The 286,062-nt window shown below is 31.6% G+C and overlaps 36 protein-coding genes, 2 long non-coding RNA genes and 2 pseudogenes across 52 annotated transcripts; 27 read left to right on the top strand and 13 right to left on the bottom strand.

Moving 5' to 3' along the window:
• Positions 1-4,121: 4,121 nt before the first annotated feature.
• LOC114395941 lies at positions 4,122-9,320 on the top strand. 2 transcript variants are annotated; one of them, XR_003663159.1, is made up of 3 exons: positions 4,122-4,311; positions 5,592-5,698; positions 8,926-9,320. It is a non-coding gene; the product is annotated as an uncharacterized LOC114395941 (long non-coding RNA). The 2 variants fall into 2 exon arrangements; XR_003663160.1 differs by lacking the exon at positions 5,592-5,698 and having other exon boundaries at positions 4,143-4,311.
• On the bottom strand, positions 6,188-8,536 carry LOC114395939 (probable endo-1,3(4)-beta-glucanase ARB_01444). Its single transcript, XM_028357809.1, has one exon. It carries the CDS (start codon positions 8,428-8,430, stop codon positions 6,463-6,465), a length of 1,968 nt encoding a protein of 655 aa, XP_028213610.1. The 5' UTR covers positions 8,431-8,536; the 3' UTR covers positions 6,188-6,462.
• Positions 9,321-22,843: 13,523 nt separating the features above from the next.
• On the top strand, positions 22,844-26,990 carry LOC114395821 (LRR receptor-like serine/threonine-protein kinase RPK2). Its single transcript, XM_028357678.1, has one exon. The coding sequence runs from the start codon at positions 23,086-23,088 to the stop codon at positions 26,494-26,496; it is 3,411 nt and encodes a 1,136-aa protein (XP_028213479.1). The 5' UTR covers positions 22,844-23,085; the 3' UTR covers positions 26,497-26,990.
• Positions 26,991-29,142: 2,152 nt separating this feature from the next.
• On the top strand, positions 29,143-29,571 carry LOC114397425 (endo-1,3(4)-beta-glucanase 1-like). Its single transcript, XM_028359461.1, has one exon. It carries the CDS (start codon positions 29,143-29,145, stop codon positions 29,569-29,571), a length of 429 nt encoding a protein of 142 aa, XP_028215262.1.
• A 2,583-nt stretch (positions 29,572-32,154) lies between these two features.
• Positions 32,155-34,332, top strand: LOC114396640 (probable endo-1,3(4)-beta-glucanase ARB_01444). The gene has a single exon (XM_028358728.1). The coding sequence runs from the start codon at positions 32,194-32,196 to the stop codon at positions 34,153-34,155; it is 1,962 nt and encodes a 653-aa protein (XP_028214529.1). The 5' UTR covers positions 32,155-32,193; the 3' UTR covers positions 34,156-34,332.
• Positions 34,333-48,021: 13,689 nt separating this feature from the next.
• On the top strand, positions 48,022-55,103 carry LOC114394435 (serine carboxypeptidase-like 25). Of its 2 annotated transcripts, XM_028356007.1 has the most exons (8): positions 48,028-48,552; positions 50,208-50,411; positions 51,070-51,245; positions 52,122-52,409; positions 53,013-53,143; positions 53,247-53,342; positions 53,758-53,863; positions 54,727-55,103. In XM_028356007.1, exons 1-8 carry the CDS (start codon positions 48,294-48,296, stop codon positions 54,868-54,870), a joined length of 1,404 nt encoding a protein of 467 aa, XP_028211808.1. In that variant the 5' UTR covers positions 48,028-48,293; the 3' UTR covers positions 54,871-55,103. The 2 variants fall into 2 exon arrangements, with proteins under 2 accessions (XP_028211809.1, XP_028211808.1); XM_028356008.1 differs by lacking the exon at positions 50,208-50,411 and having other exon boundaries at positions 48,022-48,552.
• Positions 55,104-61,406: 6,303 nt separating this feature from the next.
• On the top strand, positions 61,407-64,268 carry LOC114396415 (exocyst complex component EXO70E2-like). The gene is made up of 2 exons (XM_028358385.1): positions 61,407-61,634; positions 61,804-64,268. The coding sequence occupies exon 2, from the start codon at positions 61,983-61,985 to the stop codon at positions 64,023-64,025; it is 2,043 nt and encodes a 680-aa protein (XP_028214186.1). The 5' UTR covers positions 61,407-61,634; positions 61,804-61,982; the 3' UTR covers positions 64,026-64,268.
• A 4,554-nt stretch (positions 64,269-68,822) lies between these two features.
• On the top strand, positions 68,823-71,892 carry LOC114396070 (glycine-rich RNA-binding protein 4, mitochondrial-like). Its single transcript, XM_028357963.1, has 5 exons — positions 68,823-68,961; positions 69,712-69,856; positions 69,927-69,995; positions 70,453-70,559; positions 71,254-71,892. Exons 2-5 carry the CDS (start codon positions 69,721-69,723, stop codon positions 71,677-71,679), a joined length of 738 nt encoding a protein of 245 aa, XP_028213764.1. The 5' UTR covers positions 68,823-68,961; positions 69,712-69,720; the 3' UTR covers positions 71,680-71,892.
• Positions 71,893-73,905: 2,013 nt separating this feature from the next.
• Positions 73,906-83,551, bottom strand: LOC114396069 (protein RIK-like). Of its 3 annotated transcripts, XM_028357962.1 has the most exons (13): positions 83,188-83,545; positions 82,651-82,873; positions 80,786-80,887; positions 80,668-80,702; positions 80,503-80,578; positions 79,984-80,115; positions 79,820-79,897; positions 78,609-78,702; positions 78,385-78,502; positions 77,183-77,228; positions 76,562-77,092; positions 74,549-74,780; positions 74,065-74,405 (listed from the first exon to the last, which is right to left on the bottom strand). In XM_028357962.1, exons 1-13 carry the CDS (start codon positions 83,265-83,267, stop codon positions 74,284-74,286), a joined length of 1,869 nt encoding a protein of 622 aa, XP_028213763.1. In that variant the 5' UTR covers positions 83,268-83,545; the 3' UTR covers positions 74,065-74,283. The 3 variants fall into 3 exon arrangements, 2 of the variants coding, with proteins under 2 accessions (XP_028213762.1, XP_028213763.1); XR_003663207.1 differs by having other exon boundaries at positions 73,906-74,405; positions 74,549-75,873; positions 76,562-77,228; positions 83,188-83,551; XM_028357961.1 differs by having other exon boundaries at positions 73,906-74,405; positions 76,562-77,228; positions 83,188-83,543.
• A 2,019-nt stretch (positions 83,552-85,570) lies between these two features.
• On the top strand, positions 85,571-89,337 carry LOC114394505. Its single transcript, XM_028356097.1, has 5 exons — positions 85,571-85,794; positions 86,410-86,669; positions 87,672-87,882; positions 87,965-88,409; positions 89,026-89,337. Coding segments are annotated over exons 3-5 (543 nt in total). The 5' UTR covers positions 85,571-85,794; positions 86,410-86,669; positions 87,672-87,785; the 3' UTR covers positions 89,027-89,337.
• Positions 85,656-87,758, top strand: LOC114397424 (double-stranded RNA-binding protein 4-like). Its single transcript, XM_028359459.1, has 3 exons — positions 85,656-85,794; positions 86,410-86,669; positions 87,672-87,758. The coding sequence occupies exons 1-3, from the start codon at positions 85,656-85,658 to the stop codon at positions 87,756-87,758; spliced, it is 486 nt and encodes a 161-aa protein (XP_028215260.1).
• A 3,681-nt stretch (positions 89,338-93,018) lies between the features above and the next one.
• Positions 93,019-93,737, top strand: LOC114397615 (histone H3.2). The gene has a single exon (XM_028359736.1). The coding sequence runs from the start codon at positions 93,119-93,121 to the stop codon at positions 93,527-93,529; it is 411 nt and encodes a 136-aa protein (XP_028215537.1). The 5' UTR covers positions 93,019-93,118; the 3' UTR covers positions 93,530-93,737.
• A 9,235-nt stretch (positions 93,738-102,972) lies between these two features.
• LOC114396184 (UDP-glycosyltransferase 83A1-like) lies at positions 102,973-106,913 on the top strand. The gene is made up of 3 exons (XM_028358087.1): positions 102,973-103,556; positions 105,016-105,585; positions 106,611-106,913. The coding sequence occupies exons 1-3, from the start codon at positions 103,070-103,072 to the stop codon at positions 106,889-106,891; spliced, it is 1,338 nt and encodes a 445-aa protein (XP_028213888.1). The 5' UTR covers positions 102,973-103,069; the 3' UTR covers positions 106,892-106,913.
• A 5,485-nt stretch (positions 106,914-112,398) lies between these two features.
• Positions 112,399-114,383, top strand: LOC114395892 (UDP-glycosyltransferase 83A1-like). Its single transcript, XM_028357760.1, has 2 exons — positions 112,399-113,194; positions 113,338-114,383. Exons 1-2 carry the CDS (start codon positions 112,699-112,701, stop codon positions 114,186-114,188), a joined length of 1,347 nt encoding a protein of 448 aa, XP_028213561.1. The 5' UTR covers positions 112,399-112,698; the 3' UTR covers positions 114,189-114,383.
• Positions 114,384-116,664: 2,281 nt separating this feature from the next.
• LOC114397578 (UDP-glycosyltransferase 83A1-like) lies at positions 116,665-119,346 on the top strand. The gene is made up of 2 exons (XM_028359679.1): positions 116,665-117,242; positions 118,140-119,346. The coding sequence occupies exons 1-2, from the start codon at positions 116,756-116,758 to the stop codon at positions 118,985-118,987; spliced, it is 1,335 nt and encodes a 444-aa protein (XP_028215480.1). The 5' UTR covers positions 116,665-116,755; the 3' UTR covers positions 118,988-119,346.
• Positions 119,347-120,684: 1,338 nt separating this feature from the next.
• LOC114395591 (UDP-glycosyltransferase 83A1-like) lies at positions 120,685-123,470 on the top strand. The gene is made up of 2 exons (XM_028357417.1): positions 120,685-121,385; positions 122,364-123,470. The coding sequence occupies exons 1-2, from the start codon at positions 120,893-120,895 to the stop codon at positions 123,215-123,217; spliced, it is 1,347 nt and encodes a 448-aa protein (XP_028213218.1). The 5' UTR covers positions 120,685-120,892; the 3' UTR covers positions 123,218-123,470.
• A 6,981-nt stretch (positions 123,471-130,451) lies between these two features.
• LOC114394445 (UDP-glycosyltransferase 83A1-like) lies at positions 130,452-133,253 on the top strand. Its single transcript, XM_028356021.1, has 2 exons — positions 130,452-131,066; positions 132,141-133,253. Exons 1-2 carry the CDS (start codon positions 130,565-130,567, stop codon positions 132,977-132,979), a joined length of 1,341 nt encoding a protein of 446 aa, XP_028211822.1. The 5' UTR covers positions 130,452-130,564; the 3' UTR covers positions 132,980-133,253.
• Positions 133,254-134,470: 1,217 nt separating this feature from the next.
• Positions 134,471-135,292, bottom strand: LOC114395718 (annotated as a pseudogene).
• Positions 135,293-137,341: 2,049 nt separating this feature from the next.
• Positions 137,342-139,860, top strand: LOC114397688 (F-box protein At5g39250-like). 2 transcript variants are annotated; one of them, XM_028359863.1, is made up of 2 exons: positions 137,342-137,493; positions 138,881-139,860. In XM_028359863.1, exon 2 carries the CDS (start codon positions 138,883-138,885, stop codon positions 139,636-139,638), a length of 756 nt encoding a protein of 251 aa, XP_028215664.1. In that variant the 5' UTR covers positions 137,342-137,493; positions 138,881-138,882; the 3' UTR covers positions 139,639-139,860. The 2 variants fall into 2 exon arrangements, with proteins under 2 accessions (XP_028215664.1, XP_028215663.1); XM_028359862.1 differs by having other exon boundaries at positions 138,834-139,860.
• Positions 139,861-140,305: 445 nt separating this feature from the next.
• Positions 140,306-142,105, bottom strand: LOC114394777 (expansin-A23-like). The gene is made up of 2 exons (XM_028356450.1): positions 141,939-142,105; positions 140,306-141,092 (listed from the first exon to the last, which is right to left on the bottom strand). Exons 1-2 carry the CDS (start codon positions 142,081-142,083, stop codon positions 140,470-140,472), a joined length of 768 nt encoding a protein of 255 aa, XP_028212251.1. The 5' UTR covers positions 142,084-142,105; the 3' UTR covers positions 140,306-140,469.
• A 2,717-nt stretch (positions 142,106-144,822) lies between these two features.
• LOC114397683 (biotin carboxyl carrier protein of acetyl-CoA carboxylase 2, chloroplastic-like) lies at positions 144,823-148,759 on the bottom strand. Its single transcript, XM_028359856.1, has 7 exons — positions 148,288-148,759; positions 146,880-146,933; positions 146,592-146,752; positions 146,155-146,476; positions 145,648-145,719; positions 145,281-145,346; positions 144,823-145,202 (listed from the first exon to the last, which is right to left on the bottom strand). The coding sequence occupies exons 1-7, from the start codon at positions 148,441-148,443 to the stop codon at positions 145,179-145,181; spliced, it is 855 nt and encodes a 284-aa protein (XP_028215657.1). The 5' UTR covers positions 148,444-148,759; the 3' UTR covers positions 144,823-145,178.
• A 2,507-nt stretch (positions 148,760-151,266) lies between these two features.
• On the bottom strand, positions 151,267-155,212 carry LOC114395465 (protein WVD2-like 4). The gene is made up of 8 exons (XM_028357254.1): positions 154,265-155,212; positions 153,683-153,728; positions 153,475-153,567; positions 153,240-153,359; positions 152,587-152,685; positions 151,919-151,978; positions 151,729-151,823; positions 151,267-151,630 (listed from the first exon to the last, which is right to left on the bottom strand). Exons 1-8 carry the CDS (start codon positions 155,074-155,076, stop codon positions 151,513-151,515), a joined length of 1,443 nt encoding a protein of 480 aa, XP_028213055.1. The 5' UTR covers positions 155,077-155,212; the 3' UTR covers positions 151,267-151,512.
• Positions 155,213-161,496: 6,284 nt separating this feature from the next.
• LOC114395932 (UDP-glucose 6-dehydrogenase 1-like) lies at positions 161,497-164,272 on the top strand. The gene is made up of 2 exons (XM_028357800.1): positions 161,497-161,591; positions 162,564-164,272. The coding sequence occupies exon 2, from the start codon at positions 162,582-162,584 to the stop codon at positions 164,022-164,024; it is 1,443 nt and encodes a 480-aa protein (XP_028213601.1). The 5' UTR covers positions 161,497-161,591; positions 162,564-162,581; the 3' UTR covers positions 164,025-164,272.
• A 1,286-nt stretch (positions 164,273-165,558) lies between these two features.
• Positions 165,559-168,606, top strand: LOC114397609 (zinc finger RNA-binding protein). Its single transcript, XM_028359727.1, has 2 exons — positions 165,559-166,085; positions 167,842-168,606. Exons 1-2 carry the CDS (start codon positions 165,750-165,752, stop codon positions 168,394-168,396), a joined length of 891 nt encoding a protein of 296 aa, XP_028215528.1. The 5' UTR covers positions 165,559-165,749; the 3' UTR covers positions 168,397-168,606.
• Positions 168,607-170,596: 1,990 nt separating this feature from the next.
• On the top strand, positions 170,597-172,361 carry LOC114397486 (BAG family molecular chaperone regulator 8, chloroplastic-like). Its single transcript, XM_028359532.1, has 2 exons — positions 170,597-171,285; positions 171,368-172,361. The coding sequence occupies exons 1-2, from the start codon at positions 170,692-170,694 to the stop codon at positions 172,133-172,135; spliced, it is 1,362 nt and encodes a 453-aa protein (XP_028215333.1). The 5' UTR covers positions 170,597-170,691; the 3' UTR covers positions 172,136-172,361.
• Positions 172,362-174,955: 2,594 nt separating this feature from the next.
• LOC114395491 (LYR motif-containing protein 4B-like) lies at positions 174,956-175,742 on the bottom strand. Its single transcript, XM_028357284.1, has 2 exons — positions 175,350-175,742; positions 174,956-175,259 (listed from the first exon to the last, which is right to left on the bottom strand). The coding sequence occupies exon 1, from the start codon at positions 175,649-175,651 to the stop codon at positions 175,355-175,357; it is 297 nt and encodes a 98-aa protein (XP_028213085.1). The 5' UTR covers positions 175,652-175,742; the 3' UTR covers positions 174,956-175,259; positions 175,350-175,354.
• A 4,354-nt stretch (positions 175,743-180,096) lies between these two features.
• LOC114396664 (probable galacturonosyltransferase 14) lies at positions 180,097-186,035 on the top strand. The gene is made up of 6 exons (XM_028358754.1): positions 180,097-180,671; positions 181,630-181,685; positions 181,777-181,932; positions 182,786-183,376; positions 184,410-184,712; positions 185,031-186,035. The coding sequence occupies exons 1-6, from the start codon at positions 180,443-180,445 to the stop codon at positions 185,313-185,315; spliced, it is 1,620 nt and encodes a 539-aa protein (XP_028214555.1). The 5' UTR covers positions 180,097-180,442; the 3' UTR covers positions 185,316-186,035.
• Positions 186,036-190,603: 4,568 nt separating this feature from the next.
• LOC114396422 (membrane-anchored ubiquitin-fold protein 2-like) lies at positions 190,604-194,217 on the top strand. Of its 3 annotated transcripts, none has more exons than XM_028358395.1 (4): positions 190,604-190,808; positions 191,456-191,751; positions 192,431-192,595; positions 193,618-194,217. In XM_028358395.1, exons 2-4 carry the CDS (start codon positions 191,619-191,621, stop codon positions 193,671-193,673), a joined length of 354 nt encoding a protein of 117 aa, XP_028214196.1. In that variant the 5' UTR covers positions 190,604-190,808; positions 191,456-191,618; the 3' UTR covers positions 193,674-194,217. The 3 variants fall into 3 exon arrangements, with proteins under 3 accessions (XP_028214196.1, XP_028214198.1, XP_028214197.1); XM_028358397.1 differs by having other exon boundaries at positions 190,615-190,755; XM_028358396.1 differs by lacking the exon at positions 190,604-190,808 and having other exon boundaries at positions 190,830-191,751.
• A 1,219-nt stretch (positions 194,218-195,436) lies between these two features.
• Positions 195,437-196,023, top strand: LOC114397423 (annotated as a pseudogene).
• A 2,303-nt stretch (positions 196,024-198,326) lies between these two features.
• On the top strand, positions 198,327-204,849 carry LOC114396630 (chaperone protein ClpB3, chloroplastic-like). The gene is made up of 10 exons (XM_028358714.1): positions 198,327-198,769; positions 199,436-199,654; positions 199,764-200,001; positions 200,302-200,497; positions 201,045-201,099; positions 201,334-201,484; positions 201,721-202,029; positions 202,552-202,817; positions 203,032-203,958; positions 204,228-204,849. The coding sequence occupies exons 1-10, from the start codon at positions 198,536-198,538 to the stop codon at positions 204,555-204,557; spliced, it is 2,925 nt and encodes a 974-aa protein (XP_028214515.1). The 5' UTR covers positions 198,327-198,535; the 3' UTR covers positions 204,558-204,849.
• A 295-nt stretch (positions 204,850-205,144) lies between these two features.
• On the bottom strand, positions 205,145-209,744 carry LOC114396573 (EID1-like F-box protein 2). 4 transcript variants are annotated; one of them, XM_028358630.1, is made up of 5 exons: positions 209,590-209,721; positions 209,446-209,485; positions 209,073-209,279; positions 206,416-207,183; positions 205,145-205,517 (listed from the first exon to the last, which is right to left on the bottom strand). In XM_028358630.1, the coding sequence occupies exons 3-4, from the start codon at positions 209,112-209,114 to the stop codon at positions 206,434-206,436; spliced, it is 792 nt and encodes a 263-aa protein (XP_028214431.1). In that variant the 5' UTR covers positions 209,115-209,279; positions 209,446-209,485; positions 209,590-209,721; the 3' UTR covers positions 205,145-205,517; positions 206,416-206,433. The 4 variants fall into 4 exon arrangements, with proteins under 4 accessions (XP_028214431.1, XP_028214433.1, XP_028214434.1 ...); XM_028358632.1 differs by lacking the exon at positions 209,073-209,279 and adding an exon at positions 207,763-207,962; XM_028358633.1 differs by lacking the exon at positions 209,073-209,279 and having other exon boundaries at positions 209,590-209,744.
• A 1,721-nt stretch (positions 209,745-211,465) lies between these two features.
• Positions 211,466-215,103, bottom strand: LOC114395625. 2 transcript variants are annotated; one of them, XM_028357453.1, is made up of 2 exons: positions 214,675-215,103; positions 211,466-213,578 (listed from the first exon to the last, which is right to left on the bottom strand). In XM_028357453.1, the coding sequence occupies exon 2, from the start codon at positions 213,532-213,534 to the stop codon at positions 211,762-211,764; it is 1,773 nt and encodes a 590-aa protein (XP_028213254.1). In that variant the 5' UTR covers positions 213,535-213,578; positions 214,675-215,103; the 3' UTR covers positions 211,466-211,761. The 2 variants fall into 2 exon arrangements, with proteins under 2 accessions (XP_028213254.1, XP_028213255.1); XM_028357454.1 differs by having other exon boundaries at positions 214,921-215,103.
• Positions 215,104-220,451: 5,348 nt separating this feature from the next.
• On the bottom strand, positions 220,452-223,521 carry LOC114396713. 4 transcript variants are annotated; one of them, XM_028358835.1, is made up of 2 exons: positions 223,194-223,521; positions 220,452-222,047 (listed from the first exon to the last, which is right to left on the bottom strand). In XM_028358835.1, exon 2 carries the CDS (start codon positions 221,909-221,911, stop codon positions 221,111-221,113), a length of 801 nt encoding a protein of 266 aa, XP_028214636.1. In that variant the 5' UTR covers positions 221,912-222,047; positions 223,194-223,521; the 3' UTR covers positions 220,452-221,110. The 4 variants fall into 4 exon arrangements, with proteins under 4 accessions (XP_028214636.1, XP_028214637.1, XP_028214640.1 ...); XM_028358836.1 differs by having other exon boundaries at positions 223,334-223,521; XM_028358839.1 differs by having other exon boundaries at positions 223,363-223,520.
• A 3,762-nt stretch (positions 223,522-227,283) lies between these two features.
• Positions 227,284-228,468, top strand: LOC114394999. The gene is made up of 2 exons (XR_003662912.1): positions 227,284-228,074; positions 228,231-228,468. It is a non-coding gene; the product is annotated as an uncharacterized LOC114394999 (long non-coding RNA).
• Positions 228,469-246,307: 17,839 nt separating this feature from the next.
• On the top strand, positions 246,308-252,155 carry LOC114395843 (cyclic nucleotide-gated ion channel 2-like). Its single transcript, XM_028357710.1, has 8 exons — positions 246,308-246,683; positions 247,040-247,700; positions 249,221-249,436; positions 249,542-249,855; positions 250,120-250,231; positions 250,355-250,591; positions 251,188-251,274; positions 251,369-252,155. Exons 1-8 carry the CDS (start codon positions 246,655-246,657, stop codon positions 251,855-251,857), a joined length of 2,145 nt encoding a protein of 714 aa, XP_028213511.1. The 5' UTR covers positions 246,308-246,654; the 3' UTR covers positions 251,858-252,155.
• A 1,222-nt stretch (positions 252,156-253,377) lies between these two features.
• Positions 253,378-255,231, bottom strand: LOC114397422 (tRNA (guanosine(18)-2'-O)-methyltransferase-like; the record flags this gene model as incomplete). The annotated part of the gene is made up of 4 exons (XM_028359458.1): positions 253,378-253,851; positions 254,326-254,464; positions 254,679-254,740; positions 255,079-255,231. Coding segments are annotated over 4 exons (483 nt in total), but the record flags the coding sequence as incomplete, so codon positions are not given.
• Positions 255,232-260,001: 4,770 nt separating this feature from the next.
• Positions 260,002-261,878, top strand: LOC114395364 (isoliquiritigenin 2'-O-methyltransferase-like). Its single transcript, XM_028357127.1, has 5 exons — positions 260,002-260,535; positions 260,792-261,105; positions 261,245-261,309; positions 261,424-261,724; positions 261,827-261,878. Exons 1-4 carry the CDS (start codon positions 260,075-260,077, stop codon positions 261,718-261,720), a joined length of 1,137 nt encoding a protein of 378 aa, XP_028212928.1. The 5' UTR covers positions 260,002-260,074; the 3' UTR covers positions 261,721-261,724; positions 261,827-261,878.
• Positions 261,879-263,392: 1,514 nt separating this feature from the next.
• On the bottom strand, positions 263,393-265,142 carry LOC114395365 (UPF0301 protein BF2109-like). The gene is made up of 2 exons (XM_028357128.1): positions 264,897-265,142; positions 263,393-264,457 (listed from the first exon to the last, which is right to left on the bottom strand). The coding sequence occupies exons 1-2, from the start codon at positions 265,042-265,044 to the stop codon at positions 263,682-263,684; spliced, it is 924 nt and encodes a 307-aa protein (XP_028212929.1). The 5' UTR covers positions 265,045-265,142; the 3' UTR covers positions 263,393-263,681.
• Positions 265,143-265,177: 35 nt separating this feature from the next.
• On the bottom strand, positions 265,178-269,700 carry LOC114395363 (pentatricopeptide repeat-containing protein At3g29230-like). The gene is made up of 3 exons (XM_028357125.1): positions 267,119-269,700; positions 266,800-266,934; positions 265,178-266,346 (listed from the first exon to the last, which is right to left on the bottom strand). The coding sequence occupies exon 1, from the start codon at positions 269,632-269,634 to the stop codon at positions 267,820-267,822; it is 1,815 nt and encodes a 604-aa protein (XP_028212926.1). The 5' UTR covers positions 269,635-269,700; the 3' UTR covers positions 265,178-266,346; positions 266,800-266,934; positions 267,119-267,819.
• An 8,058-nt stretch (positions 269,701-277,758) lies between these two features.
• On the top strand, positions 277,759-284,213 carry LOC114396366 (probable WRKY transcription factor 3). Its single transcript, XM_028358297.1, has 4 exons — positions 277,759-278,267; positions 279,207-279,931; positions 280,017-280,175; positions 283,658-284,213. Exons 1-4 carry the CDS (start codon positions 277,872-277,874, stop codon positions 283,938-283,940), a joined length of 1,563 nt encoding a protein of 520 aa, XP_028214098.1. The 5' UTR covers positions 277,759-277,871; the 3' UTR covers positions 283,941-284,213.
• The last annotated feature ends 1,849 nt before the right edge of the window (positions 284,214-286,062 follow it).

Raw genomic sequence — 286,062 nt, 5'->3', positions numbered from 1 at the left:
GTGCACTTCAGATTGATCTATTTATACTTGCCCAGTTGATTCATGAAAGATGACTCATTATCCATCCACCAGCATATGTTAACCCAAAGTGCAGAGTAGAATAAATGCAACAACCCAAGGCGTAATTAATTTTTCATGATTTTCATATATCAGGCAGCAGTCATATAAAGATCAAGTTTGCTGATAAGTGCTAACCATGAAAATTTCTTGTGTCATGGTCATATATCAAGCTGGACTGAGGAAGATAATATAAGAATAGGAATATTACGGATATTATGAAATTATACATGACAAAAGGCTTATCAAAATCAATACGAGGAACACAAATGACATACAAGATAAATTCAGTCACAACTTTATTTTGCATGTTTAACAGTAATATATAAAAATGGTGAAAAATAAAGGAGGGAATAACATCACAAATTTAGTATATGTTTGGATAAGTTTTTTGAAAAACACTCTAAAAGAAAAAAAAAATAGATAAGTTTCTTCATAAATAAAAATGAATTTTTGATTAGTTAATTTATAAAAAAAATCATTAATTTTTTAAAAAGATGAAAAATATCTATAAATTAACTAATAATTAACTAACCGAAAATTCATTTTAACTTATGAAAAAGTCATTTTATTTTGTTTTTCTTATTTTTTTTTAAATACTTCTAGAAAAACTTAACCAAACAAATCCTAGCTAAATCCTTCTAGTGTGTCATTGTTGTTGATCCTCACTGCCTTAATTTCTCAAAGTTGACAAAGAGTGACAGTAGACTCTCTCTATACATGCCACTCGGTTGTATACCATATTTACAATGTGAACAGTGATGGTTAAGTACCTCCCTTTTGTCATTAAGTCTCACCAGTATTTTCACCTGCCAAAATTTCACCATTTTTTGTGAAGCATATTGGGAGCAAGCCACAAACGTCCTCCCATTACGCTCAAATGATGTGGACGTGGATAGTCCAATGCATGTGACAGTGGAATCTCTAATAAACTTCTTTGGGTCACATTAAATGCAATAATAATTCCTCAATATTCTCGTTTGAGAGAAGCCAACCAATGAAGAACACCCATTCAGTAATGACCCATGTTGAAACCAATCATCCCACCTCTTTTTTAGATGGGGGAGATCATACTGAACATTCTTCATTTGTTCTTAATATAGCTCCATGAATTGGACCTCCAGGAGAAACAATAGCTTTAATGATACTGCCACTACCATGTAGTCATTCATTGATGAGTCATACCCAATGCCATATAAATCTGGATCATAATCATTATCGACAACACAACGATAATATGTTTTTGGAGTGTGATGTATGCGGATTCTTTAAGAGTACAAATCCTCTGCATGAACCTACAACCACAACACCTACCCAGAATTCATACTTGAAAGTGGGTGATGCATTTGGAATGTTAAACTTTACGTCCGTTGAATCATCATCTATGTCCACAGAATTAGCTTCGAAATAGGAATTAGAGATATCCTTGAGAAGAAGTTTGTGGGTGGGTGTAATGGCTAGGTCAAAATTGGAGATTTAGCAAATTGAGGATCGGGTATCAGGGAAAGCCAAGACTTACACACGTATTTTAGACGCAATAGGCATCTTACTGGGCAACCTTAACAAAATTTCTTCAATCTACACTTCAGGAGAGTGATGTTGATTTTCATCTTTTTTGCTAATGGGTGGTGAAGGTGAACAATAGAACCAATATACTGACTTGTACTGTGGGAATTCTTCATGCGTTATATTTGAAAAGACAATTTTATTACTCAGTAATCTTACATTGATTGAACCAAATCATCTTTCATGAAAAATAAATTTAGTTTAGAAAAAACAAAAAAAAATATTGACTTATACTGCAATTCTGCAAACAAAAATATAAATAAGGATACCTATTTAAGGGATAAAATATTTAAAACAAAAGATTTTTCCTCTTTCAAATCTATTATCTTCTTTAATTCTTAATCTATAATTTTGGTTCCTAATTTTAGTTACACAGATTTTAATGTTCCAATTTTGAAAAAAATCTACAACTCATTTTTTTATCACATTATTTATTTTTATCTTATATTCTCTATCTTTTCTTTCCATACCTCTCGTAGTGATAAAATTTGTATTAAAAAAAACAATAGTTGTAGGAAAAGAATTATCCAAATTTGAGTGAATTACTAATTTATTTTATCTTATATTCTCTATCTTTAATTTGATGGAAAACAAAAATAGTCATAGGGGTAGAATTATCCAAACTTTTCATTTAATTTTTCATGAATCCAAATTTTTATCCAATATATTGTATGACGTATGATTAGAAGAAATATCAAAACTTCTGTTAACTAAGAATGACCGCAATTTCTTTACTTTATTATTGTTTTTAATGAAATAATAAAAAAATTAATATCTTTGCTATTTTTGATTAGTAGAATTCAAAAGAAGAAGATTTCAAGCGATTAGGAGAAAAATATCTTTAAAAATATTTATTTAGCAGTTATCTTTTTGTCTTAAATGATAGGAATTGATATTTTTTTATCTATGGCTTGCAGATATAAAAATGAAAGATTGAAATAAAATAAAAAAGATTCAGAAGATATCAATAAGAAAGATTTTTTGGATAAACACAAATACATTCCAGCAGTTATAAAAAGGGAATCAAGTTAAGAAGGAAAAGAACAGAGTCTCAGAACCTACACATTGGGTCTATCCCTTAGGGGAAACCTTCTTTTCTTAGCCAGTTAGCCACATCTATCACCTCCTTTCATTTCATTAACCCCTGAATTGTATTGTAAAACCTCTCATGATCATGAGTGGCTAAACCCTCATTGTTGGGTACCTAGAGGCCAAAATGCTTGTAATGTAATCCTTTGTCTATTATCTATCTAATGCAATTTTATTTTTATTATTATTCTCTGTGCTTTTATGTTATTATGGTCTGATCAATCGGGTATCTTAATACATTCATTCTCTGTACTTTCTCATTCATTTTCTTCTTCGTCCATGTAGGTAGGAATACGAGTTGAAACGGGACGACCTTTTGTCATCATCTTTCTCCTTGGATTAGGACCTCACTGATCTCGTTCATATTCTCGTCACATTGATTCCAGGTGGCACAGCAAAAAATAATTGCTAATTAAATATCTTTAAAGATATTTTTAATATATTTTTATTATAAAAAATAGTTCATTAGCTGTTATCAGCATCTTTTGAATATTTTAATCTTTTCTTTTCTGCAAGTCATAAATAATAAAAATATCAATTCTTATTACTTAAACAAAAAATAACTGCTAAATAAATATTTTTAAAGATATTTTCAATATAGTAATTATTACTCTTTGAAATTTTATGTCTATTATGTAAGATAAATGTATAAATTATTTTTTTTACTGTGTTTTCTAGTTTATTTTAATACTACTAACTAATTTTTTTATTTTTTTAATTAACGAACATAACAAAAAAAAAATATCAACAGCAAATAAATTTAAGTACAAAAGTACATACAAAGTAACTAAAAAATTATACTCTAATTTTATCCAATTTTTTTATTTTTCCTTATCTGTATATTTTTTCTTTAAAAAAAATAAAAAACAAAATTATGAAATTTAATTTAATAAATAAGTAATTTTAAAACCAATTAAAAAATTATATAACATAATATTTATATTTTATAATATTTTAAATTAAAAAAACAAATAAAAGAGAAAATATCAGGTAGTGTATATTGGAAATTAAATTGCAAAGTAGTGTAGATGAGAAAAAAGTAGAAGAGAAGATGTATTTACCAAAAAAATCTGGTTTTGGCCTACTAGGGCTCAACATATCATAGAATTTATCTTCCTCTTATCTTTTACTTTCTTATCTTGTTTTTCTTTATCTTTATCATCTCTTAATTTTATCTTTTCTATCTTCTATTTTTATCTTTAAATTTTTTATCTTTTCTTTTAAATCTTTATCTTATCTCTTATTTTTTCTTTTTATCTATTATTTTATTTATTTTTATTGCTTATTTTATTAAGTACACCCAAACTTTATATGGATTCTATATTCGAATTTCTGTTTTGACTGGTGATGAAATTGGTATACTTAAAAATGGGTTAAGATCTTTTCATTTATTTTTTCGTGAATCCAATTTTTAATATATTTTTTTTTACCTCTTCCTTAACGTTCACGTTATCCTAAACTCGTCCGAACCACATAAACTGCCCAAACCCAGGAACGAGATAAACAAAACAAAGCTGACACCCCATTAACCCAAAAGAACCAACACGACCACAATCTGCTCCCTAAAATCCTAGAAAGCTTCAAATCAAAATTATCAAGGTGCATTCCGTTTTCTTTCTTTTTCCAATTGATATACTTTTCGTAATTGTTTTTTTTTTCCAATAATTAAAGTTTATGTGAGTTGTGTTCTAGGGGTTCATTAGGATCCGGACGGCCTCAAGCCTCAAATAACTCTTACAAATATATTTACAGATTACCTACCAATAAAATTCTCACATCACAGCAGAAATTGAATCCATGTCCTTTTGGATTGAATCTATTCTTTACCACTGAATCAAACTATGGTGGTACTTTTTGTAATAGTTATGGAATGAGAGGAGGATTTATTTTATGTTAATTTAATTTTGAGTTATCGGTTCTGTTGATTAAAGTTCTGGTTTTGACATGGAAGTGCTAGGAAATGTGAAATGTCTGTGCTGATGGATTTTTCAGTTTCTTGAGTTCAGTAGCATGGGGTTTCTGGTTTTGACTGCTTTGAGATGCCATGTAGCATGATGAAGAGAAACTGTGTTTGTAAAATTTCTCAGTATAGTTTTCTATAGAACAAAGAGAAATATAGGAAAAGAAAAAACAGAAATGTGAGCTAAGAATAAGATAGGTGATGTGATTGAGAGAGACAAAACATAATAGCGTAGAAAGTAATATATTAAAATATTATGACTGAAGAAATGTATTATTGGGGAAAGAAAAGGTCAAACGTGGCGTGCTATGAGGTGACTTGGGAATTTGTTGTGGAGTGGTGTGGCCTGATGTTGATGCAATGAAGAGGAATGTGTGCAGTTGTATTTGTCTCTGTTGGGGCCTGCAAACAGTGTGTTTTGTATGCAACAGTTTTGAAGTGTGAACACAAACCAGAAAAAAGACTTTTTTTTTCTTCCTTCTAATTATGTTCCATATGCACGTTGTTTTCTGATAAACAAGTTAACAAAAAGGTAATGCTTTTTCGTACTATTCCTCAATCAAAAATAGATTTTACTTTGATTTCTATAACTTACATAATTATAGCTGAAGCTAATTATCAAGATAAAATTCTAATTTTGATTCTCCTAAGATAGTACCCTTAAGTTTTCTTTAGAAAGCTGTCAAATTTTTTTATAGAATAAGTTATTTAAACACAATCTCATTTGCTTTTGTTCCTTTACTGGTTCATCCTTCTTATCTCGTGTATCAGTGATCCAACTTTGATTTCTGTTGGACTGTGATACCAAAAATTTGTCATACAATCATTTCTTTGATATATATATTATTGGAAGAAGGCTTAAGTTGCTTATGAAATCTATACCTTGTTCATTGAATCTGAGTTATGCAATCTCATCTAGAAGCAGTAGCTGAGCAGGAGCAGTTCAATGTGTGTCAGGCTCTATACCACTGTTGGTGGCTGAGCCAAACTTTGAACAGATTGTGGATGTCTCTGGCTTTTACCGTGGTAATATACTCTTGCAATTTCTTATGAAATTGAATTGGGACCAATTGTACAAATTATAAATATTTTGTATCAATAGTTATTTTCACAAACTCAATACTGACTCTAGTGTTGTCCAGTGAACCACAAAGAATCTGCAAAGATTTTTCTATGAATTGTTTGAGTCTAGTGTTGCTTTTTCTGAATACATTATTATCAGAGTTTCAGATACTTTATAGAGAAACAAAACGTTCAATCAACATGGACTTGTTTGTGTCAGTAAGAGCTCATTTGTGTTAATGTGCCTTGTTTTCTTTGGGCATTTTTTATTCCAAAGAAAAGATCCATTGGACCTTAAGATCCTAATCATACCATGTAGTAAAACACAGGCCACCTGATCACAAAAAAATATGTCATGGCAAGTTTTTCCGTAGACCTTGGTTGTTTCAATAAGCTTGAACATCATTTGTTGATTTGATTCACTTGTCTCTTAACACCACTTGACACCAATCATAAACAAAGGGAGTTTTGTTTGCACCAGAAACACTATTAAAAAATACTGGGAACTGGACTGCTAATAATACAGTAGAAAAATCTGCTATACTGCAAATTTTGTTAAATTCTTGAAAAAAAAACAATACTCAAATTTACCCCCACCACATTAACAATAACTGATACAAGATGTAGAATTTCATAAATTACAGAAAATAAAAAATGTTGACAAGAATGAAATTTAAAATAATATTGCAATAAACAAAACTTGTCCAGAAGCTTGTGTGCAACACTCCTCATCTGCTGTGAATCCACCACAAGAGATTAGTGAACGAATTCCCATCATCAAAACCTGTCAACTTTCTAATATTCTGCAGTGCTGTTTCCCTATCATAAATTCCTTGCAAGGCATAGGTCATTCCCTTCCACCCTTGACTACTTAAAAAGGGCACTGTCCATTCCACTAGCTCCTTCACATAATCAGCATCAGAGAACAATGTCTCAGTAATAGGCAACAAGGGTAGCACTTGGATTCCAAGCCTACACTCTCTACACTCAGCACTGGCCCACCATAGCTTACTATCCCTCTTGTTAGCCCACAAAATCCCCACTATCCTGTTATCTTTTGCAAATTCTTCTTCATACAAGTTGTCTTCTGCTTTCACATGCCACCAAGTTTGTGCAGCAAGAATCTCCAACGCCACTAGCGTTGATCCAGTGGCAACAAGGCTTGAGTCACCATATGCTAGACCCATCAATGCTGCTGCATAGTATGCATTCACTGCTTCACTTGTACTTTCCTGATTCCTTCCATCTTCAAATTCAGTCAACCCTGCAGCCCAAGAGTGTAACTTATAAAGATCAAAACACCTTAGGCGTGTGTAATCCGAGTTATATCTTTGACCCAAGTTCATGAAATCTGTCACAAGTGAATAAACCTGTGGCTTGTACTTTTGTCCCCATTGAGGATCAATCTTTGCAAGAACTGCAATTCCATAAATGAAGTACCCCAAATGGAAATGGTGATCATTGTAAATTCCAAACCCAAAATCAGCAGTCGAATCTGTAGAGCCTTGTTTAGTAACAAGTCCACGCCATTTTCTTTCATAGAGAAAACCATTCCCTTTGAAAGTTCCATCCAACCAAGGCTCAATAGTCTCCTTCAGAAACTTCTTAACCTTTGGAATCACTTTAGGATACGACACTTCTTCCGCTATCAACACCAACCTCGCCGCCCTTCCAACCTGCTTCCCATAGAAATAAGATGAATTTGTTCCTATTGCTGAAGAATTCAGCGCTCGAACATCCTTAACAAGCGCCGAGACAATCTCGCCATAAGACTCTTTGTCCACACCTTTGTTAGAATACCATGTCACAGGAATAGCATTGGTTTCCAACACCCATGAGTCTCCAACAACACCAACAAGATCACCATCAATGCTTCTGTACTTAAAATCATTCAGCACAGTAACATCACGATCATATGATAGAAGCTTGACATGAAGAGGGTGAGCCAGCATTAGCAAGTCCCCAGAACGTTTCTTTTGCCATTTATACTCCAGACGGAATGGTTTCTTGAGTGCTGCATCACCAGACACAGGGTAAGAAGAACTGAACTTGTCAAGAGTTGCAACATACTTGGAACCAGAATCAGGCAACGCTGCTATACGAATGATGCCGGAAAATGGCTTGGATGTAACCTCAGAAGGAACATGGTTCAAGTAGATTGGGGAGGACGTGTATATGATCCATGTCTGAGTGTTGTTAAGCTTAAGGGTGTGCTTGGTGTTGGAATCATCGGAAGACAGAGAAACTATGGTGTGCACTGTTTTGATGGAAAGAGGTGTTGGCTTTGTGACAGAAGCAGTTATATAAGGGCTTCCTCTGACAAGAAAGAACCTAAGGTTGGAGCTTGGAATGTCCAAAGTGACACCAAGGTCACTGTAGGATGAGATTACACGGTTTTGTTGGTATGATGAGTATCTTTTAGTGGCAGAGATGGTGAGATCTGGCACAAACGCTTGGTACAACAGTGCTGTGGTGAAGAGGAGAAGAGGGTATGAAGCTGAGAGTGAAGAGTTTGAGGATTGGATGAGGTAAGGGTGAATGTACTCAGGTTGTGTCCCATTTGGAATAACAAAGTTTTGGAAGAAAGAGTTTGTGGGGAGAGGAGAAGAAAGAAGGTTAGGTGAGAAGTAGGTTGAAGGGTCTGGGATGACTGTGGATTGAGTTTGAGGGAATAGAAAAGAAGAAGGAGAAGACATTGTTTGTGTGGGGGAAGAGAAAAGGGTTGGGAGTTTTGTGGTTTGCTTATTGCAATGTTTGTGATCTCTTCTTATATGAGCTAAGCTGAGAGCTTTTCTAGACTTGCAAGTTGACTTTTGAATAATGCTTCTGTGTATTATTATATCTTGCCTCAGAATCCTTGTGTTTGGTTAAGATATGGTAAAAAAAAAACATTTAGAGTGAAGAGGAAAATACAAGATAGTGTTAAAGGAAAGGTATGCAATTAAGTGGAGTAGGTAAATGTTTGTAGTTAAAATAATTATGCTCACCACTTATTATTAGAGTGAAGAGGAAAATAGTACAAGATAGTGTTCATTGAAAGCTATGCAATTAGTGTTGAGTGGTAAATGTTTATATTTTCCACTTAACTTATAATTTACTGTAATATTGCTGTATAAGCTGGCATGCAGTTTACTTGGAGGATACCGATGATTGATTATTAGTGTTTTATTTCCAAATCTTTTTCATGCCAGGGAGGCACAGCATGTGACCATTTCCAAGGCAGGTAAAGATTCCAAGCGGAACGGAAACATTTTCGTTGCTTTGTTAAACCCCTCTGTCTCTTTGTGTTCAGTTTTCAATGTTTGAAGAGCTTTTATGGAACAATGTTAGTACTATATTCTTTTATAAATCTTCTCAATACCTTATACAAATTAAGTAAGAAAAGTTGTAGGAAGAAGTTGGAAGAGGATTTAAAATTTCTCATTCTTGCCTAACTCTGTTCTACCAAAATATAACACAGCGTAATGTTGGCGTATATGGTAATTTTGTTATTATAGTACATATTTGTTGAGAATATTGCCGTTGTAAACAAGTCTCTTTTTGGATTGTGGACTTTATACTATGCGGGCTTTTCCGTTCAGTTTTATTTTCTTTGTCTATTTGGATGTTGAAACTTGAAAGCTACGGTAGTGCTTGCCTTGCAAGTGGTGATCGTGTAACACAATGGTAATGCTGAAAACACAATAAAAATCACATTGATTGTGATTACCCCCATTAGCACTTCAGCTACAATACATAAATTCACATATGTATCGACTGTAATAATTGTGAAATTAAAAGCTGAAATCCTTGACCAAAGACCAAAAGGTGTGCGTTGAAACCCATAAGATGCATTGGGAAAATGGTGTACTATTCAATTTAACTACAAATTCTTTCATTTTTTTAATTTTTATTTATATTTTTTGTTTAATTCATGCATATATCTATAATTTGAACCCGTTAAAAAGTATTCCTTCCGTTCTCTTGTAAGTGTCATATTTTAACAAAATATTCAAGAGAACATTAATTTTTTGTCTATTTTATCTTTTTTTTAATTAATTGTTTTCACATATTATTTATAAATTAAATAATAAGTAATTTGAAATTTTAAAAGGTAAATTAATCACCTATTGGTCAAAACTTTAGTGGATAGTTACTTGACAAAAGTTTTTATCCTCTCATCTTCTAAAAAACATTAATATTTCCAACCAATTTTTTTATAATAATATATGTTGTGAACCAATTGTCAATTAATGATACCCACAAGTATTAAACAAGTAATGGAGAGAGAGCAATTGATTAGAAAAGCACTAGTACCACCTTCCAAAAACGTGCATTAGTGGGAGAAGTAAAGAGAAGGGCATGATAGAAAAAGTACTCACAATTACACTAAATCAAAACGGTGCAGGCAGAGTAATAAATTTCTTTGGTGATCGGATAAAAAACTTAAACGACACTTATAAAAAAACCGAGGGAGTGATCCTTAGAAAGGGGATGAATTGGTACATGTTCTTGCAAAATTTCCCCCAAAGGAAAGAAGCAATGTAAATCCATCTAAAACTATTTATTATACCTTTTTCATGCATAATCTTTATGCAATTTCAAAAATAAGACTTTTTTAGAGCTCTTTAGCTCCTACAAAATTTAATTAAAATAATTAATCTTATAAAATCTCCCATTTGCTTCTAATAAAAAAATGATGTATTGATGAATGCACTAATAATTAGAAAACTCGGAATCATCCCCAACAGATGAAACAAATTTATATTATAAATTAAGAAACTTATGAGCATTTTTGTAGTAATAAAACTATTAATTGATGAAAAGTATGATAATTATGAAATTAGGGACAATTTTGATGAATAAAAAGTTGAAATATATACTTTATATTATTTTTTAAAAATATAACTTAAGGCATTTACTTCCATGTAACTCGTTTTGTGATAAGAAAAATAGCTTGTTGGGAGAATCTCGATTCAAAATTAAGACAAGCAATAAGGTTGTGTTCAAATTGATGGGGAAAAAAAGAAGTAGAATGAAATAAATAAGAGTTTATTTTTTTATATATCATCACTGCAATAAATTTTTATGTTCTCAATTAATCTTGTTCATATATATAAATCTGTGCAATGAAATAAAGCTTGAATCCAATTTCTACCGCGATGAAATAAAGTACATGACAATGTGTGATGAAATGATATTTTAAAAACTCTTTATACATGATAAAAGTTGCAGTAAAAAAAATATACATGATAAAAGTTTGCATTAAATATTAGTGTAAAATATGTTTGGGTTGTTTTTAAAATTTTAAAATATTAATTTTATACTCATAAAAGTTTTTATATTTATTTGGTCCCGATGAAAAAAAACATATTTTTACTTATAGTGAATGATAACTCTATTAAATGGTAATTTAATGTTACACATGTAATTTGATTACAAATGAATGAACAATTTGTGATAGATAAATCCTCCAAAATGAATTTAACAAACATCTAAACATCCCAAAAAATTATAATTTAGTATCACTTTTTCACTAATTTTCTCATACTATGTAGTGATGAGAGTTGGGAAAAATGAAACAAGGAGATTTTAGTATAATAATTGTGCTTGAGTATATAAATAGAGAAAGTAATTAAATTTATTATAACGAGATTATAGAACTAACAAAAATATGTTTTACTGATACAAAAATTAAATTAATAAAAAAAATTTATGATGACAACATTAACATTTTTAAAATTTTAGATGTGATCCCTAAATATTAATATAAGTTATTGAGGTGGAATTCCAATTTTAATTGGAGAATAATTTTTAAAAAAAATAATCTAATTATTATATTTTACTTATTCAGACGTCAGCTAAATTTTATCATGTATATAAGATGCTCTCTTTTTCTAATCAATGTAAACTTTTATGTGATCGTAATAAATGTTTTCTCATTATTTTTAGTTATTCAAATTGCAATAGAAGATAAGAGAAGGTCAAGCAGCCCATTTTGAATAAATATAAATAACATAATAATAGCTTTATTAGTGCTAAAGCTATTATTATCATTTTATTAAAATTTTATTGGAGTATTTCAAAATATATATTTGCTGACTTATTCAAAGTTTTCTTTAAGAGACTTATTCAAAAGTTTAGTTCTATTGATTTATACAAATTTTAGATCATTTATATGGTATATGTCAAAATATGCTTTTAAAGCTTTAAGGTTTTATCAATAAAAAAACAATTTTATTTGAGACCAGTAAAACTATTACGAACAACAAAATTTTAAAGTCTTAAAAAATATGTTTTAAAAAGACTAAACAAGATAAAACATTATAATAAAACTAAATTAAATTCTCTTATTCTAGGATGCTATATTTTTTAATCAGTATCTTAAGATGTTATGTAGATAACGTACTTAAAATTGAATAAATATCGGTCTAGTACTTATAGAGGTATCAAGATCTTAATCATTTAGAAAATTTGATTTCTTTTTAGTACAGTTTGCAAAAATTAAGTTAAAGATCTCCATGTAAAATATTTCTGACTTCTGTATATACTCTTTAAGTCTTATAGAAAGTTAAAGACCTCCTTGTAAAGTATTTCTGACTTCCATTAGGCTTTTCATTTGTACTTATAAAACAAGAAATAAGGAGTGAAAATAATCTAAACTTCCCTCCCATTAAAATCAAATCATGATATTTTAAAAAAAATAGATGAGATTTTTTTTATAAAAATATTAAGATAAATGTATTAATTTTAATAATGAAAATATATAATTTATTTATGTCTTATTTTTATCTATCAATATTTGAAGAATAATTTATTTAATGGTTTAAAATTTAATAATTATACACATAAAATTATTTTACATTATTATCTAATCACAACTCATTATCTATAAACTTGTAAGATAGTTATTATAAAATTCAACAAATTTATTATATATAATATTTTATGATAAGATAATTATGTTAAAATTATTTTACATATTACGAGTGCATTATTCCTTTTTTTTTTCTTTATTTAAATTGGTCATGTGTGAAAACTAAATTAAAAATATCTATGCAGAAAAAGAGTATTTTGTGAGCGGAGATGCACCATCATCATCTAGATGACCGTTGAACTAATCAAATGGAATTAATTCAAATAATCTTCAACGTTTCGTAAATTATTAAATTATAAATAGCACCATAAAGTATTTAATTAAAGTAAAATGTATCAGACAAATATACTATGGAAATCAAATCTGCATCGTTTCCGTTGCGTGCTGGGCTACACGCTCCCGCATACGTGACGTAGCAGGTGACCGTTAAAGAACAAACTAAAATGTTTGCGACTTGTAAGGATTTGCTTTGACATATTCTAAAGCAAATTATATGAAAGAAAGAAAAACCACCGTTGAACTTGCTTTATTAATTATTATTTTAAGCAATATTTTTTGCTTTGAAGATAGGATGAAATCGACCCATTTAACCAAAGATTATTATTATTATTATTATTATCAGCAATTTTCTCTTAAAAAATCCAACAATTTAATACATATTAGTTTATCTCCTTTCAAAAAAAATTATTAGTTGATCTATGGATGATTCTTCAATCCAAATGAATTTAATAGCAATAAGGGGATTTATTAATTATTATGACCTGCTATATATTTAAAACAATAGTGAAAACTATACTTATAATATAAAAAAACAAATTATAATTTCATGCATATTTATTTTAATTTATATACACTAACTATTCTTAAATTTTGTGTAACAATCCCCCTAAATATATGTTTCAATTTCATACATGCGTCAAGGTTAGCAATCATTTTACCAGCCATTTAAGACCTAAAATAAAATAGTTTATACGTGCATACGTACATTATTATACAAGACGAGATTCATAGGAGGATCCGGCCATGTGTTTAGGGAGTTAAATAATTTTTTTATGGTGTACAGTGACATACTTATTTTGCTGTCAGTGACGTTCTATGGATGAATGTTGATATGTTTTGGTATCTCTTGCACTATATTATGTATTTAATTAAATTCCGTTTATGCTTTATTTTGATGTCGTTATATATGTCTTTTTGGATTAGTGTTGATGTAGGGATGCGCTCAGATCTATTCTTATTAATTAACTATTTTGGGATCTCTTGCACTATTAATACATTTTATTCGGTGAGTTAGATATGAGATGAGCCCAAACTTGTTCATGGTTGTTTTGGATATCTTGCTTGCACTATAATTTGTACTTTTTGGTCCGGTCTCAATTCATGAATAATGCTATCTTCATCTTTAAATAGGAAGGGAAAAAAGAGAGAAAGAAACTGGTGCTTATGACGAACGAGCCATATATTCTAATCGGGTAAAGTTAACCTCTGGTTGATAATTAGGGATCACAAAATGGATTCAGAGTCTATGACTATACAGAAAAGTATTTGTAAGTTGAAATGATAATTATCTATTTATTAAAAACGAAAATGAATATTTGCTCATATTTTTTATGAGAATAAATGCGAGTATGGATACTATACTTATCCTGTCTTGTCCCGCACATATGTGTCATATATTTTATATATTGATATAATAAAATATGTTACTTTTCTATAAAAAAAAAATATATTTTCTTAATTTTAAGACAAGCAATAACAATCCAACATAGAATAAAAAAAATTTAATCCAACATTGCTATGTTAAATTTGCTTCACATTTTATATACTAATATTGAAATGATATTTATTTTTATTTATAAATTTATGACTTTGTTGATAAGTTTGTGAATCAATATTTTGTGTTGTTTGGTGTTTCAAATTAGTAGTGTAGATTTATATTTATTTAACGAATTTTACAATGTTGGATAGTTATATTTAAGGACTTTTGTAATGTTGAATAGTTATATTTTTAATATTGTTTATTTTTTACTTAAGTTTGAAGGAATCATTGTCATGTTTGCTTGTTTTTATTATTATCTTTGCTTCTATGTATAAGAAATATAATACAACATTTTTTATCTTAATTATAAGAAATATAAGATTACTTTATTACTAAATTTTGTTTTTATCCATAATTAACTATGAGGTCTATTAATGATATGCACTCGTTTTGATAAAAGTGAATACACTTATATATTGAGCTATTAATAATATAATGTATAGTTAAAAACTATCTTTAAAAAATAACCACATCTTAAATCATTTAATGTTATGAATAGTACTAAAATAAAATTAAAATTTATGACAAATTAACTTATTTAATCATTTATATTGATTTTGATGAATTAGATAATTATTTCTTATATATAAAACCATAGGTACTATTATGTGTGAATATTTTTAATATTATGTTTGAGTTACTTAAAAGTAAATTTTTAATTTACTTATAGTAATTTTTTAATTAATATATTTTTTTTATTAATTTTGTACATTAAGTAAATTTTGAATTTCAATATGAGTGTGAATATATAGGTATTCAATAAATATAAAAATAAGAATTACAATTATTATCCAGATAAATATGAGAGTAGATATAAATATTATTTTAAAATACAAGTATGAGAAAGAATATTAGAGGATTTTACTGGAATTCTTTCCATTATTATCCTTATGGACAATTCATAACTTATAACAATGCAAAGGCTAACTGCATTATAATCTAGCTACCTACCCTTTTTATTAGGGCAGCCCTATTAATTTAATTGACGGTTAATTCATCAAATGTGTTGTTTATCTTTTTCCTCGACCAATACATAACGAGTTCTACAAATAGACTCTTGAGAACTGAAGGCAACCTTTTACTTTTTCCCTTGATCAATGACATTACCTGGTAACCTATTCACCATTTCTAATCATGGCCTACTTGATATGAGCTCGAAGGTTTGTCATTTAATGAAAACAAATGTTAATTAGTGTTATAAGAATATTAATTAAGGAACTTAAAATAAATATTTTTATTAGAAGATATAAAAATCATGTTGTTTATAAATTTTTTTACATTCTCTTAAGATTTACATAATACATATTTTTTATTAATAGAAAAATCTTTAATAGAAATCATGTTATAATATAACCCCTCCTAAGTGTGAATCAAGAAGATAGGCTAGCATGACTCAAACTAATGAGTGTCATATCTCTTGCTTCTGCATTTTTTTTTGTTAACAATAAAAATTATATTAATTGTGTAATATTCCGATCGAATTATACCAAAATGAAAAAGATCTATAAGTCATACAGGTATGAGACTGTATAACCGAGAATGACTTAAATGAATTAATTAATACTTTCAAGAACATTTCTCATTATACTTAGGTTGAGTCTATGTTGCTCTCTCAAGAGATAATTAAGGTTATGCCTACTTCTACTAGATACTAGAGGTCATATATATGTATCTTTTGAGATCAACTACTTGTTCATTATTGTTTCATGTAAGTATGATGATATGTTATTGCATTCAACATAAAAGATGATCCATGCTTATTGTAATTATGCTTATAAATCCTTAATTTATGTATATGCGTGTGTATGTATTTATTAGTTTAAAAAAATCAAAGAATCTGCAAAATTCTAAGTTGTAGTATATAATAGCAAAGCATTAAAAGTGGCAAAGTATACTATACTAGATAGAACACCAAATAAAGATTAGGTCAGGGTAATTGAGTATCCATTTGGATCCATGCAAGGCAATAATCACATTTATTTGTAATTGTGAGGTTAGGTCAATTAATTCTGCTTAGAGGACAGAATACCCAGATAATAACCAGGATACACAAGTCTAAGATTCAAGTTCTAATATGATTGATATAAAAAGCATATGCCCCTATGTAAAAATTACTATTCATTCAAATGTCCATTTATTATCTATATTTACTATTCTAAACTGAATTCTTACTTAAACATCAAAGTGTCTTTTACATGTATTTCTTTGGAGCACACCACTCGAACAAAAAACAAGAAAAACAACAAAAATACTTCAGCATAAGAAATAGTATTCGGTCATATTGTGAAGTAACACCAAGTGCTATATTTGAATCGGGAATTGTAGACCAGTAGTTGTTCTGTTCTTAGCAAAACATGTGTTGGTATTGGTATATATTCTCAGCTTGTACAAGACGCATGCCTGGTGTGAAGCGTTGGTCATATATGCAGGTTTCAAGGCTAGAGCATAACTTTATCAAAGCATGGACCTTATCCTAGTTTACAGTTCTGTGTATATATATGTTAAATTTATGTTTAGGGTCAAGTTCTGGCGTTGCACTTCCGGTGCCTCAATGAAATTCATTGCTGACTTAAAAAAAATGTTTAAGGTCAGGTTTAAGAATCAAACAAGTTTTATTGAGAGTAATTAGCTTTTAAAATAAAGCCAATAATTTAGAGAATCAACTTATGAGCCTCATCTTTGACCTTAGATTTGTGCTTGATATTTCTTCATTTTTAAGAAGCAACGACTTTTGTCTTATAGTTCTTATCTTTCGTATTTTGAGGAGACTAAGGGAGTTGGCTATTAAGCCTCTATTCCACCTTCAAATCTGCGAACCATGCATGTTTCTCCATGTTCGAGCCATTATATGTCGATGATTATACACTTGTCTTTCCGAAAACACAAAATTCCTTGAAACGTTACATTTTTTTCTCATCTTTCTCTTATCATAGGATTTCTATTGAAAATAATGTTCTCCGCGTTTATGGTTGGCTAATTTAAGAATAAAATATGGTAAATCAGAAGAAGAAAAATGAGATGTTTTCTACGAGAATCAACACTGCTTTCAATTTAAGATACCTAGTTCACGTATCTTATGTTATACTAAAATAATTTAACTGGTTCTCACAATGTCCAATCACATATTTAGGCAACTCATACATATATAAATTTGTTCCAATAAAAAAAATTTAAGCAACACAAATTTTATATTTTTTATTTCCACTTAATTTTGTTTCAAATAAAAACACAAATTCAATTATTAATACATAATAAAAATTTAAGAAAATTTGAAGCTCCGTATCTTAGATTAATTTTAAGAAACTCTTCAAGGCACGACATGCTCTAATAAGAAGGAAAAAAAAACCTTAAGTAATTGTATCTTATAATAAAAAAAAATGATAAGCAATTAACGTTAAAGATACTCTTGCTAATTTGTGTATAAAACTACAAATTAGATTCAATTTTATTAATGTCATTCTTAATGATTCTTATGTTGTCAAAGAAATTTAATTTTAACAAAGCAAAACAATCAAAAAAAGAAAACAAAATTGCTTTAGACTTTTGTTTTTTTCGTAGCTTTCTTTACCCTCTTCACTTTATATGTGAATCTTTTTTTTTTCTTTAACGAATTTGGAGGTAGTGGTCACTCTTTAGTTTCCTACGAGATCAATTTTTGAAAAGAAGAATTATGACAAAATACGTGTAAAAGGTAATAACTTTTTTTTAATGTGTATTTTAAAATGAAAGAATCTTGGCTAGAGTTATTAATAACAGGCTTAAATATATTTTTGGTCCCTGAAATATATATTTGACTTTTGCGTTTGATTTTAGATGAATTTTTCCTTCAAATTAGATTCCTAATATTTGAAAACTTTTGTCCAAGGTCTCCACCGTTAGTCAAAATCCGTTATCTGCTTATGTAGCCATTAACCAGACACATAGGTATGTGATGTGTAATTCCACGTGTAATCTTTGTTTGATTGGTATTACACGTAGAGATTTTTTTAAAGTAAAAACGATGTCATATTATTTTTGTGTTTTTTTTTTAAGTTTTTTATCTTTTAAAACGTCGGTCAAGATTTTTTCTTTTTCTAACTTTTTTCCTTCTTTTCATGTTTTGCCCTTTTCTTCTTTTTCCTATCTTCTCAATCATCCTTCATCTTCCTGATATCCCACCATTGTGCCACCGATGGTATTTCATTTTTTTCCACTGACTAGATTAAATGAAAACAAGCTAGATGAAAGAATAGAAAAGAAACAACCAAATCTTAACAACAAAACACCAAACAAAACAAAAACACCAATTTGAACATATCTCCACAAAAAAAATCCAAAACCCCACTAAAAATCGTCAAACCACAACAATAGTAACAACAAATATGAATATGAAAGCAAGAAAAGCAAAATCGATTTTGTTTAGTGGGATTCACTGGGTTTCACAGTTGGGTTCGTAGTTGGATTTCATGGGCGGTTTCACGATAGGGTTTGTTATGAGTTCATGGTGGGGCTCGTCGGGTTTCACAGCGGCAATGGCGACGGAAATCCCATTTGTTGGGTTTCATGACGGGGTTGTGGTTGAGATCACACTGGGGTTTGCACGTGACTTACTATGGGTTTCACGGTAGGTTTCGTGGTTGGGGTTGGTGGATTTCACATCGGGGTTTGCTGTAGTTAACAGTGTGGTTCAAGGAGCTACATGGTGGTGCCATTGATGGTGAAAACGGAGAGCCGATGGTGAAAATAGAGTTGCTAACGACAAGTGGGAGCTCCGAGATGGAGTTGATGCGATGGCTGTCGATGAGGATGAGGGAGGGGATGGAGGAGGCAATGATGGCGGAGACGATGGTGTAGGGCTTCTGGTTCACGTTGATTTTCCTGTGCTAGCGGCATCAAATCTTGCACGGTGATTAGAGGACGTGCTGCTACGAACATTGCAAATGAGAGTGAGGAAGAGCTTTCTACCTAGGGTTTTGGGCAATTCCAGTGAGTTAGTACACGTGGCACCACACGTGTAATCCCAGTTAGTCAAATATTACATGTGGCACCACACGACGAATGCCTACATGTCTAGTTAACGACCGCGTAAGCAGATAACAGATTCTAACTAACAGCATGAACCTTAGACAAAAGTTTTCACATATTAGGAACCCGATTCGAAGGAAAAATTTATCAGAAATCAAATGTAAAAGTCAGATATATATTAGGGACTAAAAATATATTTAAACCTTAATCATGTACGCAATTAAATCATAACACTTAGAATTGATGATGTTGTAACACTCATCAAAACCAAAATAATTAATCACAAGGATAAAATTTGGTCAATTTTAAAAATTGGGAGATTAAAAACCACATACACACTTAAAAGATAAAAAAAGTGATTAAAATGCATTGTTTTTTAGTTTTTATGTTTCCATTATATTTAATTTGATTATTTATCTTTTAAAAAATTTAATTTATTTTTTATGATTTTAAAGTGAGTCAAAATAATCTTATTGAAATAATAATCATTTTCAATTTTAGAATACAATTTTAAACTCATTTTTTTATTAATTCAATATGTAAAATTTATATTATAAAATTCATTTATATGAAAGTTATAAATTCAAATAATATTTAAATAAAAAATCATAAACATAATAAAATTGTATATAAATAAGTCTCGCCAAACAATTAAAAAAATGCAATATTAAATTTTTTAATATTGCAATTATTAGCTTAATTTAATTATTTTTTTTTGTGATTTTTCATTTCTACAATTATTCATAGGTAACGGATGATATAACACCTGCTATGAAACACATCACACAATAAAAGGATCATACGTTTATATGTAAGATATGACACACATTTATTAGAAATTATATTGTCTTATCTAATCAGACATTATATGTGTTACATAAATTACTTTTGTGATTCACATGTGACACATGTCATTTTTGCGTCACACTTATTACACAAGCTTAAATCACTCCAAATTAATAAATTAATTTTAATATTATAATAATAAACAATAAATTATTTACATTTCATACTAAAAATTTAATTAATATATATTGTTATACATAATGCACTATCTTTTTTTATACAAATATTGCTATACACTATCAAATAATTGAATTAAACAAAAATATCCTAAGTGATAAGTAGATGTGAATGTGACCCTATCAATTAATTTTAATTAAATTCTTTGTACTAATTTGATTTGATAATAATAAAGAAAAGACCACTAGTCATGGCCCCTTTAGCTTTTCTGGAGGGTAACAAAACTGCCAAAAAAAAAAGAGTGACCCCACATTACATTCTGGAAAGTTGGTCCACGTGGGATACTCTGGGGCCAGCCACGTGTACAACTTTAAGGTATATCCTTTCTAAACCTAACCACCGAGGAGCCATCCATTTGATGTGCCTTCTTCGTTTGTTGACCAACTGTGGACCCCACTCAGACAGGTAGGTCCCCATGAACCCACCACTACCCAACCTAATCCCCAAAACAAACAAAACCTTTTTTTTTTTTTTTCCTTTTCTTATTTAGTAATTAATAAATTTCATTAATGTAGTACTATATCTTTAAATTCGATGTTAAAAAAGACAATTTTCTTCATATTTTTAAACTTGTTTTTATTCAAAATGTTTCGATTCATTAATGAGTCTTTAAATACACATTGACGAAAATTTTCAGTTTATTATTTGACTTTATTAATTAATATTCTTACTGACTAAGAGACTAAAAAAAAAAAACACTAAATATAATATATAAAACCTAGTGTATTTAAAACTTAAAAATTATTTACTTTTTAAGTGTTTAAAAATATATAGTTAATAAATGTTCAAAATTTAGTCAATTAAATGTTTAATGAGTAACGTACTAACGTTTTAACAAGTCTTAAAAATACAAATTAATGAAAAATTTCAGTTCATTGTTTGACTTTATTAATTAATATTCTCTGCATCCTGATTAAGAAATTAATACACAAATAAATAAAATATTAAAAATTATTGTATTTAAAGTTAACAAGATATTTATTACTTTTTAAGTGTTTTTTAAAATATAAATTAATGAATTGTAATAAATATTGAAATTTTAGTCAATGGAATGTTTAATGAGTAACGTACTAACGTATTGAAATATGATTTTTTTATTAAGAGAAAAAAGGGTTACAATGTAAAAAAAAATTACATAATTTAATTATAATTTATTATATATGATAAATTTAAATAATAATTTATAATTAAATAATAATATAAAATTATTTTACACTATTAATATATAAACATTAAACTTTTTTTTAATACATATTCATGACTATATGATAAGTAAAATTAAATACATTTTATTAACGTTTTTACCTTTAGAAAATAAGCATGTAATGCTTTTACAATTTAATATACTAAATATTTTTATCAATAAAAATCTTATTTTTAAATTGTTAACATATGGTGTCAAAGTAAGTTAACTCAAGTTAATCAGCTCATTTCAGTTCAAAAAGATTAAGTCAATTTAACTTGACTCATTTTTTTTGTGAAAAAAATCTAATTTAAATGGCTTAAGTAAGTTCATTCACAAGTTACGATTTAGTTCGCTTAAGTTAAAGAAAATAAGAAATTAAAAGATAAAACATAAAAAATTGAAAAATATAATTATAAAAAAATCTAACAACATATTAATTCATAATTCAAACTAAAAAAAGAAGAAGAAAATAAAATAAAAGTAAAAATATATAAAAAAAATTAAAAAACAAAAGTAAAAATATATTGAATTTTTTTGAAAAATAAAATTTAATGATTTTCTTAAAGGTGTTGATTCAAGAAAAAAAAAATTCTACTAAAATTTTTTGAAAAACTGTATTACTAATTACATTAAATATTATTTTTTAATAAAAAATACATTTAATTTTTTAAGAAGAGATTGTAGCATATTCAAAATGAATATATATGAAAATATACAAATGTAATGGTTAAATGGTTAAAAAACAGTAGTATTATATTTATTAATGGTTTAGTAATGAACTTCGTTTTTAGGTTAGTTTACTAATGAACTTAACATAGGCATTAAGTATTAGTAACTAGGAAAATGCTAATTGCTTTGAGGTAATGCATAGTTTACTAAATAAAAATGTTTTTGTTAACAGATAGAAAATTATATTATTCATAATATTTTTACATTTTTTTATAATTTATATAATGAATATTTTCTTTTATTTTCTCTTGAGAATACTTATTAACAAAATTTTCTTGGTCAACAAAAACCTAATAACTTTACTCAACATTTATTACAGGATACATATTTTTAGAAGAACATTTATTACTGGATACATATTTTAGTAAAAACAAAAAAATATTTAATGAAAAACATTTATTACTCGCCTCCCATGGCATCTTCTTTCTATGAAGGAAAATATATTTAAAAAAACAATTTCTTAAGTTTCTTACAATAAAAAGCTCACAAAACCTTCCTTTCCCCACCAAAATAAAAAAAAAAAATGAAAAAGAGAAAGACAGAAAGAGAATGGAAGAAGAAAAACGCGTATTCTGAAAAAGAAGCCACCCCTCTCTCTTCGCCGCTGTTTTCTCTCTTCTGATAATTTCCCAATCTCAACCACCGAACAAAAAAAAAGTAGGGTTAGGGTTTTCCGAAAACCCTTTCGTTTCGCCCACTGCAACTGAAAGGGGTTTTCGAAGAAGCTCTCTGCGATGTTTTCTTCTTCTTCAGTGATCAAATGGAGGTTCCGTCACAAGTCCATGACGCTCGTGCGACTCTTCCCACTCGTGTGCCTCCTTTTGTTCTCGCTAAACGACGTCGTTTCATCCGATTCCGACAAATCAGTGCTCCTCGAGCTAAAACACTCGCTCTCCGACCCCTCCGGCCTGCTCACCACGTGGCAGGGCTCCGACCACTGCGCGTGGTCCGGCGTGCTCTGCGGCTCCGCCACGCGCCGCCGCGTCGTCGCGATCAACGTCACCGGCAACGGAGGTAACCGAAAAACCCTTTCTCCTTGCTCCGATTTTGCTCAATTTCCCCTCTACGGGTTCGGAATTAGGAGGAGCTGCGAGGGTTTTCGTGGAGCATTGTTCGGTAAGCTTTCTCCGAAGCTCAGTGAACTCACAGAACTTAGGGTTTTGTCCCTTCCCTTCAATGACCTCGAGGGAGAAATTCCCGAGGAAATTTGGGGCATGGAGAAGTTGGAGGTGCTTGATCTTGAAGGAAACTTGATAAGTGGGGTTCTCCCTCTTAGGTTTAATGGCTTGAAAAACTTGAAGGTTCTTAATCTAGGGTTTAATAGGATTGTTGGGGAGATTCCGAGTTCGCTGTCTAGTTTTAAGAGTTTGGAGGTTTTGAACTTGGCTGGGAATGGGATTAACGGTTCTGTTCCTAGCTTTGTTGGGAGGTTGAGAGGGGTGTATTTGTCTTATAACTTGCTTGGTGGGGCAATTCCGCAGGAGATTGGGGAACATTGTGGGCAACTGGATCATCTTGATTTGTCTGGTAATCTTTTGATGCAGGCAATTCCGGGGAGTTTGGGCAATTGTAGTGAGTTGAGGATGATTTTGTTGCATTCGAATTCATTGGAGGATGTTATTCCTGCTGAGCTTGGGAGGCTTAGGAAGCTTGAGGTGTTGGATGTGTCAAGGAATACGCTCGGTGGGCAGGTGCCGATGGAGCTTGGGAATTGTACTGAGTTGTCTGTGCTGGTTTTGTCTAATCTTTTTAGTTCGGTTCCAGATGTTAATGGTACCGTGAGGGACTTGGGGGTGGAGCAGATGGTTTCTATGAATATTGATGAGTTTAATTACTTTGAAGGTCCGGTTCCTGTTGAGATTATGAACCTTCCTAAGCTGAGAGTGCTGTGGGCGCCTAGGGCGAATCTGGCAGGCAGTTTTCCGAGCAGTTGGGGCAAGTGTGATAGCTTGGAGATGCTTAATTTGGCTCAAAATGATCTCACTGGGGATTTTCCTAATCAGCTTGGTGGCTGCAAGAATCTCCATTTTCTTGATTTGAGCGCAAACAACTTTACTGGTGTGCTTGCAGAAGAACTTCCTGTGCCTTGTATGACTGTATTTGATGTTAGTGGAAATGTCTTATCTGGCCCAATTCCTCAATTCTCTGTTGGCTTGTGTGCTTTGGTTCCTTCCTGGAGTGGAAATCTGTTTGAAACAGACGACAGAGCACTTCCATACAAATCCTTTTTTGTGTCTAAGATTCTTGGAGGAACCATTTTGTCCTCACTAGGAGAAGTTGGCCGTTCTGTTTTTCACAACTTTGGTCAAAACAACTTTGTTAGCATGGAGTCATTGCCAATAGCACGTGACAGGCTGGGGAAGGGGTTGGCTTATGCAATTCTTGTTGGAGAAAACAAGTTGGCGGGACCTTTTCCTACTAATTTATTCGAGAAATGTGACGGACTAAATGCATTGCTTTTAAATGTGAGTTATACTATGATATCCGGTCAGATTCCTTCTAAGTTTGGTGGAATGTGCAGATCATTGAAATTCTTGGATGCATCTGGTAATCAGATTACTGGGCCAATCCCTGTAGGTTTGGGGGATATGGTTTCTCTTGTTTCTCTGAACCTAAGTCAGAATCGTTTACAAGATCAGATTCCCGGTAACCTTGGCCAGTTGAAAGATCTGAAGTTTCTCTCTTTGGCTGAGAATAACTTAAGTGGTTCCATCCCTACCAGCCTGGGGCAGTTGTACTCTTTAGAAGTCCTGGACCTTTCTTCAAATTCTCTTACAGGTGAAATTCCAAAAGGTATTGAGAACTTGAGAAACCTAACTGATGTATTGCTTAACAACAACAAACTTTCTGGACAGATTCCTGCTGGTTTGGCAAATGTCAGTACACTGTCAGCATTTAATGTGTCATTCAATAACTTATCTGGATCCTTGCCTTCAAATGGTAACTCAATAAAATGCAGCAATGCTGTTGGGAATCCGTTTTTACATTCTTGCAATGAAGTTTCTCTTGCTGTGCCATCAGCTGACCAAGGGCAGGTTGATAATTCCAGTTCTTATACTGCTGCACCACCAGAAGTTACAGGCAAAAAGGGTGGGAATGGTTTCAATTCTATTGAAATAGCATCTATAACATCTGCATCGGCCATTGTTTCTGTTCTTCTAGCCCTAATTGTCCTTTTTATTTATACACGGAAGTGGAACCCTAGGTCCAGGGTTGTTGGGTCTACAAGAAAAGAAGTTACAGTGTTCACTGATATTGGTGTTCCATTGACATTTGAAAATGTTGTTCGGGCCACAGGAAATTTCAATGCTAGCAACTGCATTGGGAATGGAGGATTTGGGGCAACCTACAAGGCAGAGATAGTACCAGGAAACTTGGTGGCTATAAAACGTCTGGCAGTTGGACGATTCCAAGGTGCTCAACAATTCCATGCAGAGATTAAGACCCTTGGAAGGCTTCGTCATCCAAATCTTGTCACTCTGATTGGTTATCATGCCAGTGAGACTGAGATGTTTCTCATATACAACTATTTGCCAGGTGGCAATCTGGAAAAGTTTATCCAAGAGAGATCCACAAGGGTAGCGGATTGGAGGATTCTTCACAAGATTGCATTGGATATAGCCCGTGCACTTGCATACCTGCATGATCAGTGTGTACCCCGAGTTCTTCATCGAGATGTCAAGCCCAGTAATATCTTGCTGGATGATGATTACAATGCTTATCTATCTGACTTTGGATTGGCTAGACTTCTGGGAACCTCAGAAACCCATGCTACCACTGGTGTAGCAGGAACGTTTGGCTATGTTGCTCCTGAATATGCCATGACTTGTCGTGTTTCTGACAAGGCTGATGTGTATAGCTATGGTGTGGTGCTTCTGGAGTTACTCTCTGACAAGAAGGCATTGGATCCTTCATTTTCTTCATATGGGAATGGTTTCAACATAGTAGCATGGGCATGCATGCTGCTGCGACAAGGCCAGGCAAAAGAGTTCTTCGCCACCGGCTTATGGGATACAGGTCCCGAAGATGATTTGGTAGAGGTCCTACACTTGGCTGTTGTGTGTACGGTTGACTCTCTCTCGACCAGACCTTCAATGAAACATGTTGTACGGCGGCTTAAGCAACTTCAACCGCCATCATGCTAGTCATTCATCCTGGTGAGACTGTGCTAGTTTGACATAGCAGTAATCTTAGAAAATATTGTAATTTGTGATTTAGCATGGAGTCCTTTTTTGTGGACTGCTCTTAGGTTGAGTTGGAAATTGTACTTAATCCCCTCTCCCTTCCTTCCCTGTACATTGTAATATAGCAGTGCCCCCAATTTTCGATGCTCCTTTCCTGATTAGGTTAGGGGGCTTGGTGATGACTCTGCAGAAGAATGCAGATATTTGATGTCCAGCGCCATACCTCTCTATTCTAGTTTGATTTGTTCAATAAAATCATAGAATAGAATCAGTTTCCTGAAAGAAGTTTTTGCTGGGTTCTCCTGCGCAATGTCTTGTTTTATTTGGTTGACAAGGTTGTTTTTGGGGGGGAAACCCATGCCTGTCTAGTCCCGGCAGACAATGTGCTTTTAGGGTACAATGTTGTAACGAGGTTGAGTTTGTTATTATATCTTATAAACCATTTAAATCCCTCACCGTTAATCTTAATGGCTTCTTTAAATTTATTACGGATTAGGTAAGTTTTGTGTCCGGGATGCATTTGGGATGATGGGATTTTCCTAAAATATCAGATTTAAGACACGATGTGTAACTTAAGACTTAAGTAATATATAATTAAAGTCAAGACTCCTTTTTATGGTAAACTTTTCACTTAATATACTTTCCGAGATAAATTTCTACATGCAAATATAATGTGAGATCATGCTATTACTTAATTGTATATTATAAAATTAACCAAGAGGTATAGAATTGACCTCAACATTTAAAACTGTCATTACTCTCAATTTTTTTTTTTAAAAAGTGTCATTTAATTTCACTGTTTTACTGATGGAATATCATTACACGTTCATACATGTAAATTTTATTGTGTTTTTCTGGACAAACTTTACTAGTTTAGCTTTATAATTAAAAGTTAAACTCAGTCTGATTCATAATATCAATATCTTTGCTGTAATAAGCTAGTAATTCTCATAATATTTAGTGAGAATCTTGCTAAACTAAACCGGCTTCATATCGGATGCTGCATAATAAAAGGGTTATCCAGTCAAAAGAAATCAATTTTAACAAATAATCAAGATCATGATACCGCTTTAACCATTACATCATTATTTACTCAATTTAATGTAGATTTTCTTTCTAGTCTTTTACCATAAAGAGAGAATAATTTATTGGAATTCTCTTAACAAAATCACAGAACAATTATAGTAGGTTTTGGACGTACATCAATTTACTATTAAGAGTACGATTTGAAGGTATTTTATTGTCATAATATATAATCAGGTGCCAAAGTAGATTAGAGCCTGTTAGATTTACGTTAATAAAAAGGGAAAAGAAAATGCAACCTCCCTAAACTTTTTATCCCTTTATAAATTGAAGCTCTACACTTTAATTTTATCCTAATCGATTTTTAAATTTCATTTCATTTACAAATAGATATTATAAACTTTAATTTTGTTCAAATTAATTCATAAACTTTACTAATTTTTTAAAATAGACACTTAGAACTTTAATTTTATTCTAATTCTTTCTTAAAAGTTAAAACTTATCTTTTTTACAAATAGTTTTTTTTTTCTCTATCAAGTTAGTGTTAAGTCATTTATTTTAATTGTCAACCATTTATTAATATGTTTCTTCTTTTGTTAAATTTCATTTTTATATGTTAAAATCTAATCAAAACTGAAGAAGGTAGGTGTCATTGAAAAATTGACACTGTTCATTAGAAGTATTTGAAGAAGAATATCTTGTCATCATCAATGCTGCGACTATTGTTAACACCACCCCAACCATTCTCAACTAGAACCTACAACCAATATAAATAGCAGTGAAAAGCATTAGCAACAGAGAATATAAAAAAGGGAAAATAGGGAGATCAAAGACCGATGAGAGATTAAGAGAAGAAAGGGTTTTAAAAAGAAGAGAGGTGACTGAAGTTTTCATTTTCATTTTCGTTTTCGTATTTAAATTAAAAAATTATTTTTCTGATGACACTAATTATAAAATATATATTTCTTTAAAAATTATTATTTAGTATTGGCCATGATTGACGCTAACTTTTTTGTTTTCCCGCTCAAATTAAAAAACTAAGTTTCAACTGGTTGATGCTGATTATAAAAATATTTTTTAAAAAAACTATTTACTGTGGGCCATTGCCAACGCTAAATGTTTTGCTTTACTGCTAATTTTTGAACTAGCGTTGACAATGAAAAAAAAAAATTTACCGTGGACAATAACTAAGCTAATTCTTTTTTCCGCTGAAATTAAGAACTAAGATCGAGATAAAACTCAAATAAAGTTGCTCACACTTTACCTTCTTATACATTTTTATTTTAATTTATTTTCATCATTGCTGGATTGAAGAGGTCCTTTTCAAATGGTCTCGGTGTGAATACTTTATTGCTTGAATAACAGGCATTCAGAAATACTACAAGGGTTAGAAACACTCCCTTATAACTATCACATTAATTCTAATTAATTGGGTTGTCAATAATGTATTTTCTTTTTATCACATTCTCTCTTATATGTTATTTTATCAACCGCTGATTTTGGTTTTGGAATTTACAATGATCACCATTACCATTTGGGGAACTTCCTCTATGGAATTGCGGTTCTTGCAAAGATTGACCCTCCATGGGGACAAAAGTTTATTCACTTGCGACAGATTTCATGAACTTGGGCCAAAAGTATAACAGATTTTATCCACGTCTAAGGTGTTTTGGTCTTTACAAATTGCACTCTTGGGCTGCAGTGTTGACCAAGTTTGAGGATGGAAGGAATCAAGAAAGTACAAGTGAAGCTGTGAATGCATACTATTCAGCAGCATTGGTGGGTCTTGCATATGGTGACTCAAGTCTTGTTGACTCTGGGTCAACGCTAGTGGCATTGGAAATTCTAGCCGCACAAACTTGGTGGCATGTGAAATACAAGAGGGATAGTAAGCTATGGTGGGCCAGTGCTGAGTGTAGAGAGTGTAGGCTTGGAATTCAAGTGCTGATTATGCCAAGGAACTTGTGGAATGGACATGGCCTTCTGCACGTAGAGAAGGGTGGAAGGGAATGACCTATCCTTGCAAGGAATTTATTATAAGGAAACAGCATTGGAAAATATAATTTTGTTGATGGGAATTCTTTCACTAATCTCTTGTGGTGGATTCATAGTAGATGAGGACTGATGGATGCACATAGTTTTGTGCCAAGTCCAGGAAATATCATGTTTCAATGTTATAGTTAATTTGCAGTAATTTATGAAACTTTGTATCTTCTCATCAGGTTATTGTTATTATGGTGGTTTAAACTTTGACCACTGCATAAAGATCTTTAGAGTTTATGCAAATGTAACGCAATCACACATGTAAAATAAAGATTACTCCACTTCATAAAAAATAAACTCACAAGAATAATGTTTGATTTCTGCTATCCACGTAAGAATTTTATCGGTAAATAATTAAAATATCTTTATAAGCACTCTTTAATTTTTGAGATATACTGATAGATACTGATGTATTTCGAAATATAAATTATCTAAACTTTTTAAAATAAACAAAAAATTACATCCAACTAATGTATTACTATCAAATGCTATTAGTGTTCTCATGTATGTATGGGATAAGAAACTAGCATATAATACATATTGAGAAAAGGTGCTAAAATGGTCGATCAAACTCGTTAGTTTAATTAAATAAATGAGTCAAATTTTAATCATTCATTTTTTCACAAGTTAAACTTAATTTTCTAGTACTCAATTTGGTTCATTTAGAACCCTAACTAACATAATGTCTACAATCATACTTATGTGCATGTATTCTCAAAAAATTAGATCTAACTTAAATTCGATTATACATGTAGTATTTTTTCAAAACTTACATAATAACATGTGTGCCATATTGTGTCGTGTGTTATATTTTAATAGAGTAGAATTGGATAAGAATAATTTCTCGCGCAATCCATTAACAAAAGTACTTCAAACCTGTTATATTAAACATTAACAAGGTATTTAAAAAGAAAAAAAAATACATTAATACACAATGCAACGAAAAAGTTTTGTTCCACCGTTGGAATTTCACGTGCCTTGGAACTGGGCACATGGTCTTCCTCCTAAACTTAGGAAACTTATGCAATAAAATATAATCAATCATCGACACCCTCCAAGTTAATAAGCATGCAGCAAATAAATCCAAAAACAATAAATGAAAGATAATACTATATATTTTCATTTTTTATCGATCATTTAAAAAATATTTCTAATTATTCATTATTTGAAAGTTTCTTAAATAACATTAATTATATTTTTTCAATTATATCCTTGTTAAAAAAGAAATAAATAAATGATATTAAAGTAAACAGTAAATAGAGAGAGACAAATGACATATTAAAAATTGTAATAATTTTGATATAAACAAAACTATCAATTATTTTTTTAATCTATGTGTTGTAATCTTAAATGATAATATTAAAAAGGAAAATTTATTATATTAAAAATACATTAAGTACTTAATATTTTTTTTTCAGTAATGTAGTACATTTAATTAAGAAAATATATTTGATGCTCCGAATCTATTTAGTTGATGTATAACAGAGAAAACTTAGTTTTTAATATTATTCTTATATCTTTTAAAGGAAGGAAGAATTACCATATATAGAGATGTAAGACTAGTGTAAGGAAAAATATTAAAAGCAAAGTGTTCTTTTGTTATTATTTATCTAGGAAAAATAATTATTTAACATTATTTAGGTTGTATACACATATAAGAGAGAAATAGAAAGAAAAAATATGCAACTTGTGATTTAATGAAGAAGAAAAATGGAGACAAAAATGAGCTATATAAGGTTGTTGACCAACACACGTAATGCAATATACAATATGCAAGAAGCGTTATTCTAAGAAAAATGAAAGTGAAACACCCTTCAGATCCGTGCAAGATACAATATGCAACAAGCATTATTTTAAGAAAAATTAAATATTCCATTGTATTTTTATACCTTGGAAGAGAAATGAAATGAAATTATATACATTCTCATTATAAGAAGGGGTCATTCAACACTATTTAAATAGATAATATGTTTATATATAGATCCCTGCTGCGTTGTTTCATTCTATTTTAAGATTAAGAATAGACATAATCAAACATATTTCTTACATATCTCTTATTATATATTTAGAACATTTTGGAACAAGAGGATCATTTATAATGAAAAGGATGAGCTTCTAAGTTCATCCCAGAGTTTATTTCAAGAAAATAATGCAGAGCTTGAAGAAAAAAAGTCAATCTCTCTCGGTGTAACTAACAAGATTTCGATCTTCACGTATCTTTTCTATTTTTTTCTTCGATCTCTATCACATTCATTGATTTCTTTTTTTATCTTTGTCTCTATCTCATTGTTTCTTCTACTCATACGCTCTCCATAAGTGGAATGTAGATTAAACTTTTACGTACTAATTCGTAGATCGAGTAAGACATATGACCAAACCAATTTGTTTTTATTTTTAATGAAATTAATTTAACAGTAATAAAGCATATTTAGGGGCTGCAGTAGGGTATAGTTATAATTAATTAATGCATGGCATTTCTCTTGTTTCTAAAAGTCAACCTTTGGAACGTACCAAGCAATCTATTATCTTCACTTATATAAGAGGCTTAGGCCGGCACCACACAACACTGCAACGAGCAATCACAAAGCAACGATGTCTTCTAATTTTCTCTTCCCTCAAACTCAATCCACAGTCCTCCCAAACCCTTCAACCTACTTCTCCTCAAACCTTCTTTCTTCTCCACTCCCCACTAACTCTTTCTTTCAAAACTTTGTTATTCCAAACGGGTCCCAAGCTGAGTACATTCACCCTTACCTCGTCAAAACCTCAAACTCTTCACTCTCAGCCTCATACCCTCTTCTCCTCTTCACCACAGCACTTTTGTACCAATCTTTTGTGCCAGATATCACAATCTCTTCCACTCAAACACACTCAAATCAACAAAACCGTGAAATCTCATCATACAGTGACCTCAGTGTCACTTTGGACATTCCCTCCTCCAACCTAAGGTTCTTTCTCTCAAGAGGAAGCCCTTTTATAACCGCTTCTGTGACATCTCCAACATCTCTTTCGATCACAACAGTGCACACCATAGTCTCTTTGTCTTCCAATGACGACAACAACACCAAGTACACCCTTAAGCTTAACAACACTCAAATATGGCTCATATACACCTCCTCCCCAATCTATTTGAATCATGATGGCGCTTCCAATATTACATCCAAGCCATTTTCTGGCATAATTCGTGTAGCAGCGCTGCCTGATTCCAACTCCAAGAGTGTAGCAATTCTCGACAAGTTCAGCTCTTGTTACCCTTTGTCGGGAAATGCAACACTCGTGGAACCTTTCCGTGTGGTGTATCAATGGCAAAAGGAAAGTTCTGGGGACTTGCTCATGCTAGCTCACCCTCTTCATGTTAAGCTTTTATCAAATAGTCAAGTTACTGTGCTGAAAGATTTTAAGTATAGAAGCATTGATGGCGATCTTGTTGGTGTTGTTGGAGATTCATGGGTGTTGGAAACGGATCCTATTCCTGTGACATGGTATTCTAACAAAGGTGTGGATAAAGATTCGTATGATGAGGTTGTCTCGGCACTTGTTAAGGATGTGCAAGAGCTAAATTCTTCAGCAATAGGAACCAGTTCATCATATTTTTATGGGAAGCGTGTTGGAAGGGCTGCAAGGTTGGCGTTGATAGCGGAAGAAGTGTCTTTTTCCAACGTGGTTCCCACGATTAAGAAGTTTCTGAAGGAGTCTATTGAGCCTTGGTTGGATGGAACTTTTCAAGGGAATAGTTTTCTATATGAAAATAAATGGGGTGGACTTGTCACCAAACAAGGCTCTACAGATTCAACTGCTGACTTTGGGTTTGGAGTGTACAATGATCACCATTATCATTTAGGGTACTTTCTTTATGGAATTGCGGTTCTTGCAAAGATTGATCCTCAGTGGGGACAAAAATACAAGCCACAAGTTTATTCACTTGTCACAGATTTCATGAACTTGGGCCAGAGATATAACAGATTTTATCCACGTCTAAGGTGTTTTGATCTTTACAAATTGCACTCTTGGGCTGCAGGGTTGACCGAGTTTGAGGATGGAAGGAATCAAGAAAGTACAAGTGAGGCTGTGAATGCATACTATTCAGCAGCATTGGTGGGTCTTGCATATGGTGACTCAAGTCTTGTTGACACTGGGTCAACGCTAGTGGCATTGGAAATTCTAGCCGCACAAACTTGGTGGCATGTGAAAGTGGAAGACAACTTGTATGAAGAGGAATTTGCTAAAGATAACAAGATAGTGGGGGTTTTGTGGGCTAACAAGAGGGATAGTAAGCTATGGTGGGCCAGTGCTGAGTGTAGGGAGTGTAGGCTTGGCATCCAAGTGCTACCCTTATTGCCTATTACTGAGACATTGTTCTCTGATGCTGATTATGTGAAGGAGCTAGTGGAATGGACAGTGCCCTTTTTAAGTAGTCAAGGGTGGAAGGGGATGACCTATGCCCTGCAAGGAATTTATGATAAAGAAACAGCATTGGAAAATATAAGAAAGTTGAAAGGTTTTGATGATGGGAACTCTTTGAGTAATCTCTTGTGGTGGATTCACAGCAGATGAAGTTTCTGGACTAAATAAATTTAGCCAAGTCCAAGGAATGTATGATGTTTCAATTTGACTAATTATCAATGTTTTAACTTTGCAGTAATTTATGAAATTCTGTATCTCATATATCAGTTATGTGAAATTGTGTTTTGGGATTTTTCAAGAATTTAATAAAATTTGTAGTTTACCATATTTTTCTAGTGAACGAGAAGTTAGGATTCCTATACTAAGTATTAAGTGTTTCTAACACAACATAACTCACTTGTTTATGTTTGGTGTTGTGTTAGAGCCAAGTTTGGCAGTTTTCTGTTTGAGCTTTGGGAATCAAGTCAAGGGAATAATTTTCAAGTTCATTGAAACAAGAAAGGTAGAAAACTACCTAAGTAGATGCGGTTTCATTTTCCTAATGCTTAATGCTTTTAAAGAGGAATGTATTATTTTGGCAATACAGAGTTTTCTAGGTTCAAAATTTAGTAGGCAGAAATGAATGCTACACAAACCACACAACAACACTCTTTATGTAGATAACAGTGTTTGATAATATGTCAACGTTATAAAGGCTAAAAAAAAAGAAGCAAAAGATAACCAGAAAATCAAAATCCAAACTTACATACATGTAAGCTTCACCTTTAGCAAGTATATATAGAAGGGCCTTGGAAGCACGGAAGTGTTGTAGGACTCCTCCTTAATCATTCCATTTGGACCTACGGGGAAAAAAAGGGTGTTGCTAGATGCACCCACATTATTGCTAGTGCTCCCAGCACTTAAGATGAAATGATAAAAATATTCTTGATCCGTAAGTCTTTTAAATTGATCCATAAAAGGCTTACAAATTAACTTTATCTGTAAGCCTTTTATAGATAAACTTGATCCGTAAGTCTTTTACGAATCAACTTAATCCGTAAGCCTTTTACGGAACAACACGGATCAACTTCATCCGTAGAAACCTTATGGATCAACTTGATCCATACGATTTACGGATCACCCTCACGCACATCTATCACAAATGCGAATAAAATGCAGGGACATTTTTATATTTATAAAAAATGATAGGTGCACCTAACAACACCCAAAAAAAATGCATGAGCTATCCGTTTTGTTACCAAGGTCTGTTAAGAACCTTTAGGTTTAGGTCAGATGGACCTTTTTATTGGGGTGTTCCTTAAAAATAAAGGTGTCCAAGGCACATCAACCCAAATTTAGTTTGTGGACCGAAAAGACCCAAATTCGAAAAAGTTCAAACAGATTTAACATATTGACATCGACCAAAACCTAAACCATTTGGACTTAGTAAAAGGATATAAAACTCTTTTTTTAATCCTTATAATGAGGGTTTTTGACTTTTTGAAAAGGAATCTAAAGTATTTTCAGAAGCTTTCTTTACGAATGAATTTTATAGAAATCAAATACAGATTATTTTTTACAAATTCAACATATATTGTTAATCAAATTACACTCATTTAAAAAGATCTAAAATTCTATCAATAATGTATGCCACTTAAATTTGCTGTATTCTTAAAAAGCAACGTCAGATTCAGACAATTTATAGAAAGAAAAAAAAAACTGCACCTACTCAAGTAGTTCGTTGTACTCCTTGGGTCGGTACACTGAAAATAACTACTGAAACAAAATATTTAATTGGAAAATGCTAACAAGTTATTAAAGAGGAATATTCTAATTTAAAAGTATTATTAATATATATTTATCATAATTTTCAAGTAACTTTAATTTTTAATAAAAAAAATTATATTTATTAATTAATGCTCTTAACACACTCATAAACAAAAATTATATTATTTGTAATGTATATTGGTTAAGAAAAACATTATTTTCATAGTGCTATATTAAAATGATTTTTGTTGAGAAAAAAAAGGAGTTAAAATATAATTTATTAGAATATTTAAATAAAACAATAATAAACAAGGATATACATTAAAACAACAATACTTTCTTAATTTTCTAAAATAACAAATATTACAAGACAAACTAAAATATCTAAAGAGACATATAGTATATGAATAAAAAAAAAAAGGCATACAATATAATTAGAATCGCAATTAATCCCAATTCAATTTCAAAAGAAATTGAAAATGCAAATTACCAATGGAAAAATCAGAAAGGTGAAAATTGATTTGTGATTTATTCGAAATATGAAGTTCTTTTTATAATATATTTTTAATTTTTCTTTGATTTTCAGTTTTGCTATCTCACCTAAAGGCACATCGGTCATGAGCTTGACACAAATTCAAGTCAAGTTGAATCGCAAGTATACAATTGATGTGCCTGTAGATGAGATGACAAAACTGTGAATCAAAAGAAAATTAAAGGTATATTATAAAAAACTTCATAATTAAAATAATATAAAATGAAATGATTGTAAGACAGAATTTTTGTTTCAGTAAAGAACTCAAATTTCAATTTGGATCGTTGACACGAGAATAGAAAGATGAGCCAGAAAACAACACAAAGACAAATTAATAAATAAGTGTATGTCTAAACTTAAGGGATAAACTAATTCAAATGATTTATGAAACACACACTAAAAGAGAAAATTACTAAAATAAGTAAATTAATCTTAACAGACGTGATAAATGAAGAGTTTTATTAAAGTATTAAAGGTGGCTAATAATAATAATATGATTTTATAACTTAAACCATAGAAAAAGTCTATATATAAACTAGTGAAATGAAATCGTTAACTAAGTATTTTGATTTTAATTAAACAAACTAATAAATTAATTTAAAAAATTATAAATTAGCTTAAACTATAGTTGTCAAATACTCCAGCAGAGAAAAATTTCTCTGTCATCAAATAAGCTTCTCTAGAAGAAAAAAAAACTTTTGTTCACCAAACTACTATTGCACACAACACTAACTCTGCAGGCCTGAGAGGTCCCAGCAGAAGCAACACTGTTTGTCTTCCACTTCACTGCACTGCACTAAGCCCACACCACTCCACTCCTCAGCACATACTCCACACTTTCCACTGTTGTATTACAACACCTCATAGCACGCCACATTTGACATTTCATTTTTCTTCCCTGGCCACATGCATTAAACTTTCATCACATTAAGTGGCCATGACCAAATGTGAAATAAATAAAAGCCTTCTCAGGCATAAAATTGATTTCCACTACTCCAACTTTGTTCCTCACCAAAAGAATCAAATTATCAAAAGGGTGTTACTAACTAATATTTTTAGGATATTGATTAAAGAACTAAAAAATATTTAATATGAAAATCATAAGAAAATACAAAAATGGTTATACATAAACTTAGGGTGTGTTTGGTTTGCATTTTCATTTTCTGTTTTCATTTCCTGTTTCTATTTTTTAAAAATTATTTTCATTTTTAAAAAATTTGAATTCTGAAAACATGTTTGATTTGATTTCTTATTTTCGGTTTTCATGAAATAAAAATACTGAAAATTTATGATATATTGATTTATTGTCTTTTTTGTATTTTTAGATTTGTTTAAAACTACATTCATTGTCACTGCAATTTCATTTTAACCGAAATGAGGTTTCTGTACTCAACTGAAAACACTGAAAACGAAAATTTATTATTTTCATTTTCTAGTTGTTTCCTGTTTTCATTTTCACTGAAAATGTTTTCAGAAATCAAACCAAATACATTTTCATTACAATTTTCTGTTTTAAGTGAAAATGAAAACAGAAAACAACCAAACCAAACACCCCCTTAATTTTCTCTCTCCTAATAAAAAAAAATTACTGAAAAGTTTTTTAACCGGTGCTTTAAGGTCACTTATTGTGCATTTGCCAATTCTCAAAGCCTTCAGCTACCTTATGATTAACCAGACAAGCATGGATATCTGTCACCCCTACATGCATGTTCCAACACTTCCATGACCAAACAAGAACCTTATAATCAACAGAATCTTCAACTCAAATTTTTAAAAAATATATTAATAAAGGCAACGCACCTTGATAGTTTTGATTTGTGGTTTTCGTTGTTTCTTGGCTACAGATATTGAAGATATTAGGTTGTGATGGTGTTGTGGGGTGTGGGCTTTGTTTATCTTCTCGCTGGGTTTAGTTGAGACTTTGAGGACTTCTCCGCGGTTCCGAAGAATGTATATTAGGTGGTACAAAATTATTATACTTCACCAAAAACAAATCCCTCCCCCAATTTCCTAAGAAACAAAAATTCTTTATTCAAAATAAAAAAAAAAAATTAGTTGTTTATGTTTTATTTAATGAGATTAATTATTCTTAAAATATCTTTCATTTAAAAAATAAAATAAAATATTATAATTAACATTGAAGGATAATTTTTTTAAAAAAATATTTTTAATTAAAAATAATACAATTTAATAAAATTAACTTATTTTTTTTAATAAATATGAAATATTTTTTTTAATAAATATGAAATATTTTTTTCTTATAATCAAGAACAGAGAATATTACTAATTATTATGGTTTTCATTAAATACCTTCACGTAAGTAGTTGACTAGTATTAATTTTTGTCTTATACGTAAATTAATAAAATAAATAAATAAATACTATGTGTTAGTACATAAAAGTTAATCAAAACAATTACCAAATACATAGGAGTCTAGACTCTAGACCTGGGTGCCTAATAATTTCTCTTCTCGAAGAGAGAGTTTATTGTACTGTGCAAAAATGTCAAAAATATGAATGTAGTCTTCTGTGCTGCAATAGTTAATGCACCTACCAGGATAGACTCTCTTATATTTTGAACAATTAAGGCTGTGTTGGGTATAAATGAGAGAAAAAAGTCAATAAAAATAATAAAAAAATAAAAAATATATGAGAAATAAAATGATAAATAAATTTGTTTGTTTGAAAATATATATATATATATATAAATAAAAATAAGTATGAAATAATACAGCTAGATCCCACCATTTTTAAACTTATTTCACATATTTATCATTTTACCAAACCAACAAGAGTCATTTTTATTTTCATAATTAATATTATTTTCATCCTTATAATCAAACACAACCTAAATGTGTATCTAAATGTGTATCTGTATAAATTTTACAAAAAATAAAACAAAATTCTTTTACTCCTTATTTGGTACCATCACCGTAGCAATTGAAGGACAAAATTTAAAAACTAGAATGAGTCTCACTTTTACCACAGTGAACTTTAATTCAAATATTTATTTTTTCGTTATATTTTATTTCATTTTACTCTACTTTACCAAATTATTCATTAGTAAGATGTTTTTTTTTTTTTCAACTCATAATAACTTTTTGAACGAGAAGCATATGATGAAGATATTGATTTTTCATAGGATAGTCCAAACAATCATTTTCCAACTACTACCTTATTTAATTTGTTATTTTCCTACGATTAAGTCAAATTTTATGTATCTAATGTTTTCTTTGTGTAAATTCTTAAGTACTTATGCAATGAACTTAAACATTTTGCATCAAATTAATTAAAGCCTAACATTTTCTAAGAACTACTCGAACAGTCAAACCTTCTGCGCCGTGAGCTAGAACCAAGTAGCTATTTCCTTTTTCTACCGTTATGTGTTTGATCACGTGACTAAGAAAACTAATTATTCATCATTGTTTTTTGTCTATGACCAAATACCTATCCCATCGCGAATGGACGATGAAGAGAATGTAAAATTTTTGTCTCCTGTCTGTCGTGCTTTGGATTCATGTATGTTAAGTTTAATCTCAGCTGCAAAAAACTTTTTGTAACCATGCATGTGCCGTGCTACGTTCAGACAAAGGTTGAACAAACGCACTTATATATTTTATTTTGCTTTTTCCCTTTATTGAACAGTGATTTGAACATCTTTAAATTGTCAACAAAAAGAAATTCAAATTTGAAGAAGCATACAATCCCTCAGAAACTCATTATTACTTGCACCTACTATTAACTAACATAGTGTTGGGTTGTAATGAAAGAAAAAGAAAAGGATGAGGAAAAAAATGAATGAATGTAAAAGAAAAAGATATGAAAAATAGTGAAAAGTGAGATTGTTTGATAAAGATAAAAAGAGATGATGTGAGAAAAAAGAAAATGATGAAACAATAATAAAATAAAAATATATAAATAAAGCATTTGTGAAATTCTCATTATATCCATGTGTTATTTTTAAAAAACGATATTTCTTTTTTGAAACAAACTTATTCTGAAGTGTGTATATCTTTTTTGTCTTGTAGAATGATCAAATTCGGAAAGGCGTATATTTTGTTCTATCATATTCGAATTGGTCGGGGATTCATATTCGATTGCCTCTCTCTCACTCGTTACCATATTCGAATATGGTGCTCAAATTCGATTATGAGCTCTCTCTCTCTAAGATTGTTTCCCACAAGAGGACAATTTTGTAAAAATAGCAATTTTTGTACTCAATCTTCACAAATTCCCTTAGTTTTGCAAAGAAAGTTGATTCAGTGGATCCCTTATACTTCCTACAATATTTATTGTTAATTTCAACTCAAAGGAATGGTTGAAAAGTGAATTTTCTTTCCTTTTCTTTGATATTCATACTTACTTAGCTTTTCTTTCGTTAGAAACAGGACTTAATGGTTTTGTTTGTGTTTTATAAATATTTTTGTGATTTGAATTTTTTTAAGTTTTCTAATTAAGAAGATTTTTTTTAGATTAATATAAAATGAAAATTTTTTATTAGTTAAAAAAATTAAAAATACTATAATTTAAGCATATTTTTAATTAAATATGTTTCTTAATTAAAAGAAGGCACGTCCAAACAACTTTTAATTCTTTTGGGTTAGAAAAGGGAACAACGCCTACTAATTATCGATCCATCATTCATTGTGTTAGGTCATAATAAATAATGGGCAAATTTACATATTAGTCTTAATTTTGCAGGATCATGTATTTTAGCTTTTGAAATTTTATTTTTTAAAATGAGTTGACTTGGCAAAAGTTATTTATTATTTATATTTTGTTTTTACTACTATTGTTTTACGCCAAATTAAAATAAAGTGAACATTACTTTTAAAAATTAAAATATTTAACAAGTATTTATAATCTCAGTTGAAGCTACTACTAGTACATTGCTCTCACGAGACCCACTTCCAAAGACACGTGTGTAGTATAATTACTGCATTTGTGATGATATCTGACAATCTGATAGTACTACTACTTTCAGAACTTGCTCACTCAGAACCATAACACATCAAAACTTTTTGAGTGGATACTCGGTAAAGTAACATGGAAACGTATGAAGCAAGAGATACATACATGACGCAAATATATATATATATATATATATATATATATATATATACACACATTTGTTAACATACTTTTACCTAGGTTTAGTTGAAGTATATTAATAACTTACATCAAAAATTTATAGACATAAAAACCTAGTTCTTTTGTTTTTTTTTTAAAATTAAACCTTAGTTTAAAAAACAATAAAAAGGAAGTCATTTTTATGTCTATAAACAGCACGGATCCAATGAAAAATTATGGCACCGTGCAAATTTAAGTTACGTTATCTAAATTTATGTAAAAATGAAATTCAGAAAGCAAATGAATGTCTTGTAAGTATTAACTTAATATGTCATCATTATTAAAAAATAAAAATCTTAATACATACACTATCATTTTTGCTTTTATATCGGAGAACTTGTGGTTAAATTAGTTGTGATAAGATGTATGATATGTAGCTTACTATATGACTGTGATTGACTTGGGTTCCTTATGTTAACACTTGGCATGGTAGTATAATTAAATTTCATATCGAAGATGTGAACTTATAGTTAGGATAAGATGTATGATGTTAAATTAATAAATAAGTTATCACACTATATACCGGTACTTGATAATTTAAATGGTGGAAGGGGTCTTTCAAGTTCCGTGCGGGTTTGAGGGAGGGAGAAGATGAGCATTGACCATAAGAATGAGATGTGACAGTGACAAATAGCCTAGTGATCAGTCTTCAATCAATGCCTTTGAATTTAGGTACGAGCCAGGTTAATTATGGGGCCTAACTATGTCCCTATACAAAGCTCAAATTCCAATTACTCCATCCACTTGCTTTTCATCCCCTGTCCTTTCAAAAATTGTCTAATTGCATGTTCTTTTTATTAGAGATATTGAATATATATAATAAAAAATAAACATTAATAGGTATTTTAAGTATATTAGTTAAAGAATTTAAAATAAAAATATTTTTAATAAAAGACAAAAAATTGAATTATTCATAATTTTTTATGCTTCTCTTATAATTTATATAATAAATATTTTTTAAAATTTTTAACTAATATTTTAAGAATACTGCTTAACAAGACTCAATAAAAAAATATGAATTTAATAATCATATCAATATAAATTGAATTATAATTTATTATTAATATAAATTTTAACATAATTATTATAAAATTTAATAAAATTATCATATAATATAATTGTTTGTAATTGAATTATAATATAAAATTAATTTACATTATAATACATGACCTTTTTTCTCTAAAATTTTTATAATACTGATTCATATATATATATATATATATATATATATATATTAGTTTTTATTAGTCTACATTTTTATATTATTAATTAATTAAAATATGCATGTGCCGGAAAAGAAAAAAAAATCATACACAAACCATTAATCAAAATTGTATGAAAAGCATGCATATGTACAATTACATAGATAAAAATAGTCATACACTCGCACCACATGTAGCATGCAACAACCAATAAAAAGATGCAATCATCCAATATAACACATTTAGTGAATGGAAAATGTTAGTGTTATTTGACACTAGAGAGGAAAAAAAGAAAAAAATAAGGATAATCATATAGGATTAGATAATGAAATATTTCAATACTATTACTCTTATTCTTCTATTTATATGCTACCAATAAAAAGTAAATTAAAAGTGATTAAGTGTTCCCATGAATATTAACTTTTGATGCAATTAATGAGTAGTAGGTATCAATAACAAGCTGAAACAATGTTTTAATAATTATTTGGTTTTATAAACTAAATTTAATTGGTATTTTTTACACCATTAACCAAATGTCACATTTTAGTAAAAAAATAATCTTATTTTAACAACGTTAAATGTCACTCATATATATATATATATATCATTAACTATGATTGATCGTCAATATACAAAAGTGTACACTAATAATATATATAGTCGTTAAACTTTTATAAACTATATTCTTTTAAAAATGGGTTTAATAACTATACACAGATAATAATATAAAATGGTTATGGTTTAATTTTAAATTATTATTTGTATAATTTCTAAGATAGTTACTATAAAAATCAAAACTTTTTTAAAAATAATACTTTTTAGAAAATCATCTGAATTGTTCTAGTATTGAGAGACATTTCTAATGTTATGTTTGATAAAACTAATTAAAAAGTTAACTGGAAACTAAAAGTTGAAAAGTTAATGAAAGTTAAAAAATTAATTTATTAAATTATAAGTATTCGAAATTAGTTGTTGAAATACCTAAAAAATATAAAGTGAATAAAAATAATAAAATAATAATTTATTTTTAAAAAAAATAATAAAAAAATTCAATAAATATGTTGAACATAAAATGAAAGAAAATATAAAAAAGTAAGAAATTAATATTTTAAAAAATAACTTTAAATTTTTTTTAGAAAAACACTAACGATTACTTAAAAAAACTTTTTAAGTCAAATAAATTTTTTAATTAATAAAAAATAAAAAATTAATTAAAATATCTTGTAATATAACCTAACAGGGGATAGAAGCTTTAGGGGGGTTGAGTCCCACAAAGGGTAACACAAACATACGTATATACCTTTGATCTCATTAATTTACATACCAATTTACAGGGTTCAGACTATTTGGAAGTAATTTTTTTAGTTAATAACATTTGCAAGCAACTTGCTTGTAGGGCAGCTTGGCAACACAGGTTCAAAGGAGCCATATAATGTCAGCGGCCACACCATTCTATTTTCAGAATGAGTAGATAATGTAATGTCCTTTTCTTTTTCATCTTAATTTCTTGGCTCTAAATAGAAAAAAGGACAATATCCGTTTGCTGGGCATAATAATTCTTCAGTTTCACGAAAATGGAGATTATCTTATCAGTTATTTGATCATGTATTTTGTAGTTTAACTACTAACAGAATAAGGAACATGTGAGTGTGCATCATCGTTCTCTGCTCGATCCCCAGCTTGCATTGAAACTATCTATTTTTTTAGGATTTATCATTTTCTTTCTGCAATGTAATTTTATATTATCAATAGTGCAAAAGAAAAACCTCTAACTCTTTATGTGATGAAATATGTGCTAATTAATAAATTAATATGAAAAGTAATTGGTTTTTCGCAATTGATTTTGTTTTGTTTAATAATTATATTTGCTTTATTTTATTCTGATTTGTTTTGATTTTTTTTATTTGATGAACTTACTATATGATTATTTTGATTTAAATTATAGGTATCTTTCATTAAAAATAATTTTATTTAAGTTAAATAAGATTATTATAAACAAAAAAAATCTTTCCTTAGATATTTAATAAAATTACGTACTTAAGACTTAAATCCAAGATCAATTCACACCCACTTTGTGATATTTATCACAAGAGTATATGACCTCATGAAGTACAAATACTTTTTTAAAAATATACGCTAGTTAATTTAACTGAAAAGATTAAATATCTTGAATATATAATATAATAAGGTATGCTTGTTTCTTTTTCTACAACTTCTATAAAAAAGCACACTAGCATGCAAATTACATATTTACATCTAGTACTTGAGGTGTTAAATGCAAGATATGTACTACATTATACTTATACACTAATACACAATTTCTTTATAACATTAGTCGGGTATTTTAACGTCAGCAAAAAAAAAAGAATTAGTCGGTCGGGTATTTTAATGGACAAAATTGTAAGATTATAGAAGGAGTGATCCGTAACTGTTAAAAAAAAAAAATTAAGTAGTGATCTGTATAATAGTGCAGAGTGTATTTTTTTTTTTAAGCATCAGAAAACTGAGAGTATATTTACGTTAAAGAAGATCAGATTACTCACATTTACGTAAGGATAGCCTGTGTGTGTATCGTAAATTAGGCATGTTATATATATTATTTTAAAAAGAATGTTAATATTAGTTACAATATGCTCTCTGATTTTTTTTTTGGTTACATATACTCTCTGATATACGTATTCTTTTTAATAATTAAGTGAAATTCACATGAATTTTATTAAAATAATGCGAGTCTTATTTTTTTTAATTAAAGTCATATCAAGGGCAAATAATATATTAAGTGATCTATTTTTAGCATATAATTCCATTATCCTTGATTAATTATAGTTTGATGTTTGGAAGAACAATATCGAAACAAAATTATAAGCATACTAGTCTTACACCTTTAAATAAGCTTTACCACCGAGCATACTTGGTGCATGAGTGTGTGAATCTCTTTTTTTTTATCATGTATTTTTTTTTCATTCACAAGATTTCATATTTTTTTAAAGAAAATTTAATCTTGTACTAATGACCAACAAATTATTAATAATTATGTAAACCTCTAATTTTTATTATTCAATAATATTAATATTTTTAAATACAAAACACTATCTCTAATGACGACTAAGTTGTTAGCTAGTCTAACATCAAATAGAATAAGAAGTTTAATGTGATAGTATATGCGTCATGAGATACTCTCTTATATTAGTATTCCCTCCGTTGCATTTGTTATTCACAAAATAAGTTTAAGAAACTTTTAGTATTTTCAAAATAAGTGTTGCATGTAAGGGAAAAAATTATCTCAAAGTGTTATATTTGATTTTTGAATGTAACATTAATTTCTTTTCATTAATATCCTTAATAAATGTCATTTTTATTTTTGAATCTAATATTAATATTGTTTTTTTTCTATTTAATAAAATTAGTTTTATAAAATTATTTCTTTCTTTTATTTATTATTTTTTTCCCCGTATAAAACAACATAGGATCATAGTTATTATGAGAAAGAAGGAAGAAGTATAATGAATCAATTTTTTTGGATTAGGCTCACTTTTTATACAAAGTCATAACAATTAATGTTTCATTAAAAATTATAATACATTATCTATATTTATAGGTGAGTGAAACATTCAATGTCTGGGAAAGGGGTTAAGATCAAATAGTCACTCTAAAATAAAAAATTTAATGTGATACTTAACCTAATGTTACGAGACTCTTGAATTTAATGGACAAATTTTTTAATTGGGTTCTCCTCTTGTATTCAAGTCATAAATTATAGATATTGATGAAATTTTATTCCTTTCAAACTTTAATTTTGCTCACAATATAATTTATACAATTTTTTTTCTCTCTTCTTTTGTCATTGCACTTCTTTATTATCTTCTATTTTTCCCATTTTCTTGTCGTTAAGGATATATGCAATCGACACTCGTTGTTTTGTTGTGGTGTAAAATAATATTTTTTATCCCCCCATTTGAGTGGATGTTTGATGAAATTGGTAAAATGAGAAGTCACTATTCGATTCAGAAAATGTAAATGACATCACGTTGTTTCAAATCAGCTCTGGGCTCTGATCATGTATATGTAATTGGCAGAATAGTGCATGAGCATTTAAAACTGATGACTGAGCCTTCCTGAATTTTAATTTTTAAACGTTGCAAATGCTTGATAATGTATTTGGGCTACTACCAATTGTTCATCTAGTCTACAATGACGAGAATAATTTGAGAGCTCCAAAATCATGAGCCAAAAAAACTGTGATTATGAACTACGCACTGCAAGTCTTGAACACAATGTGACAAAAGAAGAATCATAATGTGTTCAATTATAAGTATTGTACAAGACAAATTAGATATTTTCTAACTTTTGTGAACAAAGGCCAGATTGAAGATAACTAGATTTAATAGGAATAGATAGAGCCAAGAAAAAAAAAAAGGAAGAAATAAAAGGAGGTCTAGTCAAAGTTCTTGTGCTTAATTAATGGTTGATCAGAGCCACAGTTTCGCGGTCATGCAAAGACCATGTGAGCCAGTTTCAGTTACATAAGATTTTAAGGAACCCATCATCAAAATCATTCGTCTTAGCTTGAATTTGTTGCTATTTAATACGAACCCCTCCTTTCAATCCTTTCCTAATGATCAATGTGATTGCGCATAATACAAGGCTTTTTTCTCTCTCTCTCTCAAAGAGAAACAAAACGTACTCGGTCCCAATTTTCAGATTTACTAAATACTCCAATGCTAACCAATGGACACTTTTGAAGGTTATAAAAAATGAAAAAAAAAACATTAAAAATTGTAATTAATACATTTTTACTCTAATTTCCAATACATTTGTATTGTGAACTTTTGTAAAAATAATACTAGTATTGCTTGATGTATTTTAAAATAAGTGTGGTCTTAAATTATCTTACATAAATTAATAAAATGGTGATAAAAAATAATAATTTTATAAAACTAGTCTTAGATGAAATATTAATATTACATCAGAAAATTAAAATAAAATTTATTGTAAAAATTAATAAAAAAAAAATAATTAATATTAGATTAAAAAAAACTAAAATAACATTTTGAGATTTTTTTGAATGTAACATTTATTTTGGGACAAAAAATATATAATATTTTGAATCTTTTAACCAGTGCAACTACCTTAGTAAGACCCTTTAAATTATGATGTATTCATATTTTTAGCCTCCTTATCATTTTTAGTCCCCTAATTAAGCTTAAATTATTGATAATTTTCATTTTTTCCACAAATAAAATTATTTTATTGAAAGTTTGAAACTCCAAAGTCTTACCTAACCTCAACTAGGTGTAACCAACTGACACCTTTTCAAACACCATTTTTTCTTCCTCTACAGTTTCTGTATCTACATTCTTTGGATTTAAGAAAAACCAAAATTAGTATAGTACTAGCTACACAAAATAGGGCCAAAATAGTGTTTTGAACAAAAAATTGGTTTGTAGCTAATGAGCCAAAGTTGTTTATGACACTCATAACTCCCCCCTCCCCCTGTCCCTCATGCTCTCTCTCCTATTTAATCCTCCCAAGAGTACACTAACGCTTAACACCTTCACCCTCATTGACAACCAGCAAGTGAGACATTTTTTTTTTCTCTTTTCTCTTAAGCCATATACCACTTTGGTCATACTCATAATCCTTTTTCTTCATTTTCACTAAGTCCACCAACACCAAGTCATGGCTCAAAGACAGATCTTTGCTCATGTGGTGATTTTGTTGCTTATGGTCTTAGTTGGAGCCAGGTTTGCTAAAGCAGAAGGAGGAGGAGAAGCTGCTGATAGGATTTTGGAACTCCCTGGTCAGCCAAAAGTGTCATTTCAGCAGTTTTCTGGCTATGTTACTGTTAACAAGGTTGCTGGTAGAGCTCTCTTTTACTGGCTCACTGAAGCTGCCCAAAATTCTCTCACCAAACCTTTGGTCATTTGGCTCAATGGAGGTTAGAACTTATATCTACTCAACTCCCTTATCTCATAAATTATTATTATTATATTGTCTGGAAGCATCATGTCTCTACTAATCTCTATATAACATATAATTAAGTATTTTAAATTTTTTCAGAGTTAGATATGTAATGATTTGAGATTATCTAATAATTTCTTCTTCACACACACACCAAAGTTACTTTAGCATGCATTTTGATTAAGTGAGAGCAATTGCATGCAAATTCATTAGTATTTTTTAATAGTCTATAATAATCCTAAAGTCACTGTTATATCGCTTTTTTTTTAATCAACTGTTATATAGCCCATAGATTAGTGTTATGGTTTACTTTGCTTCCTATTTGGTATTTTAATCCATTTGCTTTTAATTAGTAACGCTAAGAAACAGTGTAAAATACAGCTAATACTATTCTGCTACCGACATACACTAGTCAACAAAAATACAGAATGTACAAATACTATCTTTTTTTGAACCTCTTAAATATTTTTCTTTGCATCTTTAATTAATGATACGTTTCATTTCATTTTCCTTAAATACCGCCTATTGGCAATGCAAAACATTTATTCTTTTCCGTGTTGCTTAATTACTACTTTTTATTTATATTTTTGCAATGGCTTCTTTAATTAAGCCTGCTGTCTCATTGATTTTTTTTTTGGGGGGGTTACACTTGCATTACAGTGTGTCATTATATTTAATTTAATTAAGGGAGAGAAAATGAAAAATTTAAAAATGAAATTGGATGTAGAAATGCATTGAATTTTTGTACCGTGAAAGAAACAAAAGAAAGTGTACGTAGAGCCCACATGAGTGGGTTGGCAAATGGCAATGGATAGCTTGGAATGATGACCTAACTAACGATGAATGGTACAAAGCAACATACACGCACAAGGCCACAGTGAACTTCTGGCCTCTCTCTCTCTCTTTTATCTTTCTCTCATATACACGCACGCATACACACGCATGACACTTAATGCTTGAAAGCAACTAAAAACCAGCCTCATTGATGATTAAGTAGCCTCAGAGCCATTATTTAAGGTTCTGTTATGCAACTTGTCAGCTGGCATTGGCACACCATCAATACAACCCTATACTAGTGTGTAGCAGAATGCATGCCTTTCTAAAATGCACATCTATAAGCATTTAATTGAACTTTATTTAAACTTGTTTTAAATCATTTTTTAAAATAAATATAAGAAAAACTTTTACTAGTAATAAAAACAACATGGGTCTTGTTATTAAGCAACTAGTAATCAATAAAATCTTTTATTGAACATTACTGTACTACATTAGAAGTCTATTACTAATGTTTAGAGTAGAAATGATTTAATAGCACTTTATAATACAACTTTTTTCTATGAAAAAAACTTTTTCATTTAGTATCTTAACCACTATCTTGATTGTAAGTACACTTATTAGAATTTAGAATGAATAATCTATTTTTTTTTACCATATTCTTTAAGTAAATCTTTTACTGTTTTATCTGTTAAGTATGGAATGCATTTTTATATTTTTAACTATAAACAGGCTAAAACCAGCTATTTTTTTAACATTACTTTATACTTCATTATTCAATTTATTTATATTAGAATGTTTTGACTTTTAGATCCATTTTTTTAACTTAAGTGTGCAATAATTTTTGTGGTAAATTAGGTCCAGGATGTTCATCAGTGGCATATGGAGCATCTGAAGAGATTGGCCCATTTAGAATAAACAAAACAGCTTCTGGGCTATACATTAACAAGTTTTCGTGGAACACAGTGGCCAACCTATTGTTCTTGGAAGCTCCGGCCGGCGTAGGCTTCTCCTACGCCAACCGCTCCTCTGACCTCCTCAACACCGGTGACCGCCGCACCGGTAGGGCCCACATCCCTCCCGTCCCCACATTAATTGCCTCCACCCTTCACGGATCATATATGTTTCTTGGTGATGATTTTTTTTTGGTAGGCCATGGAAAATAATAAAGATGAGCATGTTATAATTGGTGATAGAAATTGAGCAGTTGAATGGACGAGGTTCAGCAAATTAAATTACTACTTCTAACATTATTATTATGATGAGTTGATATGTGTGTCCCCGAACATAATTGCCAATTGATAACGATGGACCAATTTTGGTGGTCCACGTTCATCACATAATAATTTATGTATGGACCAACCACGTACCTCTTTAAACAAGTCACATTTGTACTTGATTGTAGCATTCTCGCTTCAGTACAAAAATTTATCGTGATCGTAATTGAAACTTCCAAAACGTGATTCAGCTGAAAATAACACCTAGATATGTAGGCTAGAGTTCAATTTTTCTTTTTATCCATTTGACTTGATTAGCATCAAAATGTTGTAGTCTCAAAAAAGAATTGTGATATTTACCATGTCATTTTCTTTGCTTTTCTTAAACATATTTTCATGTATTGAATTGCAATATGGTTGGAACCATTTTTTTTTAATTTATTTTTTTGCTATGACTAATGAATCCTATACTTGTATGCTTATGTGTTCACTTCACTGTTCAGCTCAAGATTCTCTGGAATTTGTTATACAATGGCTAGAACGATTCCCTCGTTACAAAAACCGGGAACTTTATATCACTGGAGAGAGCTATGCAGGCCATTATGTTCCTCAATTAGCCAAGGAAATCTTGACCTACAACGCAAAAACCAAGCACCCCATCAATCTCAAAGGAATCATGGTAAACCCTCAACTCTCTTTTTGCATTTATAATCATAAACAGCTTTATTGACTTCAGTACATAAGATTCATTTTAAGTATATAAAAGTGGTAAGTTCTAATGAAGGAAAAACTATTTATTACTACAGTACATTACATCAAAATACAAATGTGTAGTAAATATTTTTGTTTGAAGTGCAAGTCTCATAGGTTAATGTGGACTTGCATAGGAGGTTGTAACATCCACAAAATATTGTACTAATTAATTTCTCTATCCTTTTATATATTTTACTTGGAGTAATGTTAGCAATATACTGTCTAACACGTTCCTTCTAACACATATCTTATCATTAGTTAAAATTTATTAAAAATTATAAAATTACGAGAAAGTCATTAAATATGATATAGGATTCATTATCTTTTGTGATTTTCAAGAAATTTCAAAGAATATGTTTAAAAGAGTGTATCAAAGAGTATATTGTTAATATTTTTTGTTTTACTTGTCCAACATGAGACTTTATAAAGTAAATTACCACTTTTAACAACTTAAAATGTACTTCTTGAATTCATATATAAGCAAAACTAATTTAATTTCACATTGTTTATGAAAATTAGCCAACATTATTTAATTTTTTTAGTCTCAAGTTAAAAATAAAGTTATTTCTAAAATATTTTTTATTGAAACTTGTTATCATGTATAGAAATGAGAGATATTAAAAATAGAACTAGAATGAAATAAAAGATGTTTTAGGAATGATAGTTTGTTTGCTTATACATGAGTCTAGAGGCACTGATATTTTGACATTTTAAGATAAGATGTAGAAGATTAAAGATGGTGTTATAAGAAGGAGGAGAATATTGATGGTGAAGTTTTGATAATATTAATGATGCAATGCAGGTAGGAAATGCAGTGACAGACAACTACTATGATAACTTGGGCACAGTGACGTATTGGTGGAGCCATGCTATGATCTCCGACCAGACTTACCGGCAACTAATGAGTACATGTGATTTTCACAGGCAGAAGGAATCTGATGAGTGTGAGTCTGTGTATAGCTATGCCATGGATCAAGAGTTTGGTAATATTGATCAGTACAACATCTATGCTCCTCCATGCAACAACTCTGATGGTAGTAGTAGCTCTGCCACCCGCCGCACCATGCGTTTACCTCACCGACCCCATGTGGTATTTAATTTTCCATCCACTACTGCTATCTGCCACTGTAATTAATTTTTTTTTTATAATTATGTCTTGTCACATCTTCTCTTAAGAAGGAACATGTTAGTATTCAAAAAAAGTACATGAAACCAACCTCATAGTATGATATGGTTAACAAATTAAATAACCATGTCTCTTAAGTATGTGTGATCAGAGATTTGATTTTCAGGGTTGTATATATGAAAAACCATGTTAAAAGAGGTTGATTCCTTAAATAACTATATCTTAGAGAATTGGTCTCTGTCTCTCATAAAGATATCTTGATCACCAAAAAAGAAAAATGTACATGAAGGTATATTACTAAATTACAAATTTAAATATTAATAAATAAAATGTTGTGACATTTGTCAAAAGAAAAAGAAAAGTTTGTTGTGACGTAGTAATGTATACCTTTTAAAAAATAAGTACGAACACATTGGCAGTTTTACGTAGGATAAAAAGTTAATTAATTTTGATTATTTACGTGAGATTAAATTGTTGACATTAAAGTTTCTCATATGATATTGTTGCTACATATATGAGACAATAATCTTGTTGATATGAGCTTATGGAAAATTTATTTATTCTCAGGATTTTAGGCATTGGTCTGGTTATGATCCATGTACGGAAAAGTATGCAGAGATTTACTACAACAGGCCTGATGTTCAGAAAGCACTTCATGCCAACAAAACCGGTATTCCTTATAGGTGGACTGCTTGCAGGTTAGTTTATGAAGGGTTGAATCTCAAGTTTTAATTGCAAAATGAGTTATCATGTACAAAGGGTTGATTAATTGATGATCATGTTGGTTTTCATTTGATCCAGCGAGGTTTTGAATCGGAACTGGAATGATACTGATGTATCTGTTCTTCCAATTTATAGAGAATTGATAGCTCACGGAATAAGAGTTTGGGTGTTCAGGTTGGTTTTGAAATGCATTAATTTATAGCTCTCCTATTCGTGTACCATCTAGTTCTAGAAAGGGAAAGAAACATGGGATAAGTATAAAAAAACTGATGCAATTTCTTAAATACTTCTATACTTTTAGTCAATATTGTTGTTTAGTTAAAGTTAGAGTTTCACTTTAATAATCTACATAATACTGAAAAGTCCTTACAAGATATTGGAGTGAAACTCGAATTTTTAATTTTTAATTAGAGAACGGTACGAAAAGCATGTTAAGAATTGCGTCTAAATGTTTTAGCAAGTCTCATTAATAGCCTCAATGTCTCTTTTTCTCTTACACGAGATAGTGCAGCTGGCTAGAGAGGATCCAAATCAATGATTAATGGGTAGATGCATATTAATTATGTTTGACACTTTTTTGCTAATACAGTGGGGACGTGGACTCAGTGGTGCCTGTCACAGCAACAAGATATGCCCTTGCCCAGCTTAAGTTGTCAACTAAAATACCATGGTATCCTTGGTATGTCAAAAATCAGGTGAGTGCATTTGAAAATTGTTCTTCCTCTCTCATATATATGTAGTAGTATTACTAAATTACTTAGTTGCTATTGCCGTGTGTCTTATATACTGTAGTTTTATTGCTATTAGCTATCTAGCTAGCTAGGATTTATAATAGAGCTACTCTGAGTCTCTAATGGGACACTTTGGCACATGGTAAATAAGATTTTTATATATATATATATAAACATCAAATTATAATGGATAATGGATTGGACTCTTGCACTCCTTACTCATTAATTAATGTCCTTGAGTCCTAGAGTGTTTAAACATTTCTGGTCTATATATCAATCTTCACCTGATGCCAAATGTTGAACTTGCTTAAAGTGTAAAGGTTCTAGTGTCCTAGAGTCCTAGTACATTCACTTTGTTAATACATACAGCTGCTGCCCGTACTTAACTTCATTCACCCTTGTGAAGCGGAACTACGTTTTGGCCCAACATAAAAAGGATTCAATTATGTGGCAAATCTTATCTTATACATAGTAAAATTAGGTCCTTAAATGGTACTACATGGGGATATATATATATATATATATGACACGCACACTTTCTCTGACTTTCAAATAGACACTCACCTTTGTATAACATTATTTAATGATGTGACACACATCCCTTGTTTAAATAAGGGGCACAACCCCTTCTTTGATTTTATTTAGGGGAGGTGAGTGTTTTTTTTTAAAAACTAGAGAGTGTGAATGTCATTTAAGAGGATATCGTGAGAGATAAGTGTATTTTTTCCTATATATAATATAAGGGTACATTTTATATGGAAATGGAAAATTCTATTCACACCTAAAATTATGTAAGTTAATTCAATTATGGGTTTTGCAACGTGAAGGTTGGAGGGTGGACAGAGGTGTACGAAGGGGTAACATTCGCGACAGTGAGAGGAGCAGGGCATGAAGTGCCACTATTCAAGCCAAGAGCAGCACTTCAGTTATTCAAATCATTCCTTGAAGGAAAGCCTCTTCCAAAGTCCTAGAAAAGCAAAATTCAGATTGTGTTAAGAAAAAGGATGGGAAAAAAAAAGAATGACAAAGGAAATTAAAAAAGACGGAAACAAGTGTAAAAGTCTAGAGGTGCTAATTTCTATTGCTTTGTTTGTTATCGTTCTGAACAAAGTTTATGACATTTTTCGTTGTCAACAAATTAACAAAAGGGGTTGGTGGAAAGAGAAAGTGTCGATTATAAATTCTAAAATGTGCATTTTTTTCTTCTTCTTTTTGCCTGTTATAATCTTTTAGTTAGTATTTTAAATTTAATTATAATAAGACGGAAAGATCAAATATCTTGTGGCTAGATTCCCAATGGATGTAAGCAAAACGAGCCAGGTCGATCTATTTTGGCCCAGTTTGCCTAATTTTGATATGAGCTGGTGTGGATTGAAAAGTTGGTAGACTGAACGACCAAAAAAATTATAAAAACTAAAACAATGATTGAAGAAAATCATTTCTTTAATTAAAATTAAAATATTAGATTCTAAATACAACACCACTTTCATATCAAAATAAAGGTTAAATCTTGAATCATAACTTCTTTTTTAGAAAAAAAAAAATGCCCAATTCAAAGAGTTCATTTTTTGTTGGTCAAAACATATTGTGATCTATCTGACCGGCTTAAAAAATTGGGTTAACTAGGCAAGCCCGTTTTACCACCCATAACAATCCTCATTGCAATTGTTATGGCTAGTTATTTTCATTTCAGATTAAGTCAAAGAATATTTTGCATATCATACAAACAAATTTGACTTATTTGAAGGGTTGCAATTTCTGTTGTTAGAATTCAGCTCCGTGGATAAGAAACCATCCTTTGACTCGTGATGAACTGTCAATCTATTAGTCACAATAGTGTTCAACATACTTAATAAAGTTAGTTCATGGAACATCTCTTTCTCACTATAGTGGAGAGAAAATTTATGTTTTAAATTTGTGAAACTAAAAATAAATATTTTTCTGTTTTGAGAGATTAAAAATATATTTAATTCTAAAAACTGATATTATTATTTTTAATTTTTTCATTGTACTCTTCGGCCTGTGGTAGGCCAAACCCCACCCAACAGTATTTTTAAGTTATGTTTCAGTCTCTTTGTGCAAAACACTCAAAACTAAAGGATTGTGTACCCTCCAATTGGTATTGGATTGATCTAACTCAATATCTTACACTTCAATCGGTCACCGACCAATTTGTTCCCACACAAATAATCCGGTGATACAAGCTAAGGTCAAATCCGAGAAAATTAAGATCTTCTCTCATTAAATATGTTTTTAAATATCTTATCATATTTAGTTATATATAAAATATACCTCTATCATCACATCTTCACTATCTTTTTGAGTATATCATATCTTATCCTATAATTAAGGAAATAGGATATGATAATATCAGGCCTTAAGAACTTATATAAAGCGTACAAGGTATATGAGTAGGATAGATTACACATACTTTTGTTGTGGTTAGGCAACTTTAAACCCTAGAAAAATCCTAGTCCGGAATAATTGCATCTGGGACCTTTCATACTAAATATAACAGAAAATTAAGTTTAACACTGTTTCACAAGTTATAAAAACTATTATATTTTGTAACTATTTTATAAGAGAGTATGTAGACACGCATTAGCGGATGCACGTTATGTCTGGTCAGATTTTTTTATTTATTTGTTAATGTATATAAAAAAAATTACTCCCATAAAAAACTATATATTTTCTCATTGGATTTTTTTAACTAAAGTTTAAATAAACATAAGAAATTTAATACAAAAGTTACATGTTCCACGTTCAAATCATTTAGTCTAATTTTTATTATTGTTACAGTAATAAAACAAAACACATATCACATTGCATAAAAGATAAGTTTTATGTAACATCTCAAAAATAATTCAATAATTATTCAAATATATATTTTAGTAACGGAAAAAATAAATTAAATTATTTTAATATATTAGATTCTTATATTTTTTGAAAAGATATTAGTATAATAATATATTATATTAAAAACAATAATAAAGATAAGAGATAAGGAAAGATTGGTTAAACAAAATCTCGAAAGATACAATTTCAAATTACTTAAAACGTTTAGATAAGGTTATGAAGTTATTTTTCCAAGAATCACACAAATAAATAGTCTCTCTTGACATGGGTTGCTTAAGGATTAAGAAGAATGAAAAAAATGAAAAAATTCTATTGAAACAAAAATAATAAAGAACTCAAATTACTTGATAGTATTAACATAAAAAATCATAGAATATTTTCAAAGAATGAAAATGTATAGAGGACAATTATAATTTCAAGAAACTTAAGTATTTTAAATTTCTTTTAACATATTTTATATATTTTGTAATACCTTATGACATTTTACTTTTTTGAAAATATTAGAAAATACATTTTGCCAAATTAAGAAGTTTTTTTATCCACTATCAATGTTCATTTAGAATAGATTTTCGGTTGTTTCATTTAGTGGCATCCAGTAATCCATCAATACCAACACCACAAATGTCAAACTTGTAACCATAGGACTTTAAAATCACATATTGACCAAAGTTATTTCTTGGATAAATTAAATATGTTTTTCATCCCTATAAACATCAAAATATTCTAAATCTGTTTCTATCAAATTTTGAGTATTTTTTTGTTCTCGAAAAATGAAAATATGTTACTTTTTAACCCGAATGTAAGTTCTGGTATTCAAATCCATGTGTCACTCTATGGTTATAGGAGTGGGTCATTTATAGGGTTAAATACCACCACAAAAATACAAAACCCATCTCCCCACAAATTTGTAAATTCCTTTTTCCTAATCTCCTTGTTCCCTAAATTTTTCATCTTTTTCTAATTTAAAAAGACATTTTTTTCTTTTTCTTTTTTTAATGTTTTGTTCAATTGAAATGGTCAACACTACCTTATTAACCTTGTCATCATCATCTTCTTCTTTGAATTTCTCTTTCTTACAAAAACCTAACACCTTTACTTTCAAACTCAACATTACGAATACAAATTCTAATGTTTTATCGAAATCAAATGTCGCAAACAAACTCAACAACCTAACTTCTAAATTCACCTCTCTCTCAGATTAGTCTAGTCCATAGAGAAGATGAAAAAAGTCATGGAAGAGGAATTTACAAATTTGTAGGTTTTTTTCTTCATTTTGTGGCGATTTTTAACCCTGAGAAATAAGTCACTCTCATAGTTATCAATGGAACCAATGAAAGAGTGGCCTACTACGAGCACTTGTAGGGATTAGTGCGTGAGACCACGATCCACAAAAGCATGAGACTCACCCTTTACTTGGGAATGAAGAGGGGAAAGATAGCATGTCACAAGAGCGATTTACGTTCTAAATAAAACTATTTCTTCAATTAAGTCAGAAATGACTCATTCATTAATAATTGATTCAGAAAAATAGAGCTCAAAGAGACGGGGGTCCTGTCTTTTATGCATTTGGAATGGTAGCTTTGGTCTGTACGTTGCTGGCGTAACCATAAACAAAGCTTAATACATGTAGGTTTGAATCTACTCGAACCTATGTTTGGACAAAAAAATAACAAATTTTAATTTTTCGAGGACGAAAAAGAGACTCAAAATTTTGTAGAGACAAATTTCGAATATTTTGATATTTATAGAGACAAAAAAACATATTTAAGCCTATAATTTAAGTTTTGAAAAATGTCACAGACTCAAATTCATTCAAGTTGACTCCTGATAACTGCTAAATATGAGTCATTTTTTATAATAAAAATATATTGAAAATATCTTTAAAAATATTTATTTAGCAGTTATTTTTGGATTAAATGATAGGAATTGATATTTTTTGTTTATGGTTTATAGATATAAAAAATGGAGGGATTAAAAGCAAAAAGATGCAGAAAATACGAAAAAAAGATGAAGGTTTGAGCATCAGCCCCAGCCCAAGACGCGCTCAGCGCGCAGCATGCGCTAAGTGCGAAAACTGGTACTTGCACTAAGCAAGGAGAGCGCGCTAAGCGTGAGTACGCAAGCCCAAATCCACTTTAGCAACTATAAAAGGGGAGTCAAGTCAAAGGAAAAAGACCACCACACACAACCCAAGAGACTCAGAGCTATAATGAATACATACTAAGCCTGATTATCTCTAATTGGGGAAATCTTTCTTTTTATGTCTTTTTTCCATCCCTTCTCCTCCATCAATTTCTATACCCTTCTTTAAGTGTAAGACTCCTTGTGGTTATGAGAGACTAAACCCTTAGTTAGGGTCTGACAGACCTAAAAAGCCAAAAGATGTATTGTACACTTCATATTTATCAATGCAAACAAGTGTTTTCTTTCATATTATCATTTCTTATTTTAATTTCATGTATCATTCTTTCTTGCATCATCTTTAGGAATTAGGTGCTCGATAGAGGGTAATCTTTAATAGAAATACACGAAAAGTTCTACATGCATCAGTTTTAGAGATTAGTCGCTCGACAGAAAGTAATTTCTAACAGAACTAAAAGAAAGAGATATCTTAATAAAATCATTGTTAGACATAAAGTGATTGAATTATGCCCATGCATCAAAGCAAACATCTAGAATTAGAACTTCATGTATTTTTCTCATCTATCTTTTTTTATCTTCTATTTTTTAATATTTATCATCTTTTAATTTAAATCTTTTATCTTTTTTATCTTTTATTTTTATCTTTAAATTTTTATGTTATCTACTATCTATCTTTATCTGTTATTTTAAATTTCTTATCTCTTGCTTATAAATTGGTTTTGCATTAATCTAGGTACAAAACAAAGTCTTTATGGATTCGATACTCGGACTTCCGAATACTTTATACTTTATTAGTGTGACAATTTTATTGCACTTGCCAACGAATTAACTCCAAATTAAAAAACAACACATTTCAATTTTAGGAGGACAAAAAACATCCTAAATTTTTTTAGGAATGACTTTCGAACTTTTTGATATTTATAACGGTGAAAAATATATTTTAACTTTCTTTCCTTTATACTTGGGTGCAAATTGAAGGTCATTATTTTTGTGTTTAGATATACATTGATAAAATTGATTTTAAATAAAATTAATTTTGGTTAAAATTAATTTTGAAGTGATATAGTTTTTGTTTAAATGTTTTTTTATAAGTAAAATTTAATAAAATTTTGGGACAAATATAAAAACTATTCAAATTGTTTAACACAAAATTATTTTTTTTTAATGTGAAACCAAATATATAAATTATATCCAAAATGAATTCTAAATAGAAAATAAATTTCTTAACCTCAAACCGAACATGCACGTGTGTGCTTATTTTCTGCGGCAATAAATCAGGCAATATGGAAAGGGAGTGTTGATTTGATTTAAAGGAAATTATTGAAAAGGAGCCCGATACAGCAGCAATGGAGCCCAGATATCAAATAATTTTGTGATTCACGGTTTATATACTTTAAAGAAAAATAATGCTACCTTCTTTATTATCTATTTATTATTATTAAATTCGTGCCGTCCAAATTATTCACCATCACATTCACTCTTGTTAGCGCTACAACACGTCGTGAAAATATTATATTTATGACTTTTTATTTTTTAAGAAAAATACTATAGTGCTAGGAGATACTATAAGTGCATCAGTGTACGTACTGACACACTCTTGCACGAATCAAATAAATCCATGTCAAATAAATACACATCCCTTTTTTTTTTTTCTCATGATCTTACTACTGATTAACATTTTGTCTTTTCTTATTATCAAGAAAGTTATCCAAATTTAGCAAAAAAAATATTTATTATTACCTAACCTAACCAAAAGTTGTCAGAGGAAGAAAAACTCCCCCCAAGGAAAAGACAAGGGTCTTAGTAAAAAAGCACAGCAGTAGTAGAAGAAATTCGTGCATCAACCTATTGAATTGGTTTAGATATATCATGCCATGGGCAATTTTTAAAACATTATTTCACCTAAATATTCAAATAAATTTATAACTACATTCTAAGTTTTTTTATTAAAAATTATTTTATCTAATAAATTTCTTTAAAATATGTATTGTTTGAAAAACAAATAATATGAAAAATGAAGAGAATAATATTTAGTCAATAAAAGAATAATACTAGGTTAGTATCTTACTAGTGCATTCAAATATTTTTCTTAAGCTGTGTTCATTCTTAAAAATAAGTAATTATATATTGATAAATGATTTAATTTGTATCTTACTTTTAATATGTTGATTTTAAAGACAAAAAGAACATTATGTACTTATTTTAAAAATAAATTCACTTTCAAAGAATTCTTTTTTAATGTCTAATTATCTAAATCAACTATGTTTTTCCAAAGTATATATACTATAAATAAATAAATAAAATACAGAGACGTCCAATAATGTAAGGAAAAAAAATATTAAACAAGAAAAGGTGAAAGTCGTACAAACCAAATAGAACAAGAACCAGTACGAAAATTTTCAATATTTTTAAAGGATAAATTGCTTCTTCTTTTTTTGGATATACTGTTATTGTTAGCAACAAGTTGTAGGCTTAGATTGGTCATAGAAATCACAGCCACGCCATTATGTTTCATATATTGTTATTTATTTTGTCTGTTTTAAAAGCCCAAAAAGAGCTCTTTCTTTTCCTTCACTATCTCCATTTTTACAAAACTGTCTGAGTTCATAAAAGTCAAAATAGCGTTCAGTGCTTTTGATGCTTCTGCTGTCCTTCCAGATCTTACTCACCATTCAATTCTTCTGCTTCTTCTTCACTCAGACTTTTGTGGGGTGTGCCTCATATTTAGGAAATAAAGGTAAAGTTTTTATGTGTTCCCTTTTCTTTTCTTTTTTTATTATTATTATCCTCTTGTTATTGTTTCTTATTCATCTGGGGGTTTCAATATGTTTATTTTAGTGGTTGTTGTATTGGGTTTTGTGCTGTGTCTATGATAACAATTAATTTGTTTTGGGGGTTTTGTGCAGGCATAAGGAGGTTTCTCTTCTTACCCATATGAACCTTTGGTGTTGAATTTGGTGGGTGTGTAAATTCTTGAAGGGGGTGTATTGGTTGTGGAGAAGGAAGTGTTGAGGTTGATTTTGGAGTTGAAAAGGTTTGAACTTGTTTCGGTGATTGTTGTTTGTTGAAGTTTGTTTTTTTTTCAATGGCTGTAGAGGAGTCCGAGCCTGTGATTGGGGAGCTGGAAAGGGAGGAGAATTTGATTGCTGCAGTTAGGCATATTGTGAAGGCATTGGGGCCAAATAAGACCCTTACTAGTGATGCCAAGAAAATTCTGGCAGATCTTGGCACTAGATTGTCCTCCATGTCCATACCTAGTGAGAAGGATGAGGGGAAACAAGGGCAGGGGGAGGATGGTGGTGATGATCATGATGGCAGTGATGATCTTCATGATGATTATGATGATGATGAGGGTGTTAGTGCTATTGAAGAAAGGCTTAATGTGATTCAGGAGAAGATTATGAGATGGGAGGAAGATCAGTCCATGATTTGGGATTTAGGGCCTATGGAAGCATCTGAGTATCTTAATGCTGCTAATGAAGCCCGCCGGTTGATTGAGAAGTTGGAAAGTTTGCATTTGAAGAAAGAGGATCAAGAGTACAAGTGTATGCAGAGGGCTTATAGTGTTCTTCAAACAGCTATGGCGCGGCTTGAAGAAGAATTCAGGAACTTGCTTATCCAGAACAGGCAACGTTTTGAGCCTGAGTATGTCTCTTTTCGCTCCAATGAGGAAGATGCTGCTGATGAGAACTCCATAGTCTCTTTAGGTGACGAATTAGTTGAGGAATCACTTCAAAGAGATAGTGTCAGCAGAGCTTATGAGGAGCATATCATTGATTTGGTTCATCCAGCCGTGATCCCGGATCTCAGGTGTATTGCAAACTTGCTTTTTGCTTCTAATTATGTCCAGGAATGTTCTAATGCTTATATCATTGTCCGGAGGGATGCCTTAGATGAGTGCCTCTTCATTCTTGAAATGGAAAGGCTAAGCATCGAGGATGTCTTGAAAATGGAGTGGGGTACTCTGAATTCAAAAATCAAAAGATGGATTTGGGCTGTGAAAATTTTTGTTAGGGTGTATCTTGCAAGTGAGAGGTGGCTTAGTGACCAGATTTTTGGGGAGGGTGAGCCTGTTGGTCTATCTTGTTTTGTTGATGCATCTAAGGCTTCGATGTTGCAGCTTCTGAATTTCGGTGAAGCCATGTCCATTGGCCCTCACCAACCCGAGAAATTGTTCCGCGTTCTTGACATATATGAGGTTCTACAAGACCTTATGCCAGACATTGATGCTTTGTATTCAGATGAGGTTGGTTCCTCGGTAAAAATTGAATGTCATGAGGTTCTGAAGAGATTAGGCGATTGTGTGAGGGTGACATTTCTTGAATTTGAAAATGCCATTGCAACAAATGTATCATCAACTCCTTTTGTAGGTGGTGGGATACATCCTTTGACCAAATATGTTATGAATTATCTTAGAGCCCTTACCGACTACAGTGACATACTCAATCTGCTTTTGAAGGACCAAGATGAGGATGCCATTTCGCTGTCACCTGACATGAGCCCTGGTACAGAAGAAGATAACAGAAGCCAGGGATCTCCAAGTAGAGTTTCCTCAATGGCCCTCCACTTCCGATCAATTGCTTCAATCTTGGAAAGCAACCTTGAGGAGAAGTCCAAGTTATACAAAGAAGTCTCCTTGCAGCACTTGTTCTTAATGAACAACCTGCATTATATGGCTGAAAAGGTTAAGGGGTCTGAACTCAGGCTCGTACATGGAGATGAATGGATTCGAAAGCGCAACTGGAAGTTTCAGCAGCATGCAATGAAATATGAGAGAGCTAGTTGGAGTTCCATTCTCAACTTGCTTAAGGATGAGGGAGTTTTTGTTCCGGGTATAACTTCGGTCTCAAAAAGTCTTGTTAAAGAGAGGCTGCGAAGCTTCTACCTTGGCTTTGAGGATGTTTACAGGATCCAGACAGCTTGGATTATCCCTGATTTTCAGCTTCGTGAAGATTTGCGGATTTCTATATCTGTCAAAGTAATCCAAGCTTATAGGTCGTTTGTTGGAAGGTTCAGTTCGTACACAAGTGACAAAATCATTAAGTACAGTCCTGATGATTTAGAAAACTACCTTTTGGATTTCTTTGAAGGATCTCAAAAGTTGTTGCAAAATCCTCATAGGAGGTGATAGCAGATAGGCAAGAATAATCCTGTTCTCTTAACACAGGTTTCTATGGGTTCATAAACAGGTTAGGGTTCATGTCAAAACCTTATTGTCCCACTTAGTATGTATTATATTTAATGATTCTAAGAGTTTCAGAGTTATGCTGCCCTTTTGCAATGTATTGTTTTGATTTACTTAAATTTGATTCCAAAATAGGAGTAATACAATATTCTGTTTTCTTTCTCTTTAAAGTTTATGTGTTCATCACATGCAATAAATCTAAAAGGATGGAGATAATTACTGACCTTAACCAAAAACATGGTTCTATTATATTCAAATTCTCTTGTAATTCAATTCCTACTACACCTTAGCAGTTAGCACGGTTATAACTTGCATAGAACTTTAAGTTATATTGGAGGCATATAAGAGTAGGACCATAAGCCAAGTCAAATTACCGGTAAGCATTTTGACTCCAGTGCATGGTCATCAAATAAATCTATAGTGGTCAAAATCTAGAAATAGTAGTTGAAATGGCTCTTGATAAGGCAATAAAGATATTATAAATTTGACCTGTATCTGATGAAATTGTCAGGAAATGAGAAATTTGAAGTCAACTTGAGATTTTCAAGCCAGATGCATTCACCAAACGGCCTGCAAAAAGAATTAGTTACCTATTGCAGTGCCTTCATTTTCAAGTGTAATATATTGGGACTTTCTTCTTCTTCTTCAAAGGAGATGAGAAAAATAATTTTAGAAATAAATCTTAAAAATGAAAGAAGCAATTTTTTTAATGAATTATAAAATGAGAATTTTTGCATAGACTAATTGGTGAAGAGGGACTTTTATTTTTAAGAGAAGTTTAAAGAGTCAAACACTGCTTATTAACAAATTGGTGAAGAGCACTTGGTCTTTCCCTCCTGGAAGTGTAACTCTATTAACTGAAAGAGACACTTCCTTGAGCAACTTGAAATCTTTGGAGGGTCCTGAATGCAAACATCATTGGTCAACATCATTGATCAATATTTTAAATGGGAAATTGAATTCGGACCTAACTCTTTTTGTCATGCCATGTGAGTTATGAAGATAATATAAGACCCCTTGCCCACCATCATACCCCGCAAAACATAAAGGAATAAAGTAATGGACCGTTAAGGGGCACCCACCAAGGGGTTGCCTCAAACAACAACTTCTCCTTCTAGTTCCTTCTCTCATAAAAAATGTTTAAAGAAAAAGGGGTTTTGAATGAGAATGAATAAACAAATGAAAAATGTTTAAGGTTCTTATTGGTTGGCCTTATTTTAAGTTTAACATGGCTGGACCACATTGACACGTTTTTTTTATCTGTATATGCTAAGTGGCAATGAGTCCTGTTTGAAGAGAAGAGATGTGGCTGTTCTTTTAAGTATCCTCACCCTTTGACCAAAAACTATGTCTTTTTCTAAGATGTATTATGTAGATATTTGATGAATGTGAGCTGTGTTTAAAATTATTTTTTTAAAGCTTCAAGAAATTCTTAATAGGGGGTACTATAATTCCAACCATGGTCCTTCACCCCGAATAAATTATATGTGGCTGAATGTGTGCATGTGTATGTCTCATAATAATAAAATATATCTGTGTAAATTAATTTAGATTTTACTTTGTAGTTGTGTGAATCAATTAAAATTGTCCTTAATCCTTATTCCTAATAGAATTTTTTAAATTTTACACGAGTATATTTTATAATAGAACAAATTATTATATTTTAACATATATTTATAATTGGATATTTTTTACATTTTTACTTTGATAAAAAAAGCATATCATAAATTAAATATTAATTTATATGGTTCTTATTTATTATGACTAGTTTAAGATTCTATAATTAATTTAATGAATTTAAGATTCTATTGAAAATAAAAATAAAAATAATAATATAAATATGCATTAATTGAATAATTTTAAGCGAATAAATATGATATTAAATATTAATAATTTCTATAAATGACAGATGCTATTTTGCAAAAAATGTCTTCAATAAAAAAAATTAATGAAAGGAGATTCTAAACACCAAGAGGGGAAAAAAGGTTGTCCAAAAAGATGATAGTTGAGGGAAACGAAGAATCTTACTGTTGCAGATTTCCAGCCGTATATTATTACAGGGTAAAAGGTTAGTACTAAATCACCATATACCAAGATTTTACATAATGTATAAATTTTTTTAAAAAAACCAATAACGTGAATTGGAACCACAGTAGTAATAAGGATGCGATTAATTATTCAACCAAACAAACTAAAGCTTTATAGACAAAGACACCTGAAGTAAATGACTAAGAAATGGTAACACATATGGAGCAACAAAAACGTGAATTAGGGTGTAGACTTACCTAAATTGAATCTTCAACTATTTGTAAGGCTTAGAAGCAGTCAACAAAAACATGTCACGTGCTAGATCTTCATTAGATCACTTCTTCAAGTAGTGCCCCAAGTTGTTGAAAACCAACCTTCAAATGTATAATAATAATTATATATAAAAAAAAACCCTTTCAATTCGTTAATTCTTCTATAGCAGCAATCAATTGTCCTTCATCACGGGTAGTGGACATTTTCATTTGTGTCACTAATTATTAGGTCACAACCTGTCCTAACTATAGAGATTTGAGTCTCAATCAACCACGGTATCATAATTCATAAGACCAGGTAAGTATTTCAACTACCTGGACTGTAGCACTGATGAAACGATCTTAGTAGCATTTACAGACTTTAGGGAAAAATAAATACTAATGTTGCTGGCATGGGAATGAGTCAAAAGAAACTTCAACTTCTACAATTAATGTTACAATCTCTATTCTCGTGTAACGAATTTTTCTTGTCCATGTCAAAATGTTGCATCACTGATTTTTTAAGTATTTCTCTGTTGAATAGCAATGGGAAACTGGGAATTGAAACTGGGACTAGTCACTTTTAAAATAAACTTAATAGACAAGCAAGGTGTATTAATATTTAGTCACCAACATTAGACAACTATATACATATGGTGTATAAAAATGTGTGCTTTAGGGGTTGAGATCTTCCACATTTTAAAACAAATTATATACTATTGCAGTCAATTAGATTAAGTACAGCACCATCCAATTAAACAGGGCTAGTGAAGAACTATGTAGGAGTCATTTATGTTGCTAGCAAGAGATCTCCTTTTAAAAAACAAATACTATAGTGAATCTTAAACTTGGGGTGATATTTTTTTTCTCTAAATCCTTTAATTTATCAAGAAAAAAAATATTTTAATTAATTCAGAATTCAATCGGAAGAAAGGTAAAAAAAATCTAACAAATAATTATTCCTATCAAAAAATAAATTTAGATATTATTCAAATGATTCAATGATAACTTCAACAGATAAATTACTTTTCAATCAATTGATTAATCACATTATATTTAATATTGAGATTCACAAGTTACAAACGTGACCTATTCTTTTGGTGAATACTCTAGCCCATATTAATAAATTTATTTGAATTATAATAGCTAAAAAAAGTTGACCCTCATATACATTTATTGTTTTTATGAGATGTGTTTTTCTCTGTTTTTGACACTAAGAAAAATAATTTTGATTAATGAGATAAACATTTGTTTGATGAGATATTTTTCATAGTATTTTCAAGTTGATCAAGTCAAATTTATAAACTAACAAAATAATTTAACAGACTAAAGTAAAAAGATTTAAACATAAGACCAAAATTTTAGTTTAGTCTATTATAATATATATATATATATATATATATATATATATATATATATATATAAAGATGTTTTAAATGAGAATAGTTCTTAAATAAAAAATTATAACAATCAATTTCAACCTTTGGATTACAATTAACAAAAAATAATTGAATGAGATTAAAAGTCCTATTAAAAGCTGTGACGTGCTTTCTGTCATGAGGTCTGCTTCACACCAGTTCATTCGTGTGTGTGTGGATTGGATTTGTGATGAATTGGGACTTTTATGTTGTTCAGTCTCAAGGGAAAGGGAAACCTATTAAGCTAAAATATAATCGAAGGTGAAACTAAAACAGATTGAAAAGAACAAGGCACGTATTTTTTTTTAAAATTTGTATTTTAATCACAGCACTCAATTGTTTTTAAGCTTAATCTAATTGTTATTATTATTTCTCCTCATTTTTCATTTAAAATTTATTCTCATTTGAAACATCCCATACATATAATAATTTTTTAATTTTTTTAATTTCTAGTTTTATTTCAATAAAATATATCCATAAAATTTATACAACATTTATTAACTCTATATTATAAACTATCATACAAAACTTATAAATATGATTTTGAATAAATTTATCATACATGATAATATAAAATTGAATAATGATATAAAAATATAATAAAAAAAACTTATATAGTCCATGTGTACTTTTTTAATATTCAAATCCCTTTCTATTTAATACTTAATTTATATTTTTTTTAAATTATTTGAATAAGCATATATATATATATATAATTTTTTCATGTTTTGTTAAAAATTAAATTAATCACATGTTTTACTTATTTGTTTGAATTAATTACATAAAATTTTACTATTGTATTTTAATTTTTAAATTTTTTAATGAAAGATACTAATATAGTCTACAAATACTTTAATTAAATTTATTTGTACATAGCTACTTAATTATAAATTTTTACATATGTTAATTTTTTTAACATCATAATAATTATTTTATAACTTATATTAAAATTGTTATTAATTGTTCATGCCAATTGAACTCAATATAGTTAGTCAGAAATAAAATATCGAATAGCCACGTGTCAATTTGCAGAGCCAAAGCCCTAATTTAGGTCAGCGTGGATTTTCAAGGGTTTTAGGTTATAGCAGCTTCACATTCTCAGTCTCAGTCTCAGTCTCAGTCTCTACACACACCTCAGAAGAACAGAACAGAACCACCACATAACAGTGCTTTTCAAAGGCGGTGAGATCTCAAGTTCACAAATTTCTTTCAATTTTCCTATTTCCATCATAATTTCACCGTTTTTCTCTGAAAGCTTGTCTGGTTCATTTTTTCCCGCAACCCCTTGTTATTGGGTTTGTTGCGGTAAAGATTTGATTTTTAAGGTCCGCAAGAGTTCTTTTTGTTTAAAATACAAGTGGGTATTCTCAATTTTGTTTCTGATTACTTTTTTATGCCTTTCTAGTTTGTGGCCTTTTCTGCTTAGAATTTTGTGGCGTATCTATTGCACATATGAACATGAATTAAGAATAAATAGAGTTTTGCTGATGTAGTGTCATTCTAGTGTGGCAAAGTTTTGGGTGCAAAGGGCTATTATAAGTTTGTAATTTTAATTGGGAATGAATTGCTTCTAATAATGATACTGGCAGAATTTATCCATGCCTACTATGAGATCATCGCTGCTGTTGAGTGAGGATACTTTTTTCCGCACCTAGGACCCAATCTCTAGTCTATCTGCCAAGTGGATTGGATCATAAACCACACAGACTTGATGCTGTGGAGAGTAGAGTTCAATCACAAGTCCACAACCTTTAATGGTCACTTTTAATTTTGTGCTATGGTTAATTTGAAATTAGATTGCAATTGTATTAATGATTCTTTATAATGTGTAAGAATGTGACCGGGGGTGGAACTTTTGTATGCTGAAGAGCACAAGTTATATTGAACAGTTAATATACTGTATGAACTTTTTGCCGTGCGATGCTTTTGTAGGTTTGAGCAATGGCGTTCTTAAATAAAATTGGGAATCTGCTCAAGAATTCTGCTGTCAAGCACATCAATCAGGATTTTTCGGCGTCTACCCCTTCACTTTTCCAAGCAATTAGATCCATGTCATCTGCAAAGCTTTTCGTCGGAGGTACTTTAGCTGATTGTGCTGAATCTTTTCAGAATGGAACATAGCTACAAATTTTCAATTTTCATTGCAGGTATTTCTTACAGCACTGATGATATGAGTTTGCGAGAGTCTTTTGCTCGCTATGGAGAAGTAATTGATGGTATTTTTCTTACTTACACAGTCTATTAGTTTTTCATTTTTTCAGGTAAAGGTAATAATATCATACTAAAGAAAAATCCAGTTGTAAACTTTTATTTCCCGAATTTCACAAAGTGAGCCAAAGAATCCAATATGATGCTCTCATTATGTATATAGTTTGCTAGTGGCTTTCATTTTTTGTTTTGATAAAATAAAGGTTACTCATTTATAGTTGTGTACTTATGCCATTGTTTCTTTTGTGGCTGTACTTTACTTTGTTCCTCTGTTTTCTTAGAATTAATTTCACAATAGTAGTTGGTGGTGATGATAGAATGCTTTAATTGTCACCAGCTGCATTTGTTGACAAACTGGAAAGTGACAATCAATTGTTCATATAACAAGCATTAAAATGTTTGGCTGCCAAGCATTCGTATTTCATAAAATGAAGCTGAAACTGTTTGTTTTGGATATTTTTCCAGTCAAGGTTATTATGGATCGTGAAACTGGCAGGTCAAGAGGTTTTGGCTTTGTAACTTTTGCAACAAGTGAGGATGCATCTTCTGCCATTCAGGGCATGGATGGCCAGGTATTATCTGTTTTCCGTGCTAACTTTTAAAATTGACATTCATGACACTTTCACATGGTAAGCATGGTGTTATATCCTCATATACGAAAAAATTATAAAGTTGTCTTCATATTATTATATATAGTAAGAAAACCTTATATGCATACCTGGAGTAAGCAATTGCTGTTATTTGGCAGAGGTAAGATAGACATGTTGAATGCAAAGATAAATTTTGTTGCATATGCATATGCAAGTGGCTTGAGAGTTCAGATTCAGAAATTAAGCTTCAAACTCAAAAACATTTATTCTGTAACGGTTGAGGCTTCTTGAACTTGAGTGTAAATAAATTGTGTTATTGTTACCTACATAATCGTATTCAAGAATGCTTTTCATTAAATAGCCTTTATTACAATTTTTATTTATTCCATGAGTCAGTTTAAAAATTTTACACTATGGAATTGAATTTCAAAACCTAGATTGAGAATTTGAATTGTATAAAGATTTAGTAAAATATTTGCCAATTAAAATTCAATCTTGTCCATCTAAATAAAGAAAGAAAGAATAAGGATACAATTCTTCATATTACTGGTTGTATTAGAATTTAGCATCAAATAATTATTACTGTTAGTTGCAGAAGATTAATCTTGCTGATATCTGCCAATTTTAGAAAGTAGGCAATGTTTCTTTGGCATCTCAACTAATAGTGTTGTTGCAGGATCTTCATGGTCGGAGGATACGGGTGAATTATGCTACAGAAAGGTCACGTCCAGGGTTTGGTGGTGATGGTGGATATGGCAGTGGTGGTGGTGGTGGCTACAATGGGGGTGGAAACTATGGAAGTGGAGGTGGATATGGCGGTGGTAGTGGCTATAATAGGGGTGGAAACTATGGAAGTGGCGGTTATAATGTTACTAGCAGCTATAGTGGTGGCAATGCTGAAACTAGTTACACTGGTGGTGGTAATGCTAGTAATTACCAATTCAATGAAAACTCTGGTGGAGATTTTGGCTCAGCTAGCGGTGAATTCAGCAGCAACCAAAATGACACAGCAGGTGCAGACAATGATGAATTCATTGAGCCACTTGAAGACAATGTGAGGGAGAACAATGATGGACCTACCGACTACGCTCAGAACCGCTGATGAGAATTTTCACCTTGCCTAGAGCAAGTAACACCTGGAGTTTATGATAAACAAATGTGTTTCCAATTTCTTTTTCCACCCTCTTGATTTTCATATGTTCATTGGCTTGAACTTGATAGTTTGTCTGCTCAACGACTGATGTAAAATAAGATTTTTCTAGGAGTTGAACTCCATTTATAATGATTTTAGTTTTCAACCATTCAACACCTGGAATGATAAACGAGTACACAAACCTTATAGTCAATAAAATTAGTTGACATGTTTTAATAACGGAAAGCCGGAGTTTGGACGACAGTTTATTGAAGTTGGCAGCTATTCGATGGAGTTTGTCATTCAAATGGATCTCAAGACAACTGATTTTGGAAAACAGTCCTGAGTAAATGATGTTGGTAATCATTTAGTCAGGCTATTAGCAGAATTATACTACATTTGTGGGCTGTGGTCACTGCCATATCCAGGCTCAGGGTTTGATGATGGTGGATATGGAGATGATAATGGAACTCGTGGGCTGTGGCAGCCATGGCCATAGCAATGCTAACTAATTACATTTGTGGTAACACGAATTCACATATCAACAAGGATCACCTAAAATAGTTTTCAAAGCCATTGGTCTTGTGATGAGGACTTGAATCCTGCACCTCCCATTTTTTAAAAAACCCCAGCCTATCCTTTCTTCCTCTTTCTCCCGCAACAACCGCAGATGCAGTGACTTCCATCCGTTCTTCTCTTCTTCCCGTAGGGCACCTTGCTTTCCAATTTTTCTCTTCTTCTTCAACTCACGTCTTCTTCCCACAACCATCAAGGGATTCAAAGCAAAAGTCTCTCTCCTCCAATTTTGCATGTCACAAGTACGTTTCAACGCTTTATATTCACGTTGTGGATCTGTTTTTGGAAAGTCAGTTTTGAAACGACTATTTTTGCTTCCAGGATAGTCACTTTGGAAAACTTTTTCCGAAACACCCATTCTGGAAGCAAAAATAGCCTTTCCGGAAAGCCTATTCCAAAATAGTTATTTTTGCTTCTGGAATGGCCACTCCGAAAAACTTTTTTTGGAATACCTATCTTAAAAGCAAAAATAACCATTTCAGAAAGTCTATTTTGGAACGGCTATTTTCGCTTCTAGAAAAGTTTTTTCGGAGTGATCATTCTGGAAGAAAAATAGCCCTTTTAGAACAGACTTTTCATAAAGATTATTTTTGCTTCCAAAATGAGTATTCCGCAAGCCCAGAAATACTTTTCAAAACCCCCTCTATGGAATTTCATTCCTTAAACATTTTGGGCTAAAAGAGGAGGTAGGGGGAGGTGTGCCTCATCAAGGGAGGGAGGAGGAGTAGCTTCACGTGGGAGGGAGGGAGGTGCAGGATTCTCTGAAGGAGAGGTATTAGGTTTGGGGAGAGGTGCTAATTCATTAAGGCTAATAGGATAATTTCAAGCGGAAGAAGGGGTGTAAGATACACATAGGAAGGTGCAGGATTCAAGTCTCCTTGTGATGTTCATATTACTTATCGGGCCGTGCACCAGAGCCTAGCTTCGTTATCACGCCGTGACAATAAGTGTAAAATCAGTGTTTATTTTTCTTTTCTTGAAAAGATATTAACAAAATTAGTATAGTCGAAAAGAACATTAGAAGGCATCAACATTCCCGAGGTTAATACATCGGAATTTTGAATGTCCTAACCAGAACTAGAACATTCTTAGTAGTCCATCCTCTAAATTGGCAATAAGATCTCCAGAAAAGACAAGTTTCTTTACGTTGTTTCTCAAAATGATTGCACATTTGCACTCTGAATGACCTACTTGCTATCTCCTCTAAGGATGTGATTTGATTTTTGAGCTTTAATTTATTGTCAAGGGGAATTGGATTCTTTGTTGCTCTAGGTGCTTCAGTTGGCAGTTGGCACTAGTGGAAATTTCACTCAATTCCTACCGTTGACCATTTCTTTAACTGTAACTTTGGTGTCGTGACCATTAGATGAGCAGCCACACTAATGTTAAAATCAAATTAAAAAACAAATCTATGTTGTCACTGCCACATATGACAAACCAAGGAACTTGAACGAGAATCCACTAATATGATTTAATTTATATTATACACAATTTTGAGCAATTTATATCACATCCAATACAACTTGTGTTTTTAAATCATTGAACCGGGTGCAGATGTGTGTGAAGATGATAACCCATGGAAAAATAATAATGTGTGTGTGTTTGTGTGCGCTTTTGCAATTGCTTGTTCCATCTAACCTGGTAGCTTCGTTTCATTCAGCCAGGATGAATAATTAACAATGGGGGGAAGAAGGAAAAAACTGTCCCTTATCACAGCATCGTTACTTTAGTGGCCTACTAAACCACTAAAAAGAGACTACCGGTACATGCTTACTCAAATAGGGCCAAAAAATTACAACATATAAACCTCTCTTACGAAGCATATGAGAATGGGCAACTAAAACCTTTAAAGTGCTACTCAACCAAATTATTTGGCTCCAAAAATCATGCTAAGGGCTTCCCTTTCCACCCCGGGAAGAAGAGTATGTAACCAGCAAGAACTAGTCCCAACCCAAACAATAAATATTTACATATATAGTCCAATATGCACCTTGTAGCTCATAAAGCCCAGAAAGGCTTTTGAACCCCAGTTGCTCCGGCGTCATGAGGAAGTGATTCCTCACTAGAATCAATATCATCATCATCCTCCTCTCCATATTCCATTAGCTTGACCAAAGTATCTGAAATAAATACATTAAAACGTATAAAGATACAAAAGAAGGCATTGTAAAGTTAAATTACAGGGTCAGACATAATAAAAGATAAATGTTCCATAGAGAGAAAACATTGACCCAAATATAGTAAAAGCAGGCTTAATTCTAACCAGGAACTGCATCAGATTTTGTCTTAAGCAAAGTCTTGTTCTTGGCCTGTACTTTAACTTCAGATGGACCACAAAATTTAGGTGGAGGTGGTGGTGGGGGCATGGTTCTTAGTAGAGGTGGTGGCATTCCATTGGATGATGGCTGAACCAACTTCTTAGGGGCAGGCATTGTTGATATATTCCTCACAACCGGACCATCAGATTGTTCATTAGTTTTTAGAGGTTGCAATCTCTGCAATTGAGTTAGAGTGGGAGAAAACAAAAACCCAAACACAACTTTTGAATCAGATACTTCATTAATTGTTTCAACATGCCAAACTACAAAGTCAAATTAACACTGAACTACAAACGAGAAAAACGAATACAAAAAACGAGGTAAAACAAACAAGGGGATAAACGGGCAGTGACTTGTTCGTAGTGTATCATTCTAGAATGATCTACTATACTGTTACATACATGATAATAAAAACCAGGAAAGTAAAAAAACTAGCCAGATGGAGTAAACGGATAGATAATACATTAAGATATGTGCATAGGAATATATTGTCAAGCTCCCAATAGATAATGTAAAGATAAATGTAAATCTGCAGCTCAAATTTTCCTGATAATAGGGTTTGAGACCCAATACCGAATGCAGCATTGATGTAAAATAAGAAGAAAAAAAATCTTGCACACAACTGGATATTTTAGTGATCAATGGGTTTAATAGTGACACTTGAAACTCAATTTTTTGGTCAGGAATGGATTGATTGGTAGCACAAAAGATGCAAGTTTTCATCTCTTTCTCTTTATGAATCATTTCAAAGGACTTGGGATTATGTCTAGCAAGACTTCATGGTGGTGTAAGATGTTCTAAGAGTGTCTCTTCAAAGGATAACCAATCATGGGAAAGAGCTTTTTTAATTTACTTTGTCCATACATACAATTTTTATTTTATTCCTTTTTTATTATACCTTGCTATGATATCTCATTCCTTAGTTTTATATTTTCTCCTATCTCTAACTTGTCTTTATTTCAATTTAAAGGATTGGCATCAATTTGGTGCTGGTATGGTAAACCCTTTTCTTCAGGAAATTGACAGTCCATATATGCAGGACTAGAGGAGGGCATGGCTGAAAAGCATGCCACAACATCTTTTGCAGCAATTTTACCAATGAAGGAAAATATTAGAATAACATCTTGGATTGGAAAGGGCATATGCTGTGAAGCCACAAGCACCCTACTACTCCTCCAAAACTGAAAACCCTATCAAACATACAAACCAATGGCCCAACAGACAGGTCCAGTGTCAGGCTTTTTGCTTCATAGAAGGTCAGAGAAAATACCTGGAATATTAAGCATTAACAGTCAGCACAAGATAACATGTTTAAATCAGAACAGAGCTACAGATTGACAGTGTTTGAGAGAAAAGTTTTGCACTTTTATTTTTCTTTGTTCGAGAAAGTTATAAGAATTCAATTCTGGAGGGTAAGGTATCGACAGAAAGCTATAAATGTAGTTAAAAAGAAAACATTAAAAGAACATGGCTCCCTGTTCCTGATATGTATTCACAAGTGGTTTAATTTATTTCATTTTTTCTTTCTCAAATGGAAAAAGTTCATCTAAACATACAAGATACTACTGGAAGTGAACACACAAAATGCATGCCTCATGTAAGTATAAGAATCATTCCCAATGCTGCAATCAGAAGACCTGGGAGATAGGAACAATAGTGAAAAGGTAAAATCAACAAAATATTACTTCCATCCCACCAGTGGGGAGATTCATTGCTATCAAATCAGTCAATTTGGAGACATTAACCATACCACAAACCTGTCTACATATAACTGATAAAAAGGCAGTCTAACCCTCTGCATAAAAATGTTAGGAGTTGGTGTCAACTCAACCAAGGTTTTGAAAGAAAGTGGAGTTTCTGGGATGGTTTTGTGTTGTTTAATGAACGGACTTGAATGATATTTCCCTTGATGCATGCAATGATGTATATAAAGAATTTATCAATGACAATGCAATGACCTGATTGAGTTTTGTTGTGTCTTTTGAACCAACTGGCAATTCTTGAAACTTTCGTCTCTGAGGCGGCCGTTTCTCCTTTTCAAGATCAGAGCTTAAGGTTGACTTGGATCCTCTGTTTGATGCTGATGTTGTGGGAGCAACTGTTGATGCAACAGGAGGTGAGTGTCTCAAGGCAAGGGCAACTTGTTGCAAAGGGGTAGCTTGAGGATATAATCCGCCATATCCAATATAGCTAGTACCACCTGATACTAAAGGGGGAGGAGTATAACCAGTCATGTTTGCTTGAGGCCCAGAGCTTAAATGTCTTATAGATTGGGGTGTAGTCCCCAAAGTGAGGGCACCAGTGACACCAGTCACTCCAACCAAGGAAGCTGGAGGAACCGGTGTCAAGACCCCAGCTGCTGACATTGAACTAGTGATTAGGCTGGCACCTGCCTCTAGGTCAATTCCAGAACTCTGAACTCCAGTCAACAACTGCTGTGGGGGTGGAACAGCACTATAAACTTGTGGGGGTGAAATGGCAGCAGGAATCTGCTTCAACAAAGAAGGGCCACTATAAACCTGCTGGGGTGGTGGAACAGCACTATATACCTGATGGGGAGGTGGAACAGCAGTGTATACCTGCTGTGGAGGTGGAACAGCACTATAAACCTTACATGATGAAACCCTATGACAGTTAAATCATAAGTTATTCCCTGAAACTTATATGAATCCAACATAAAATAGTTTATCACAGTACCAACAATAAATATAGTCAAACAACACTAGCTTAAAGCATTGAAATGGCAGAAGGCAGGGGAAATTTTCTCTACTACCAATCAGATTTATCAAACCTCAACTTCCCACCCACAAAGTGCCCTCTTAAACTAAATCCCAGTTTCACAAAAAATTAAAACTAAATTTAACTTCAATACAAACCAAAAGTTCTAAATTTAACAAATGAATCATCTAACGAAATCCAGGGTTAAAACTGCCAAATCAAAGTACACAGCTATATTAAAGAACTATACCTGCAACCAAGAAGTACTCAAATTGTAAACAAAATAATAGTGACAGCAGGATAATTATAAGAGTGATCAGTGAATAGGACAGCAACAGGAAGAGAACCTACATTCATGAAAAATAAATTATGCAGCCCTAAATGAGATTCTGTCATGGACTGAATGGAGGGCAAAAGCTCCTAGGTGTCAACCTGAAACTTGACTCTAGGGTATACAGGGTTAGGCTAGTCCTCATAGTAAGGACTTGTGTAAAAGCTAGAATGTTCATTTGCTACTTCTGTCTCATCTTAAAGTATAACAATTTTTTCAAATTACTAAGAGCACCTTAAAGCAGCAACTGTTTAAAGAGGTGAAGACCTCACATCAGGCACCAGGTGCACGGCCAGGCATCTGAGTCTCTGATTGATATCTTTCTAGTCTAGCTTAAAAAGAGATCAAATCCCTCGTATTAAAAAGAGGGTCTATGTTTTTCCAGGATGGACAGAGAAAGTTACTATTTAGGCCTCCTTTTCCTCAATGGAACCAAAGTAATACACCAATAATTCACAGCAAATGCGCAAGTGCTAAAAATAATCCACGAATGAAAAAGGTATGTTGCATGTTGAAAACAGTATGCTGTAAATTTGAATTAACAAAAGGTAGGTGTCATGCTCCATGAATGATCAAATGCAAGAAATTAAGAATTTTAGAAAGAAAGAAAAATCATTTCTTCATGCAAGAGCTAAAATCTGATGAGGGCACAAAATTTCAGAAATATTTCACTCGGGAGGAAAAACATCTGACCACAGATCCCATATCCCAATTAGTATAAAAATTAAATACCTTGAAGCACCACACTCCGTACAGATTGTATCCAAAAGATTTTCAGCCAAAAGCTTAGCATCTTCAAGACTTTTCGCATTGTTACTAGACAAAAACAGATGCAGGGGCTGCTGTCCATCTGCAAGCAGAAAAGTAATTAAATTGAAAAACATGTACAATTAAAACATAAGCTATGCTCAAATACCATGCCTGTACAAGTCCAGATCACAGAAACGAAAAGGTACCTTCTCCATTCAAGCATTCATTGTTTCCTGAACCACGTCCTCTCAGTACAACTGTCGCTCCTGTTTCATTCATAATGTGATTTATATACTGATCCTGCACGTTCAAATCCAAACCACCACCAACACCAAAATAATTTCTCCCAATCGTATGGAGATGTCAGAGAAAGCTTGAAACATTAGATTATCTCGACTTCATCATACACAATGTAAAATTCAGAAAACACTAAAGAAATATATCCAGCAAATGGAAACAAAAATGTAATGATGCTCGACATTGAATAAAAAATATTAGCCTAGGCAGGCTAACTATTTCTGAAGCATAGGATGAGACTACTATTTAGCACAAGTCCAGATTTTTATTTTATTTTATTTTAATTTTTTTTTTTTTGGGGGGGGGGGGGGGGTAATACAGTTTTATTCATTGATGATTGATGTGTTCGGCGTGAATCAGAGAATGTTCAGTCTCTATTTTTTATTCTTGTAAATAAATATTTGATAAACATCCTTTGTTCTTGTGACTTGTGATTGTGTGTGGACATACTTTCACCCCAATCTCTTGGATTAAAGTATTCATACAAAATGTGCTTCAAAAGTCATCAGAAGAACCATTTTCCAATTCCATCCATCTGAATATCACTTTCAGCACCTAACAAGTATTACAATGCCATATGTAAATATGAGAAGTGCTAGGAACACACTCTCTCTAATTGGTTAAAATTTATTGAAACTACAAAATCAAGAGAGAATCATTAAATATGATGTGCGACCACAAAATTTGGTCATTTTCCATAAATTTCAACAAATAAAAGAGGGTGTGTTTAAAACAGAGTGACAAAGAGTGTGTTCCTAGTATTTCTCATGTAACCATAAACTGTAACAACACTCCTGACTCCTCCAGTCCCCCAGTCCGTCTGCCCTTTTATTGCTTAATCAACTCTTGGAAAATCAGTACTCCTAGTAACACTGAAGTATTTTCGCACCATCAAATCATAAGTTGAGAACAAAGACATGAGTGAAAGGCTATAGTAGTATGAAAACAAAAACAGCAGATGACCAAGGGGTCACATCACAAATCGAAAGAGACCTAAAAAAACTTCTAGGCTCTAGCAATCGTCTTATAAAATTTGTGGCAGACTAATTCACATCAGGTCATAGATGAACCCAACCTCCAACATTGACTAGATAAATCACTTGGGTAGGGAAGGGCTTACATTTGGTCCACGTATACGAGCAACAATGTTCAATGAAGGATCAGCATCAAAGCCCAAAAACACGCATGTACTCAGCATCTGATTCAATAAGAAATTTTGGTTGTTAACACTTAACACATCACATCAGAACAATGCGCATAAGCTAGTAATAAATGAATGTCTACCTTCACTCCATTAACCAAAGCAGAAGGTGTGACGGAAGAAATTGACTGTGAATTTTGCACCTGTTTGAGAATTTCTTCAATCATTGCAGCAGCACGATCAACAGCTAAAATCCGTTCTGCTGTCTCTTTTATCTGCAATAAAATTTGATATCACCAAAAGCAAAACTAAATTACATAATTCGTTCATGTGTAACACTACCATTAGTGAATGTCAAAACAAACACTACCAATTTGTGTATTACTGAGTCATGAGTGATGATACAAACAAGACATGTGCTTCTTTTTAAAAGAATAAGAAAACATTTTCAGTTACAAACATCCACCAATCCCTTTCACATGACATTTCATTTATTGCTTTGATTAGACATTATTTTAATTTTGACATCTCAAAGCTTTCCAATCTATAAAGTAATAAATGTTTACTTTAGTATCAAAACAAAGAATTACACAAAATATCTAATGAAATTTGATTATTTAACCCAATGATCATGCTATATGAAATCAAGCAGCAGTTTTTACATGAGCTCCTGCAGAGATGTGAAGGTACAGTGGCTTCTCTCCATCATGTGGTGCATTAGGCAGCCGATACTTTCCCCTATGGAAAAATTCAGGATATATACATTACATGCAGGAGTATAGAAAACACCAAAAGGGTTTTAGAAATGCCTTAAATGACCAACAAACCTAGTTATAACTATGGCACCAGTGCACCTCTGGATCTGCATGAAGAAGATCAATCATTAAAGATAAAAATTAAGAGTTTGGTGTTAAAAGATTGTAGAATTGATTGTACTTAAGTCACCTCCTCTTGTGTTTGGCGTTTTGTCAACTTGTAGCGAACAGAAGACTCTGCATCATTTATGACAATTTCTCGAGCAATTATTAATTCATCTTGGATCTTATGCTACAAGAAAATTCATCTCACCATTAAGATATGGAACTTGAAAGTTGAAATATTATTTAACATAAACAAAAGCAATCCATAATAAAAAATAATGTAAAAGTGTCGGGGGAAAAAGGCATCATAAGCATACTGCAAAATATCTAGGTAGATAAAAACTTATTAAATTAGACAGGTTATACAGCATCCATCTACACTTGAGCAATTATTCTAAGGAAACTAGAAGAAAAAGAATACATGCGAGCGTGTGACAACAGAACACGCATTTCTCAAAACATGCACCATCACATAAAATGAAATAAAAATAAAAATCAATATAATCACTGAGACAGTAGTATATAGATGATAACAAAGGACAAAAATATAGTCACTGATTTCACCCCATCCCAACACCCATTTTGAAAACCTATGAGCGGTGACTCTCAGAAGTACAAAGGAATCAGGCTAAATTTCAAATTGCAATATAATGGGTACAAGCTAAAAACTTATAATTTGATCTTAAATAGAACCAGCCTAAATCATGTTATTATCAACCAAATCATGTTATTATCAAACTGCAAAATCAATTTTGCAGAATTTCTAAAGTTTCAATATCAAGAACTCGTCATGGAGCAAGTTCCAAGAGGATTAAGTCTAGAGAAGATCACTTCGAGTGTAACTCAGTAAAGCTAAGCTGATAGTCTACTCATCAATTTCATAATATTAGCACACAGTCCCTGTGACACAGTTACACACATGCATAGACAAGGGTGTACAAGGTCCAGTGAAAAGGTGTTGTACTGCACTTAAAGGGATTACATAATTCTTTATAAGCGAGTTTGATCGCCTAATAGTGCATAACAGGAATTGAAGAAATGTGGAGAATTCTCTTAGAAGTACTCTCTGCACGATATATTTAGATTATACTATGTTATCAGAGCTCGGAAGGGAAAAACATTGTATCATCAGAATAGAAACAAAGTGGCTCTCATCTGTACAATAAAATACATTATTCAGAGAAAAAAAATGTGAGATTTTTTTTTAAATAACTTATTCTAAATTGGAAAGAGTAAGGTAGAAGAAATACAACTCAGCTTCAGTAAAATCTCCGGTGTTCAACAGGAGACTAGATATAGGCTCATTTTCGGCAAAACCAACATAAAATTGAATGCTCAAGCTCTTGTTTATCATTTTGTTTCCCTTTACATCTTTGCATCTTATCTTCATTTTAGTTCTGTTTATGCAAATTTGCTTCAGTGAGTATCTTAAGACCCAGGAGGAAAATAAGATTCCCAGCACTCCACTGTTCTGCCGGGTTTTTTTGTCCTCTCTCTAATAGCTGACTGTTATAACTAACTAATAAGTATTACTTATATTCCGACTCCAACTCCCTCCCCCCAAAAAAGTTTGCTTATATAACACACCCATAGTCTTATTAATACTGGAAAATTCAACATCAGACAGATCCTTGTTTTTGCATAGTTGTAACTTTTCCCTATAAACTTCTGTGCTGCAATATTACTTCGTATTGGACCAAGGCTTTGGTTTTTCAAATTAAAGAAATGCTGGTGGAGCACAATTCGTCCCCCTTTATTGTGTTTATTGCACCTTCAAAGATCTCCCTACAGTTCCCATATTACAAATCCTAGGATAAAATTTCATGTAACAACTACACACTCCCCTTCCCCAAAACCAAAACAATAAAATGATGACATAGCAGTTTTAAGCAAGAAGGAGCACCAGCAAACATGATAAACACCATAAGAGATTAAAAGTCTCACACTCACTTGATTCAACTTTTGCGCGGCAACAGCAGCTGCAGCTGCATGTTGCGGAAGCTGAGCAGAAGCTGCCAGAGGATTCGTCAAAAGAGTGCCGGAGATCACCGGAGCCATGGCGGGAAATGCAACCCCTCCAAGAGTCACGGCATTGCTCAAAGGGAGTGCTCCAGGGACTGTCATCCCAACTGGCATCAATGACTCCGCCGGTTGATCCCACTTTCTCTTCTTTCTACACAGAAACCAAAACACTCACCAAATCCAAATCCATCACATGTCCATACAAAAAACAGCTTCTTATCCCACTAGGTGAGGTAAGCTACATGGATCACAACATGCAATTCAGCTCGGATGCTGATGCAACCCTAATTCTAAAATCTCAAGCACTACACACACCATACAAATAATCACCATTCCATGAACCAAATAAAAACAAAGCAGAATAACAAATAAATCAATAGAATCAACACAACACAAAATCCAAGCCAATTTCACTTAATTTGCAAAAACACGAAAAGGAAGGCATTACAGTGAAGAAGATTTTACCTCTGCCGCGTCTGCGAAGCCTCGTTGGCCGCGGAGGTTTCGTTGGAAGAAGAAACCCTAACGATGCTATCCTCTGTCATTGTTTAAGCGATTCTGAGTTGCCAAAGAAGAAGAAGAAGAAGAAGAAGAAGAAGTGCAATTGCGTGGCGCTTTGGTTCTCTTTGCTTCTTCGTTTTCGATACCCGAAAACGAAAAAGGATTCACGCGAGCGTCGGTGTTGGGTTGGAACGAACGCGATTGGTCGGTCAAAGTGTGAAACGGGGTTTTGTGCCTACCGCCTAACGTCGTACAGTTGCGTGACGCCAGATGGGTTAAACGACACAATGCATGGATTAAACGATATCGACGGGGTTTGACAAAACTACCGTCGTCTGTTTCTGTTTTTTTTCCGTACTAAAGCAAAGATGAGTTGTGCATATGGAGTATTATTTTTTAATGAATTTTATTGGTAACATTTGATTTTTTTATACATTCATTTTTTTTGCTAAATTGTAATTTCTGTCTTTTTTTTAATTTCTAACATGTTTTTTTTTATTTTAGTCCATAAATTTCAAAAAATTTGTAACTTTAATTTAATCTTCCATTTGCATACATTAAATAGACAATTAATGCGGAGGATTAGATTAAAATTATGAATTTTTTAAAATAATATATATATTTGTCATATGCTCCCTAAATATCTTGACTTTACACTGCAATGTACTGATAAGAAAATAAATAAAATGACAAAAAAATTATCATGAATGCCCTTGTAAAGGGTAAATGGTGATAGGCAAGTGTGCTACATTCTAGAGGGTACATTTATGTTTCACTGGTCATAAATGTAAAAAACAAATATTGTCATCTTGGTTTTTATTTATAAATAGTGATGTATTTTTTCACTTTTACAAATTTTGTCATTATAAATATATTTTTTATTTTTACAAATGTTGTTATCACTAACTCCTCTATTTTGACTATGATTAATATGTACTTCAATGTTAATAAAACATTCTTTGGTGGATTACATATACTAAGTTGCTAGCTTTTCCTACTATTGCCTTCTTAATTCATATGCTTTTTGTGTTTTTTTTTTAATCTTGATAGGCATATAAAAGCACGGTCAAAGAGCAGTAAATTGAACTCAATTCTAAATGCAAATGCATGTCACTTGTTCATGTGATTGTTACATTTTAAATTCTTGTAATACAGTATTGGTTAAAAACTAGTTGTGTATCAAAATAGAAGTTCCTCACTAATACTTCTTAAGACACACAAGACTCTTCATTTTCAAGCTTCAAAATAAGCATATCATATATAACTATTCCAATTTTCGCCTACAATATACGAATACAATCTTTTTCAAAGTTTTCTAAATCAGCTTCCTACAATTACAAATTTTAAGAATGTCTACAAACCAAAATAAGATTCATAAATTTCATTGTATTTTATTAGAATGTGAGTTTGTGTTTAATTCAACCATTTAATGATTATAGAATAAGTTATGATACTATTTTATATAAATTTGAACAATTCTACAAATCAACTTATTAGGTAAAAATTATTCTTTATTTGTATATTTTATATTGACATCATCTTTAATTAATACAAGATTTTGACACGTCCTTTTTTTCATACAATTATTAGTCATAATATTAGAATTTGATACATTTTTTTCCCCGCAACTACCCATAATAAATATATAATCCTCAAATTTCACGCAAAAATTACTTTATTCAATAATAATATATTGTTTTACTCCATAAAAGCAATGTTTTAAAATTTAACTTAAACCGGCTAGTTTAACCAATTTGATCATAACTTTATCCTATAGCCAATTTGGTTTAATTTTTCGATTGGATGGTGCTTCTTATGAATTGGTAGCTGGGGGTGTCGGTTGCTCAACAATGATTGAAATGATGATGTTCATGAACATATTATATTTTGTAGGCAGGGAGGTGTATGTACAACCATATTATTGGCTTGGATATGTATGTCATGTTCTTATATGGTACCACTAGTACCTTTTAATACAATCACTTTGGTTTACCAAAAAAAACTGTCTTCGAGCTGATCTTGACACTATCAAATCAATAAAAAAAATCAAAGTAAATTGGAGTGAATTGATATGATTTGTATAGAGCAGATTGCCAAAAACTTGCATTTTTTGTGTAATGTACTAATGTCACCATTACATTTTACTATGCTACGCATTATGGTAATTAATGTGTCATAGTTGCTTGACAAACATGATTTATTCAATTAATTTTATCAATCCATATGTTTTCATTTAATCCTCAAACATGCTGTAGTACCCACCAATGGCATTATTCCATTGCCAAAAATGAATCTTGATTGTTTCAATTAATTGTTCATTGTATCTAGCACTTGATGTCAAAAAAGGGAATCACAAGCCAACTATATTGACTCGACAACAAATTCTTGTTTTCACTGAAAACTCAATTCATTTCTTCACTTCATTTTATTTCATGGATACTCCTCAATTCAACGCTTCTTCCTCTAACATTTCCCTTTCACCTTCACCGCAACAACCATCACCTCCCATTCCAGTTGCTTATCAGCCTCAATCCCAACCTTTATCATCCTCTTCTGCTTCTCTTCCTCCTGGTAAGAACACCCCTTTTTCCGGATTCTCACCCTTTCGATAAAAGAAGCATTTTTTTTTCTGGGTCGTCTTTTATTCTAGCTTTTCATTATTTAGGATATGTGTATCTGTGTATGTGAGACTTCTCAGTGTGTGTGTAAAATGGATTCTCAGTTAGTACCCTTTTTATGGACCTCATATATGATATCCATTTACTTTAAAGTTCCTTTTGAATAGCCAAAAATCTCTGTTGAATGAGGTGAAATTCATGTATCAGGTCAGTTGAACGAGTTTGCTGGGTTAGTTTTGATATGTTAAAAAATATTTTTAGTATTTTTTTTAGATGTTGTGAATTGTGAGCAATCACTTTCAGCATGGCCTTGGCAGCTAATATTTTGTTTTATCATTTTGGAGAGTGTCTTAAAAAAATTGTTGAAAGAAAAAAATAGAGACAGCCTGAAATATTTAAATTTGACCACATTGTGATTAAATTATGTTCAGTATAAACTGGTTTCCTTAGGTCTACTTGTGTTGTATGCTTACTATGGTTGTTTTTTTATTGTGGAAGTTTTGGTCAGAATCTAAATATATTGAGTTTTATCACAAAAGATTTGTAATTTGTTATTTGATCTCATCAGGTTTGCCTGATGTGCCATACAAGACTCGCTTGCAATCTTTCACTCAAAAGTGTAATATATCACTTCCTATGTACATAAATGTTAACGAGGGGCGCCAACATGATCCAAAATTTAGGTCAACAATATGGGTTGATGGAATGAAATACACTTCCCCAAATACTTTCTCTCGCCTAAGAGCGGCCGAGGCGGATGTGGCTAGAATGGCTCTAGAGAACCTACATGTAAAATTTAAAACAAAAGAGCGCCCTGTTACTCATGAGGTTTGTTGTAATTTAATTTTCATGTCAAATTTGAGAACTGTTAACTAACTTCAAGTTAAGATAGATTGATTATTCATAGTACCTCGGTCATTTGACTACTTGTCTACTTGGGTTATACAATGTTGTCCCTTGAGTAATTTGTTTAGTGTTATTTGATTCAGATTGCTATGCTTGTCGACCATATGTTCTACATGCATTGAGACTACATTGTGTCTTGCATTCTTAGGATTGTTTTATTTGTATTTTAGTTTTGGTTGATCCAAATTTTGTTATCCACTTTTGGCTATAAAATGTTTTTATGTATAACTAACTATCTTGGGTCTGTGACTCTGCGTGTAATACTGCAGTGTGTTCCATATTTCGTATAATCTTTTTTGGCCGCATAGATTTATGCATGTCCATGTGAAGACATTTTAGGCTAGCCTCTCCACTGACCTTTTGAGAACTCAGAACTATGATGTGACACATATCGTGTCTTTGGTCTGATTTATAGTGTGTTTGTTTTACGCCCAACATGCAATCCAAAGCTTGTTCAATGCTAATTTGTCTCTCACATTGGATTGGTGTTTATCAGAAGTGAACATCTTTCCAAACACATGCTTAGCTGTTCGATTGTTTGGATCAATTTTTTAAGCTACTGAATTATGTGGAAATTATATTTCTTGTTTAACTTATTTTCAGATTTTTGTTTTGTACACAAAATTTGTTCACTAGTGACAAGTTCTATCGAAGTATCATAATGAAAAATGAAATTTGTTGCTTATGGGGAAACAATTCTATCTTTTTTATTTTATTTTGTTAAAGGTTTGAAACAGTCCAGTATAGCATGAAGTAGTTGTGTTCTTATTTTATGGGCTTGGGAAAAGTGACATTGTACAAGAGTTGAGTGATCGCTGCTGGTATCTGATGTCATCAGTAACTTTCTATTGACATATAGGAAATGATTCAATATTATATTTCGTCATAAAATCCTTATATTACTACTTGTGATCTTTTTTCCAGAACACTACTTTGTCAAAATCTATCTTACATGAATATGCTGCTAAGCTGAAGGTGGAAAAGCCTGCATACAACACTGTTCAGCTATAAGGGCTGCTTCCTCTTTTCGTATCATCTATGACCTTCCAGGGTACAACATACATTGGTGATGCAGCTAGAAGCAAAAAAGAGGCTGAACAGTTAGCAGCACGTAACGCTATTATGTCAATTCTAGGTATTCTTTACTACATGTTTTTAGATTTTTTTCCTTTTTGGTTGTGCAGTAACTAATTGAATTGAATGAATATATAAAACAGATGGTGCTACCTCAGGGCTACTATATGAGACAATAAAGTCGAAATATAGTACTTTTGGTGCAGTCAGATCGACCAAATCGGAATGCATTAATGCTAGTTCAGCAACCGTCAAACATGTACCATCCCTGGTTGCAGTTCCTGTGGCTGCTAATGGGAATGAGACAAAAGTTGCACTTCCTGTGCCTTCCTTCAATCAGGAATGTCAGATGCGAGAACATGTATCATCCGTTCAAGCCATCACCATTACTGAAGTTCCAAATTTGAATCTCCTTCCAGGCCCAGAACAGTCTACTGCTGGTGTTTCATGTGAACTGTCCATTGGCATTGGTTCTGGTGCACTGTCTATTGGTGATGGGTCACGTGAACTGTCTGTTGGTGATGGTTCAGGTTCAAAAAAGCGGAAAAGGAACAAGTCAAAGGCTAATAAGAAGTTGGGATTGGAATAGTAAGTTTCTTAATATCTCATTGTTGTTATTTACTATCATACTGCCTTTTCCCTTTCTCTTCAGCCTTTTTTTTATACTTTTCCATGTCTGTGTAACTTTAGCTGTAAACAATAAATTTTATTCTCTCTTTTTGGTATATTCCTTATCTGTCCATAATTTTGAAAGTTCTCATTTCCCATTCCTACTGTCTAGATTGATCTTAATGCTCTTTATCAATTCTAATGGGGTCAACTTGCAATAAGCCAATGGATATTTAGTAAAGGAGAATGGGTCCTTATTAGAGGATTTATTAAAATTTAAGTGTTATTTTAGTAATAAGTCATGCATTTGATTCCATCCCTATAACAATCTTCTGCATGCTTCTCATTCTAAATAAAACTTATTCAACCATGTTTAAGATGAGCCATTGGGGTATTGTATTTCTGGGTAAAATAAGTTTGTTTGTTTGTGTGTGTATTGTAGTGGGGAGAATGTGCTTGCTTTAGTGGCTATGTAATTAAAGCTAGCAAGTTTTGTATGTACAAAGAGATGTTGGTTTAGAAGCAAAGCTTGATGTTTACCTGTAGATGTGTTTGGTATTAATTAATTGAACGTTTTGTTGTGGGAATTTTGCAGGTTGACAATTGAGGCATTTTCTTTGAGCAGAATCGCTTCTTATTCAGTGCCACAGGAGCATATGAAAGTGATTAATGATCATTTTGGCCTTCTGCATAGGCAGCAGCATAGCCGGGAGTCGGGAGAGTTGTATAGAATATAGATATCTTTGGTTATATTTGAATGCTTTTGGGACATTTTTTACTTGTTTTATTTTGTGATGCTTTGGATTTTGAAACTTCTGTTGTAGAATGAAAACTAATTTGCTAGTGCATTTTGGTATTAGCTTGTATCCATTTGAATCAATGGCGCCAAGTTGTTGGCTGTGGCTCATTTTGGCTTTTGGCTCTATGCTGAGTTGTTGCTAACTTGCATATTTCCAAGTTGTTCATTAGTTTTAATTATGGCAAGTGTGATGATGCCATGCCATTACTCGCTATTAAATGAGTGATGAAATTGATAATTATTAGAATACAATGAGTTGAATAAATTGTGCATCCGTTTATGACTTGCTATTAAGTGATTGATGAATTTGAAAATTATCAGAATATTGAAGAGTTGAATGAATGGTGCATCCGTTAATGGTGTGAATATAATCAGCAAGAGTGTTTTGAATTTTGATTTGGGATTTGGATACTCTTGAGATGTGGTCTTGTTAAGTTGTTAGAGCAAAAAACTAGGGAGAGTTTAACTCAAGACTATTTCATTAAGTGGAAAAGTTTTATTGCTTAAGTATTGTTAAATTGCAATATTGATCTAGCTTATAGGTAGTTCTTTCTGTAGTCTAACTCTTAATGAAAACATAAACTCTTATGCTTTAAGCACAAGAGAGCCTACTCAAAAGATTAGTGATTAGTTTATTTGGTGTGGAAGAAGTTAAAGTTTTTTATTTTACTCAATGAGTTTCAAGTAATACTTTAACTCATGAGCTCCTTATTTCTTCTTTACTAAGTTGAAATAATAAACGGATTTTGACTATCAATACGTTTAGTATTTGGGTATCTTTCTCTTATCATGTCCCATTCTAGCTTTAGCGTCACACACATTGTCTCATGCTAACTCTTACATGTCACTTATATTGTCCCACGCTAACTCCTTCCTATATGCATATTGTCCCACACTAACTCATGTCTATCACGCACACTGCCCCTACTTTAACTTTTGTCTGTCGCACACACTGCTCTATAGTAACTCATGTCTGTCATGCACACTATCCCACATTAACTTTTCTCTGTCACACATATTGTCCCATGTTAACTCCTTCCTGTCACGCACATTGCTCCATGCTAACGTTTGCCTGTCACACACACACTGCCACATGCTAACTCTTGCCTATCATGCACACTACCTCACTAACTTTTGTGTCTCACACACATTGTTCCGTGCTAACTTCAACATGTCACTTATATTGTCTCACACTAACTCCTTCTACATGTTTCGTTATACACACTCAAGAGGAATAAAATACAAAAATAAAGTCTCTTAAAAAGATCAAGTGTACTAATTACATTTCTAATTTTCTAAAACAATATTAATTAAATAAAGAGTTTAACAACTATACACTAATAATGTAAAATAGTTTTACAATATCATTTAATTACAAATCATTATTGATATAATTTTTAAAAGTTTAAATATGTTTAAATTAACGTTTTTTTTTCATTTTTGGTCTTTGTAAATTCTTTTTTTTAATTTTAGTCCCTATAAGATATTTTGTCCATTTTTAGTCCTTGTAAATTTGAGTTTTTCCAACTGTGGTCCTTGTAAGTGCAAACTTATAGGGACTATAGATAGAAAAAATTAGATTCTCAAAGAGACTAAATTTGAAAAGCACACAAACTTACATGACTAAAAAAAATAAAATTATAAGAACCAAAATTGAAAAAATGTCAACTTTTTCTCTATCTATCTCTTCATATCACTTATCATACTTATTTTTTTTTTCTCTTTTTAAATTCTCTTTCTAGGTGTCAAATAGCTTTTTGAGCGTCGAAAAAATCTTTTTTCATAATAGTTAGGGATTAAATAAATGATAATGTACCTTTCTCTCTAATATTGAATATCATAACTCACAAAAATGAGGTAAATAACTAAATTCATCCATAAAAATGTGATCCACTAACAAATTAATTTTTAAAAGATAAAAATTCATATTTAATATCTGATCGTACAAAAGTGAGACAAATTAGTTATGTAGATAATTTAATCTCACAAATTTAACGATAAGATTAATTTATACACTTTTTACATATTCATAAATTAAATTTATATTTTTTATTTTTAAAAAATTAATTAATTAATGCATCACACTTTCATAGACAAAATTAACTATTTAGTCTAGAAAAATGAATCAATTAAATTTATATTTTTTTATTTTTAAGAAATTAATTAATTAATGCATCACACTTTCATAGACAAAATTAACTATTTAGTCTAGGAAAATGAATCAGACATTTATAGTTTTGAAAATTTAATCAATGTTATTTTCTTCCTTTACTATTAAATATTAATATTTTTATTATTTTTCATTTAGACTGATATAGTAATACTATTATTATTATTATTATTATTATTAAAAAAAAGAAGTATATAAAGTCATAATCTCTTCTGTTACATGCTACACAGTGAGAAAAAACATCTGTAGAACGGCTTTAGTACAAACCATATTGACACCCTATATATTTTCTTGCCCATTCACAATCTAACAATCCCATAAAATCGTAGATTTGTCTGTACATCATTATGTAAAACCAAGATAATTTCCCATCAACTTAAACACGCCTTTCATATTTTAGCCGAGACTACACATTCAAAAAACAAATGTGTTAAATGTTCTACTTTTTTTACCACATCCCTTGACTATGGTATTATAATATGTCCAAAGCAAGCTTCCATAAATATTTGCACCTTTTGAAGGTACATTTTTCACCAACGTCTAGTTGAAAAACTCTTCTACATGCTCCTTGAGTTTATACATAATTACTTAATATGTTGACTTCAGTAAATAAATACTTAATTTTTCTGCTTTGCACCCAACCCATGCTCCTTCTATTTTCTCAAAATTGTATTGTTTAACGAGATTTCCAACCCATCCAATAGCTTTTGTTATCACTGAAAAAACCTATCTACATCTCTATTTCCATACCTTTACCACCTAAGTCATCCACCCTTCAATCTTTTGCAATAATTTAAATTGCATAAACTTTTTACATAACCTTACCCCCTTACCTTTGAATATTGCTTGACAACTAACTTTGGTGTAAGTTGCAATCCTTTCCCACATAGTTTATGTTTATCCAACACCTGAAGCATCTTATACCTTTATTTTTTCCACCTTCCATCTTTCATCTTGCACTTGATGACTCTATACTAAAAATTCTGTTGCTTTCCCTTCGCTTGCTGCCTTTATTTTTCAAGTAACACCAAATTAAAAAGCATTCAAATTCTTAACCCCTATCCCACACCCTTTCTTCCTCCTACATATATTTTCCCATGTCACTCAGACTAAAATCTAGTATTTCTAAAATTCTGGGATGAAATGCCAAGCAATTTTTTAAAAGGACTAAAATCAAATCTAGTTTATTTTTGGAGGACAAAAACATATTTTATTTACTGAAGTATTAAAGTTATATTTAATTCAGTTTATTTTTTATTTATTTTAAAAAAAGAAAATATAAACAATGTACATCTTACTAAACCTATACTTAATTAATTAATTTTAAAGCATAAAACTAAAAGAATAACAAGCTAGTATTTCCGTGAACTTTGCCTCTCAATCTCAATACTCAATGCCAAAATTGTTGTTAACGAGAGAAAACAACCCTATTGGTTACTTTCTAGTGCCACGGATAGCGATCCGTGTGCCCTTAGTTTAAGTGACGCGCGACCGTTGATATCCCTTCCCATCAACGGACATGCTTTTCCCTTATCATCTTCCGAAAAAAAGTTTTCAATTCCCGCGCCATTCCCCTTCATCTCCTTCTCCAAAAATTTCCCCTTATATATATCCGACCAAATACCCATTTATTTCTCGCAGTTTCAAATTTTCTTTTCCTTCACTTTCCCGAGAAAAAAATAACACTTTTCACTTTCTTCACTACGTTCTCACTTCGATATGGCTCGTACGAAGCAAACCGCTCGCAAGTCCACCGGTGGCAAGGCGCCACGTAAGCAGCTCGCCACCAAGGCCGCTCGGAAGTCCGCTCCGGCGACCGGAGGAGTGAAGAAGCCCCACCGCTTCAGGCCGGGAACCGTGGCGCTGAGGGAAATCAGAAAGTACCAGAAGAGCACCGAGCTTCTCATCAGGAAGCTTCCATTTCAGAGGCTCGTGAGAGAAATCGCGCAGGATTTCAAGACCGATTTGCGTTTCCAGAGCAGCGCTGTTTCCGCGCTTCAGGAGGCTGCTGAGGCTTACCTCGTTGGGTTGTTCGAGGACACTAACCTCTGCGCGATTCATGCTAAGAGGGTTACCATTATGCCCAAGGATATCCAGCTTGCACGCAGGATCAGAGGCGAGAGGGCTTAGAAACAAGGTTGAGAGGTTTGGGTGTTAGGTGCTTAGGGTTAGGGTTCTGGTCTTGAAGGATGTGTTTGGGAGTTTGGTTGTAGGAATCCTCTCCATCTGTGTGTTTATGTGGAATGTGAAATGTGAATCTCTTTGCTTTTGTAATTATATTGTGTTACTATGAGGAGTTAATGAAAATGCTATGGTTATTGAAGAAAATTGTTACTAAGATGTGAATGGTCTTGAAGAACTTGATCCCGGAGAAATTAAAACTATTCTAAGAGTGACAATCAACATAGCAGTTTGCGTGCTTTTTATGTGTAAAATTGCACTTTTTTTTCCTTTGCATTCTCTAAAAGAGAAGCATTCAATAGTTTGGAGTTTCTTAGCAGGATGTTTCTGTTTGTCCCGGTCGTCGGTGACATTGTAAATCTCGCAGTTTGTCATGAGATTATGGGACTTGGGTCCTTTTTGAAAGAAACGAATGATTCAATGAAATGGCTTGTGGATTTTATTGCCCTGGCAATCTTGAACCCCCATCAACTTCCGATTTTGCAAATTTCTACCATTTTTTCAGCTAGTGAATTTTATTCGAGTCCACAAAATAAAATTCATTCATTTGTATAATTAGTGAATTTTACAAATGAATTTGTATATGGTCACAATACAAGTTCATTTGTAAATTCACTGATTTTAGCTTGAAGGAAAATGTTCCCACACTTGTGAGTATATAGAATTTGGCAAGAGAAAGACATTATACTATGACTGTTGCTTTTCTGTTCCATCGATTGTGTGTGCTTCAGTTCATTGTACTTAATGGAGTCAAGGGTTAAATTTCGATGAAAGGATGAAGGCCCGAGCAGTTTTATGGTGCATTCAGTTGTGCATGTTGCACAGTTCTATCTGTAACTTTCATTGATTGTGGGTTGTGGCTACATGGAATTTTTGCTTTGATTTTTAAATTTCTTTGGGTTAGCAGTTACATGTCTAATAAAGTTGCTCTCTTTATTTTATAGGTATGCCCCCGGCATAATCCATGAAAAGGATCTAGGAACAGATGATTCTCGCATCATGCATCTTTTTTCAATAATATTAATATCAACACACTGGTTATTATTTATTTATTTTTAAAATTTGATCCTTCAAAGTTTTAATGCAAAATAATGATAATTTTTAAGTAAAAAATTAAAATAAAATACTTTTTTAAAGTTAGAAACAAAAGTTTAAAAACTTTAAGATACTAAAATACTCTATTCATATAATTTGGAGCACTTTTTAGATATATCAATTTTTAAAATAATATTAAATTGTATCAGAAAAATTTGATTGACTCATTATTTTTAAGAAACTTTTTTTTTTAAGGATGATTTTTTCTTCTCATGTAAGACCTTGTTTAAGAGATAATTGAGTTTAATATTACTCGAACTAACACCTTGTTGATTAATCCCAAGAAAATTTGTGTATATTTGAATTCTCTAAAAAATATTTACTTGTGAAATAATAAATATTTCCTTTCGTCCCATTGTAATTGTGGTTTAGGTTGTTTTATAGATAAAAAAAAATGACACTAACATTTTTAACAATTTTTTTAAAAAAGGACTAAAGCATGAAAATATAAATGATTTGAAAATTTTAAAATATAATCTACCAAATAAAATAATTGCGAACCATAATAAATAAAAAATGTTTTAAAATTTAAAATTTAACAGGACACTAAGATTCTTAGTGAAAAATAAAAAAAATGATAAATTTTAAAAATATAAAAATTATAATAAAATTTTTAAAATTTAATATACCAAAACAAAATATCTGTAAAATATAATACATCAAAAGTGACTTTAAATAAAAATTAATTAATCATACATTAAAAAGTTAAAATAATAATTATTTTAATTTTTTTATAGAGGATTATTATAGGATGAATAGAGTAAAATTCTTTGTTCATTTTGTTATTCAAAAATCTAAAATATAGGGTGGAACTTCCAAAAATAGCCTTAATAACGGTAGATAAGATAACACCGAGTTCTGAAAATAAGGACTTTATATTTACTTTCCTCACCCAACTTAACTCTTCTGGGCGTGGAAAGCTCTCGTTGTGTCCGCGTTATAGTTTATTTTTTATTAGAGTAAATCTACTTAAGAAGAATCAATCTCGTAAAAATAAGATATGTATTTTGCGTAAATTTCTTAGTTAAAAAAATAATATTTATCTGATAAATAATAATACCATAATTTAATCATAGTTAAGTGGGAAAAAAAAATATAAAAGTGTGAGTTTTTTGAAGTTTTATAATTTTTTTATTATTGAAATAAAATTGTGTGTGAATTTTACATATACTTTGGGGATTATAAAAAATATTGTGGGGACAAAAAAATAAGTTAAGAAACTCACTTAAAATTTTTATTGGAGATGGATTTAGTTTTATTTTTTCGGTTTATTTTTTATTTTCAGATACTTGTTTTTAATGGCTCTAGATGTGAGCCTGAGATAAGAAAAAAAGGAATAGTGGTGTGTTGTGCTGTTATTGTTAATTTACTGGTACACCCTTCTGCTATTCAATGCGATGATTGAATGTTAAATGTTTTATGAATTGATTGTATAATATATTATTGTATGATATGCAGAAATAAAATGGGAGCTGTTCTGTTGCCTGATGCAGCATTTGGAATATTTCCACGTTTTTCCATTGTTCCCAGGCACCCTTTGATCTGTAGAACAACTTCTACTACATCAATTAGAAAGAGGTGCGATTAAATGATTACAGAAATGAATTGTGTTGTGTGGTATTTTGTCTGTTACTTTGCACTTTAAGTGTGTGGCTGTAACATAAGATTCCTTTGTTTTCTATTGATTTCAAAGTTTGATCTTTGTTTTCCTAGGTAATTGTGAGTCATGGCACTGTTGCATTACTATTACTGCTTCTTATGTTCAAGTTACAACTTAATCATGCTAGAGAAAGAGAAAAATGGATTTAACATTTCATTTTATTTTCAGGGTCACTGGGCATTCCCACAGGATAAGCTCATGCAGGAATATGCATATATTTTGACTCATCCCGGAACTGTGAGTCCTTATAATACAATATCATCTAATGCTTTCATGATAAGCCTGTCATTTTTAAGGTAGTTCAATAATATTACAGTCGCTTAAAAAATTGTAGTTTCTTGTTTGCAAGGACTAAGGACTAAGGCATTAAGATAATCTGTTTGCTTGCACAAATCTTGGAATCTTTAAGCTTTACTTTTGTTGTGTTTAATTTTTTTTTTTTTTGCAGCCTACAATATTTTATGACCATTTCTACGATTTTGGCATCCATGATGTAATGACCGAGTTGATTGAGGCTCGGAGACGAGCTAGGATCCATTGTGGGAGCTCTATCAAGATATATACCATGCAAACAATGAAGGTTATGTAGCTGAGGTTGGTGATGCACTAGTAATGAAGCTTGGGAAGTTTGATTGGGATCCCTCAAAGGAGAACGCTTTGTTTACAAAGAATCAGACTACCAAGTGTGGTTGAGACAATATATAGTTTAATACCAATCTGTAGACATTGCTCTCGTAATATGAAGCTTGGGCAGTTTAATTGGAAGTGGCAGAAGGAACAGACCAACAAGTGTGGTTGAGGTAATAGTTTAATCCCAATCTGTAGACATTGCTCTTTTTTTAATGGAAATTGAAAATAGCTTCAATAAAGCACACACATCATAAGAAAAAAAAGAAGAATATTTTGCTTTATGAGCTCATAATGAATGCACTTGCAACTTTGTTTCCACTAAATGAGGTTTGATTAATCCTCCTTAAAATCCAGCCTATTAGATTCACAAGCACGCAATGAAGGCTATTAGTTTGCCCTAAAATGAATCAAACTACATTTTGGGTCTTTCGTGTTGGTGCTGCTGCTACCTTTTTGGTAGCTCCATTTATAGAGTGTAGGGTTAAATACTTGCAAAGAATTTTTACCCCCCCCAAAAAAACTTACAAAGAAACATTGATGCTTAATTTGTCAAGGTTTATTCTAAATATAGGAAGAAACTAGCCGGTCATAAATATTTTAAAAAAATACATTTTCCAAATAATGAATAGTAACTATGTAAGTTTTTTAAATAAAAATATAAAAATATTTTTTTTATAAGTTAAAAACAATAGTTTTTCTTTTGTTATCACGTTATAAGAGTGAAATATATATTCATTGCCGATGACTAAGAACGAGTTTACTTGGGAAACATTGGGAGCAATTGCCCACACAAATTTTAAAATTTTCTTAATATTATATACATGTGTATTTATAAAATGTCCTCATAGTAGGAAATGCAATATAAAAACTCAATATATAAGTACTGGTCACACAAATTTATGTATATGAAATGCCCCTGTTTGAGCAATCTTTATTGATTGAAAATTAAACCTAAAGATTGTTGGAACAACTTTTATTGGCTACTACTCAAATCTAAAGATGGTTGGAATAATCATTTTTGACAAAACTCAAAATTAAAGATTGTTGGAACAATCGATCTTTATTGATTGGTAGTGGAACCTAAAGATTGTTGCGGGGAATTGGTGGTGATGGCTCCGTAACAACTTGAAAATACCTTTGAAGAGATCATTTATGGTAATGGTCTTGCAAGAAAGAAGAAACAATAAAGAAAAAACACAAATCTCCAAGATATGCCTAAAACACTATTATAGGTTTGATTTGTCCCCATCTATCTCTATAGAAATTGGACGTAATAAGGTATACCCCTGAAGTCACTTTATGATATAATAATAATAGAGTTCCTTGACATAATTTCTACACCCACATTATGCGTTCGTCAATGGTAGTTTATAGGATAATATAGTTTCCTCAATTCTCTTGGTGCATAACAAAAGAAAGGAAGTGATTTAAATGCAAAGAATATGACGAGTTTTGTGGTTTTATTCTCTATTTTTCTGGATGTAGATTGATTCTATTTATAATAATCTCATCATGTCTTTTAATGAAGTGATCTCATCTTTTAAAATACACATCTCATGACTTTTGATGAATAGCTACATCTTTTAAATTTTAGTGAAAAGTCATATCTTGTATGTCTTGATGAGTTATATATATTTATACTTATACCTTTACATTAACAGACACATAATTTTATAAAAAAAGCAAAACATTTTACTCTAACAGTCCTGCAATAAAAAATTAATTATGTTTAAATATATATATTTTAAAACAATTAATAATTGAAGGACATGAATAAATAACATACTAGAAGGCGGTCAATCATCAAAGAATCTCAATTTCTTTATGGAGTGGACAAAGTAATTAAGTATGCTTAATTTGGTTCTGTATTGAAAATTCATGTGTAATTTGTACCTGTGAGAGTTTAATTTTTGTATATTCATAATGTAGAAAGTTTGCTTTTATATTGTTAAGTAATAGAGAAATCTTGATACTAAGGATTTTAATGTAATTTTTTTAAAAGTCGATAAACTTATATGTAGTGATTATTAATTGAATCACATTATAATTTTTTTATATTAACAAAATAATCTGTTTTCTCTATTTATATTTATTATCTTTTCAGAACAATTCTTTTTTGATAGGTCCAGTTTGTAATTGTAGATACACAATATTTATAGCTATGATTTTAATGACTATCCTTAAAAAGTATCATATGTATATAGAAAAATTCTTGTAGTGAAAAGAAACTTGACTCATGTTCATTTATGGAGTTTTTCATTTATTTTATATTTTATTTATAATTAGTATATTTTTATTATTAAAAATAAAATTTTGTATTTTAATTTATTACTTTTTATAATAACTATTTAAAAGTAAATCTTAGAATCCCTCAAAGGCTTAGTGAAGATGTATCTGATCATTAGTTGACAAATCTTATAATTTTGTTTGAACTTAATTTTTTTTATGAAGTGATAATGTATCTCAATATGTTTTGTTCTCTCCGAAAAGATTGGATTAGATGCAATATGCAATGTTATCCAGTTATAACATATCACTGTCATTTGCACGGGAGTCTTCAAACTTGAGCTCTCTTAGGAGATGCTTCAGCCACATGAGTTTACAAGTCACGAAACCCATAACTCTGTGTTCTGCCTCAGCACTGGATTTCATTAAAACATTTTGTTTCTTGCACTTTCAGGATATTAAATTTCCTCAAATTAGCACACAATATCTGAGTCTATCACTAGGAGAACCAGCCCAATCTCAATCTGTATCAGAATAACCAACAATTCTTTGTCTTCATAAATAAGACCTTTTCCCGGAGCACTATTAATATGCTTTCAGAATGCATATTACTGCATCCTAATAATCTTGGCAAGGAGAATTCAAGAACTGGCTCACTACACTGCAAAAATAATATTTGGTCGAGTAACTATAAGATAGTTCAGCTTTCCTGATAGAGTGAAAAAAAGGGTTGCCTTAGTCTATTCAGATGTGTGAGGTCCCTCTTGTATTTGTTTCTCATTCTAATTTTAAATATTTTGTAACCTTTACAGATAATTTTTCATGTTATACATGGCTGTGTCTAAAGAAGAATAGATCTGAATTGTTTTCCCTTTTGAATTTTTTATCATGACTCAATTTGGTATCCCTATACATTCTCTTCGCAATGATAATACATGAATATTTATCTCACCAATTTTAGACATTTATGGCTAGGTATTCTCCATCAAACTTATGTTGGAATATAAGGGTGATGTTAATGAAGATATAAGTAAGTGAGAAAAACATTTATTCTCGTCAATTATCCAACAACTTCATGTGCTCAAACCCTAAACAAAATAGGGTTGTTGAGCACAAAAATAGACCATCTCATTGAGACAACACCTCCAAGCTTCAATCGTGTGCCCTTCACTACTGTATTGTCTACTCAGGTACCGCATTCATATTGTCCTTTTTCTCCTACTCTGCGACGGTACTTCATCTCCGTTGATGTCTCATTCTTTGAGTATATTCCCTGCTTTGAGTCTCCCACGGAGAGCTAGCTGTTATACCATATTAAACAATAATAACTAGAAGCATATTAATTAAACTGAAACTGTATGTGTAAATGACATTACGGTATCCATTTATATAGGCTAGTCATATTTACTACACATAATTAATGGAGATTCTATTTCCTCTAAATCAAATATATATGCTTTCTCTAAAATCAAATACTATTATTTATTTCCGATTCTCAATATATATATATATATATTTAATATGGTCCTATATGCTTTATGTATATAGTTACGACGTGGCAGATGTTGTCTACAAGTAACTTTGGTATTTGGATGATGACATTTCTTTTATCTGTTGAATTGATGATACATGTCTCCAACTTTGAATATTAGCTAGACAAAATTTCTCCTGGGCAGGGAGTTTTATGTTTTAACACGTTAGCTATTACGCACGATCGACTTTGACGAGTGTTCATGATCAGTATTTATGTATTCATTAATCTGTACAAGCATTTTGAATTTAGGTAATTTTTTTTTCTTATAAAAGTATGACTTAAAACGTCAGCTGTTACCCATGACGAGTATCCATGAACAGTATTTTGTGTAGAATTAATCTTGTAGAAAGTTAGAGTAAAATATCATTTCTACATTCCGCAGAGCAGTTGACATAATAACGGCACTACTAGAAAAAAAGTGATTCTACAACGGTCAAATAGGAGATACAACGTCGTTCTTCGAACGTCGTTGAATATGACGTCGTTAAAATTTAAAAATTTCAACGACAAGTCCCAAAACACCAAACATTCTAAGACATTACTGAGGTAAGCACCGTCTTTGAATGCCTACTTTCAAAGACGAAATATAAATAATTAAATATAATATATATCAGCAACCCATATTGATCCATCGATCCCACAAAATACATAAGCCATAAGTTAATATACCATATCCACAAGGAAGAACAAGAAGACAAATTAAAACAAACATTGAAAACCAAAAATACAAAATCATAGTCAAAAATGGATTTTGTAAATAACTTAAAGCATAAATGCCCCTTTTGCACACTCTTTCCAGACCAGGGTTGAAAAAATAAAAAAGATCCAAACTTTAGCATAAAATGAGTATCCAAACTTTGCAACTTCCTATATTCTACTAAAGGTTCTCTTAATTTGAATAAATAAGGGTAATTTAGATAAGAGCAGACTTCATATTTTAATAATTTCTCTTCAATGGATTAGGAACCACACCAAGTGCCCTTCTCATACAACTTCATTTACAAAACAAAAAATAGGCATGTATCATAGTTTTTTCTTTTTTCTAGAAAAAAATGTAGTAACTTTTTTATTTGTATGTAATTTTTCTATTTTAGCCAGAATTATCATAAAATGGTAGATTTAGCTTCTTTAGAGCATGTTTAAGTAAATTTTTCTAGAAACACTTGCAAAAGAAAAAAGTAATGTAATTTCTTAATTAAATAAAAGATGTCATCATATATATAATATTCTTCTACTTCAAGTATATTTTCATATTACAATTAATGTAATTTCTTACTCTTAAAAGTATATATAAGAATAAAATTAAATAAAAGATACACTAAAAAGTAAAAAGCTTTTTTTTTATATATAAAAAAATTTGTTTATTTGTATTATAATTACTTTAAAAATTATAACTATTATATTTCTTAATAATTTACTGTAAGAAAATTACATAAAAAATATATAAAAATTAAACTTTTATATAGAATAATACATTTTTATACTCCAAGTTTCCTTTTTAAAAAAAAAATCATATATTGATGAACTTTATCTACAAGTAACAACTAGCATGGCTAAAAATACAATATAATCTATGGTTTAAATAAAGTGAAGAAGAATTGGCGGCAAAAATTTCATGAGTTTGGCGCCTAAAAAGAATAGAGTGGCAGTGGCGTGGAGCTATCAAAACTTCTGCTCTGCTTATAGCCACATAATAATATGACATAAGGAGTAGTAAGTAATTTCTTAAGCTTTTCAAGACTTAATGATAGGATAAGACAACCACAACCAGCCAAAATAAGATGAAAGCACGTAGCCAAATAAAATAGAGGGATTTCATTAAAGTCATTTTAAATAAGTATTTTAAATAATAATTCTATGAATAATTTGGTCACCTTTGAAGCTGAAATTCTTGTGTACGGGCGGCTTCTAGGATGAAGAAGTAGGGTATGGTTCACCTTTGAAGCTGAAATTCTTGTGTAGTCTCTAACTACGGTTTAAACTAATATTTTCTTGTTGATTTAATTAAAATTTATACCTTAGAAGAAAAAAAATATATTTAATTAACTAAATGTTGCATGAAAATTCATTGAGACTATGTATTTTATAATAATTTATCCATTTGAAATGTCCTTGCCAGTGTATTCAAACCCACCAACTTTGAATAGTACAATCAAGTACCTCCGTTACATATATACTTGCGTTTTAATAGCCATGACCTTTTATATAAGAGAAAAAGCATTATGCATATAAACTACAAACATTAATTTCACCAAGCCCTCCTGACTCAACAAATAAATAACAATCACACCCTTTTATCTTCGAGTCTTCTAATAATTCTCTTGTTTGCCTTCATCAACAGTTCATGCTAATGGGCATCCCTCACTTTCTTTGTATACCATTTCCAGTTCAAGGACATGTGAACCCCCTTATGCAATTCTCTCAGCTTTTGGCCAAGCATGGTTGCAAGGTCACTTTTGTGCACACTGAGTTCAACCACAAACGAGCCAAGACTTCTGGTGCTGACAACCTCGAGCATTCGCAAGTAGGGTTGGTGACTCTCCCTGATGGTTTGGATGCTGAAGATGACAGAAGTGATGTTACGAAAGTTCTTTTGTCTATTAAAAGCAACATGCCTGCTTTGCTTCCAAAGCTCATAGAAGATGTTAATGCCTTGGATGTTGACAAAAAGATCACATGTATTATTGTTACATTTACTATGAGTTGGGCTTTGGAAGTTGGCCACAGACTGGGAATCAAAGGGGCTCTTCTGTGTCCAGCATCTGCAACTTCCTTGGCTTCTGTTGCTTGCATCCCAAAGCTGATTGATGATGGCATTATTGATTCTCAAGGTAAATAATTCTTTTGGCTAAAATTATATTTTTAGTTCCTTATGCATTGTATTGTGAGATTTTGATATCCTAAGTTTTTATTGAGTTAATTAAATGAATCTTTAAAAGTTTTCAATATAAACAATAGGGTCACTCCATCCTAATTTCATCCATATTTAAATGATGAATTTATTTAGGGTTCACAATGAATCAAATCAACTCAAAGATAATTTAAAATTTAATTTGATATTAAGCTCGATAAATGTAATTCATGACTTAAAAGAGATAAATTTAAACTAAAAAATGAAGTGGTTAAATAAATGAATAAAACTTGAGTTGTATATAGTTAAACTCATTTAATTCAAGAATCGGTCATATATATATATAATTGATTATGTTTTCTATAATTTTATATATGTAAAGTGTGATAGTTTTTATTTATGTAAACTTTTGTTATAGTTATATTTTTTTTGTTATACCTTATGATCCTTTTAAGTTAATAGAATAAATTTAATTTTGTCTAAAATCTATTAATAAATTTAAAATTTATAAAATTTAAAAAAAATGACTTTTGATTCATATAATTCAAACTAACTAGCTGAACTGATCTTCTTTTTTTCTCCTAAGCTTGAAATGAGTTGAAAAAAATATTCATGTTGAGCTTGAATTAAACTCAAACAAAATTAAATTGAACTCGATTTAGGTCGATTTATTTGCAACCCTAAATTTTCTTAAAATAGAAAAATATTTCTTTTTTATTTATTTATTTTTGTTTCATAAAAATGTATTTACCTATAAGTATTATAAAAAACACAACAATTAGAATACTTTTTTTAGGTTATTGTAGCTAGTCTAAATATTTTGTGTTTTTTTACTTAGTATATTGTGTTTACTAGCTATATCATTTGTCAAGTCAAGTCATCAATTAATATCATTAAATATTGGATGGAATCACTGGAGAGGAACTTAATCATAATGTTATGATAATTTTATTTGATTTTGTTCCATACCATGACACGTATGCTATTTCATTTTATGTTAAATTTTGCCATTCCATCTTCTATCATTAAATATCTAAATCCCGTGTAAAAGTTTTTTTTTTTTTTTTTTTACAGAACCTCGCGTGAAAGTTATCATACCACTATTCAAAATATTAGTTAGATATACATGTAAATCAAAGTCACTGATAATTTTCATGCAATTCAGTTGTACATGGCAAATTTCGTACTGCTGGCTTTTGATTTGTAATTTGATTCTTCCAATTTTAATTATGTTAACCGAAGGGGTCAACCTAATTTACTTCATTATGGCAAAAGAACAAAGAAATTTTCGTAATTTTTGTTAACTTTCAAATATAGTCGATGTTAACTTGGTATTTCCCACGTCAAAATTTTCCTGATGGTTGGTCCCAATCACTCGGTTAATTAATAGTGCAAGTAGAGACAACCGGAGTTTTCATTATTTCCCTTTGGCATTACAGGACTTCCTACCAAAAAACAAGAAATTCAACTCTCTCCAAATATGCCTACGATGAACACACAAAACTTTCCATGGCGTGGCTTTAATAAGATATTCTTTGACCATCTTGTGCAAGAGCTGCAAACTTCGGAGTTAGGAGAGTGGTGGCTTTGCAACACTACTTATGATCTTGAGCCTGGAGCATTTTCCATATCACCAAAGTTCCTATCCATTGGGCCATTGATGGAGAGTGAGAGCAACAAAAGTTCATTCTGGGAAGAAGACACAACTTGCTTAGAGTGGTTAGATCAACAACAACCTCAATCTGTCATATATGTTTCCTTTGGCAGTTTAGCAGTATTGGATCCAAACCAATTTGGAGAATTAGCTCTTGCACTTGATCTCCTTGACAAGCCTTTTATTTGGGTTGTACGTCCAAGTAATGACAACAAGGAAAATGCTAATGCATACCCACATGATTTTCATGGAAGTAAAGGTAAAATAATTGGTTGGGCACCACAGAAGAAGATATTGAACCACCCTGCATTGGCTTGCTTCATTAGTCACTGTGGTTGGAATTCTACCCTTGAAGGTATATGTGCTGGTGTACCTTTCTTGTGTTGGCCATGTGCCACTGATCAATATCTTGACACGTCATATATATGTGATGTATGGAAGATTGGGCTTGGACTAGACAAGGATGAAAATGGAATAATTTTAAGGGAAGAGATAAGGAAGAAGGCGAATCAACTGCTTGTTGATGAAGACATAAAAGCTAGGTCATTGAAATTGAAGGACATGATCATAAATAACATACTAGAAGGTGGTCAGTCATCAAAGAATCTCAACTTCTTTATGGATTGGGCGAAGTAATTATGCTTAATTTGGTTTTGTATTCAACTAGTTATTTTTGTTTTGTTATTATGGTAGTATAGCATAATTAATAATTTATTTTTATCGATAAATGTTAATTTATTAGTTTTTATTAAAAATGTAAACGAGAGATTCATACCTGTGACCTATCCCTTCTCCCTTCATCCTTAAATGAGTTAAATTGACTTTCTCAATTATAATATTAACCTTATGTCTCCCTGCATAATCAATGATCATGACATGAAAGGATTAATTTATATATATATGTGTGTGTTTGTAATTTAATTAAAATGCATAAATAATGTAAAAAATTATTTACCATATTAACTAAAAATTAAATCATGGAAGTAAAGGCAGAATTGTTTTTACCCTATTAACTAAAATTAAATCATGGTAGTAACGATTATATGTAATTTTTATAAAAATTAATAAATTTATTATATGTTGTAATTTATAGTTGAATAATATTGACTAAATATGTTTTGGACTTGATTTCCTTTGGTAGTTCGGCAGTAATTGATCACAACAAACTTAAGGAATTAGCTCTTGGACTTGATTTCCTTGACACGTCTTTTCTTTGGGTTGTAGGGCCGAGTAATGATAACGAGGTAAACAATGCATACTTTGATGAATTTCATGGAAGTAAAGGCAGAATTGTAGGTTGTACACCACAGAAGAAGATATTGAACCACCCTGCCATAGCTTGTTTCATTAGTCACTGTGGTTGGAATTCTACTATAGAAGGTGTATGTGGTGGCGTACCTTTCTTGTGTTGGCCATTAGCCCAGGATCAGTTTGTTAACAAGTCACATATTTGTGATGTGTGGAAGGTTGGATTGGGATTAGACAAGGATGAGAATGGATTCATATCAAAGGGAGAGATAAGGAAGAAGGTAGAGCAATTACTTGGTGATGACTGCATAAAAGCAAGGTCATTGAAACTGAAGGAATTGACCTTGAATAACACAGTAGAAGGTGGTCACTCTTCAAAGAATCTCAAAAACTTTATCAGCTGGGCAGATTAATAATGCTTTGGTATAGTTTGGAAATCGTTGTAATTTAGTTACTAGTTAGTAAAATTGTTCATTCTGTTATGTAGTTTTTGAGTATATTGAAAATTATGAATCTCATTATTTCCACGATAAAGGATTAGAGACCTTTACCCGGATCTATTTCTCATATTTTTTTGGTTCTTTCCTTTCTTTGATTCTTGATCCTTGAAGGTGGTTTTCTCCCCTCTCTCCCATTCCTTTTCTTGTTTCTTTGATGACTAAGAAACCATATTCTGTATGGTAGCTTTTCTGACACAAAAAGAGGGTCTGTGTGTAACTGTTCACTATTTTGAACAGAAAAAAATATTTCTAGTTTCCTATATTTTTCCTTAACCTTTACTAACTGTCTCAGAAAAATTTAGTAACTGTTCACTATTTTGAAGGGAGGAGATTTATTTCTAGTCCTAAATGGAAATGCTTATTAGTACGAATTCATGCACACGACCAAAATTGTATATAGCAATATAACACCGACCATCTTTGATTTCTGTGAAAGTTCTTTTTTTTATTTATTTAATATTTATCAAATAGCATGTAAACATGTGGTTTTCTGCTGCATTTATGAAAAACACTTTCGTAAGGTATGGCATTGCTGTTTCCTAAAATAACCCTCACTGACTTTTAATTGCAATCATGCCTATTGCTCTATCTTTTAAAGTCAGTTCAATACTAACACATTCCACTTCAAAAAAAGAAACGTTGAGTGTGTCCCCGTGGCATCTTTTGTGCATTTCTTTGAGTTAGAACACACTCAAAAACATTCTTTTCTGAAGAAGATATTGGTTTATATAAGTGGATTTGCTCCAGCACCTACCCTTAGAGATACCCTTTCAAGATTCAAGAACAGAGGAGGTGCCTATTTCTACTTGAGACAGAGCTCACTTACTAATTGCTTTTTAAGCTGTCTATCTATTTATATATGGCTGACTATGATTTATTTGGACAAATTTCTCAATAAACACTTGAGAAGAAAATAAAAAAGGTAAAATGAATTAAGTTTTTCACATAAGTTAAAATTAATTTATGAAAGTTGTCTGAGTTAACTTCTCCAAAAATTGATTCTAATTTATGTCGATGCATAAGTTAATTTTAATTTATGTGAGAAGCTTAATTTTTATTAGCTTCTTATATTTCTAATTTTGATGCTTCAGTTTTTTCTCCTTATGATAAAATATAGAGCTTTCAAGGACAATCATTTGAAGTGTCTAGAGGACAAGCAGATGACTAGGAAGGGGAATGAGGATGAGCCATAGGAGAACTGGTGAGGTCTATAAATTAGTCAAGACTGAACTCAAAATTCTGTCCCAAACATTGTTTTGTCAAAGAAACTAGTGGTAGTGTGTCTGCTCTGGATGAGGCCATGAGGAGAATGTAACTTCAACAAATTAAAGGACTTAAACAATGTCAGATTGCTTAATTGAAGCCTCCAATACTATGGGTGATTTACAACTTGGATCTTTCTGGAATTGTAAGATTTTGAAGCCAGATGTTTACTTTGTTCCTGATATGTCAATGCTAGTGGAATTGAGATAATTGCCAACAACTACTACCAGTATGGATTATTCAAGCAATTAAAGAATGAACAATAGTTTTTTTTTATCTGAAAATATTAATTGATATTTTGTTAGTAGAGAGGAATTTGAACCCGCCATTTCTTCTTTCCTTTTTTGTTATTTATCAAACCAATTTTATATCTCTTAAAAATAAGCAATAGAAAAATGGATCAAAACAAAAATTATAAATACAAAAGAGAACCAAATGATCTAAAGATGATAAGGATACAATTGTACAAATATCTTTTCCTTCTTCAGTAATAATATAGTCTAATATAAGCTAACTTCTATTTTTGTAATTTGAATTTATTGAGTTAGATTAATTTTTTTATCATAGGTAAGAAATTATGAGTATTTCTTGATTTATTGGATTAAAAAATAATTTTACTTATAATACATCAATTACTTGTGGTCTAAGATTTTTTTAAAAAAGTCAGACACACATATTCTTTTATTATAAAGTAGGAACAATTTTCACAATTAAGCAAAATATCCAAGTTGCAAAGTTATGGATTCAGTTCATTAACCTTAACCTCTAGGATTTTAGTTACACATGAAAAAACTAAAAATAAAAAATAAAAAATGGAGAATGAAATCATCTAGCTAATTGCATCTACTTCCTTTTAGGTCTTCCAAAATTCTTGACTCCCAAAACCTTAGCATAAAAACTTTCTTCTTTTTAAACTTTAAAAAAATGGCAAAATGTTTTTGAAAACTTCATCCATTAATATGTGACTCGAGATCCAACGTTTGACTTACTGTCTTCAATGCCCATCTCTCCTAAATACTGGCATCATTCTGTTTGCCAGAGTCTAGCTCCTAGGCTTGGGTGCCTATCACTCCATGTTCTTGGGAAGAGATTCTCTCAATTGAAAAAATAAAAAATAAAATTTGAGATTCTTAAGTATCATGATCCCATCTTTTATTTTTTAACTTTCACTTTATAATGAAAATCCTTTATATTAATATCCAAGAGATAGGATCTTATTCAATGGTAATATTACCAGAGAGGATCTATAGTTCTATACCGCATGTTCTTGCACCCGACACTCGTAATGCCCGCGCCTAGTGTTGGCTGCATTTTGTTAAACATCACTAAAAATACTAAAATTAGCTCTATAAAAATAATGTAATGAGGATATGCAAATTAAAATACATATAATAAAGAAGTTAAAAATAATGTAATGAAGATATAAAGAAGTTATAATTTAATTACAAAGGTAAAATATACATATACTAAATCTACATTAGTTGTAGAATATTTATCAAATAGATAGATAAATTTTTATTATTTGGTATTACCAATTAGAATTTTAGGCTTCCTAGAGACATTCATAGGTATTTTTATAAGTTTCAATCCTTTGAATTAAATATAAAACTGATTTTTTATCAAAGCTTAATCATATTTAAAATTTAACGTCTTTCATTAAGAGTGTATTATGTAAGATTGAATTTAAGTCTTCTCTCGTAAGAAATAGATCATCTATGTTAATTGGTTAAAATTTAAGAATTTAGATGTTTAAAATTTTTGAGAAGTGTAGAAACATATAACAAAAGAATTTATGAGATTCATTTTATGAGATTGAATTTATGAGCATTATGATAAGAAATGCAAACTTTTCTTCTAATTCAACCCTTTATACATAAAAAAATATATTTATATTACTTTTTAAATTTACTTGAAATTTTTAGAATTTATGTTTTTAATTTTTAAACATTTTTTTTATCTGTTTTTACACTTTTAACTTTTTTTTGTTTTAATTTTAGTCTTTTAATTTTTTTCTTCTTATTTTTAGTCTTTAAAAATGACTAAAAGTAAGGATGAAAAACATTCAAGAACTAAAAATAGGGACAATTTTTTTTAGGAATTAAAAATAAAAATAAAAAATTCAAAAACTAAAAATAAAAAATTCAAAAACTAAAAATAAAAATCTTAGAAAATTTAGGTACTAAGAAGATAATGCAGTAAATTATGCAATCATTGCTCCCAAAATAAGTATAAGAAGCTAACACAGAGCCAGAAATCCCAATGCATCTTGTATGAAATTTTATATGATTAATAAATATTAACAATGGGACTGGGAGGCCATGCAAAAATAATAATAAAAAAATACGAAAATGTAAACTATGTCGCCCACGAAAGCAGCAAGAGAGAGCAAGACACTCAAATTTATTTCAATTTAATGCAGCAAGCACCACTCATGCATGTCCTTTATAAGCTCCTTTCTTGTAATAAAATTAAATAATGAGAAGGAAAGAGAGTATAGTAAAACTTAAGTTAACAATGAAGCAATTCAAACATTAAATATTGGCTGGTATAATCCACTGCAGAAAATGGCTTGTTGGGGTCCAATTAAAATCATATACTACCAGTATCTCGCAAATTAAGTGCTGTTGCGATGCCTCTACATGCAATCAGTGCAACAGTGCGGCTTGATAAGGTAGCAGAGCAAGAGATTGACATAATTTTACAGGCTAGTCACCTATATTTTTCTAGCAAATTAATGCAGCTGTGGCATCTTTTTGCCTATTTTCTTATATAGGATACTGTTAAAATAAAGATGAATGTAAAACTTTAACCAAGATCTTAATAGAATAGAATTGAGTATAGCCGAAGAGGCTGGTGTTTCATAATAATACAACCACACGAGTTAAGAACTAAGAAGTGTTCACATTTAATCTCTATATAATAAATAGATTTTCGTATGCCATATTGTTTGGAAATGAAGCAAGGGCTCGATCGGTTGGTATATATGCATAATTGATTATACTAATAATATATATATAAGAAATAAAGTAAATTTTTAATGTATGAAAAAGATGAAGTACTGTAAAGATTTTCAGCAGTCAATTTTGTGACCGTAGGTAAATCCGTAGTAAAATTAATCTAAGCCAACAGTACTACAGAGCATTGATTTGTCCACGAAGAACTATTCATGGAGAACGAGCTTTTTGTCGTAACGTCCTTTTGCTTTATATTATCAATAACTGCAGTACAAAAAAAAAAAAAAAGAAACCCAATATTATCAACAACTAATTAAAAATTATCATTAATAAAACATTTAATATAATGCTTAGGATCCTCTAAAAGTCAACAGCCAAATTATATATGATAGTTTTTAATTGATTGAGTGTAAAAATTATTTATATCATTAATAAGACATTTAATATAATGCTTAGGATCCTCTAAAAGTCGACAGACAAATTATATATGATAGTTTTTAATTGAATGAGTGTAAAAATTATTTATGTCATTTGTAAATACACTATTAATTCAAATTTTTATATATTATATCAATATTAAGAAAACATTTTTTGTTATAAAACGTGTATATTCTTCTTCAAATACAATTCATTCGAGACGCTATAATTAAATGTGAATTCGAATACTTTTAAACAAGAATGTGAACTTTGATCCATTATATAATGAAAGGTTATTCCCATCTATTAGACTCAATTCTTAATGGCATTACAGTTTATATATATGCATATATAATACAAAAAATTATTTACACTATTAACGCATATCTTATTTTTTAAAATTAAATAATATATGTATTTAAAATAATTTTACTAAAAAAATTTATATTAAAATATGTATATGCTGTGAGGAATTAATTTCTGATATAGAGCAAATAAAAAAAATCGAATAAATGCTTGTAAAAAAATACTGTTAGCTTGTAAAATATATATTTATAATTTTACTTTAAAAAATATGTTTTTGACTTAATATTTACTTATTTTTCTTCCACTAATAGACCTTATTTTTAGTTTTACACATTAAATTAATAATAAATTCTTTATTAAATTTATTATTTATTCAATAATGATTTATTAGAATTTGATATTTAAATAACTATGTAAAAAAATTATCGATCTTAACTTTGATGTATTCTTGGATCCGCCCTAAGTAGACTCACACAGTGAGTCACACTTTAAGAAAATTAGACTAAAACATGATTACCTTGTTAGAGTAAACGTTTTATCATGTTTTGGCTTTTGTTGGTGTTCTCTGAAAACGAGACAAGCTTAGTTCGATATGTTTGTACCTGCAATGGCGTGGATGTAGATGAACCTAGTACTCATGAAGTCTTGTACCAAAAAAGTAAATGCATCTTTTATGGCAACTGAATAAACACTTGCCCAAGCAACAATCACTCACACTAACTATATCTTTCAATCTCCAAAGAACTCATTTTCCAAGAGTCAGTTTTTTCAGCCACCACAATGACCATCCCTCACTTTCTTCTTATACCATATCCAGTTCTTGGCCATGTGAATCCCCTTATCCACTTGTCTCAGATTCTAGTCAAACATGGTTGCAATATCACTTTTCTGAACACAGAGTTCAGCCACAAAAGGTTGAACAACAACACTGGTTCTGGTTCTGGCCTAGACAACCTCAAGACATCAGGGATAAAGTTTGTGACACTCCCTGATGGCTTAAGCCCTGAAGATGATAGAAGTGACCAGAAGAAAGTTGTTCTCTCAATCAAAACCAACATGCCTTCTATGCTTCCCAAGCTCATACATGATATCAATGCTTTAGATGTCAACAATAAGATCACTTGTTTGGTTGTCACATTGAGCATGACTTGGGCTTTGAAAGTTGGCCACAATTTGGGAATCAAAGGGGCTCTTCTATGGCCGGCATCAGCAACTTCATTGGCCATGTGTGATTTCATCCCAAAGCTAATTCATGATGGGGTTATAGATTCATATGGTAATAATAATAATATTTACATATTCTTGTTACGCATTATAGTACTTTTTATGTCAAATTTTTTGAGAAATTAATAATTGTATTTGTATACTAACTACTAATGGGAGGTTTCATTGTTTTTAATTTCTTTTTTGGCATTGAAGGGGTTCCCATCAGAAGACAAGAGATCCAACTCTCCCCAAATATGCCTATGATGGACACAGAGAACTTTCCATGGCGTGGCCATGATAAGTTGCACTTTGACCATCTTGTGCAAGAGATGCAAACTATGAGGCTAGGAGAATGGTGGCTTTGCAACTCTACTTGTAACCTTGAGCCTGCAGCGTTTTTCATATCACCAAGGCTCCTACCAATTGGTCCACTGATGGGGAGTGAGAGCAACAAAAGTTCATTCTGGGAAGAAGACACAACTTGTCTGGAGTGGTTAGATCAGCAACTACCTCAATCTGTTGTGTATGTTTCTTTTGGAAGTATGGCAGTGATGGACCCCAACCAATTTAATGAATTGGCTCTTGGACTTGATCTTCTTGACAAGCCTTTTATTTGGGTTGTACGTCCAAGTAATGACAACAATGTAAGTATTAATGAATACCCACATGAATTCCATGGAAGTAGAGGCAAAATTGTGGGTTGGGCGCCACAAAAGAAGATATTGAACCACCCTGCATTGGCTTGCTTCATGAGCCACTGTGGTTGGAATTCTACTGTGGAAGGTGTGTCTGGTGGCATACCTTTCTTGTGCTGGCCATTTGCCAAGGATCAACATGTTAACAAGTCATATGTTTGTGATGTGTGGAAGATTGGACTTGGATTAGACAAGGATGAAAATGGGATCATTTCTAAGGGAGAGATAAGGAAGAAGGTGGAGAAACTGCTTCTTGATGAAGACATAAAAGCAAGATCATTGAAATTGAAGGAATCGACTATGAACAACATAGGCAAATTTGGTCAGTCTACAAAAAATCTAGAGAAGTTTATCAACTGGGCAAAGTAATGATACTTTTGGCAATAGTTTGGATTGGAAGAAGTTGTTTTTATTATTATTATTATTATTTGAATCTTTGCAATGTATTTCGTACACATGTTTATGCAGTAGACAACTTAATCTATGAAAAATGTTAGGAGCTGTCGTATACATCCCATTTGTATTATGAAGTTCATTCAATGAATCATGTGTCCCTTTATTCACTATTACTAGCCTATCTGGTTGCGTTACATAATTGTAGAGTTATCAATAATTTCTTTTGGTTTCATTCAGCTGACACTAGTCAAAACAGAGTAAGGCAAAGGGCATGGTTTTTCTTACAAAAACTTGTACCCAGTATTGACTTTAAGAAACTTGTTTAAAACCTCACTATTATGTCAACGAACGCAAGGTTTAAAAATAAATGTGCATTGTGAAAATAAATGGAGTAAAGTCACAGGAGCAAGAACTGGTATTCAAAGTTTGGCCAAACTTTGTATGTCAAGTCTCTAGGTGAATTAAGGGTGCAAGTGCGTCGAACCAAATTCAAGAATCCACTTGATTTTAATCCCAATTCAATTAGATTTTTATGAATTAAATTGAATTGGTTTTAATTTAACTAAATCGATTATAATTGGATTGGATGACGGGTGTGGAGTTTTGGATATGATCAAACCTAACTCAATCCAATCTAACCTAATGTTACTTTTTCATGATTTTCAAAATTTTATGAGTGATTATTGTTCATCATATGAATAATGTATTTATCATTTTTTGTCAAATAAAATATTTTATTATTTTTTGAGCTTCATAATTTTTTAAATTTTTTTTCCAAGATTTAAGGTAATAATTTTTTAATGGTTAGATCCGATAATCAATCCAATCAAAATTGAATTGAAATGGATTGAGTTGGTAAGAAAAAGGGTAAACTCAATTCAATCTAACTCAATTAAATTTAATTAAATTAGATAAAAAAATAGACAAATCTGGATTCAACGGCAAATCACTTACACCCTTACACCCCTGAGATGAATCATCAGATTTTGTAACAAATACTCCCTCAGCTCATGATTTCCAAATTAGTGTCTTCAGCCCATGATTTCCAAATTAGAGAAACTACTATTACTTCAGTACTAGCTAGTAAATGTTTCTTTTGATGCCCAAGGAGTGCATGCATTCATACTATAGGAAAGAAAAAGTAAAAGATGTGATAAGTGATACAAGAAAGAAAAGTGAAACAAAATGAGTATCATGCAAATATAAAAATTGTTGTGTAAAAAAATAGTTAAATTAAATAATACCACAAATCTTTCTCACAAAATGTGTTTCCCAAAAATGTTTGAGCCTATTACATTTAAGCCAATAATTATTTTCTCATTCAAACTCACACAATAAACAATAAATAATAATAGAAAATGATAATTAGAAAATATCACGTAAATGATGAACTTCAAATTTTATCATATATTTTATATCACCAAACATTGTTTGCATCATAACACGAGGGGTGATGAGAGATCAAATATGAACATTTATTATCTTTTCACTAGAAAAAGAGATATTTATAACCTTCTAGCAAGTAATAATAAAGTTAGGCATAAATTATATCATTTTAATCTTTTTTATAATTTGTTTCAACATTCTCATAAATAAAGAAGAAAGGATTTCAAATTACTTTGATATTTAATTAAATCATACCTATAGATCATTGTCATTTAAACATCTTACTAATTTCCCTAATACTAGAGAGGGAGGGAGAACCCCGCATAAATTCTTTCAGAATTATTCGTCCTACAATTTTTAAGAAGGTAAATGCTTGCTCTGTTTTTATATTTCTCTCATTTCACTTTCCACTACATGTTTTTGTGATTTATTAACATGTAAGCCATATATATCTACGGTTTAAACTTTAAATCAGGATTTTTCCTCCATCGTAGCTTGTAGTTGAATTTTCTTGAATAGCCTTCTTCGTTGATTTGCTGAACTATATATGTTGCTATTTACTTGAATGCGTATGCACTTACGCAATATGAATTAAAAAAAAAGAAGAAGAAAGCCTATATAAAAGTATTTTATCTTATACGAAATAAACTACTACCTACCATGTAAAAAATAAAATAGATAAATATTTTTGACTTGTCCCTGGCGGCACGGCACTGACTCACTTAGTCATTTCAATTCAGAAGTACCTTACAACATTATTACAACATGTGACCTCGATAGAAAGAAAGTAATCCAAATTAATAAAAGTCTCCTTGGATTGGAAGCAGAAATTCAACGCCTAGTCCTGTTAAATGTTGACACCTCTGAAATGTTAAATGTGGACATTATTTTAAAGTACATATTTGATAAGACACTTTAATAGAATTTGAACCTCGTTATTACACCTAATCCTTTTAGTATTCATGCAATTAATTAATCAAAACTGTTAGGACGATTTATATAGTATTACTTTAATCTTGATAAACCAAATTTAAAATACGCATATAAAAAGGTCTCATCCAAAACTAGTCCCACCATAAAATCCATCTCAAACTCTTGGATCATATATTTCAACCTCCTCAGATTTCTTTCTTAGCAAACCAATTTTCAACCACATGGGTATCCCTCACTTTCTCGTTATACCATATCCAGTTCTGGGTCATGTGAATCCCCTTATGCAATTGTCTGAGGCTCTAACCAAGCATGGCTGCAAAATCACATTTCTGAACACAGAGTTCAGCCACAAAAGAGCAAACAACGCTGGTGCTGAACTAGACAACCTTAAGGAATCAGGAATCAAGTTTGTGACACTCCCAGATGGCTTGGAACCTGAAGATGATAGAAGTGACCATGAGAAAGTTTTTTTGTCTATCCAAAGCAACATGCCTTCTTTGCTTCCAAAGCTCATAGAAGATATCAATGCTTTGGATGCTGAGAATAGCATAACTTGCATAGTTGCTACTATGAATATGTGTTGGGCCTTGGAAGTTGGACACAAACTTGGAATTGAAGGAGCTTTTCTTTGGACTGCATCTGCAACTTCCTTGGCTGCATGCTATTGCATTCCAAGGCTGATTGATGATGGAATTATAGACTCAGAAGGTAAGAATGATATTCACTCAATCTTGTTACAGTTAATTCTTTTTTTTTACTGGTAGTCACATACAAATTTCATCAAGGTGTCTATTTTCCCAAAGTTAATGAAATAGTACTTTAAAAATTTTGTTTCACATTTTTGGAAGGTATTGAAAGTGCTCACCTTACCACGACAAAGTTATGCTGTGTGTGCACATGAGTGTTTGTTTCTGTCAAAATTAATTCTTCCAATCCTCACAATTGATTTTGAACCGTCTAATTAATATATCACCCAAACAAGCCTTGTTACTGTGGTAACTCATTCTGGATACTGCAAATTGATTTTGATTTGCAGTAAACCATACTAGTACTTTTGAATAATAATCGTGTCATGTTATTCATATGGGACACTGCATGAAATATATTAGAGATTTCATACTGACCAGTGATAAATTCCCCCGTTATTGGACATTAGGTCATTATTTGATTGTGCTGTCCGGTTTTGCACACTCTGTATTTGAGATGTTCAGTCTTCAGCGAGAAAAGGTGAAAAGGAAGTGTGTTGGAAATTTCATGTTAACTAATGTTATAGTCAAAATAGTGTATATATATAAAATATAACCTTCAACATAAGACCTAGTTTTATAAATTGAGTTAGGATTTTTAAATTCTAAAAAACCATGTTTGCAAAGTTGGGGTTAGAACTACTAGAGTCCATTCTGATTGCTTTCAAAACTAGGGGGCCTGGCATCACCTCAACATGGGGGTTCATACATTTTCATTGAAAAAATATTAAGATGTCAATGCTGTTATTTTGATTTAGAAAGCCAAAATGCATAATGATGGATCTCTCTTTCTCAGTTAATTTGCTAAAGGCATAAAAATGAAAGAACTTCTTATTAACTTTAGCCATTGTAATTGCAGGAGTAGCAACCAAGAAACAAGAATTCCAGCTTTCCCTAAATATGCCTATGATGGACCCTGCAGACCTTCCATGGGGTGGCCTAGGTAAGGTTTTCTTCCCTCAAATAGTTAAAGAGATGAAAATCTTGGAGTTAGGAGAATGGTGGCTTTGCAACACCACTTGTGATCTTGAGCCTGGAGCACTTGCCATATCTCCAAGGTTCCTCCCAATTGGCCCATTGATGGAAAGTGACACCAACAAAAATTCATTCTGGGAAGAGGACATAACTTGCCTAGATTGGTTGGATCAGCAGCCACCTCAATCTGTTGTGTATGTTTCTTTTGGTAGTTTAGCAATAGTTGAACCTAACCAATTCAAAGAACTAGCTCTAGGACTTGATCTCCTTAACATGCCTTTTCTTTGGGTTGTACGTTCCGACAATAATAACAAGGTAAATAGTGCATACCCTGATGAATTCCATGGAAGTAAAGGTAAAATTGTCAATTGGGTGCCTCAGAGGAAGATATTGAACCACCCTGCCATAGCTTGCTTCATTAGTCACTGTGGTTGGAATTCAACTATAGAAGGTGTATGCAGTGGCATACCTTTCTTGTGTTGGCCATTTTTCTCTGACCAATTTGTTAATAGGTCGTATATTTGTGACGTGTGGAAGGTTGGATTGAAATTAGACAAGGATGGAAATGGATTAATACTGAAGGGAGAGATAAGGAAGAAGGTGGATCAATTGCTTGGGAATGAAGACATCAAAGCTAGATCGTTGAAACTGAAGGAATTGACTGTGAATAACTCAGTTAATGGTGATCAATCTTCAAAGAATCTAGAAAAGTTTATTAACTGGGCAAAGTAGTACTACCTCCTGCTATAGTTTGGATTGGAAGTTGTCTCTCTTTAATTTTTCTCAATTTTTATGTCTGAAATTCGTTTACTATAGCTAAACAGCAGATTGCATCTCCCTGTTGGGTCCAAAGATACTCAAAAGAATCTTTTCCAATTTCAAAAGAATAGAAGTTAAGTCCAATGACAAATTTAGTTTCTGCTTTGCTTTGCCTATTTTATTTCCAAGTTGGTTGGTTGTAGTCATATAGCATAGCTACCAGCTTAAGGGGTGGAGATATGCTGTTGAATTATGTGGATTTGTTACTTAAATTGATAACTATTTTTTTTTGGACAGCAATTGATAACTAATTAATATTATTAGTGCTCAAATATTCATTGTATATAAATAAGAGGAATATCATACTCATTTTTGGTGTTTTTAATTATAATTATACCTTCTGAGTTTTACTCGTTTCAAATTTCCAGCTTTCAAGCTTCTTTTCCATTTTCCCCTCATCCTCTAATTCCTCATGTTGTCAGTTTGTTGCTGTGAGTGCGAGGGGGGGATCTGAATAGAGTAAAAAGGATAAAATGAGGAGGGTGAGTTTAAGTTATACAAGCCTTTAAACTAACGTAGAAATTTAATAACGATAACGTAATTTTTTTTAGATTTTTGTATAAAAATATTATAAATTAAATTCTTAATTTTAATATTTTCGGATGCCATCAATTTTTTTATTTGAAATAAACCTTACCATTGATTCCTTTAATTATAATTGGGTTGATGGATATTAGATTGATATGATTTGACTTTGTAAGGGTATAATTTTTTATTATTTTTTTAAAATTTGGAATTAATCTTAAAAAAACTAAAAGTATCTTGTATTTTCATTATCATTAATTCATTATAGGTTTTTTATTTTAAAATTTTCTAGGAGAAATTATATATTTTTTGCAAATAAAAATATATTTATTTTTAACATCTCAAAATAAAATCTTCTTTTTCTGATTATTTATTATTTATGTAAATGTTTTATGTGTGGTTTCTATTTTTATAATATATATTTTTTAAATAATCACAATAATTTATTTTTTTAACAAAGAACTAAATGAAGATAAATATCAATATAGTTTGTGTTTTAAAAAGTGAACCAGTAGTTGACTAGATCCAAATACTAGATTGATTGATGGTAATTATTTGAACCATGGAACCAATAAGTAAGATATAACAAAATATATATGATTTGTATGACAAGTTTACTAATTAATTAATTACGGTGGTCTATTAGTAAGTTGATCTATAACATAATTTTCAAGTTCTGGGATTGATTCTTGATTGTGTCAATTATGTTATATTTTTGTTAAACTTTACATTCTTATAAAAAAAATAGTTCAATTGGTTATACCACCAATATCCAATCGCACCGAGCCAGTCTTTAAAATTGTGGATGTAGTAGTAACATATTATTTATTTTTATCACTTGAGTGGATCATTTCTTGAGACCCACACACTTCAAGAAACACGTGATTTACCTAAAATTTTTGCACATCTTATATATATTTTTTAAAAAATTTCTTGAGACCCACGTATAACTTGAAGAAGCCAACTGATTCAAGTAACAAACACATTTATAACATTTAATACATGGATACTCTAATTGGCAAATATCTATTTGATTTTTTATTTTGTTTCTCTTTTTGTCACAACATATTATTATACCTATATTTTTCTTCCTTCTATCACTTTCTCTTACTAGCATGCGAGTGTTGACACAACTCATTCTCCTTACAAATAATAAGTTATCATTAACATATATAAATAACTTCCCAATGAGCAACAAATAACAAGTACTAAAAACTCACATTTCACTCAGCCTTCTACATCTCTCATTATTGTCCCCTCCCCTATTCCCTCTTCAAATTTACATCAACAGAAATGAGTTACCCACACTTTCTTGTTATGCCTTATCCAATTCTAGGACACATGAATCCACTTCTGCAGTTCTCTCAGGTTTTGGCCAACCATGGCTGCAAAATAACCTTTTTGATCACTGAGTTCAACCAAAAGAGAATGAAGAGTGAAATTGACCACTTGGGAGCACAGATAAAGTTTGTGACACTCCCAGATGGTTTGGATCCAGAAGATGACAGAAGTGACCAACCGAAGGTGATTTTGTCACTCAGAAACACCATGCCTACTAAGCTTCACAGGCTCATACAAGACATCAATAATAATAATAATGCTTTGGATGGTGACAACAACAAGATCACTTGTCTGGTTGTTTCTAAGAACATAGGATGGGCCTTGGAAGTTTCACACAAATTGGGAATCAAAGGGGCTCTTCTGTGGCCTGCTTCCGCTACTTCGCTGGCCTCTTTTGAGTCCATACCAAGGCTCATTGATGAAGGAATTATAGACTCTGAAACTGGTAAGAACAAACTAATTAATTACTATATTATATTATGTTAGCTAACCTATTATTTGGATATTAATTAAACTTCACCAGGAATTGGAATCAAGCATTAATTCAGTTACAAATCATCATAAAATATCAATGGCCAATAAATTTGTATATATTCTTCTCCCTTCTTGATATGCAATTTTTTATGTACATGGTTTGATGGCAGTTCTCATTTTTTCTTCTTCTAAACATGGTCAAGTTTTACTGCTAATTGAATCCCACTACAGGTACAACCCAATTTGAACACGTAATTGACGTTGGTTTTAGGGTAATTAAATAAAGTACCTACAATATTATAAGAAAAAGGCAATATAAATTTACGCTAAAGATATCATGCATTGGTGTTATTACATCATTTTTTTATACTAATAAATAAAAACAATTATTAAAAATTAATTTTATTGAAAACCTAAAAAAGACACACACTATTAATTACTACATCACACTTTAAGTATAAATTCATAATGTTTATAGTGATATTTTGTTTTTTATTAAATATATTATTAGAGTCCAAAGGGTTAGCTTATTGTATGAGACTTTAAGTATAAATTCATAATGTTTATAGTGATATTTTGTTTTTTATTAAATATATTATTAGAGTCCAAAGGGTTAGCGTATTGTATGAGATTCTAATGGATTCAAATGAATAAAAACAATTTATTTAGCATATAAATTCATGTTCGATTTTCATATGTAAAATTCTTTTAAACCATAAACAATCATATACCACAAATATAAATACTTTTTTATCCAATGAACTGGGAGATATCCATGATCACTAAATTAGAAAAAACAAATTATTATATTGAAAAGAGAAGACTTAATGAATTTTTTTATAATGCATAGTAAACTTCTTTATATTCTTTTTTGTAGACTAAAATTTCTTTTAGTGGTAGTCAAACACTGACATAGGCAATCATTCTTAATTTTCTTCGGACTTTGCAGGACTTCCGACCAGAAAACAGGAGATTCAGCTTTTACCAAATTCGCCTATGATGGACACGGCAAATCTACCATGGTGTAGCCTTGGTAAGAACTTTTTCCTTCACATGGTAGAAGATACTCAAAGTTTGAAGTTAGGAGAATGGTGGCTTTGCAACACCACTTGTGATCTTGAGCCAGGAGCACTTGCCATGTGGCCAAGGTTCCTTTCAATTGGCCCATTGATGCAAAGTGACACCAACAAAAGCTCATTCTGGAGAGAAGACACAACTTGCCTACATTGGTTGGATCAACATCCACCCCAATCTGTTGTGTATGTTTCTTTTGGAAGTTTGGCAATAGTGGAACCAAACCAATTCAATGAATTAGCTATTGGGCTTGATCTCCTTAACAAGCCTTTTCTTTGGGTTGTACGTCCAAGTAATGAGAATAACAAGGTAAACAATACATACCCAAATGAATTCCATGGATCTAAAGGTAAAATTATTGGATGGGCTCCACAAAAGAAGATATTGAACCACCCTGCCATAGCTTGCTTCATTACCCATTGTGGTTGGAATTCTATCATAGAAGGTGTATGTGGTGGCATACCTTTCTTGTGTTGGCCATTTTTCAGTGACCAATTTATTAATAAGTCATATATTTGTGATGTGTGGAAGGTTGGACTGGGATTAGACCAGGATGAGAATGGATTAATAATGAAGGGAGAGATAAGGAAGAAGGTGGAGCAACTGCTTGGGAACGAAGATATAAAAGCAAGATCAGTGAAGCTGAAGGAATTGACCGTGAATAACTTTGACGAAGGTGGTCAATCTTCACAGAATATCGAAAAGTTTATCAATTGGGCCAAGGATTAATGGTGCTTTTCGTTGGTCCCATGTTGGACCTTCTTCTATGTTTTCTTTTTCCCTTTTTGGATTCTTATGTTGAGAAAGGCAAAAAGCATTTGATACTTATAATTTGGTTATAGACAAAATAAAGTTTATGTTGGAGTCGTTCTACTACGATTCTCAACAAAAATCATTTTATCTATAACCACGGCTAAAAATGTTATGTTGGAGTCGTTCTACATTCTCATGAAGTTTATCTCACTTGTATCAATAATATTCAGAGTTGTGTGTATATAATTATATTTATACTATTTAATATCTACCTATTAATTAACTATGTAAAACTATTTTAATTTTCTTAAATTTAGATTTTAAAGTTGTAGGTGTGTTAAATATTATGAGAGAATTTGATTATTGTTACGTATAATAATTTTATTTAGCGTAAACATAATTATCTTTCATATGGAACATAGAAAATAATGTGTGATCTCTAATAAATTAGATAGTATGTAGTATTTGGATGCTACAAACAAGTCATCTATAGCATCTCTTTCAGCGTGTGAAAAACTGCATTTCAACTTAAAATAAGAATAATGATGTAAAAAATCTTATTATTTTAAATATCTTATCAATATTTCTTTGTAGATGTTTTTTCTTATTTTTTTATAAATTCTATTAAACTTATATTTTTTCTTTCTCAAGTGTTCAATGGGTGTTAGGGGGGTTGATGTAACAAATGACCTGTGGATGAATATCAAAGACTACATCCCCATCCCCTCCTTGCTCCGTGGGACAGGATACCTGAGACACTAACGACATCATGGTAGATATTGGTATATTTTCTGACTCTTTGGTCTCTTTCCATTTATTTTTGTAGTATTTTTTCTCTCATATTTTTTTATAATTCGATCATATGTTTCATTTCAATAATAAATAAATAAAATGCAATCAACAATAAAATGAAATGAAGGACAGTCCCCGCAAGTCTAGTCAACTATCAACCTTATCTATCTGGCAATATCGATGTGACATCTTCACAACACAACCTTTATGTCTTGTCATTCATTCTATAATTAACATTTTCTGCAATAAAGAGCCACCACCGTAGGTCCCACCTGCAATCATTTTCTTCATTGCTTGTCTCTTCCATGGCCATGCAGTACTTGCAGATAAAAAAACAAACAAACAATTAAGAAACGTCTGCGTTAAACACTCTATTAAAATCTTCTATCAGGTAGGTATTAATCAAAGCAATAATTCAAGGTGCTGCCAAATGGAGTACATGATTTATATCTAATGTAGCATTGAATAATTAATCATAATGTGTCATTTAGATGTATAAACTTAGAGATATGTTAGTAGAAAACTACTAGCATTATATTGGAAATTTGGAAGTGTTGATCCCTATAAAAATGTCATTGGCTTGTCAGCTTTCATATTGTGATAAAAATAAAAGATTTTCTGTTTACTGTGATTTGAATCATATTGTGATAAAAATAAAAAAAATTCTGTTGACTATGATATGTGAAGAGGACTGACACCAAGTATGGAAAACGAGAACTAGGAGATGAAAGACATGCACAATATATAACATATTTATTAGAGATATTAATTATATTTGTTATTAGCGTTAATTAGTTTTAATTAGTTACCAGTTTAATTCGTTACTCTTAATCAACTATGTTATAATTTATTAACATTAGTTATATAAGATATAATATATTCATATAAAGTTGATTTTTACTCATTTGAGTATTACTCTAATATAAATCAATTTTTTTTTTAATTTTTTTTCCTTTCATTTATATTCATTCATTCATGACAGACAAGAAATTTATTATGGTATTAGAACAATGAATCCATCTCAATTTTTATTTTTTCCATTGCACTTATTTTTTTCCTCTTCGGTAAAATGAAACTTCAATATCAGATTTATGATTTCTTGATCTCATTCACTTCACATTCAGCCTTCCACATCATAATCCACCCATCAAACTCTTTGTTGATTGTCGTCGCCATCATCCATCGTGCACCGCCATCCTCCGCCATGCGTGACCACCCTTCACTGTGAGTTGCGATTTCCGGTTAGTGTTAGCAAGTTTCAATCTCCATGTTAGTCTTCGAGATAAGGCTTTCTTGCACACATCCTGTTTCTATAAATTTCTCTTTGAAGACAAACTTAGTTTTCTATTATACAACATGATGTTTCATATTTATGCAAACTTATCTTTGAAGACAAATCCAGTTTTCTACCGTACAACTTAATGTTTCATTAATATTTAGTCTGTTTTGACTTATTGTTTTCAGTCTGTTTTGGTTTATTGTTTTGATCATTTTAGCTTCTACCATGTGTGGTGGTTAAATATTGTTCATTTGTTTGCTTTTGTTCATGGTGGATAAGTATTGGTTTAATGTCTACCATTAGTGGTTAAGCTTGAGTTGTTGTTGGTTCACAAAGTATTTGTGAAAAGTCTCCATTAAAGATAGATTTTGTGTTATTCCATTTGTTGATGTTTTATGTTGATGTAAGCTTTTGTTCATGGTGATTAAGTATTATTTGAGTTTTTGTCATGGATGGTTAAACATTGAATTGTTGTTTTGCTTTTCTCTTGAGTGGTTAAGCATTAATTTTAGCTTATACTCTTGATGATTAAGCTTTGATGATTTGAGCTTCTGTCAAATGGCTTTGTTGTTGTCTTTGCTTGGTGGTTAAGCTTTAATGCTTGTTTTGCACTCTTGGAAGAAGATTGAGAAAGTCAATGTTGATCGAAGGTTTCTAGGAGCTATGTACCATAGTCGCACCTACATTTTGATTTGTTTCTAAATTTTTATTTTGGCCGATCTATTTTTTGCATGTTTAGCTATATTCCAATTTTCAGACTTTTTTCATTTTCTTTGATGTAGATGTATTATCTTCTCCAAGGTGAAAGTGTTTTTTCTAGCTTACCGGATATTAGAGTTGTAGATTACTAGTATTACTAGCATTAATTAATTTTAGTTAATAACAAGTTAGTTACTCTTGTAATCAATTATGTAACAACTTACTAACATTAGTTATATAAGACATAATATATCCATGTAAGATTGATCTTTGTTAGGTTGAGCATTATTCCAATATCAATCAGTTTTTTCTTTTTCCATTTTTTCTCCCTTCTATTTCCATTTGTATTCATTCATGGTGAGATTTATCAATATGGTGTTTTTATTTTTTATTTTTATTTTTCTTTTACCATATTAAAGAGGAACAGGCTACGGTAGGTAAATAATTTTTTTTTTCACAAAAAATAACAGCATTTGAAATTTATCTCATTGCATGATATTATAATACATCCTTCCTATTTTATCACCATTTCTTTTTTTTTCTCTCTCTTCAACTACTATGCCACCGGCCACCGTTTGCCGTCACTAGAGACAATTTCCGGCAACGATACACCCTCCAACGCCACCATTATCATCCCTCCCCTCTCTCCTTCCCTACTTCCTTATTTGTCACACTACAAAATTTTACACACCGTACATCGATACATCTCTTCGTTTATATTCATAAATACGATAGGATAAGGTAAGATTTTAAAGTGTAAAACGTAGTCTTTTTCCATATTTTACTACACACGATGGATTGGACTTTCGTATTTTATTTTTCATTTGCTAGGCATAACTCTAAAACTGGTTTCAAAGCACATGTAACTTTAAAGAGACATATCTTGTGGCGCTGGTTGCTAGAGCACCGTGACCTTTCTCTTTCGTACGATGGTTGTCCTCCTCGGCACCATTGACGTCGGCAAGTTCAACACTGCGGAGATAGACTTCGTTGCAGATCCACCGTCTACAGATAGGACTGTCAAAGTTCTAGCCGATGGTGCATGGTGATGATGCAGGTAGCTTAGTTTTCAGATCTGTTGAGACTATGGTACAGAGGGTGCACCATTGCCGGAAATCATCTTTGGTGATGACTACCGGTGGTCGGCGGCGGAATAATTAGAGAAAAGAAAACAAGTGGAGGATGCACCGTAATATTACTTTTCTTTCGTAGCCTGCTCCTATTAAAGAAGTATTACTATTTATTATTAGGGTTTTCATAGATTATTTTTTATAAGAAAATTTGGTTCAGTAATTTTTGTGGAATATCTCCTACTTACATTTTTATTTATTCATAATACTCTAACTTAAGAATTTACTTAACAAATTTAAACAACTTTGCACCTATAAATATAATACCTCACTTGTAGAAACATAACAAGAGAAGAACCGTTTTTTTTTAATATCTTTTTTTCTTCTAAACTCTTACGGTTTTACACTTACGTTAATATTTATAACATTTTTAATTTTAAAATTGTTATTGCCTCGCTTTTTAATATATTGGACTATTAATCATTAAAATTATTTTTTTATTATTTTCTTTAACTTATTTTTATTTACAAAATTTATTGAAATTTAATATAAGCCGTACAATACATACTAATTATTAGAAAAGAAGGAATAGTTCACCAGTTGTATTATTTCAGGTCATTGTTGAGCTATTTCGGTAGCCCGAGTCCGTGATACAAACATCCAAAAAATTGTGTCGCCTTCTAATTTTAAAATAATTCAATTTCAATTTAATTTTATAATTATTTTGTTATATTATAATGAGTATTTTCACATTTTTTAATCATTTTCCGCCACCATTAAATCTCCTATTTTTTCTAATTGAAAAGAAAAGTTTGTCTCAACATACTGTCCAATTATTAAATTGAAATGTTTTAGAAAATTAAAAATTAAAGAAATTATGCAATGATTTTAGTGAGAAAAAAAACTTTAACATTATAGATAAAATAGAAGATACACGCACTGTTCGTGATGAATCAACCAAAACCATAATGAAACCAACAATTTAATGTAGATTTGTACAATTATCAGAATAATATCCTTGTAGGAACAATTTTATAGAATTAGATTTATGAAAACTGAAAGTCGATTTAGTTATGAAATTTATAATTTTTTTTGTTAATAATAACTCTTTTCTATAAAATAAAGAACAAAATTAATAAATAAAATTTCTACACTCAAATTTTATGAAAATATTTTGATAAATATTAGTAAATATTGTATTTTTTTATACATAACATATTTTTATTTTATTGTTTAAGCATTATATTTAGGAAAATAATCAAGGATTCACTTGTTTTAAATTAAGTAAAATTATTTTTTTATCAGATTTGAATTATTAATTTAAACCATACAACTAAACATGGATATGTTTAAAATTAAAAATTAGTTATAATTTATGTATACTTTTAAGATATTACTATCTAATGTCCTAGGTGTACAACTTAAAAATTAAAAAAAAGATTTTATTTAAAATCATATGAATAATTTTACACATCCGAATAATTTTTTTTTTCCTTTTTACTTCCTTAACTAATATCATAATGGTACTAGTTAGTATTTGTCGTAATTTTATCATCTAAATTCAATATTTTCGCTTGATACATTCTGTTTAATTCATCTTAGTCATATATTCTATTTTGAAATGTATATAACACGGTGGAAAAGGATGATTACAATGTAAGAAAAGCAGGTCTAAGAACCAAATTATAAAATCAAAGAACCGTTGTCGTCTTTCTTCAAATTGATATGGTCAAACTTAATTCCAACAAAATTAATGGTCAGCATTACTTTGTGAACATTCTATTTATATATAATATTCAGTATTCCCAACTAGTCACAGCTGAATTCTTAATGTGTGTGTCTCGATTAAAATTTATTTTTAAATCTTACCTATATAATCTAATATTCCAAGTTTATGATACTCATCTCTCAAATAACATGGATTCCCATTTGATACATTCTCCTTTGGAGTAGAAATAGACTAAATTTGAGCATCACCTTAGTTAAAAAATACTTGGTCTCAGCTTCATCTATTCACTTGTCATAGGCAGATTTTTTTTATAAGGATGTGGTTTAACTTATATTAAAGCCTGATATAATTAACAAGTCTGATTAAGGATCTATTTAGGAGGTAATTTAAAATTAAAATAAAAGTCAAAATAGGCATATTAAACTTTATAATAGTCAAGTCTTACTTATTTATATGATATAAACATATTTTTAAGGTCTAATATGACATTTATGATAATTTTTTAAAAGCATATTTTGAAATAAAATCTTTGCAAAGGACACAAATTTATCTTTTAATAAATTTATAAGCTTAAGCTTGATACTTTATGCAAGCCTACATGCTTAACATTTAGAAAGATAATTAAATTTAATATTATAATTAATACATTACAACAAAATTAATATAACAACAACAAATATATATTCGTGTTTATTTGAATAAATAGGTTTTTTTAGGTTTAAATGACTTTTGGAATGACTTAAAGTTTAATTTTTTTTAACTAAATAGAAATTTTAATAAATACTCTGATTTATTTTTTGAAAAAAATTCCCTGACTTCAGTTTAACCTAAGTGATAAGTCTTTGTGGATCAGTCTGATGATTTTTCATCCCTAATTTTCATTATCAATTGGGAAATTTCATTATTGTAAAAAGTAGAACTATAAATTTAGTCATCAAATTATATTTAAATTACAAGATTAAAAATGAAATAATATATTTTTTAAATAATCATATAATTATTAATTAATTTATAATGGCAGTCATTCATTTATAATTATATAACTCAAGTTTATGATTCTTAAATATTTTATAATATCAAATCTGAAATTTTTACTTGATGTGTCTACCGGATTCCGACAAACAAACCAACGTTGCATGCACGTATTGCGATGTTCATTAATATAAAAGCCATCATGCTGTTAGTCTAGCAAAGTCTTCAAAAATCAATTAATGGTATATTATTCTTATTACCATATTCTTATTACCAGGTATGTTAATTAATATAAAACGTCCATTGATTCCGTTCTGTAATTTTCAAAGTCGAAATAAATTTGTCGTATAATATATAATTTCCAAGTCAATTGGAATTTGGAAAATTGGAAACATGGACCACACCCTAACCTGCAGCCTACCCGTTCATATCACTCATTAATTTTTTTTTTCTGATTAGTACAAACAAACCCCTTGTACACCCAAAACATAAAAACAAACTAATAAACTATAGGCATGTTCGGATATAAGTCATAAGTTATTTTAAAAATTTCTCTATTTTAAATATATTTTAAGTAAACTCTCAAAAAAATTTATAACTTGTATCCAAACAGACACTATGTTGATTGGGCGTGATTGAATGTTCAGCTAGCATTCAGGTCCATATATATATACAAAAAGTAACAAACCCATTCACGCAACCTCAAATTACACAAAGAAACTATTGTTCTAAGTTTCACCAGTAAATTTTGCTTCACTTGCAAGATTCCAACTCACCCCGTTATGATGGGTATCTCACATTTTCTTGCAATACCTTACCCAATCCTAGGGCACATGAACCCCCTTCTTCAGTTCTCCCAGGTTTTGGCCAAATATGGCTGCAAAATCACCCTCTTGAGTTCAGATGAGAACTACGAAAAACTGAAGAGTGCAAGTGGTGGTGGGAATGACAAAGTCATCATGGACTCACACATAAAGTTGGTGTCTCTCCCTGATGGTGTGGACCCTGAAGATGACAGAAAGGACCAGGCCAAGGTTATTTCCACCACCATAAACACCATGCGTGCTAAGCTTCCCAAGCTCATAGAAGATGTGAATGATGCTGAGGACAGTGACAACAAGATTTCTTGTATTATCGTCACTAAGAATATGGGGTGGGCCTTGGAAGTTGGACACCAACTGGGAATTAAAGGGGCTCTATTCTGGCCAGCCTCAGCTACTTCTTTGGCATCCTTTAATTCCATTCAGAGGCTTATTGATGAGGGTGCCATAGATTCCAAAAATGGTAAGAATTAAGTAGAAGCTACTTCAGTCATTCAGATCATCATGAAAATTATGAAACTAATTTGAAAATAGAAATCACAAGCAAACCTGATTAATTTCTGGCCACATATATGACCGCAATTTATCACATATCCATTTGTACTTTACTATATTCTTCCTGTCACATGCTGCTGTTGTGTACGGTGTATTGGAAATTTCTCATTATTTTTCCAAGCATTATATTGTATCGCTTCCTTAATTGGTTAACTTTTAGGATCAATTTGAGGTTAGGATAACATCTAGACTTAATGCCATGTTCTTTTCTATCATGAAATGTCCTACGTTGTAATATTACTCTATGAAAAAAATTGTCTAGGATTCAGTTCTTACCGTTTATCAAAGTTTTACTGATGTCCATGTGTTTGGATCGAAATTTAATTTATTACACATGTTAGTCTACCTTTTCACATCAAATATGGGGTAGAAAATGCAAAACTAACTTGGTGGGGCTTTGAAGATGCGCATCAAACCATGCCAGAAGATGCGCATCCAAACTCACCCTTTCTTAAGGTTGTCCACCATTTTCGTGGAGATAGCGTAAAATCTAGTACTGTCTTATGCAGTATGAGGAGTGATACAGATTTATTTTGAGATTATAAAACTACTTTATTTTTTTACCTTTTTATGTTTTTTATTTTATTTTCACAATAAATAATTATTTATTTTAATTTTTTAATTAATACCATAAGACACTGGTTGATGAAATTAATTTAACCATAGCTGTAACGCACGTGGGTTTGGATTTGATGCAATTATTTTCAACTACACAAAATATGCACCACTAATTTTATATTTTATAATTTAAAAATAAATAAATATATAAGATAACATAATTTAATCCTTCTGATAATGACTCACCAACTTGCAGTTGCTTTTTTATTGCAGGAATTCTTGGTCCCATTATAGGCAAATACTCCATCAAAGTTATTTTATAAACCGTTATTATACCCTGTTGTTGATCTCATATTTGTACATCATTTTTTTAATAGTGCAGCACTGAGATATGTGTTTGTTAATTGGCATGTTGGCTTTTCAGGACTCCCAACCCGAAAGCAGGAAATTCAGCTTTCCTCTAATTTGCCTATGATGGAGGCAGCTGCCATGCCATGGTACTGCTTGGATAATGCCTTCTTCTTCCTTCACATGAAGCAAGAAATGCAAAACCTGAATTTAGCTGAAAGGTGGCTTTGTAACACCACTTTTGATCTTGAAGCTGGAGCATTCTCCACATCACAAAAGCTCCTACCAATTGGTCCATTGATGGCAAATGAGCACAACATAATATCAATATTGCAAGAAGACAGAACCTGCCTAGAGTGGTTGGATCAGCAACCACCTCAATCTGTCATATATGCTTCATTTGGCAGCATGGTGTCAACGAAACCAAACCAATTCAATGAGTTAGCCCTTGGACTTGATCTCCTCAAAAGGCCTTTTCTTTGGGTTGTGCGTGAAGACAATGGTTACAACATTGCATACCCAGATGAATTTCGGGGAAGTCAAGGTAAAATTGTTGGTTGGGCCCCACAGAAGAAGATTTTGGAACACCCTGCCATAGCATGTTTCATTAGCCATTGTGGCTGGAACTCAACCATTGAAGGTTTATATAATGGGGTGCCCTTCTTGTGCTGGCCATTCTGCAGTGACCAGCTTATGAACAAGATATATATTTGTGATGTGTGGAAGGTTGGACTTGAATTTCACAGGGATGAAAATGGGATAATATTAAGGGAAGAGATTAAAAAGAAGGTGGAGCAACTACTTGGTGATGAAGAAATAAAAGGAAGGGCTTCCAAGTTAATGGAAAAGGTCATCAAGAACAAAGCACAAGGTGATCAGAATCTCATCAAGTTTATCAATTGGGCCAAGGAATAAGAATGCTCTTAATTAATGTCTTGTTTTATGCTTCAATAAAATAATTAATGGAATTAAACGTCTTGCTTTAATATTTAACAACTAAGTTTATACTCCTATAAAAGAATGAAAAATAGAGAAAATGAAATCAGAATGAAAGAAAAATAAAAAAGGGTGGAAATTAGGGTGGTGTTTTGTTAACTGTTATATATTAAAAACAAAAGTTTAGTACCATGTATGTGTTCTTATTTCTTTTTCTTGCATAACGATGCTTTTGTTTTAATTTTTAAATCCAGTCAATCCTTCATCCGTACGAATTAATTCTATGAAGTGATATTTCGCAGAACCTTATTTAATCACGCATGGTTTCATCAATCATATATTGTTTATTAGAATATAATTGATCTTTTTGTGTTGTCGACAAGATCCAAAAGCTTGTAGATTTGGCTAACACGTGTACTCGTGATTGCAACACTTTGGATATTTTAGACAATATAAAATTCTTTTTGCTGATTTGCACAATGTCTTCATCTTTCAAAAAGTGGGTTTTTTATCCATTTAGTTCAACCTTATAAAATTAATTTTTAAGGTGAGGATTATTTTTCACTTATATAATTTATTTTGATACTATTTTTATTCAATATAAAACTTTAACATGTTCCGTCATAAACTTTTATCACATTTTTCTTTATACTCAAGGCTAGTTGTTTAGAATGTGACAATCATAAGGATTCATTCATTTAAGATAGACTCTGATATGATATTAGAAAGTAGATTTTTCAGATTTGGTGAAAGATGTGGATCTTCAATTTAAGAAACATTGTTTATCACCTGACAGTCTCCAGTTATAAAGGAAAATAAGGAACCGTATCTTAGCTTTAGAAATCCAGGAAGATACTAGCATTGGAGATGCTTAATCCCCTTTTCAATTTAAGATACTAGCACCTCTAGAGAACTTTCTCTCTTTTGAATCCCTTCTTTCTCACCTCATATGGACAGATTGTAGCCAATGCATGCATGGTGCGCGCGGTGACATGGTCACACGTGAACAACGTATATGTAGGAGTATTTTATTCATATTACGTTAGATATATACCACCCCGTTTTTTTTCTGCATTAATTTGACCTCCTTTATTGTAAGGGTGTTAAGTAACTAATTAAATTTGAGGTTGAATGATGAAATTGTCAAAATATTTTTGTGCAGTACTGAATGTACCACACTCCGAATTGGAAGTGTGAAAAGTTAGGGTTTCAAAAAGTGATGAAAAGGGGAACTTTGAAGAAGGATGAAGCAAGGGTTTATGGGTCTGGAATGGTTTGAAGAAGGCAAAACTAATTTTGTTGTGCTTGGATTACGATTTGAGAATCCACGTGTTAATTCCAGCGAAAAGTGGTTGAACAACACTTAGAGATGGTGATTCACTCACATTATACGAACCATCATCATCCCATAATTAAACACGTACGATAAAGGTTATTACAAATGAAACATGAAAAGCACCAAAAGGGAAAAGGGTCGACGACAATTATGCCATACTGTTTCTGCATAAGAGTTAACATAGGTTCAACAATCCAAATACAATTCCTTCAAGATCGTTGAGGAATAAGACGAACAGGAAGGCCCTTGGCAGGAATAGGCGTGGGATTGTACGTAATATTCCCATTAGGAATAACAGTTTGACACTTGAACCTCTTCACTAAGTTGTGCATGAACACCAATATTTCCATTCGCGCATACTCGATCTTTTCCAGCACATTCACCAAATGGCACATAAGTATACGGAGCTGGTTCATTTCCTTCTAATCTTCTCGGATCAAATTTCTCTGGCTCTGGGGGAAGTACTCTGGATTTCTGAGTGTTGAACTTGCAATCCAATACAACTGCATGACCCACAAAACAGTTTAAATAGAGACCAAAAAAATCTCTTATGTCTCATATTAGTATTGAACAATTGCATATGTACTATGTCTTAAAAATTCTCTTTTGCAAGAGGATATTTTTAAGCATTGAGGTTTAGCTAAATTCTAGCTAAAACAGTAAAGTCAAACATGTGAAACCATAAATGCATAAGAAAATGATATATATATATATATATATATATATATATATATATATATATATATATATATATATATATATATATATCATTATGCGTACATGTGAATCTGCTTGTACATTTGGCAAAAATTCTAACATAATTTACCTTCCAGCCTTTTGGAATTGAGAATCCATTGAAGTCAAAGTCCTCTATAGCTTCCCTAAAAGCTCCTTGGGCTGGAGGGGTAAGCCTTATTACTTCACAGCAAGCTACATATATTCCACGAATATTTCATCTGCTGGATGCATGAGGACATTGATGTGAGGGTAAATTAGACAAAATCTAATTAATATTAATTTGATAGATCTAGAAGTATTATTTCTACTTGCCTAACTCCATCATAATTTTTTTTCATAAAATTGAATTTATTAAGATATCCAATACACGCAAAATTTTAGTCAAAAAGAAGTTTGACCACCTTTCCATGTTCCTGCTAGTATCTTATTACTTTATCTAGGCTGTGTTTGGTTCTTATTATTATTATTATTATGTGATAGGAGAATGCTAGCAGGAAAAAAGCACATCGAAAACTGCACGGCAACAATGAACATAGTATCATTTCCTTCAAAATGGCCAAATCTCTTATGGAGTTGAAATTTTTTTATATGGTCCCATCAATTTTTTAAAAAAAAATCTCTGTATCTAGTCTCAACCAAACCACCGCTCCCGTATTTCTCTGGCTTTCCTTTCCTTGCTCCTCTCTAGCATTTGATCGCAACCAAAGCATGCCATGCCTTATACTAACAAAAACGCTGAAAGTTAATTAAATACGCTGACTTGGGTGTCGTAACGGACCTGATTCGATATAAGTCATAAATTCTTTTGAGAGTTTCTCTATTCTCAAAAAGTTTATGACTTATCTAAACAGAACAAAGCGTCTTTGGTCAACATAACGTTGGAGGAACTGAGGGACCATGTTTCTCAACTTCTTGGCTTCTTCCTTAGACTTATATTCAAAACTTAAAATAATAATTATTTTAGAACAAATTTTTACTTCTTACGTAATGATTATTATGTTAAATATAATTTTAGTTCTGGTAATTTAAAGTTTTTTATTTTTTGTTCTTCTAAATTTTTTTTTTATTTTTAGTCTTTACAAATTATATGTTTGTTTTCTTTTACGTTCTTTAAATGATTTAAATAACGCTTAGAATAATAGAAAAAAAGTGTTATTTAAAATATTTTAAAGATGAAAAATAAAACAAATATAATTTAGAGAAGGATTAAAATCATTTTTTTATAATGATTAAAAATGTATTTAAACTAAATTTAAAAAATGTATAGGTAATTGTTATATATATAAAGAAATGATTTACTATTGCATTAAATACTTAAATACTTAAATACTTAAATGATTTACTATTATCCATACATATCTTACAACTCTAACACAAGTGCCTCCCATAAAAAATATCTATGGTCTACACCAAAAAATATAAAAAAAAATGTCGAAGCTTTTTGTTGATAGATTTGACAACATAGGAGTCATGTCATCTCATGTCCTACATATTTGAGATAAATGCTTAATATAATATGAGTGTTTGTGAGTTGAGGTTAAATAAAACATATTACTTAATCCAATCAAATTTAAACATGTTAAATTACATCGATTTAAAAATAATGTGAAACATAACCCAATTGATTTCAAGTTGAGTCAAAAGGTTACACTTTCTTTAGAAATTATTTCTTTAAAAAAATAATACAGCCCAAAAAAATGCATCTCATTTCTATCATTATTTTGATATTCCATATTCCAATTCAATTAGGTATCAGAAAAAATGAATTTGGGATTGTAAAGAAAAGAAATATTTTTAATTTTTTTTGGAGAACATGATTAGAGTGTGTAATGTGTAATAAGGCTTTTGTATTTTTTAATCGCCAATCTTTATATGCCACACGGAATCCATCAGTTGAATCCATTGCAAGCCTGCATCAAAGTCTTGTCTGAGTAAGAAAAGAGCTCGTAGTCACTTAATAGGTCTTGTCTTGTTGATAACATGGAAGCAAATAATGAGTTTAGGCAAGTAAGAGTGTGTGATTAAAGAAATAAATGATAAAATTAAAAAAAATGGAGTTAAATAAGGAGGGCTTAGGGAGAGTAGAAAAGAGATGTAACTTGGGGGTTCAAAAAATATTTAGGGGGTGAAATAGGATAAAATAGAGTGGCAACAACAACAAACAACTGCCCTATAATTTTTCTTGGGCCAGATCAGGTTGAAGGGTCATTATTAGACTTTGGGCCTAGTTGTTGGGCCTTTATCATTTTGACACATTCCGAAATTCATTCTCTCTATTTTTCTTCAGACCGTTTCCCTTCACCTTCTTCCCTCAACGTGTCTTCTTTCTAAGGTTCCAGGATCAGATCTCGTTCCCTCGCCACTCATCCTCGGCCGCGCGTCGCTCGCCACGCGCCACCATCAACCGCACCTCTCGCCGGTAACTCCTTATCCCCGACGCCACGCTTCAATATTTTATGTTCAATTCTTAGGTTTTTCGTCTTTGTTGACTTGATTTAGCGTTCTAATCGTTTCGTTTTCAAATCGTGGTTTCTTCATTTTTCCTTCTAACTCGACTTCTCGTTGCTAGAGATATACTTTGTAAACTACTAGGTTTACTTTTATAATTTCAACTCCTTTTTTTTCTTTCTTTCATGCCTGCACTGTTAATGGATGTAATTGAAACTTTATTTCATTTTTTTGGTGTATGACGAAGGACCCAAAACTGTAAGAGATCGTTGTTGATTACATTGTCTGAAAGCTTTTGAAGTTGCTTAAACGAAGAGGAAAAAGCCAAAAAAATGTAGAAAAAAAAAGAATTTGCAAATATATTTTCCACTTTTAAATCTGCATGTTCAGCTTACAGATTTCATGTTAATCCAAAACACAATATATTCATTTTTTGGTTGGTAATTGTTTTTCAACTTATGTTTTCTACCTGAACACCTTGTATCTGGAAAGAACATTTTGGATAGATTTTATATACCGAAGGAGCATAATCTTTTCAAGGATTAAATAGCTCTAAATTGTTGCAAGAGTTGCTTGTCCTTTGGTATGCTTAAGCTCTAAATTCTGTATCTATTTATTTGTTCATTTTATTCTTGCATTATCATGAAGTTTGTGAGGATGAGTATAGCCAAAGACATGAACATTTTTATGCAGAAAGCATCCAGTTTTCTTTTTTTCCTTTCTTGGTGATAGGAAAGAATTTGTATGAGTCCTTAATTTTTCTAACTAATAAATTCTCATTACCTGTGGAGAAATGAGATCCTGTCCCTCAATATTAGGTATAGGATTTGGGTGACTGGCTGAGGTGGGACGACAGTTGAGTTAGTTTTAGTGTTCAGGTCAGGGACTAGTTCAACATGAATCCTGCACAAATGTTATAGATTTGTGAAACCAGCATTAACTTAAAACAGTCAATTTTTTTCTTCTTCTAATCTGCCAAACTCTTCCTTAGGAACTTTGAAAGAAGGAGGGGTAATTGTTATGTGGATTGAGAAATATTTGGTTTGCTTTGATGCCTTGAGATAGAATGGAGCATTTTGAAAATTCAAATTTTCCAGCCTAAATTGCATTAAGAGGAAATTCTGTTAATGTGTGTGTGTATTGATTTTTAAGCATTTCAATGTGCTGCTAATCGTGAATTATGTTTTATCAGCAAAGTGTTTATGTTGAGTCCTGCTTTTGAAAGGGCTTGATAAATTTTTTTTCACATCTTCTATTTCATTTTTCTTGAAATTCTTTAAGATTTATACATTTTTGGATTTTTCATTGCAGTGAATGATCAATAATATATTCAATATTTTATTGCAACTTGGAACTAGCAATGGCATCTGAAGAAGTTCTGAAGGCTGTTTTCCCTTTCCTGGACGGTGTTGATCTTGCTTCTTGTATGGCTGTTGATAAGCAGTGGAAAGACATAGCTAGCGATGATTTCCTTTGGAAATGTCTGTGTGCCAAGAGATGGCCTTCGATCTGCAAGCAACCTAATCCTTCTACTTTAACCTACTACAAGTTTTACAAAACCTTTCATAAACGCCAGCACCGTAGAACTCTTCTCCCTCCGAGAATTTCTTTTGATGATTTGGAGTTCTTCATTGACATTTGGGCTGAAAACACATTACTCTTCTCGGAAGTGGTGCCTGGCTCTGTCCTTCAAGCAGGTTTTAAAGCTCCAGCATCTGGAGTTTGTGACATGCTCAAATTTCAATTGGAAGGTTCTGAATACAAGATGACTTTTCCCGTGGAACCCAGGTTCACTATCCCTTCAGGACAAAACCAGAATGTTAGTGTCTCTGTGATGGTTGGGAGGAAGGATTCAAATAAGGTTGCTCGTGTAATAAACAAGTCCATGTTTGATTACATCGATCGTTCATCATATAGAGCCTTGGCTTTTGATTACCTAGACATATCCCCTGGCTACCCATTTTTGTCTGGCATCCGTGCATGGATCTCTTTGCTATTCATGGAAGATAGAAATGAAGATCTCATGGATGTATTTGGGATCCAAATGGATTTCTGTGATGTAGCAAATTCTAAGGAAGAAGTCTTGTGGCTGTTGGACATGCTTGACTGGAAGTAAATGTTCAAGAAAAGTGTGGTGCCCCATCATTACAACAAAAAGTAATTGGACATTGTGATTTTATGTTAACTTGTTTGTTGATACGGGGTGCATTACAAAGTTTACCATATTATCAGCACCAATAATTTGCGTAATTTGGTATTAATATCTCGTGTGTTTGGAGTATGTAAATACTCGTATAATCTATTATCATCAATAAAAAGCCTTTGTTTAAAGCTTGTACACCAGCACATTATAATGTGATTTCTGTCGGCGCACCTTTGATTTTTGGTGTATACTAATGTTGAAGATAAAATATTTCGGGTAATTATATTAACCTTTTCACTTATTACATGTAAACCCTTTCGTTTGGAAATTTAGACTAATTTATCGGATTAATATGTAAGTTGGGCGTTGGGTTGTATATGATATGGGTTTAAAGGAGGGTAAACAAAAATTGTACTACAATTTAATTTTATATTTTTATGATATTTCCCCTTTCTTAGAGATTAGGACAGGTTTTACTATGTCCTTATAAAGAAACTTAATTCCAACTTGATTAAAATCCGATAATATTTGGGACAAGTCAACTTTATTCCAACTTCATGATTGTTGACTAGAAAATCAATTGTTTCTTTTTTTGAAATGTTCTAATTAAAATCGAATACACATACAAGAAACTAAAATCAATTACAATCTCAGGCACTGATTTTATAATTAATGGTTATTATGGTACTTTATTCTCTAAAACGCACTTCCCTCAAACAAGGCTTGAATGAGACACTAGGAGGGTATCGAAATGGTAAGACACCTATAACTCTGGTAGTTTTGCACCAAAATTCATCAATACATCTAAAAATTTTGGTAGGTCTCGTAGCTCTGTCCAAATTGCCAATTGGAAGGGGCAACATTATCAAACTTCAACATTTTGCCATCACTGGTAGTGACTTGAAACGACAAGGCTTGTCCTACCAAATTAGACCCAGTAACCCAATTTTGTCCCCAAACACGTGACATAGATTGCCAGCCAGTGTTTGAAGACCCTTTGATGCTGACTTGAGTAACATCACCAGCATTGCCAACATTGTACAACAAAACCAACAGCCAATAAGGGTTCCCTTTCATCTCAAACTTGACACCCCCACTTTTATTGCATGGGACACGGCGATACATGACTGGGATGATCCCTGCTTTGTATATGGCAATTTTGGTGAACATTTTCATGGACAAGTCGAAGTGCTCTTGTGGAGGGTTGCACCAATGGTCGAAATTAGGGGGGTTGTAATTGGGGGGGCAGAAATTTGTTGCGGTCACTTTGATTGGGCCTGCGTTGGGAATGCACCATTGGGAGTTCACACAGATAATCTCAAAACATGCACCACATGTCTGGCCATTGTTGAATAGAGCTGTGCTTAGGGCTGTGGTTTCAAGCCCATATCCTTGCTGGTAGAGATCACCATAACCACAAGCACCCTCTGTATGTCATATTAAAAAAGAATTTAGTGGATATGCATTATTTTATACAAATTATAGTAGGTGTGACTTTTAAGTATTTAAAAAAAAAAATTCAATGAATTCATTCATTATACATGATTTTTAATTAGGTGCATAGATTATTTTCTTATTAAATAATAAAATTTTATTTTAAACCAATCTTTAATATTTATAATTTTAAAATCATAATAATTGAGGAATAAATGCCTTTAAAGAATACTCATTACAAAATATTTGTTAGTGTTGACTAAATATAAATAGCTTTTAATGATTATATTCATACACATGATCATGAAAGTATAAAGCAAGAACTTTTCTTATTACAAGAAATTAGAACTATAAATTTAGATCATACCATTATTCGATGGATGGTTGAGTTTAAAAGTTAATGATCATATAATCACTTAAAAATAATATACATTTTTCTTTTGATCACAATCATTTAATGGTCTATATTTATAATTAATATTTTTCACAATAACAAAAAAATTATTTAATACACTCCACATATATACATACATACAATTTTAAGAAAAGATGCGAGGGGGGTTGGGAGAAGATTAACGCTGTCATAACTAAGCTCCGCCTCTTATTGCAAAAAATTCCGTTTTTGTATTTTAACCTCTTACATTAGTTACATCATTAAAAAAAATAGAAAGAAAGAGGAAAAAATGCACCAATTAATTACATGTGGTAACAAATTCAATTCTAGAACAATAAGAAACGGGGATAAACACGATGCTAGAATATGATTAATCAGGAAAATGAGAATGGTTGTGATTCTATTTAGATAGAGTAGTACTAGTAAAGGGGAGTTTTATACTTACGCATGGTGTCTCCACCTTGCATGTCACCATAGAAAGTTGCATGGGCTAGATGCCATCCCCTTCTTCGACCATGTGCCAAGGCTGGTACAAAGATAACCATTAAAAAGGCCAAAGGAAACAAACAGTGAGACCTAGCCATGACCATGACTATTGACTACAAAGCTTAAGGACAAAGACAAAGTTAAAATTTGTTGATAGAAAAAGGGTGGTATTTAAAGGTGAGGGAGTAGTGCTACTTGCTAGTTGCCAATGCTTTATGCTGCTCCCAATTAAGGAAAATCAAAACAAATTAATATGAACATTTAATTCTTAATATTTGGTCACAATGACTTTAATAACCGATAAGGTAACTTTTTTTTCTTTAAATAATTTATTCGTGGAAGGACTGCGATAAATATAGTAGAAAAGGATTTGCATGAAAACTAATTAATGAATTGTGATTGTAAGACTATTGCTTTATTTTTGAGATTTATATATTTATTTTGAAAGCATACATTAACTATTCCTGCTGAATCGCAATGCTCTCATATATGGAAATGGAAATTCACTTTCGCTGTTGAATGTGATGACCATTCACCAGAAAACGATGGCCTCAAATTTAAAAGGGGAAGAAAGTGACGGTTTTTTTGTTGAGCATTTGCTTGCAAATGAGTTTCTCGATCGATTATTGACTTCTTTTTCTGTGAATATCATTGTAAAGGAGTATTCCGATCGATCACTAAGAGTTTAAACTCCTACGAAGAATCTGTTGACACTGAAAGGTAAATGGTTTCCTCCCAACAATAATTTTTTCATACACACCAGGAAAGAGTGGAATCTTGACCACATGCTTTAGAAATTCAAACTCTAGCCACTTAAATAACCATTGTTGGTGAAAAGTGATGGTTTTATAACTTAGTTTTTGTACCAGAAGAAATTAAAACTTAATCATTTAATTATTCGATGTTTAATATTTTTCCTTTTCATACAAATATAACATATCTTCAAATCCGTAGATGTAATGTATCTTTTGAAATTTTCCTTCAACTTTCAGATTTCTTTCTCTTTCTAGTTTCTACCATTCTGACCTTTGATTATTTTCTATTTTTATGTTAAAATTTTCTTCTTTCTAAAATTTGAGTAATAATACTTTCATATTAATTACTTTAACCAATGACAAAAGTTGTTAATATAAGTGATTAACACTTGGATCCATTAAGTAAGGTGTTGGATTTGATTTTGACTTGAACATAAAGTCGCTGTTAGAGGTATCATTTTATTTCAAAATGAACCAACCAGTTACAGAGGATTAGTTGGATATCAAATAAAAAACCCTAGATACTCTCGTTAAATCAAAAAATTATTTTAACCAATCAAACGGGTTATTAACTCGGTTAAAGTATTAGATTACCGAATTACCAATTAATTCAATGAATCATTAATTAACTTATATGAACGGGCTATATTAAAGTATTTAAATAATTTATATCTTGGCAACTTTTATACTTAAAAAATATAAAATCGAATCAAATCACGCCTTAAAAAATATTTGTTTTCAAAGGAGATTCATAATTTTTTTAATTGAGATATTAATATAGAGATATCATTCTCATAATGAGTTTTATTGTATTTACTTGGCATGTTTTATAAGATTTCTCTCTCCTCTCTCTCTCTCTCTATATATATATAAATTTTTATTTTATTTTCTAAGAAATAATTGTATTTATTATATTCCTGATTAAAAATAAAATTTTATTATTTATGATAATTTCTTTAAATTCTATTTCAAATTAACTAATTGATGGATATTTATTTCTTCTTAACTTATTTTCCTTTTCCCCTAAATTATCTCCCTATTCTTTATCAATTTGTTAACTTTTAATTGTCAATCTAACCACTAAAAAAGGAGAAAAATCGCGAGTTATTCGTGAAGGAGAAAGGTGGAGATGGAGAAACCGAAGATAGAAGAAGGAAGATTAAAAATAAAAAAAAAGTTTTCCTGATAGTGGGAGAAAAGAGGAGTAGGTGTCGTCAGTTAGTGATAAAATGAGGTAAGATTGAAAAAAAAATACCTTTAGATGAAAGTTTTAAATAATTGATTTTGTGAGATTAATTTTTAAGTGATGTGATTTATGTTTGAATATTTTATTATAAAATTATGTTAGAAATAAAATTTAGTATAAAAATTTAGATTCATTGCCATCACTTTAAAAAAAATTAGAATTTTTTTAACATTATAATTAAACATATTAAGATGTATCCAAAATTAATTCTCCAACGTCAAACTAAACATGCATTAAAAGTGGGCAGGAAGAGTTAGGTTGGGAATTTACTTATAAAAAAAAGTGAGAAATTAAAATTAAAAATACTTGTGGGAGATTGTAGATTTGCCTATTTGGATTACGAGAGACGAGAGTAGACTAAAGAAATTTTCTAGCAAAAATTGAGTAAGAAATCAATTAATTGGATGAGAAATCAGTGGGAATTCATTAATTGAGTGAACTTTTTATTAATCATGTGAGAATATAATTAATTAATTTGTCTCTATAATATTTATTAAGGTTTAAAAGGAAATTAAAAATCAAAATTATTTTAAATTAATTTAAAATAGTTTAAAATCAATTTAAATGATTAATTATAGGTTATTATGGATTATATAATAATACAAAACATTTTAATATAAATAAATGTTTTCATTTCTACAACCAAAAATTTCTCATTTTAATATATACGTCTTTTAACTCATTTTAATCTTTATATATACATTTTTTTAATCCACTTTAGTCCCTACAATTTTAGATAAAAGGACTAAAATGGATTAAAAGATGTATTTAGAAGAACTAAATCCAACAAACTTTAAGTATAAAGTCTAAGACACATAGATTACCCAGATATAAGAATCAAATGAGTAATTAAATTTTATTTTAATTATAATCCATCCTTCACCGCATATAAACCTGTCATAACAAATTCTTGTAAAACCAACCAGCGGGTTCATCCTTGAGAAACCAAATGCATAAAACTTTTACACTACTAATCCCAAAACTGTTTAGAACTACAAATACCAATATTCCTTCTGATATGCTATGCTTTTATGTCTTATAAGTCTTTAAAAAGAAAAAAAGACTTCCTAAAATGGGACAAACATTGTCTCATAAGAAATTCAAATAATGAAAAACTTGTGCCTTTGTACTAATCTTGTAGCATGTTATCCAACAAGGGAGATTTCCATCAAAGCCAAAGTAAGGTCTTTCTCATACTTCATGGTACAATTACAAAAAGAGGCTGCATGAAGCACAAGCATTCAGTTAGAGAAATTATGCAAAAACTTTGAATGGAGAGAGGGAAAGAAAGAGAGAGTACCGTGTCTACACTGACTGGTTTCCCATCCTCTGCTACAACCTCAGCTACTGTTCCAGATTGATCAGCCTGGAAAGCCATGAAAGAGAACCAAGTTATTACAATTTTTTTATTGGTTAAATAAATAACTAGAGCTAATGCAGTCGAATAAGATGGAAATATGTAAGAAACAGAAAAGTGTGCACTGTGCATACAGTTTTTATGGGCCTGTGTTTTTGGTGTGTGCTATAATGAGGGGACCTTTAATATGGATTCATGTATTTTACTATATATGACTATAGTCCACAATAATAAGAGAGTAATATTAGTAAAAGGAGAAAGAAAGCAGAAAAATATAAAAAAAGTAGCACAGAAAAAACAATATACATACTTCAATTTCATTCATTAGTTTCATAGCCTCAATAATGCAAATGACCTGCCCCTTCTGCACTTTATCTCCCACCTGAAACACAGAAACAGTGACAGAAGAATAAGACTTTATTTGTCTCATATTCTAGAAAACTATTTTCTGTTTCAAAATTGATTTCAAAAGTAATATCTCTTTCAGTTTTTAAAATAAAATAACCAGAACAATTTTAAGTTGTTTTGGTTTTCTACTTTCAATTTTCTTACTCACTCTCTTCCTTACATTATCTCATCTTCTTACCTTACTCTTACCATTAATTTATTATCTCATTTTCAAAAAATATTTAATAAAATAATTCTAAAAAAAACACAATCAAATACATGACCTAGCATTATCCATTAATTTATTTGGCAAACATGGTAATAATTAGCAGTATGTACCCTGTAGAATGATTTGTAAATCAACACCTCAAAAGAAGTTCACTATTTAAATTACATGTGCATATACAGTAATACTTATACTGATACATACCTTGACAAATGGAGGTTCGCCAGGTGCTGGACTTCGATAAAAGGTTCCTGCCATTGGACATTTCAGTGCCGGATGAGATGATTTGCTTGCTTTTGCAGGAGGTAAGGCAGGAGCTGCTTTTGAAGATGGAGAACTTGCAGGAGTGGAAGTAGCAACTGGAGGTGGTGCTGCTGGAAGAGAATTTGTGGGATATGGAAATGGTTGTGACACTGGAGCTACAAATGTAGCTGGTGGAGGCAGCAAAGCTTCCTTCTTTCTTATCACGAGTTCACAGTTTGCTTGCTTGAGTTGCAGCTCCATAATATCTTTAGAGTCCACAAGTCTGCCCAGAACAATAGTATTATTATAATATATAGAAACGTTTCATACACTAATGTTGATATAAGAATTAAAAAAAAAAACACAAGTTTATGAAAAGCACAGCAGCTTAGTCTTACTTAACAAGATCTGAAACTTGGTTCATAAATGCAGAAATTGAAGATGCATCAGCAGAAGTGCTTGGACCAGAGGGTTTTCCATTATGGTCATCCTTCTCTTCTGGTGGAGCAATTTTAGGTCCATTGACCTGTACAGGTGCAGAATTTTCAACAGTAACAGCCTAGGACACACAGCAAGGTAATTTATGGTTATTGTTAATTTAACCTTATGAAGAACTAATTTGCTCAGAAGGATTAGAGAACTCTCATGACAATTTTCTTCAAAAGTAATACTCAATGTGAACTGACCTCTTTTGGTTGTGCTTGAAGCTTCCAGACAGAAGATTGCTTCTTGTTAAGGCACTGCAGGACATGACAATAACAATGAAACATATAAACAATCAGAAAGAAAAATATAGCTGCAAAGCTTCTGACTTAAGTTTATTAATATTAGCAATCAGAACAACAAATACAACGGAAATAATGTACTACTTCTGATTATAACATGCTGAAAATGTGTCATCACCATGTGAGGAAATGAAATATATAGAAACATTACTTATTTAAGCATAAAAATTACTAGGAACTCTAAACCATAAAGCTGAAGCTGAATGTAAACCCAATACCAAGCTTCATGATAGAAATATTCCCATATGGCAGCAAATATTGACAACACAATAGCACTCAACAAAACATTGATCACGATGATTCTCTATGACTGTACTTTGGAGTTTCATATGCAAGAGGGTCTTATGCTCAGCACTAAATTTTAATGTCACGGAATTTTTACAAGACTCAGACCCTGTTTGGATAAACTTTTGTATCAACACTTATAAGAGAAGAGAATAAGAAGGCAAAATAAATTGAACTTTTCCCATAAACTAAAATCAACTTGTGCACCTCAGCTTTTGAAGAAGTTAAATTAAGAGTTTCTGTAAAGTTACTTATCGATGAGTTTATCCAAACAGTAGCTCAATATTCCTATTCCATCACGAGCATTCAGAAACAAGAGGGAAAAGGACCCCATAAAATGTACTAAAGGTAACACTTGTCAATTGATCAAACATTTAGCTGTAGATTGTATTGAATAAAACAAAATACTAATGATTTCTTCACTGTGCAAGAAGTGCGGTAAAAGACAGGGATGAAACTCTTCGTTTCCATACATCAAAATATGTGTCAATTGTAAAGTGTGAGTTGTTGAACAAAGCTTCAAATTCAACAGGACTTAAAGGAACAAAAGGCTCCCCTTTGTTTTTGTTTTTAACCCAAAAAGCAAAGGACACTCAACACAGAAGAGACAGTGATAGGGATTTGGTTATTAGTTATCACTAATATATGCTGAAATTAATAGAATAATAATTAAAGTAAGAGCATAGACAATAGCTTAACCAATATACTAAAACAAGAAATAAGTTAACGAAATGACACCCAAATTTCTAAATTCAGCCAATAAACCTGAATTCCATTGTTTCCCCATCACCATCTAACCTCCAAGAAAAACAAAGGTAAAAAGGGAAAATTGAGCATTCTGGAGCAACCCTTCTAGCTTATTCATGATACAATTAAAAACTCAAACACAATTACACAAGCACACGCACGAAACAATCAATGAGGCACAGTGGAATCACCACCGTCCAAAATCTGAACAAATCAACATGGTATTATTAATCCAAACTTCAAAACCAGATTCACATTTCACAAAAAAAACACGCACCTGAATCCCATTTGGCGCCGAATCACTACTCAAAGATCCAAATGAGAGCGATTTCTTCAACCCCAGCGCGTTCCGTTGCTGGGTCTGAGAGTTCAGTCCCAAATGAGCAAAAGGAACAACAACGCACTTGGGGCAAGGGATCGTGAATGACGCCATTTGGAACCAACCCCACGAATCAAAAACCTATTTTTTCCGGTTTCTGATCTCAAACGGCGCTATGATCTGAACGAAATGGTGCAAATAGGAAAGTGGGCCGGTGTAAATATAAGGGTTTGTGAGGGCGATGAGATCGAAGAGAAGAGGGTGTGTGAATGACGATGAGAGAAGAGAAAAGGGAAACAGTGCAATGCTATGCAAGAGGGATGATGGAGAGTACAAAGGAGCAACACTCTGGTTTTAACACTGTGGCTTCGATGATATCAATGAGCACATCAACGTCAGTTTCAACCACCTTGGAACAACACTTCTTTGGCATTTGTTGTCCAGTCTCATAAAATACCTTTCTTTTTTGAATTTAATTAAAATGATTTTTTTATGTGAGCTAATTAAAATGAATATACTGTATAAAAAAATTTATATTATTATTCGATGTATGATGAAAATTAGAATTTTATCATAATTATTTTTAAAATTATATTTTAAGATACTTTTTAATAAATTAATAATGTATAAAATAAATAAATAAAACTATTTTTTAAAATTATGGTATAATTATTATTTTTTTAAGAAATAATACCAAAATTTTTATTATATGAAAAATGATAAAGTCTCCTTAATGTGCCACATCATTGATCCAATAATTAGTTAGTCTATCCATTATTATAAAAAAATAAAAACTAATATATCCACTAATGCATTGCTTTTCCTTTTAGCAAAAGTTAATTTACAATTTAAATTTGATGTAAGAGTATGGTTGGATAGAAAATCTTAATTGAGGGAAGTAATTTATATAAGAATTTGAATTTTTGTAATCTAGAATTCATTGTTTGGATGTTTTTTTTTTTGAAAAAATTAAATTTTTGAAATTTTAAAACAGAATTTTAAACAATTAAAAGTGTGGAATTTCAATTTCCTTCTAAAAGGTGAAAAATTGAAATTCTTTTTTTATAAAATAATTTTGTAAAACCTTCGCGTGTTCCCTTATTAACTTTTATCATCTCTTCTACAAGTTCCTGAAATCCTTAAAATGTTGAAAATTAACTTTAATTTTTTTTATCCAAACACAAAATTTTGAAAATAAAAGAATTTTAATTGAAGTATTTGAAATTCTTAAAATTTAAAATTTCTTAAAATTTAAAATTTCCACATCCAAACACACTCCAAGAGAATTTCGATAATCATTTAGGATCTTTAGAGGTAGGTTTTCATTTCAGAGTTATCCATATTTCTACGTCCACACAATAAATCTTCTCTTATTTTCTTCTCTATCATACATCTAAGGGATCCATATGCTTTCTATGGTATACTCGAGTGACAAATCATAGAAGCAAAAATTATGGACGAAGAATGCATTAAATTAATAATTAAGAGACAAAATCAAGAATCATCATTATCAAACTTTTAAAGTTAATTGGTTAACTCTTATAAGTCTATTTATCTTTTGAGAATTGACTCATATAGAAATTCTTTTTTTAGTAAACTTCGAATAGATTAGATAGATTCTATGTAAATTTCTAAACTTTGGAGTTTATCATCAAGCCAGCGAGTCAACAAGTTTAAAAAATTGAACCAAAATATAGGTTATTTTGAATAGTTTTTAATTCATTTAGGGTTCAACATACATTCATTTGGTGTGTTGTTCTTGAATCAAAGAGCTTTATCACGTTGGTAAGTTATTATCTAATAGTGATACATTACTAGACTTGATTATTTAACTATTGTAAAATTAATGATTTACTATTTTGCTTTATTATAATGTTAAAATAATTAGTATGTTATTTATAAATATGTTATTATTTTTATATGAAATAAACTCTCATAAGTCTACGAGTTGAATCTTTGAAACTCTTATGAGGCTTGAATTTGATATCCTTAACAACAACAACTTGACATCTTCACTAAGCATTCATGTATTAAAATAGTGATAAACCACATAATCGATTGTTCATCGATCGTTTCTCTGAAAATCTAGTATTCATATAAAATCAATTACCACAAAGATGTCAAGTGTGAAAACACTTGTTTCTTCAAATAATTTGAAGAAGCTCTTAGCAAATATGGTGAGTATTTTCAAATGAAGGTCAATGCAATTAGTAAAATGAGTCTTCCACTGTTGTCGAAATGCAATTAGGTTCCATACATTACTTGCATCAATAATTGACTTGTCTGTGATAACAACTTTGTACGATATCAATGAGGCAGTCGCAGTTCTTAATCCAGCATAAACTGATTTGAGCATCAGATTCATCCTTGCAAATGCAACACCGAAGTTTGCTCAACACGTGTTCAAGGATACTCTGCTTGAATATTTTCTCATCAAAGACTGGTCCTAAACATACTGCAATATGTGTGTGTATTTCAAAACACTTTTTGCCTGTACTTCCAATTTTTTCAAAATACTAGTATATCATCAAAATTTACTACTAAAGGCCATCTGGAATATCATCAAAATGGCTTCAAAATTAAGTTGTTATCCATGCAAGTGGAAAATGAAGAATGAGACCATTATTAAGTTTTGATTTGGGCCTGCATGATAATTATGGTTTCGCTTTTGCAACTCAAAAATTCATAAGGATATATATTTTCTGCTGTTTTGCTTTTGTTTTTCATTCTAGTTTATTTTCCTCCTGCTATACTATTTCTTTTTCGTTTTTATGAAAAGTAAGATACCTTTTGTTGATTATTGACTATTCTTTGGCAAATACGAAACAATCATTAAACACTTACCAAACCAAAGCCAAAAAGAGAAGAATTTGCAATTAAATTAGTTCACTGTGAATTGATGGTTCTTTGGAACACTTACCAAACCAAAGCCAAAAAGAGAAGAATTTGCAATTAAATTAGTTCACTGTGAATTGATGGTTCTTTGGAAGACAATATCTCAGGTTATCTTTCAAACACTGTACAAAAGACCAAAGATCAAAAAGAGAGAGAGAGAGAGAGAGAGCATATGCAACTAAATTTGTTGCCTGCATACAAAACTGAAGATTATTCAGAGAAGTGGGGTAAGGGGATGAAAGAATATTATTCACTTCACAGTTCACATCAACAAATAAGCTTTGGAACTTAATTAAGGCAGGAGGAGGAGTAGGGGCTTATATCGTTCCATGATGATAAGCTGCACTTGATCTTCTTATGATTATAAAACTTGGGTTCTCTAGGTATAGTTGGACTCTTCATTGACCTTTGAGCATACAAAAAAGACTTAAATGAGACAGCCATTTTATAAAAGAGAAGCAAGTGCAACTTTAAATCTCTGGTTATTGGTTAATCAGTCCTTACCTCCTTGGAATAAAAGGTCTATCAAAATATGGCATGGGTTGTGCTTTTGGTACGAGTTCCTTCCTCAACCTTCTTAGTTCTTCTTCTTCTGCCAACTACACATAGGAGTAACATACAGGAAATCAGTATTTAATGAAAGGAAGCATGAGTAAAAATCAAAGCAGGAATATCTGGGATATTAACAGTGCACCTTCTGTTGTCTCTCCCTTTCCAGTTTGTATTGCTCTATTAAGCTCAACTTTTCTTGCACCTGCATGATTGTTAATCATCAAAATTTTGTTTCCATTTCCTACAATCCATGTCTTCTTCCAAAAATGAAAGATAACTCAATTGAGATTGACTAGTCCACAAACTCAACTGTTAAAATTATCCCTAGGACCTTAACGAGACAAGTCCTTGGGCAAAACCTAAGAAACCAATGTCACAATACAATGCATAATAGGAAAGAACGGGTACAACAAGTATACAAAAAGATAACACAATTGAACTTGGCAAGTATCCAGAAGATAACACTCCATTGAGATTGGTTAGTATATGAAATTCAGCTGTTAAAGTTGTCCCTAGGACCTTAAAATACAAGTACTTGGGCAAAACTAGGAAAAACAATGCATAATAGGAAAGAACGGGTACAACAAGTATACAAAAAGATAACTCAATTGAACTTGGCAAGTATCCAGAAGATAACACTCCATTGAGATTGGTTAGTATATGAATTCAGCAGTTAAAGTTGTCCCTAGGACCTTAAAATACAAGTACTTGGGCAAAACTAGGAAAAACAATGTCACAGTATAATAGGAAAAAACATGTAAAGCTATAATGAGAAAAAGAAAAAGGATGAATGAGATGTGAAAGAGGCACCTGATGGTCAAACTCAGCGCGATCTAATGCCCGCACATCACTGTGAAGCTTCAGGTCAACAGGCCTTGTGATTTCTTTCACTGGAGGTTTAACCAAGCACTGAAATAGTATCACCAACCACCAAAGAATGCCAAGTAATTAGTTATAGCAATTGCAAACATAACCACATGGGACCAAATATGTCATTGGATTAATGAGTTTAAAGTGTTTTGGAGCACAAACATAGTAGTACCGAAATAGTAGTACCAAAGAATGCCTAGTAATCAATTCTATATTTGCAAACATAAACACATGGGATCAAATATATCATTGAATTAAAGAGTTTTTTTCAGTTTTGGAGCACAAAAAACATAATAGCACTGAAATAGTAGAACTAAAGAATGCCATGTAATCAATTATAGTAATTGTAAACATAACTACACGAGACCAAAATTTGTCATTGGATAAACGAGTGTGTTTTGGAGCAAAAACATAGTAGCACTGAAATAATGGCACCAAAGAATGCCTAGAATCAATTATAGCAATTGCAAACATAACCACATGGGACAAAATATGTCATTGGAATAATGAGTTTTGGAACACAAACAATCAAACATAATCGTATGCAACAGAAAAAAAAAGACTTTCACAATCCATAACAAAATGAACTTTACCTCTGGTTCATCTGTTGTCCAAGGAAGACCCTGTGCAACAGGTATCCTTTGCTTCTCTTCTACTGCTGCCATCTCTTGTATCTTCTTTACAAATTCTTCTTCTTTTAACTTGCCACGTTGCTGCAGTAGTATTCCATTAAAAATGCTACTATCCAAATTGTTTGGAAAAAATAATTATAAAATAAAAAAATGAACTTTAAAATGACCAATCAACCAATCAATTGCCAGCAATTACCTCAGTTCTTAGCTTGAATGGCTTTTGGCTAGTGACTTTCTGCTGCTTCTTTTTCAACCTTCTTCTCCCAAAAGTACTTGATGATTCCAGGCTCTGAAATAAATCATTCAATTAAAATCAATACTCTGATTGATGAAAATTATTCAAACCATTGACCATTCTGACTGAACTTATTCTAATAAAAAAGCAACTTTTACTCAAGTATTACATTTTTCCTGCTTCTTCGACCCCCAGTAGAAGTCCTGCTAGACACGCTGCAAAACATAAAAAGTTAGCAAACATTAACACAACACTGAAATTAACACTACCAATGGATCAATTAAAATCAAACATGAATGCGTTTTGGATCTTAATCTATGCTCAAAAACAACTTAACTTATAATTAAAAAAGAAAAGTAAATAGTCTCTACGTACTGACAATTCAATCACAATCCATTAGTAAGTTTGCTGACTTTTACAAAAACTATCTCAAGAACCATACCAATGATAAAGTCTATTCAGTTGATAATGTTAAATAAAACAAAACATAGATGCAATTTCTTAAGTACTCACTACTCTAGTTGGGGTCTTCTCCAATCAGAATTGGTGTTTCACATCACTAATTTGTATAATAAAGATTTTCATTAATGTTATTAACATAAGTTAGCTATTGAAACTCTAATTCTAATCTAACTAGAGAACAATACTTAAAAAATTAAGAATACTAAGTAATTGTATGCTTTGTTCATGGAAACAAAATTAGAGAATAGCAGATAAAAAGTTGTTTTTTCTCTAAAAAGTGAATCCAAACCTTGCACGGCTGCTATCCCAGGAAGAGGAAACCGATGCCCCCGGATCCAAGCCAAGGTTTTGCGATGTGAGGACACAGTTTGGTGGGCAAAATGAAATCTCAGAAACTTGTTGTTGCTGCAACCCTGGCAGTGCCCATTTCCCTACCCTCTCTTGATCTTGAGATCCCTCCTCATCTTCTTCCTCCTTGGTTTTGGGAATAGAGAGAAGCTTCTCAAATGCCTTCACCAAATGCATAACTTTCCCAGACCCACTTTGAGGAAGAACACTCTTCCTCGCCTCTTCCATCAACCTCTCCCTCCTACGCTTCACAACCAAACCACTCACTTCACCATTCCCCAATAACGATTCTCCTTTTTCTTCTTCAACAACCACACTCTCAAAACCCTCTTCTTCACCATCATCAACAACACCATCATCATTGTTCTTGAAAAACTCTTCCTGGGACTTCCTTAGGTTGTTGTAAGCCACACACACACACTTGTTGTTCTCGTTTGCATTTGCACCACTTGCTTTGCACTTGCAAGAGTCAGCAGCAGCACCCGAACCCTCTTCTTCTGCCTTTTTCTCTTTCTTCTTCTTTGCCACCAAGAACTTTCTCTGCCGGATCTTGTTCTTAGGGGAGAAATAGTCGACTTTATTAGGATTCTTTGATTTCACGAGAGGCGAAGAAGAAGGAGAGGAAAAAGAGGGTTTCGAAACCGGGCTTTGTTGTTGTTTGTTGGGGTCGAAATTCTCGATGTTTTTGGATGGTTCTTGTTGAGCCTTGGATCGAGACCCAAGTGGCGTTGGCGATGATGCTACGGCGGCCATCGGAAAATGGGGGAGCTTCGATCGGAGGAAGAAAGAGAAAGGTTGTGTCACTGAATATTGTGGTGGTGGTTGTGCAATGAGAAAGAAGAGGGGTTGAGAAAGAGGAGAGAAAATTGGAACGTTACTTCAGGCTCCCATTCGTAACGGCTATTTTTTTTTCATGTGTCTGATTTGTCTCTTTGGTTTTTTTTTTATTTATTTAATTTTTGTAATTTTGTTTCCATATATTTCTTTTTTGACCGTTGAATTTTAATAAACTACCTCTTATGATTGTGACACACTGTTGCAAATTGAATATTTATTATTTTCGGATAAAAGGTGGGTTTTTTTTCCTCAAACGTGAAAGGTTTTTGAATAACACCATAAAAAATGGCAAATCAAAATGACAAAATCCACAAATGCTAATTGACTCATAAAATATTACGGAATTAGTATTTTTTAAAAACACAAAGTATAATTTCTTATATTTTAATAGCCAGCAAGACTGTATAAGAGGTATAAATGTGAATGTACAACCAAAAAATGTTTGTCCACTATACATATAATAGTATGACAACATAAACCCAAAAAGTATCTTATATTAATTTCTAACTAAATGAATTCAAATAAAGCAAGGGGTTATGGAAGAGAAGAAGTTCAGTATTTTGTTCCTTCTCTTATACAAGAACCATTGCCATGAGGTGATCTTGATGTCTTCCAAGAGTTTTGCCCCATCAAAAAGTGTTTCCCGAAAAGCATTGTTGTTCCTTGTGTTTCATGTACACCAACATGTGGTGTGTCAAATCAAATGCTTCCATCTACGAAAATTCTTTCCACAGATGAGCATGCCAAATTGATCATAAAGTTGATTAATCAAATAAGTGTTGGGTTGTTTGCTTACTGGAATTGTAGAAATAACAGGAAGCTTCTAAGTTATGAATCTGGACATGTCATTTGTGAAGTTGTTGACATGAGAGAAGTGTGTCGAATAATAATCTTCATAAAAATATTTAGTTACAAATCCAAGACCTTAAGTTAGTGAGGACAAATTATAAAAAATAAAATCAGTGAGTTCAATTATATAAATATAGATAAAATAAAATTTTATTTATAAATTTAGTGAATTTTAAAAAATGAAGAGATACAAGTGTACCCCCGAAACCAACTTAGATCCGTCACTGAAAATACTAATACCTTGGAGGGTGCTTTGCTAACCCAGAATTTGCTTTGATTTCTGGATGATGATGATGATGATTCTTGCTGTTGTGTAGAAAGGCATATGAAATGGATATATGTTGCAGCCACCCAAAAGCCTTTATCTGCGTCTAGTAACCAGATCCACTTGTCTATCAGTCTCACATGTTGTATCAAAAGTTCGTTCCTCTTCCCATGCAAACAAAGATCTACACCAAACCCACTGCCAATTTGTGATCTCACCACAGAAGTGGTCATATCTGAATTGAATGCTCCCTTGTTACTGAATTAGTATTAGGAATTTTCTTTGAATGGTGCATCTTCACACCATTTTTATTACGGAATTTGTATTAGGAATTTTCCATTTTTAATTTAATCATTTTCTTAAAAATGAGATGAGATTCTTAAAGTAGGAATCCTGAAAATCTTTAAAATTCTTTTGGTTATTATTTAGATTTTCTTTATATTTCTGGTCATTTACTAACAAAATTGTGTAATTACTATGCAAAAGTTTATTCTCACGTACAAAAATGGCAAGATTTTTTTTTTTACTTATTCATCAATTAATATTTTAAAAAATGTTTTATGTTTGAGAAATATTTATATTTTCTTCTACCAATTATTGAAAATTTGTATTCTCATGTTAGTTCTCGATAGTGTTAAAACATTCTTTTTACCAAATTTGACCTAAGATCTTATGTAAAATCTTTTTTTTATACATAGATCTTAGGCAAAATCCTTATTAATCATGTAAAGTCATATAAGAAATATTGCAATGTTTAAGAGCTAATCTGTATTACCCAAAAAAAGGACTATTCTTTATATTGCCTTAAAAAATGAACTAGTCTTTATTCCCATTGACTAGTTAACGGAACGAGCCTAATCATGTCTTGGACCAAGCTTAGAGTGGTTTTAATTGTTTGGGCTTTGGTCTAATCCTTAGTCCATTTGCTCATCATTATGGTTCATCATGGGCCTAAGTCTATAGTTTTTTGTTTCGTCCGAGTATAAATCTATGGAAATATTTTATTGAAATTCAGAGAAAAGAAAATTAATTGAGTAAAGTTGGTACAACTTTTACATAGACATGATTTTTGTTGGAAAAAAACAATAAAGAAAGACCTAATTTGACACAAAAACTGCATGTCTTTTACATATGATGATATTTTATCAAAGTAGTCATCATATATTTGTCTAGATTGATTTAGAATCAAATTTTGGACAAATTGAAAGAATAGACAGAGAAAACAAAAAAGGAAAAAGACAACTAAGGAATATAATACATTATATTTTCTTAACATTATATTATTTTGCTTTTCATTTTTTTTAAATTGATAGACATGTGAGAAATGCGTGATTTCCTCAAGACGTCAAGAACAATCAGGATTTTTTTCCCCTTTCAATATAAAAATCGAAATTGTTAAATTTTTCCTCTTTTATAGGTTGAAATGTACTCTCTCTCTCTCTCTCTCTCTCTCTCTCTCTCTCTATATATATATATATATATATATATATATATTCATTCTAACTTCTGAAGCAAAGTTCATTCTTAGTTTTGAAGCTTGCGCAATCTGCTTTGATGATAATTGAAAAAACAGCATCATTATGGTGATTTGGTCAATGCATAAGCGCACATGAAAACCCAGCTCGCATTATCACTGTCAAGTGTCAATAATGATATTTTGAATTCCATCTTTTAATAAAAAAAAACATTGCTTTCTAATAATAAAAATATAGAGAGAGAAATTACGACGTTTTAAAATTCGTACTAATTTTATAGAGGAAAAGAACGTTGTTTCATAAATAAAAAAGAAAATCTAATTGTAACAAAAAAAAATCTAATGCGGATATATCAAATTTTTTAAAAGAGAATTAATCTCGCCTAACTCAATTTAAATTCGTTGAATTTCAGTGTAATATTCAATGCTCTTCACACCAAAAAAATGTCAATGGTCTTAAATTAAAATAAAAAAAAACGAAACTAGATTTTCACTATAATTTGAATTGTGTGTGTTTTTTTTTTTAAAAAAAATTACCAACAAGGTCTAACACAGATAAGTAGATGACTAAATGAATTCATTTAGTATACTGATAGAGATTCAATTTTAATTGTGTGTAAGGATAAATTTTTTTATTGGAAGAGGTAAAATTTACTTCGGTAACATTTTGATGATTAGTATCATGATTTTTGTGAAAATATCTATTTTTTGGGAGAGAAAAAAGTGTTTTTTTTGTTGAAATTGGTTAAACTTGGCTTGTCCCTTTTTTTTTCATGACATAAAAAAAGAAAACCAAAAATCCTTATTACATGCGAACTGCGAAGCACAATGACAAAATCCAATAGTTAGAAACAAGGGATGGAATACCAAAACTGAAATTAGACGATTACGTGGAAGCTTGTTTTCTATGAATGTGACTATTAAGTTTTTTTTATTAAACAAATTTTAATATATTATGCCTTAGTTTGTAAGAAAATATGCATGTACTTTATATTGTTAATCTAGACATGAGGGAAAAGTTAGAACTTAAATTGTGGCAGACCTTGAACTTTAAACACTAGCAGAAGTGAAATGTAGGATGAGAGACAAAATTAAGGGCAATGGAAAATTGATTTTAACCACACAAAATCACTACCATCAACGTATGAATGAATCAAATTGACCTGAAACTATTTTTACCCAGTGAGTAGTCTTAAATTTAAGTTATGGATACCCATATATTTTAAATATTTAAAAGAAGGAATTAACCATTTATAATAATCTTAAAAGATTGTTTTTATCCGTAAATATTAATGGTTAGTGTTTAATAAAAGAATTCAAATTTATAATTTCTCTTTCTTTTTTCTCTCCCTTCACCGTCGAATCACCCCTGTAGCCTCTAGTGATCCTAAAAGATATACTTGATCCAAACCAAAAAAACTTACCAAACCACTAAATAAATTTTAAAGTATGCACAATAATAAAATTGTTAATAAAAACATTTGAAAACTGACATATTTTATTATGTTCCGTTTCATCTTAGGTTCATGTCAAATTGAATCGGAAAATATTAAATTTATATTATTTTCTTATTTTATCTTCAAATAAAATTAAAATCATTTTAATTTTAATTTATAATTTATACCAAGTTGTGATTTATAATGAGATTTAATGTTTTTTGGTTAATTAATTTGATGAGTGTTGTTTCTTAAATGAAAAATTAGGCAAGAGAAGAATTTATGTATTAGTTTGAGACTCTACTCTTACTCTAATTAATGAAATTTCATTTATGTTCAACCAAAAAATTAAAGAGTCATCCCTCAAAAACTGAAATAATCAATTCGATCCAAACTTTAAAAAGAATTAGGTCAGATTAGTTCGAAATTAATATTTCTATCAAACCAATCTAAATTAACCTTATCGATTTTTTAAAAGTTAGTTCTTTTTCTTCATAGTCAATCCAAATTAAATTATAAACACCCTTGAAGTAGACTACATTTGGATTCTTTTTCTCTTCCTTCTCACTTAGTACTTATTACCTTTTATTTTTATTTTTGACGATCTGTTAGTACCTTTTACCTAAAGTTGTTATAGTCCTTTTATAATCCAAAATCTTTACTTCAATCGCACATTATTTACATCTAATGCATATTCTTCCATTCCCTTGCACGTGGTACAACTAAGGGAATGTGGCCACGACGGGAATTCCTTAGTTTACAACTTAAAAAGTCACTTATATTATCATTAGACAGAGTAAAGTTAGCTACAAATCTAAGTGTGAACCAAAAAGAATGAAAAATAATAATAATAAAATGTTATGGCTACTAATAAGCAATAATAATATTAATCGTCTTGTAAAAAAATAAAATTATAATTAAGCATGAATAGTGACAATGCGAAGCTTCTAGTTGACACACAGAATAAGCGAGGAATGGAGGCTAGACGCGTGGAACGTGCGAATAAGCTGTAAACCCCTCTTTGCCAGTTGCGTTAGAAGGAAAACCATGAACGCATGGGCATCTCGGTAAATTCACTTCAAGTTCCACTTTTATCCTGTTCCATAACAAAAAATCAAATTGATTTAAAACTTATCAATTCGTTCCTTTGAATTTATTAAATTATATTGATTTTATTTTAAAATTTCTTCTCATTTAGAAATTTTAAATCGATACAACTGTCTAAAATTTGATAGTTTCAAAATAATAAGCTTGTATTTAATATTTTTTTTCTTTTTTAGCTAACAAAAAGTTTAGGTGAGTTTAATATATTTTTCTTAAAAGCTAATTAAAAAACAAGCAATTATTTTTTAAAAATAAAGTGATAAAGAAAAAACACACACGTGTACTTACACAAGGGAGATGAAATTACACCAATATAAATTTGACAACTATTATATCATTTTATAATTTTTAATTAAATAATATTTTTTAAAACTTAATGTTAAATTGAAAGATTCTTTCATATCATTCACATGTAAAATTTCATATTAATTTAAAAACATTTACTAACACGTTCGTATAGATTAAAATCGATTTAATATAAATATTTTAAAAATATATTAAAATATACATCATTTAATTATTTTTTTGTTATTATTCATTTTTAACAAAATTTGACTCAAATGATTTTAATAATACGTAAATATTCAATTTTTGTTATTATTCAATTTTAACAAAATTTAACTCAAATGATTTTAATGATTTTACACATGCTAAACTAGTGGGAGGATATGAATTCAATTCTCATAGAATACAATCTTAAAAAGAGAAATAATTAGTGACATAATCCGTTCAAAGGACAAAAGTTTATAAAAATATTTATGAATTTTTTCAACAACTCAAAAATTTTAATTATAATGGTTGAAAAAATTCTTGAAGAGTGACAAATAATTAGTGACATAATCAGTTCAAAGAACGAGAATTTATAAAAATATTTATGAATTTTACCGATAATCCAAAGATTTTAACTATGATGGTTGAAAAAAAATACATTCATTTATTTAGTTAGACTGAAAACTTATTTAAGAAATAACATAGCATATATAAAATATCACTTTTAAAAAGAATTAATTTTTCCTAAAATAATCCAAATTGAACATGTGATATAGTAGTTATTATTGCAGGTATTTATGGGCATTTGTTTTATTATTAGTTTTTCTCTTACATGATATTTAATTCAAGAAAAAAAAAAGTAGAAAGGTTCTCGACACCGACCGCACGTGTGTCCATTTTGGTAATAACACGCTGGGAAGGTGGATTTTCGTTGCGTATATATAACCTTTGTCACGCTCTTTCTTCCACATAAACACACAATTTTCTTCTTTCTCTCTCCCTTAGTCAAAGGGACTCATTGTTCTTCTCCCAGGTAAAGCTCTGACACTTCCATTTCATATTTTTTGTGTCTCATGTCAAGTTTTTGCTTTTGTTGAATCACACATTCATGGTTTTTGAAAGTTGTTTTGTTTTTGTGTGGTGGTGGTGTTATGCTTATTATAAATGTTTTTTTTTTGTGATTCATGGGTTTTGTTCTGATTTGTGTGAAAGTGAGACGGATCTGTGACAATTTTCGCTTTCTTTATGTTATTGTGCTGTTCAATTTCGATGTTGTCTTGGGATTTGGTTGGTGGGTTTTTGTTGTCAACTTGTTTTGACTATGGATCTGTTGGGATTAGTGGTTTTCGGCATTGAAATCACGTGCATTTAGTTCGTGGTTCTGCATTTGTTGCTAGATCTGCTTTTGTCTGAGTGGTCAAATTATAGTCATGCTGAAGCTTTATCATCAAATCACCAACTTGTGCATGTGTGTGTTAGATCTGGTTTCTTATAAACTCTTATGTCGTGTTTGTTTCATCAGTTTCATCACTTTCATCTTTTATATAGATCTTTCACCCTCTTTTAATACGATTTATTGTTTTCTGATGTAACCTGTTTCAACAACAGTAACATTTAGTTCAGTTGGCCATGATTAGCCACGTCTTAGATCCTCAAAGCTAGTTAGAACAAAAGGATGGTGCTTGATATGATGTCTCAAAATGAAGTGAATCTACCACCATTTGAATCCAATGAAATTGCATGGTATCTTGTAGAATTATTGGCCTATTCTTAATGTATGATGTTTGTTAATGTATTATTTCTTTGAACTCTTAAGCAGCTATGGTTACCTGATTCCTTATTTTCCAAGATGATAGTTGTTGCAATTTGCAAAATCTAACCATGCCTATAATATACTGTGTTAATCCTATGATGCAAAATGATAGCAATATAAGGCATCAAAGTGGCTTATGTTGCAAGCTTGTGCTGTATTCTTACCAATCTATTTGAACCCTGATTTGGATAGGTTATTTAGAAAAGCAAAATGGTGAAGATTTGCTGCATTGGTGCTGGATATGTGGGGGGTCCTACTATGGCAGTCATTGCACTTAAGTGCCCATCCATTGAAGTTGCTGTTGTTGATATCTCTAAATCCCGCATTGCAGCCTGGAACAGTGACCAGCTTCCTATCTATGAACCTGGCCTTGATGGTGTTGTGAAGCAATGCCGTGGCAAGAACCTCTTCTTCAGCACTGATGTTGAAAAGCATGTCTTTGAGGCTGACATAGTGTTTGTCTCTGTCAACACCCCAACCAAAACTCAGGGTCTTGGAGCTGGTAAAGCAGCAGATTTGACATATTGGGAGAGCGCAGCTCGCATGATTGCTGATGTTTCGAAGTCTGACAAGATCGTTGTAGAGAAATCCACAGTCCCGGTTAAAACAGCTGAGGCAATAGAGAAGATTCTGACCCACAATAGCAAGGGAATCAGATTCCAGATTTTATCAAACCCTGAATTCCTTGCTGAGGGAACTGCAATCAAAGATCTCTTTAACCCAGACCGTGTTCTTATTGGAGGCAGGGAAACCCCAGAGGGCCAAAAAGCTATTCAAGCATTGAAGGATGTTTATGCTCAATGGGTCCCCGAAGAAAGAATACTAACCACAAATCTCTGGTCGGCAGAACTATCTAAGCTTGCAGCTAATGCCTTCTTGGCCCAAAGGATTTCATCTGTCAATGCCATGTCAGCACTTTGTGAGGCTACCGGGGCAAATGTTCAACAGGTGTCCTATTCTGTTGGAACAGACTCAAGGATTGGACCCAAGTTCCTCAACGCCAGTGTTGGTTTTGGTGGATCCTGCTTCCAGAAGGATATCTTGAACCTTGTTTACATCTGCGAGTGCAATGGCCTTCCCGAGGTGGCTGAGTACTGGAAACAAGTTATCAAGATCAATGATTATCAGAAGAGCCGTTTTGTGAACCGTGTAGTTGCATCAATGTTCAACACAGTCTCAAACAAAAAGATTGCTATTCTGGGATTTGCCTTCAAGAAAGACACTGGTGACACTAGGGAGACCCCTGCCATTGATGTATGCCAGGGGCTACTTGGTGATAAGGCCAACCTGAGCATATACGATCCACAAGTAACTGAGGACCAAATTCAGAGGGATCTATCAATGAACAAGTTTGATTGGGATCATCCTATCCACTTGCAGCCCACAAGTCCTACTACTGTGAAGAAGGTCAGTGTTGTTTGGGATGCCTATGAAGCAACAAAGGATGCACATGGCCTTTGCATTCTAACCGAGTGGGATGAGTTCAAGACTCTCGACTACCAGAGGATATTTGACAACATGCAAAAACCAGCATTTGTTTTTGATGGCAGAAACATTGTGGATGCTGATAAGTTGCGTGAGATTGGCTTCATAGTTTACTCAATTGGTAAGCCACTGGATCCATGGCTCAAAGACATGCCTGCTTTGGCGTAAAATAGATCATTGATCAAGTACACTGCAATACCAGTCAAATGTTGAGGCAGTCAGTTTAATTCTTTATTATTTTTTGTAAGAGTTTTTCTTTTCCTGCTTAACTTTCTCATAATAGTTGGTGACATAAATGGGGTATAAATTGTGGGAAATGGGAGGGTTTATGTTCTATGTTACTTTGTACTCCAATCTTTTATGAATGTACTAGGGAAACTTGTTTTGTTTGATTAATCTTCTGATTCTTCTCTTAATATCATATTGGTGAAAGTTTTGTAATTTTGAGAGTAACATTTGAGCCTGATGCTTCAAAGGAAAACGAGGGTGGCAAGAAGGGAGTAACAAGAGAATAAGTTTCTACTTTTAAATAAATTTTAATCGATTAAAATTGTAAACTGAATAAATAATCAATACACCTTTAATTCTGAACTTAAAATACAAGTTTTACTTTGACAAAGCTACATATTTCCTCTATTAAAGTGTCTTGAAGATGCCTTTGTAGAAAGGACATTTGAAATTTTGAAGCAGCTCCTTTAGGCTCAAAGCATTTATTTTCCCTGAGTTTTGATGAATTGAAATTTTAACATCGGACCCAAATACTAACCATTTGACTTACACCTCCATTTTTTAGTCATCTCAGCTTTCTTTGAATATATTTGCACTGGTTATATATTTATTGAAATTCCTAATTAATAGGATCACAGGTGACATGTAATTTGGTTTGGTACGCATTAAAATGTAATTGATTCTATGAATCAATCAAACTAAATAATTTTTTTATATTTTCTATTTGAGGGTTTTGCTATTTAAACTTCAAAAAAAAATTCGAATACAGTGAATAGGATTTCCAATATTCTTGCACTAGTTTAAATAAATAAAAAATCCCTAATTAATAGGACCACAGGTCACATGTAATTTGTTTTGGGTACAATCGATTCTATGATTCAATAAAAGTAAGAAAAAAATATATATTTTCAACTAAAGGATTTTGTTAGTTTAAAATTTTAAAGAAAAAATTATGGATAAAATATGTTTGGTGTCTTTATAAAATATAAAAAATATTAATTTGTTTCTCATAACTTTTTTATTAATTTATTCTCTATAAAAATAATATAACTAAGTTATAGTGTGATTATTATGAAGTTCTCTATATATCTTAAAAAAAAAGCTCTATATATTATTATTTTCCATTTTTTGGTTTATTTTTTAAAACCAATGAGTGTTAGAACTTGCAATAGAATCCATGATCACAATTAGGTTAGCACCTAAGCCCTATTAGTCATCAGCAACACACCAATAAGTATTATTAAATAAAAGATAAATAAATAAATAAAGGAAATCACTACAAAAGCATGGGAGGCATAAAATATAGATAAGACAAGTGTGTTATTTTATTATTAGTTACATTTAGAATTAAAAAAAATAGTTGATGCGATTATTTCTAATATGATTTTCTTTTGTCTTCTATTAAGCATAAATGTGCCAAAAAAAAAAACAAGTAAATAATCAGCAGGCGTGTAAATTGATTAACACGATGATTTTAGTTTAATGCCTCAAATCTTTCATTAGAGGAAATTTTGTAAGCTAATAATAGGCTTGGGGATCATGTAATAACTTCCCATCATCATGTAGTGTGTATGTAGTACGAAGCATCCACCACCGTGTGTTACCTTGTTCTCTCTTCTCTTCTCCATGCCACTGAAAGCTTGAAACCCACATAGCTAGCGATCAATGGAATACAGCAATTGGGCTGAATCTCTTCAAACCGAAACCCCTCTCCCTTCTTTCCCACAACCCTCATCATCATATCCTCCTACCTATTACCCCTCTTACCCTCAAAACCCTAACCCTAACCCTTCTTCTTCTCTTCCCCTTAACCCTCCCGGGGTTGATCCCCAAACCCCATTGAACCCTATTAGCTATGCGGCTCATGAACCCGTTCCTGGTTTGGTCTACGCTCAGAGCCATGTTGGGGATGATTCATCTTCTGGGTATTGCTTGGACCATAATTGGGTTGCCAGAGAGGCTGTTAGGCAATTTGGTACTGACCCTACTCTTTATGCACCTGTAAGTCGCTGTTTCTTTTTATATTTTAGGCTAAAGTTTCGATTTTTTTGACACTGATTGTGATTGAGGCAAGGGTTTGGAATTAGATAACTTTTGGGCATGTGTTTGATTCTTCTTATGCATAGGGATGGGCTTATAACTGTGCTTGTGAAATTGGTTCCCTTGACAGTTCTATCTTGTTTACAAGGTTTTAAATTGCAGTCACGATTGTGGCTTCGTCACCATTGCGATCATTGAATATTGTGGGGAATTGTGGACAAATACGGCCACGACTGTGGTTGTGTTGAGGTGGCGGAGACCCCAAAATCCTTGACGTTGCTGCGGCCAAAATTGTGGTGGCAGATTGTTTTTTAAAACTTTGCTTGTGTATTCAAAGTAGTTTGATGAAGTAGCTAAAAATCAAGATTGAAATGATCATGTTCTTGCCTGGTGGTAGCTGGTTGAAGGATTGTGGGAAATTGATATGTTGTTAGTGAGGATTGCTTTGCTCGTAGTGTGGGCCTGATAAATGGTGTATGACTCTGTGTTGCTTTTATTTTCTTTGGAGTTAGGGAGGCAGAATCCATATAGAATTCCGTGGATACCATATTCCAATTGAGAGGAACCTGGTTTAATGATTTTATTGAACTGCTCTGTTCTAGAAATCTATGTTCCTAACTTTTTCCTTCCAGTTGTTTTTTACCCATTTTTTTCTTCTTCTTAGATGCTAATGGAAACCTTGAATTTTTATTAAAATCAGGAAAACAAAATTTTGCTAATATTTTGAATTTATAGAGTTGGTCATTTGGATGCTTTGACATGCTTATTATATCTCTTCATATTTTTCTACGATGACCATTAGATGTTGATGACCATGCAACCATACATAAATAGTCACCTTTCTTTTACTTGAATCTAATCTTGACATCCACTCATGATTATATGTCAAGATTAGTTCCTCGTATGCGAGCATACTCTTACTAATATGGATCCTCTATATTTGGGTAGTGACATGCATTAAAGTTTTAGGACCTTGGCATTATGATATCCAATTGTTTTCGTTTAGTATGGATCAAATAAACACAGTATGTTATCTAGATATCAGCTAGCTTTCTCTCTTAATTATCTGAAGTTAAGCATGTATGCAACAAATTTAAAGGAATGTAAAATTCCATTCTATTAAATATTTCTGAAATTGAGTGGATGGTGATTTTGAATTTATTCAAGTTGCCTATAGGTTTCCAGTTACTATGAACTTTATTTGGCAATTCATTGCGCTTCTCTTGTGTCATTGACCCGTATTATTTTCAGTTTTTCCATTGAAAAGTTTACCTGAATAAACTCTACAAGATAAAGGAAATGAAAATGAAAGTGAACAAGTCTGACCAGTACTTGGATTGGAGTAGTAACTTATGACATTTTCAAATCATTATGCCTATGCTATTATTAGAAGCATTATGCTAAAAATTCATTATGTGCAATTGTGCATTATCTTTTATAAATTATTATCTCAGTAATTTCCTCTACATTCATCATGCATTTGAAATCTGATTGGTAAACACTGAACAAGTGCTTACAACTGCTAAAAACATCCTTGACTGGACTCTGGGTTTTGATTGTATCAATTGTTTTTAAAATTGTTTGGTTGAGGATTTGAATAGTATATTGAAGTTCATATAATGGTTGTATGCAAGTCCTGTATGCTCCATTCATCTTTTTTGTTTTAATTGCATTGTGTACTATCTTGAGTTGGAAATAAATCCATACAAACATGCAGGGCATCTCTTTGCCACCCAATGGCTCAGAACAGTTGGCTATGGCAAATCCTAGCTCTTTGTGGTGGACAAATACCACAACTCAACCTCATGTCAATGGAACACCTAAGAAAAACCAAAAGAAAACTAAGGTTGTGCAACCTGCATTTTGCGAAGTTTGCAAGATAGAATGCACCGGCAAGGAAGTGCTGGACCAGCATAAATTAGGAAAGAAGCACAAGAAGAACGTGGAGAAACTAAGGGAATCATTGACACCTACCCAAGTTCAACCATCTGGGTCATCTAAGCCTCTAATAGGACCCCAATTACCGGATGATAAGGGCAAATCCATCAGTGGGAATAAGAGTAAGAGAAAAAAAGTTGAAACTGCAGAGGATTTGGAGAAAAAGAAAATGAAAGTTCTTATGGGTGGGGCAGCAGCTTCAGCAGTTAAGATATGTGCTATATGTAACGTGGTGTGTAATAGTGAGACGGTTTATAACTATCATCTTGCAGGACAAAAGCATGCTGCTATGCAGAAGAAAGCATCGAGTCATACACAATCCAATGCCGGTTGAATTTTCCCTTTTTTTTAGGAACATCACTTGTTTTAGCAACTCCATTCTGCATTTGAATAGAATATCATCCATTGCTTAATTTTTAGTTTGAATATGAAATGTGCAGAGTATATATACATTTGTGCATTGTATTAGCAGTTGAGATGCCTCACACCTTTGTCTCTGCTAGTACAAAATCTTGCAATGCCAACTGATTTTTTCTTTTTCTTATAGACTATTAGTGATAACTATCAAATGATCAAAAATGTTTTTATTTTCGGGGGAAATTTTGATTTTAAAACAATTGCCTGACATATTTTCTTCATCTTATACTTTCGTTACACATCCACTCCAAAAAAGAAGATAAATTTACATATAAAAGCTAAATTGTTTGTAATAATTTTACATATAAAAATTAATTTGTATATACTCCAAATTGAACGAGCACTAATGCTTGCTAAGCTATACTGCTATACTAGTCAAACAGATGAAACCCCGAATATTTCAAAGCTCCACACTTGTTTGTGCCAATAGAGCACACCAACATTCAAATCCCTATACACACTATGACCAAACAAAAGAAAAAGAAATGGAACTCAAACCAAAGCGCATGGTAAGAAAAATTACAAGGAAGAAAAGGTCATCCTAGCTTGAGGTAATAATGATGATAGTGCCATTAGCCAGTGGCCACATGGAAAATTATTGGATCATGTCAGCGTTTGCCCTTATGATATAAGCTTTTTCTTCCTCAGTTCTACTGTTACACATACGACATTCCAAAAAGTTATACACCAACTTCAACATCATTATGTTTGTTTATGATCTTAATAATAGCTGTACATGCCCTACCAATCTTTTATTTTGTTTTCTTTTTAACCTATGCTTCTAAACCAAATTTTTATTTAACTAAATAATTTATAGTATATTTATCTTTAAATCAATTGCTAATATACTTTCTTTGCTCTCGGATGTAGGAAGAAGAAAAAAAGATCGTTAAAATTAGTTAATCCAACGGTAATTTTAAAAGAGCTTCGTAGAGGATGAAAAGAGTTATTCTTTATTTTAATTGTTGATTTTCTTGAAATCAAATATAGGTAAGATTAATTCTTTATTTGAATCATTAAAGTTCAAGAAAATAAATAATAAAAATGAAAAGTATCTCTAATCTTAAGGGTCTTTGATAAAGAATTTTTTTTACCGAAATTAAGAATCTTGAGAATCATGTTTGTTGATAATAAATAAAACATGTTTGATTGAACATTGAGAATATTTGAATTAATTTTTTAGAAATTAAAGAGTTATGTGATATTTTTTTAATACTTTACTTATTTATCCTATTAAATAAATAATATTATATTTTTACTGTAATTAATGAAAAATTGAATTTGGAAAAGTAACATTCTTACTTTCCTATAAGAATATTTTCGTAAAATGTATACCAAACAAATATTCTTAAGAAAGATTTTTTGTCTAAATTATTAATTTTTAAAATATATAACAAACATGTAAAACTAAGATTTTCAAGAAACTAAAAATATTTGTCTTACCAAACGTTCCTTTGAGTAAGTTGATCATTTTTTTAGGTTAAATTAGTTAATTGATTCTCTAATTTATTATTTAGGTTTAATTTGATTTTCTAATTTTTTTTAAAGTAATTTGATTCTCCAAATTTTAAATTGATTCAATTTGATATTTAATTTAAATTAAAACAAGTGTTACAAAACCACACTTTGTGATTGCTTAAAATTATTTAGTTATGATTTCAAATGGTTACAAAATATACATTTAAACGGTATGATCACTTAAATTAACTTAGACGATAAAAATAAATTCAATTGATTTTTAAAAATTAGAATATCAAATTGAAAAAAATAAAAAGACTAAATCGAATTAATTTAAAAAAATAAAAAATCAAATTGAAAAAAAAAGTTAAATTCAACATAAAAAAGTAAATTAGAAAAAAAATTAATTTAGACGATAAAATTGATTTTAAAAAATTAGAAGAACAAAGTGAAAAAAAAGAAGACTAAATTGAATTAATTTTAAAAAAATAAAAAATCAAATTAAAAAAAAGGATTAAATTCAACATAAAAAATACATTATAAAAAAATTTAATTTAACTTTTTTATAAAAAAAAATGTAAATACTATGATTACATGACAGATTATGCTAATGCTAAACCAATTAATTACAGTCTCTTAAATAGCCTTTGAATTGACCAAGTTCTCAGCAACTCCACGCCAACAGAGTCACAAGACCAAAACCAAAACCCCTTTTTCCCCTCACACTGGTGCTGGTTGGCTCTACACACACTGAATGGCCTCTCACCACCATCACCAGCCTCCTCCACCCACCACCCACAGCTGTTGCAGCTGCCACAACTTTTCTTCTTACACCTGTTGCACACCTCCTCCACCCTACCACCCTTCTCACACCTGTTGCACACCCCCACCACCCCAACACCACCACCACCTTCTGCAAGCCTTTTCATCACTCCTCTCTCAACCCCAACCACACCTTATTCCCATCCCCTCCCAGCAACACTACACCAAATCCTACACCCATCAAAATCTCAAACTCCCCACTCAAAACCACCACCTTCAACACCCACACCAACACCAAACTCATTCCACCATCTCCTCACTCCTCGACCGCATCGAATCCCTCGAATCCTCTTTCAACCACTACACCCACCACTCCCTCCGCCACGCCGCCGCGCGCGTCATCCAAACTCATTTCCGCTCCTTCCTCGCTCGCAGATCAAGAACCCTGGCCCAACTCAAACACCTTGCTTCCATCAAATCCACATTCAACGCTCTCAAATCCTCCTTTTCCAACCATACCCATGTCGATTTCGCAGCGATTTCTCTTAAAGCCATGAACTTGCTCCTAGAACTCGATTCCATTCAGGTAATCTCATCATGGGCATTTTTATTTGTTAGGAATTTATTTTAAAAAAACTAAAAAAGAAATGTTTCGATTTTGATTCTAGGGTTGTGATCCGATGATTGTGGATGGGAAAAGGTCGATTAGCAGAGATTTGGTTCAGTTTTTGGACTCAATCGAAGAGGTTGCTTTGAAAAAACATGTACTTCATGTAAAAGCAGGAAAGACTGTGGGGTCTGTCAAGAAAGTCCAAAAGAATAGAAATTCAGATGATGATGAGAGGAGGAAGCTGTTGCAGAATTTGAGGTGTAGAGTTGAGAAGCTTAGTAGATTGTGTAAGGTTTCTGCTAATGATGAAGAAGATTCAGAGTCTGGGGAGAGCATTCATGATGATGGTGTAACCAATGTTTTGATTGGTGGAAGGAATGAGGTGTCCCCAAACAAAAATGGGGTGTGCCTTCTTAGGCGAGGAGAACCTGGAGTGAAGAAGAGTGTGAGGTTTGCTGAGAATAGGAATATTTGTGAGGTTTATAGTGGGGATGTGGCATGTTCAGATGGAAGTTGTTCATCTAGTGACGAGCAAGGAGAGGTTTCGGAGAATGTGAGTGGTGCAGTTGAAGATAATGGGGTGGATTCTTCTCAGGGTGCTGAGGATCATGAGGAAGTGTTAGTGTTCGATAGTGGAGGATTGCCACATAGCAGCGATGATGGGGAGAGGAACACTAGAAGGCTTTTTGTAAAGGTGGGCAGAAATGTGGTGAAAGAGCAGCTTCAAGCGCACCAAGAGAAGCTTCTGTTCTCTGCTCCTTTGCCACTTAAGATGGAAAACAGAAGTGGTTCAAAGAACAGTAAAGGGGTGAAAATTTTGACGTGAATGGCCATGGCTTGAATCATGTAAGACTGAGTTTCTGTTTGATTTGTATTGTTTAATTGTAATCTAGGAGTTTTTTTATTGGATTTCAGACTGGTAGAGCTCATTTGTGTGTCTAACTTGTCATTGGTTCTGTAGTGGACCTGTAATCTTCAATTGTTGTTTACTACTTTTAGTGTATCACCCTTTCCCCCGACATTTTTTGAAGCAATTTCACTTGTTTTCTCAATGTTGGCAGTCGTGACATGCTGCTTTCCTGGTTATTGACCTTAAACAGTGAAATAATAGGCTTATAAACACTACAGAAGTTGATGGAACCATAGAAAAACATTGAGCTATGGAGCCTATATGGTGTAGTGGTGATGAAGCAACAAAGACTTGTGTTTGGGACACTAACAATTCTATTGCTTCAGATGTGAGGATGATCAACTCTTTCTAAATTTCCCTACACAGTACACACTGCTCCATTTTAGGTACAATGAAAATAAAAGGATGATTGTGGCCATGTAAGAGAAATGAGTTAGAAGGCACAGATTTTATAATTATATAACTAGTAAGTTATTGGGATTTTTAGCATGTGCATGATGTCATCTTCTGTGATAGAAATCTCATGTTGCTGTTTCTTACTCAACTATGGCTTGCGGCACACTCTCTTCGTACCCCATTGCCCGGAGGCTCTTCGCTATGCGAAGGTATGGGGGAGGGATGTTGTACGCAGCCTTACCCTTGCATATGCAAAGAGGCTGTTTCCGGATTCGAACCCATGACCAACAAGTCACCAAGGCACAACTTTACCGCTGCACCGGAGGCTTGCGGCACACTACTAGTCAAATACTAGTGTAATGTCTCTAATGAGAATATCTCATGAAAAACATAATAATAAAAACCCCGGGGATGGATTTGCATACCCATACTCTTTCTATGGTTAAGGGAGAAAGTTAAGTGGGCTAAGCTAACCAGCACAAAATTTCGATATACCAAATAAGAAAAGGATAAGCAAACCACGATTTTCCGGACTCAGATGGTTTATTTGTAGCTTTTTAACAGTGGGCCAGAAAATGGCTAAAATGTGGTATTGTCTAACTGAAGACAATTGAACAAATGATTTTATTATGTACCAAACCAATTTGCTTGACTGATGAAATATTTTGATTCGTATACTTGAGTCTCTATTCATTCTTTGTATTGTATATTTGAACTGAATGCCAACGCCAGTTAGCTCATATCAAGAAATAAAAAGAAAATGAAATGAAAGATTAAGTGTATTGAGATTGTAGGAATGCCTTGCAGGTGAAAGAATTCCATGAGAGAAACGTTTCTTGTGACCTATAACATCCTTCTTGTCATATTGCCTTCAAAATTGAAGAACTGAGGTAGGGAAAGAAAATTAAAGAAATGGATAGAATCCGAACGATTAAGTGACCATTAACGAATGACTATCTGCTAGCTTTGAAGATACAGATATCATGTCTCTGGCGCCAAACGCTAGTTTTCCCTTATTCGTTGTACTCAATTTTGGAGGATAGATGTTCGCCTTTTTAAAACCATTGATTTATAATTATACAATTCAATTGAAGAGATAAGATATATGTTTGTCCAATAATCAAGTTAATTTCGAAAGGAATTTCGGATGGTCAATTATATCTCTTTAACATAATGGTTTGATTAACAAAATAAAGATTATTATTCTAAAACCAACGCTGCTCAGCAACGGTTTCATCAATCCTACGCTAAGTAACCATGACTAAAAGACTAAAAAATAGACGCAGGATTGTATCTAAATTCATAAAAATTATGTTCTAACAAATTAATGATTCATAATTCATAAAAATTGTTATAACAAATTAATGATTCATGACGAAGGATAATGTTTTGAACTAAAGATTCATCGTCCATTCTTTCAACCATTCCCTTCATACCAGGAATCAAGACCATCCCATGAAAGAACATGCATGGTAGACAATGAAAAATTCACATAAATGGACTTTCTGACACCACCATTTTTGTAAAATCAGAGCAACCATTACTGTGTCATTGACAGCACCCCTTTTGTTCTTCTCGGAACACTTCTATTACCCATTATTGTTCTTGGTTTGGTGTCTCCTACAACTCCCACCAACACATCATAACCCTTAACCTCACTGAACTCCACCTACCTTACACATTCTGACCCCGTCACTCACCTCCATTCCTTTCCAACCTCTACCCTCGCAGACAACAAGTTCCCTGGCCCCAACCTCTACTTCGGCCTTTGATTCCTCAACCTCTCCAACAATGTCTTTAACTTCCCTTTCCTGAGGTTTCTAGACTCAACCAACTTATTTTTTTCCCAACATTTATTTAATTATACAGATACCGCGAATTTCCAGTTAAAACTGGTATTCTATTAATTTGTAATTCAAGATTCGACAAATTTATCCCACATTTCATGAAAGCACAAACCGATCAGCTTACAAAAATCAGAGGAGTTGCTAATAATGTTAGAAAAAGAATGAGATTGCAATGCTCTGCACATTTTCTCCACAGATAGCATATGAACCCTCTGCTTATTTTTCAGTAGTCATAGGGTTCCCGTGGAGAATACTCAATAAACTAAAGTGAAACACAGGGTATACTGTTTTTCTTTTATTTTTCTAGGGACGAAACTAATAGCACAAAAACTACAGGAACACTTCCTAACAAGAACTACAACAGTTTCCACCAAAAAGAAACAGCAGGCTAACATACATGCACATTGGTAGCGAAACAAATGATTAATTGTTTCATTCAAGTCAAACGGAACGTGGAAATGAAATCTTTCGGAATAATATTGCTTGTTCAATGTAAAAGACAAAAACAGAATAATTTACCATAACAATAGCACAAATACATCAAATTGTTGTAGTGAAGGATCACATCATCATCATCATCAAATAAAAAATTAGATAAAAAAGTCCAATTTACAGGTCATCCAACTAAATTACTCATATCATCCATTCATCCTAACAACTTAAAACCGGGTTTTACATTCATTATTAAGAAGTACCACTCAATTTTAAAAAAAAAAAAAACATAAACTTGTCCTTAAAAAATGAGTACTGGGAATCAAATAGCAATTCTGATCTTCCCAGAGAGTCATACTCAGAACCTGCAGTAATACCAAGTATCGAATTGGCATTAATGAATAGAAAGCGATGAAGCGATGACGAAGAACATAAACCCTAAACCCTGAGATTACCGTGATTAGAAGGGGGTTTGTTGGAGTTCCATGACGTTGCGGAGCGGCGGGGCGTAGAGAGAGTACACGACGGCCTGTCGTTTAACGACGGCGAGCTGCGACTTGCCGTGGGCGAAGGCGGTGGAAATTGAATTTGGGTCGGAGAGAGTGGCGTTGTGGCGAAACGCATCGGCGGTGCGTAGTTTGGTGTACTCCCTGATGTTGTAATCGGGAAACTCGCGCGCGGCGCGGAGGAGGGAGCGGAAGAGGGAGAGGGTTTGGGCGGCGGAAGGAGTAGCGGAGGATGCTGCAAGTGCACTCATGGCTCCCTCCAGATACAGAATATAGCGGCAGAGAAGAAAAGTGAAGTGAGGGAGAACAATGTATGTGTATGTATTGGGTCCAAAATTCTTGGCCCAAATCAATCCCAACCAAACTATACTTTACTTTCTCTATTTTTTTGTTTTTTAAAGAATCATAAGGACTTGTTTTTGTGTGTGGTGATAAGATTGAATATAATAGTAAGATAAGAATATGATATGTTTTGACTCTGTTTAATGCTTGGTGTGTATCAGAAAATAAATAAATATTTTTCAATATATCAAGTTATATAATAATTAAAATATGTATTAAATAAGTTTTTATAATATATACATTACATTTTAGATTTATGGTAAATAATGTTGTAATATATTATTATTTTTATTTATTGACATTTAAAAAAACTATATTCAAATTTAAGTTAAAACTAAAGATATTGAAAATGATAAATTGATAAAGATAAGAAATTAAGTTAAATTCTTCCGTTGATATTGAAAATATAAAATGATAAAATATATATTTAAAATTAAAATTTAAAAGTATAAGAGGATATAGCAAATGCATGTTAGAACAGTGAGATTTACCACTTATCATCGTGAAAGGAGAGAGTATTCAAAGTGAATGTGAAATAGAATGGACTAATATACATATTTTAGAAAATCTTCCTATTTAAAAACAACTTTTTATTTATTTTTACAGATTATGAAAATTATAAGATTATAATTTTATCTAAATTATACAATTTATAATTTACCAAATAAAATTACACAACTTATAAATAGTGTGTGAAAACTTGAAGTATTTTTTTAAAACGTTTTCACAAATATAATTTTAAAAACAAGTTTGAAAAACTATTGTCCAAAGATGTAAACCTCAGGTGCATAAATATAAAAACATTATACAGGTTCACTTAATCTGAGTTATCTTTAAATCTCCTTTTAACTTAAGACAGATTCATTGATTATAACAAAGTATTTCAGCCATATCATTTATAACTTAAAACAAGTATTTTTCAAATCACTTCTAATACAACCACAATTTTACCCTGATATAGTAGAAACAACCAAATTTTATCACCAACTAATTAAATTCTAACTTTCACCCCCAACAATTAGTTCATATGCAAGAGGGAATGATTAAGGTGAACAACTTATTTTTAAAAGTTACTTTAGTTAGATTTTTTTAAAGTTACTTTTACTTTTGTTTGTTTTATAAAAAAAATAAGTTTGTTAATTTTTAAGAGTTTTTCTTTAAATATATCTAACTCAACTTCCCCTTCAGAAAATATTAATATAGTATCAGAATCCCTAGCCGGTTTAAAGGATAAGGTAGAACTTAGAAGTACCCTGCACATGAAATCATGTTAGTGTCATTGATTCCACACATTTCATTTACTCAGATTTTGCCACTTGCGTTTGCTATGAATTGTCACCATGTGTGTCTAAACACTCTCACTTGGAATTGAAAGCTGTACTCTCCATATTCTTTTTTTTTATGATATATTCTCATTTCTCGAACTCCAACTCAGATGATGAATTTAGTTTAATTTAAAAAGTATATAGATATGTACTGACAAAAAAGTTTTAATAGAAGATATTTATTTACTTTTTTACTTTACATTTTTAGTTTTTAAACAACTAAAAATGTAAAATTTTAATTTCTTTTTAAAATGTGAGAAATTAAAATTGTTTTTTTTATAGAGAATCTTTTAAAAATGTTCCTCTTCTCCAAGAGAGCCAGAGGTATGAGCTCATGAAACATTTATGTACTTCTTCTGCTGTGTTCCGCTTCCACTGCGACTTCCAATTGCGTATCCCTCTTCTTCTCTTGGGAAACATTCATTTTTTTTTTACCCTCACACTTTTAATTTTTTTTATCCAAACACAAAATTTTGAAAATAAAAGAATTTTAATTAAAATATTTAAAATTCTTAAAATTTCTTATAATTTTAAATTTCCTTATCGAAACATATCCTTAATTACTTTTTTTTTTCCAATATACTTCTACTTGCCTATAACTACCATTTCAGTTAGGTAACAAAACTGTTAGCATTTATTTGCCCATTTTACCCATGCGATGGATATGGCTAACCAATTTGTTTCTTTCCAGACATCTATATGTCTACTTGCCGGTGCCATTAGCCTATAATAAGTTGATATTGCGTTGTAGTTGTGCTATAAAAGTTATGCTCTATTACTATCATTTAAAACTTATCTAGAATTATAAAATTTTGTGAATTTTATTTTTTATTTATTGTCAGTTTTGTAAGCTAGAAACTTGAAAGGAGTGGAGAGGATAAAAAAAAGGATAACAAAATCATCATTCTTTCTCTATTCGGTTACTTTTTCTTACAAACTCTATCTGGTTACTTAATAAAACGAAACACAACAAAAAGTAAGTGAGATCCACATGTTGAGTATTTCACACAAAAATGGAAGAAAGGGAGAGAGAAAGGTGCTCTTATACAGTTATACACAAATTAACCAAAATATTTTTATCTTTGTATGCTCCTTTTTTTATTATAAAACACATTTATGTCATTTTAGATATATTTTTTTATCAAACAACTTTCCTTCCTGTTATTTTTCTTTCCTTTCCTTTTACTTTTATAAATTTTAAATAATAAAAATTGTACTAGAATAAATACACAAATGCATTAAAAAGTGTGTTAGTATCCCTCACTGTCTTTTATGTTACATGCAAGGCTGCAACTTTCTTCCATGATAAGTTGTACAGAGTGGGAAAATTAGACCTTTGAGACAATCTGTTTAACAATCAATCCTTTGTCTTTTTATTTGCTTGAAATGGATGAAGAAGAAGAACACAAATCTTAAAATATATACTTTGAGCCAACTATTATTGAGAGTTACCCATTCAATTAAATTCAACTTTCATTGCAGATTGCAACATTTTGATCAAACCATAATTATTCCCCATTTCTAGTTGGCGTGGATGCCATTTATTCAAATTTAATCTGAACACTTATACATTTAAAATAAAATAAAAAATTCTTCCTACTTTTTCTCAACATACTTAGTGGCTAAGAGAAACTGAGAAAGTAGACAGATAAATCTTATTTTCAGTATAATTCTTGGCTCTCCTTTGCAAAAAAACCTCTATGTTTTTTCTTACTTTATATTTCTCAAATTTTGTCATTTTCGTTTCAAATATTATTTTTAAATTTAATTGCTCTCAACTTATTATACTAACTAATCATGACTTTTAACTACATGGAAAAAATTTGATTTTGTATATGGAAGAAGTACGTTAAGGTTTGTACAAATTATTTAAATAATTTACTTTTAATATCTTTTTATTGTCTTGTTTCTTTTATTAATTACTGGTGGAGAAAAACATTCCGTACTTCTTTACTTATTCTAACTAAAAAAATAGAAATGAAAAATTAACAGATAATTATTAGGATAAAATAATAATAAAAAATTAAAAATATTAAAGAATAAAATAATCTAGTAAAATGTATACTCTCTATTGTTATTATAAATTATATAAATGAAATAAAACATTCATTTTATCCATGATATTTTTTTATACTTTATTTTTTATTATACACTTAATTTTATTATTTTAAAAATAATATATATATATATATATATAATTTTAAAAAATTTATGTAATTATTTTTCCTCAATGTGAATCTGCCCCGGGGACAGATGTTTCCTTTCTACCAACGCATGCACCCCGAAGAAGATGGGGAAGAGGCCAGATCATTTTCCTACCATACCTTTTCTACACCAAGCTCAACTCACCCATATTATTATTTTTATTATTCTTAAGCTTGATTTGCAACTTCTTTAATTCTCTTTCAGTGTTGTATTATGAGTTGAAAAAAAAAATCTTTTAAAAATAAAAATATCATTATTTTCATTTTAAAAGTTTATATAGAAAATAATAAAATGTTATTGGGCCATTTATAACAAATTAAAAATAGAACTTGAAATTTTAAAACCTCTATTACATGCAATGTAAGTAATACTAATATATTTTTTTAATCAATATAATTAAGATCTTTAATTTCTTGACGAGATTCCAATATGTTCTTACAAGTTATTATGAGAGATTAATTTTTGATATATAACTTGAACCTTCACACATAAAATTTCTTATCTCTTCCAAAAATGTATTTTGCATACCTTATCCTACTTCTTCCCTTGCCACAGCTCACACTAACACAAAATATGAAGAAATTTGAACCAAAACTAACCACCACTTTTCTCATAATAGTATCCACATAGGAATTCTTTAAACCAAGCCCATAAACATCGGAAACATGTAAATCTAAATTTAGGTCCTAAATCATGCTCCCGCTCCCTAATCTCAAGCTCAAACACTCTCCACATGTCTCTCTCCAAGCCCAACTTTGACACATTTTCTTTTTTATCAATGAGTTCATTTATTTATTATTTTTCACATTTTTATTTTGGGGAAAACGAAATTCTAGATCGGACCAATGAGAACGCTCCGAACAAAGAGAGCAAAAAAAAAAAACAAAAGTAAAAAACAAAACAAAAAAAGACCCAAAAATCTCTCTCTCTCTCTCTTTCTCTCTCCTTGTTGATGATCCATGGGAGAGGAACTCGAAGAAGCATAACCCACAACCACCTCGATCGATTATTGGATTGATTGGATTCGGATTTGTGGCAGGCACACGATTGTTGTCGTTTTGAGATCGTGAGGAATGAGAATGTGATGGTGTGGGCATGGTGGGTGTCGTTGTCGTTTTGGCGCGGTGGTGGTAGGGTTGTTGCGGCGGTGGGGCTGCGGCGTGAACGACGATGCAGCTTCACTTCTCGCCGAGCATGAGAAGCATCACCATATCGAGCAGCAGCAACAGCAACAACAACAATGGCTTTATTGACTTGATGAAGATCAAGGTCGCAGCTCGCCACATTTCCTATCGAACCCTCTTCCACACCATCCTCATCCTCGCTTTTCTCCTTCCCTTTGTTTTCATCCTCACCGCCCTCGTCACCCTCGAAGGTGTCAACAACTGCTCCTCCTTCGGTACTCTCAAATCTCATTCCCTTTCGTCAATTCCTGCATTGCAATTTTTAATATGTTTGTTTGATTTCTTAGGTAGATCTTGATTTGAACGTTGTGTGGTTTGTGTTTATGTGATTTAAATAAATATATAAAAAATGAATATTCGGGGATAAGCGTGTTTTAGATTTTTAGAGCAATGATTGTGTAAGTCTGTCTGAGTAATCCATGTAGTCGACCTCATCTGGTGGGATAAGGCTTTATTTGTTATTGTTGTTTGTCGTGAGTGATCCGTGTTTGGTAGATTGATGAATTTCAGTTGGCTGCTGATCTGTGTAGTTAATGTCATCCGGTAAGATAAATAAAACTTGTGTTGTTGTGTGTGGTTGAGTAATTGGTGTAAGTGTTTTTTGTGGTGAAAGTTTTGTAGCTCTGGCTAGTGTTAATGTGTACATACTTTTTGTTTTAGTATCTGAATTTTGAAGTGTGACCAGGTGGTTTAAGTGCAACTTGTGTAAGTGATGTTTTGTGGCAAGTGTTCCTGAATTCTACTGGCTGTTGAGTATTGAGTTTGAGGAATGAATACTATCCTCATTTTTTGACTGAAAAACTACTTAGTGCTTTTGTGACTAGTTAGGGGAAAAATTATGGGCCAATGTTTGTTGTTTTTAAGGTCCCTGTCTAAGCAATGTTTTTTTCAGTATGTTGATAATGGATATTGCGTTTGAGGAATGAACACTATCCTCATTTCCTGAATTCTATTGACTGTTGAGTATTGCGTGGTTATGCTTTTTTTGGTATGTTGATAATAATAGTAGTTCTGGTCTATCTGTTTCTTTCTCACTGAAACATCAGCCGTATGTAGCATGCTTTTTTTTATGATACTTGGATTAGATTCTGAAAGTTTATTATTTGTGCCTTTTTTATGTCTCACCTTGTGCCTGTTTTAAACCATTTATTGACTACTTATTTTGTTCTCCAGATTGTTTAGGTAGGCGGTTGGGACCGAGGCTTCTTGGGAGGGCTGATGATTCAGGGGTAAATAATTTTTATTATCATATCCAGTAAAGTTATGGTTTAAATTATTTTCTGAATCTGGGTGGTTATGATGACACTGATGGTGTTGCAGAGACTGGTTAGAGATTTTTACAAGATCCTTAACGAAGTGAAGGCTGGGGAAATTCCTCCTGATCTACAGCTGCCGGATTCTTTTGATCAACTGGTTTCTGATATGAAGAACAATCAGTACGATGCAAAAACTTTTGCATTCATGCTAAGGGGAATGGTAAGTTGCTTGTTTCATTTAACACGAAGTGTTGTCTGTTTCTTGGTTAATTGATATTGAGTAAGGAAAAGGTTTTCTCAAACTAAATTCTATGGACATTTTTAAGTCTTGTCTTATGGCTTACAAGGAACACACTAACAATATTCTGTCCTTGACAACTTATATAACAAAGGCTCAATATTCTGTCTAGAGATATAATGATCCAGTTCATGACTTTTCTAGACAAATATTTATTTGAAATGTATTAGTCTATGGCTTTGGTTTTATAAATTGGATGTAAGTCCCTGCTAGACTTGATTCTATGTAGTTGTGGTAGCATTGAACTGAGTACTCACTGTTGTATTATATGGAATTTTCTCAATATGTAGGATTTGACTGACTGTATTTTTGGTTCATCTATAACTAATATTTACAAAGAAAAATCTAAACAAAATTATGTAGGTGCTATGCTTAGTTGTATATGTTTAATTTTCTTGTTGCATGGAGAAAGGGTTATCTTGCTTTTGATGATGTTGCTAACTTCGTTAATTTAACCTTGTTAAAGAAGTCAGTTGAGAATACTTTACCAAAACTGTTAGATTTCTTTTGATATAGATATATACTGGTTGTTCATCTACTTTGAATACTGGTTTATAATTTTACTTGAATTTTGTATGATGCCACTGAACTGGAAAATAGATAATCATGATTGCAAGGTTGATGTGTGAAACTTAGCATAAGTATATTCATATCTTTAATTCATCTTGCAAAAGAATAGTCACATTGTTTAGACTATACAGTACTGTTCTTGTATAAATATTGTGATAATGGTGATTTTATTGATCTTTGTAAAAATGTTGTGCTTCTTGGGCAGATGGAAAAACATGAGAGAGAAATCAGAGAGTCTAAATTTGCAGAGCTGATGAATAAACACTTCGCAGCAAGTTCTATCCCTAAAGGGATTCATTGTCTGTCTTTACGTCTGACTGATGAATATTCATCAAATGCCCATGCACGCAAACAGTTGCCTCCTCCCGAGTTACTTCCTTTACTGTCCGACAACTCTTATCACCATTTTATTCTGTCAACTGATAACATATTGGCTGCTTCAGTAGTTGTTGCTTCAACTGTCCAGTCATCTCTGAAACCTGAGAAGATAGTCTTCCATGTGATCACGGATAAAAAAACTTATGCGGGTATGCACTCATGGTTTGCACTGAATCCAGTCACCCCTGCCGTAGTCGAAATCAAAAGCATTCACCAATTTGACTGGTTGACTAGAGAGAATGTCCCAGTGCTTGAAGCTGTAGAAAATCAAAATGGGATTAGGAATTACTACCATGGGAATCATATTGCAGGAGCCAATCTCAGTGACATCAGTCCACGTAAATTTGCATCTAAATTGCAGGCCAGAAGTCCAAAGTACATATCTTTACTCAACCATCTCCGCATATACTTACCAGAGGTAAATTGCATTCAACAATGATCATTCTGTTTTCTTTGTCCATCTCTCTCTCTCTCTCTCTCTATATATATATATATATATTGATACTTTTCAAGCATTACAGAAGTAGTACAATTCATTGGCTTTTTTATTTATCATTTTCTAATATTCTCTGTAATTTTTTTATGTTGAATGTAATTTAAAGAATGAACAATTGACTGGTCACTGAAGCTGAATATTTTTCTGTAAAATTCTGCATTGTATATTTATGAATGCTTTTATGAACTGAATTTGTAGTGGCAAAAGTGGCCATGGGCACGGAATGTCTCTGAACATTTTACAAATTATAGTTATTGAAGAGAACATAAAAACCATGTTTTAAAGCATAGAATATGACCTAGAATTTATTAAAGCAAAATGTTTGTCTTTTTTGCCTAAGTTGCTTTCTAGGAATTTATACAACATGAAGGAGGAACATAAATCATGAAATATGATAGGTCACAGGAGTGAAGAATGAAAGAAAGTCAACTGAAGTGAGACAAAGCAGTTAGATGGAATCAGACAGTTAAAACTGTCTGTTGGTTGTTAAATAGTTGAAAGGGATAATATAAAAAATTTAGCTTAAATAGAGGGGAAATTGCAGATGAGAGGGCATTGAGTTGTTAGTATTGGAGATCTGAATGTTAGCTAATTGTAAAAGGGGAAAACCTTGGAAGGAGCATTCTGTCTCATTCTTGTTAAGATTCAATAAATCTTTGCAAATTGTTCTGTTTCTCTTTTTCCTCTCTATTTATCTGTGCTATGAATAGAGGAATGTTCCCCTCTCCCCTTCTATTGTTGCTTGTTCAAGTATATTAACTTTAATTTGCTTTTGCATTGCATTGCTTTCATCAGTATTCTGAACTTGTGCACCATTATAGCTGAGATTGCTATTTTTTTATATTATTAATATTAATGTTAGATAAAATGTTATTGTTGTCTTTCTCTTTTGAACATAAATTGTGTTTTGTTTGATATATTTGTGTTGATTATGTTTGCTTTGCATGTCAAACAGCTTTTCCCAAACCTTGACAAGGTGGTTTTTTTGGATGATGATGTGGTGATTCAGCGTGACTTGTCTCCGCTTTGGGAAATTGACCTGGAAGGAAAAGTTAACGGGGCTGTGGAAACTTGCAGAGGTGAAGATGAGTGGGTAATGTCTAAGCATTTTAGGAACTACTTTAATTTTTCCCATCCTCTCATTGCAAGGAATTTGGACCCTGATGAGTGTGCTTGGGCTTATGGAATGAATATCTTTGATCTGCATGCATGGAGAAGAACTAATATAAGAGAGATATATCATTCTTGGCTGAAAGAGGTAAAGTCCACATATACTCAGACTAATATAATTGCAGTTTTTCAAAATTTTAAATTATTATTTTGATTTTCATACAAAATCCACACATTATTATAAATTAATTTTCTCTGTGCAGCAACTGATTGAGTGGGTTAAACATCTATAATCTACATGTCATTAACGTGACCTTTTGTTTCCTTCTGTTTTTGGCTTCTTATTGAACCCCCCTTTCCTTGTGAAACTGAATAAGGGGGGGCCCGTATTGGGAATTCTTGGGCATTTGGTCTTTAATGTTTCTGTTACCATAAAATATATTTATTGACAGCTTCACTATGGCAGAATCTGAAGTCAAACCTGACAATGTGGAAGCTTGGAACCCTTCCTCCTGCTTTAATTGCATTTAAAGGACTTGTTCACCCAATTGATCCCTCTTGGCACATGCTTGGATTGGGTTATCAGAACAATACCAATATTGAGAGTGTGAAAAAGGCTGCTGTTATTCACTACAATGGCCAGTCAAAACCTTGGTTACAAATTGGCTTTGAACATCTTCGGCCATTTTGGACCAAGTATGTCAATTATTCTAATGATTTTTTGAGGAACTGTCATATCCTGGAAGCATAGTCTGCCAATGTGGAGCACAATGTTTTGTACAACAGTGAATGTGAAAGGGACGAGTAATATTGGTTTCATCTAAATTTTTGCAGCTTGAAATTTTCTTCAAGATGAATTTGACAAGGCAAATATAAAATTGGTTGAGAGGGCAAAGTGATAAAAAAACATTGTGGGTGGATTTCTTCCATTCCCTACATTTTTGCAGATGACACAGTTACCATTCCTGCTTGGTCTTAAAGAATCATTTGAGCCCTTGAGTTTTGACATAGACACGTCCTCTATTTTTGGTTTGTGAAAGGATACTATTATTGATCTTCTATGGGACAAATATAGCAAAGATTCCATAGTTGAATATTGGAGAATAAAGTGGATGCTGGAGATAAAAAAAAGTCAGGCTTGTTTCATCAATCTAGTTGGTGTTGAGAACACAAGTGCTAGAACAGTTAATTTGTGAGGTTCCCCCCTCTAGAGCAGCGTTTTGTTACGGGTCCATTGAATTTGTGAGGTTACCCTTCATTTTTTAGTTTCTTATTTTTTGTTAGTATCAATTTTTACCTTCACCCACTTTGATTTGATATCATGATGGTGAATTCTAGGAGTAGTTCATGAGATTGCTTTCTTACGGGTCCATTGAATTGGGGAACTGTTTGTAGGATATATATATTGTTATTCATTATGTACGATTACCAGACATTTGAAATGTGCAGAAAATTCATTTTTTTTCTCTTCTCCATCCTTGCAATGCCGGGTCATAATCGTTCTCATCATTTTTGTGCCTCGTGCTTTCACAACTTTGATACTGCACAATGTTAGAAGTAAATTCAAGTTATTTGGTAACATAAGTTTGGCCAATTTTTGGTAAGAAAATTCAATACGCATCAATCATATTGGTTAAGAACATTAATGCTAAAAAAAGGCTTTATACTGCACCTTTTGACTTACGTGAAATGGGTAAATCACTCCAGGTAGAGCTAGAGGTGTATATTACTTAGTTGTGTGGGGTGGCTGATTTGTCACATCAAGCTTGTTAATATATCAATTATTCATCATTTTTCCCTTTTCCGTTGGATAACAATCCTTGTAGTTTAAAGCTTATTCTTGATTGTATTCTCAACTCTGTCTTCCTCCTCCATGAAAGGCTTTTCCCGTTTGTGTTATTTCTGTTCATACAACTTTCTTGCTTCTTCTGCATTAGAAAGCTGTGTAAGACTAAAACACAACTTTGATATTGAAACAATCCACTCCCTAGACAAAGTCCAAAAGTGACTAACTTTAATTAGTATGCATGTAGATGTAGTTCTAATAAATATAAAATACGAAAGACAAGAAAGATATGGAACGACTTTGCTAAGTTGATGATGACATCATTTCCAATTAAAACTATTTCGTCTTACTGTTCAAATTGCACGGAGGATCTCTTTTTTTTTAAGACTTTTCCAACAAAATATTACGGACCCACAATTCAAATGGGGCCCATTTTCTTTATCTACAAATTTTCAATTAATCAATAATTTGGTTGAATGATTGAAATTTAAAGAATATTACTGCCAATCTTAAACTTAAATTTCACACTATCTAAAAAAATTAGTTAATTATATTAATTTTAAATAAAAATTAATTTTTTTAACTTATCATTCATTAAAATTTTGTATAAAAAATAAAGAAGAATCATTAAAACTAACATCTTAATTAAATGAAGGATATTTTAATAATAATAACATTAAATAATCTAAAATTAGTTGAAATTTTTTAATATTTGAAACCAATAATTTTTTTTTGTTCTTCTTATATTTAAGTAAGACTAGAGGAAATATCACTTAATTGTCTCTCTATATTTAACAAGTGTGAATTCTTCCATAACCTTATGGGAAACACTATGAAAGATTCTTTAGCCTCTGAAAGAGAAAGGGAATAACCATTACAAATACCAGATAAGAACCTCCTATATTAGAACTTGATAGCATGTAAGAGATGGACCACAAGTTTATCGATGTATACGATATAGTTACATTGTTTATATAATAAATTTATCAACAATGAACTGTTTGTAGTTTTGTACTGTCATTAAATAGTAGCATCTAAAAGGTCATCTTATATATATATATATATATATATATATATATATATATATATATATATATGCAAAACATTTATATTACTGGAAAAACATGAAAGTTGCCCCCAAGATATGCCAACCAACATGAAAGATAATCTAATATTAATACTATATTAGCAAGCAAGAGTTATTAACATCATAATTCCATAACATGTCCAACATATAAATTTTTATAATAACTAGAACAATGTTTGTGTTTTGCACGGCCATGAGAAACATTTTAATTTTAGTGAAAAAAAAAATGTAAAATACAAAAAAGAAATAGAGTAGAAGAGAGGGGGTGCCAGGCAATAAAAAACTGACACAAAAGGTGTGTGTGAGCCCTTACTATACAAATCTACACAAAATCAACATGTGGCTAATTCGGTGGAGTTTGGACAGTTTTTATATTAGTATCTATGATTACCTTAAAGATTGTTTGGACCTGCGAACCTAGGTGGACATAAACTTTTTTTAATATCTTTTTATTGTATAATTTTTATATAAAATTTATGTAAAAATATAATTTCTGGTACGATGTTGAAGAATGTATGTAATGCACACATTTGTAACCAATATTTTCCTTGAGGTCCCAGTTGTGGTTCGTCAGAATTTAGATTGTTAGCTACAGGATAAAGACTAATTAAGGACTATTTCCTTGATGGTTTTGTCATAATGCATATAAATTCTGGTGTTTGAACACTGCAGTCATCGTGTGATAATTATTGTTAAAACGTGAAGATACTGTACGGTGTAGAATCATCCAAACATATATTTTATCATGCTTCTCTTACATAATATGCAAATTAAATAATCCGTTAAACTTTTTGATTGATCATTTTTCTTTTCTCTGTAGAATATAATCTGTTAAATTAATAATATAAAACAATATTAACTGTAATTTTAAGTCATTTTCACTAATCCCTCTCTATATATATCCTCTTTCATATATGTCCTCTCTTTCTCTCTATATATAACACAAGATAAATTAAAAGAATACTAAGTTAGTGTTTGTATACACAAGCAATTTGCATTTATTTATTGTAATTTTCTTTATAAAAGTATCATAAAATTTTTATTTTATTTTGTCTACAAATGTTAATTTTATTAAAAATATAAATTGAAAGATTCGAAACCACCATTTTATTTTTCTTTCTTTACCCTTCTCTAACCTTATACATGTGTTATGAGACATGATATACATGACAATATCTCCATTTTCACAGCCTTCGGAGATTATGAAGAGGGAAAAGGCAACAAAGAAAGGAGTCATTGACCAAAGATTTCCAATCCATGACTTTGAAAATTCCGAAGCAGCCTCGTTCCTTGTTTCCGAATCCTCTTCATTTTCCTTTGCAAATTCAGATCTCCAGTCCAATGAATCTTGAGATGACATGTGTACTAAAATTCTTTAACGGCTGAGATTCAATTTGGTTTAATCCATTTTAAAATTTAAAAAGGTATGGCATGTTACCCATTTAATTCTATAGCTTCGCAATTGCAACCAAATCAAAAGAAGAAAAATTTTATGAACATGAAGGATGGGTATGCCATTAAGATAGTCAATGCAATTTCATCAATACTTTAATGTCTCTGCAAATAAGTATATGCAGAGCAAACTTGTTTACTTGTGCTTAAAATTTCATCTTGTAACTGTAGAATTTGAAATACAGTTATTAAACTTTGTGTTAGAAATAATCTAAGTCTCACTATAGTCATATTAGACTTTTAGACTTGATAAGAGAGAGACAATCCTCACTCTTTGAACTAATTTTTGGATTGAGTTAGACCCCTCATATTTTTAACATGTCATCTCGGCTAACAATACAACCATATTAAACTTGAGTTAGAATCCTCATATTTCTAACACTTTGATATTCCCACTTCATGTCATTATGAAAAGATTATTTTATTACAATTTTTAGTGAATAATACATGCCCTCCAAAGTTTAAGGCTTTCAGATATATACTCTGAGAAGGCTAATCTGCATAAATATGTATTTATTTAAAGAAATAACATGAAAAGAAAAAGGTCCCTCCAATCCTTTCTGCTGATACAAAAAATTAAAAATTAGTTCGAAATAAACATGCATTTTTGCTCTGGATTCTATACCTTTCAACTTCTTTTATAGGAGATTATAGCTTTTGAAAAGCATTTTTTGGCAAATTTCTTTTCAGTTTCTTACTTATTCTCCAACCCTCGTAACTTGTTGCTTGACAACCAAATTTTAGAATACTGATGCTCTTTCTAAAATAATTTGTTTTAAGGACAATGGTGTCACTAACTCAAATTTCTCTTGCCATATCCAATGGCAAGTATATTTTGTGAAAGTCAAACATAAGAATAACTTGCAATTTCCTTTCATAGTTTTTCAATAAGTCCTTTTACCTTGAAACAATTTTTATTAGTTGGCATCAAAGAGTTTAATTTTTATTTAAACAAACAAACAAGAAGGCTAAGAATTATGTGGCAGTATGAAATTTTCACAACTAACACATTTGGAAAAGAACACATCTTTAGAATAATTTGCAGTTTCCTTTCTTACCAAGCATTCCGCACCTCACTTCCTTCATTTTGAATAATTTATTTCCTTTTCTTTACTTCTTTAATTTTTACTTAATTCTTAAAAATCCATTTTTATTGATCCTATTTTTCTTTTCTCTACTAAACAAGGCAATCCACAATTGTAAATGAAAAGAGATAATGATAATCTTTACTGGAGTTGAGTGTGACGACAACACAACTATGTCAATGAATTGGGATATGTTTGAAAATCTGTTGAAAGTATTGTAAATAAAAAATCTCACTTTCCAAAGCACTCAAAGGAGAAGGAAAAGAGGAAGTGGATTGATGTTCAATTCAATTGACAAAATTTCAACCAAATACTTAATTGTTGGAACGATCCTATTGTATTATTTCAAGACCAAAACTATAAAGATATTTTAGGTTAAACATGTAGTCTGTGAACAATAATAAATATTTCTTAAGCTACTTGAAAAACCTTAAATGTCAATAATTTTGTAGAAGGAATAACACATTTCAGTTTTTTTTTTCAAATTTAATTAGATTAAATCTCAGCCGTTAAATAGTTTCAGTACACGTGGCATGTCAAGATTCATTGGACCGGAGATCTCCATTTCGAAAGGGAAATTGGAAATGGAGAGGATCCGGGGGACCTTATTTCATCCTTTTCTCCGATTTCACCATTAATTATTATTATTGCTTTGCAAAACACTAACCAACCAAAACAAAGGGAAAAAAAAAGTATCCACTTTCCCTTCTTCTTCTTCCATTTGGGTTTTCTCAAAAGTGAAAAGCAAATTCCGTGACTTCCACAATCACCACTCGGATCAGTATGCACACCAGTCTCAGAAAACCCACAAGAACAAAAATCAGATTTTTCCAAGTCTGTTTTTTTTTTTTTTTTTTTTATCCAATCCTTTCTTGCCTTTTAGGCGACCCAGTTGAAAATTTTGAGATTTTTTTATTGTTTGATGTGTACCGATTTTAAGATTGGATCTCTTTTGATTTAGCTGTTTGAGATTTCTTTCTTCTTTCTCTCTCTCTCTCTCTCTTTTGGTTGGTGACTGTGTTGAATTATCTTATGATGTTTCCAATCCTTGTTTGTTTTGTAGGTGACCCAGTTTAAAATTTGAGATTTTTTTCTTGTTTGATTTGTACCCATTTGAAGATTGGATCTCTTTTGATTTGGCTGTTTGAGATTTCTTTCTTCTTCTTTTTTTCTTTGTTGGCTGGTGACAGTGTGTTGAATTATCTTATGATGTTTCCTTTTAAGCACTTGTTGTTGGATTTCAATCATTTCACTCCATTTATTGATATATTTGTTTTTTATTTTTGCATATTTTTTTGAATATGTATCCAGTTCAGTTATTCTCAATTTCCTCTGTTCATATTTTTATTACAACAGTTTCTATAAGAACTTTTCAAACCTCTCCAAACTTTTCATGATTTATCTAGTTTTTCATGCCAGATTCTGCATGTAATTATGTGGGACTCTAACTCAATCTTTTCCTTTGTGCCTGATTTTTACAGAACTCTTGAGTGATAGACTTTGAATGAAATCTTGTTTTTCATTAACGAGATTCAATTGAAGTGAAGTGATTATTCACTGGAAAACTTATTTTTCATAGTATTGGAGGTACAACTGAAGCTGTTAGATTTGTTTTAACTACACGAGTTCGTTGGATATTTGAGCATGGCTGGGAATCAAGATCAGTTTGAGATCAAGTTTCGGTTGACTGATGGTTCTGATATTGGCCCCAAAAGTTTTCCTGCAGCTACTAGTATTGCAACATTAAAAGAGAGTGTTCTCGCTCAGTGGCCAAAAGGTTACTTGTGTAACTGTTGTCTTTTCCTTTATGCTTCTCTTTTTGGTCTTCTGGTTTGAAGGCACCTTTAGGATTTCATAAATTATGAAAGTATGTAACCTGGATAACAACTTTTTGGTCCCAATTACATAGTTTCTTTCTTAAACTTCAATTTCTTCTCCTTATCCCATACTGTACTGCTTGATTTGTTCAAGATGGATACCTCTTAAGTGTTAGCAGTGTACTTATAAGGAGATATTTATGTGTCATTATTTTACTATTTCTTTAAACTGAAACTTTCTAAGGTTTATGTTTCTTTAATACTTCGTTATTTTTGAAGAGGATGTTTGTACCTTAGTGTCCATGCCATTGCTCATTGTTTGTGGATATTGTCTAATATTTATAAACAGTAAACATATTATTTACATACTTATACTGAGATCCAAGGTTACCAGTTTCCCTGATTTGCCACAACTTTTTGGCATATAAGATAAAATTAAAATGGTGTTTTCTAGATTAATATGGGAACAGTAAGTTGTACCAGTTTCAAAGAAAGCAAAATTAAAATGATATTTTAAGTGGAGTCTTTCAATCATTCTGATGTTTGTCATTTTGGTTTAATATATTGAGCTTCATGCTGAATTATTGCCGTCCTTTTTGTGATATATGAGATTTGTAAGTTTGTGTTTTTGTTTTGAAGACAAGGAGAATGGCCCAAAGACCATAAAAGATGTGAAGTTAATTAACGCAGGAAAAATTTTGGAGAACAACAGAACAGTTGGGGAATGCCAGAGTCCGTTATGTGATACCCCTGATACTGTTACAACAATGCATGTGGTTGTGCAACATCCTGCTACGGAGAAAGGTCTAGTATTTATTTGAGACATGCCAAAAGCAAGTTTTAATAGCTTTTTTTTTTTTTTTTTATGTATGTGGTTCTTTTTAAATGTTTGGCAGGGATAAGGTTCAAGTTCTTTCCATTGGCTGGGATAAAGTTTGTTTTTTTAATTTCACTTCCATACTAGTAGAAGTAGTTCATTTCCGTTATGTCATAATTTTTAATTTGGATTATGGGTTTAGTCACTTCAGGGGCCAAAGATTAGTTACATAGGTAACTATTGGATTTGGCTTTGGTAAAATACTTCTACTGTTCTGCATAAAAATTATAAAAGTATTTGTAGAATTTATATGTTTTAGGTATAGAGGGAGGAACAAAAGATTAAGTAAACTAAATACACCAGAATAGTTATAGGCCATAAGCTTATTTTAAAAAATGCTTTTATGATATAATTTTTATAACTATTTTTAGAAACTACACTTTCTTGCTTAAGAGAAATCCACTAAAATTGTTTTTGTTTGGGCTTTAGCCTTTTTTCCCCCCTGAATAACTTAATCAAATTATCTTTAAAAAGTTGATATATTTTTAACTGAGAAAAGCACAAACTAGCAGGCCCTTAATGACTATCAATGTACTCTATTTGTTCTTATCAAATTTTCAGACTTATCTCATGTCGGACAACAACAGTAACTATCTGCTTCAAAATACAAATAAAAAGGCAGTCCTTTTTGAAATTTTGGGGTTTACAATATTTTTCCCCGGAAGTTTTGATGTCTTGTGCTAATCCTAATTGACTTTTCTTTTATCTGAGGAAGAGAAGAAAACTGAAAAATAAAATTTGGAGTAGTTTCTTAATAACTAGATGGACTTGGTTGGGAACTGCTTGATTTTTAATTATCAGTTAATACTTGAAGCACCAATCTTGACTTGGAAACTACTTGCATCTAAATGTAAAACTACTTCTGTTTTGTTTGACTGATTTTGTTTTCATTCAGTTTTGGTGCTTTATCTGATACTTATTGACAATTGTCTTTTTGCCTCTGATACAGAGAAGAAAGCGGCAAACAAAGCAACACAGAACAAATGCATGTGCGTTATTTTATAGCATCCAGATTGAATAGCAGATGTCATCTGTCTTAGTTGATTAGGGACAGTTCATTTTACATAACCTGCGTCGTCAAATATTTCAACATACACAAATTATTTGGTTGCATGCCCCATTCATACTACAGTCAAGGAGTACTGGACTATTTTCTTTATAAAAATGGAGTACTTGACTTGGTGAAGATTGTGAAGCTTGTAGTTCCCTGATTCCTCTGCGGCACTAAATTTCTTGCACAATTTCATAGGAGATGTTCTTCTTCTGGTTTCAACATGTATTAGGTGTTGCCTCATCAGACACTTGGTATAATTGTTGATTGAAATGAACTCTACTAGTTTGCCATCTTACCCCCTCATATATTTTACAATTCTTCTCTTTCGTGTATCTGATTCAACATACTTAATCCAGACATGTATGCGTTGAGTATTTGAATGTGTTTCAATTTTCTGGTTGTTTATATGGTACCATTGCTACCCACTCTTGTATAGCAGCTATGGCAATAGTGATTTAACAACATCTCTCACAAAATGGAGATTTGATGCTTGAATTCAATTTCCTTAGATTTTATATTTTAGAAAAAAGACTACTGTGTCAAACAATTCAAGTTTCTTGCAAGATGTCACATACATTTTCATGGAAAACCTTTAATTTTACAGCAAATCTAATTATCAAATTCTCACTGCTTGAGTCACATTCAGTAAGTATTTCCATTCACAAAGAGGGTTGGACAGGTGGTAATTACAGCCTTGTTTTTTCTGAGTTAGAATATTAATATCGATGAAGTTCCTGCGAAAGCTATGAAATTAGAAATGAAAAGCAATTTGAAGAAATGACTTTAAATTTCTGTGAGTTAGAATACCTTAGTTAGGGACCCACCCACCCATCCTCCTCTCAAGTCCCAACGTTGCATTTTCCTAAATAATTTCTGAAATTACCGTAGTTTTTGGATGGAATAAACATTTAGTCGTATAAATTGATCAAATTTACATTTTGGATGTTGTAGTTTTTTTCTTTCTTTCTTAAATCAATTTTTATATTTGTACGCACTTAGCTTTTGTTCCTTATTGTTGTGATATTGGTCTTCTATTTTTCACACGCTTGAGTTTTAAAACAGTTTTTATTTGTTGCCTTTTTGCTTTTAAATTTTCATGAAGGCTTTATTTTTATATTTTGGAATTATTGAGGTGTTAGTTTTTGAGGGACTAAAATCTACACAAGGAAAAATACACTTTCAAAAAAATAAATTATGACAACTAAAATTCAAATAAAGTGAAATTAAGTACTAATCGTTTATTCCATGACAGAATAAATTAATTAACCATATTGAATAACATAGTGTTTGTGGTATATGGACTTATCTCTGTTATTTCCTATAGCACCTACGATTAGTTGGAGTTAGAACTTGGAAGGAAAGCACTAAATTATCTCTCCCCAGACAAGGGATTTTGGCTGGAAACAGCTTTTAACAAAATCTTATTTGATACATAAATGAAAACAAAGCTTTTTATCAACAAATATAAAAATTAGAGGTTTTGGTTTGAAGTTTCACAACGAAATTTTATATATGGTAAATGAAGCTGGCACTAACTGCAGCAAAAAGTTCATGCTAAAATTAGAAAAAACTCAACCTTAACTAGCTCAAAGTCATAGTAACTAACACCGCGGTTCCTATATAAGGACAAAAGATAGAGCACAAGGAAAAAAAAGCTCAACCCAAAATTCTATTCAATATTTCTACGTACACACTTTTTTAGAACCAAAAAAAAATGAAGGGGAAACCTTTGTGCTTGATCTTGTTGTTAGCACTTTCTCTCTTTGCATCACATTCAAATTCTCTTCTACTTTCAACCAGCAAGAGATGGATAGTGGATGAGGCATGGAAAAGGGTGAAGATGCATTGTGTGAACTGGTCAAGTCACCTCAATTCAATGTTGGGGGAAGGTCTTGACTTAATATCCTTGAAAGATCTTATAGGTGAAATAAAGAAACTAGACTTCAATTCAATTGTGTTCGCTACACATGGGCAACACACATGTTCAAACGCTATAGTAGCCACAAAGTTGGTGAAACTTTGGACTCATTGAAGCTTCATGGCATTAGATTAGGCCTTAGACCTTACAACCCTTCTTTGGAGAATGCCACACTTGTGGAAGCCTTTGATGCTGTGATTGATGAGTTTGGGAGACAAGGGTTGATGGTGTTGGCTGATAACCATGTAAGTGACCCTAAATGGTGTTGTGGCCACAATGATGGGAATGGCTTCTTTGGAGATGAACACTTCAATCCTGAGGAATGGCTACAGGGCCTCTCCATGGTAGCTAATCGTGTAAAAGGAAAATCTCAGGTTCGTTAAAATTTTTACATTATTGTTCTACTAAAAATTAAACCAAATTGTAAACTATGGTGTATCTGAATTAACAATCTAATTGCATGTTTGTTTTCACGTTTCAACAGGTTCAAATGTCTTTCTGTCAGAGCAAAAAACAGTTGTTTTGATGATTTGCTATATTCAAATTCATGTAAACATAAAAACAAACACAAGTTCAATGTATGCTTGGTTTTGTGTTAGTCGAAACAAACTTTCGTTAAAATTTCCACGTTCACCGCAAAGCTACTTCGTGTAGCTTTGATCTTTTCATGTTTTATTAAATTTGATTAAGTTACTTTCATATTTCATATAAAAAAAATTGCATAACATTATTAAAAGATTTTCTAAATATTAAATATACAAAATATATTAAATAAAACAATATTAAAAAAATATCATACATTTTAAATAAAAAACATTAAAAATATATATAACATATTAAATAAAACCATAAAAAATATAAAATATATTAAATAAAACTAATAATAAGTAAAATTAAAATTTTTATTTAATCATTAAATAAATAAATTTTTTAAAAAATTGAAAACAAAATAAAAAAACAAAAAAGTGTAAAAAAACAAGATTAAAACTTCAAAGTTGTAATAAAAAAAATTTACAACTTCAAAATCGTACAAGAGAAAACAATTACAACTTTAAAGTTATAAAAAAATTACATTAAAATCATAAAATTATTTACGATTTCAGTTAAAAAAAATTAAAATCATAACGGGTGTTACAACCTCTAATCCAGAAGTCATAACACTTCTTACGACTTAACCTTTGTAAAATAATTTAAAACTTATTCTCATTTGGAAAATATGGTAAAAAAAATACCCTTTTAGTAAAAAAAAGCCGCCAAAGTAGAAGGAGCCAAGAAGGGCAGCAAATTAAATTAGTGGGTAATGGCACATGCATAAAAGCAATTGGTGATGGGTCTCCAATGAGTCTCTCAAATGACTGCAAGAGCAAGCAGAGTTCGTGGAAAACTTTATCAGCTTCCAATCTTCATTTGGGTACCATAGATGGACAATGCTAGAACCTATGCTTGGAAAGGGAACCTCCTACTTCATCTAAGATTGTCACAAAAAGATGCATCTGTGTGGATGATAATCCTGCTTGTTTGGACAACCCTCAAAAGCAGTGGTTTCAGCTTGTTACAACAAAAAAGTGTAATAGTTTGAGTTTAATAATTAGCATTGTTTAGTTTTTCATTGATTATATGCAACAAAGCAAAGATGTAAATGTCATTAACTTGTGAGTGATAAGAGAAGGAATGTAAGTGGAATCAATGAATGTGACATTATATTTGGATACACAAAACGGCTGATGCGGACATAATTTATGAGTTTAATATTATATATTGTCACTGTAAAAAAGTATTAACTAATTAGAATTCATCATTTATATAAATTTTAAAATAATTATTACAAAAATAACAAACTCACCGTATACTTTGTAAGTACATAGCATATCTTTTCAATTTGCCTAAAAAACATATCTTTTAAATTACTATGGTTTGTCATCTAATAATACAGAACATATATTCTCAATCATTAATTAGACACATTTAAACTAAAACATAATTTTATTAAATAATTTAAAAATTAATTATATTTAATGTAATTTATAATTAATTGACAACTTAAATTTTTATAGACTCACTAAAATGGGTAAAGTAATAATGTTTAAATAGTTTGCATGAATTTTTAAGTTCTCATCTCATTTGTTGCTATGAAAAAAAAGAAAAAAAAAGCATCTCATTTTATTGTTGTGCGTAAAAGAAATTTTTTAATTGCTCTAAGTAGAGTCTTTGGTTTATGCATGAGACCTCAAAGTATATTATTTTAGTCTTTTAAGTTGATTGTGAAATTATCTTTAGTCTAAGATTTAATCATACTTAAAACTCTTTATCTATCACATATATGTTATGTCAGAGCTATATCGGAAAAAAATTTAAAATCTTATAATAAAAACTTATTTAAAATATGCTAATAATATTAATAAGTTATTAATTTGAGTGGTATGATTTCTCAAGCAAAATTTTAGATTTAAATTTTATGAATAAAAAAAATTATTAAAAATAATTAATCAAATACCTTAAGTTTCTCAACATAAATTAGTCGGAGTAAAATTAATAAACTCTCCCTACAAATAACATGATAAAAAATAAAATACATTAACAATATATGAAACATGCATGGCATGAGGCTAAATTTATGTGATGTAAGTCATTTTCTTAGTACATAGTAACTCCAAAGGGAACATGAACATATATCTAAACATTTCACGAACTTCCGAGAATGCTCTACTCTCACTCTATTCCAACTCTCTCCTTGCAATTTCTGTTCTGTTACAACCTTTTTTCTTTCTTCTCTCTTCTCTTTTTTGTTTTCTCAATACCCACGCAACGCAAAGTTCCCTCTTCTTCTCTTCCCTTTAATTTTCCACTCTCATTCCTTCCCACTCGCTCTTCCCTCAACGCTCTTCCTTCTCGCTCATGGCCTCCACGTCGTCGTTTTCTCTCTCCCACGCCGTTGTTCCCTTCTCATGCAACACAAAACATGGTCATTTATCTCACAACCTCCTCTATCTCTCATTCGCAAAACCCATTTCCCTAAAGCCCCTCCAATCGCTTCCCTTCAACAAAAGACACCCTTTTGCAAATGGGTTTCAGAGAATTCGAAGAAATTCCTCACCTTTCATCGTTCGCTGTGAAGCTTCAAGTGGAAGGGTAACACATCGTAAATAAATAACGCATTTGTTTCTAATTTGTTCTTTTTCCTTTCGTCTCGAAACACGCAATTACCATGCTTGAAGCAAGTTCAAAACTTTAGTAGAAACTAGTTTAACTAGGTCCAATTTGGATAAACTTATCATTGGTAAGCACTTTTAAGAAAAGAAAATAAAGACTAAAATGAATTAAACGAAGTTAAAATCAATTTATGGGCATCAGCTTTAGGTAAATGAGAGAACTTCTGTAAAAATTGGAAGTGTATAGGTTGATTTTAAATGAGAGAGTTTTAATACCTTTTTATTTTCTTATCCTGAGTGTTTACGGAGAAATTTATCTAAACAGAGCCTAGTCAACTGGTTTAAACTTTTCTAATTACAAGATTTTCTCTGTTGGAAAACATGGTAGATAGGATAATTGAGAGAAGAAAATAACATTGGTTGAATGGAGAAAAGCAGTTTAAAATTGAGCTTCTTTGTAGCAATAGAGAAGCAAGCTAGCACCTACAAACTACTTAATCACTAACTAACCAAACTCAATCAATTTAACCATATGTGGTAATTTTGTCCAGCTAATTTACAATTTTGAATGTTTGTGAATTTGGGTTGTATGATGATTGTTAGAGATTGTGGAGTGCAGTGGTTAATGTTGGGGTTTTGATGGCAGATTACGCAGCAAGAGTTCACAGAGATGGCGTGGCAGGCAATAGTTTCGTCACCAGAGGTGGCCAAGGAGAACAAGCATCAGATTGTGGAGACAGAGCACTTGATGAAGGCTTTGTTGGAGCAGAAGAATGGACTTGCTCGCAGGATCTTTTCCAAGGTTGGGGTGGATAACACTCGCCTTCTAGAAGCTACTGATAAGTACATTCAGCGGCAACCCAAGGTGATTCACAGATTCAAACAAGTTTGAGTTGAAATATGAGCTTTTGTATTTGTTGTCTAGTTATTCCTCCTGAGAACACAGTTGTTTAACACATGTTCAATTATGTTAGGTTCTAGGGGAATCCTCTGGTTCAATGTTGGGCCGTGATTTGGAGGCATTGATTCAGAGAGCTAGGGACCACAAGAAAAAGTATGGGGATTCATTTGTTTCAGTTGAGCACTTGGTTCTTGCTTTTACCCAAGATCAACGGTTTGGGAAGCAATTCTTCAGAGATTTTCAAATATCTGAGCCAGCTCTAAAATCTGCAATAGAGTCTGTTAGGGGACGTCAGTCAGTTATTGATCAAGGTAGTTACATTTTCCATTTGTCTTCTTTTTTAACTTTTAACACTCCATATGATATGATATGTAACTGTATGTTGTCTCATTTTTATCTTCATCTTACCTCTTTCCATTTGGGGGAGCACTAGTTAGATATTTTAATTTTGTTGTATTGAAGACTTGAGTATGATTGGGGACTATTGCGGACTAGTGGATTCCCATCTGTCTTTCATTTTTTTTCCACGAGTTTGTTGGAACTGTATGCTGTGAAATGTGAATAATTGTCAACTTTGTATTGCTCAAGCCTCATTTGAAGTTTCTTTATAGATCCCGAAGGAAAGTATGAAGCCTTGGAAAAATATGGAAAAGATTTGACCGCAATGGCAAAAGCTGGAAAACTTGACCCAGTCATAGGAAGAGATGATGAAATACGAAGGTGCATTCAAATTCTCTCCAGGAGGACAAAGAACAATCCCGTGCTAATTGGTGAACCTGGTGTTGGAAAGACCGCCATTTCTGAAGGGTAAGCACTTAGGTCTTCATACTTGCTGTTGCCTATGATTGGATTTCATTACCATTTGTTAAACATCATTGCTGTTAAAATCTTTCAGAATTTAGAATTAAGCTTAATTAGCAATGCTGTTTGTTACACAGGTTATAATACAAATTTTATCTAAAAGATATGATGATATACATTATATGAAAAAAGATAATGAAATTTTATTGAAAACATACAATGTGTAAAATTAATCTTTTAATGGTAAGTTTCTTAAAATAGGGAATGATTTTTAGAGGTTGGCCTAAATGATAATTTAAAATGATCACTTTTCCCCTCTAGTAGTATAAATTAGAATGGAAGAAACAATATGATTGGTCGTATGCTCTGTGCTTAGTGTGAGCATTAATACCTTTGAAATATTTAATTAGCCAGAGGTTTAGGCTTTTCTGATAACTTTATTGGAAAACAATCAGGTTAACTCATTTTATTCTCGCTTGCACCTTATTTGGATGCTTTTGGTAGTATTCCTTTGTTTGTTCTGCATATTGACCTAATCCTTCCTTTGAAACAGACTGGCTCAGAGAATAGTGCAAGGAGATGTTCCTCAAGCTTTAATGGACCGTAGGGTATGTGCTTTATCCAAATGCTTGGGCAATTCTTATAGAGCTGAAAATGGATGAAACTGGTTTTCAAGTGTCTGTTCCCATTTTCAATTTCACTATAATAATCTCTATTATATCCTCTGCCAGCTTAGTTTTACTGCCATTTTCTAAAGTGAAATGTAATATTTATCTTTTTGTAAGTTTGTATATTTCCTTGGATTGTAAAATTGATTTTTTTTGGCAATGGTCTCTCTTCAGCTTATATCTCTGGATATGGGAGCACTTATTGCTGGAGCGAAGTACCGGGGAGAATTCGAGGATAGGCTGAAAGCTGTACTAAAAGAAGTGACAGAATCTGATGGTCAGACTATCCTTTTCATTGACGAGATTCATACAGTTGTTGGGGCAGGTAGTAAGCTTCAAACTCTACCATTTTCAGTCAGCTTACTTTTGGCTTTTCTTTACTTTTGACTACCACTTGATGCAAATTGGTTTGTATACCAAAACTCTTTGGATCAATTGTGGATTCTGATCATAGATGATGGCATGATGCATTTTAATTCATATCATTTTCCTAAAATATTACTTCTGGTTATAGCTGATGCCAAATGGAGATTTGATTGCAATTATTTTCTCTCGTGTTAGGAGCCACAAATGGTGCTATGGATGCTGGTAATCTCTTAAAACCTATGCTTGGTCGGGGTGAGCTGCGATGTATTGGTGCAACAACACTGGACGAGTATCGGAAGTATATCGAGAAGGACCCAGCACTAGAGCGTCGCTTCCAACAAGTTTATGTTGACCAACCTACAGTTGAAGATACAATTTCAATACTAAGGGGACTGCGGGAAAGGTATGAACTACATCATGGAGTCCGAATTTCTGACAGTGCACTTGTTGAAGCTGCAATTCTCTCAGATAGATATATCAGTGGAAGATTTTTGCCTGACAAAGGTAATAGTACACGCTTTAAACTCTCAGTGAATGTCATGCACAATGATTGAGAAGTTTCTGGAGCATTGACATTGATTCTAGTAATGAGTTACTTTTATGACACTTACAACTTTTGTATGAAAGGGATTTGAATTCTGAATTAGAACATTTTCTGAATGATTTAAGCAGGCTTCTGAGAATAATTTACATATGTTGGTTATAATGAGAATCCCTGTGCAGTTGGTCTTGAGACCCTTCAAATGCCAATGCTTGGAAAATATTTTGCTGCCATTAAGGGATATATCATGTAAAAGTTTGAAATCATTTTGTAAAACTTCAAATCTATAGCAATTGGCTGTTGTTGGGAACATGCCTGATACAAATGATTATAGTACTGGTTTTGAATGATCAAAATATAGTTCTTACTTCTGAGTGACTCATGTCTTTTTATTACACTTTTAAGTTGTTATAATTCCTTCTGGACTGGCATCAGCATCAACAATGCCCATAAAGCACTAATTTCTAGTTTCTTCCAAATTGCAGCTATTGACCTGGTTGATGAGGCAGCTGCCAAACTGAAAATGGAAATCACTTCTAAACCTACTGCACTTGATGAGATCAATAGATCAGTCCTGAAACTAGAGATGGAGAGACTCTCTCTCATGAATGATACAGATAAGGCTTCTAAAGATAGGCTGAATCGTCTTGAGGCAGAGCTTTCTCTCTTAAAAGAGAAACAGGCTGAGCTGACTGAACAGTGGGAGCATGAAAAGTCTGTAATGACTCGTATTCAATCAATCAAAGAAGAGGTGTGTTATTTTATTCTTTTTTGTTAATTTTTTTTTGTTTCCATTTTAATTAAACAATTGTTTGAAAATTCTGAAATATTTTCAGCACATGGAACTAGGGCAAGTATATGGGTTGAGTTTGTAATTATAATTTAAGTTAGAAATTTAATTATGTAAAAGATAATTATATTGTACTATATGATCAACAGCTGATACTAATGATTTTATGCAACAGATAGACAGAGTGAATCTTGAGATCCAACAGGCTGAACGGGAGTATGATCTTAATCGTGCTGCTGAATTAAAGTATGGCAGTCTTAACTCCTTGCAACGGCAACTTGAAAGTGCCGAGAAGGAGTTAGACGAATATATGAACTCTGGGAAGTCTATGCTGAGAGAGGAAGTTACGGGAAATGATATTGCTGAAATTGTAAGCAAGTGGACTGGTATCCCTGTTTCAAAACTTCAACAATCAGAGAGGGAGAAGTTGTTGCATTTAGAGGAAGTGCTTCATAAGCGTGTTGTAGGCCAAGACCCTGCTGTTAAGGCAATTGCTGAGGCTATCCAACGTTCAAGAGCAGGTCTTTCGGATCCTCATCGTCCAATTGCCAGCTTCATGTTTATGGGACCTACAGGTGTAGGAAAGACAGAGCTGGCTAAGGCACTTGCAGCCTACTTGTTCAACACTGAAGAAGCTCTTGTACGGATTGATATGAGCGAGTACATGGAAAAACATGCTGTTTCAAGATTGATTGGGGCTCCACCTGGATATGTTGGGTACGAAGAAGGAGGGCAACTTACTGAGATAGTTCGCCGCAGACCATATGCTGTTATTTTGTTCGATGAGATTGAGAAGGCGCACGCCGATGTCTTCAATGTATTTCTTCAAATTTTGGATGATGGAAGAGTAACCGACTCACAGGGTCACACAGTAAGTTTTACCAACACTGTTATCATTATGACCTCAAATGTTGGATCACAGTACATCTTGAACACAGATGACGACACCACGCCAAAAGAGTTGGCTTATGAAACCATAAAACAACGTGTAATGGATGCTGCAAGATCCATCTTCCGCCCTGAGTTTATGAATAGAGTTGACGAATATATTGTTTTCCAGCCTCTAGACCGTGAACAAATAAGTAGCATTGTCAGATTACAGGTAATTTATATTCTTATTTCTGACATGCTTAATATGAGTTCCCCCTCCCCCTGTCTGAAAATTACTTGATTCATATGATAATATTGATTGCCAGTGCTTGTAAGGATGGTAGTGTCCTTGAATTTAGAGAAATTGACATTTTATCAGCTCTAGTCTGAAATATGAATATAATGTCTCTTATTTCAACATAAGCCTTATTGATGATTTGCATGGTGCTGTTGTGTGGTATTCACATTTTTAATAACACTTTCTTTTGTGGTATACTACAGTTGGAGCGCGTGCAGAAGAGAATTGCAGATCGCAAGATGAAAATCCAAGTGACGGATGCTGCTGTTCAACTTCTTGGAAGTTTGGGGTATGACCCCAACTATGGTGCTAGGCCAGTCAAGCGAGTGATTCAGCAGAATGTGGAGAATGAACTCGCCAAGGGTATTCTCAGAGGAGAATTTAAGGAAGAAGATGCAATTATAATAGACACAGAACTCACAGCATTTACCAACGGCCAACTTCCCCAGCAAAAGCTTGTTTTTAAGAAACTTGCAGCTGATTCAGAATCTACCCCTCAAGACACCTTGGAACCCTTCCCACAGGCTCCATGAATTCCTTCTACTGCCCCATAACTTTCCATCATACAAATTTTAGTATACAGTTTCCTTACACCAATTGAACAATGATCCCGGCGCAGTTTGCATCTAATATATATTTTCTATTACCAATACGAATAACATGTGTCACTCAAAAATAGTGTAAATATATATATTTTTACCGCTGTTGAATGGGTCGCGTTCTGCATAATCAGCCAAGTCACCCCGTCATACTGTTACTGGTAATGTAAATGATTGAGTTGGATCAATTCCAGCTTGGTTAATAATTAATGCCTAGCTATGAGAAGCATTAAACTGTTCCTGCTGGAAAGATACAAGCAATAAGGCTGTATTTGATTTAATGATTTAGCCAAGTAATTATTTTAAAATGATTTAGCTCATGAGAATTTAAAGTTTACTAAATTAATAAAATTTATTGATATTTTTTTTTCCTAAATTTATTAAAGTTTAGAATAACTTTAAAATGTCATGAAATACTTTTATAAACTTGTTCTACAGAAGTTCTAATTTTATCTCCAATCTTAACCAATTTTTTTTAATCTCAAATTCCACGCGTTCTTACACAAATTCAGACCTGCCAGAACCGAGAGAATACTGTTTCTTATTTAAATCCAATTTATTTTGTATTCTTCATCAACCGGGGTAGGGGGTTGGAGAGTAAAGTGATAATCCTGATTCTATATTGAACAAGTATGAATTATTACACACGCAGAGACACCACGTATCAATCTAAATGGGATATCACATGGTTCACAGTAACAACCTTCTGTATAATGATTCATACGAGAAATTGATTAATATCTTCGACCATCCTTGGAAATGCTGGCTTGGGATGGGTGAGATTGCAGCTTCAAGCTTGAGGGCAAGTTAATGCATATTTTAGGTGCTGAGTAGTCAATTAAACCAGGAGTATACCGGCAGCGTTCAACCGACTTGTGAAGATTTACTGCCAACCTGTCCAAGGACAACAGAACGTTAGGACTTCAGAATAATGTAGCTAATGCTTATGCCTTCAGGATTCTATACTCTTGGTTCAAAACATTTTCTACTTTTAATATACACTTTTTTTATCATTCCCCTGAGGGAGTTCTTTCTATACATGTAATATTTTATCTTGTAATATTAGTCATTTAAAGTTCATAGAGAATAATATTAGACTGGTTAAGGCTGTTTAGATCATTACACACTGATGGTAGAGTACTAAAATTTGCTTATGAAGCAATTAGAGAACTAAAAATGGTTTCATATGAACGTCTTTACATAATATTTTCCCTGTACTTTATATGAGCAGATCAACCAGTCATTCAATATATTACAATCAACAATATATAACAGTAATATTAATACTCTGGATGACAAGGGTTCTAGTTATCCTACATTATAGTTTTCTAGATTATATTCTTCACCTGTACCACTGCTCCTGAAAAAATTGTCTACGTTGTTCCCACTTATGCTACAGTAATATCATGAACCACTCCAAAAGGCACATTTCTTAACACTTTTTTATGTTTCAACCTCTGTTAGTTTTATGGTGGTGTGAAACCGCCACAAAATAGAAGCTTAAGTACTAAAACATAAAAAAAATTGCTTGTAGGGGGACTCAAATAAAAAGTTGGCACAGTATAAGTACCAAATGATTAATTAAACCTTTTCTGTTTTAATAGTAAAGAATAAATATTAACTACAACTAAAACATCCAAATAAGATCTACCTAATGGCATTCTAAATAGGTCCAGTTCTCAATGAAAACCACTTCGTAATACACATTTCCATCCTTATTCCCATTTTATATAGAAATGTAAAAGGCTAACATAAACAGGAAAGTAATGGTTTTCCAGATACATGAAAATACCTGAAAATCATTTAGGTATTACTCCAATTCAGATGCCTCTTCTGAATCAGACAATGGTAATAGGGTACATATCCCAAGCATGTGGCCGTTGAGGCACACATAATACTCAATGCAATCATCATAAGAACCCAACCTGCAACTAGCACTTTGAGGGATCATTTTGGCTTGCAGCATGCTCCACAACTTTGCCTTACAATAAGGGCAGACTTCTGTTGGATGGAGCTTGGCACCTTTATTAATAAGCATCTTCCTGACCTTTGAGGTTGCAAATGACTTAAAAATGCCACGGAAGAATCCTACATCTCCTTCCTCACCTTGGTCAAGATGCTCACAAGGATCACATACATACAAAACATCAGTCCTGCATTGTGGCAAAAGAAAGCTCTTTCCTGATGTTCTAGAAAATCGTGTCTGATAAACAAAGTGACCAGGAATCTGAATGCTATTGAACAAGCCACCTTTTGTGCATCCTGAACAGTATATAAGAAGCTTCCCTAGGGCCCTCCAGTTCCCATCAACAATGTGGCTCCCATTAGATTGCAGATCACACAACATTTTCGGAGCTCTTGTTCGACAAAACTCTTTCCATAGAACTCGCTTGGCAAGATCATCAAACCATTTGCACACACATGATAGAGTTGCAATTAGCTTGGGATTCCAATTCAAATTATGAAATACTAAGAATATCATATCTTCACTTAAATGCCCTTTAGTACATTGACAACTAGCTGAGTGTATGCATCGGTACTGCTTTGTGAGAATCATTTTCTTCACATAAAAAACCAAAAGAAAAATTATCAGGTCATAACAAGTCTTTGTTGGAAAATTTTAGGGTATTCATAAAGTAGACGACTTAAATACCAAAGTTCTTAATTAAATACTTCATGGTAATGTGGAGAAATCAAGTCTACAAATGAAGGCAATACTGAACAATGCAAATAACAATTTTATAATTATGCATTCGAAGCAAATAACTTACAATAAAGAATTAACCTAAAGAGGTTGTTTTCTATAGTGCTACAAAGTTAGTTCAAGAAAATAATACAAGAAATCCTTTTCTCCTTCCAATGTATTGTTACGAAGTGGATTTCCAGGGTACTGTTACTTCGATTACTTCTAGTCTTACAATCCATGAAATACCTTCTCCATCTCCAAAATGAAAATGAAGGCCGCAAATTTAGAGTGTTTTTTCCTCCCATTTTCAGTTGATAATTAATATAAATGACGTGTTTTATTTTGCTAACTACATGTGGAACAAAATAACTAAAGGGATTAGCAAGGTATCAAAAGAGACATGCAATGATGTTTTTGACAGCAACAAACTCATGGATGATGCAGTCTTCTTACTTTGGACATGGTTGCGGAATTTAGAGAAGGATTTTTCCATGCATTTTAACCAATGGTCTAGTAACATTACAGCAGGGTTCATGTAACAATAATATTTAGACTAATTCTAGCTTCCTCAAATCTGGGGTAGCCCGACTGTGGTTCCACTCCCGACTCCATTTTAGTCTGCTTTGGAACCATTGGCATGGGCAATCCAATACCTGTAATTTAGTACCTCTGGTACTCAATTAATATATAATATTTATTTTTGCTGAGAAAAAAAAAAAAAAAGAGACATGCAATGAATCAAGAGGTTTTGGACCAAGGGGTAAAGATTATTGGTGGTGAGATGCATGCATGCAAAATATGGTTAAGGATGAAAGGGATAGTTATAAAGTGCAGTCCTTGATTAAAGGCTGAAAAATGGAATACACACACACACACATATACATACACACAAATTAAGAAGATACTAAGAAAGTGGTGATTGAAGTGAGAGTTAGAGCATTTGATAGATTGTACCAATCCTCAAGTCCCAAATCTGAGGAAAGAAGTATCTTCAGGCTTGTTAAAGGTTAGAGTAAGAAAGACAAGAGACTTGAACCAAGTAAAATGCATAATGAATAAAGGCAGTAAAGTTTTAGTCAGAGAAAGGGATATCACGGAAAAGTGGAAGAGTTAATTTCACAAATGATGGGCACATGATTTTATTGCACTATGATAGACACTAGAAATACCAAGGATGACCAAAGTTATACATCTTATAGTAGAATACGGGAGTCTGAGATAAAACAAGCATTGAAGAGAATTGATAATGGAAAAATAGTCAGATAATAACATAATACCTATTGAGATATGAGAGGGTCTAGGAGAAGACAGAGAGAAGACATAAAATAACTTGGACATCTATTTAACAAGATTATAAGTCTAAGATAATGTTGGACAAGTGCAGCACTTTTACCCCTATCTATGATAATAAGGGTGATATGAAAAAGGCATATGATAGGGTGGTGCCTAGAGAGTAGAGGGGTATTGTGGAATACAGTAGAAGAAAGGAGTTCGCGTTATTTATATTCAAGCAAAAAATATGTGTTCAAAGGGGTCACAATTGGTGGGAGAACACAAGGCCACAAAAGACTTTCTATAACTGTATGACTGCATCAAGGGCAACTTCAGCCCTTATCTTTTTAGCTTATGTGAAAAGTTCAATTCGTTCTACCTTCTTATTTTCTTTTCTTATAAGTGTTTACAAAGAAGTTTATCTAAAAATGACCTAAATCTTCAACACTCATACATTTCATACACCTAAGAGTTCAAACTGTCCCAAATACCTTAAATCGTCCATGAAGTGCCCAGCCTTGACTCCATAACATAAAATATATCCAAACACCTTAGGGGAACGACTAATCAGGACTTTGGGCAACTGGGAAACACATTATTGAATTTCCTAGTAACAACACAATCGCCAACCACATAACATAACAAAGTCGCTACATTCCTCAATCCATGTCAAGTTCCATCCCCAAAATCTCAAATTCCTGAGACACACCCGTAATCAAATGCACAGTAGGTTAACCACAATTCCTCCTCGGACACAAATCGAAGCCACCCCCAAAGTAGAATTCACACACAAAAAGGAAAAATCAACCAAAACCCAAGTTCGAATTTGAGAATTGAATAACAGAAAAGAGAGATTTTCCTTACCCGAGCTTATTTAACCCGTTTTCGGCATAGCCTCCAAACCCTAGAAAAACCCACGTCATGCAATTCGAAGAAAAACACAGATAAGAAAAACACCCAAAATAAAAAAATAAAATAAACTTTAAAAAATGGGTACAGTAATTTCACCTCTGAGAAGGGGCAATTTGGTAAAGAGATGCATATAACAGAACACAGTGAAATTACCGGTGTGAACAGCAACAACTAATACACAGAGAGAGAAAGAGAGAAGGTTGCAAGGATTGGAGATAGATTTGAAATTATTTATGGCACACAGTGTTGTTATAAATTTCTGAACAATCATTAAATCATAGGATTGGTGAAATCCAAATATGAAGGCCCACTCATGTGCCGACACCTGTTTCATGACGTCACCTCCAATTAGCTGGCACCAGATAGGTGTGGCCCACATTTCATGACGTGGCATGGTGATAATGGGATGCCAGGTGTCAGGTCCTCATTTTTCTCCCTTCCTTTGTGATTTTGTCTTGTCCAACTATTTTTATTAGAATTTTGTTGTTAATATGATTTTGTAAAGGTGGCTCAGTGAATATGCTGGTCCATTATTTCTATTCAAATTGGGTAGCCATTTTAGACTTAAAGTCCTAATTAAACTTTTATTATGGTACTTCTAGATAAGTAATTCGTGATGATAAGGTGTGTAGAATTAAATTTAGATCTTAAGTAAATCCTCTTACAAATGAATAAAATAATAATTGAAAGAGAAAACACAAATTTCAATATAATCTTTCGTTTGAAACACGAGACGAATAATAAGGAAAGATAATTTTAAGGTTGAGCTTCTCTCAGATTTGGAGAGAAAACAAACAGAGAAGGGAACAATTATCATGTAATAACAAAAACATCTCTGCCTTTTATTTTATTATATTGTATTATAAGGGTTTAAATGTTATTTAATATAATTGTTTTTCTTTATCTAATCAAACATGTGAAAAGGGAGTTGTGTAGCGACTATTATATGAAATCGTCACACACTAAATGTTAGGGATACATCATATAGCTCTTTCATTTTATAATCATGCAATTTAAAGCTTGTTTGGTAAAGGAAAAATGGGAGGGGGATAGATTATTTGAAAATGAAAATTATTACTAAACCAAATGCTCTCTAATGTTTTCTTTTTCTCTTCATTTCAATTTAAAATGCTAAAAATCTACTTATTTTTCCTTTTTATCTAGGAAAATAATTTTTTGGATACCTAAAATATTATTACACTAAATGAGAGAGATAATTATAAATAACATGATTGCATAGAAGGTGCTGAGAATCAAGGGGGTAAACACTAGAGAAATTTATTCTAATGGATCATGAATAATTATATAAGTGAATTTGACATCATATCTTAATCTAAAATCTTAAGACTCGAGTTTATGGGTCCTTACTTATATGATTTCCAATCTTCTCATACCTGATGTTTAGCCATTGCCATCAACATACTCTAGTACCTTCACCCCGCAATACTTACAGGACCTGTTGTTTGACCTTCATGTATGGATTCACCCTGTCATCTTACTCATCTAAGTTGATCAACAAGTCAAACCATCAATTCTGATACTAATTGTTGGGGAACCGAAGGGGTAAACACCAAGAAGATTTACATCATGGACTAAGTGAACCTGACACCACACCTTAACCTAAAATCTTAAAGTCAGATTTAAAATTCTTATCCTCATTTATATGATTCTCAATCTTTTTATTCCTATTTTTTCCATGAGATTTCACTTTGCATTTATATTCTAAGGAATAAAGAGTTACAAAACAATAGTAGATATAGTTAGGTGTTTGAAAAAATTGAGTATAAAAAATCATTGGTCTTTTATTTAGTTTTTTTCGTATTCTAACAAAGGTTTTGTTGCCAGTTCCCCAAAGTACAGCAGACAAACTGCCACTTTGATTTGAGAGGACACTGACAGAATATTTTTCCCTAAACATACGCTATCATTGAAACTTTCACAAGTTGAAAGCACTTTTCATTTGCTGGGTATGAATGCTAAATCCATGCTATCATTTTTTTATTCAAAAGATAAAAATCAATAACAACAGGTCTAAGTTTCGAAGAACAGAATGATGAGTATATGGTCACACAAGAGTGGTGGTGAATACAAGATCCCCCGTTCAACTCTACACAACAAGGTCTTCTACAGACAAGACACAAGACAAATTTATCTATATTTTCAGCTGAACAATCAGCCTGTTGGCTCACATTTACTGCCACAAGCTTGGATTTATTTTCCTACCATTTCTTTACAAAATAAGAGAAATCTAGAAAAAGTCTACCAAGATCAATTGACAATGTTTGCAGCAGAAGTTCTTTTCTCTTCAAGAGAGATTACAGCTTCAAAGGCATCAATCAGTGCTTTAACCTTGCCCTTCTGAGTTTCAACAAGTTTAGTTGCTGTTTCCTCAATCACATTATTGTACAATCCTTGTCCATCTTTCTTGACCTGCACATTTTGACGTCTCAAAACAACCTTCTCTGGAGCAGTTATAGCAACAGCCTTGACATTAGTGACGCTCGCCCCCAACACTTTTCCTTTCTGGATTTTAAGGCTCCTCAGACTACCCTTTTCAATTTGAGTTTCAACCAATTCTCCCCCTAACTTTTTGCACTCCTTGGCTTCAGAACAAACAATCCCATCCTTTTGAGGCTTTCCATTCTCCTCAGCTTCCAAAGTGTCCACATAAGCAGTATATTCAATTTGAGTTTCAACCAATTTCCTCCCTAAATTTTGGCACTCGATGTTTTCAGAACAAACAATCCCATCATTTTGAGGCTTTCCATTCTCTTCAACTTCCAAAGTTTCCACATTAGCCATGTAATCAATTTCATGGTTCTCTGGACAAGCATCCTCCTCAAATTCACTATTTGCATATTCAGATTCCTCTTGGTCTTCTTGGGACGAGGATTGAGATTTTGAGGGGGGTGAAAACTTGGGTGATGACAATGAATTAGAAAGGGGTAATTCGATAGCCTGGCTTTCATTTTGATCAGAGAGCGAACTTTGGTTTGCACTTTCCATCTTGATGACATACAAAGTCTTTTCCTGAGCCTCATTGTTGTCTTCCTCAAGTTCAACTTTTATAGGCTTGGGTTGATTCATAAGATGAGGCACGATTTTCAGGCCCTTGTGCTTTCTTGCACTAACACTGCCAATTCCTCTGGAAGAAGATTTGGGTGAGGCTTCTTTCTTGTTCATCTTAATCTTACTATTCTTTTGGCCACCAAAGACATCAGAATAATTCACAGAAGATATGGTCTGCATTGTGACGAAATCTGGATTCAAAGAAGTCACATGCTTATCAGACAACTCCATTTCTTTATCTTCAAAAGGAGACAACTTTGATGAAGTTTGCTTCATCTTGAACATGGATTTTGGTGAAGTTTTGACCATTTGAGAAGTTGATTTTGGATGAGTTTTCACCCTCTCAGAAGTTGCTGTTGGTGAAGCTTCCACCCTTTTGGAAGCTGGTTTTGATAGAGCTTCCACCTCAAAACTTGAAAAAATTCCCCCTCTCCTTGCTTCGGGGATTGAAGAAATATGTGATTTTGGAAGGAATGATGGTTTGACCCTGACCAATGATGCTTTGCTTGTGTTCACCAGAACTTTATTCCCCATTTGTTTTTGGCTGCCAGATGATTTTGTTGGGAGTTCCATCTTATCTGTGTCAGAAGCATCAGAAATCTGGATCTTAGAATCAACTGATTCATTATGTTTCACTGTTAACATCTTTGTTGGCTTCGAATCAAGTGATGCTTTTTGATTGGCAACTGATGTTATTATCCCACCAATAATGCCTTCTGAACTTCGGGAAAGTGATTTTCTTCCGGCTCTCTTAATCATGGAGAGTTTCTCCCTTCCTTCTTCCACATTCTTCCTCCCATATTTACAAAAATCATGACAGGAGCCAGTAGATGCTCTGAGATAAAGAGGAACAACAACTTTCTTTTCATTATTTCCAGAATTTGCTATTCCAGCAGAGTGCCTTCTTAATGCAACCCCACTTGACATAGTTACTTTTGGAATCAGTGGTAAATCAACACTTTCCTTAGCCATCGGACGGGAAATGAACTATGCAGAAGAAGATCGGGGGAAAAATACTGAAACATGTAAACAAAACTAATTTTAAATAAAAGCAAAGAAAAATACAATATAGTAGTTACTGGTTAAAACAGCAAATGCAATATAATGGTCAATGGCTTCCTCAAAATTTCAGTTAAGTACGTAATCAATATCTACAATTTTAAGGTTAGAAGCAATGATAATTTATTATTTATCAAACATGCTTCAAAGTTATGTCAGATATCAAGAAAAGTATCATTCACAAAGCATAATCTTTGGAAGTTAACAAAAGCAGAATTTTTTTAGAACTTCTCTCAATTTTGGTAAAAAAAAATCATAATATAGATCAAAATAAATGATGTTATAATCTCTTATGATTTGAAACTCAACTAAGGTATCACAAACTGAAAATGAATAAAAATATCTACAGCTCACCATGCTAAGGCACCAACTACAAGAAACTAGTAGAACATCTGTCATTCATAGAGTATCTAACAACATCAGAATTACTTGTTTTACACATGAATCTTGTCCGTTCTATCTAGATTAACAACACACTATGTGTAATTGTAAAAATAAGATAAATGAAACAATAAATGCAACAGGAACCAGCCATGAAGGCATAAGATTGAAATGAAATCATCAAAAACTGGAAAAGAAGGGGGAAAAATAAGGGTCAATTTAGTTCGAGCAATCGTGTTCTATTTTCATTTATTGTTTTCAGAAATACCTTTTTGTTTCATGTTCTAAAACAGGCCATGCCTGAGATGTTAAACTTTCACAAATATACTACTTCAACAAAAATAAATTACATCCAACACTTTTTCTTCAAGTATAGGTGGTCAATCAGTATATCTAAAGCTTTAATGACCCTAATAAAAAAACCAACGCATCAAGCACATCAGCAATGTAACCAAAGTATCAAATCAATCATATAAGAAAATCAACAAATTAAGAAGAAAAACTGGAAGATGATATTAGAAACGGGCACATGTGATCAAATCAAGTGCAAAAAACATTCATCCAAAACAAAACAAAAATGGCATGATGATGCATGCATCACTGATAACCCATTTCATGCAAACACAACACTACACAGAAAAACCCATATTCATATTCCAAACAAAGCATTACCTTATGCCGATTCTTCAAACTACAGAACCCCCAGCAACCGTAACGGCCAAGGAAACATTTTCCAGCAAAAAAAACACTAAAACGAAGTCAATCCAAGACAAAGCAACAGAGACAGAGGAAGAGATCAGAGCATGTTCCGAAAAACCCATCTCAATAACCCACCAAAATCACATTTTTCAGCAAACCCACTAGCGTATGGGAGAAAACTTGCACGGCCCAGATGATAAAATTCTGAAAATAACGCACCTTTGTTTTATACTTTGACAACAGAGCTTCATAAACAAAAAGGGTGCTTCAACAGAAAGCGACGGAAAAGGAACAGAACGTAACGAAGTGAACACTGAGCCACCCCTTTTGAAGGGTTATTTCATTTTAGAAGAGAACGTGCGTGCAAGAAAGCAACAGTTTCTGGTTTTTGTTTCTTCTGTTTCGTTCGTTGAGCTTGTTATTTCATTTGTTATTGTATATCATCGTATTATATTATAATAGAATAGAATCTAAAGAAAATGGAGAGAAATTGTTAGAATATTTAATGCATTTATGCACCCGTTAAGAAATGTTTTATTCAAATTTAGCATGATTTGGTCAAAATGTTAAGATATTTTTCTAAAATTTGTTGATATGGAAATTAATTTTTTACCTTGAATTTTTTTTTCATTTCAAATTTCCAATTGTTACGAAAATTAAAATATATTCTTACTTTTGCTAGCCAAATTTTAAAAAAGCAAAATTGAAACTCCAGGATTGACTGTGAGTATTAGATTTAAAAAAAATTTAAAAGGAAAAATATTAGCAATCCACTTTTCAACACATTTTTTTAATTGAACTCTTTTTTATTAATAAATTCTATTAAAAATCAAATAAATATGTGTGTCCCACATCTTATCATTTAATATTATCACACCGAAGGGATGCTTTCATTCATTTTAATTTATCATTTACTATAATTTGAAATAAAATTCAAATAAATATAACGTTTGGTTTACGGCATGTTGTTTAAAATAGTATAAATGATGTTAAGACATTAATACTCAATCCATTACAGTTTTGAAATTCAGTTTGAAATTCATTTCCAAATATGCAATGCTTTGAAATTCCCAAACGGTGTAGCAATTTCAATTTTACAAAGATTGAAAACATACTACAAATTTTAAGGTATAAAAAACAATCATTTCTAATTTTATAAGGATAAAAAATATATTTGATATTTTATACTATCATTCAATTTGTTATATATGATAATTATTTTAAAATATTTTCAAAAATAATTTATTATTAATAGACAATGTAAATTTTGTTATACTAATTAGATCAGAAATTTCCTCTCCTAATATAGATGTGGGACCAAATTGATTATTTTATTACCAATAAATCATAGAAAAATTGTGGGGAAGAAAGTATTATAGAAAATATCGTTAATATTTCTCAAATATATCTAATACAATGTAAAGATTTATAAATGTATGTGGAAGTATAAACTATAAATGTTAGAAAATTAAATAAAAAATAATTATTGATAATAAAATATAATGATATAAAAAATTGATTTGAATTCATTAATAATGTAAATGTTTGTATATATTCTATTTATTTACTTTATTTACATAAATGTTTTATTTTACATGATCATCAAATAATAGATAATAGGTTGTCATATAATAACCAGCAAAAGAAAAAAAAGATTGTCATTTTTCATATAATTAAAAATTATTTATTTTTATAGTAAATACTTTAAAATTATATCTAAAATAGTTTTTTATTTACTAACATTATAAAAAAATTCACACTGACAATTATTTAAAAAATTTAACTATAAAAAAATTAAGAATTTATTTCAAATGTACTAATAGTATAAATATTTTTTTGGACTAAAAATTTAAACATAGATTATCATATAATAGAAGATTATTGATTTTCATATTACTTTAAAAGTTATATCAAAATTTATTTACAATTAGTTGTCAGCGTAATTTTTTTAAAATTGATAATGTATAAAAATTAAATTCAAAGTAAAAAAATTTAAATTTTAAAATATAAAATTAATGTTAAATGATAATTTTTACATATTTTATTATATTTAATATTGACCTAAGAAATTTAAGTATTAATGACATATTATTTTAATGTTAATTATTTCATTAAATAAATTCAACTTATAATAAATAATTAAAAATAAAATATAATCTAATTTTATTAATGAAATATCATTTCAATATTAATTTATATATATTATATTAATATTGACCTGAGAAATATCAGTATTAATGACATATTATTTTAATAATAATTTAAAAATATCTTATTATACTTAATTTAATTGAAGGAATTTAAATTATAATTAAAATAATTTAGCAGCCTAAAATATTATTAGACTAGATAACTAACTGGATAAAGAAAAGAAAATGATATAGGAACAGGTAAAACATGTGGGGAAATTTTTTTATTTAAAAAATATATAATATAACTTGAATACTGAAAATTAAAAATCATCATAAGTTAAATATAATTATATCATCTCTTTTAGGATAAATAGAATATTAAACTAATTAATAAAACTTGATATAATTGTATGTTATATTCATAACATACACATATACGTATTTGTAGGATTTTTATGGCAATCTTAACCATAAAAAACTAAATTTCTTTATTTTGTATACATGTGTATGCTTTTTATGGCAATCTTAACCATAAATTTTTTTCCTCTAAAAAACATAATTTTTTAATTAATTATATAATTATACTTTATTTTCTAGAATGCACCCTTACTTTTAGAGGAGTTAAATGCAGATAAGAGAATTATTTTTATAAGATGAGCGCTAAAATCAATCAAAATCAGAATAAGAAATTATTAAATAAGATGTAAAATCAATCAAAATTCATAATTTCAATACATTTTAACCGAGAGAGAGAGAGTATGCTCAAAAATTAAGTATATCGAAAGGTATGTTCGTAGCATTTCTTTTTTCTAATACTTAAGAAATATGAATGAAATCCTACAATATGCATGCAAGAAACTATAATAAAAGAAGCATGACCATGTCTGTCACAATTTGTTAATTAGCTGGCTTAATTTGTCGCCAATAAATATACTATGATTAACAAGTTAATGATTTGCCACTCTCTAGTCATTAGGACATGCCTTATCTTATATCACACTCTTACTCTCAAATTCACTGCTCATGTCTCTTCTACTTAATTATTGTAGTATAGTACCATCTTTCTCTTTCTCAACAGTGCGACTTCTATTCTATGCTTCTATATTCATATAGAACATGGTTAACATCCGCGAAGTATATAATTTTATGGTTTTGCCAATTGTCTGTGTTCAGTAAATTGCTGCTTTTGGAAGTGTTGGATTAGTCACTTACAATAGATATTTTTTCACACGAAATTTCCCTTCTGTTATCGCCTGTGGCACATTAATTTGTGGATATCAGTGCTATTTTGCAGTAAATACTAAATAGTAAATAACAGAAAAGGAATTTGCAAGGAAACCAGGGAAGAGTGGCTTGTTGCTTTGTTATTTTCTACGATGCTAGCTCAGTGGTGCTTCCCTCGTCAGAAGCTGCCAACTTCTTCTTAATTGTATCGGGCTTTTCTAGAGTCAATCAAATTATCAGAATTCGTTACTACGTACTGCCAAGTGCAAATGATATCAACAAATGTCACAAATTTAATAGCTAGGATGAGTTAATAAATCCTGTATGTTAACTTTTTTTATAACTTCGATTATGAGGAAAATAAGAAAAATGTGGAGTGTTATACAATAGATCAAATTGAATGTTATTATTGATAACGTATAGTCACACAGTCTTATATATAAAGATTTTCTATTATTTAATAAATAAGAGAAAATATACTATAAAATAATCATGCAAATTGATTTTATATTATTATTCAATCATAAATTATTTAATATAATAAATTTATTTACTTTTATAATAATTATCTTAAGAATCTTAACAATAATGACTTTTAATTGATTAAGAGTATAAACACTAATAGGGTATGACTATTAAATTTAATAAATCGATAATACATGTAATAATATATTTTTATATTATTATTTAATTACAAATCATTATATATGATGAGTTTATTAATTTTTATGATTTTAAAATTCATATGAAAAGATTATTTTTATTAAATACCCGCAATTCATTAATTTATTAAAATTCTATTTAATTGTAACTGGTCACATTAAATTAAATTAAATTCTAATACAAGTGTGATTAGCTACAACTATAGACAAGGGCTGACGTGTCACGTTCTCTTGGCTACGAGACTTGTATTCGCAACACGTGACGGTAGACAACACTGTTAGCTGCATGAGCTTACCTCTGTCACGATTTATGTTTTATATTTTCATATATATATATATATATATATATATATATATATATATATATATATATATTGTATTTGACATTTTGCATTTTACCATTGTAGTTTTATTATTGAATGTCGCCTTATGTATCTATGATTTCTTCTATATTCTTGCATCCGTATATTTCTATCAAGTTATTTTTTACAAGTAGTGTAAGAATTTTTTTATAATTAAACTCTTCAAAACAAAAAAAAAATTACTAAAGCACAAATAATTTTTTCTCAATTGTGCAACAGAAACTTGTTTTCTTGTGTATGTGTACCATATGAACAACATAAACTTGTTATTGTTGTGTAATAGGGTGGATCAACACAACAAAATCCAGGGGGTGCGAAATGATAAAATACACAACTACAAGAACTTGTTTTCATTATGTATTTCTTCCATACACACAACAAAGTTTGTTTCCATTGTGAGGGGACATTTTTGTCAAAATAAATAATACCATCACCTTGAAAAATTTCAGTAGTAATTGTGGAGGTGGCAATAGCAACCCCTATTTTGAGAGGTGACTTGTAAAGACTTATAGCTCATTTAAATCCTTGAACCTAACCATGAATTGCTTGTTTGAGTTTCTATTTATTTTCTTTTATTTCATTTTTTCTTCTTCTCAAATCCTCATCCAAACAAAACATAAGTTTGGTTAGACTTAATTAGCCAAAACTATTAATAACTACATAAAGTTTGGAATTTGAGCACTCTTTTAGATAAAGAGTTTTAGGATCTAATCTCTTTCTCACCAAGCTATGTGACATTTGCTATGCCAAATATCTCTTTCCTTTTATATATTTATGTTTCCAAAAAACCATCTCTAATCAATGCATTCAAAGAGACAACTAAAAAAGAACTTGGTAGCCCAACCTATCCAACTCGAATAAAATTATATATAATAGAAGATACATATGATCTAAATAAAAAAAAGAATCTAAAAATAAAATACTTGTAATATTAATAAAAAAAATTCTTATTAGACCTTCCATAGAATATATAACTTCATTATTTTTTTACCAATGATATTTTTTCTTCTATATTTTATTTATATTTTAAATTTTAATTCAATTCAAAAATACTCGTTCAATCATCAATGTATCGAAAACTTGCTAGTTATCTCCCCCTTTCATGGACCACCCTTTAAAGTTTAAGCCTAGTGCAGAACCTTCGGTAATCCTGTAATCCTTCTCTATGATAAGAAAATGGGTGCATCCATGTTGGCTTAAAGCCGAATCCAATGAAAATAACTATAAGCTTTTACCACAAAATCACCCGTTAGGATTAGTTTGAAAATATAAATAGGAAAAATTAATAAAAATGACAGTCAACAGTAAATATTTTATGCTAAGTAACATAAAAAAAAGGTTTATAATTTAAATTTCTAGATTGCTTCAGATTGAATTCTAACCTCACATGTTAATAGATACATTTCCATCTGGAGTGCAAGAAAATAACTTTTACTTATATGATACATTTCAAATCTCAAGTGAATACTTATACGATACCTTTCCCAGTAGCCAACCACGAGAAGATCACTAAAATCAAATAAAGAGTACAGTGCTTGCACATATGGCCAGGAAAATAGCTCTACTAATTATAATTACAAATTACAATTAGCAAAAATACTGTAGGCAGTATTAACAGGAGCATCCAAATGTGCCCATGAAAAAAAAAAGCTTTTCTGATATTGACCCACTTGATAACTACATCAGGGTGTTCTTCTGAAGTTCATATATTGATAAAACAACCATTTGCCACCAGGAAAGGGCAAAATCATTATTCATTACCTTGTTCACTCCACGGCCTTGATGGTCTTCAAAATAGATTATGCCAAAAACTGATATCCCTCCTCCCACCCAGCCAAGCTCAACCAGAGCTCAAGATTCAAGAAGTGTACTGAGATTGACTGGGGCTATATATGATAAGATAAAAGATACAGCTGCAAATGGAGATGTTGACCAATTACGAAGTAGAAGACACTGGATGAAGGGGCCACAAGGTGAGGCAAAGTTACATTCATAATGCTTGCAAAGCAGAAGAAATACAGCTTTGATCTCAAGTGATAATTTCCCTGACAAGCCAATCCAAACTAGGATATGCAAAGTACAAGATGAGAAATGATGGGAGAGCAAACAGAATGGTAACAAGTATATACAGAGCCAAAATGGCTGCAATGACTGGTATGGCATATAAGACAATCAAAAGAAATATAATGATCAATGGGAACTTTGCTGTCAAGTGAACAAATAAAACCAATGACTTCCGCAGAGATGCATGCAGTGTTTCTATACTTAAGTAATTACTGGTATCACCATGATAATGATTGGAACTTGAAGACTCTGGATGGCAAACTTGCCCTCCCTGAAGGCTGTCATGGCTTACTTGGCTTCCGTTGGTTAAACTGTCTATAATTGGCCACACTGGTTGATGATCCCCGCAAACAGTAGAATGTGACTTCACTCTATCACCGTTCATGTTCTCAACCATCCATAGAAGAAAGTAGTTCTTGTGAGGGAATTTCAGATTTCCCTGGTAAACTAAACGGAGAGACAAAAGGTTGCACCACGGGCAGGAGATAAAAAGCGGAAGCCGAATTGGCAGTGTTGGGAAATTCACCACGGCCCATTGTAATCCAAGGATGCAATTTTTACAAAGGGTGTGACCACACCATAAGACATAAGGCACATTTTCAACAATGTTAAAGGATTCCCAGCATATTGGGCATTCTAGCCTTTCCTCTCTGCTAACCATGGAAGTCTCGTCATCAGAAAATTCTGAAGCAGAGTGAGTTGGTTTTGGAGAATCATTTTTCAGACCCACACTTCCAGCAATTAAACTAGATGCAAAGTTCCACATTCTCAATCACGTCACAAAACTATAGAAATGGCCAGGAAACAAGCATCATTTGAACTTCACTGTGGTCATTAATGATGGGATCAAAGCATCAAGTCTGGACCACATCAATCGTGACAGAGGTGTAACAAGTTTAAACCTAAATCGAAACAAGTGTCAGAACACACCCTGTAGCACATTCACAATACTAGAAATGTTGTATTAACAGAAATGAAATAATTTCTTAAAATAAAATGATATACACATACTTAAGATCATAAACATGTGCACTCATGTAAATCTTGTGCATGCACTTCATACAGTTTCTATAAGCATTAACAACTATAATGCACAGATACAATAGGCATTTTGGATTCAATATGTATCTGATACAGCAATATGGTTATTCCTAGAATATACAAGATACAAAGCCATGAACTGTATATATAGATACATATAAAATATTTATAAAACATATTAAATATATAATTGTGATTCTGCAAATCCAAACTCAGAAGATGCGCCATATTTATATAAATCATTTTCGTCCTAAATCACTGCCAATTGCCTACAACGTGCCTGTTCAGTTTAGAGTTTTGGAGAATTAATTTTGAACCTTGAAATGTGATTGAGATGTGTGACTAAATTAATCCGAATTACATATTTATAAATTGAAATATGTGGGTTTAAGTAGAGAAGAGCAAGAATTATCACATTCTCTAACTTTAAAGCACTCGAGGGCCAATAATGGTGTCAATCATATTCCTTCTTAGAGCATCACCTGTATAGATGAAGTATCTACAATTCTACATAGTGGGTAATGGGATATGTATCATATACGGTATGTGAAGCAAATGCAAGTATCAGTGCTTCATACATAATATCAATCAGGAAACAAAGTTGAATGTCCTAATCCATGCCCGCCTTTCTTTCAATACTAAAAATTGTTCACCCATAACAAAACAACACGGCATATGCATTGAATAAATTCCTAAGGCACAGATACTTACAAAATAACCTAATAAGTGTAAGCCATTATGCTAATTTCACTAGTTATGAAAGTACTTTCTTTAACTTCCTACACCATTTTGTAATCCAGACAACATCTTAGGCTTATGTTATAACTCTTCAAAAAATCACTTCCTTGCATTCCTTCCTCTCCAACCTCCCAAACACAAACTTCACAGCATCCCCCATAGACCAATAGTTTGTCACAATTAGCTTCTTAAACCATCATATCAGAATATTATAACATTCAATCAATTCATGACAGCATCCAAATCAACAAATAAATGCACACACTTACAAATGTGAAAACCGAACCAGGTGAGTAAAATGAAAATCAATTGCAACAGCTAAGAAAAAAGAAACCCTAATTGAAGGAAATGCGAGAAAAATGGGGAAATGAAATGTGAAATAAGATCGGAAGAATTAACGAGGCATAACCGCTGAAGCAGGGGAGGAAATAGAAGAACCTACGGAAGGTGGAAACAATTGCACGCAAAAATCATGATAGAATGAGAATGAAAGATTGGATTTTTTTTCTTTCAAAAAAGACAAAAGAAAAAGAAGAGTTAAGGAAAACCCTTCAATTTTTTTTTTCCTATCTCTACAACGTTTTTAGCGTGGAACCAGCCAGCTATGGAGTTTCAATACAAGTGGCGCAGTAAACGACAGTTATCGCTCTCGCCCACACCTTATTTAACTTTTTTAAATCGAGTTAATATTTATGAAATGAAAAAAAAATTGTTAGTTCTTTTATTTTAATTTTACGGAGTATTTGTTAGTATCTATTATTTAAAGTATATTTTCATTTTATTTTAATGAGTTGGAGGATGAGCTGTTTATAATTGTGGTTCCACTTAGTAACTAGTAGTAGTAACACACACTGGTTCATTTCAACAACTTGTAAAAATGGATCAATATTTGTAGTTTGGGATTTATTGTTATGGATCCAATTATTGTTCTCCACTTAGCAACTTGTTCAAATGGTTCTCCATCTTTCTCTTATTATCAAAGTATTGCATAATGGTTATCAAAATGGTTACTGCATAGTGGAAACTGACAATGAATGTGTGTGGTTTATAAGATGGAAATATGAGAAACTTTTTTAAATTAAGGTAGAGTGTAAAATGTGTGGATAAAAAAAAACATATAATTTCTCTCTATTATTATTTGTCTTCTCTCTCCCAAATAGCCCAAAAGTGAAAATGATTATGAATGTGAAGGAAGGTCAGATAATCTCTGTATGATTAAAAAAGCATAAATATTCTCCGATTCTTTTTTAATTTATATTATGTCGTGTTGGATTCTTTAATTAAAAAAATGAATGGACAAATGCAAAGCTTAGTAGTTACTAGTTACATGGATGAAATAATTTGGTATGTACTTTGGGTTATAACTTGTTTGACTGCCTAAGCGAGCTGTGGTTTGTAGAAGACATCATGGGAAGATATGACATATGAGAGATTTGGGGCATGGATATCTCTTTCTCAACAGTTGTACAAATAAAATATCTAATATCGTCACCAAATTGTTGGTGTAAAATAATATTTATTAATTTTATTAATGATTAATTTTTATTAAAAAAAATTAATTGATGCCTAATTTTTAATGAACTCTTCCTCCTCAAACATGTTTTACTCATTTATAAAGTAAAAAATTAAAATCTTATTTAAAAGATTTGAGCTCATTAAACCACAGGTTGATAATATCATGTATCATGACTATCAACAATCAATATATAGTCAATTTCTAACTCAAATGACACTTGTATTTTCTATTCCTTTATAAAGTTAGATGCTATCGCACAAGTTTTTTTTTTCACACAAACCACCACAAGTTTTATTATATAGTTAAGAGAAAAAAAATTATATACTAACATAATAAAAAGTTTTACATCATTATGAAATCATAATTCATCGTGTATGTTAAGTTTACATATTAATTTTTATTATAATTACTTTAAAAATTATTAATAATAAATTATGATTAGAGGACAGATATTATCTGGAAATGATCATTAAATTCTATATTTAATGTCAAAATACATATAAATAATTTTTAGTAAACACAATTCATCTTTATAATTTTAAAAATCTCTTATATTTTTCTTTTTTTTATTTCGTATTAGTTGTCACTTCTCAAGTTTCTTAAAATTAAGAAGGGAAGTCCAACTTAATTGATTAATTTAATAAGATACATAAATTATTGTAAATTTTCACATTCTAAGATTTTTACAAGTAACGAAGTAAATTCAATAAATACCATAGACTTCACCGGTAGTGAAATTTCTTACATAATAAAAACCTTTCTAGCTATAAGCAATTAACATAGTGGCAAAAGAAGTTTTTCAAACTCAGATGACACTGATCGTATTGTTTATTCCATTTATAAATTTAAATTTCATCCCACCACAAGATACATGGACAGGAAGAGAAATGGGTCTAGCTAGTTTAGGTTCTAGATCTAGATAATCCTTATCTGTCGTTTTAGTGTCACACGACACATTATTTGTTCTGAGAATATTGTGTAAATATCCTAGGCCACCTTTGCATGAATGATATGAACCGAAATGATGGGGGCAATAAACAATAATAATATGTTGGATAAGGAGAATGAGGTTTTGAAGTATATGTATAAAAGAGATGAATAAGCCACAAGAGAAAGTACCTAGCCATAGGCAACCCTGAAGAGTTAGGGAAACTACTTGATCAACAAGGACCACCTGAGGCTGTAACAAACTTTGGGGACTAAAATCCAAAGAGGTCGGATAAGAAGAAGGTTATGTCTTAAGAACATATTTGGGGTTTGAAGGGGCTGAAAGTGTATAATATGAGAACTAATGAGTGGATATGAATTATGTTGGTTGATCATGACTCATACTTGTGTTTCCATTGTTTTGCTCCTTTGCTGATGATATTTTTATTTTTTGGGGGGTCCAGTTTTTATGATAAAATTAAATATTTGAACCTAATGAGTTTTGAAGGACCAGTAAATGTTTTTGAAGAGGCTTGATCTGTCAACTCACTCAAAAAACTAGAATAGCAAGATCAACAAAATAAATAATTGAAGGATTCAAATCAAATATTTGAGACAAAGCTAATCAAATACTTGGAAAATCATGAGATGTTAAGAGTCAAGAAAGGCATGTTTGAATTTCAAGGTGATACAGGATTGGTTAATAGTTTTCAGGGTCCAATATCTTCACTGGGTCTACATTAGAATGTTAAAATAATTTTGGAAGAATTCCATACCATAAAATAATAATAATAATAATAATAATAATAATAATAATAATTATGATGATCAAAACAAAACTAAGACATGAAAGAACCTACCTCAGGGGAGCATCATGCTCATCTAAGCAAAACTGTGGCAAAGAGACAACAATTTTTGTCTTCCCAACAGAATTCAATGATTACTTTGTCCCAAGAGAAGCTTCATTGCCTTGTTGGTTATGTAAGAGGAAAATATGGTCCAAGAACTATAGCCAAAACAAATAACGTATACCAGTTAAGAAATTTTTTAACGTTTCTCTAGTCTAAAAAGTCAACAACTTCTTAATTTCTTTTAATTTCTTATTTGGTTACAAAAAAATAATTTGTGTGTTATAGGAAGAGAGTTTTATGTGAGAATAAAAATGATTATTCTCATCCATTAAATTAAAATAAAAAATTAAAATTAAAATATTTTAAATTTAAATTGGTGATGACGACAACAACATTAGTGGCAGTCATATTGGTAACGATGACGGTGTCCATGACGACGATCACGACGATAATGATGACTGTTGTGGCAACAGCGATCATGTTGATAACGACAATGATGGTTATGATATGATTGTAATCATGGTGATGGTGATTACCGCGATGTGGTAACTATTGTGATGATCTTGACACAAATTGAATCTTTAAAATATTTGATTTTTTTGTTTAATAAATTTTATAAAGATTTTAGGATTAAATAAGACTTTAATTTAAAATTAAAATATTTTAATCTTGACTTTTTATTTTAACCTAACCGATCAGAATGATCATCCTTATTTTCACATAAAAGAACTAGTTTATATGAAAGGTATGTATATATTATCGGTAAATTTTTTGAGATATATGAAACATAGTTTGTATCATATCAAAAACTTATAACTAACTTTTTTTGCACTAGTTGAAAAATTTGTTTGATTGTTTGGTAAATAAGTTTTTCTAATAACTTGTTAATAGTTTCTAGTATTTTTTTTGAAATACTACTTAGCATTTGTTTGAAAACATTAGTGTCTGGTTTTTAGTTTTTTTATATTTTCTTCTATTATTATTTTCAATACATTTATGAAAATTTTTAGTTACCCTTTTAAAATAAATCATGATTTTTTTTGTCATTTTATACTTTTTAATTACTCGAATAGCTAGTTTTATCAAACACTCCTAATTTAGTAACCTTACTTATAATTTCAGCTACCAACTACTCATTAACTTTTTAGATTTATTTTTCAGTTAATTTTGTTAAATATAATCTAATAAGTAATTTCTGATATTCTCTGTAAGCTCTTGAGGCCTGAGGCTTAAAATTTGTCCCAATCTTATTAAGTTTAGACTCAACTCATGAAAACTTTCATTCACAAAATAATAAATAAATAAATTTATATAATTTCTGTAATATAAATAGAGTGTATTTATTTTTAACAAAGAAAATAACGATAAAACATGTAAGCGATTTAGACACATTGATTCAATTGAATGATACCCCTATAAAAACCTATTTCGAATATGTTTAGTTTACTGTAGAAAAACTCCAAACTTAATTTAGAGAGAAATGAGTTTGAAATCATCTTTGGTTTCTCCAAAAAAAAATATTTGAAGTAAAAATTTAATTTGAAAACTTAGTTTGGAAGAAGGAACTATTGTGATATTTTTCCAAACTTAGTTTACAAACTTAAATTTAACACAAACTTAAGTTTACACACTACAATCCAAATATGCACCGATTGAAAGTGAATTTCAGAATTAGAAGAAATTAATCAACCACCATTTATACCCATTCACTACTCCGTAATCCGTGTAGTACTCTCTAATTTGTCTTACTGTTTGACAGGCTACAAGATAAGCATTGCTGTTTAGGCCAGTCTCCACACTTATTTGTGCAATCCCAGTCATTAACAATCAATCACATTTCATTCATTTTCATAGTGGTAGGTACCCATCACGTAAAAGACCTGGCTCAACCCCTAGAACATGTTTTTTTTTTTTCCTTTCGGGCTAACTCAATTAAATAATGAAAGAAGTAGGTTGTTTATTGTTCATGTAATATAATCTTGAATATTTTGGTTGTCCTCATGTACAAGTAGGAGGCAATTGCTTCAATTTTACTTCAACACTTGAGAAGGAGAGGTACGGCGTTTAATTGGTACGGAAGCTTTGAAAAGAACTGCATCCATTATTTGAAGGGCCCTCGAAAGCTAAGGGCTTTGTTGTTTTCCAATTATTTGATGAATTGGAATTTAGACTTGTGCATGTGTAGGGTTGTCTCTCGTTATTTTCGACCTCAGAGTTCCAGAAAAATAAAAATGTGGTTCCTAGATGTTACTTACGGCTACACTGTACAGCAATGCTCTTCGATGCTATAATCTCACACGTCGTGAGTAGATACATATATATATCTATGTATCTTGTTTTGGCAACAAAAATGCGTCAATGATAAGTTGGGTTATCAATAAAAAAAACCCACTTGAAAAAATTAGGATATGGAGAATTTTTTTATTGATAAATGTTAATTTGTTAATATTGATTAAAAATATAAGTTGAAAAATCCAAACTGTGATTTTTTTTCCCTTCCTTTTTTATTTTTATCATTTTCCAACCACTCTACAAATTCAAAACAACTCGGTTCGAGTATGATAGAAAACAACCTAATTTACAAACAATTTTATTTAGTAACGACTAGTCAAATTAGCTTATGAACGTTAGGGGAATCTACTTACAGAGTGGTATACCAAGTAACTAAATAAAAATTTATTAGTCTATATATATATGGTAAAATATGTTTCAAATCCTGATAAAATTTGAAAAATCTTAATTTATCCTCTTTTTGTATTAATTTAATCTTGTAAAATAAAATATATTTTGTATGATTCTTAACGTCATGGTAACTTTATTATACGATAATCTAGTGTGGTTAAAATTTACTTGTATAATTTGATTACAAATTAATTAAATAATTTATTTTAGTTAAAATCCTTCAAAATTAATTAAACAATTTTTGCGGCTAAAATCTTCTAAAAATTATAATTTTTATCACTTCCTATGTGATTTTCTCACATTTATCGATGAAATTAGGAAAAAGATAAAACAATAATATGTTCTAGTAACGTGCTTGGGAAGATAAAGTGAAAAAATAATTAAGTGTATCACGTAAGAGAACTATGTAACAGAAATACTATTGAAAACTATGAAAAATATGTTTTATTGTCACAGGCATTAAATTAATATGAATTTTTTTTATAAAAATGAAATTAATATTTTTTAATTTTATAGATACTTCAATCATATTTTACCCTAAAAAATAAAATAAGAGTTAATTAATTTTAAGTCCTTATATAGTACCAATTCAGATTTCCGTATATATTTATCTTGGTGAACTTGAAAGACACAACCAACTGTCCTTTTGTTAAACAAAATGATCAAAACTTACTATAAAGAAGTTGTACAGAAGTTGTCGTTTGTTGACATTCATACGGTAAGGTGGTGAAGACTGAGGAGTGAATTTACCTTGTTATTGATAGTTTAATTGTCTATTGGTCTTCTTTATTTTTTACTTTTATAATATTTTATAAATTAATCCTAATTTAGACTTTGAAAAAGTTTATTTTACATACGCCATTTCATCATTCATTCTCATTTTGTAAATAACTCTTTTTAGGGTTTTTTTCATCACAAGTCATAAAAACCGTTTTTTTTCTTGTCTTTTTTTGTTCAATAAGATAATCCAATTGATTTAATAAAAACAAGAATTCAATTAAAATAAGAAAGTGAGCTTAGTGAGTCGTAACCCTAGCCATGTAAATTAGCTAGCTACCAAACCAGGGAAACACAAAATTACAATTACTCTTTCAATTCATTCTCAACGTCACCATTTCACTTGGAAGGTTCTTATTTCTCAAAGACAATAAAAAGACTTCACACTTGCCTCTTCCTTTTTATTTATAATAAACATTTTAGCAAAATCGTGTCCATTTTAGCATATCCATACCCATTTTAGCAAGCTTGTGCTCTCTATCCAAGACTTCACCCATTTTAGCATATCCATACCCAAGTTGCCCAAGCAAGAGCTTTAGGCCTCCAAAAAAAAGCTCCAAATTTTGTTTAGTACTAATATATCTCAAAAAAATTATTGTAAAATTATATTTAAAAATAAATTTTAATTAAAATATTATAAGTAACTATTAATCTTTTTATTAATAATGTAGATAACAATTAATAAACAATAATTATTTACCAATATCATAATTTTTTTAGAAAAAAAGAGATTTAATAATTAATAAGTAAAAAAATTCAAATTTTTTTTATTTTATAAATAAATAAAAAATATCATTCTTAAATTTGTTTTAGATCTTTCAATTTGTTGAGTCGCCTGATCCAAAACAAAATCTTCAAAAATCAAACACGATTGTATCAGGGGCGTTAAGATAAAACATGAAATTGTTCTTTTTTTTCAAAGCAATGATATTCAAATCGAAGCACAATCGTGCTCAATGGGATTGGATTCGGCTCTTCGCAATGCAGATTGGTAATTTAATGATTATGGTCTTTTTGTCAAGAGCTTAGTTTTTCACAAAAACTTCTATTTTTGCCTTCTACAACTTTCATGTCAACATCCGAAATTTATCACACTAGAAAGAAATGAGTTCTACTAATAAAGTCGTAAGAAATAATTTTTTACCCACTAAATTACTTTAATTTAAATATTTATTCAACATTTAACTCTATTTCCCCTCAACCAAACAACATTAATTACTTTTCATCCTTTTTCTATTATGTTTTTCTTTTTCTTTTCTCACTTATTCTCTTTCATTATCTCTCTTTCTTTACTCACAACCACACAATGTTAAAGACTTGTATTTTTATTATATCTTTAGATAATTCTTACTACTTTTTGTTTATTCATTATTTCTCTAATAAGCACAAATTTTAAGTATATATATATATATATATATAACACTACTTTCTGTAAACGTACATGGTCACTTTACTCTCCTAGTTTTGTGGGTTGCAAAATATTTTCTCAAATCATCAAAATGTGAGTTTGATCATGACATCAAATCAATGATTCTATAAACGTACATTAATCTTGCAATTTCATTGGAAAACAAAACGCACGCTTGGTTATTGGTGGCTGCTTTGAAATTGAAACCTTGTGAGGGATCACATTGCACTGAACTAACGTTCATTCCCTTTGGCCACATATAGTTGGATGCTCTCTTGGCTGTATATCTTCTTGAGCTATTTCTGTGCTGCTGATGTAAGGCTTCCCCACGTGTTTCATCAGCCTATGATTATTACTATACATAACTTTAATCCTAATTTCCCCTACTAGATGAATTTGATCACATGCATTGTATTTTTTATCTTGTTGGAATCTTGTTCCTCTCTGTGTTCATCTTGTCAACTATTGAAGTAATTGCTTTTACCATTTCTTTTTTCTTTGTTGGCCAGAACATATCCAATTCCAGCGTTCCTAATATTTGTTCCATGAAATTCTGTTTTAATTCACATATTCTTAAATTTATATAAGGTGTTCCCACTTGGCGAATGAATTGGTATGAAATTATTTTAGTTTAATTGAAGGTCTCCTCGAGAATACAGGTACTCTGTTTTAGATGAAAAAACCTTACCATGCAATCTTTATTTTTATTCAATACACTACTACAAAAAAAAAAAAAATTTAACATCCATTAAAAAACATTTAATATTAATTTTGAAAAAATAAGCTATGTTAAAAACATTTAATAAAGACACTTTCAACTTATAAAAATGACATTCAAAGTTAATTTACAAATAAATTCATGTTGAAAGTACATTAATAGGTAAATTTCTACCAAATTTCAACATTAATTTTGGCTAAAATCAATGTAAAAAGTATTGATTTTGTAAAAATTAATTTTGTGTCATATTTAAATATCGGTTTTCATTCTTACATCTTATGCAAAATTATCAAATTCCCATTAATTTAATTCAAAATTTCAATTTTTTTTTACTTTTACCAAACCTACACAATAACCCCACATATATGGTCATTTTTTATTTTGCTATGCCTTCATTTTCATATCAATTTTTTATATTTTAAAATGAATTGAATTTTCATAATTTTATTTCTTAAAAGAGAGAATAAATGAATTTTTTTTAATTTTGTATAATTTTGTTGTAATTCAAACAATTGCGACTTAATTTATAAAAAATAGTATTGATGGAATCAAAAATATAAAATTAGTTATAAGGTTGAAAAAAAAAAAGAAGAATTATTTAAGTGGTAAGAAGCACTGTTTAATAGTGATACCTATTTATTAAAAAAATACATAACAGTGGTATTAAAAAATACATAAGTTAAGACGAAAAAATAATTTTAAACATTTGATAAATTTTTTTAATTAGTCATTGTCTTTTCCGTGTTATCCATCTTCAACCTTTGCATAGATGCCATTCTTTTAAATGCACTATGGGATGGTGATTGTAGTCTGGTCACCATCCGCCTTTCATCCATTTGATGTACTCACCAAAAGTAGTTGAACACAAATCAAGGATGATACAAAGAAAGTATTGTTGACTCCAATCCAATCGAGAATAAAATAACCTCTTTATTACCAAGGATGATGAGCTGAGCTACTCAGTCTACCACGTATCACATGAGAGAATACAGGAGAATTGCGTAGGAGGAGCATTTAGCACACCCTTTACCAAACATGCCACTAAAAAAAACCTCAAGAAGAAGAGGAACTCTCCAAATCCTACTCTCAAGCCCTTCAAACTTGTTACCCAACCAACAAATAGTGTCTTCCCCGTGAGATTGCTTATTACCCAACCAACCAACAAATAGCATCTTCCCCGTGGGATTAGAGGTAACATCAACAACAATGATCCTTTGGACAATATTATCAAGAACCATGCTCTCCAAATTTTTTCTATTCTATTCTACCGATCATTCTCCTAGCAATCAACAGGCAAGAGAGAGTCAACAATATTAACACAAGGTACCTGCACATACTTACCACACCTCCACTGTTGGAGAAGTGAAGTCTCAAGGTAAGAATGTGAACATTAAACACACCGGTGAATATAAGACCTCTAATGTTTTGGAGGTAAAGTGTGATATAAGTCATGGGGAGACAAGAATCTTGCACACACCTCCACATGAAGAAGGTGGCACGGAGTCTAAACTTAGACTAAAATATCTTTAAGAAAAAAAATTGATTATTTTATGTGATAAATTATCCTAGTTGAAAATCTTAAGGACAGGTTTGAGAAAACATTTTTTTTTTTTTTTTCTAAAAACATTTTTTATTTTCTAATTTTTAAAATATATATAGAAGATATGTTTGTTTTGATTTTTGATTTTCTTATTTTCAATTTTATATTTAACCTCTCGTTGAATATATTGTTTTAACCTCTCTTTTAGATTTATAAATCTATTCTACATGATTTTTGCATTAACTCATGGGGAATTAATGAGAGAAACAATTCAAACACAAGCAATTTCATATGATTCATATTCTTGATATTTTTTTTTGAAAATTGCATGATTTTACTTTTCATGGGTTTGTCAATGTAGGAAAGATGAGCAAGAAAATAGGACAATATGATTTTGTGGAAAAGCCCCCAACTTGCATATATTAAAGGTTAAATGATCTTTTTGTTTGTTTTTTTTTGTTTAATTGTTTATTTTTTTTAAAGTTCAATTTGATATTGCATTTTATTTAAAAGGTTCACAATGGTCCCATATTTTATAGGGACCAAAATGACTAAATAAAAAATATATGTTATTAATGTTGTCATCTTAATCTATTGATATGTGAATAAAATATATGTCATGTCATAATATTGATTAGAGAAATGTTATTTATATAATAAATTGTATAACAAATTTTACAATTAAGAGACATAAAGAGATATAAAAGAGAGAAGTGTGAGATATAATGAATGTTATGATAGAGAGAAATAGCTAGACTGCCTCGACATTAATAAAGTGTTGTATAAATTGTTATATGATTATATATATGAATAATTATATTGATAATATTGCAGTAAGAAAAACTATATTGATAATATTATACTTTAACAACACAATTATTTAATAACTATTAGCTTCTGCCTATAAAAGAAGTACTTTTATTTTCTTCCAAGTAACAAGGGTTTAACTAGTTTTTTTTAAATAGGATATATTAAGTGCATTTCTCATATTATAATTTAAAAGAAAACACACTGAGGCAGTTTTAGTTCTCAAATAGATCCACCTAATTAAAATATCTGAACTATATATCAAAGATTTGAGCGGGAAAAATAATTGTTGAAAAATAATTTTTTTTTATCCTCAGAGTGTCTTAAATCGTGCGTCACGTTTAACTTTTGGGGAATTTGAAATGCGAAAAAAGACAACAATATGAACCATTTTAATTCAAGTTTTTTTTTTATATATATAAAAATTCCTTTCCTTCTTTATCTCCTAAAGAGATATGTCGATCTTAGTATCCATCATTTACTTTGTGAGATACACCATAGAAAAAACAAATCATTGTGTGAAAAGATTCTACAACGGCAAAGGCACCTTCTTGGTTTCCCATTCGAAAATGACGTGAAAAATATCTTATTTCTTGAATAAGAAAATGTTTCGTTCATAAATTATAATCATGTTACACAAACAAAATGTTACATCCAACTTACAGTGCCATATAAATTATAAATTACATATACTTTTAAAAAGAATAATGTTCCTTTTCAATAAACTCATTTAAATCTAGAGTATAATGTCATGCATTATAAGTATAAAACTTTTTTGCACTATTAATTAATAAAAAAGTTAAATACGATTTTCAAATATTTATTATAAAATTAATAAACTTATCATATATAAATTTATAATTTTATGATAATCTTTATATTGTTTATGCATTTTAATCATATATGTTGTAGTGCTCACTCATAAATAAACTAGCTTATGAGCTCCAAGATTACTAAAACGAGAATTCTTCCTTTCTTCCTCAACAAGACCATGCAACACATTGTCAGGACATAACCAAATATTTCAACCGTTAGTTAAATTTTAATTTAAAATTAATTGATATCAAGTGAAGTAGTTCAACATTGGAGTACATCTTAAAAATCAAATCTGTATTATTTTTCCCTCTTTTTTGTTGCTTTTGTTTATGTTTTATAGTAAACATTGTCTTCTCCTTGGACGAGATTCACACGCGACAGCTTGGTTATGAAAAAAAAATTGCTAGATGTTGCAACCTAGAAACATTTGGATATTTCACCTTAGATGAGAAGAAAAGGAAAAAAAAAAGGATTAAGGTTAAAATTATAATTTAATTTTTATTCATTTATGTGTATTTTTCTATTAAAGATATACAATAAATACATAATATAAAACAATAGGTGCACTTGTGAAAATAAAACCCTTTTCATGGAAACTTTCAACATTTTACGATAATTCAACAAAAACTGATTCGAACGGATTAATTGGATCGATCTTACAGTTCCAAAACAATGATAAAACGGAAGAAAATATACATTAAGTCCATAACCGTATTTGTGGAGTTAAAATAAAATTTCTTTCACAAGAGCGACCAAAGTTGTGAAATAGAATGATTTCTGCTATTTGGATCGTTATTTTTTCTGTAAAAAATAATCGCAACTGATAAACATGTCTTGTCTGGTCTTTATAATCATAAAAGGCAGATGGACCCCTTGCAAAAATATGTAAGCACTAAGCAGTCACGTGAAATTTGTACTGTTATGTGTTCTGAAACAATCGAGAGTTTAATAGAAGCTAGCTATCTAAAATGATTTTGCTAAAAGTGTTTGCTATTAAAGATAGTTATTAATCATCGATTAACTGTTAATTTAGTCGATCGGTTAATTCTGTCTATGGCTATCGACCGATGCGGGCTTAATCTAAATATATTCTAATTTTGTTGAGTGCTAAAATTGATTAATGATTAAAGTAATTGTTTTTTTATGGCTAATAGATAAAATAACTTATATAATTATTTCTAACGGTTAACAACTATTTCTAATGACTGGCACAATTGATTAGGATTGAGAAGTGATTCAAAATCGAACTACTTTTGGGAAGAACAAATTGGACGAAAGATTTGAACATGAAAAACAATTGTAGTAGTTTCCAAAGGCTAAAACACATATGAAACCAATATAAGATCTCCACCAAGATTTAGAATGCTCAAAAGGATAACATCAAATACTCATAAATTGTGTATCTCTTGAAGACACCCTTTAGAGCAGTCACTTAAGTCATAAAAGCTCCTATACGTCACGAATAATAAATAACCTGGTAACTTAATAGTTAATATCTAACCATCATGAATATTAGGACATCAGGTCCTACCTATACACCCAACAAGCTTTTCTATTAGGCTTGACCCAACAAACTTATAAATATACTGTGATTCTCAAAGCTCAAATTAGATCACCTAATAAAATTAAGCTCATAGGAAAAAAATACATAGGTCATAAATCCAATCCATATTTTAATAAAAACAAAATATACACTAGAAGAATTTTTTTTTCTAACAAGTCAATCTGCAAGTTCAAAACAAGAACTTGGTCCCTTAAATGATTTACATATCACAAAGACTAGTATCTGAGTATTTGACTATTGCCGGGATCGATGGGCACCTAATTTTTATTTTTATTTTCAGAGTTTCAAACTAATCTTCGTACTCACGGTTTATCTCATGTACAACTGATTTCCCACAATCGTAAAATCTCTAAACTATTTTTATTTTTATTCAGGAACCTCAGCCCTCTTCAACTATTAAGTTAAAACTTACTTTTAGGCTCGGTTCTTTCATAATCATTAATAGGACAAATGTTTCATTCTATTATGATCATGTGGTTGATTTAGTTCTATTTTTTCCAACTAATTAAAGTAGGAAAAGATCATGATCCATCCATTTCATTTCACTAACCCCTTCCGATCTGAAATTTAGCTGTAATCCAAATCTCCCATGAGCTTACCGTAACAGGCTGATATATAAGTTTATCATTTTCTTGTTTTGAGGAAAGGTTTATCATCTTACAAACTTGGGTTATGGTAGTCTTTCTTCTTTACAACATGTTCAAACACTCCTCTTCTCTCATTTCTCTTGCTTAAGGAAGATGTGATTAGTAATATTATATTCTTTATTAATGATTGAAATGATGAAATTAAAGATGCGAGACACTTAATAAAAAGTGAGAATCATATATTATTTTGTAAACTTTAATAGTTTTTTTTTATATAAAAAAAAAAGACGTGGAAGTGCTCTGTTTTGCTTTGCTTTTCCGAGAGGAAGAGGGAAACAAATGAGTACTGTGTAGGAATCTTTCAACAGTGTCATTACCGGCTTATTACGGTAGCAAAGATTTTGGATCACACGAAGGAAATAATAATATAAAGAATTGGGACCCATTTACTATTAATAAACTTAATTAAAATATACTGATAATGCAAAGATATTGTGTATTATTTTTTAATTATAAATTAATATATAATAAAATTATTGATTTTTATAATAATTATTTTAAAAAGATACTTTTTAATTATATTTTTAGTTAGTTGTTAATTAGTATAAAAAATTATATTTTTTGGGATCATTGTATTGATGCAAAATATATATTAGTTTTATTGATATACTATAATTTTTCTGTAAAATCTCATATTGATTATTTGTAGTGGAATTTTTTTTTATTTTTGTTTAAATTTATTTTGGACCAACTACGTTACGTTTGATACGAATTTGTTTACATTATAATGTTTAAAAATCAAACTTTTATTATTATGCACATTTTTAAGAATGAAATTTGCCATGATTTGTTTAAGATAATCCTTGACTTTGATCTGACCTGAAAATTTCCTCAATTATTGAATTGCTAACTTATAATTATCAAATGAGGTATCCGTGGACTGTATATTTATTTTGAATGCAAGTAGTGATAAGAATGATAATAAATACACGTCAATCAATTTATGAATTGCATGCGATGTATTGCAGGCGCCGACGAAATTTGATGTGTAACACAGACACTACGAACCTTCCACCTAGGGAAAAAAGTTGGAAACAGACGTTCCCTACCATTTCGCACACGCATGACTTAACCCTAACACGCAAAATCTTTAAATAAAAATAGATTGTTACGGAATCAATCCACTTCCACTTTAACCACAAAAATAATTTGGTACCATTAACCTGTCAATGCAACATGTTTTTCAGGGAGATTATGATTACTAACGAAAACAAATGTATTATTGTGCCGGTGTGTTTTTCATTTTTATTGTATTAAATTTGATCTTTTATATAATTTTTATTGTGCTAAAATTAATATATATTTCATATTTTAATAGATGTGAATATGTTTGAGTTAAAAAAAAAAAATCCAACTCAATGCATTTTTATTACATTATTGCATTTTAGTTGTGTTAAATTTAATAATGTAATGATTTTTCTTATCACATACGGTGACAATAGTAGACCTGCTTAATAAAATGAATTATTAAAAATTAATTGCAAAATTGGAAAATCAATTTGAGTCTTATAATAAAAATGAAAAGAATATATTTTTATGCTTTTACTGTTTATTATCTTTTATAATAAAAATGATAAATAAATAATATAATTGTATGTATATATTTTTGTCTAACTTAATAAATTCTATCACAAATATCTTATTACTTTCCAAAAATTATTTTTCTATTATTCTTTATTTCATTATTTAATTTTTTATACTTCTTTTTCTTTTTTATTTAAAAATCTCATTTTCACATACTTTTAACAAAATAACATAAATTATTAAATTAGTTTGCGACATATGAAATCCTTGATTGAATTATTTGAAGGTGATTGATATTTTAAAGAAGATTATTAGATCATGAGGTGTTTTATAATTCTCAATGTTTAATTCATATTTTAATTATCATTTTTTTATAAGATTTTTTATTTTACATTTAAAGTTGGATATGTTGTAAGATATTTATTGACTAACAGACATGATTTTGATATAGAGACAAGACATGATTTTTCTTACATGCTGCTTAAATGTATTATTCCAAATTGACAAAATAACATGGTAATTCAAATTCAAATGTAATAAAATAACACAAAATAAGTAACAATTTAAATTTAACTAAAATGTCACATTGAAAATATGTATGAACTTGAATAAGTGAATATTATACGTAAGAAATACGCATTACAATTTTCCACATAAGATTAGTAATTCAAATCAGTAATCAATTATTTTATCGTATATCTTCTTTTCCTTTTTCTAATTGTAAAACTTTTGCATCAATTATTTTTACATTTATAATACAAATAGGTCTTTGTTTTAGCGTTATGAGAACCTATATGAATGACACATGTGTGATCTTCTTTTCTTTTTCTTTGATCTACAAAACGAAACCAAAGTATTTAAAAAAAAATTAAAAGCTACCTTAAAAAAACAGCAAACTATGTAAACCAACAAAAAAATAAATTAAAACAATTCTTTTTATTTATTTACTTATTTATTTGTTTTATAAAATAATTTAAGGGACCAATTATAGTATATCAGATAAAATATAAATTTTTCTCCTCTGTTCACAATATAATATAGCTCTACAACATTTTGTCCTTAATTAGATCGTGTCCTCTCCATAAAGTTCGTCATGTTCCCACTGTCCAAGTGAATTGCATTGCTGGTGAATCTTCCCCATCACTGGGAAGTATGTCATCTTTGTATTTTGGGCTTCTTGACCATTTTAGTAATTAAAAAATTAATTACCAAAGTAAAATAGAAAAAAGAATACCAATGTGGGTTGTTGAGAACACGTAGCGTATTAAAGCGTCAATTGAAATGACGCTACCCAAAAAGCTAAATTCGTTTTATGACCATTTTTTAGGTTTATGTATTTTTTCTTAATATCATGTGTTTGAGGTGTCAAGTGTGTTGACGCTTTAAGTTGTTTGAATGGATGGTGTTATTTGAATGGGTGGTATTAACACAGTTAATTCCTCGTGTTGTGTGTATAGATCCACAACACTGTTAAAAAATATAGATCAATTTAGTAAATTAAGATAATATTTTTTTATACCTTAACTTAAATTTTATAAGACTTTAATTAGTAATTAATAATAAATAAATAATTAGTAATAAATAAAATTTGAAAATATAATTAAACAAATGGATGAAGGCATAAAATAGTGTGGTAAAATAACACACTATTTTATGTCTCATATGTATTAAAAAATAGTATTGGTTTTAGTTTCTTATATATATAAAATAGCATGCACACTATTTTATGTCTTCATCATACATTTACATATATGTCATTGTTCCTTACTACATTCATGTTAAGTGTGTTAATAAGGTTTTAGGTACAATGGTGCTCAAGTTGGCTACCTTTTATCCCAATTTAATTATCTGCAAAGCTCTCTTTTGCTGTCAATATAGTCTTCTTATTTTTAAAATAATATCAGTTCCTTTATTATTATTATTATTTTACCATATTTCAATATAGAAAATTCATCTCCACAATAACTTGAAATCCTTTATATAAGTCAAATTGTGCAAATAAAATAATAAACATAATCTCCGAGGAAACAAAATAATATTTATCTTAGACTACAACAAAACAAGCTTAATACGAGAAGAGAAACTATAAAAAGATCAGTTAATCACAAATATCAAAAACATGAGCAAGGGCCAGGGCTCCTTCTTTACTAATAATTAAGTTCAAGTGTGTCACTCCTTATTATAATGATTAAAAAAAATACACATTTCTCTTATTTATTTATTTTATTAATTATTCATTCTTTTTTATCTTAATGATCATATTTCAACTATAAGGAACTGACAACATCTTTTTAGTAGTAGTATAATCACTTTTGAATTGTTAGATTATTTTTTAGGTCTTATTGTGTTACATAAGATGTATTTTTTTTCTTTAGTAATAAATTTCACTCTCAATTCTTGAATCACTTTTATGGGTTCACTTAAATATATTTTATTAAATAATTTTAAATTAGATTTAACTAAATATTTTTTTGAGAATTCTTAACAATAAAAAATAATTTTTTTTGAAAAAATTGAGTTCTTGAGACTTCTTTTCTTTTTAAAATCCAATCTGCATGCTAAAAATCTTGAATGACAATCTAATGATAGAATTGGTGTAGAAGAATTCTTGAGTTTAAGAACCCAACTCAAGAATCTCCATTAAAAATGTTATAATGCTTTCTTTAGTTTGAAACATAAAATTCAAAACGATTTTAGAAAGAAATAATTTTTATTAAATAGATAATTATGTCCATATTCAAAATATTAAATATGAATCTCTATATATATATATATATATATATATAACATTATTTGTTCTTTCTCTTTAAGAAAATAAAATAAAAAGGTGATGAATTCCACCATTTATTTTTTTAATCCAAATTTCTCTTATACTACAGGGATAATTTTTTCTGCATATGTGATTATGTAACTTTTATTCTAAACTTACGTGTGTGAAATAATAGAAGGTGATACAGTTAATTCTCCCTTGGAATATATATATATATATATATATATATATATATATAATGGAAAATATTGTCCGATAACAACAGAGCTATCATAGTCAAAGTGAAATGCTAAAGCAGTTGTACATTTTAGTTTACACAAACAAAACACGTGGTGCTGTCCTTTCACAGATCCTATCTTGTTAATTGCACTGATAAAGGTGAATAAACACTTTCACTTTCACTTTCACTTTTCGATTGTCTTTCATGCTTTAAATATATTATAATTATAATTTCCGTTGGTGTGGCGCTTAATTAATTTCATGATGATTCAATTTTAAGTTATCTGATTTAGGGTGGATTTATTTAATTTTTTAAAAAAATTTAAATAAATATTTTTATATAAGTTCTTTCTTAAGAAATACATAGGATTTGTTTTCTAAAATAAGTAAAAAAACATTTTTCTTAACAAAAAGAAATTTAGATAAATACAGTGAAAAAAGCTGCCTTTTTTTTTCCTTTTTTATACATAACTGTTTATTTAAGTTGGTGGTGAATGGATAGAAACTAATTAAATGGACCAGTTAGTCTCTGATTGCCTTTATTAATAATTACCCGTCACGTCACTTTGAAAGCAACGATAGAGAAAATAAGGAGCACATAATTTTCTCAAAACCAAATCATATAATCCTCCCGTTAATACTAATTAGATTTTTTTAATTAGCTATTTTTTTAAGAAATTAATTAGCTAATGTTAGTAACATTTTTTTAATATACTACTTTGAATACATTATTTTTTATTATTTAAAATCCTTAGAAATCATAAAATTATATACATCATAAGATCTATTTATTGACCATCTCATATAATTTTTTAGTTGTAAATAAATTTTAACTAATAATATAAAAAAATATGTTAAAAGTATTTTTAAAAAAATATGTCATCAGCATTCTTCTCAACTAATCAAATAATCTTTGACTCATTTAAAAAATACATTGATGGGATATTGTGTTATAATTAGTTGACAAGAATGCTATTTTTTTTTTTTGAATGAATCTTTATTGAGAGACTTAGAAATCTCTAGAGAAAGCTTATGCAAGTATGGTCAGCTAGCCCTTATTTAAGGTTTTAAAAAGAAAAGAGGGAGCATTATTTTAAAACACGAAAAGTAAAGTGAAGATTCAACCCACATATTTTGCTAAACCATCTCAACCTAGTTCGCTTTAATTTCACAAGACATTAATTCAAAGTACCTGATCTATAATCTGGTACTAATAAATATATTAATGACCTTCACCAAATTATAATAAGGACGAGTGTGTGACAGCAACCATTATTCGAATGGCTCACTACTATTTGAGAAACAGAATATACAACAATAGTATATTACTAAAACCACTATTCTAAATAAAATTCACGATAATTTAGCTATCCAAGATAAAAACAATTCCCAACTTATCAGCAAAGCAATTATCATGTGGTAGAACTCCACCACAAGTAGCCTTAGCACACCAGCTTCAATTATACTCCTATATGAACTATATACATAAGAGGTACACTTGATCCAAAATTGGTGGCTTCAATCTCATATCCGACATTAGAACTTAAGGCAAAGGAAAAATTAAAAGCTGAATTCAAGGTATATACTGGGAATTAAAAGCCTGAGGCATGTTCCACATCTTATTCACCACGTCATTGAAGGGTCACCTATTTTAATTAAGACTTAAAAGTGGCATCATTGCGCCACCATATGCATAGAGACCCACACCGAAAATGTATGCGATTGATCTCCTCCACTCTATTCCATGAATTAAATCAGTATTCTCGAGATTCGTTCTAAGCCATTCGCTCCAATGTATGTTGAAAAAGAAAGGACCATCACATGCTCCAAATGACACTAGCTTGGTCTTTGATTACAGACTTTTGGCTTTGAATGCATTATTGTGTATTTATTTTATTCATATATGTTAAAACTAAATTAAAAGTTAACTTAATTTACAATTTTTAAATGATTTGTTTTACAAAATAATGTTACTAATAGTTGCACTTATATCATTAGTCAAGGTAGAATCCCTGACACACTGCCTTTTATGTGAAAGATTTAACATCTTAAATTTTAGTTAATGTAGTCCCTCCTAATATATACCGTGAAGACTGAATATCTCATTTTTGTAGGATTTGACATCTGCTTTTGATAATCATTTGATAGGGGGTTACTCAATATATCCAATAATGATGGCTTGTTTATAATTATATATACTAATATGACCATATTACTAGTCCACGTGAAATCTCCAATAATAATACTCTAGGTAGGTAGGAAGTGTTTGTTTCACAAATTATTTTGTAATTCTTGAAAATACATGATTTAAAATTTATCTCACATTTGTTATGAGCTGATAATAAAAATTAATCTTTAAGTATATTTTATTTCAAGGAAAGACATAATCTCATGTTGTATTAATATTTAATTCCGATAGAGAAAGTATAGGAAAAAATTATTGACATAAGACAAGAATCTCTTAGTGAGTAAAAATTTATATATACCCTCTTATTAATCAGTATATCACTACTCTCTCATTGTTTCTTGATGATATATGTTTAAATTTTTTTCGATCCCACAAATTTTGTTGGTGCCTAGTTAATATTTTCTTAATTTGATTTACTATCAATTTAATTCCTACATTTTATAATAATTTTTCTTTCATTTCCTTCCAATATTCTCTTTTTAATATTGCTCTTTTGTCAATTATTGTAATCGTCAAATATATGGAAAGGGATGAGGAATGTAAAAAAAGTTTTTCCATAAAAATATTTTAATAACTATAATATATATTTTCAGAAAAGTTATCCAACCAAACACATATTTTAATCATTATTGGAAATATAAAAAGTAATTTAAACCAATTTTAATAGTTAACTAAACATATTTTTTAATAATATCCAAGAATAATATTTTCATATTATATTCAGAAGGAAAAAATATTTCCGAGGCCTAAAAAATTAATCTTGAAACAAACGTTCCCTAATCCTACGTTTAATTTCTTCCGGGAAATGAACACTTAAAAACAACTCTAAAATTATGAAGTATTTATTATACTATTATTTTCTTAAACTATAAAACTGCAAGTATTTTATGGTTGATTACTTATACAACAAAGCCAATATAATTGTTAAGATATAATAAAAAATAAACTTTTAATAGAGTGTTTTAACAGTGTGTTTGGTTTATCGTTACACAATCCTTAATCCTTAGTGTATGTTCATTTTAAAGTTTCCTCTCATATACTTCCCGGTTGAATGGTCTAAAAATTCATGTTACCAACAAACCAAACAGATACTAACAAATATGCTGGGATGAAGAAAATATGAAATGACGAATATTAATTACTAATATCCTTCTACTGTAAAATAATAAACTGAATACACATGTGATTGCAGAAATGTTTCGATTTGAATATTATGTGTCGCTTGAGAAATAGTATTTAATGTACTTTGTTTTTATTTGTTCAACAGAAAAAAGATGCCAGCTGGTATTCGAAGATAAGTAGAATGTTTTCCTGTTTCAAATCATTGTACTCTTGGCTATTATACGTTTCAAAATACAAGGCTTATAAATTATTTTTCGAGAATTTTTAAAAATTAGATACCTTCTATTTTAAAGAAAGATAACAATTTTTTTGGATATTTTAAAATAATTTTTATTATTGGGGTGTAATCTCATGCTACCATCATTAATATCACAATTTCATTATTTGCACTTTTAAACAGGAAAAAGTTGTCACTGTTATATGCGACATTTATCACATGTAGTTATTTCTATTTTTTTATATCTTTTCCAGAAACATGCATATTAAAAATACACTTTTAGTTTAAAGGAACAATATTTCTATGTCTCAAATTTGTAAATATCCTTATTATAAAGTGAATTCAAGTTATTTAATGTTGTTAGCTTAATATTAATTTTACTTTAAAGGGTTTAAAGAAAGATATTAACAGAGAAAATATTTTACAAGAATGTCATTATCATTTTTCTTTAGATAAGTATAATAGATGGTATAATAGTTGATAAAATTATACTTATGTAATTTAATCTCTCCTTATATATATTTAACTAAATTATGATCATCTTTTTATTAATATATATTTTTTTCATTTCAATTAACAGAGTTAGCAAGAAACCAAGATAGAATTTAAAAATTGTATTTTAAAACAAAACAAAAATTACAGAGTGAATAAACATGTAAAGTTTATTCTAAAATGAGCCATACAAATTTTCGAATAAAATCAAAGTATATAACTACTGATTACAACGTTTAAACTATAACAACTTAGAGTCTATTTTAAAGTTGAGTAAAATTAATTTTAATAAAAATAATAACCATCAAATTTTGTATTGAAATGTGTAAATGGTATTAGAAATATAAAGCCAGAAGTATATAATTGTGTCTCCAATAGTTTTTCTTTATCTACAAAGGTAGATACTGATTATTATCTAGTAAGGTTTTTACATTGGTAGAAAAATACTTGTATTGTGTATGGAATAGTTTGTTATACTAATACAAGCACATTAAGTTTTACAATAGTTTTAATCTTTAGCTTAATACATATATATTAAATTCTCATAGAGGATGAGTAATGACATTTGGATGCAGAGTTGAAGGATAAGAAGAAGAAGAAAAAGAAAAGAGTAGTGTGAGGAGGAGGAGGCAAACAAAAGAAGGTGGTCCCAAGTTATACAGAAAACGGCAAAGAGCAAACAGCAGGGTTGAGTAGAGAGTAGCAACCCCACCACCCTTCCCTCAACGTTGCGTAACCGTAAGCTCCAATCCCCACCCTCTTCCATTTCACATGCAAATTCATCCCTCTTTATTCTCATCTCATTTCCATGCTCTCTTCTTATATAGTACCCTTCTTCCACTCCATGTGCCTTCCTCTGACACACTCTAATCCCACTCCTCCCAATCCCTCCATGTAACTCACCTTCTTCCCCATGCTAATGGTTTCTCTCCGATATCTCCAACCATGCACAGCACCTTCTCCTCTCTCCTTCGGTACGTTATCTCATCTAATGCACTATATGTATACATATCCGTCGACACCTCTCGACCCAGAAGAATTTAAATCTTGACACCACTTCAAGCATAGATTCCAACATTGAGTGTGTTATTGGAAACCCATTTGCATCCTTACAGACACAAGAAAATTCTCACTTTCCGCACAAAAATATTTATTACTTTTACTTAATTTTCCGTTGAAGGGACGTTTCAGGCTTGCCAATTAGTCATGTCATACACTATATATATAATTATGCTACTTGTTTAAGATATTCAACATAAATCCTACTACTATAAGTTTATAATAACATATCACATTAACACATGATTGTTATGTCCACTCTTTTTGACAGTTGGATTAGCAAAAAGTTGCGACGAAGGAATTCAATTAGCAATGGTGACAGTGGCAGCGACAGCTTCCAGAACGGTGCTGCCACAGTTGTGGATGACAATCCATTTAGCAGCGGGGTGGAGTGTTACGCCTGCACGCAAGTAGGTGTGCCGGTGTTTCACTCCACCAGCTGCGACAGTGCCTTCCACCAGTTGCAGTGGGAGGCTTCGGCTGGGTCGTCTCTGGTTCCCATCCAGAGCCGACCCAACAAGGTCCTCGGCTTTCGGACCGTGTCCGGATCAAGTCGGGGGCCGTTCGGGCGGGTTCTGGATCCGAGAAGCAAGCGCGTGCAGAGGTGGAACCGCGCGCTGCTCCTGGCGCGTGGGGTGGCGCTGGCGATAGACCCGCTGTTCTTCTACTCGCTGTCGATAGGAAGGGAGGGGTCGCCGTGCTTGTACATGGACGGAGGGCTGGCGGCGATGGTGACGGTGGCGCGCACGTGCGTGGACGCCGTGCACCTCTTGCACGTGTGGCTGCAGTTCAGGCTGGCGTACGTATCGCGGGAGTCGCTGGTGGTGGGGTGCGGGAAACTCGTGTGGGACGCGCGTGAGATCGCGTCGCATTACCTGCGATCGTTGAAGGGATTCTGGTTCGACGCATTCGTGATCCTCCCAGTCCCCCAGGTAAGGATTTTTCGTAAACTGCTACTTTCATTCACTCTATCCCACATTGCCAAGTAAAAACACTCGCTTCCTCGTTCTCGCTCGCACGTGTTTGCCTCTTCGATCTTCACTCTGGAGATCGGAGGAGAACCGTGCGGTAATTGAAAAGAGTAACGTTAATAACACCTTTCACTTTTTTTTATAAAGTTTCTGGTTTTTCGGGGTGAAATGACCCATTTTTTATATATATATATATATATTTAGCCTGTTGTCAAGTGTAATGGGAAAACAGATCAAAGAATTAATAAATAAAAAGATATTATCAAAAAGGTTAAATGTCGTTTTTGATTTATTATGTTTTAATGTTTTTTTTTTACTTTGGTAAATTAAGGTGAAAGTACACTGACAATTGTGGTAACGAGTGTCTTATTAAAACTTTTATATGTATAAAAGAAACTTTTAGTTCTTCAATTATTGCTCTAAAAAATTTGTCAATATTCTCTTTTTAAGTAAATAATACTAGTTGTTAAAAAAGTTGAAAAAATAACAAAATTTGAAGGATTTTATAGATGTAAAATTAACCATGAAATATTTTCAATTTTTTTTATTATAAAAGATGGTGTTTTGGTTAGTATATTTTGAGTAAAGGAAGTTTTAAAACAATTCGATGGATTCAATTTCTGTAGATTTGGAGTAGAAAATGAGAGTTTAGAAATTTTAGGTAGTACAGGGACCAAATTTGCTTAATTTTAAACGTATGGGGACTTAATTCAGTCGAGAAAGATTTGGGTGATGAAATTTGCTCACTAGAAGAGTGCTAGCTTGGTAATTACAAATTCATGAGTGAAATTCATTAAATAAGAAGTAATACCTGTAAAATTTTATAATTTCTAATGAATTTCAGTTAATCTTAATGTCATTAATATTTTTCATGCTTATAATTTAAACTAAAAAGACCAAAATTACAATTAAACTAAAGATGCATTTTGCTGTGTAATATTTAACCTATATTTATCTTAGTATATCAGTCATTATTTTGTAATTTTTTTATAAATAATAGTTGAAGTGAACAAATTGGAATTTCCTCACTAACATATAGTGCCTAAAGTGAAAGACAAGTTATTAGACAGTGGTAGCTCGATTTCTAAGTCTTAAAAGCACTGTGCTTAAAAGGTTGAAAGTTTGATTTCACAGTCTGCTACTTTCCATCGAGTATTACTGGCCTACTTAACCATAGACATCTAACATGGTCAGTAGTACAGAGAAATATATTTAAAAGTATGTCAATGCTTCACAGTCACATCTTTGTCTTGGACCTCTTGGAGTCTTGGTATCTTCATACATGTGTTGCCTCCTGCTCCATTGACTATATTGAAATGGCTTTTCAACAGCATGTTTTAAATTGAAAGTTTTGATTGAATTATTTAAAGGGTGGCTTTAGAAGCCAATACAATGAACATATACTCACTAGTCTGTTCTGTCTCTGCTTGTTTATTTGATATCAACTCTCTTTTAACTGTGTGTTTTCCTTCTGTTTGCAGGTTGTGTTTTGGTTGTTAGTGCCAAAATTGCTAAGAGAAGAGAAAATTAAAATCATTATGACAATAATGCTATTGATTTTTTTGTTCCAATTTCTCCCTAAGGTTTACCATAGCATCTGCATGATGAGAAGAATGCAAAAAGTCACAGGCTACATCTTCGGCACCATTTGGTGGGGTTTTGGTCTCAATCTCATAGCTTATTTTATTGCTTCTCATGTAAGCAAACCCCACAACTGAAGTTTGAGCCTGTCTATTATCAAGTTGTCACAAAATTCATTGCTAAAAAGTTCAATATTTTTTCCCCTCATGGTTAATTAATAGGTTGCTGGAGGGTGCTGGTATGTCCTTGCAATTCAACGTGTTGCGTCGTGCCTCCGGCAGCAGTGTGAGAGAACTAATGGATGCAATCTCTCTGTGTCATGCTCAGAGGAGATATGCTACCAGTCTTTGTTACCAGCTAGCGCGATAGGAGATTCATGTGGTGGAAACTCAACAGTGGTAAGAAAGCCTCTGTGCTTAGATGTTGAAGGACCTTTCAAATATGGGATCTACCAATGGGCACTTCCTGTCATATCCAGCAACTCTTTGGCTGTAAAGATTCTTTATCCCATTTTTTGGGGTTTGATGACCCTCAGGTAAATTTGTCAATAAACAAACTCTTATTGTTACTATTTCTCTAGTTGAGAAATTTGCGCTTGCTCATGTTATTGTTACACATTAAGAAATATTTAATATTTTTTTATCTAGTTATTAGTTTTTATGAGTTGGGAAAATAGATTGCATTTGGATTCATGCAAAAATGTTTCCTTAATGTGTTTGATTGAGATGTATCCAAAGTTATATTGTACATGTTGTACTGAGCATCTGTGTGTTTTCATGATCCCTACCAATTCTTGCAGCACTTTCGGAAATGATCTTGAACCCACAAGCCACTGGCTAGAAGTGATTTTCAGTATATGCATAGTACTCAGTGGACTATTGCTTTTCACATTATTGATTGGTAACATTCAGGTATGCAAAGTATATTATTATTATAAGTAAATATGAAAAGATGCTGGTTATTGTTGTACTTGCTGAAAAACTATTTCATACTCAAACATAGTCTAAACAAATGGAATCAATGCTACCGTGTAGGTATTCTTACATGCAGTCATGGCAAAGAAGAGAAAGATGCAGCTGAGATGTCGTGACATGGAATGGTGGATGAGGAGGAGGCAGTTGCCATCGCGATTAAGACAGAGAGTTCGCCATTTTGAACGTCAGAGATGGGCAGCAATGGGAGGAGAAGATGAGATGGAAATGATCAAAGACTTGCCAGAGGGGCTGAGGAGGGACATCAAGCGCCATCTTTGCCTCGATCTCATTAGAAAGGCAAGTAATGTTCACATGAAAGAAGTTAGATAGTAAATGCCTCATTATGTTGGCTGGTATTCTTAGATGTTAGATTAAGAATTTTTTTTATCAATAGTAATTTTGTTTAAACATCACTTCACCAAAACTCTAGAATGTTGTTTGACTGCATCATAAATTATAACAGAACTTTTCTATATCACTACCCGAAAAGAAATTAGTTCCTTGTGCAGCTGCCACAAACACATTGGTCTCTATTCACCGCAACATGTACCATGTTGGAGATCCTATATTAGTGTATATAAGTTGGGACAACCTTCACCCTATACACTAGTTTTTGGAGTTAAGTTAAGCTTAAATTTAAAATTTTAAAATAGTATTAAAATCTATCCTTGTAGTTGTTGTTAGGCCTCCTATTAGGCTACCCTTTATCGGACCACCCATAAGCATTTAGTCCTGCAAATTTCATGCCCGAGATGTTCACATACTTATAGAAACAACAATATTACAGCATAGGGGAAATTATATCATCACTTTGTGATGTGCAAATAACAAAACCCTTTTGCTATGGCTATGTAAGCAACCTCTCCTAATAAGTAATTATTTCTGTTTAACAGGTTCCTCTATTCCACAACTTGGATGATCTTATTCTTGACAACATCTGTGACAGGGTGAAACCCCTAGTCTTCTCTAAAGATGAAAAGGTATTAATCATGTAAACAATTTGCATCATCTAAAGACCAAATTATTCCATGTAGAAAAAGACCATCATGTTGTTAATGTACCCTTGTGAAACAGATAATCAGAGAAGGTGATCCTGTACCAAGGATGGTGTTCATCGTCCGAGGGCGCATAAAACGCAACCAAAGCCTTAGCAAAGGCATGGTAGCCTCAAGCATCCTTGAGCCAGGAGGGTTTTTGGGTGACGAGCTGCTTTCATGGTGCCTTCGCAGGCCGTTTATCGATAGACTTCCGGCCTCCTCGGCTACATTTGTGTGTCTTGAATCATCAGAAGCCTTTGGCCTTGATGCCAATCACTTGAGGTACATCACTGATCACTTCCGGTACAAATTTGCGAACGAGAGGCTGAAGAGAACAGCAAGATATTATTCATCCAATTGGAGAACCTGGGCTGCTGTCAACATTCAATTTGCTTGGAGACGTTACAGGCAGAGGACTAAAGGTCCAGTGACCCCTGTAAGGGACACTAATGGAGGCACTGAACGCAGGCTCTTGCAATATGCTGCAATGTTCATGTCAATAAGGCCACATGACCACCTTGAATGAAAACTGGTGTGTCCATGATTTTTCTTATTGTTGTTGGTTATTGATCCTCAATAAAATTGTATTTCAAATCCATTAGACCTGTTGAAGGTGAAATGTATTAAAAAAAAAAAAACAACAAAGTGAGTACGAGTAATTGAAAAAATTATTGAGACCCCTTCTTTCATTTGATTGTAAGTTTACCATAATCATTTTTCATGGAAATTGTGTCTTGAGCAATCCCCATCCTGCCGAGGGGCTGTTAGGTGCTTAATGGATGGACAATCAGTTGAGAAGAAATAGTAGAGTCAGTTACTTCACAGTTTTGTTCTGGTATGAGAATTTAACTATATATTGTCAAGTAATTATTTAATTTTATAATACATGTTAAAATTAGATAATATTTCATACTGTAATTTAAATATGAATTCAACTTAAATATAGCAATTTGCATGAATGTTTTTCAGTTGTTATTCATACATCTTTATACAACAACACTTGTTACCGTAAAAAAAAAATATAACAACACTTGTATTATAAATTATTATATTATATTATATTTTTTCTCTCGTATAATTTGTTTTATGAATTATTGTACAAATTACATTTCTCAATATTTTCCATACTAATATTCAATCATAAATTATTATAAATAATAAAATTGTTAACTTTTGTAATAATTATTTTTAAATGATATAAATGATTCTAATTATTTGGGAGTGTAAAAAAAATAATATCAATATTGTATGAAAATTAAATTCTTCAAATATTAAGAAACCATTAAAGTAAACATAAATAACATTGAATTTTAAAGAATTTTATGAGAGAAGAATTATGTATTTCATGTTATGTTAATACATAAATATATACAAGAGAGTTACAACAAAATCTCATAAGATTGAACTATACGGATTGATTCTTTAAATAAAACTCCTAAGATTACATATCCACAACTTGCACAACAAAGATGTGAACTGAGAATGTCAGCTAATTGTGCATATGTTGAAACATAAGTAGGTGTAATATTGTCAATGAGATACTCGTCACGAATGAAGTGATAGTCCACTTCCATGTGCTTGGTGCGCTCATGAAAAAACGGAGTTCTTAATGAAGCCTGCTAGACTATCACAATAAAGTCGCATAGGCTGAGAATGAGAAATATCAAGCCTATGGAGAAGACCTTTTAACCATTTCAATGCTCCTGTTACAACTATCATGGATTGATACTCAGCCTCAACAGAGGAGCAAGATATTGTTTGTTATTTCTTAGTTTTTCATGAAATTGGAGAAAATCCAAGTAGAATAAACCATCCGGTAAGAAACCTATGAGTTAAAAGACATCCAGCCCAATCAGAATCACACCAACCATAAATAGATACATTATTAACTGTGAAAAAAAAAACTCAAAAAAAGATAAGTGAGAACTGATTTCAGTATAAAGTAATTACAATCATAAATAATTATTAAAATTGACATGTCATTAGAAGAAAGCGATGAGTTCAAAAGAAATGAACGAGGAAGCAAAAAATTTCACTTAAAAGTTTCTCTCCTATTTTCTTCTCTCATCCTAATAAACCATTAGACATAGTAGTGCCCGCAAAATCCACATAAAGAAAATACAATTGCACTTTTGATGGCATCATTCCCCATTGCTAAGTAATTGGGCTAGAAAGCACATCATTCAGGAAAAATTCTATAGTCTAAATAGAAGCTGGCTAGTTGATAAGGTTCCCGTTGTCATCTGTGAGCCTTGCACGGCATGCATCGGCTAATGCTAGTTTGTAGGAATCAATCAGTCAGACAATCTAGCCTCTGGTTTGTCTCCTTGTCAAGTACAAGTAAGCAGCCAAGCACACAATGAGAAGAAGTTTGACTTCCTGTTATTACTGTTAAGTCAATGTTACTGCTTTACGCATTGCATAATCTTCAACAATACTAATCGAACTCTTGCTATGACGCAACAAAAACTCTGCAAGTAGAATCTGGCATTCTTCTACTGTCATATCACCATGATAGCCCTGCAAATGTTATGAAAAATATAGTCAGCTAAATGTCAAACAGCATGCAGCAAACTTTGATAATGACAGTGACAAACGGATTATAAAACCAGAGTTGAATTTGATGTCATATGAACTTTGTTGAACAACCGATCTTATTTAGTTATTTACTTACAGGAAATGTAAAAAAATAGAAAAAGAAAAAAAGGGGGAAAACAGTGCCACTTGAATAAGCACTTTATAGATGGCTTTGTAGATTAAAAGAAGATTGGAATGTCCCATTGAAGAAAACAAATGCTCAACTGTAGCAGTATAGCAATTGGATTGTTAAAATCAAAATTAGAAACTAAATTGTTTTCCTATAGGAGTACGCATATGATAACTTGTTTTTTCCCATCTCTACAATATCAATGTTTGAACGACAAAACCCAGATATACGATTCAAATTGATTTGTCATTCTGCACCACATAAAGTACATAAACTAAAATCATTACCATACGAGATATTCTATCACAAACAGCATGGTGCATGAGGATTCCTGCAGCAACTGAAACATTGAAAGACTCCACCATTCCTGCCATAGGAATACTGCAATGCAGATCTGACAACTCCAATGCCTCATCACTAATACCCCTGCAAAAAGAAAATAGCCACCGTTAAATACATACAAAACCTGAGCAGAAAGTAAGACCTAAGTCACAGGAAATATAAGAATTATTTAATATTTTAATTCAATGTCGAGACAGTTGGTGATCCCCTGACTACTAATAGTCAGTAGACTCAGTACTCAGTAAACAAGAACAAATTGACAGCTACATTGAGGCATCAAGAAAATGAAGGAAATAACCTATTTTCATTCCCAACCACGATTGTAGTTGGGCTGGACCAATCTAAATCAAGAATAGAGACCTGTACACAACAAGAAAAGGTTAGTAAACGTCACTGCATGTCATTTGAAGACTTTGAACATTTTGCCTTGGGATTTATAATAACTAAACACAAATGGAGAAACAAAACGATTCATCAAATAATGAATGGAAGGCACCAATATATATTGTGATTACTGGTTGCACACAATTTCTCCAGATAAAACCATGTCACAAACATTCAACAAAATTTCAAGTTGGCACCTTGGCTGTCAACTGCCTAACACAACGCTCACCTTTATCCAGACATTGGTCCCCTATGCACATATTTGCAACAAAGCAAAACATAGGCAACTAAAAAATAACAGAGACAAACCATACCGCATCCATTCCCACATGAGTTGTGGCAATTCGATAACCGCGTGATTTCAACATTTTAAAGCACTCCTTTGTAGAGTCCCACAGTTCAATGTCCAACCATTTCTCTGCACCCATGCTCACATGGCGATTATCTTTATACCTGCAACAAGGAAGTCAGGCAAAACATTTCAATAACAGCATTTTCAACAATGTCAAATAACACTGTTCATAACTCGTAATAATAACGCCTCAATAATTGTGAAACTCGAATCATGCATTGGCATCATTTCAGTAAACTCCAAAATGAGTAAACACCATGTTGGTTCCTGAAAGTGTATAGCATTATGATATTAGACCATAAAACTGAGGAAACTGCAATTCAAAATAAGTTCTTGAAATCCAATTCCATAAATTTATCTGCTTACTGTCATATTAGTCCCTAAACATATGTTTACATTATTACTCAAGTCACATTATTTTAATCATAAGACTAATGTCATTGACGAATTTCACTTTCAAGGCTTATTTGGAATTTTATTACTTTCAGGACTAATGTGACAGCCTATATACTTAGTGTTTGTTTGGATTGGCGGTGACAAAATTTGTTTGGAATGAAATCTTTCAAAAATCGATTTTACAGAATTGATAATTGTAGAATTGATTTTGGTAGAAGTAGAAGCAACTCCTACTGGCTTCAACTCTACCATGATTTTTTTGCATCATAATTGATTCTACCAAGATTTTCAAAAACAATCCACACATGCAAAATTTGGTCAAAATCAAGGTTGACTCAACTCACCATGGTCTACCATGATTTTGGGGGCTATCCAAACACACACTTACACAGATTAACATGGTAGTTTACTCTCTCAAAAATCGATGCAAAAACATCCACATTACTGATTTTAACCGAGGCTACGTAATGTGAATTATGATTATAATGGACTTCTGCTGCATCAATTATCAGGGATAAATCACAGTCAAAATTGACAACACTCTGCAATTTGCATAGGTCTCTAAAAAAATAAATGTCTCACCAATAGAACTGACATGACATGGACTAGTCAATTTTTTTTCACTTTGATAATTATAATGAACTTCTACTCCATCAATTACCAGAGATAAATCACAGTCAAAATTGACAACACTCAGCAATTTGCACACGTCTCTAAAAAAATAAATGTCGCACCAGTCAAACTGACATGACATGGACAACTCAATTTTATTTTCACTCTGATAATTATAATGGACTTCTGCTCCATCAATTACCAGGGATAAATCACAGTTGAAATTGACAACACTCGGCAATTTGCACACGTCTCTAAAAAAATTAATGTCGCACCAGTAAAACTGACATGACGTGGACAACTCAGTTTTTTTCACTCAGTTCTTTTTCACTCGGCAATTTGCACATTATGGACCCTTGTAAATATGCTTAAATATTCATTTACCCGTTCATCTAAATGCACAGTTAACTAGTGACTCACTCAACTATAACCAAATTCTATAAATACCACTACAACTAAAGACATTCGTAACAATTTCAAATTTTCATCTCAATCCCTACCGCAATTTGTCACCTAACTGCATATGTTTGTGTTTACTATGATGACCAAATTTGCAATACTAATGAGGGCACCACCTTCGTTAGTAGCAACACAAAAACTTTCATGGTCGACAAGTTCATAACCTTTACACAATTGCTTGAACTTGTTCACCAAAAACTAAACATTAACCCATAACAACATATCCAACATCTTCACTTTCGGTGCCCTATATTTGAGTCAGGACAACGCTATATGTACACATCTTTTATTCTGCGAGATGATGTTGATGTTCGACAAATGTTTAACATTTTTTACAACAACCCATCGCTACCATTTGTAGAGTTATTTGTCATAATTTGTCACAATAATAACCCACCACGCAACCAACATGGCTCAACCTCTAATCTTGAGGACTTATCAGATGAATACGAGACTTGTTGGGTCAAAAACCATGATAGTGATACTGACTCCTCTTCCGGGCCCGAAGGAAGTAACCTGTCTCCATCCCACGAACCTATATTCAAACAGGATTGGTAATCTACGAATCATTCATGTCTAAGTTATTTCTTCTTTGAGATTTTCATGCAATGTCTTATGTCTGTCTTCAGTTATCACTTTACGTATTGAAATAATTTTTCCTTTAAATTTAAATTAGCAATTTTCTGTTTACCCACCTTTACTGCAGTAGTTGACATGGTAACATAACTGTCAAAATTCACAATACTTTGCAATTTACACTACACTGTTTCTAAAAATTAAATGTCTCATCGACAAAACTGAAATGAAATGAACAACTCATAATCCCTTTGTTCACTCTGAAAATCATCATGGATGTTTGTGGCTTTAATTACAAGGAAAAAATCACAGTCCAAATTGACAACACTCTGCAATTTAAATACGTCTTTAATAATTAAATGTCTCACCTACAAAACTGACATGAAATGGACAGTTCATAATCTCTTTGTTCACTCTGAAAATCATCATGGATGTCTGCAGCTTTAATTACAAGGGAAAAATCACAGTCCAAATTGACAACACTCTACAATTTAAACACGTCTTTAAAAATTAAATGTCTCACCTGCAAAATTGACATAAAATGGACAACTCATAGTCTCTTTGTTCACTCTAAAAATCATCATGGACATTTGCAGCTTTAATTATAAGGGAAAAATCACAGTCCAAATTGACAACACTCTGCAATTTGCACACGTCTCTAAAAATTAAATATCTCACCTGCAAAACTGAAATGAAATGGACAGCTCATAATCTCTTTGTTCACTCTGAAATTATAATGGACGTTTGGTACATCAGTTACTCAGGAAAAAGAAACATTGGATTCCAATACACATCAACTTGGCAAGATACTCATACCACTATAAATAACACAACACACACAATACAAACGCACAATCTCACACAACATACTCTTATTAACCAAATTCAATCTTATTAGTATGTCATTTTTGGGAAAAACAAGCAGCCAGACCATTGCTAACTCCAGATTAGCCTTCATTTTTCCAAATGGATCAATCACTCACAACCAAACTGGTGTTTATTTTCAAAGTCCCACTCCAACACTAATGCGAGTTCCTAACGACTGTTCTTTTAATACACTCAAGTGTAGAATGCACAACACCCTTCAACTAACTTACGCTCAATTAGTGGATGAAGTCTATTATCAACAACCATTCATAGATGCAGGTCAACAATAATTTTTTATATCTCTACAATTGAAAAATGATGATGATGTTTACACAATGTTAATGTGTAATGAGCGTGTTGGCCATATAAAATTATTATGTACCATTATTAGACCATCGGATGCTATACTCAACCTGCTTCAATCAACTATTACTCCTACTCATGATGCACTTATGTATTACAACGGGAAGTGGAACATACCACGACAAGGTGAGTTTTTAGGTTACTCATTTACTGAAACTAATCCAATAAGATTTGGCATTCCTTCGGGATGTAGCATTGACAAACTCAAGGATTTAATCAAGCAAGTTGCACCTATAGGAGTCCCCCCTGATGGAATTCACGAATCATAATTGGTTAGACGATTGTTCTTTCGACAACCAGGTCATGCTAAGTATTTAAAAAATTTGATGAATATGAGATAACAAAATTGAAAAATGACGAAGACGTGCTAAAGGTATTAGCACAATCCAACTATTGGAAACGCACAATAGAAATTTTGGCTATTTTTAGCAAATCAGTAATCCAAATAAAAGAAGACATGTATTCTGCACAACATATTCCAGATCATCATTAGTTTTGTCATATTTGTGTTGTAATTGAAATTTTGTCTACTTTGTAAGACAAATGTATCAATTATTTTTTCACCGTATTTTCTTTAATTTATGTTAATGTTACTAACTAATTTTATTATTTTTTATTTTTAAGAACATAATAAAAAAATAACAAAACATAAATTTAACTACAAAATTACATATAACATAAATACAAATTTATACTATAATTTTTTCCAATTTTTATATTTTTTTCATATTTATATTTCTCCTTAAAAAATATAAAATAATTTTTCTAAGATTAATTTATTAAATTAATATTTTTAAAATCTAATAAAAATAATTTTATATAATATAATATTTAACTTTAATTAAATTTTAATTTATATTAAATAATAAATAAATAAAAGAAAAAAAAAAGCTGAAGAACGGAAGTCGAGGTGGCCAAACCCGACTTCCAAAGTGCAAGATAAAAAGACGTGTACTTTGGGAAATTTTTTCCAAAGTAGTGTACTTTAGGCATTATGGAGAGAGAAGTAGTGTAATACACGAAAGAAAAAAACCACTGACGCATCACTATGCACACTGATATATATATATATATATATATAATATTATTTTTTATTGATTATAACGTGAATGAATCATATATGTGTGGTCTAAAATGAAATTAATGAAATAATTATGAATTGTTAATAATAATAAGTATGTGGAAATTCTATATTTGATTAGAATTAAGTGTATGATAAATTTGTTAGTCAATAAAATATCTAAATTTATAAGATTAGTTAATTTCAAACTAATTATATGATTATTGATTTATAAGCACAATAAAATTTATTTTTATAAGATATTTATGGATCACTAAAAGGTTGATTAATTTTTTTTATATGATTAATGAATATAAGTCTTACCCATTTCCATCGTTACTCGTAATGTAATGTCATGAAGCCAGCCGCATAATGTATTTTATTAGTATTTTATTTATTGAAGAACATTTTAGAAAAATTATAACCTTGAAGAGTTGAATGTAGAACTATACGTTACCTAAAACATATCAAACGAGGTAGACAAAAAAGCAAGAAATTATTTTTAATGTATACATAGCTGATAACAAGTAGTGTTAAATGTGCCTATAAAAACAGCACATTATATACGTACATCACAGAAGAGAAAATATCACAAAACTATACTAACCGAAATTAACAAAGTAACATGAGTTCGTGTTGCTTAGAGAAAGAGAACCATGTGGTGGAAACTGCCACCCCACAAAGAGAAGACACTGATATTATCCTGGATGCCATGGTGCTCGGTTCCAATGTGGTCTTTCCTGCCGCTCTCAACGCTGCAATTGAGCTCAAAGTGTTTGAGATCATTGGGAAGGAAAGCTCAGAAGAGAGTGGTGGATTCATGTCACCCCATGAAATTGCTTCCAAGTTGTTATTACCAACACAACAACACCACTCTGACTTGCCAAATAGGCTTGAGCGTTTGTTGCTCTTGCTTGCTAGCTACTCTCTTCTCACTGTTTCCACTCGCACCGATGAGAATGGTAGCGCCGTGAGAGTTTATGCGGTCTCACCATCGGGTAAATATTTCGTCTATGATAAAAATGGTGGTGGCTATCTTGCTTCATTCACATCATTTCTGTGTCACCCTGCGATGTTAGGAGTATGGTAAGTATTTTTGCTATGCTTAATATCATCATTTATTCAAGGCTTTCCATAGAATTCTATATGTATCTATGATATCTAGTATGGAATTTTGTTTACTCACTTGAAATTGAGTATTCATTACCCCTTTTCCTGTTAGGATTGGAAATCCTGTTGTGCATCGAATCATTGTTAGTTGTCACCATTGTACTCAAGTATTAGTTACTACTAATTTGTATCTGTGCAAATATATTGAAATGCTAACTTTGTTATAATATAGGTTGAATTTTAAGGAAGCGATTATTGATCCTGAGATTGACCTATTCAAGAAGGTTCATGGAATTTCTAAGTTCGAGTACTTTGGGAAAGAACCAGAACTAAACCACGTATTTAACAAAGCAATGAATGATGTATGCACAACCCATATGAAAAAAATACTTGAAGTATACACAGGATATGAGGGTATATCAACTTTGGTTAATGTAGCAGGTGGAACTGGACAATGTCTCAAATTGATCATCTCCAAATACCCTTCAATTAAGGGAATTAATTTTGACCTCCCACATGTGATTGAAAATTCACCACCCATTCCAGGTAATCAATCCATCTCTCTAGCCGCACCTACTTGCTTCTGTAGGAGTAATTGAATCACATCAATCTCCTACAACTCAAATGGTTACATTGTTAATTTTCATAAAATCATTAATAAAAAACTACCAAGTTTCATTTTTAGGGGTTGAGCATATTGGGGGAAATATGTTTGAAGGTGTTCCACAAGGTGATGCCATAATGCTAAAGGTTAGTAAACACATTACCTAAACTTCGATTATTCTTTTTTTGATAACTTGATCAAATCTCACTGATGAAGTGCTAACCAAAATTTGTGTCCTTATGTGGATAACATTGTTCCAGGCCATATGCCATAATTGGTCGGATGAAAAAGCCATAGAACTTTTAAGCAATTGTCACAAAGCTTTGCCACCAAACGGGAAGGTCATTGTTGGGGATCTCATAGTGCCAGAAGATCCAGAACCTACAAATGATTGCAAAATGATTTCAATTCTTGATAACATCATGTTTATTACACCTGGTGGAAGGGAAAGAACTGAGAAACAATTTGAAAGTTTGGGCAAGCGTTCTGGATTTTCTAGGTTTCAAGTTGTTTGTCGGGCTTTCTCTACTATGGCAGTGATGGAATTTTACAAATAAGTAGATCATGTCAGAAATAATTTGGCATTTCAATGAAATGCACATTAATTTTCCCATGTCTTTTTTACAGCATTTTATGAATAATAAGAATATATTTTGATACTAGATCATGTCAGAAATAATTTGGCATTTCAATGAAATGCACATTAATTTTCCCATGTCTTTTTTACTGCATTTTATGAATAATAAGAATATATTTTGATACAAAATGTTTTTATATGTTGATTAATGTAATTATGCTAACGTGGATATTTTCTTCTCCCCTACCACGCACTGTTGTTTAAACTATCATAAAAGACAAAAGTAATGAGCAAGTATAGCAGATAAAAGATGATGCAACGATCCAAACGCATATCAAGCCAAATCTTAGTATAAGTATAGTATCCTTATACAACAAAGTTAAACAAAACAAATAGTCTCTCCCCCACTCACTTATAATAATTAAGTTTTGTGAACAGCACTTGTTTCTACTAAAATGTAAAAGTCAAGAAGAAATGGTGCTTTCTGAGATGACATCAAAGGATATTCCATTCTGTTGAAGTCTTTCCTGGAGATCAGTTGGACCAAAGATGATCCCAGGAGGGTAAACTCCTCCTTTTGGAAGGTTGTCGCGTTGGCTGAGAAGAACAAGAGCACACTGACCCACCTCAACTGGCGCTCCTCCAGCTCCATCTCCCGATCCTCCAACCACTCCCTCTGCCTCTCCCACTGAAACTCCGCCTCTCTCCTCTTCCTCTCCCGCTTTGCCTCCACCTTCTTCCGGCGGAACTCCCTCTCCCGCTACCTCTCCTCGCGCTTCACCACCACCTCCCTCAGCTCCACCATCGAACCCAACCTCCTCACCTTCTTTGTATTTAAGAAAATTCTCCCAATGATTGTTATCGTCCTTCCAATTGAAGTGGTGAAGGGAGAGGCAGATCTTCTGCTTGACACCAAGGTACTAGTGACACATGTTCTGCACCTTTATCGAGACGTCGCGCCACGACCACTTGAAGGGCAACGAGGCTGGGTCGAGGAGGCGATGCACCGCGTTCACGTGCTCCGCCACCGGCTTGAACTTCTTCTCACGCGTTTTAAGCTTGGCAAGGGTTCTTGAACGGAGGAGCTAGGAGTATTTGGAGAGGAGGGTTTGCTCTTCCAGTTCCGAGCATTTCTTTCGCTTCATTGGCGATGGATGATGATGAAATCAAACGGCGAGAGCGACCTTGGTTGGACCCTCTGTGAATTGGATAAGGAGTCAACTAGTCAAAGCCTTTTCACTTTACATCTCAACGATTGTGAATTTCTGAGAATTTAAATTGGTTTATCCAAACAAAAAATTTTAATTGATGCATTTTAATTTTTCTAAATTTTAAAATTCCTGAAATTTTAAAATACTTCATCCAAACAAACACTAAGTGTAATTTTTGTTGGATAAATCCGATATATCTTTTTATTTTACATTCAATTAATTTCTTTTCATTAAATCAGTTTATTTTAGGATAAAACGATACTGACTTCATACTTAAATTGAAGATCGAATACAATATCAATTTTAATTAAGAAGTCTTAAATCACTTATACCAACAATTTTGATATTATTCTTCAAATTATCATTTGATCTACGTGAAGTCATTCATTAATTATCTAGTTATCTTATCTGACAAGGTTGAAATGCATTTATAGGGATATATTGCTTTAAAGACCAGATATTTTCACCGTGAAGAACGCAAAAATATCTCACTTAACATCATCAAACAACTAAACACAACAACCAGTCACACAAAAACACAATTAGGAAAATAATTATAATTTATAAGGCATACAGCACGTAAGAATTCAACCGAATCAGACAATTTCTGTTTCTTTTCTTATGCCTACAAATTGTTAGATCCTTATAATAACAATTTGCTTTCGACTTTCACGTTTCAACTTCACGGTCAAAGCTCATTTTCTTGGCTGGAAACTACTTCTATGCCTCATTACATGACCTTCCTTCTGGACATAAGCCCAAGAACCTCATCCCAAAGCCCAACACTTCCCACACTCCCCAGCCCAACCACACTTGGGCTACAAGCAGCCACAGTCCAATACCCAGCCCTTATCTCATCTCTCAATTGCTCCTTCTCCCACCCACAATACCCGTCAAAGAACCTAAAATCCCCAAGCCCAATCACATTCCTCTTCACCATCTCAGCAGCACAACCAACACTTTCCTTTGCCCCATAATACAAGCCCTTCATCACTTCCTCAAACACCCCACTTTTCCCCACCCCATCACCACCACCACCACCCTCTTTTGGGCTCAACAAAAAAAGCCCTTCCTCCAAGGGCCCCCCAAAGAACAAGGGACTATTGGAAAACGTGCCCTCCACGTCCAGAGCCGTTGATCTAGTCTCCTTGATTGACATCAAGGATGGACGATTCAGGATGATCCCTGATGGGCCTAAGGGCCCAGTTGACAGCAGAAGGATCACCGTTCGTTCGAAAATATGGACCCCATCAAGCTTTTCGGTGGCAATTAGTATACACCCCTTTTCGGGCTCGTGGATTACGTGGGCCCATTTGTCACCAATGGTGATCAGTGGAGGGTGATCCACAACAATGTCTAGATCGTTCACCGAAGAAAAAGAAACCTCCTCAACAGGCCTTGTCAATTGTTCTCCAGCCACCAGTTTTGCTCGGAAAGATCGCCAATCACCACTTAGGGTAGATTTTTCATCATCATCAAATGGTGATGGTGATGACATGTGGCAGCCTGTGATCACATCACAAATTTTAAGATTAAAAGGAGTAGATCTTGAGACTATGAAATGAGTTTAATTTATAAAAAGTTGATCATAAACCTAGGATAAGTATAGTGATTAAAGGTTTAGATGGTTTATACAAAATTCTAGGTTTAAATCTGAATACCATCGTTATGCATGATAAAAAAAAGTGTAAAATAAATCAAAATCATGATATATAAGATTTTAAAAATAATTATTATATACATCCACAAATTTATCTTGAATGATACTGTCTTGGATCCTTTTATAGTAAATCAGTTTTAGTGTAAAATATACTAAAACTTGTTTTTTATAAAAAGGAACAGAGGGAGTAATTTTTTTGTGATCAGATGGTGTAAAAATGAAGTATTTACTCATACTATAGTGCTAGAAAATGAATGAATATTGATCTTAATATGAGGAACTTACATGATATGGGAAGTGGAATTCTAGCTTTTCTATAGTGGAAATGTTGAGAAGATCGTTTGGGGTGTGGTAGAGACCCGTTTCTGATTGTGGGGATGAGTTGATCAGTGGTTTTGGTGAAGGAATTGTGGGAGAGAAAACATGCTTCCATGTTAGTTGAGTTCCTTGTAAATTCAGATAGGTGGTGAAATGAAATGAAGTGACGAGAGTTTGGTGGAATGTGTATAAATGTGGAATGAGGTTTAATCTGCACCACATAGTTCTACGACATCTACATCTCTTTGTTTTTTTTTTTTTTTTTAACAAGGGCATCTAATCCAAGTTGGGTGTCTCAAAAGTATGGGCCAGTGGATAAACTTTGACAAATGCCACATAGGATGACCAACACTTAGGGTTCCCGGGAACTTTATTTGGGGGTATTGGATGGATCAAAAACTTTTTGTGTGATGTGTCAGGTTCTATGCCACTTGTTTGTGCACCAACTTCCAATTTTGAAAATGTTTTCAACTTGTGGATATTCATCATTATAGAGAAGGGGACACGTGGGATTCACAGATAAAAAAAAAAGAGAGAGAGAACATAGGCAGCATTAAACTAGAGAGGTATATTAGTGTTGGATTACTCTGGAATTGACCTCTTATCTAAGAATGACCGAATGGGTCAATTTGCAATATCGATGGATTAATAGGAAGGTTTGTGTTGATGATACGTTTTAAGAAGAATTTATTTTTTATTCTTGATATTTTAAACAAATTATTTATTCAAACTTGGATTGGTTTCAATCAAGGTTAGGTAATATGTGCGTCAAGTTCTAAGTTAACATAATTTATGTGAGTATACTTTTGCTCAAAGCAAAGTATCTCCAATTGTCCATGATTTCAAGTCATGAGACTAATCTATTAAAGCATAAAGATCATTAAAATGAATTTTACTTCTCCAAATAAAGTTTTCTTTGTACACATGGCTATTCTGCGTTAGCCCAAGAACAATAAACATGTATTTGATTACCACTAAAATCCTCCAATGAGAATCTCTTATGCTCTGCAAGGGTAGGGATTTGCTAATTGTCTTATCATTCAAAACAAGTCAATTACCTGATAAAAGATCTTGAACCTCCCAACTTGTATCTTGCACCTTCCATTTTATTTGTGTGGCCCTTTGTTGGGTCATGACTCATGGGGCTTACTTAATAGAAGGATTGGCTTAAGCAAAACAACTCAAACTGGAATAAATTAATAGAACAAGACGAATCTCATATCCAAAATACATGAAATGCCATTATAAAAATTAATGAGCAACGATGCCAGTCGTTATACAGCATCTATTTGGCATGCCAAAATATAATTTCACCTTCATTTCTTTTTTGTCAAATGTGCAATGTCATTGACGGATCCAAAGATCATCTATAAAGTAATTTGTTAGGAGTAGGACGGACATGCTGTAACAGAATCTTCTGAAAAGGGAAAGGAACTAATAGTTACCATGAAGTGATTCCAATGGCATACTATGTATGAAACAGACTATGAAACAGACTTTATGCATGCAATGTCATTCCCTATCAGTTCATCAGCAGTGACTGTTTGGTTAGAAAGAATAATATATGCAATTTCCTGATGGACTGCTTGGCTAAGAATAAATACTCAATATTGTGAGGAATGAATGTGTTCTACTTATACAGTCTATGCTGTAGTCTACTGAGCTTACCATGATGTGATAATATTTCCTCCTAGTTGCATGAATGGAAGATTTATGAACTAAAAGAAAAATAATTCCTAATCCAAAGTCTTATTAGTCAGATTAGCAACCAAATGCTAAAGAATGTACAAAGTCAAATAAATGAAGAAAAAGCATCAATGTATAGAATAAGATCTATTGCAGAAAAAGAAAGGGGTTTCGAAGTACTTACGGTCTAGAGAGAGAAGACGAAGGGAAGAAAAGTATTATCAACATCAACAAAAACGAACATGGTATCCATTTACATTCCATTATCCAAAATGAAGGCTTGCACAATTCACTTTGGCATAATTAGTCATCACGAGATCTGTGGTCATCAAGAGAAATGAACAGAGATAAAATAAAGAAGCATAGGCTGAGAGAAGTTAACACCGAGAAAAACAAAAATGACAAATGTAGAACAACGTGTAGATTAGAGGTAGCAAGTAGCTCTGGAAATAAACTTGCAAAAGTAGATGTTTCAAGTTTAATAAAAAGGGCCGGATTGGTACCATGCCAAAAACCAGTACACAGAAATATTGGTAGAGTCAAGAGTCGAATTGTCACCCAGTATACATATGTTAAGTGTAGCTTCTTTTTACAATAAGTGGTAGACAGGAAGAACTAGAGCATTTTCTCTACACAATTTTCCCTTTCTTTGACTTTACAACAGAGCTCCTGCCAGCGTTAGTAGGAATGCAGATGATGCTTGCAACAGATGCATAGGTTCAGCCATGCATACAACCTTGTTCTTTGCCTGCTCATCAATATTATAGTCTTTCTTTCAATCTCCCCAACATATTTAAAAGGTAAAACCGTAAAAAAACTTCCTAACACAAAATCGAACAACCAACTGATGACATGTAAATTCTGACAAAGTTGGGATCACCAAACCAACAAAGAGATTCATTCTGTAACAACCAAGCAATTACTGTGTTAGGCAAAATCATGCAAGAGATATCACGCCATGCTGCAAGCAGAGCTTTTGGGATCCGTACTGTGATGCTTGCACCAGAAGCATAGGTTCAGCCATGAGCCATGCATACAACTTTGTTGCTAAACCAGTGGTAGTGATGAATACAATGATTTGTTTACTTGTTTTTAGTAAACCAGCAATGCACTGTGCTCAACTAAAAAAATCATATTCATTCCTTGAAGCATCATTTCAGCTGTGCTTACATAATAATGCAACCAATTTGATTTTCATTCATCTCTACTGATGTATCATTGGAACATATCCAACCTGCCTGAGGTCCTGTACTAATCTGTCAATCATCTGATATATATCATCTGATTTAGGGTGCGACTGATCAAATACAGTAAATTCATGCACTTCTTCTTCTACCTCTATGGAACTAGCCCCAGAAGGCTTTTCACCTCCTGTATTCTTCATTTGTAACCTCACATTGGCAACATTCATCCAATCTCCTGCTTGAGCATAAATATTTGACAGAAGGGAGTAATTCCCAGGGTCCGATGGCTCCAACTTAAACAGCTGTTCACACACAGCTCTTGCAAGATCTACATCATTATGCATCCGACAAGCATTCAGAAGAGTACCCAATATAATGGCATTTGGTTCCATAGGCATGCTGCGCAGAAGCATGAAAGCTTCTTTTAGGTGTCCCCCGCGTCCAAGAAGGTCCATCATACAACCATAATGCTCAACTTGAGGAACAATCCCATATACTTTCTCCATTGAATAAAAGTATTTACGCCCTTCATTAACAAGGCCAGCATGAGTGCAAGCACACAAAAGGCCAACAAATGTATACGTATCTGGCTCAAAACCTTCCTGTACCATCCAAGAAAAGAGCTCAAGTGCTTTCTCGCCATGTCCATGCATGGCAAACCCCTGGATCATGGAATTCCAAGACACCACATCTTTCTTTGCCATCATTCCACTAAAGACATCAAAGGCAGCATCCAAACAACCACACTTGGCATACATATCAATAAACGCATTCAACACCTTAGCGCCACATCTAAACCTCCACCTCCTCATAGACGCATGAATTCTCTTCCCCAATCCGAGCATTCCAGACTCAGCACACGCCGCCAGAATGCTAAGCAAAAACCCATCATCGGGCCTCATCCCAGCCTCCTCCATTTTCCCATACAACTCCGTTGCCTCCCTCGCAAGCCCCTTTTCAGCATATCCCGCTATTATTGTTGTCCAAAGCACCACATTCTTCACCGGACACCTGTCAAACAACATCCTCGCCATATCCATGTCACCACCCTTACTATACCCGCAAACCATCGTCGACCACGAGACGATATTCCTCCAAGGCATTCTCTCAAACAGCTCAAACGCCGTGTCCATCTCCCCCGCCTTGGCGTACCCATCCAACATGGTGTTCCAACTAACCATATCCCTGTCAGGCATTTCATCAAACAGCTTACACGCACCCTGCAACTCACCACATCTGACCAACCCACCAATCATGGAGTTCCAAGTGACCACATCCCTCTCCTCCATGGCCAAAAACAAGCTCATGGCCCCATCAAGCCCGGCATTCCCGCACCTGGAGTAGGAGTCAATAAGCGAATTGGGCACAAAGATATCCCCATAAAAACCAATTTTTTCAACATGGGCATGGATCATTCGGACCAAAGGAAGCGAGGAGGGGCCAGAACAAGCCTTAAGGAGAAAAGGGTACGTGAAATTATCAGGAAAGAGTCCGTTTTTCTGCATTTGGAAGAAAGCGTTGAAGGGGAGAGAACGGTGGGAACTGTTGTGGGCGTGGGCTCTGATGATGGAGTTGTAGAGGTGGACGTTGGGGTGGGGGACGTGGTTGAAGACGTTGACAGCGGAGGCGAGGTGGCGGCAGAGGGAGAAGGCGGCGATGAGTTTGGGAGCGACGAAGAGGTCTTGGTGGAGATTGGCTTTGAGGACTTGGGCGTGGATTTGGTTCACAGAGTCCAAATTGGTGCACTTGTGGAGGTCGCAGAGCTTCTCTTCGAGGAGTCTTCGCCGAGAGAACCATGTGGGGACTCGCCCTCCCACCGGAACTTGCATTTGCATCGCCACTCACACAGTGCATAGCAAATGGGCACCAACGACTACGACGCTATCCTTACGTTACAATTTGATTTTTTATTTATTATATGTTTTTAGTACTGTTTATTTTTTTAGAATAAGAAATTTATATTATGATTCAATTGAATACTGTGGACTGAAATCAAATACATGTGGTATGTGGACTAGCATGATACCTAAATGTTCTTGTGAAGCAATCATCAACTCGATTGACTTGTTTACTAACTATTTGAATTATAACAGTTTCTTAACCACTGAAAATTCCTGATGTTTTTAGTATTTATAAATTATAAAATATATCTTGTTTTAGTTTTTTTTTTCCCATGCACAAAGTTTCACTTCAATCTTTTAAAGTGTATGAATTTGACTAAATTGATCTTTATGTCAGAATTTCGTATTACTACCATATTAATTTTAGAGCAAGAAGAACGATAAATATATTGAAAATTGTATGTATATCGCATGTTGTTTTGATTTCTCATAATTTCTTTATTTGTCAATTTAGTAGTTGTTGGATTTTTCAATTTTTCTATGTATTTATATCACGTGGCATATTTCATTTTAATGATTTCTCTATTAGCATATTTAATATTTGTTGTTAAGTTTTTTATAATATGATTGATAAAGTGTTTTGTTGTCACATGTAAGTGTGTAGGTATGTTGTGTGTCATTGTTTTAACAGTTTTTTAGGTCCAGATATAAGAATTATCACTTAATTTATTTCTTGTTTTTAATTTGGTTTCCTAAATTTTAAAAATTATGAAATGGTCTCATATTTATTTAGTTAACGACACATTAATCCTTTATCAAAAACTTATTATTTTCAATTTTTAGGTACAACTTTAAACAAAAAGGAAAACAAACTATAGAAACATCATTTTTTATTTTTAGGCACAACTTTAAACCATTTTTTGATTAATTTAAAATGTGAAACTTATCTTATTATATTTATAAGCATGAAATTATTGGAACAAACTAATTTTTAGAGAAAAAGGAAAGCAAATATGATAAAAATGGTGTGAAAAGTGAGTCCCATTAGTAATTGGAAAACCAAAAATCTAATATTATATTTTTTTTCTATTTATTCATGAGGCTCACTTTTCCCACCTTTTAACATGTTTGTTGCCTTTTTTGTTTTAAACATTTATTTCTCATAGTTTTCATACAAGTGAATATAATGGGACAAGTTCAACATCTTAAATAAATAAAAAAGTTAAAAATTATGTCCAATAACGAAAATGATAAGCTTTTGAAATAAGAAGGTATAAATATCAAAATAAAAGAAAAAATTATTGATTGTTTGATATTATTCTCGGAGGTTTAGTCAAGGATATTGATTAAACAACTAAAATGAATAAATATTTATTGTAAAAACATAAGAAAATGTAAAAAAAAATTGTATAACACAATTTTATATATTTTAATAAATATATTTCTTTTTAAAGTTTTTTTTAGTCTTAAGGATACTTTTTTTTGAAATAATGTTCTAATAACACTGATTAAGAGAAAATACGTAAGTTTCGTACCGTAATAATTCTTATAAATCATTTTCGTACACAAGGAAAGAAAGCTGTTTGTTTTTTTTTTTTGGAGGATAGAAAAGAAAGCTGTCAGTTGGTTAGCTTTCCATGTATACACATCATATTATAAATTATTGATGACGATTAGTCAATGATAACATAACATATCATTAGAAGGAATGGTTTAACAATTTCCCTTGTGTACGGGTTTCAATAACCCACAATCAAATCCTATGAAACTTTTGTATAGCGAAGTTTATATTTTAAAAACAAAGATGATTACGAAAGCATATATTCATGTGATCTTTATAATTATGTTTATTTTAAGCTTTAGTCCTTATATATAAAAAAATTGTAAACTCTAGTCTCTAATTTATATCTGTGACAATTTGTTGTTGCTAGAAGTTTTTATAATGGTTTTATACAGTTCAAAGGTTTTCTCTAGTATTCTCAACGGTATGAAGAAAACTTACCTTTTATATATGTGTAGAGAATAAAAGCATGTTTAGTTTCGTGTTTTGAAGGTGATTTTCTATGTTTTGAATGTGATTTTTAAAAACTAATAGTTATAATTTGTACATCTCAAAACATATCATTTCTCTACATATTTTCAATGAGTTTCCAAATATCCTATAAACCTACAATTTTTTTCTTATAAAACTATTCTTTACAATAGAAACAATTTTTAAAACTCAAGTGAATAATTTAACCAATAATTTTGATGTGTGTTGACGAGGTAGGGTTGAGTCTCACGCCTGATACTGAGTACCGAAAGTCTCTGATAAGTGATAAGGAAAGTACCATTTGGCAACTTGCTTGGATGTTGGAAGCACGTTTATATGTGTGATTGCTGCCAAATATTGCCAATTGTGAATCAATTAGCAAGCCAGTGGCAATGTGGTGTGGTATTAATTTCATCAACTCACCAAACTCAACTTGCATTATACGAAACAGTATCACATATTTAAGGAGCAAAGTACAACAAGTCTCACACACTTGCTTGTTTTCTCTCCCACCTCTAACCAACTAAACAAATTAAAACAGTAAATCCAAGAAGAAAACATTGTTAATTCCACTCAGTTGTGTGGAACTTTAACAAATTTTTAAGTGGTGTAGATTGTTTATATATCTATACAAACTCAACTTTATTGTTTATTATTATAATTATAATGCATACAAGTATGAAGTATATATGTAAATTAATTAAGACTGTAGAAACTTTATTGTTTTAAAAGTAACACCCAAATTGACTAGAATTGATAAGCCGACTCTATCAATTATCAAAGATAAAATTAAGATCGAGTTTTACTCTTAACAAAAAAAACACAATTTTTTTTCTTTTTGACATTTAATCATATACCGGAACAAGATTTATAGTTTTTTTACTATACAATTTAATGATATATATGATAGTAAGATTGATATATTACATTAATACGTTAAATTTTATTCAATTTTATCTTATATATTATCATGTGACATTTGCACTGAGTGAAGAAGAAAATAAATAAACGTGTCCTAAAAATTTCACACACTTAAAGGAGAATCAAACAGTGCATTTGGGGTACCAATTACTAATATCATTTTGCTGACAGTGCGTGATAGTGAACTCAATTTAATGTGGTTTTAATATTTAGTCCACTTGGTGTTCTATTGAGGACCACAGTACTCGTTGGTCCCTTTAGCTGGCATTCATTTGTATTTATTGCTACTTTAGTTAGATGACTTATTTATTCGTAGCTGTCTAGTATATTTTTATTTTATTTTTTAATTCTATTCATGGCAATATCAGATGTTAAATGTAAATATTTTTCTTAGTAAAAGTTTCATTGTATCATAGAGAATTAACATTTTCTTTTTTTTTGACAAAAATAATTAACACATTCTAATTAATGTATATCAGTACTGAATTAGGTAATATACATGCTTAAGAGAAAGAAAGAAAAAAACTACATGCATGCTCTCATATGCTCCGGCTAAAGTAAAAGAAATACAATTAGGTCTTCTAATTAGGTCTCTAATTCTTAAAAATACATCAATCAAGTATTTTTCGTTCAATTAAACTAACTTTATAACGTACTCGCGTGAACTATATGAGTATACAACTTCAATTTTACTGCATTGAGAAGTGATTATCACAATAGCACATTTGGCTTCCCTTAATTATTGTGGAAAGTTACTTTTCTATTAGTTTTTTTATTCAATAACCTTCTCCATCAGACAATTATTAAGCTCGACAAAGTCGACACTACTGAAATGCGTATTAAAAATGCCTACCAATATGTGTGTCCTAATTTCTAATATAATTAGTATTTTAGTCTATGGATATTTAAATAAAAAATATTTAATTTTATATGAATAAAATTTATAATAAATAATTATATTTATATATAAACTATATTTAAAATTTCCAATGAACAATATAAATTGTTATATAGAGTTATTTTTAACTGTTAATGATTTTAAAAATAAATGTTGAAATTTAATTTAAATATGAAGTAAAAGAAGATAAATTGAAAGAGATAAACGATAAAAAAATAAATATATAAATAAAAAATGATAACTTGAGATAGTTGAAAGAGAAATTCTTTTGCTAAAACACACATTTTATTAAAGAAAATTAAAAAGATTGGTTATGTTTAATAAAGAGAGTGAGATCGTTTCATCAAAAAAAAAAAAAAAGAGACAGAGAGAGTGAGTCACTTTAAATTTGTGTATTTTAATTTAAATATAAAGAAAATTAAAAAGATCGAATTTTTCTTTTTCAGATTTAACACTTCCTTTTTTAGCATTTCAACCCTGTCTTCATTTAACACTTCCTTTTTTTAGTCAATTTTAAACACACAACAACTTTCCAGGGTGTTGAATTGATGATTTAACTTGCTGCACGTACACCTACCCAGTTCCGTATTATCAAAAGAAAACTATCTTCCAGGTCCTTAGAATATTTTTTCTTACGAAAATTAAATTAATTGATTTTAAATAAAATTTTGTTTTAGTTAGGATATGCATTTAATTTTACATGATTTTAATTTGGTCCAGTAAAAAAGTAAGTAATCGTTATGCATGCAAAAAGTTTTCTAAAGTAGTCTTCAATGTTTAGATGCATTACAACATTTTCTCTCTCTCACGCACTCGTGTGTTGGTTTGAGACTGACGTATTCTTGGCAATTGGCACTAGTATAAAAAATATTTTGAATAAAATTATATTGATGCTTCTTAAGAAATTTCTTGAGATGACATGTAATTTCTTGTTTCCTTACTGTTTATAGTAACTTCTCACTCAATAGAAAAAAAATAGTAACTTCTCTACCAAAGTATATAATGTAATGTTTTTTTTAAAGAAAAAATTGTATAAGAGGAGTTAGTGTAGAATTTAAACAAGAAGAAATATGAAGAAACTTACTCAGTTTTTTTAGGCGTAAATATGAAATTATTTTATGTAAGTTAATGTTTTTTTCAATTTTAATTATTGTAAATTCATTTTTTTTATTTGTAGTATTTGTATGTTTGGTTTTTATTTTTAGTTTTTATGGCCTCTACTTTTATTACGTGACAAACGAAAGGCAACATGACAGTGCTAGACATTCCAACTAATGCTAGCTAAATATTTACATGTCATCTTTTTTTTTTATCAAAAACTAAAATGTGTGTTTTGCAAATTAAAAATATATATTGTTTTTCTAAATGAAACACGTATCAAATTGGACTTATTAAGGGTAGGAGAGTTGATAATACTTTTATTTACTTGGACTTAGATTTGATTCTCATATAATACATCCTTAAAAAAGGTATGAAAGGTATGAAATCTTAAGTATTATCGAGTTAGATTTAATTTCATTATCAATCTAAAGAATAAAAAATTGTAAAATATTTTGAAGTTTTCTTATCAAATCCTAATTATAGTGGTAAAAAAAATTATATGTAAGAGAGAACTTGTTTTATGAGTGGGTGAGATACATAGCTTAGCCTTCAACTTGATTACAAATTAAACCTATAATTTTTTTTATTATTATGATGCATATGAAAGTAACTACAAAAACTGACAAAGAAAACGGCAATCTAACATAATATATATGGTTTAATTTGAAATATTTATATTTCAACATCTCTAATAAATATCTCCTCCACAATCTTAATTTTTTCTATCTCTCTTCCTATCACATTTCATCATTTATCATATAAATATTTCTCTCTTTTTTCTCTATCTATGATCTCAAGGTACTAATTAGTTTTCAGTGTTTTAGCTTTTTTTCTTTAATTTGGCTCAATCTATATATATCTATAATTTTAAAGCACAACGAATTCTTTTTCTGTGTAAAAAAGAAGTTGAAAACTAACTTACTTTAAAGTTTGAACAATATCCTTGTAATGTACAAAAGAATATTTAGTAACCGTTAATTAATGGTAGTATATTTTATCCATGTTAAATGGGCCCCTTTAATGAAGTTATTATTATCATTAAAAATCTTGAAGGTCTTGTAACAGGCAAGTCATAACCATGATGTGTTTGTGAATTGTGAAAGCATGGTGTCCCACTGTGACCATGATGCCGGGACGTTAAACTATGATCTGTTTTTTTTTTTTTTTTGTATCTAACAAAGATAGAAGAAAGAATTATTAATGAAAGGTAACACATTTCTAAAGCATTTCAATGTTTAGCATAACAAAAATAAAAGATGCATGATTCATTCGTGTCAATGTATTTTCAAACAGAGAAAGAGATAAAAGAGAAAAAAAAAATATATATGATAGGTTACATTTTTTTTTATAATTGATAAGTAATATGATGAGAAAAAGATAAATAATAAAAATATTATATATATATATATATATATATAAATATATTTTTTTCTCTTGAGTATCCATGTATTATTGTTGCAAGAATTTATTACTCGGAAGAGAAAGAAATTTGTTCGGGAGCCCACAAAATATTTTCTCTGAAGAGAGAAGAAAACTTTTTTTCTCCCTTTTAACTTTCAAAGCTTGTTTTTCCCTCCCAAATTAAACATTATTAAAATTTTGCTTAACAAATTATTAACTTTTAATCTTTTCTTCTACTACTAAGCATAAGCACGGGAATCAATTTACGTAAATTATTTAAGTTTAACAAATTATTTTATTCGACTCAAACATGATCTCCTCCATAAGAGGATATATGTGTTCTTAAAAAAACTTTTCTTCTTTTCTTGTTTCTTTTCATTATATTTTTTTTTTACATCCCAACAAAACCATGTTTGCTAGCTTGCTTGTACGGTGGTTTCTCAAACTCTTATAGTTGATATATTATTTTTAGAATATTCTTTTATAGAACTCTCAATTTCCTTCTATTTTATAGAAATAAAATAGAAGGAAATAAAAAGAAAGAGAATAATATATATATTTTTATTTATCTGAGAAGAGTAATAGGAAAAAAATAATTTTCTTTTGTGAGACTTACCAAAAAATGCTCACAAAATCCAAATTGGCAAAATATTGAAGGGAGATGATATCTCTCTCTTTTATTTTATTTAAATTCTTAAAAATTATTAATTTCTAATAACATATAAAATTAAAAAATTATAAATTAATATTTAAATAAATTAAATTTCCTTCCTCTAAAAGAAATATTACATTATTATTCTTTCTTATGTTGAATTTTACACTTTCATTCATAACAAATTAGAGTATATGAAACTTTACTCTATTTCTTTTTCTGTTAAAATTCGTTTTTTTAAATCATTACCAAAATATCCTTTACACCATTACCTCTTAGTGATACAAACATTATGCTATTTTTGTTAAATATAGTAATTATTGGATTTAATAAACTTAATCATAATATACAAGTATTAAACATATAACTTTTTAAATGAATGTATATATATTAAAATATTATTTTTAAATAAATTTTAATTATTTATTAAATGTTTAATAACTTTTTGAATAATTAAATAAATTTTAATTATTAGTTGAACAGATATTTTGAATAAAAGTTCCTAAAATATTTATTAAATAAATAAAACTTGAAAAATTAATAAAGGTCAAATATTAAAATTCCAAAAATAAATATTTTTATTAATTATTTTTAGGCCAAATTACTTGTTTTTTTTTTTCATTTTATAAAATTCCTTTCAATTTTCTTTTTGTATTAATTAATTTTTTATCACAATATCTTTAATTACTGTATAATTTTTGTAGTCAATAAATAATAAATGTTAAATTAATAAAATATTTTTTTCTCTCTTTTAAGAGTTGAGAAAAATGACTAACACGTATTAATTAATTATATAAAAAATAATTTGGTAAAAAATTAATATAATAAGTTCAAAATCCTAATAAGTCAAATATTAATTTTAAGTTACAGATAAAAAATAATTTGGAAAAATAAGAAATTATTAATAAATTTAATACTGTCAACTAAATTAAATATTTTTAAAAAAATTTATAATTAAAATGTATTATATTTAAAAAAACAATAGTTGTCAAAATCGGCAAAAAGGTTGAATGTCGTAAAACAAACAAAAAGAAAAATAACCAAACCCGAAAACAAAGAGCATTGAACAAACACGATACCAATAATAATAATAATAATAATAATATCGAATTTGCAGGACACCAAGTGGACTTTGCGCTCAGAGTGTTGAAGATAACACGAAACGAAACTCATCATTTAGTTGCCATCCATCTTCTTTTTTTTTTTTCTTCCACCATTTCCCACCGATGTACACTCCCAACGCCGATTCCGGCACGGCGCCGCATCCGCGCCCCACCATCACGCTCCCTCCGCGTCCCTCCGCCGAGGCCTTCTTCTCTGCCGCCGGCGGCGCCAGCCCCGGCCCCATGACCCTCGTCTCCAGCTTCTTCGGCTCCGATGCCGCTGCCGACTGCCGCTCCTTCTCGCAGCTCCTCGCCGGCGCTATGGCCTCCCCAATGGCCTTCTCCGCCGCCGCAGCATCCGCCGCCGACAACTCCGGCAAGGACGACGATGGGCCCCACAAGGGGTTCAAGCAGAGCAGACCCATGAATTTGGTCATTGCTCGTTCCCCTGTCTTCACTGTCCCACCTGGGTTGAGCCCTTCTGGGTTTCTTAACTCCCCTGGCTTCTTTTCCCCTCAGGTGATTAATTTGACCAATAATAGCACTTTTAGAACATAAAAGAACAAATTTTGTGTATTAATTTCAAAAGGGGTGTGGTGATTTTTGTGAAGATGTGATTTTTTCGAAAGAGGGGGACGGGATCGGTTGATGAGGATGTGGGATTGAAGTTTCGTGATTTTGGGGTTTACCAGTGTTTTTTTTTAATCTGATAGTAGCATGGTACTCTCAACAATTCAGATTTGATCTGAATTTTAGTACAACTGTAAGGTGACATGTGTTATGTGTTTAATGGACTGATTCAGTAGTGCCTAAGGATTTATGGGTTTTGGAATCACCTATGCGCAGACAAGGAGTTGATCTTTAGAGTTTAGTGCATTCAATATGTGAATTAATGAAGTCTTTTGCTATTATTGGAGGGATTAATGGAGTCATAGGAATAGGATTTTTAGATCACACTAACAAAAGTTTTGGAGGTATCATGTGTCGTGGTAAAATGATTTTTGGTTGCATTACCTTGATTCTCTTTGATGATAATTTTGATAGGGTGTTTTGGCAACAACAGAAAATTGAGACGGAATTTGCGGCTGAAATACAATCTGTGCTAGTCACTTAGTGAAAACAAATGAGATGTTTTCAAAGTCTATGTTGACTATGGAGCTGAATGATTGGATTTATTTGTCTTCTAAGAACGAATGTTTGTACCTTTGCGTTCTCCTCATTCATTACTTGACTGTGTGCTAAATTTCATAAATGTTACTGAAGATCTGTCTTTCCCTTGTAAAAAAATTGTTTCTTTTTCCGGGAAATTATGCAGGGTTTGTATCATATTACATCATTTGTTGGTTGTGCTGCTGGGGTTTTTTTCTCGTTATTACTATCAATGTGATCTTTTTGCCTTGGGGATGGTGGATATACTTGTTTGAGGTTTTCACTATCTCTTCAATTCAATGTATACAGAGCCCCTTTGGGATGTCCCACCAACAGGCTTTAGCACAGGTTACAGCTCAAGCTGTCCTAGCTCAATCTCATATGCATATGCAAGCTGATTACCAGATGCCTTCAGTAACAGCTCCCACTGAACCACCTGTACAGCAGCTGTCTTTTGCTCTAAATGAAGCTTCAGAGCAGCAAGTGGTATCATGTGTATCAGAACCTAGAAATGCTCAACTTGAAGCACCGGAACTCTCACAGGCTGATAAGAAATATCAACCATCTTCCCAGGCCATTGACAAACCTGCAGATGATGGCTACAACTGGCGTAAGTATGGGCAGAAGCAGGTTAAGGGTAGTGAGTATCCACGAAGCTATTACAAGTGCACACATCTGAATTGCGTCGTGAAGAAAAAAGTTGAGCGTGCTCCTGATGGTCACATAACTGAAATTATCTATAAAGGCCAGCATAATCATGAAAAGCCTCAGGCAAATAGGCGTGCCAAAGATAATAGTGATTCAAATGGAAATGTAACTGTTCAGCCCAAATCTGAGTCAAACTCACAAGGTTGGGTTGGACAATTAAACAAGTTAAGTGAAAACATTCCTAATTCTTCAGTTCCTGAAAGTGACCAGACCTCCAATCAAGGGGCTCCTAGGCAACTTCTACCTGGGTCAAATGAGAGTGAGGAAGTGGGTATTGTAGATAATAGGGAAGAGGCAGATGATGGCGAGCCAAACCCTAAGAGAAGGCAAGTTTATCCATGTTGATCCTTTATCATACAGCTATCCACTTCTATAATTCTTCATGATGTAGGCTAAATTTCTGCTTTTCAGGAATACTGATGTTGGAGTTTCTGAAGTACCTCTGTCTCAGAAGACTGTCACAGAATCCAAAATCATTGTGCAAACAAGAAGTGAAGTTGATCTTTTGGATGATGGCTACAGGTGGCGAAAGTATGGCCAGAAAGTGGTGAAGGGAAACCCTCATCCAAGGTGATTAATTTAATTATTTTTATATGCTACTATATTTCTTCTAAAAGCTTCTTAGGTTCGTATATTTCAAAAATACAAAATGTGCTTAATTCTGAAACAAATTATTGCTTTGGAATCATATAAATAACTGCATAGAGTTTGATTACCTTAATTGATATAAAGCTAAACAAACATATGAGAACCCTTCATTATGTTTTCTGCTTTTGATTTCTCAATGCACTACAAAGATTGTCTGTGTCCGAGTGTCAGCTTCAAAGGCTCCCAGCCTCTATTATAATTTATACGATTTTATCTGTCACTTACTATAAGCAAGCATTGGGATTGGGGGGACTATAAACCCAAATGTTATGCTTGACAAATTACTATTGGAAATATAACTTGACAAAGTCCACCAATAATCACTGGGAATACGGTATGGGTATGGATTCATATGGATATGAATATCCAGTTTGTCACTTCACATTATTGTCGCAACTCAAGACTTTCTTTAAGTGAATCTATTAAGTGGGATGAAAATTTGGTATGTAATATGCGAAGTTGCTGAAAGAATCTGGTAACTAAGACAACCACTTGCTTGCTTTCCACGAGGAACTTTTTTATTCTATTTATTTTGTACATATTCTAGTTGTTAATTCAGTTTCCATCTTGTTTTTAATTTTAAAAATGGAGAAATTTATCCTGACATCCTATAATTTAATAAAAACATTAATTTCTCTTGTGTACACAGAAAAAATGTGTCTTTATTCCTGCATTGTGTGTGTTCATATGGGTCTGAAATATTTATAATGTTCTTTTACTTTCTGCTCTATTGATATTCTTTCCTGGGAGAATCTGCCGTATTCCCCTACATACATTGATGTTGTTCTATACTTTTAGTGCTGTTTCTGGTTGCATTAGTCAGCATTTCTGATTAGTAGCACCTGGTCAGTGTTTGACATGGGTTCATGCATTTCTGTATGACATTGTGTAACTACTTGTTTTCATCATGGGATTATCATATTCAAGTTTCGTTCTTCAATCCTTTAACATCCTTACAATATGGGTTGCCCAGCAGTTTGACCTTATTGTCATGATTCAATCCTCTCCCCATGCCCCTGGCCCTCCCTGAAAAGGATAAACTTCAACTGGAAATGTTGTTTTGTTTGTTCCCTTCTTTAAGCTAGGGTTCTCATCTTGTGATGCTTATGCTATAATTGTAATAGAAACTGGATCAGAAATGTAAGAAAATAGATTTTCTTCGTTGATTGAGTGTATTTCTACAAAGAATTCCTCGAACATTTGAGATATCCGGGCCTCTCCCAAGCCCCAATTCTATTTTACCAAATAACTATATATCACTCCCTCTTGGCAGCATGATTTACTTCTTCAACCAACTGAGGGGTGACTAATGAATCCATTTATCTTGTATCCATCCATTATAAAAAAGAAAAAAAAATGGATGGATCCAAATCCATCAATTTAATTTTATAGATGGTTAATGGTCCATCTACTAATTTTTAAAATCCAATGGGTCCTCTAATTATTACTTACTAAATCAAAATTGGTCCAACTTAATAATAAAAGAATTTGTGAGTAATTTTCGACCAATGTTGATTAGGATTTTTTCCAATCATTGTCAGTTGGGACTATTTTTTTGACAAACATCAGTCCGGTATTTTGGCTGATATCGGTTGATGTCAACTGGGGCTATTTTTAGATAGACATTGGCTGATGATGTTTTTTAGCTGGCGTCGATCGATGCTATTTTTTGGAAGATGTTGGTTAGGGTTTTTTTTACTGACTTTGGTCGGGACTATTTTTTTATTGATGTTGTCTAGAGTTTTTTTGGTTGACGTCAGCTGATGATGTTTTTCAGGTGATGTTGGTCGATGCTATATTTGAGACATTGTGGGCTAGTTTTTTTAGCTAACTTTGGTTGGGGTTATTTTTTGGCTGATGTCATCCAGAGTTTTTTCGGCCGACATCGGCTGATGGTATTTTTTAGGCGATGCCGACAGATGCTATTTTTTTAGACGATGTTATCTAGAGTTTTTTTTGGCCGACTTTGGTTGGGCTATTTTTTTCATTGATATCTTCTAGAGTTTTTCGGTTAACGTCGATTGATGATGTTTTGCAGTCAACATTAATCAAAGCTATTTTTGGTCGATGTTTGCTAAGGTTTCATTCCGGTCAATGTCTATCAAGGCCATTTTTTTGGCCGACTTCAATTAGAATTTTTTGTTGAAATTGGTCATGGCTATTTTTTTTTGTTGACAACAGCTAGTGTCTTTTTGTCGACATTGATCAATGTTTTTTCTCCGATTGATGTTAGTTGGGGCTATTTTTTGGTTGACGTCGACCAAAAAATATCATCAACCAACATAATCCAAAAATGCCTATTTGATGTCTACTGAAAAATTGCCCAGTTGCCAATCAATTGAAAAAACCTAGTTTACGTTAGTCAAAAAATAGTCTTGGTTGATGTCGTCCTGAAAAATCTAGTTGACGACGACAAAAAACGACTGTGGCAGAAAACCTTAGCTGACACTGGCAAAAAAATAGTCTCAGCTGATGTCGATTGATAAAACCCTAACCGACACTAACAAAAAAAATTGTCTCAACCTACATCGCTAAAAAAAACCTAGTCACATCGGCCAAAAAAATAGCCATGGTTGATGTCAACCAACAAACATCATCGGTTGGCGTTGACCAAAAAATAGCCTTAGTTAACATTGACCAACAAACCTTGTCCCGACCAACGTTGACTGAAAAACCTAGTCGATGTCGATCAAAAGACATCACTGATTGACATTGACCGAAAAATCCTAGTCGACCTCGAACAAAAAAATATCCCTAGCTGAAATCGGCTGAAAAGTAGCCGAAGCTAACATCGATAAAAAAAAAACTTACTCGATGCGACCAAAAAAACATCATCGATCGAAGTCAGCCCTAAAATAATCTCGACCGATCTCGGCCAAAAATTAGCCTTGGTCGAGGTTTGTCGAAAACAACCTTTTGGAAGTATAGATGCCTTTTGTTTGGGCTATTATTATTATTTTAGAAAGTATTGTGAATTTTTTAAAATATATTATTTTTGAACTAAAAATAATTAAAGTTTTAATATATATATTTTGGATGAATATTTATCCATGAAAAAAGTGTTACTAGATGGATCAAATGGATTTTTTTTTTCAAATCGATTGGATTCATTAAATAATTTTTAATGGATGAAAATGGATTTTTTTGATCCGATTGATTAGGATACATATACATATTAAGATTGATGTGATCCATCCATTTGCCACCCCTACAACTTACCTAACTAACTATCTCCCTCACTAACATAAACTCAACTAACTAACTACTAATGGGTATCTATCAAATTGTTTATGAAGATATACAAACTTCATTTTGTCAATGTGTACGAGGACACAGTCCACTCATTCTTTCTATCTGACAACAATTTCATAACCAGTAATCTGATACTGAAATTCTGTGAGCAGGAGTTATTACAAATGCACTAGTGCTGGATGCAACGTGCGTAAGCATGTTGAGAGAGCTTCGACGGACCCCAAAGCTGTCATAACCACGTATGAGGGTAAACATAATCATGATGTACCTGCTGCTAGAAACAGCAGCCACAGCACAGCTAGTAGCAATTCAATGCCATTAAAACCGCATAATGTCGTGCCAGAGAAGCATCCTTTGCTTAAAGATAAGGATTTTGGAGGTAATGACCAAAGACCTGTACATTTGCGCTTAAAAGAAGAGCAAATTATAGTATAAAATTCTGGTGCCACGCTCACTTATTCCACGTCCAAGTACAGAATGAAGAGAATGAAGTTGCCTAGAAGATGAAATGGATATGAAGGTGTAGTCACTACTCATAGTTGGCAATGTCTATTGTTTTCTAGTTTTTGTATGTAACACCTTTTGTACATCTAAATTATGGAATTGGTTGTATAAGATGTTGTTTACAGGTATGAATATCATTTCAACTAATGTACGAACATTACTATTATATAATTTATAAAATAATCCTTGTAAGTTGTAAGGGCAGTTCTAGATTACAAATGAAATTGAAGAGCTGAATATAATTTGAGGACCACTGTCAACTAACTCATGTTATATGAATGTGATGATTACAAAACAAAATCTCTAATTTATTGTACGAATATTCTTTTAAAAAGATGCATTTCATATGAGCTACCTTTTGGCAGGATAGCAGGATAAATGTTTAGGTTCGAGATGGATAGAGTGTAATAGGGGAAGTATAGTTCCAGTTACTACTTTTATTTGAGATATATTGTTCCATGGGGTTAGGCATCCCACAGGTAATTCTGAATATTGGTTTTGTTCTTTAGAGTTAAAAGGAAATAAATTCTATTTGAAAATGTTTGATTATATTTTGATTCTTTTATTATAATCAATTTGTAATTTTGATCTTTTAATAATCTTTTATTTCAATTTAGTCACTATTTTTTTTCAATTGTTACTAAAATTTGTCCAATTTTTTAATTCATTCATTTTCATCCAAAGAATTCTCTCTCTCTCTCTCTCTCTCTTTTTTTTTTGTAAAGTATTCTTAAATTGAATTTAATAAACCAGTTTAAACTTTCTTCCACTCAAAACTTATCAATTAAAACACCATATTTCATCCATTTTTTTTAAAAATCCAAAATTCACTTTCTTTGATATCTTTATCTCACACTTCAGAAATTCTTTCAAATTTAACTTTTATTTTTTTACTTTTAAATCATTTTCCTATTTCATATCGATTTTAAATCTCTAATTATTTGAGTTTCTTAAAAATTAAACTTAAGTTTATATTAAGAAAAAGTGCTATTAAGACTTGACTATAAGATGTTTTTTTTAAAGGCTCTTGACTATAAGCAGTTAAAGATTACAATTACATGTTTTTTTACAGCACAATTTACATGTTAATCATAATCAAGGAATACAAAATATAATTAAACCATAAAAGAAATAGATTCTATTGTTATTTGTTTATTTTAAAAAAATTGTACTATTGAGTTGAGGGCTTATCTCTTCTTGTTGATAAGCTGACAATAAAGTAAAAGTAACTACCTATCTGGTGCTGCCTTTATTATTTTCTAAAGATGGTCAAAACATTAAAGTTTAGACTTATTTAATTTAACTCATTTTTTCGTGTGGTCACTTTACTCGTGGCGAGGGATCTTAGCAACAGGATTTCGGCTTACAACAAAGTTGTGAATAATATGTTCGTTTTATAAAATGCGTAAGAAAATTTTATGCATTTTAATCACAAGAGTAACGTTTAGTAGTTTTTGAAGAAGAAAAAAAATTGTATCACTCTCACATTTGGAAAATTTTTATTGATTTAAGCATTATATTAAATCCTTTTCTTAGTACAAGACGGGAGTGCTACACACAAATTATTAAGTGATGCTTAAATAAGAAGTTTTACTCTTTTTTTTATCATTTCCTATTAATATTTTTTTTTGAAAGCAATTCTATTTGAAGAATGATTGGATCTTAAATGTTAGTATCTCTTCTGATAAGAGTTCAAATTTTAGAACATGCTTGATTTTACGTCTTAAAGTCACGCCCAATAAAAAAAGCCGCTTCACACAATCAAAGTAACACAAAAACTACAATAGCAATGTCAAATGAACATGGATCAATATTGACGCAACATCAATCCAGACGTATACTTATTTGTTATTGTACGTAACAAAGAATTAGTCTCCTTCTATTGGACTCATTTGTTAATATTTTTTTATCATTAGAATAAAAGTCCAATGTGTGCTACTCAATTGAAAATATACATTCAGTTTGCAAGAGATAACTTGACAGAATACTTCTTTAAAAAAATAATAAACTTTAAATGTAATTAAGATTTTAAAAAATATTACTTCAATAACAA

This window comes from Glycine soja, chromosome 18 (assembly GCF_004193775.1).
Source record: "Glycine soja cultivar W05 chromosome 18, ASM419377v2, whole genome shotgun sequence".
In the NCBI taxonomy this organism is placed as follows: Eukaryota; Viridiplantae; Streptophyta; class Magnoliopsida; order Fabales; family Fabaceae; genus Glycine; species Glycine soja.
This window is presented reverse-complemented; position numbering and strand designations above follow the sequence as displayed.

Excerpts from the sequence above, each read along its gene's own strand:
- LOC114395939 (XM_028357809.1), bottom strand. The coding sequence starts at position 8,430 with ATGTCTTCTCCTTCTTCTTTTCTATTCCCTCAAACTCAATCCACAGTC.
- LOC114395821 (XM_028357678.1), top strand. The coding sequence starts at position 23,086 with ATGTTTTCTTCTTCTTCAGTGATCAAATGGAGGTTCCGTCACAAGTCC.
- LOC114397425 (XM_028359461.1), top strand. The coding sequence starts at position 29,143 with ATGGGGACAAAAGTTTATTCACTTGCGACAGATTTCATGAACTTGGGC.
- LOC114396640 (XM_028358728.1), top strand. The coding sequence starts at position 32,194 with ATGTCTTCTAATTTTCTCTTCCCTCAAACTCAATCCACAGTCCTCCCA.
- LOC114394435 (XM_028356007.1), top strand. The coding sequence starts at position 48,294 with ATGGCTCAAAGACAGATCTTTGCTCATGTGGTGATTTTGTTGCTTATG. Across the intron at positions 51,246-52,121 it reads TCAATCTCAAAGGAATCATG|GTAGGAAATGCAGTGACAGA; the intron begins GTAAACCCTCAA and ends GATGCAATGCAG. Across the intron at positions 53,144-53,246 it reads TATAGGTGGACTGCTTGCAG|CGAGGTTTTGAATCGGAACT; the intron begins GTTAGTTTATGA and ends CATTTGATCCAG.
- LOC114396415 (XM_028358385.1), top strand. The coding sequence starts at position 61,983 with ATGGCTGTAGAGGAGTCCGAGCCTGTGATTGGGGAGCTGGAAAGGGAG.
- LOC114396070 (XM_028357963.1), top strand. The coding sequence starts at position 69,721 with ATGGCGTTCTTAAATAAAATTGGGAATCTGCTCAAGAATTCTGCTGTC. Across the intron at positions 69,857-69,926 it reads TGCAAAGCTTTTCGTCGGAG|GTATTTCTTACAGCACTGAT; the intron begins GTACTTTAGCTG and ends TTTTCATTGCAG. Across the intron at positions 70,560-71,253 it reads TTCAGGGCATGGATGGCCAG|GATCTTCATGGTCGGAGGAT; the intron begins GTATTATCTGTT and ends GTGTTGTTGCAG.
- LOC114396069 (XM_028357961.1), bottom strand. The coding sequence starts at position 83,267 with ATGACAGAGGATAGCATCGTTAGGGTTTCTTCTTCCAACGAAACCTCC. Across the intron at positions 80,579-80,667 it reads GGTGCCATAGTTATAACTAG|GGGAAAGTATCGGCTGCCTA; the intron begins GTTTGTTGGTCA and ends ATTTTTCCATAG. Across the intron at positions 78,503-78,608 it reads TGAATGCTTGAATGGAGAAG|ATGGACAGCAGCCCCTGCAT; the intron begins GTACCTTTTCGT and ends TTCTGCTTGCAG.
- LOC114397424 (XM_028359459.1), top strand. The coding sequence starts at position 85,656 with ATGGATACTCCTCAATTCAACGCTTCTTCCTCTAACATTTCCCTTTCA. Across the intron at positions 85,795-86,409 it reads TTCTGCTTCTCTTCCTCCTG|GTTTGCCTGATGTGCCATAC; the intron begins GTAAGAACACCC and ends TGATCTCATCAG. Across the intron at positions 86,670-87,671 it reads AGCGCCCTGTTACTCATGAG|AACACTACTTTGTCAAAATC; the intron begins GTTTGTTGTAAT and ends TCTTTTTTCCAG.
- LOC114394505 (XM_028356097.1), top strand. The coding sequence starts at position 87,786 with ATGACCTTCCAGGGTACAACATACATTGGTGATGCAGCTAGAAGCAAA. Across the intron at positions 87,883-87,964 it reads CGCTATTATGTCAATTCTAG|ATGGTGCTACCTCAGGGCTA; the intron begins GTATTCTTTACT and ends TATATAAAACAG.
- LOC114397615 (XM_028359736.1), top strand. The coding sequence starts at position 93,119 with ATGGCTCGTACGAAGCAAACCGCTCGCAAGTCCACCGGTGGCAAGGCG.
- LOC114396184 (XM_028358087.1), top strand. The coding sequence starts at position 103,070 with ATGCTAATGGGCATCCCTCACTTTCTTTGTATACCATTTCCAGTTCAA. Across the intron at positions 103,557-105,015 it reads TGGCATTATTGATTCTCAAG|GACTTCCTACCAAAAAACAA; the intron begins GTAAATAATTCT and ends TTGGCATTACAG. Across the intron at positions 105,586-106,610 it reads TTGGAATTCTACCCTTGAAG|GTGTATGTGGTGGCGTACCT; the intron begins GTATATGTGCTG and ends CTACTATAGAAG.
- LOC114395892 (XM_028357760.1), top strand. The coding sequence starts at position 112,699 with ATGACCATCCCTCACTTTCTTCTTATACCATATCCAGTTCTTGGCCAT. Across the intron at positions 113,195-113,337 it reads TGGGGTTATAGATTCATATG|GGGTTCCCATCAGAAGACAA; the intron begins GTAATAATAATA and ends TTGGCATTGAAG.
- LOC114397578 (XM_028359679.1), top strand. The coding sequence starts at position 116,756 with ATGGGTATCCCTCACTTTCTCGTTATACCATATCCAGTTCTGGGTCAT. Across the intron at positions 117,243-118,139 it reads TGGAATTATAGACTCAGAAG|GAGTAGCAACCAAGAAACAA; the intron begins GTAAGAATGATA and ends TTGTAATTGCAG.
- LOC114395591 (XM_028357417.1), top strand. The coding sequence starts at position 120,893 with ATGAGTTACCCACACTTTCTTGTTATGCCTTATCCAATTCTAGGACAC. Across the intron at positions 121,386-122,363 it reads AATTATAGACTCTGAAACTG|GACTTCCGACCAGAAAACAG; the intron begins GTAAGAACAAAC and ends CGGACTTTGCAG.
- LOC114394445 (XM_028356021.1), top strand. The coding sequence starts at position 130,565 with ATGATGGGTATCTCACATTTTCTTGCAATACCTTACCCAATCCTAGGG. Across the intron at positions 131,067-132,140 it reads TGCCATAGATTCCAAAAATG|GACTCCCAACCCGAAAGCAG; the intron begins GTAAGAATTAAG and ends TTGGCTTTTCAG.
- LOC114397688 (XM_028359863.1), top strand. The coding sequence starts at position 138,883 with ATGGCATCTGAAGAAGTTCTGAAGGCTGTTTTCCCTTTCCTGGACGGT.
- LOC114394777 (XM_028356450.1), bottom strand. The coding sequence starts at position 142,083 with ATGGTCATGGCTAGGTCTCACTGTTTGTTTCCTTTGGCCTTTTTAATG. Across the intron at positions 141,093-141,938 it reads GCAAGGTGGAGACACCATGC|AGGGTGCTTGTGGTTATGGT; the intron begins GTAAGTATAAAA and ends TATGACATACAG.
- LOC114397683 (XM_028359856.1), bottom strand. The coding sequence starts at position 148,443 with ATGGCGTCATTCACGATCCCTTGCCCCAAGTGCGTTGTTGTTCCTTTT. Across the intron at positions 146,753-146,879 it reads TTCAAGCACAACCAAAAGAG|GCTGTTACTGTTGAAAATTC; the intron begins GTCAGTTCACAT and ends TGTGTGTCCTAG. Across the intron at positions 145,347-145,647 it reads AACTAATGAATGAAATTGAA|GCTGATCAATCTGGAACAGT; the intron begins GTATGTATATTG and ends ATGGCTTTCCAG.
- LOC114395465 (XM_028357254.1), bottom strand. The coding sequence starts at position 155,076 with ATGGCCGCCGTAGCATCATCGCCAACGCCACTTGGGTCTCGATCCAAG. Across the intron at positions 153,360-153,474 it reads CATTCAAGCTAAGAACTGAG|CAACGTGGCAAGTTAAAAGA; the intron begins GTAATTGCTGGC and ends ATACTACTGCAG. Across the intron at positions 152,686-153,239 it reads GGACAACAGATGAACCAGAG|TGCTTGGTTAAACCTCCAGT; the intron begins GTAAAGTTCATT and ends ATACTATTTCAG.
- LOC114395932 (XM_028357800.1), top strand. The coding sequence starts at position 162,582 with ATGGTGAAGATTTGCTGCATTGGTGCTGGATATGTGGGGGGTCCTACT.
- LOC114397609 (XM_028359727.1), top strand. The coding sequence starts at position 165,750 with ATGGAATACAGCAATTGGGCTGAATCTCTTCAAACCGAAACCCCTCTC. Across the intron at positions 166,086-167,841 it reads ACCCTACTCTTTATGCACCT|GGCATCTCTTTGCCACCCAA; the intron begins GTAAGTCGCTGT and ends ACAAACATGCAG.
- LOC114397486 (XM_028359532.1), top strand. The coding sequence starts at position 170,692 with ATGGCCTCTCACCACCATCACCAGCCTCCTCCACCCACCACCCACAGC. Across the intron at positions 171,286-171,367 it reads TAGAACTCGATTCCATTCAG|GGTTGTGATCCGATGATTGT; the intron begins GTAATCTCATCA and ends TTTTGATTCTAG.
- LOC114395491 (XM_028357284.1), bottom strand. The coding sequence starts at position 175,651 with ATGAGTGCACTTGCAGCATCCTCCGCTACTCCTTCCGCCGCCCAAACC.
- LOC114396664 (XM_028358754.1), top strand. The coding sequence starts at position 180,443 with ATGCAGCTTCACTTCTCGCCGAGCATGAGAAGCATCACCATATCGAGC. Across the intron at positions 181,686-181,776 it reads GGAGGGCTGATGATTCAGGG|AGACTGGTTAGAGATTTTTA; the intron begins GTAAATAATTTT and ends ATGGTGTTGCAG. Across the intron at positions 183,377-184,409 it reads TCCGCATATACTTACCAGAG|CTTTTCCCAAACCTTGACAA; the intron begins GTAAATTGCATT and ends CATGTCAAACAG.
- LOC114396422 (XM_028358395.1), top strand. The coding sequence starts at position 191,619 with ATGGCTGGGAATCAAGATCAGTTTGAGATCAAGTTTCGGTTGACTGAT. Across the intron at positions 191,752-192,430 it reads TCTCGCTCAGTGGCCAAAAG|ACAAGGAGAATGGCCCAAAG; the intron begins GTTACTTGTGTA and ends TTTGTTTTGAAG. Across the intron at positions 192,596-193,617 it reads ACATCCTGCTACGGAGAAAG|AGAAGAAAGCGGCAAACAAA; the intron begins GTCTAGTATTTA and ends CCTCTGATACAG.
- LOC114396630 (XM_028358714.1), top strand. The coding sequence starts at position 198,536 with ATGGCCTCCACGTCGTCGTTTTCTCTCTCCCACGCCGTTGTTCCCTTC. Across the intron at positions 198,770-199,435 it reads GTGAAGCTTCAAGTGGAAGG|ATTACGCAGCAAGAGTTCAC; the intron begins GTAACACATCGT and ends TTTTGATGGCAG. Across the intron at positions 199,655-199,763 it reads ACATTCAGCGGCAACCCAAG|GTTCTAGGGGAATCCTCTGG; the intron begins GTGATTCACAGA and ends CAATTATGTTAG.
- LOC114396573 (XM_028358630.1), bottom strand. The coding sequence starts at position 209,114 with ATGTTATGGAGTCAAGGCTGGGCACTTCATGGACGATTTAAG. Across the intron at positions 207,184-209,072 it reads CACTTCATGGACGATTTAAG|AAAATGATTCTCACAAAGCA; the intron begins GTATTTGGGACA and ends TTTTATGTGAAG.
- LOC114395625 (XM_028357453.1), bottom strand. The coding sequence starts at position 213,534 with ATGGCTAAGGAAAGTGTTGATTTACCACTGATTCCAAAAGTAACTATG.
- LOC114396713 (XM_028358835.1), bottom strand. The coding sequence starts at position 221,911 with ATGTGGAACTTTGCATCTAGTTTAATTGCTGGAAGTGTGGGTCTGAAA.
- LOC114395843 (XM_028357710.1), top strand. The coding sequence starts at position 246,655 with ATGCACAGCACCTTCTCCTCTCTCCTTCG. Across the intron at positions 246,684-247,039 it reads ACCTTCTCCTCTCTCCTTCG|TTGGATTAGCAAAAAGTTGC; the intron begins GTACGTTATCTC and ends TCTTTTTGACAG. Across the intron at positions 251,275-251,368 it reads TCTTCTCTAAAGATGAAAAG|ATAATCAGAGAAGGTGATCC; the intron begins GTATTAATCATG and ends CTTGTGAAACAG.
- LOC114395364 (XM_028357127.1), top strand. The coding sequence starts at position 260,075 with ATGAGTTCGTGTTGCTTAGAGAAAGAGAACCATGTGGTGGAAACTGCC. Across the intron at positions 260,536-260,791 it reads CCTGCGATGTTAGGAGTATG|GTTGAATTTTAAGGAAGCGA; the intron begins GTAAGTATTTTT and ends GTTATAATATAG. Across the intron at positions 261,310-261,423 it reads GTGATGCCATAATGCTAAAG|GCCATATGCCATAATTGGTC; the intron begins GTTAGTAAACAC and ends ACATTGTTCCAG.
- LOC114395365 (XM_028357128.1), bottom strand. The coding sequence starts at position 265,044 with ATGGAAGCATGTTTTCTCTCCCACAATTCCTTCACCAAAACCACTGAT. Across the intron at positions 264,458-264,896 it reads AATTCCACTTCCCATATCAT|GCTGCCACATGTCATCACCA; the intron begins GTAAGTTCCTCA and ends ATGTGATCACAG.
- LOC114395363 (XM_028357125.1), bottom strand. The coding sequence starts at position 269,634 with ATGCAAATGCAAGTTCCGGTGGGAGGGCGAGTCCCCACATGGTTCTCT.
- LOC114396366 (XM_028358297.1), top strand. The coding sequence starts at position 277,872 with ATGTACACTCCCAACGCCGATTCCGGCACGGCGCCGCATCCGCGCCCC. Across the intron at positions 279,932-280,016 it reads GAGCCAAACCCTAAGAGAAG|GAATACTGATGTTGGAGTTT; the intron begins GCAAGTTTATCC and ends TCTGCTTTTCAG. Across the intron at positions 280,176-283,657 it reads AAGGGAAACCCTCATCCAAG|GAGTTATTACAAATGCACTA; the intron begins GTGATTAATTTA and ends TTCTGTGAGCAG.